Here is a 288,358-nt window from a genome sequence, read left to right as displayed (position 1 = left end):
GAGTCCTGTGAGGGCTTTCGACAGCTACGCAGGCACTTGGCATGGATCCATGACAGAGATCAATTATACCATTGACAGAGCTTGAGGGGGAAGCCGCAGAAAAGCAGACGAGGGCCCTTGGTTCCACAGGGAGATGGGCATCCACCACACTGTCAGTGACTGAGCCACAGTGCCGCTGCCAGGAGCAAACCTCTGCACTCATTAGGCACAACATTAACATCTGATACTGGACTCCATTTTTAAACAAACAAATGACAGTTGTGCCTTCAGATAAGAGTCCAAATGTTGGGGAGGGTTGCTGTGTGAGGTGATTAAATTTTCATTGATACACAGCTGCTGCCACTTTACTGTGTGTGAGAAACATTCCAATTACAGGCTTAATCGTAAGCCGAGATAAATAATTCACACTTGGCTCACTGACCCCTTCTACTATCCAAAAAAGTCAGGAGATTGTCCATTAGGCCATGAGTACAAAATGAAGCTTGCATGAAGGTTCTGTCCATCGTCAAGCCACTTATGCTGTACAGGGACACAAGTACATTGTGTAAGTCAAATTTATAGGTAGGCACAAAACCACACACAAGATATAAAAGACACATATATGCAGATATTAATGTTCTCGAATATTATACGTTCGAACATGTCCAGTTAACCTTGTTTATTGCCTCTAAGATGTAAGTCATGAATGTCATAATGTGGCAACTCATTCATGTGTGGTGTTATCAGTAGATGATGGGATTGATGAGGGATGGGGGGGGTTAAGTGATGTGATCTGACAGAGGAAGCCTGCTCATTGGCCAGATTACCCTGACTGCAAGTTTACTGCATGTTTAATAAGGGCTTATTCACAGTCAAGGTAGGCATGATATTGGTTGACTGAATAATTAATTTATATGCAACATTTTTACAAAATATTGAGAACCAAAATATTACAGTGAGAGCATGCAAATTCCAACAACATAGCAGGGATGGGAGTTATGCATTATGGACAGCGTAAAAATATTGTTTATATTGTTTTTCTAAATTTTCTGTACAAATTCTCATGGTTTGGGTCTGCAATTAAAGAGATGCGATACCAGCAGACTGACCGCAAAATGGCAGCCATGTTTGAAGCATATAGCATCCATTTGGGCTCAGTAGGTCGACGTGAACTAGGCTCAGTGTGAAAGTAAACAGACTGCATTCACCTGCCCTCCTATTGCCCAATGGCCTTTGCTGCTCTGACGGGCCCGCCCCCCCCTTCCGCCAGGGGGGAAACATAGCTGTGTGGAACCAATGGATGTTAACAGAAATTAATGGGATTGGCAGTGCCAGATGCTGAGGAATATCAGCAGCCCTGTGGTCTTTTTTTGGGAGGTAGGGAGGGTGTTTCAGAGGGCTGTAGGGGAGACAGTATATTACCGACAGCAGATGAACTTTTTTATTGCATTTATGCTCCACTAACTGAGATAATTTCCAAGGGCATTCACCCATGGATGGTACGATGACACTCTATAACAAACAAATAAAGTAGTAAAAGTAGAACAATCGTAAACTAAAAACAAAAAAATAATTATTATCTTACAGCACAATACCAGCATGAAAGCTTTTTATTATTTTTCTAATGCTTTCATTGAATTTCCAGAATGTGTTTTAAGAAGTGTTGTATCCCCCTCAAAAAAAAATTAAATGACTACATTAAAAATTATTTAACTGAATATAGTAATTAAGACCTATAGAAAGATTACGAATGACTCATAAGACCTTTCAGCATCTAAGAGCTGAAAAAATTATGTTTTAATATGGATTTAGGTCAACTTAATACAATAAAATCTATCGGCACAAGCAGCACTAATTATAATATCAGGTATTGTGTGATTGACTTGTTTGTTTTTCCTTGCCTAATTGTTTTTTCTTCTCCCCGAAAAACCATTGTTGACTTTTCGTAAAGCCTGTCATTGTTGTAAAGAGGCACAGTATTAAATATTACAAATGACTTTCACAGCAAGTCAAACAGGGGCACCATCCTGCTGTCACCTTTCAAAAGTCTGTAAAGACCATAAAGACCAGAATGATATCCATCCATTTTCCAAACCGCTTATCCTACTGGGTCGCGGGGGGTCCGGAGCCTATCCTGGAAGCAATGGGCACGGGGCAGGGAACAACCCAGGATGGGGGGCCAGCCCATCGCAGGGCACACTCACACACCAGTCACTCACACATGCACTCCTACGGGCAATTTAGCAACTCCAATTAGCCTCAGCATGTTTTTGGACTGTGGGGGGAAACCGGAGTACCCGGAGGAAACCCCACGACAACATGGGGAGAACATGCAAACTCCACACACGTGACCCGAAATATAAAGGTGGTCCAATACCAGCTGTAGCAGCAAGACACAACAAGAAATACAAAAGGTGCAACAACTACAGGTAGGACCCATATTCTGCCAATTGGCTGTCTTTATGAAAATGTATTTGAGCCCCAAAATCATGAATAAAACTGAGTTTCAGCACATATTGATTGGATGTCAGTGGCACAGTGTCCAAGTTTGTTTTGCACTCTCTTGATCTGATTTTTTCCTTCTTGACAACCAAGTGTCAATGAATTTCCCTCCTTAGAATTTTCAGCCTGATTTTATATGTAAGCTTACATGGTGCTTATATCCATAACCTTTCATTCAGTATAAAGTTCTGGTGAACCTGAAGCCTGTCACAGTGGTGCAATTTACAGACACCAGTTCCCCTAACTGTAGCAGGAAACTACAGTAGCAGAAGAAGCTTGGAATGAGTATGCAAACTACAACAGGTTTCATATGTGGCATTTGCTGGTTTAGATTCTGGTTATTATCGATTACAATTAGGAACTGGTGTAGTAACTGTAAGGTGGAGATGTTAATTAATAAATGGCAACTGAACGAGTATGAATTTGTACTTGGAGAAGTGTTACCTTGATTTTGCAGATGCTTTTTTTTAAACCGGTGTTTCCCAACCTGGTCCTCAGGGACCTCTGGATAGTCCACATTTTTGCTCCCTCCCAGCCTCCTACCGGGAATGGACTGTCTAGGGGTCCCCAAGGACTGGGCTGGGAAACACTGATCTAAAGTAACAGCCCAATGGGAAAACATGGTCAGCCAGTCCCTGCTCAAGCACCCAATGTAGAAATTACTCAGGTGAGCACAGGCCTTGAATCAGCAACCTTCTGATCATGGGTACAAAGGCATACACTGTCGGGTTTACGATATCTCATAGTATTTTTTTTTTTGCTTAAAACAAGCTTTTATTTTTTTTACCATAAGAGAGACCAGTGAACTTTGAGAACATTATCTGTAGGGTAATATACAGGAAAATATAAGTAGATGCAAGAATGAGAAACACAAAGGAAGACTTGATACTTTAAGGGATGACAGAGATCCAGCTTCAATTTGGATGCAATTTTCCAGGCAATTCATCAAGTAACCAAATATGCATACATCCATTTGAGGCCTTTTTGTAATTTTTTGTGCAATTCAATATTTTATTGATGCATAATTGAAACATTACGACTTCAGACATACTATTGTATTTGTATATTTATTGGAGTCACGTACAAAAGGAAATTTTAATGCTCAAACTAGTTGTATTAGGTTGCAGGAATCTGAAATGTGCAACAGAACAGCATGCAGCAGAAATGAGACATTTGTGTGTTTGTGTGTCCCTGTCACATGATGGTGTGTCCCACACCAGCACAGCATCCTATAAGACGGAGCTTTGCCAAAGAGATGAAGATTCACCCCCTCCACAAGGCATTGAGGGAGATAGTCATCACTTTAGCCTCCATCCATTCATCTTGTTCTGTACTTGAACCATCACACTGAGCTGCTGCCCCACTGTGGCCCTGTCATGTGCAAATACATCAAATACCCTTGAAAGTTCATCTCTCAGTCTAGAATCGATTGGTTTCGCATCTTAGCTTTTACAAGTTGCCCACCACATGGCCATGCAAATGCAAAGATTCTTTCATGTAAGGGTAAATCCTTAAGTGGTGAGATAGGACTGTCTTTGTTCCGCAGCTTCAGAGGGACAGTAGGGAAAGAATTTTATTTTTTAAGAAAGTTCCAGGTGATTCGGCATAGATTGAGTGAGATTGATGCAGCTGACTGACTGAGAACCACCCCTCTGCAACATAAAGAACGAAATCCAGACACATCACATAAATTCCCGATTCAACACTTAAAATAGACAAGCACAGTGCTGAGGAGTCTGCATTCATGGAGAAGCAGTATTGATTTGTCTTTCTGGCTTTGTTTGGGCCAAAACTTCCAGAACAAGGATGTATTTCATTACAATGGATGCTTCAAGAAAAGGAGGGAGACTGTGTGGTGGAGAGCTGACAATAATTAAACTTGCACATAAACTGAGACGCTAGAGGAACTGGAGGCATGGTGTGTAATGGGGAGGGAAGAATGAGGCTCAGAGGTTAGTGACACTGTGTGATGTAAACATACTCTTATCCGGCCGTGACAGCTTAGTGGATATATTGCCCTAATTGCTGGTACAGTTCTGTGCATCTCCATTGCGGCAGGCATTGCTCCGGAAAGGGGCTGACAGAACATCGAGGCGGTCCCTCCTGATTGTTCGGTGAGCCACTTGCTCTGGCACTGGAAACAAACAATGGGAGCACAGCTAATTCCCAGGCACTGAATGACTTTGCCAGTGAACAGTGATATGGCCGTAATGACTCATTCTGCTCCAGATAATGACCATAGTGTACTGTATTTTAGGGAGAAAGGGGAGGCCATGACAGCAAGACTGAATTTATCATTATAAAGCCTTGAATCCTTGCCAGGAATGATGGGACTGCCATTTTCGTATCTCTTTATTTGAGACACGCCCATCTCCAATTGACAGTAATGAGTAGCGAAGAGTGGGCCACGTTTTGAGTTTTACCTGGGGATGCTGAGAAATCCAGACTACTAACCCAATGTGTGCATTGAGTTCCATTGTTAGCAAGTCAGTGTTTGGTCCCTGTGGAAAGGAGGTCAGTATCAAGCACTAAAGTGACAGAAACCCATGGATTCTTGTGACGAAATCCATCCTTGCTGCCATGGCTCATAGAATAAAGACGCATATGTTTTATTGATGCTTATTCCCCTAATAAACAATCTAACATTGACCTATTTAGCAAATAATGAAGTCATTAATGAAGAAAAAAAATTATTGAGATTGTGATGTACTGCCTAAGCAACTTGAATATTCACATTAGCAGGTGAACATGCATATATTCATTTGAATTTTTTTCATTTTTATAATTTGCTTTCAAACAAGATGAAAAACAACTTACAGCAGGTTTATAGAAATTAAGCATTTTCATTGGAAGAGGAAAAAAAGGCCGCATCACAGAACCATGGGACAATATCAACCAATTGAGTGGTACTATACTGCAGAAGATTAATAACATAGTACTTGCAGTTTGCCATCTCTATTTTTGTCCTTTCAAGCACACAGGGAAATGGCCTACTCAGTGTTTAAGCACTCATCTCACACAGACATATATTTCTCAGAATGTCCCACATCTTCCAACACCCAATTCAGCTCACGAGTACCATTTTCTTCAGCTCTTACAGGAGAATGCCTTTGTGCACCTGGCATCTGTCTCTGAACAGATATTTTTAAACAAGAAACTGGACAGTACAGAGCAGAATTTTTTGAATTATAAGCAATGGTATCCCATTGTAGTTTAATGTGATCTATGGTTTTCTATGTTGCGAAATTCTCATGCAAAAAAAGCACTCTGAAGCATTTGGCGGCATCTTCATTGCTGGGAACATGCAACTGAATACCAAATAGCAGTTAAATTGTAGCTGAGTCCGTCAAAACAAAAATCAGTGTTCAGTGATGTTAATGAAAAAAGTATACCAGTGTGTATATATATATATATATATATATATATATATATATATAGTAGACACACACACTGATTGCAAAGGTATGGATCTGGGTGTCAAAATCCATTCTCCATGTAACTTGGAGATATTATGAGCAAGGCATGATGAGCCATTGATTGGACAGTATGAAACTTTCACTGACTCCCACTCTAGAGGAAATAAGGTTCTATCCATCAAGAAATCAAAATCCTTCCAAGGATGATAACGTAAATAAAGGATATATGTCAAGCAGGTCTGGCCCTGTTATTCTGTTATAATACTGTACACAGTTATTTCTGTTGCATTTAACAAGACTTCTGCAGTTTTTTCAGCACCAAATTAAATAAGACTTCTGGCCTAACAGTATGCAATCTATAGGTCCACTGGATAGTGTTCTCAGGTCTTTGTGAGTGCACAATGAGCCCAGAGTCAGGGAGGGAAGGCAAATCTCCAGGAGACAAAGTCCATAGTAGGACCATTTGGTTCTGTCCCTTGAGGACCGTGTGGAGGAACATCTCATAATGTTTGTGAGGCAAAAGCTATTATTTTCAGCAGAAAATATTTCACCACTGCTATGTGGAAAAACTGTGCCCAAAGGGAAAGGACAGCAAAGCATCATGAGGATTTCTACACTCCTTGTACACAAACATTCTTGAACATGTTCACATATTTCTATGGTCTATTATATAGGGATATACATTCATGGCGAGTTTGTAAGGAGAACCAGTTTGTTATCAAACAGTCTGCCGCTCTAAACAGCAAATCATGCAACTGCTGCTGAATATATACAGCAGGCAGAGAAAGTTAAGCGTTTCAGTTACTGTGGGGCCTAGTCTTAGAATGGCTAAGATCCATGACCTAAATTATTTTGAATGGGGTGTGTTTGTGAGTGCCATACAGCCACTCTCCTGGGATTTTCATGTACTACGATGTCTAGAGTTTACAGAGAATAGTGCCATGAACCCAAAACATCCACTCACTGGCAGATGTGTGAGAGAAAACATTTTGTTTATCAGAAATGTTAGAGAAGAATGACCAGACAGGCAGACCACAGGGGCAAAAAATAGCAAATCAACTGCTGTGAAATATTCATAATTAATGAATTGTGTCCCATTCCATTCATAAATTGGGATTTGAATTGGCCACATCCGAGATGATGTCAAAATAGAATGATATGAAGATCTAAGGGCAATGTCAGTATTCATGAGTTTACCATCAGGATAACTCTGAACAGCAGTGATGTGCATAATGGGAGAAAGTCACGATAAGAATATTACTGTCTATCTAAGGTTTGCTAAACATCACATGGACAAGTCAGAAGTATATTGGAAGTATATTCTGGGTATGCCATTATAGAGCTTTTTGGCTTGAATAAGAAGCATTATGTTTAGTGAAAGGCAAGCATTGCATTCAAGCATGAACACCTTTGCACGTACTGATTTTGCTGAGTTTTGTCCCTGGATCCACAAAACAGGGGCCTTTATTTCACTTCTTTAACCAGTAACAATATTCACTATATGACATCACCACATTAGTTAAAACCAGTGTTTGCTGTGACAAACTGACACGCTGCACATATTTGTGAAGTTACCATTTTATTATGTATGCCTTTTGTGGGGACATGTCATAGATACAAAACTTTGGATCATGTTTACCTGCAGAGGCAACCCCCCGCTCACAGGAACAGAGGTTTACCCTGCTGAGCCACACACACCCCCCAGCTCGAATGCTGGCCTTGAATTTGAAAATGAGAAAAAAAATCTCATACGATAATGTGGTGACCTCATATGATAATATGGTGACCTCATACAATAATTTGGTGACCTCATATGATAATGTGGTGACCTCATAGAATGAGACTGGTTGAAGTGAAACACAAGCCCCTCCCTTGGGACATGCTGAACTCGGCAAAATCAGGATGTCCAAGAACCTTATCCCATCTGTGAAACATGGAGATGGCATGGTTTGGGCTTGCTTTGATGCCCCCAGATCAGGATGGATTGCCATCATTGATGGAACTATGAATTCCAAAATGCATCAGCAAATTCTATAGGAAAATATCTGGATATCTGTCACTGAACTGAATCTCAAGAGAAAGTGGGTCATACAGCAAGACAATGACCCTAAACACATAAATCATTCTACCAAATAATGGTGAAAGTAGAATAAATTTCATGTTCTGACCTTAATACTATTGAAGTCTTGTGGAAATACCTGAAACAAGCAGTTACTGACAGTAAAGCTTTCCCACATTGGATAATTTTCTTCAATAAATAAAGGAAAAATATATCTTTTTTCTTGTCATTTGTTAAATTTGGTTCTCTTGATCTGGTTTTAGGACTTACTTGAAAATCAGACCATGTTTTATGTAATTTTTATGCAGAAGTAAAGACAATTCTACAGGGATCATAAACTTTCTAGCAAGCGCCACTGCATACATATGAATTTATTTGAATTTCATTTGTTGTTAACTTGTTTCATCAAGTTAAAAATTTCAGACGGACATAAAATAACACTTAGGGTGGAGAAGTTCTGCTCGTCCAGGGATTCCCCTCATGCAAACATCCAATCTTACACCTTATCTGCGAGTGACGTCCCTACATGAACTCGCCAGATGTTTCTCAAAGTTTCTCTTTGTCTCTTTGTTCCTTGTTAGCTCTTGCTACCTTTTCATGTGTTTCCTGGTAGAGGGCCCTTCAGTTTTGTCTTTAAAACTCCTAAAATTTCCTGAAAAGGCCTCTCCTACTCACGTATCTTTGTTCATATAGTATTCCATGTTCAATAAATTTGAAAAAGGGAATAAACATTTCAAAGGGATTAAAGTTAATTATGATTTATTGGGAAAAATATGGGGCGGCATGGTGGTGCAGTGGTTAGCACTGTCGCCTCACACCTCTGGGACCCGGGTTCGAGTCTCCGCCTGGGTCACATGTGTGCGGAGTTTGCATGTTCTCCCCGTGTCGTCGTGGGGTTTCCTCCGGGTACTCCGGTTTCCCCCCACAGTCCAAAAACATGCTGAGACTAATTGGAGTTGCTGAATTGCCCGTAGGTGTGCATGTGTGAGTGAATGGTGTGTGAGTGTGCCCTGCGATGGGCTGGCCCCCCATCCTGGGTTGTTCCCTGCCTCGTGCCCATTGATTCCGGGATAGGCTCCGGACCCCCCGCGACCCAATAGGATAAGCGGTTTGGAAAATGGATGGATGGATGGATGGGAAAAATATATCCTTTTACATGAGCAACGATTATTATACCATAATTGCTGTTGCTATCGCTATGCCTACAGTACACATCCACGTTATGTTTTACATATAATCATAGTGAATCAAGAGTTCATTGAGTATGATATAGTGAAACAAAAGCCTAAATGGATATGAGCAGAATGAAAAGAGTTTAATCCATATTCAAGCTCCCCCTCTCAGCTAGGAGAACTAGAGACCCATTTGAGGTCAGGTCATTTACCAACACACCAGGTGCAGTTCCGCTTATCTCATAACCTGAAACTGTTTGTGTGGCCCCCCGCCCAGCACAAACGAGACATTGACTTCAATCCCAGCATGCTCTCATTCCGACTGGTGTTATAGAGGTATCAAGCTTTGATTTTCACTTCCACAAATTTTAATTCTACTTCCATTTTAATTTTACTTCCTGAAATTCAGAATCAAATTGCAATTCTCCATCCTGTTTTCAACCATAATTAAAATTTATGAATTAAGTTGGAATTTCAAGGCATTGTCCATTCAGTTCTGAAGGATGCACAAATTTGTGACATAGAATTTGCAGTAACGCTTTACTTGAGGGGGCACAAATAGTAGTAACTCAGTCATTTACTACTGAAGTACAAATTGTGAACAAATGATCAACTAATTGAGATGAAAGACACCCCACAATTCAGTAATGACAAACATGAGATCTGTATTTCCCTTGTTATATTCATTACTTGATCCTTCTGTAGCTCCTTAGCAGTTCCTTCAGGAACTGATAAAGCTTCACAGAATTATTAGATATAGTAACAAATACAGTAACTGTTTGAGACTTAACGATTCATTAGTGATGAATTAACATGAAATCAGTATGTAACTAAGACTTTGTTTGTGGTTCATTAAAATATAAGTAATAGCATAATGCTATATAATTTGTGACCCCACAAGTAAAATGTTACCGAATTAGCCTTGTTGTAGAAAATTGGCATGAATACTTTGAAGCAAGACTTTGATCACAGATTTAAAAGAAATGAATAGACATTCTGCACTTCTGCATTTTCATCAGTTTTTATCTGTGTAGTGTTTTCATTGACATACAGGCTCTCCATTCCGACATTTTAGACATTTTTGACATTCTTTTGTTCAGCAGAATGGCATGTCAGTTTTACTCATTACTTATGAAATCAAAATAGTAGCCCAGAATGTTCCTTGGATTCTAATTTGCCTACTCTAAAGGGCAGATTTTAATGCTTCACAGAAGAATCCTCTTTAACTGGCTTACAGTATGTTGGATAAGCAGGGCTAAGAGTAAGAGCTTCGCTGGTCAAAACTGCACAGTCCCAGAGTGGCTGGAAAATTGAGCATGTGGTCTCTCTTAAAATTAAAAAGGCAATGATGTTGCACATACAATCTACTGCAGTTTGATTGATACAAATGCTCAGTGAGGTTTCATAGATGGCTGGTCTGAACAAGTGGGGCCAAGCAAAAAAAAAGAAAATTATCATACAGTTGGGGTGGCATGGTGGTGCAGTGGTTAGCACTGTTGCCTCACATCACTGGGACCCGGGTTCGAGTCTCCACCTGGGTTATATGTGTGCAGAGTTTGCATGTTCTCCCCATGTCATTGTGGGGATTCCGCTGGGTACTCCAGTTTTCCCCCCATGGTCCAAAAACATGCTGAGGCTGATTGGAGTTGCTAAATTGCTCATAGGTGTGCATGTGTGAGTGAATGGTGTGTGACCCCCCCCCCATCCTGGGTTGCTTCCTGCCTCGTGCCTATAGCTTCCGGGATAGGCTCTGGACCCCCCGCAACCCAGTAGGATAAGCGGTTTGGAAAATGGATGGATGGATCATACAGTTGTTTATGCTTGATATTCTAACATTTAATCTATTATGTCTTCTATGTCTGTATAAGCTGCTGCCTTAACAGAATTTAATGAATAACAATTTAATTTTCATTATATCATAAATCAATGAAAGTATACATTCTGACACCTGATCTAAAAAAGTATACTTGGTGGCTAGGTGGCAGTCACCGGAATCAGACAACCTTTGGGTTTGTGGTTTCTTGTTTTCCTCGTATCAATGCAGGTTTACTGTGGCTGCTCTTCCCGCAGCCCAAGATCATGTGTATAAAGGAGCCGATGTCTTTAAATTACCCATGCTGTGTTCCCTGCTTTAGGTCAGGTGTTTCCTGGAATAGGTTCCTGGCTCTCTGCAACCCTCTACTAGCAAAGCAGCTATGGAAAATGGATGGATGCACTAGACCAAAGTAAACAATGATTCATTGTAACAATCTTTCCAAAAAACTACTATATATGTCACCTTGGTCTAGGTTACATACTGCTGTGGCATCAGCAAATAAACCAAGACATATTTCTCCTTCTTGTCAAAATTAAATGTAAAGAAAAGAAGGTTAAAATTGGATTTCTGAGACCAAAGCATCTGTCTCTCTCGAGCATGAATGTTTGTAAGAAATTCTGTTAGGTGAGCAGCAGGGAACCAAGAAACGCTTCCATTTTTATGATCTTCCATGTGGATTTCATAGATTATTAGGTGGTTGCCCGCACTTCATCATCGTGGTCAAAAGCATCATGAGATACACACACATCAGCGTTGTCAGTGGCCCAGCAAGAAGTTAACCACAAATTCGAATGATCTTTAGCAACTGATTTTACCAGGCTGAGCATTTTTAGCTTCATCACTGTTCAGCCATTCTTTACACGGTCCTGGCATTGCAGATGTGCTCTAGCTGTGCCAATGCAAGTAGATTTATATATTTTGCAAGATAATTTGGAATTATTTACTTATGTATTTTCTAAACTATTGAACTACATATCTAAGATGTTACTGTTTAGACACAGATCAAGCACAGGGCTATTATTATTACGTTTTTATTGACAAATGTAATCATCACTGATGTCTTATGAAGAAAAAATATATCATTTAAAATTGACAATTATAAAGCTTTACATCCCTGTTTAAGCGGCATTTAATGTTTTATTTAAATTATTCAGATAAATGTACTACACACCAACTGGCTAACTATTTTTTTGTCATTTTATATTATTTATTATTGGCTATTTTTTCTTGGTTACAGTCTGTTCCAAATCAAGATCAATGTGCAGTATTTCCTATAAATCACATAGATTGCCTAGTCCTCTTACAGATGTTGTTGAATTTTTCAGGAGGCAAAATCTAATACATCAGATAAAATACAAGTACAGCTGATTCACCAATTACTTGTTATATTTAAAATAAGTATATTTAATGTCCACCCTTTCCATATACCCACTTTTCCTATACAGGGTCACTAGAATCACACACACTGACACAGTCGTGTAATCATGTCTTTTTGGGGACCACTCATTCATTTCTATGGGAAAAATGCTAATGCTAACTATGACAACCTTAAGCCCTACCCAGCCCTAACCACAACCAAGCAAAATACAACGGTTTTTGCATTATTAGTTTTTTCATTGCAATCATGGATTTTTATAAAATAGAGTTTTCCTATATAGTGACATTTGATCTACCTGGTATACCTGGACCAGACACACACACACAGGTTTGTAATTATATATTTGTGGGGACTCTTCATTCGTTTCTATGGGGAAAACTCAAATACCTACACGACACCCTTAACCCCTACCCAGCCCTAACCTTAACCATAAGTAACCAAACTAAATATGAGACTTTTGTCAATATTAGTTTTTTGATTACAGTCACAGATCTTTGTGAGGACCTGAAAAATGGTCCCCTCTGTCATGATCTGCTCCTCTGATCCTCCTGTGTGCCACGCCCCCCTCGTTACCTCATGTGAATTCCTGATTGCTCTCAGTCGTTCTGCATTTCCATCCCTTAGTCATGTGTATTTAGTCCACACTCGAGTATGTTTCCGCAGTCCTGTCATTGAAGTGTCTGCCGTGTTCTTCTCTGTTGCTCGTTTTGGCTAATAAACCCCCTTGTATGCATTTGGATCTCCGTGTGCCTGACCCCGCTTCCCTGCACCCTCCTCGCTCGCGCTGCACACGGACGTCACACCCACATTTAAATACCAGGTTTTTATCACATTGTGGGGACATTTTGGTAAACCTAATACACACACATATATTTAAATATACCATTCAGACATATGGGCAATTTGGCAACTCCAATTCACCATAAAAACAGTAAACATAAAGTAAACCAGATGACAATACAGGGAGAACATACAAGCTGGAATACTGTCCCCAGAGGTGTGCGGTGACCAACCACGGCACCACCATTCAGATGTAATAGATATTAATGAGCACTAAGAGTGCACAGTCAAAACGTACAACACTGTTAAAATTAACATCTACTGACAGCTGAATGCAATAAAGAAAAAATTGCCAAAGTTAGTCATCAAATATCATATTCATATATTAAAAATGTACAGATTCAAAAGCATAACGTTTTGTGGGCTTGATGATATGGGAGAACAATATTTGTTCATGTTAGAAGAATGCCTGACAATGTATGACCAATACTCAATTAATGTCCTAGCAGTATCATTAATCTAAGTCTCATTAATTATCTGCTAAGTGGCAGTGTTCCAGCTGAAGTTATAATTTAAATTTGATATGATGTCATAACAAATTATACTTTGGAGTCAATTATAGATTATGTGGGTTTCTGAATCTGTTATGTTGGAGCATTATTACTGGAGATAGTTAATTTATTCCTATTCTTTTTTTTAACTTTATGTATTTATACCGAACACACATAAACAAACAAACAAAGAAACCTAACAGTGTTATACAATCTCCTGTTGCTCATAGGAAACTTGACAGAAATCACTCACGAGGGCTGGATGTAAACTGTACTCACACCGTCAACATTCACCTTCTCTCCCTCATTCTGCATTCCAAGCTGTCGTGCCCTTCTGACAGCCCAGAATGCATCTGTCCACAGGCAGCTCCCTCTGTTGCCGCTGCTGCTCTCTCCGTGCGCACGAGTGAATCACCATCACTAAATCACGATTCTCTTTAGCTGTAAAAGCACTTGGAGATGCAAAGAAAGGGACTAACTGAATAGGATAACTGGGCACCCAACGATATTTATTAATATTAGTATATATTAGTATTATTATTTTAATTCACTTAATTCATATATTTCAACAATAACTAGTATAAGATGCAATTCACATGTCTATAGTTAACTGATACTGTTAACTGAGCCACTTTTCAGCAAGACTGAATCTGGAAGCACATTGTCATTCAACTTTCAATTAGGTTATGTCTTAGGGAACTGAAAATGCCCCAGTTTAGGCTTTATATACATACAGAATCAGTTCCATTTAAAGCCGGTGTTAAAGAGAAACAATTTACTTTGGTGCCCAACCTGTAACCAAACCAGTCATGAAGTGCAGTAACAATTTACATTAATCACAGAGCTTTTCCCGGACTTTCCTGGACAGATATGATTACTTGGGTGCATTACTTTATCCATCCATCCATTGTCCAAGCTGCTTATCCTACTGGGTCGCGGGGGGTCCGGAACCTATCCCGGAAGCAATGGACATGAGGCAGAGAACAACCCAGGACGGGGAGCCAGCCCATCACAGGACACCCTAGCACACCATTCACTCACACAGGTACACCTAAGGGCAAATCCAATTAGCCTCACCATGTCTTTGGACTGTGGGGGGAAACCGCAGAACCCAGTTGACATGGGGAGAACATGCAAACCCCAGGACGACATGGGGAGAACACGTTGTTGCAAACTCCGCACACATGTAACTCAGGCGGAGACTTCGAACCTGGGCCCCAGAGGTGTGAGGCAACAGTGCTAACCACTGCACCACCATGCCACCCCCGCATTACTTTAGTATCCAAATAAATGCCAAAAGGTTTTTGTTCTTATTGTTATAGGACAACATCATGACCAAAGGACAGTTCCCAAGGCGACTGGCAGAGAACTATTTACCTGCAGCACTGGAAATTTTGCTGTGTAGGCTGATTTGAAACCTCATGTTGACTTTGCAGTTAGCAGTGATAAGGACTGCAAGAAGTCAGTCAATATAGGAACCAGGAATGTGTGGTTAACCCGCTCTCCAGAATTGTCAGTGAGTTTGAGGGCTTGTTAGGCCCTGACTTACAGAGAGAATAGTATTACCCCCCCCTCCCCCCACACACTTTTATTGGTGACATTGCAATAATGGTTAAATAATTAAACAGGCATCTTAACCGTGTGAACTGTCTGCTACCCATAACACAATATTACTATTAAAGAAAGTCAATTATCCTTACTATTTTTTGTTGCTGTTGTTGTTTTACCTGCTGGTTGAGTTATTGGCTTGAAAAATGTTTATGGTTTGTGTTTTGTCAATAAGCTTGGTCACGTTTTCTCCGCTTCCAGTCATGCCTGTGCCTGTGCTCCTAATCCTTGTATGACTCGCTCCCGTTTACAAATAGATTTAGGCAATGACTAAGCTGACCGCACTAAAAAAATCTTCCCCGGTATTTTTATATGATGGCACATAGTTAAAATACTGACATTTATAAAAATTCACAAAGTTTACAGTGAGAAGTTAACATGGTTGCAGTATCGCACACAATCATTTACCCAAGAGTTATTAAAACAACTTCAAGCATAAAACATTCATTCCCAAGCTTTTTCTCTCATGCTCCTTTTGCAGAAGAAATCATTTACTCTGGATTCACAAGCTGTTGTCCTCATTGTGCCACTGTGACATCTGAGCGTGCTTTTGGTACGTGTCTCCTTCATTTTACAAGTCCTGGTTTCTCTCTCTCTCTCTCTCTCTCTCTCTCTCTCTCTCTCTCTCTCTCTTTCCCTCAGAACCTGTTCACAGAGGGGGCAAGCATCACTAAGGCTTGAGACTATCAATGCTTATTGTGAGAGTCCTCTCTAGAAAACCACAGGTCTCATGGCATCAGAGACTCCCTTTCCATTATGCGGACCGTCCTTGGGCCGAATGCAATCAACCTACCTTCCGGGACTCTAAAAAAATGCGATTTCACAGTCCACAGGAGGGACACATGAGACATGCCAACAAAACAATAGACAAATGAAAAGATTCTTTTTTAAAATTTATGGAGAATTTGAAGCAGAATATCACAGATTAGTATGTGAAAATGTGCAGCAGTTATAGTAAAAATCACAACTCCCTCTAAAAATTGTATCTTTTTTTGGTCTACGGGCCAAAACATTAATTAAACTAAAAAAGATGATGTCAGAACAACAGCAATGTATTCCCTGCACAGCCCCTTCCTCCTGTTCCCCTTATAATCCGTATACCTCTCACCCCCCCCCCACCCCCCACCCCAACCTACACAATTTCTAGATGTACTGGATGGAATAACTGGGAATGTGAAAGTCAATAATTGTGTTTTACCTGAATACTCTGGGCTATGCTCATAAGGCTGGGTAACATGGTCAAATATTTTATTACTATTTTTTTCGTGTCAGTCAATATCAATAATTATCACTATCAAAAATAAAGCATTTGAAGTCATTCCTTTTGGATTCCCTGTCAACAGATTCAGAACAGGAGAAAGCTGACACATTGAATGGATTATAAACTGAGATAAGATTACAGCATGTTGCCACACCCATCACATGACAAACCACCTCAGGGATGAGAGTATAAATGCCAGGGGTACTACACTTATTATAAAGGAGCACAAGAGAGTGTTCAGGAGAAGCCTAAGGCTGATATTTAACATTATCCAATGGGCAAAAATTGCACATATAGCACTCAAGTTCTCCATTATAATTTTAACAACAAAAGACCATAACTTTCAGCAGTGATTAAGGGGACCATGACTAAATATTAACATATTTATGATTTTTTATGTACCGAAGTACTCAAGCACGGGTATTAGATAAGCACTATTTAAAAGTATGCTTGGAACACACAGTACTTCTTAAAAATGCATTTTGTAAGATCAATAACATAGTTTATCTTTTCTTAAGTGATACATAAGTGCATTTTTAGAAGGGTTTCAGTGACCTTTAGATGCAATTAAGTTGTAGCAATGTATATATACCTTTTTAACTCATCAAAAAAGTATTTTCAAAAGTACTACAACTACACTTATTGGTAACGCTTTACATTAACTGCACCTTCATAATGCGTTTATATTGCATTCATAAAACGTTCAGTACACCTTCATAATGTATTCATTAAGTATTCATAAAACATTCATAAACATCATGCATGTATACCTTTACACCCTAACATCCCTTAGCAGCTGTAATATGCATTAATAACAAACATTATATAATAATAACAAACATTATAATTGTATAATCATGCAATGTTTGTTATTAATATATATCAAAGCTGTTAAGGGATGTTAAGATGTTAAGGTGTACTTGCATGCTACTTATGAATGTTCTATGAATGCATTATGAAGGTGCAGTTAATGTAAAGCATTACCCACTTATTTTCATATTCCTGAAGTACATACTTAATAGTATTTTAGTGCAACTGAAGTGTCCCTAAATAACATACTAATGTAGCATGTTATGTATTTAATTCATATTAAAATTTAAATAAAATAGGTTGTTCCAAAGTAGAGTATTTTATATGCAATAAAGGTGTAATTAAAATTCGAGCTGAAAATGTACTTCCTGTGCATTTGATTTTTGTTTTTAAAAAATGTGTGGTTATTGTGTCTGCTTCTGTCATGTGATAGGCTGATGTGTACAACTAAGCAACGTTCCTTATCAGCAGTTTATTTACATTTCTCATTTTCCCCTCATTAAAATCTTATATGACAATAAGTATATACAGTTACTTAATACAAGTTACTAGTAATATAAGTTACTATTACCCAGCCATACCTAGTCTGGAGATGTAACTCTAAAACTACACATATTTATTGCATTTATGGAACATATCCCTTACATGTCAAATTCGCAATCTTGCCCCATGAATTCGGTCATTTACTGAAATTTTTGTGTATGTCTTAATATCCATGTTTCAAAATGTCATTTATATTTTTTATTTTCTTTATCTCTAAATATTTATATTCTGTTTGTCATTTTCTCATTTGCGAGCCCCCTTCACGAACCTTACCTTATGATATTGGAATGGGTTCTGTGTTTCTGATCTTAGGATCTGTGTTGTTGGGGGCAATTGCCCCTGGTAGGGTCTCCCAAGGCAAATTGGTCCTAGATGAGAGACTAAGTGCAATTCACATTGACCCCTGTGATGAATGACAATAAGGACCATTTGACCCGCCTGGATTGAGGAGACCACCCCCCCCCGAAGCCAGGCCTGGGGATGGAACTCAAAAGCGAGTGCCTGGAGGCCAGGCCCCCACGCATGGGGCCCAGCTGGACATCGCCCAAAGGAAGAACATGGTTCTGCTCTCCTGTGGGTCCCCCACCTGCAAGAGGACTTGTGGGGGTTAGGTACAGTGTACATCAGGTGGCAGTCAAAATTACCGAAGCAGCTGAGTGGAGCTGTGGCCATTAGTTTGTTGGTGCTTGATGTGGTGGCAATCCACGAACCTGGGGGTGGACATCAGTAATAAAAGGAGCTGTCAGGCTGATGATGGAGGCCTTCTGAGCTTGGTTAGCTTGTGAGACTCTTGAAGCAGCGGACAGGTACAGGCAGGCCAAGTGGAATGTGGTTTTAGCAGATATTTAATCTTAAACAATGGCCTGATCTAGGAAAGGTCTAGGTGGTGTCACATCATTTCTGCTTCGCGGTGAATAATAATAATAATAATAATAATAATAATAATTATTATTATTATTATTATTATTATTATTAATACTTTATTGATCCCTCTGTGGGGAAATTGTCTTTACGCCTCCCTCAGCTTGCTCCATGTAGAGTAAGCTGTCCGCGAAGGGCTGCCACCTGCAATGGCGCCCAGGGAGCTGGGGGTTACAGGCCTTGCTCAAGGACCCACAGACATGCTGTGGCTGGGTCTGAACCTGTGACCTGCTGCTTACAGGCTTAGCCCACTGCACCACACGCTGTCCTAGTGAAGGAATCACTAGAGCCTTTGAGATCTTCCTGCAGCCTTCTCCAACCTTCAACAGCATAATCTTAAAGCTCTTTGGAATTAATCTTTCCATACAAAGATGATTTTATTGATTTGTCACCTACCCACATGGGTTTTGACAACACACCACGAATAATAGGATACAAGCAGAACCCTGGAGGTCTGAGGTCAGAGTTCTTCACACTCAATCACACTGTGTATTTTGGTCTATTTCATATTTAATGCTGGTTATCTATGCACTGGTGCTTAGAAAGGAATTTGTTATAGTGGTTAAATCTCACACAGTGGACTTTACTAAGGCATAGGTAGCTTGTTCAAGATCATCCATAACGGGCTCAACTGTTCAGGGAAAAATGTGTGCATAACAGTAAAGGAATAGAAATGGCTGCTGCTGCTAATTTCACTCAGAAACAGATCCCATGAGCCCTGACAAAATCTGCTAAAGTGGAGGAATTCTCCAAACAATGTTACTTGGGCTCATATTACCTCATACAAAACGTCCATATGCCTGTATGCCCAAGTACGTAAGCGTAAGAAGGAGGGCTACACTGAGCCTTGATATTACAGATAGGTGATTATGAAGCAGCTCCTTCTATGAGATATAAGTCTGAGCTCAGCTGCAATAAATCTGAAGACATTTAAGGGTTTCACCTTTTGTGCTGATCTGCAGCTCTGTCTTCTTGTCGTATTGTGACAGATGAAAGACAGATGGGGATTAGCTGGCTGTCAGGCTTTCTCTCTGGCATCATCTTAGAGCACCTGCACCCGCCCTCGGCTTCCAGCTGCTCTGCCCACATTGGAGAATCCCCTCTGCCCTGCAGATCACGGTCTCACCATCTGCATCACCCGGCCCTGCAGCGACGCACGCCTCCAAGCGTACATACACACATACTGACCTGTCTGCACATACGTGAACAAACATGCACACGGTGACATTCAGGAGCTTCACACACGCACACACATTCGTAAAATAAAAACAGAGGCAGTCTACAAAATCATGCAAATTGAAATAATTATTTGTCAGCTCAAGCAGCAGCAGCAATGCTCTTTGAGTTTTTATATCCATTTCCCTAAACTCAAGATTTCACCATAAATTACCTGTTTGGAACCTGACCTGGAATCATCTCTTCACAGCAGAGAAATTTATCATCACCTTGCCAAATTTCACATTCTGAATTCTATCAAAGAAATGCTAGTTATCCTAACTTATTGAATCAAGGATACTTTTTTAAAGCTGGGCTGTAAATTAGATCTGCTTGATAAAAAAGAAAGCTGCATGAAGACTTTTTATTAGAAAAGTATCAAAATGTAACCAGAAAAGGCAGAAGAATTTAATGAAGTCAGGCCAGAAGGAAACACAATCAGTGAGCGCATTCAAGAGGCACGGAAAAGCAACTTGATCTTCTCGGTTCAGGGCTGTTGATAGGGCTGTTTTAGAGGGACTTTCACACCCCTAAAATGTTCTGTATCCCACTAAATTAATATACACTTATTTGTATAAATACTGTAGTGCTTTTTTATTTATTTTCATTAAAATCTGACCCCCTAGTGAAGGCTTTGGTTTACTGACTGTCCTCCATCAGTCGATGACTCTGCTTTTAAGAGACAGGAAAATCAGGAGTCCACCGAATAAGATGTGCCCAAGAACACTAAAACCCCAGAATATCCCATGGATATAAGGGCAGGAAAGAAAAGGCCTGTGAAGAATCAGTAAGAATACATGAAGTCATTTTACCTATGAAAATGACTTTGGAGCTGAGAAATGCTGCTCTAGAAGATAAAAACAATCAGTCAATGCATAGCTGTCACGATCGGTGCAGAACCTTGCGGCGATCGTGCGGGTAGGCAGGAAAGGAACAGGCTCGCAAGCCGAAATCGGGGCAAAACTCGGGGTTTATTCAGGGAACAGGTACTAGGAACAGGAAACACCAGGACAACCATCACCATACCACAATGACGGACAAGGGGAACAGCTAAGACCAGGGCTTAAATAGGACGGGACTAATCAAAATAAGCAGACACAGATGGAGACGATCAGGGAAGCACACGTGGGTAATCAGGGGGCGTGGCACACACGAGGAGCCGACGAGCCGGGCATGACAATAGCCAAGGAATGTATTAAACTAAACAGACAAAAGTAGAAGTACGAGGCTTTCACTGCTGTCAGTCCTCGTGTGCTTCCCTGTTTGTGCCCAGCTGTTTCTTGTTATTTCGGCTTGTTTCCTGTATTTAGTCCACGTCTAAGTCCGTCTGAGTCAGATCCGTCATTAACATACATCGCTGTTTTCCCTCTGTCCTCCCTGAATAACCCCCCTCTCCTGCACCCTTGCTTAACTGCCTCATCCCTCTCTGCTTCCTGCCTGCCCGTCTGCCCCTGGATGTCACAACTACGTCTTGGCCTGTTTCAGGATGAATTGGTGACAACAAAGACTGGTCAGGTTCATATATTCCTCATATTGGTCTGCTGATCATAAGTCTAATTATGCATAGTCTAATTATGGCAGGAACAATTTTATTGTAAATTAATTTCAGAGACATTTATACCAAAACTGCCCTGAATATTATGCGTTTTTATTAGTGGGGCAATATATAGACAGAGCACTATCATATGCCTATTTGTGAGACTGCAAAGAATGCCACACTGCCATTTCACTAAGATCATCCAGTTCAAATCTGTTCGCAAAGGACAATGCAATTAGTTTCACTTTATGCTTCTGCATCTCTGCGCTGGCACCAGGCCATTTATTTAGACTTAGGCAGGTGTGCCGCATACCTGAGACTAGAACCATGTGCCTCTCCCTAATGGGATCACTGGCCAAGCCCAGTATTCGTGCAGAAAATGAAAAGTTAATTGTCGCCTCATATCAGCCTAATGGTCCAGTTACATGCCCGATCCACAGTTTTTACACAGGCAGACCAAAACGTTATGCACATCACTGTTCTTTTCATGGCTGCTCTGGTGGTCAAAGTCCATTCTATCTCTTACACATTATTTTAGGTCTGGCCAATATACTTTACCTGTGGGGGGCCCAGTAGTCATGTTCAACACCCCCTTCGTCCCTCTGGATGCCTACTCCTTCACCTGCCTATATATCCTCTCTCTCTAGAAAAACACTGAAGGACTCTTTCATTACCACATATGCCCTGTAACACAGACATATTCAAATTGCTTCTCAATAGGAGACTATTGCTCCTTAGCATTTTAATGTCTTCCTCTACCTGACTGCTTTCATAAATAATTCCTATAGAAATCCTAAAAAACTTTCTAAAGAAATTATTTCTTACTATTCACACAAACTTTGAATAGGATCAAAAGCCATGCAAATGTTTTGTGATACACCGCCTTTGATAGCACGATGCCACACCTGTTGGTTAATTAAAAAGAAAGCTGTTGTTTTTACCCAAAAGAATTGAGATAAAAGACAAATGCATTTGCAGCAGACGGGATGAAATGGGAGGTAAGGAGAATGAAAGTTTGAGGTGGATGTGCTGTAAACTTCATGCACAATCTCCCCCAATGTGAGAGATAATATCTCGTGTTCACTGTCATGTTTTGCTGTTGTATACATTCAGCGGTAGCCTTTGCTAGCGGATCCTTTTTCTAGTATGCGACCCATTTGTAAACTCTTTCATTAGAGGCTGTTTTTGAAATCATTTTATTGTTCTCTGGAATGGTACAAGCTGAATAAATGCTCATCCATTTTTAATACACTCTCTGCTTCTAACGTGGCACCAGTTCTTGGCGAGGCCCTGCCTCATGGGACATGGCAGTGGAACAAAATATTGAGAAGAGAGTGACACCCTCGTTCCTGTTTGTTGAATTGTTGTTGTGCCATTGACTGCAGGCCGGAGATCACTTAAGGAAGATTCTTATGTAGGGCGCAGTTTAATACAATGCCAGCACTCTGCAGTATTTAATCCTGTGGGCTCTCTGAGGTGTGCCCGGTTACAGCTGTGAATTTTAATCGCACTGAGTCTAATGAGGTCACACAATGATACAGCCTCTCCAGGGAGAGACCGTGCACTGGAATGAGACGGGCAGCCATGACTCATTAGGTCTAAGCTCGCCCACGCTGAACTGCCTGTAAGCCATGAGAGCATGCAGTGGTTGATTGTCAATGCTGCTCCTCAAGTAAGGCTCCCTGTGTAGTTTACGCACTGCCTGACGTCTCCACGAAGGGAGTCTCAGACCCTTATGCAATTGATCACGCACGTTAAATCACCGGTCAGAGGACGCACTAATACGAGTGAGCTGAGCTGTGCTTACTTTGTGCTGCTTCATTGGCTGGAGTTCGGACTTGTTACAGTGAAGATTGTGCAGTTAAGCACCTGGTAGACGTTTGGGGCTGTTGGCAGGAGGAATGAAGCAATGGAGAAATACTCGGCTTCTTTATCGTTAACTGAGAGAGAATTTGGGTTTTAAACCATTCTTTCCGTGTGCTCTGTGAAGAAATATATTTCGTGGTAATAAGGGTAATTATTCACATTTAATCCTAAGCTTCATGAGTTTGGCACACCTAAGGGTGTCATAGGTGGGCTTTGGAGTTATGGGTGATATTTGTATGTAGGGGTGTTATTTATGTGTGAGGCTGGGATACTTTAGTGTGAGTTTTCAGGTGTACTTCATGGTCCAGTGAAGTGGAATGAGCTCAGACCTTTAGCATCACCTCCAGCTCTGCCTTTTCATTTATTTATTTATTTGTTTGTTTGTTTACCTCGATCTCCACCCTCCTATTGTTTACTGGGAACATTTATTTGCCCTAATGTAACATTCTCAAAGCCAACACTGCCTCAACCAATGTCCTTTCCAAGTCCCTGATTCCCGTTTTCATTAAGTTAATTAATTCTAATTTCTGATTTTCCCATCTTGAGGTCCAACCATTCATCCTGGTTGCATCAAGCAGCCGATGGCAGTGATTTTAATTTTCAGGATCAACATTTGCCAAATTCCTGTGTGATTGACTCTACAGATCTATGACTTGACTCTCACCAAACCCCCAATCACTCAAGCCCTTACACACAGTTCATAATATCCTACTGTTTGTTCACTCAGCTGACTAAACTGCTGGTGTTATAAAGAGAACAAATTTTACTGAATAGTATGGTTCATATTACTGTTTTTGTTTTGTAAAAGGAATACTGCAATTGAAAGTTGCAAACATGTTTACTCTATCAATCTACATTCCCAGAGAGGTGTGGGGGGAACCTGTTTTGGATTGTGGAGGGGAAAACTAAATATTCAGAGAAAACCCACATATTATAACCAGAACCAGCAAACTCTACATACAGTATATACTACATGCTACAAACCCCAACTATATAGGTAAGAGGTAAACCCACAAAGACGGTTAGGGATTCATGCCTGCCTTTTAATAGTGTGGATTCGAATCCTCTAGCCAGAAATATCATTTTCAATCACCATTGTCCATGTCATGGAATGCATGATGGGGCATGCAAAAGCAATAGAAATCCTACATAGTTCTACAAATAATAAAAACAAGTGAAAGTTAGTAATGTGTCATTTGCCTCACAAAAGTGCCTGCTAGATAAACGCTGCTTCGTCTCGCAAGATGCCTGCATGCATGGCTAAACATCTAACCCGGAACCAATGCACTCTCAATAATTGAAAGATCTATCCGCTATCTACCGAGTCTTGTGGGCAGTCCTACTGTAGCCCACAACATAGCACTGGAGAGGTAATTGTAGAAAAGGCAGTATGGTTAAATGAACCCAGACATAACTGAACAACCACCTCATGCTGACAGAGAAAACACCACAATATGCTTTATTACCCAGAGCACATATACGTGTCACTTGAAATAAGTAAAAAAAAATTATGTAAATTTAATTGTAAGGGACCAGATGCCAGGATCGGTCTCTGCCTTGTCCTGATCTATCTGCTTCCCCATTTTGGCCAGCAGGGGTCGCTGGCCATCCTGGTCTTTTCTCAGTGTTGTAACATTCTTCTGTCTTTAGTGTTCTCCACTGCTTTCTGGGCCACAGTAATGCTGAATGGGCTGAGCGTGTTGTCGGGAATCATGTATCTCTACCATCATGAGTTCAAGGCCGGTCAAAGGCCAGTCTCAATCATATTGGATATTGTATATTTTCTGCCCCAGACTTCAGTGTGGTTTACCCTCATATTAATTATGTCTTGTTTGTACACGCAGTGGCAAAAAACGTTAAGCACCCTGAAGTAATGGTTTAATTTGGATATAATTTCGTAAACGTGCAGACCAGCGATGCGCAAGGAGCTGGCACGTCTAGTCACCAGACACAGAGGATGCCTCATAGACACATTATACATTTTGATAGGAGTCACATTGTGGGTTTGCATGAGGCTGGGTGGTCGTATCGTGCAATTTCCCTGCATGTGGGGCATGCAAATGTCACATTCGCCACACAGACCACATTGTCGTATTGTGCGCCAAGCATTACAGAACCCTATGACATCTGCGTCTGCCATCCTGACACAGGTATTGGAGTCTCTACAACACCCTGTGTCATCCAACACCGTGTCTCGACAACTGGCATCAACCAGACTACAGGTTCACCATCCCATGCGTAAGCTGCCATTATCACCGGCACAGAGACGGCTACGTTTGGAGTGCTGCTGTAACTGAGAGGCATGGACTGATTACGAACAGCATCGTACCATTTTCAGCGATGAATCTCGGGTCTGCATCACCAAGGATGACTGTTGTGTGCGTGTATTGAGCAATCCTGCCAATGTTGTGGAGAGACACACCGGCGTTACTCCCGGCATCATGGTGTGGGGAGCCATAGGGTATGACATCATGGTGTGGGGTGCCATAGGGTATGACATCATGGTGTGGGGAGCCATAGGGTATGACTTCAGGTCATCTCTGGTAGGGATTTGGAGAACTCTGACAGTACAGTGCTACATCAGTGACGTTCGCATGTCTTACCCCTCCTGTGAGGTCCTAAAAGGTCTTTCGGCAAGACAAAGCCTATCGCACATATGTCGGCCAGAGGTGGAGATTTCAGGTCCAGAAAGTACAAATCCAGACCAAGATTTTGTTTCAAACAACCGGCTGAGTACTCTGTGACTATGACTTTTTATACTGAACTGGTTGGTTAAAACAAAATCTTGGTCTGGATTTGTACTCCCTGGACGTGAAATTTCCACCTCTGCTTTGGACTGCTTGCATCATGTTGAGGTCCTCTCATGGCCAGCCAGGTCCCCCATGATCTTTCCCCAATGAAACATGTGTGGGATCATCTTGGATGTCAACAACACCCAGTGCCAATCTGTAGAATCTCAAGGGCCATTTGGCCGTTTGATTTGATATTATAATTGTTGCCATCACATGACCTTTCACCACGTGTAATTTCATTTCCACCACTCCGTCTCCATGCTTCACTTTTTTGTCACTGAGTATGCACTATATTGCCGAAAGTATTGGGACACCCCTCCAAATCATTGAATTCAGGTGTTCCAATCACTTCCATAACCACAGGTGTATAAAATCAAGCACCAAAGCATGCAGACTGCTTCTACAAACATTTGTGAAAGAATGGGTCGTGTTAATGCTGCAGTATTAAGGAACTCTCATTAAGGAACTCTTAATGCTGCAGCATTCAAAGCCATTTTGGACAATTCCATGCTCCCAACTTTGCAGGAACAATTTGGGGATGGTCCTTTCCTGTTCCAACATGACTGCACAACAGTGCACAAAACAAGGTCCATAAGGACACAGATGAGCAAATATGATGTGAAGGAACTTGACTAGCCTAAACAGAGCCCTGACCTCAACCCGATAAAACACCTTTGGGATGAATTAGAGTGGAGACTGCGAGCCAGGCCTTCTCATCCAACATCAGTGCCTGACCTCACAAATGTTCTCCTGGAAGAATGGTCAAAAATTCCCATGAACACAATCCTAAGCCTTGTGGACAGCCTTCCCAGAGAAAGCCATTATAGCTGCAAAGGGTGGACCAACTCCATATTAAAGCCTATGTATTAAGAATGGGATATCATTCAAGTTAATGTGTGTGTAAAGGCAGGTGTCCCAATACTTTTGGCAATATAATGTATTTCTATGTCGGTTCTTGTGTAATGTCATTGGTCTTAGTTGTCCCTATTTAGTTTAATTTACTTTAGTGACACTTTGTAATCCTTGTTCCCGGTACTTCCTTATGTTCAATCAATTGTTAATGGTCCACACCTCTTCCTTGTCTAGTGCTCGGCTCATGTGCACATATGTGCCCACCGTTGCCCAGTCCCACTGTTGTAGATGTTGTAGGTATCAGTGTTGTGATTGTTCGTGCTGTGCGTTTTTAGATGTGTTATGTGCTGTAGGAGTTGTGCTTTCAGTTAGTCTTTGTGGTATACCCTGTTTCAGGCCCATGTGCCCCATGTTCATGTCCATTCCTAGATGTGTCTGCTTTAGCCTTAGTTGGTCTTTGTTATCATTCTGCTTTCGTTTGACCTCTAGTGGTCCCTTTTGTTTTGGTGAGTTCAGTCCCCAATAAGATTCCTCTTGCTGTGCAAGGTGCAAGTGGATTATTGTCCCTTGTGCCCTGTCATAACACCAGGCTGTATTTATAGAAAGAAAGTTCATTGAGAAAAGAGGCATGCGAGTTTTCTACATCTATACCACCCTGAATTTAAAATTTCTTGAATCTAAGTTACTTAGCCCTGTTTCTCAAAGACCAGAGTGCAGGAGTCTCATTTTCTATGTTGGTGCCTGGCCAGCAACATTCTGCCGAATTCTTTCAAGAACATACTTAAGAGTAGATGTAGTACAAAACACACACGCACTCATGCACTATAATATTTGATTAATAATTTTTCTTATAATTCATTCTTTTGTCTATTTCTCCTTTTTCATGTTGTTTGATACCAGCTGGTCTGAACTTGGCTTTCAAAACCAAATGCAAACCAAATGCGTTGTTACTGATAAATAATTTAAATACAGATCCTCAGTGCTGAAGGACATTAAAGCACAGATTACAAGACGATTTGTAATATCTGTGATGGAGGGTTCTCAGTGAATATTCTAATTAACACAAAAATGCTTGACTTGATGTCTCAGAGGACAGGAGAGTGTAAAGAATATATGGGATTTGTGAGCCATATGAGTCCCTGTTGACGAGGTTTCCATCATCACCAGAGGAGCTCTATCCTGACGTGGCCATCTGTCAGGAAGCATTACGTGACATGACAGCTACTCAGGGTCTTGTCACTGCTCCGGGGTTTCTCGTGGCGCTGAGAACTCGCATGCCTGTCTGCTGCCACAGAAACGCTGGTGGCTTGAGCCTGGAAGCATGCTGCATGGGCGATGGCCTCTTTTTCTCATCTGCCAGCCTACGCTGTCCTGCATATATCTCAAAGCCTCCTCCCATCCAAAGCGTTCAAATGCACTTTAGCATTAGCAACAAAATCAGAAAATTTATCGTACCCAGTGCCCATCAAAAAGACTGACTGTGATCTTTGCACAAAGGATGTAAGCAAGGGCCAGTTTTAAAGCTGCTCTAATGGATCGCTGTAGGCTATTCACCATGGTCTCTATATCTGAGATTGTATCTCTGAGGAGGCTGCCAAGCAGCAGGAAGACGGTAGCTGGAAAATCACATTTATCAGTATTATCATATAATTCCTTAATGGAAACCTATTTCTTGGGGCAGAGACTTAAAAATTTCCACTTTACCCATTCATGTAGGTAAATATGTGGCAAGACCAGCAGCTCTTTTTGAACCTGAAGTCTTTGGCTTAGTGTCTACTTCCTGAACTATTGGACTGTAAGAAAATTATAGAAATTATTGTATATGAACCTCAGTATTTCTCAGTGTTAGTTAGTAAGCAATAGAAAAGTGAAAAGACCAGGCCATTCTATTGCTCAAACTGTATATGCATATGCAACATAACTGCTTTTATAAACACTTATGAAATACAGGGTTACACTGGGGACAGGAGCAGGGCAGCACAGGGCAGTGGTGCATCCGCTATGGACAACTTAGAGGTACTAATTCAAATAACTCAGTGTATTTACACTATAATTTAGAATATAGGAGAAAGGTGATGGTGCTATCTGCTCAGGCACTGTATCACAATGTCACATTTTTCATTCATTAATATACATACATATTACAAAATGAAGGAGGTTGCCAGTCCATTACAGGGTAGAAACACATGTTTACACATTTAGGTAAATTTGAAGACACCTAATTGCATGTTTCTGCATTGCATGCAGGATGAACTGCAACCAGAGGGAATGTGCGTGTCTAGGAGGAGACCGTGCACACACCTGCATGGCTGGGGATCGGAATCCTGCCTCCGGCGTTGTGTTTGTGCAGGTTCTGTGTTTTTGTTTGTATTTGTTTCCTCCAGGTATTCCGGTTTATCTCTATAGTCCAAAAACATGTGGTCTGGGTGAACTGCTAAATCTGCACTGCCTATAGTGTTTGTGTGTGTGTGTGTGGGGGGGGGGGGGGGGGGGGGAGGTGCAACACATTTAAATAAGGATGCAGCATCTGCAGTGTAAGGAGATGAACGGGGTTTTATTGTTGAAATGGGGTTTTATTCTTGGATGGACACTGTTGCTGTACACTCACTTCCGCGTCTCGCTTTGTGGCCTTACTCTTCAGAGGCATGTAATCATAACAAGCATCACAAATATCAACATATGCTTCTTTTAGCATTAAATAATAATATAAAACAATATCAAACGGAAATACACAGTATATTCGTCTTGCACATACAACTTGTGTACAACTGGTTCAGTTTAGGGTGCACCATCTATTTGCATTTCCAGTGATAACAAAATATAATGTAAATGTTTTCCATTTACTGTGAAATTGTGCGCAACATCAACAAAATATAAATGAAATCTACTTTTATGGAAGTCTTATCTCAATCCCTGAGATAACCTGTAAAAATATCAGGCAGACTGTACACACCACACATACATTGATTCTCTGTAATAACACGTGCAATGTAACCGCCATGAATTGCACACAAATCGTGTATAACATGAACAAAAGGTGCGTAAACTACATTCACGCCTCACCTACAGAGATTCCTCATGTGCAGTTTGCTGGTCCCAATGCACATTCAGCGAAATCTAATATAAACTTAATCCATACACACAAAAAGCTGTTACCTGCTGTTATCTTAGCGATCGTAGCGTTTGCTCAAATACCAGCGTTTCACCTGCAAATGTAAATGCAGCGAGTGTAACATTAGCTCGAATACCATTTTCTCCCACTTTCATGGTGCTTTGCAATAGCAAAACATTCCAAATGTACACTAATATTAACTACACCATCCATGTGAACCTGCATTAGATCTAAGTTTAATCACATCAAGATCATCTTACATTTAGAAAGTTTGCTTGCAAGACGACTTATGCAGTTCAGCATCTATCTGACATTCTGTGCTATAACCTTCACAAAATCATTGTTTTCTTCGTAATCTATGCACTTACTACATAGTAAACATTGTCTCTGTGGGTTGCAGTAGTTACATGCAATATAAGGAGATACCCAAATGTGGCTTTATTGTTGTAACTCGAAGAGCATGGACATGCTGCTGTACATTCTCTCCCACGTCCCACGTGCCGAGTTACAGGTAATCAGTAGCGCCCCTAGAGGAACCTCCTAACATGCCAACATATACTCATACACAGCACTACTTGTATGCTACAAGAGACGCCCGTCCTCTCCTTAAGCTGAAATGAACAACAACCTTGCTTAACATCCATCCATCCATCCATCCATTTTCCGAACCACTTATCCTTCTGGGTCGCGGGGGGTACGGAGCCTATCCCGGAAGCAATGGGTACGAGGCAGGGAACAACCCAGGATGGGGGGCCAGCCCATCGCAGGGCACACTCACACACCATTCACTCATGCATGCACTCCTACGGGCAATTTAACAACTCCAATTAGCCTCAGCATGTTTTTGGACTGTGGGGGGGAAACCGGAGTACCCGGAGGAAACCCCACGACGACATGGGGAGAACATGCAAACTCCACACATGTAACCCAGGCGGAGTCTCGAACCCGGGTCCCAGAGGTTTGAGGCAACAGTGCTAACCACTGCACAGCCATGCCGCTCCCCCTTGCTTAACAGTAAGAATAAAATAAAATAAAATGAAAATGTGGGAGCATGAAGGCATCTATTCTTTATGTTTCTGAATAAATGTTTCACAAGAGAAATGTCCACTTCACCGGCCAGCGGTGTCAGTGTAAATATACTTACACTAGAGATATATGGATGGATAGATGGATGTATCAGCTAAATTCTAGTCCATTTTACCACCCAATTGTAAATAAAGATCCATAAATGAAGAAAGGGTAGACAGTTTAAAAGACGTGTACATTGTGCAGCCCTGACATATACAGCACACCCAACCAACCATTTACCATAAAGTTTAAGCAGCACACCGTCGCTCTCTTTTAAATAAAGAAGCAAACATTTTAGGTAAAAATAACAGAAAGTGGCTCTAGGCATGTGGCGTGCTGGTGGCTCTGTGGGTAGCACTCTCACCTCCAGAACTGGGGGTCTGAATCCCACCTGGGCTCTGTGTGGGGGGGTTTGCACATTATCCTCGTGTCAGGACATGTAGCTAGGTTAATTGGCATTTCTACATTTCCAGTAGTCTATGATTGTGTGTTTCTATGCTACAGGGGTGTAGGAATGAGGGAAGACGTACCCTAATATTTTATTTGGCTTTGTAGCCCTCCCCCCCCTCCAAAAAAAAAAAATATATATATACATATACTTTATCAATTAAGCTGAGCTATGCCCCCCATATCAAACTCTCCCCTACACCCTTGGTATGTAAGACAATGTACTGACGTGTCATCCAGGGAATGCCCCAGCATTATGCCCTACAGTATACTGCCTGGGATCTGCACCCAGGACTCTCTGCATCCCTGACCCGGTTAGCTCAGTGCCTAGAAGATAGATGGAAGACTCAGGGCACTTTTCAGTTTTCTGCACCTCTCTATTCAGCCTTAAAATACAACTGATCTGTGCTCATGATTTTATTGTCTGCTACCAAATTTCCAGAGATGCAGCTTGAGGCTCTTGCAACGTTGATGGAAAAGAAGTTTCGAGCAGGATAGAGATTTAGCAAATGAAGACCAACTGCCCGCACTATGGGAAAGTCTAGAAGGTCCAAACACAAAAAGTCATGCACAATAAGCTCAATGTACCTCTCATTTTGCAGCTTAAGTGTCTGTACTGCATTTGTGAAGAGGCATAAATTAATGGAGATATTCCTCTGATATCCGTATAGCATGTCACATCAGCACCATCAGCACAAACAATAGGAAGCACATCAGATTACCAATATTATTCTATTTTCATTTGTGATCAATATGGACGGTTAACTTCTAATTTTTGATTTTCATCCGAATGTCTCCTAATAATAAGATGGAAAAACAGAAATGGGGGGAGGAGTGAAAAGTATGATTTGTTTCAATATGCAGACAGTGTATGAAAGGGGGACGCCACCAAAAAAATGGCTCAGCGTGTTTGAAACACCCGCACACAGCGCTTATTTGGCCACATCTGGATTTTTGCCTCACCATTTGTTGCCACTATTCACCAGCCAGCAGACTGTATCATTATACTTCATTTGGTGGAGTGCAATCCAGCTGTTTTATCTTTATTAAGCTTTGTTTTGTTCTCAGTCTTTCCACATGTGGTGATAAAATGGCAGTTGAACAACCAGCAGGGGGACACAGAATTTTCATCCCAGAAGAATGGAACTTGAAATTCTCAGAGAGACACTACTGTCATGTCCTTGACTGTATTTGCTGAATTACTTCAGTAAATATTCAGGCGTGTCAGAAGATAAATTCTATATAAATGTCATCCTGAGTACAGGTGTCTGCTGAGCAAGGAAATAATAATAATAAATGATCACTGCGTTGGTGAGATACTGCTCTGGTTATTCTCCACTCAGTGCTGACTGTTCATCTTCCAAAGCAAACAAAGCAAAAAGAAGAGAAAATCTGGGAATCACATGAGTTCACGCAAACCTTTTCCATATTATCACAGTTAATACAAAACACCTCATTTAATGGGATGAGACCAGGATGAGACCAGGATGAAAGTCGTCCCTTGAAAACTACAAGCATGAAGATGTAGATATTTAGCCCCTGAGTGCCAAGGTCACCACTGGGAAATGTGAAACTGTTTATTTTGTCCTTTGAATGCAATCTTTCATTAGTATACTGCATGTTGAACCACACAGGCTAAGCCACTTGGTAATTCAGTGTTTTCTCCAGTGCCAGCAAATGTAAGGAGCAAGCACTAGTTTCTTTCCCAGGAAAAACAAAGAGCTGTTGAGTACGATGACAAATGAGATCAAAACACAACAACATACAATGATCAAAGGACATGAACTGCCAGATCAAGGCAAAAGATCAGGATATTGTGTCTCAAATGTTACAGTGCTCTGAATAAGGATGTGTTCGCAATTGTTCAGCAGATCCCTAAAAACTGTATTTTTCATTGCAATGCTTTTAAAAGATCTGCCTGTCATCAATGGCTTCCCTAATCATGAGGCAATTCTATTATTATTTTCAGCTAATCCACTTTAGTAATTGAAAATACCACTAATGCGGAAGTGCATCGCCACATAACATTAAAAGATTGCATGTCATCAGTTGTTATCTTTCAAGGAGTGCAATGCACAGAGCAATTTGGCCAGTAATGTGAATAAAATATTAATCCTGCCCTATTAGAAACATGTAGTCACTGTGTCTGAGAAGGCTTAAATATTCATTAAAGGAAAGCTGTACTTAGAGGATATCTGCTGGTAACCTAGATTCCTCAGCCTAATATTTTAGAGCTCACAGCATCCTGTACAATATGATATGATATTATTACAGATTGTGAAGGCTGTGCATAGCTTCCCAGAATAAACTTCATGCGGTTACCATCAAATAGGAAGTCAGTCGCATCAAACTAATGTATGTTTACTAAAATTCCATTTAGCTTTAAAGAAAAAAAAAATCACAGATAACAAAAAACAAAAGACTCTCATGTGTGGCATTGTCTGCCAACCCCTGATTATCTTCCTAGTCTGGGTCAGCTGCCTAGGAAATGAGTCTCAACCTGACCTTCCCCCATTACTGATCAGCTCATTCTTTTCACTGGGCTGGCCAGGTTCCTCGTTCTTCCCTGGCTTCCCCAATGTAAGGGAAAGTAGTAAAGATGCCCCAATGATCTTGGTTGATCGTTTGAATACAGATAGTGTTGGCAATTTATGATCATGGGGAAGTCAGGGAGAGAATAGGGGATCCAGTCAGCACCACTAGGGTGATAAGAAAGTAATTGAATTACTCAGTCATCAGAAAGTCTCCATCCTGTCCGGCCCCATCCCTGCCTCAGGCTCCTCACACTCCAGGAGGTCACCCTTTATATGCAAATTCACTCATAACACCTACACACAGCACCTTGTTGGGGAGGGCCATTTGCAGTATGAAGGGGGGTAAAGAACTGTCCTTAATTTGTATTTGAGTTGCCTTTCAATACTGATGTATGTCTACACTGTATTATATTGTGTATAATATTATTTTGCTCTTCAATAAGCCATTGTTTTTTGCTGAAACTAGTCTCTGCAAGTGGATTCGTTGCACCAAGGATCTCCTTTGTTGAGCCCTATCAGGATCTCACTTCCATGGCTTCCTGAAGATTTCATAGAGGCACACATGTTCCTCTCTGGCACCCGACCAGTGACTTGTAGATTTTTGGTGCCGGTTCTGGACTATTGATTTATAATTGTATTTGATCTATCTATTCATTATTTGTTTGCTTGCTTTGCTAGGTCACCAGGTTCCAGAGTGAATTTTGCCTTTGATTTGTTTTTGATTAAATATTGATTTCTCTATATTTTATAATTCAAATTAATAATGCTTTGCTGTGTCACCATAGACCTGTAGCAGTTACAAGAGTGCTGTCTCCATTTTCCTTTCTCAGCATCTCTTCAGCGGCTATCACAGCCTGCATGCAAGCACCTTAAAAAGGCCTCACAAGTCTTCTGCAAAAATCTAGTTCACAAAACTGGTTGGAATCTGCTCCAGTTCCCAAACTTCCAGTGTCACGGTCCCGCACTCAGAGTGACAGTGTGCCTTGTGGAAGTCAGGTTGCGAATGGACAGCCATTAAGTACAGGAGGTTTGATGGTTTCCGTGGAATTGAGCAATGAATAATGGGGGAGCTTCTTGTCAATAATGAGGGGGCTTCTTGTCCACTCACAAAGGCAAGTCCCAGCCTTTTAGATGACCTTGTGTAAATGATTACTCTTTAGATGATGGCTTGCAGATGCCTTTGAAGTGCTACAGCCAGAGAATCTCTGGAGTATGATGGGTGCTTTGGATATAATCTGTCACCATGCATTTTTCTTGACTTTGGTACTTACTGCCTAATATAATGATCAATTCTGGAGATGGACAGAAAGCAGAGGCAGTTTATCTAACAAAGCGAGACTGTGGGACCTGTATGTCAGAAGCCATCCCCGCAGGTAAAGTGACACTGACTCCTTGAATTGTGGAAGAATGGAGACAGAGTCATTGAGGCTCTTGAAGTATGGTCACATAATCTGAGGCAGCACATCATATATAGAGGCAATAGAGCATGGGCATTGCTATATTAAAGACTCATTCTATGTGACCACTTATAAAATGGGAATAAAAATTCAAATGTTCATTGAAAAGAACTTTGAGAATTATAAGAATATCTCGAAGGATTTAACAATTCACTGTGGCGCAGTAAAGACCATCATCGAGAAGTGTGGCACCACCCAGACATTGCCTAGATCAGCCCATCCCTCCAGAGGATGATGATCAGAAGAAGGAGTTTAATCAGAGGTCAATGGAAGCTTTGAAGGAGCTATGAAGGAGCTGTATGGCAAGCACATGTCGTTGAATGTCATCACACTGCCACTTGTGGAACTTGCAAACTACCGCCGCTATGACAAGACAGGTGTTACGGACCTCAATGAGCACCATGGACCATCTGTCAAAAGCTACTTCAACCGTAACCCTCTATTCCTGCCTCCCTCTAAAAGCTCCAGCTGGCTCCCATTTGGCAAGGCTCCCTCGGCAGCTCAAAGGGATGCTCCCAAAGAAGCAGGTTGGAAAGCGTCTGGCTACTGTCTCCAGCCTGGCTGCAGTACTATAGTGCCTGTGCTGTTGTGAATGAAGCCCGTTTCTCTGCCATATTACAATGCTTCACAAAGCTGGATTGTATGGCATGGAGGCAAGAAAGTAGTCTCATTTAGAACTTGCTAAAACACAACTTATAGATGTACAGCCAAGTGGCAAAAGGTGCTGTAGGCAGACAAATCCAAAATCAAACATTTTGACCACAATGCAGGGCTGGTCCTGGGTGTTCTGGCCCCCTTGGTGATATTCTGCCCAGTGTCCCCCGCCCCACCACCATGCCCCAGAGCAGCAGATAACTAATTTTGTCAGTTTATTTATATAAAAAATATTTCAGTAGCACAGAGTATCTGGCTGCCAACTGGTTAGCTGGCGTCTGTTTCACAAGAAAAGTAGTGAAATATAAAAACTACTTTAAATAACTGTAATATCATGTAATTCTTTTGATTTTCTTCACTTGCTCTTGCGCCCCCCAATTGAAATGGGGCCCTAGGCGATTGCCTATCTCCCCTATAGGGAGGGCCAGGTGAGCTAAATTTTAAATGAAACACGCCCCTCAAGATTTTCAGGATTCTGATGGAGAGGGACAGTATATACAGATACCTTGGAGTACATGTCTCTGACAGCCTGATATGGACCAGCCTGAGGAAATTCATGACATCTGTGCTTTCTGGGGGCATCACTGCTTGCTATGGTGACTGCAGCTCCAAGGACCACAGAGCCCCGGAGAAGGTGATACGGTGCAGCAAGCGAATCAACAGGAAAAAATATACACCCAATGATGTAGGTCCAGGGCAGTAAGTATTATCAGGGACGCACAGCAGCCATGCCATACACTGTGTCAGTGGCTGTGCTCAGGCTGGCGCCTCCAGAGCCTTATGGCTGGGACTGACAGGCTGAGGGGCAGTTTCTACCCTCAGGCCAGTAGGATCAGTAACACCACCAATTAAAACTAAAATAAGCTAATAAACTGCAACCTGCATTTTAAATATTTTCTCAATTTTTCCTCATTTTCCTTATTTTTAAATCTTTACTTTTTATATACTTTATCAAATATTTTGTACTTGTTTTCTTTATTATTATTTTGTTATCCTTCTACCTTGTTTGTTGCATAGTCTGGAATAGCGATAATTCCCTTTCCCTGCTGGTGTACCAGTACAGTCATGCATGTGACGAATAAAAATACTGAATCTTGGTAGGTCTGGCAAAAATCCAACATACCTTATAACCCAAGACCACTACTCATGCAGCAAAGCACGGTGGTGATAGCTGTTGGGTGGTGTTTCTCTTCAGTGGGGAGACCGAAAAGTTCTTGAAGAAAAGCCGCTGGCCTTTGCTAGGCAGTTCAAGAAGAGAAGATGGTTCATCATTCAGCTTGACAATGACCCAAAGCATTCTGCCAAAGTAACTATGGAGTGGCTGCAGAACAAAAGGGTCAGTGTCCGTGAATGGCAAATCAGAGCCCTGACCTCAATTCAAGAGAAAATCTCTGGCTTAATATTCATCAAGCAATTGGATTTAACTGGAAGAATTTTGTAAAGAAGAACGGCAAATTCCTCCCTACAGATCAGCATTTCTCCACCCAGCCCTTGGTGACCCCCAGAGGGTACATGTTTTTGCTTCCTCTCAGTTTCCTGCCAGACAGTCCACATTTTTGCTCCCTCCAAAACATGTACTGTCTGTGGATCCCCAAAGACGAGTTTGAGAAACACTGCTTGAGATGCACCAGTTTGGGGCAGATGTATCTAACATGCTCAAGGCTGCAATTCAAGCAAGAGATCCTTCTCCTAAGTATCCTGAGGGGGTGTTTTCTTATTCAACCTACTTTTTTCAAAAGTGTTCCTTTTTTCACTTTGTATTCTGCAAGACATGGTAAGTGTGATAATATAATTAATTTGTTTTGTGTTTTTTGGGCTGCAGGCCGAAAATTAACATTCCGAAAACGGGGTAGTGACTTTCTATACACACTGTATATGGATGCTTGGTATCTTTGGCATGGGGCCCTTATTACAGCGCTTAAGCTAAAGTTAGTCGCAACCACAGTGGGTGACTTTCAGCAACAGAGGAATGAGTAATATATGAAAAAGTGATGCACACATATTAGAATGGGAATGTAAACACCATAGTTTGTAGTACAAGGCAGAGATCCTGTTTAGGCTACATGAAAAGCAATATACAACTATGGCATAGCTACTTATGTTCAAGATCACTATGCAACTAAGATCATCATTTTAAGCATAATTTCATTATGGAACACTGAAACTCTGCAGAAGTAAATCTAATTCTTGTGTTAAAAATGCTACAGACAACTGCACAAATCATGTAATGAACAAATAACACACTCAGAACAGATTTGTCTAATAAAGCCTAAACCTAACAGAATTTCAGGCCTTTAGATTTACTTTTTAAAATTAAAAAAAGTCTGGACAATATTTTAATATCTTGAAAACCTGCTTATATAAAAAAAATATTTAAAATATCAGAAGTACCTGCTTATCAAAAGAAAATGGATTGTGCTGCAGGGATTGATAAATAAAACTTATTGCAATAGTAATAAATCATCACATACTGAAATGTGACATATACTAGTAGCAAACTTATCAAAGCCCATCTGTGCCATTTAAGCAAACCTAGGTATTACCTAAGTCAGATGAAACCACAGAAAAGATAGCAAAGGGTTATATCAAATTCCTTTTGAACTGTTTTGGAAGAGCAGATCAAAAAAAAAACTTAAATGTAAAACTACGCACTTAATCCTGCTTACGCCTTTCCTCTTGTTGGATTCAGGCTGTCTGCCCCTTCTCTGCTCTGCTTGCTCTTAACCTGTCCATCGCCTTAGCTGATGAACATGTCCGTTAACAGTGATGCAATCAGGCAGCCATTTCCTGAGCATCTATTAAACCTCTTTTGTCTCAACCATAATGTGCAAGATAGAGATTCGTTCAATATTCTAGGCTCACTGGAGAGTTTAAAGGAGAGTGGGTCACCTAATTTGATGCTATGATTAGCCAGGGCTTTGCCTACTAAATGTAAATGCCTAAGAAAATAAACTTGTGATTACCCACGATAATGTGGAAGAATCCCGTGCATTTCAGATGAAAAACACTCTAGGTGAAGGTCAGAATTATTTTATATTTAGAACAACTTGGAAATACCATCCCTGACCACAGAACATTAAAATGAGAGTGTAAAGCATTGGATGAAGGAGCAGATTTAAGAGTTATGTCACATTTTCAAGCTGTAAATCCATGATTTGTCTCAGCTGCAATATTCATGAGCTGAAAAGGTGGAGAATTAGTGAATATATAGTCACACATGGTATCCAAGGTAGGAGTGTAAGTCACTAATACTCATGGAAAATGTTTTACTGTCAGTGCTGACCCAATGCGAACTGGGGTCACCACAATAAGAGAGGCAGTAATTCTCTGTGAGACCTTTTTAACATCTTTCAGCCTTCTATGGATGTCGATGAAAGCCATCCCAGTAAGATGGCAATCACTAGCATGCACACATAATAAAACGACAGAAATTAAAGACTCTTGCAATTATGTTTCTGGGAATTTTTCAGGTGGGGTGATCAAGGAGCAGATCTCCTGGTTTGAAAAGCAATCAATAACTGTGGTTCATTCAGTGCACAAATTTAGCAAGCATGGTCCACCCTGAAGATGGCGGGATATCATTGCAAATTTGCTATTTTCTCAGTGCCTCGGTGGATTTTGTCAGCCGAAAATATTATTTTGGCATATTAAAACCAGAAAATGAGGACAAAAAAGAAAAAGACAAAAGAGAGAGAGAAAATGGCAAATTAATGTTTAATGGAAAAGCAAGCAGCAAAAACAATTACTGAAGCTGGGGGAGGACGTCCTGCGGAGACAGAGCACAGCTCAAAAGGAAGCTGGAGGCGACGCTTTGGTGAAGTGCCCGGGCTCAGGGGCGCAGCCTGGTGACCCACTGCAAGCTCCACACACCATATGCGGGGGGGGGGGGTTGCTGAGAGGGACCCTTGATTGTTTCCAGCTCATCAAGAACAAGCAAAGGGACTCAACAGTGCAGTGGATAAGCCTCTTTTTGCATAAAAGACAGGGCTGTTCGGTCAGACCGCAGAGGCATGCTAATTAGCATGAGTGTGTCTGCATTTAAAGGCTTGATAGCTAAATCTCGCTTAAGAACCTTTAATTTTAATCCTCCAAAATATCTTCCCTATTGATAACAATTTCCTGCAAAGCACACTTATCCGTGAACGGTTCAGCTTTACCCACACATATTCAATCAATGGCTCAGCACCATAGCCACTCCCGGCAATCTAGAATAATCTAAAGCCAAGATCCCATGCATCAATTTTGTCATTTAGGAAAATGCTTGTAATCAGGTGTCATTAGCAATAACAATAATGTGTACAAGTGTCACAGTTTGGTTTATTTAGCAAATGCACATTATATTGATTCCAGTTCACTCCCCAATTTTATTTCTTCTGGTAAACACAAACCAGAAAGCTATCGTTTTTCCATTGCTTACTAATATTAAACTACCGGTTAAGCATTTCTATACAATGTCTGGAAACAGCAACCCTGAATTTGTTGCCATTTATCTTGTAAATGAGAATAATGGAAAAAATATCTACAGACCAAAGGTAAACAGGGAATACAGCCACACTAGGGCTTTGTCAGAATATAATGTCATGTTACAAACACTCCCAAAGACTTCACTGCAATTTGTTTTATGAGAAAGCAAAACAGAATGTTGTCACATTGGGGGAAAAGCCTTTCTGACACTTAAAGCAAAGCGATTTATCGTGTCACGCCATCACTGATGGGGTTCAGCATAGACGGATAGAGCTCTTAAGTTCAAATAGGTTATTTCAACTTTGTTATTTTTACAAGGGGCCTACATCTTAACAATACCCATGATGCATGTATCTCATTGCCCTTAGCAGGGTTGTCTGAGCAGTGGTTAATGGGAGGAGGGCACTGGGGCATAGCTAGGGCACTGGTTACCCTGTTAATGTACAGTACAATGTGTGAGATGTAGCTGAAATGCGAACTTAATATCCTTTATTTTTTTATTGAAACTATATAAAACTATATGCATAAACAGATTAAATTAACTCCAAAAAAGGTACAATTTAATGTCAGAAAACTCACAAATAGAAATGTTGGTAACACTGTACTTGAAGCTCTCATCTATAATGGATAATAGATACGTTTATAATGCATTATGATGGTTGCATTATAATATAATAATTAAGCATTACAGCATCTTCTATTTACAGTCATAAGGTATTATAGTGTTTAAGAGTGCATTTCTCTGTGCAATGAAATTCTTTGCTGTCCACACAAAATGCTCAGGTACAATATAATAGAAAAGAATAGCAATTAAATACTTGGAAGTGTGATGTGCAAATCGAAGATGTGCAAAAGAGCTTAATGTGCAAAAAATTACAGTTTGAGGTAGAATGTTGAGAAATATTTACTGTGCATTTGTGCAAATGAAGGAGATGTGCAAAAGAGCTTAATGTGCAAAAATTACAGTATAAAGTAGGTGATGATGTCCATTAATCATACTCCTGTTGGCTGTTAAGGAGTCTGATGGCAGTGGGGAAAAAGGAGTTGTTGAGTCAGGAGAGTCTAGATTTCACACTTCTGTACCTCCATCCTGAGGGCAGCAGAGTCCTGATGATCTTCTCTGCAGTCTTCATAATGCTCTGCAGGCGTTTACAGTCTATAGCCATAGTGCTGCTGTACCACGCGGTGATGCTGCTGGTCAGTGTGCTCTCCACAATGCAGCTGTAGAAGTTGCTGAGGATCTTGGTTGACATACTGAGCTTCCTCAGCCTCCTCAGGAAGTACAGTCGCTGTTGAGCCTTCTTGACCAGCTGTGTGGTGTTCTGTGTCCAGGTGTGGTCCTCACTGATGTGGACGCCCAGGTACTTAAAGATGCTCACCCTCTCCACTTCAAGCTCCCGGATGAACAGTGGCTGATGAGGCCTCCTCCTCTTCCTCATGTCCACTATCATCTCCTTTGTCTTGTCCGTGTTGAGGGTGAGGTTGTTGTCCTCACACCATGACACCAGACCGGCCACCTCTATCCTGTAGGCTGCTTCGTCCCCTCCAGTGATGCGACCGATCATTGTGGTGCCATGTGCGAACTTCAGAACGATGTTGTCTTTGTGGGAGGCGACACAGTCGTGGGTGGGTAGAGGATGGGGCTGAGGACATAACCCTGTGGGATGCCAGCATTTATGGTGATGCTGGCTGAAGTCCTGTTACTGATCCTGACAGACTGGGGTCTGCCAGTCATAAAGTCCAGGAGGCAGTCACAGATGGTGGGGTGCAGGCCGAGTGTGGTCAGTTTGTGGGTGAGTTTATGGGGGATGACCCATATTTATATTGATATTTGTAGTGCATATTTATAGTGCTTCATGAATGCATTATAATGTGCTTTGAATGTGTTCATAAATTCTTAATGACATGCATTCATAGAGAGTGTTATTCATCAAGTATTTTTCATCATCAAGATCAGCAGGTAGGAAGAGCATCCACCCGTGCTTTGCATAAGCTTTATTAAAATGCCCAAAGTGTTTCTAGTAACAACAAAAAGCAATAGTTTACCAGTGGAAATAAAAAGAGACACTTGTGGGAGTATTTGCAATTTTAAAGTGGCATTACACCATTTTAAATTATTTTGGTAATACTTCTTCAGCGATTTGCAAGTTTCAGGGAATAACACAGTCTTGTGCTAGAGATCTTAACTCTGAATTCTTTGTTCATCTTACTGTAAAGTACGGTGGCCCTGAAAGTTCATTAACGCAACCCAAAAACAGCAGACGCAAAAACATAAAGATGACACAAAAAATCAAGACAAGAAAATAAAGCAAATATAATTTTTAAATGTATTTCCTTAATGTGTTGTGTTCCCTTAACATGCTGTAGCTTTTAAAACAGAAGTCCTCTGTGTTATTCGCAGGTAGAATAGACTATGAGGGAGTAGGCATTGGTACAACGAAAAAAACAAAAATGGTTTATTAATGAAACAGAACTAAACAAGAAAAAAATAGGATCACTGGGGATCGAAAGGGGAAGCTGGGGAACAGCGGACTGGAAGACACGACATCAGTAAAAGAACTGGGGATTACAACACAGGGAAGCACCTATATTGCAGACTAACAAGGGAGCACAATGAGATGCAACTTGTGTGAATCACAGAAGGGTGGGAACGAGAGGTAAGGCTAACAAGGGACAGGGATGGCTTCTGAGAGCCACGCCAGGGAGGAGACGGGAGGATCAGGCAGGGCAGGACATGATACTCCATGCCTCAGGGGGCAGTATTCAGCGCTTGATATCATGCCTCTGACACTGATACCTATGGAAGCCGAATAGTGTTGACCGGCTACACATTCAGAAAGCACTTACCCATGTGTTAAATGGATTTTAGATTTAGATTTGTTTATGAACAGTAAAAAACCTTCGCTTTATGTTTTGAGACTATAGTGTCATAAATGGACAAAAAAATGAATCTGTTGAAGGACACAGGTGAGTGAATGGCTTTTATGTCATGGCTGCTTTATCTAACACACGCAACAGATAAAGACATGAGTTTATTTCTCTTTATTTTGAGACGTGTTTGCAATAAAGAAAACGTCTATACAGAATAGCTGCATAATTACCAACAAGGAATGAAGCTCACGCATTGTTTAAATAAAACTGTTATACAACATGTTGTTTTTATTAAAAACTGAACATTTAACACACTTAGAAAATATTGTGCATTGCTGTTCTGCCTCAAAAACTGATATGGTTTTGGTCCATATTGCCCAGCTCTACGGAACATACAGAGAAGGAACATGTGGTTTCCCATGTCACAAAGTGAGGGAGGTCTGTCTCTTGTCTAACTATGACTATGTTTAAACACAATAACATGATTAAGATGTTTAAATGCATTTTTATTAAAATGATTATGGCGTCTACATGGCTAGTTCAATAACTGGGTCATTAAAAACACACATAAACATTTTAATCAGGTTATGGCATGTTAATGTAGTCATAGTGATCTAAATCAAACAAACAAAAAATAGATCTCACCAGATGATTCCTCGCCTTTCCCCTCCATCAAATTCTCCATGAGTTGCTAACTGAATGTGGGTGCATTTCCCAAAAATCATAGTTCCTCCCTGCGTTAACAGGTTACATAATTTAAACCATGCAACTCAATAAGTCCAACTATGTAAGTTGCTAACAGGTGCTTTTGGGAAACACACCCTGGTTTGATTGTACCTGTGATTCTGAGATTCTTTACAATATCACAACTGAAGCTTTCACGCTGCTTAGAACTAGGAACTAGGAAGGAGTACTTTTGTCTCTATTCAGAATCTTTAATAGAGCCCTAATTTTAAATCGATAAAAACAGTATTGGGTCATCCAATATCTTGCTTTGAGAATATTTCGATATACCACCTAATATTCTATCTGAATACTGTACAACTTTGATCAGCAGGCTGAATACTGCCACATGTAGCATGGAGCACTTCTGTTCTGAAAACTTCAACACATTAAGAAATAACACATTTAAAATTAAATTTGCTTAACATTTTGTCTTCATGGTTTTGTGTTGTCTTTATGGTTTCGCATCTTCCTAAAGTTTTTGCGTAGTGCTTAGAAAACTGCCACCTTTTTAAACTTTTTTCCCCTACAGTCCAAAAACAACAAATAAAATTATATTTTTATTTGCTTTATTTATAAATTTTGTAATACCCAACTGCAAAATGGAACACAAGATTTCTGAATGAAAATAAAAAAATAGCGAGAATAAGTGGTTTTTATAAGACAACATGTCCTTAGGGTTAGTACTTGTTTGAATTATAGCATTGAGTCTGTTTCAATACATATGAACCCAACTCTGCACATCTAAAGAAAAAAATGCCTCTATTCCTTACAGAATCGCTCCACTTCAGTCAAACTGATTGGTAGCCATTGATGAACAGGTCTGTTCAAGTCAACCCAAAGATTTTCAGTCCTATTGAGGTCAGGACTCTCACTAAACCACTAAAGGATATTTGCCCTTCAGCAGCTGCACAGAACTGGGTCATTGTCATGTCAGAAAGGTGAACCATCTTCCCATCTTCAACTTCTTGGCTGAATCCAGCAGCTTCAGTTGAAGAACCTGTCAGTTCCTTTTACAGCATCCATCATCCGGTCGGTCCTGACAATTGCTATGGTTCCTGATAAAGAGAGACACTCCCACAGTAGCAGAGGCTGCCGATGCTATAGTAAATTCTAAATGAGAATTTAGGTGTCCTTATTTGAAGAGTGACCTTTTCATTCTTTCTACTCCCCCATATACAGATTTGTGAAGCTCTGTGATATTAATGAGACATTGGCTTCATTCACATCAGCGCAGGCACTGTACCACTACAACCAGGCTGAAGACAGTAGCCAAACACTTTCCAGCCTGCTTCTGAGGGACTTTTGGCTGCTGAGAGATCCTTCCCAAATGGGAGCCAGCTGGAGCCGTATTTTGGAGTTAGGCATAGAGGACTCTGGGTGGAGCAGCTTTTGACAGATGGTCCATGATCCTGATTGAGGTTGGCAGCCACCTGTCTTCTGGCCATAGTGACGGTAGTTTCTGGGTTCCACAAGTGCTGCTCCGATCAGCCTTCTTCTTGCTCTGCTCAGGTTTAGAGAGAAAACCTTAAAAATCTAGGCGAGGACATATCTCTTCTACTTCCCGAGGGTTATCTTTACCGTTGTCCTTACTATGCCACCAGTGATTGTAAAAGTCTTTGAGATCCTTCTCCTAGCTTGAATGAATCTTTACATGTTCTTGGGATGTATCAGCAGTGGAACATACTACAAATATCTGTCTTTATCAAGAAGTAAATGAATATAGTACAACAAACAGCAGATGAACACTTGATATTTTTTGTGATCTGTTCTGTGGTTATACCTGATTGGGACTAGGGTTTTCTTTTTTACAGCTTAGGTATTTATTGTTGTAATTTAATTAATCACCATTTTTTGTAATTTGATGTTCTTGTGACTGTGGAGTATTAATATGACTTTTTTCACTATCGGTGTAATTCGACAAAAGGTGGATAAAGGGATAGTGACTTTCTACATCCACTGTTTCTCCAAGTTGTGTAGCGACATGCTACATCTAAAATCATTGTTAATAACCAAAGTTTGTTGACTAACGAGATTCACAAAGGTAATGCCAAATGAATTCCATCTCGATATGCATGGAAAATTTGCATATAGACAAGACCTCATTTCCTGCTATCCTGGCCGCTGAGCACTGTCATCGAATACTGCATTCAGTCAAGTATATAAATGAAAGCTGACAAGTTTAGGATCCCACATGATTAAAGAAGGCATTGGACCTGACACCATGGACCTGCAAGAAATATAGCGAATACACAACAGTTAGGTTGCAAGGTGATATAAGATTTTTATCAACAAGTTTCGATTCTTCTTGCATGTTGAACATTCTAGATTTGAGCTAAATTCTAGTCTAAATTTAGTTTTTGGTCATTCACTATATGCCTGAGTTTCATAACAATGAAACACACAGCTCCTAAGCAGCAATGGGGAAATTACACCTATTATTGTACCTTCCATTGGGTGAAATCAGGCACAAGCTGTGTAAATGTTCCAGTTTATCATCACACCCTGACAGTCTTCACTGCTGCGAATGGATGGGTAGGCTGAGAAAGTAGAAAATAACTTGGTAGGGGGTGGGCTGGGCTAGAAGAAAATAACTTGCTGTGGATGACATCCAAAGCAATAAGACTGGAGCAACCTGTTATTCAGATTAACTGCTATCGATTGTCGCCTTTCAGATTCAGAGGGAGGCTTCAAGTAATTTAGATCACCAAACGAGATAAATGGACACATTATAGTTATGTACATCATTTAATTGCTAGTCATGCAAAACTAAAACAGATTGTAGTTGTTTGCAAATGCAGAAGGAATTCATCTCAGTACAGAATTACAATATCATGCAGAAACAATTTTATTGATAACCTTAAAGTTATAATTGGCTCCAATGATAAGAAAATGAATAAAGTTAACATATTACAACATCCTTGTCCTTTTTAATCATTAATTTTTATGTTTTGGTGCACAATTAATTGTACCATACAGAGTATTTTTTATTAAATTCGTATGAATCATTGTACTACATAAATCATACAATATTTTGTAGCAATAGGATCATTCGTCATGCTATTTAATATGCCAACCAAAACTAACCATAAATTAACCCACAATTTAGGAGTTAACTGATTTTACCTTTAATTGTTAAATTACAGTTCTTTTCCCCAAATCACTAACAAGCATTTCTCCGTATTGAAGTGAGTTTTTCACAACTCTTCACACAGTTAGCACAAAAGTGGTCTATGTGGACTAACCAGTATATAATTCTGGTAACATTTTTTACGAATGTGTTTATAAGAATCTATGAACACATCCATAACAAATAACGCATTCATAAAGCATTATAAACACGGCTATAAATACTCATCAAAAGGCATAACATATTATAGCCATGTTTATTGCACTATAATGCACTATAGATAATGCAGTACAAAGCATCCCTAATTCTTATACGAACCATTATAATGCATTATGCATTATGGTATCAATAGCACTTTGCAATGAGAGCTTCACTGGAGATTATAAGGTAATACAAACAACAATATAGTGCTTTAAGATTGTCAATAGAAGATAATATAATGCTTTATTAATCGTTATGCCTACCATTATAATGCATTATGAAGTAATCATTACAGATGACTGCTACAAGTAAAGTGTTACCATCATTTTTCATCTTATCTTATGAAATTCAAGAATTTTTTTCTCATTTAGACCCCACCAGCAAAACTTCATGCACGCAGGCCCCATTTTACACATGCTGTTTTCAAAACTGGTATAAATACATTCTAAGCCGAATTACTGCAGTTTGTTACATTTCTACAGTGATGGTATTGAAATTTAGTGAAAATCTAATCTATCCAGTGAGGAAGAAATGTAACTGGACAAAGAGCTGTACATTGTGCATTATCCTTGTGCCAGCAGAGGAGAAAGCATGAGTGAGAAGAAATGTGTCGGTCTTTGTTGTTGAATGGGTGATATATGGGATAATGTGGCATTTATTCATGTGAAAATGACAATTACAGTTTTTCTCGATTGCTTTGGCACATTTCTCGAATGGCAATTAACATTTGCAAAACAACCAGTATAATCTCCACATCATGATGTTACTCATGCATACTTGCAGCAATGAGAAATGATTTTCTGTTGTGCAGCAGTGGCATTACAAGTGAGTAATGCGTTGCGCTACGACGTTACAATGGCTTTAACGTCACTAGGCGATAGGAATTTTTCAGCCTCATTATAAGCCTATGGGACCACCATCGTTTATGCAGTCTGCCATTGACCGAGATGTTGTTATGTGGCACATGACTGTATGTTTCGCAAATTGTGTAATCGTGAAAGACTATAACAAGATGCTTCATTAAAGTGAAGTTGATTGTATGCTGTATGTGATTTTGAAGCATGAATTAAACATTTTGTGTAGATTTTGACCTTTTGCAGATGAAGTTTATGTTTAGCTGCACCCTGTAAACCAGTACAGTCACTGTACTTACAGTTTTTCCTGATTGCTTTGGCAAATTTCATGAAACGTATTTAACATTCTGCCTGGTGAGGGGGATTCCTGATCTCCCTCTCGGTGTGAGTGTGAGTCTCCCCACATACTGTATGTCTGCCTTTTCCTGTATCGCCAAGACCAACCCTTTGGCATCCCAACCTTGACATGGACTTACAGTTTGGTCCCTCATCTCTGGATTGTAATTCCTGGATGCTCTGCGATCCCCAAGGTTTCTGCACTACAATTCTGTCAATTAGAGCATCATTCGCATTAAACAAAGGTTTTAGTCATAAATCATCACCTGCTTGTTTAATTTGTTTTTGTGTTTTACATATTATTTGAAAGCATTTTTTTGCGAGTTCGTATACCTATTTCTATTCCAGTTTGGTGGTTTCTATAGTCACCTACGTTGCTGTTCATTACTAGCATGCTTAGTTATTAATGCAGGAAGAATATTCACAAGCAAAATGTCTATCTGTAAAACAGCCTGCTTCTGAAATTTTATATTGTGGATTCTGTAGATTTCTGCTTTCTCTCCTCAGGTGGCCTGCTGTTTCTGCAGTGACCCTTCACACACAGCATACTTTCCGACATCCATTTCCAGCTTATTAAGACCAATTTGCATAAAGATGCCCTTTTGTGCATCTTACTAAATTTGTATGCGTACTATCAGAAGGTAAATTGAAGTCATATGCATATGGTGACACAGTGTTAAATGTGTGAAGCAGCATCAAAACCTGCTTTAATAAGACCCTGAGATACAGCAGGGCTACAGTCATTGTGCTGCTGACCTTGGGACTTAGTGGTCATTTTGACGAGTTTGCATCTCATCAACTCCAATCAGTAAGAAAAGTGAAGCAGTATTCCTTATTTAAGGATCAAATGTGAATGCTTCTGTGTGTGTATGTCTGTGTGTGTGTGCGCATCTCGACTATGTTTTGTTTGTTTTTTAGTAACATTTGTAGTTCACCTCCATCTGCTCCAGGAGGCCAAATTTCATCTTTGTAGGTTCCACAGTCACATACCAGACAGTGTTGTAAGGTGATCCAAGTCATAGCTCTTAAGCTGTGATGCAGGCCAGGCATCACCTTGGCATCTGCTCCGCAATCATTCCTACCTCAGCTTCATTCAGGTGATTTCCTGGTCATTCATCAAATCATGTTACACATGGTCCAGTACCTCTAGACAGGCTGCAGTGATTGTTGATTTGGCATAAAATGGATTGTTTTAGCTCAGTTGTTGTTTGTGTTTTTGATGTTTTTGTTGCCATTTGAGAAAAGTGTTGCAATTTTATATTTTGCCCAGATTTATGCATTAACAACACTCCATTTATCCCCATCAGTTGCAGGCATGAGTGGTCACAAGGGGAAAGCGGGCAACCAAATTGCAATTGCAACACCTTCAGGAATTTTGCCAGATATTCCACAAATGCTTTAGATATGCAAGTTTACTTTGTTTATTAGGGTTCTTTAAAAGAAAAGAAGCTACCATATCAAACTTTTCCATCAATACGTCCAGAAAATGTCATGGATGAATTTGTCCTGGTGTTATGGAGTTAAAGAATTCCAGACTGTACTACCTGGGTCCTGAGAATGGTACAGAGTCTGAGGTGAAAAGGGCAATCCCCAAACTGCACACACCAACCAAACCATGTGTCCTGCCCTTCACCGGTTTCTTCAAAAGCTGGGGGGGGGGGGGCAAGACTGTTGAGTGTCAGGTACATAGCTGAAGGAGCTAAGAAGGACTCAACAGCCACATTACAAACACTAATGATCAGGTCAGGGAATCACAAATCCAAGATCTAAACTGGAAGTCAGACAGCTAGAAATTAGTAGGTGATGCGAAAACTCAAGGTGAGCAAGGGAAACCTAATTGAGCTTAAATACATAAATTGCAGGTTTGGGTAATTAGGGACTCTGAACAAAATGTGACACCTATCTGGAATAAAACAAAATTATTTCAAGGTCAAATTATTAAAAGCAAAATAAAAACAAGGATGATCAAGGCTATTTCATGTATTGTTGCTTCTTAAGTCATTTTAGTGTTCATATGTCTGTTGTTATTTCAAGGAAAAGTTAAATAAAACAGCAAAAAATAATTGATTGCATATATGTTCTCTCAATGTTACCCATGTGTAGAATGCGATACATTAGCTGAATGTGTCCTGACTCCCAGCAAACCAAAGTGGGTTGTTCTGCATTCAACCAATGGAAGAGCAGCCTTTGCAGAAAGTAAATTCCATAAGCATAAACATAACGTCTGTTTTTTATAACAGATTTTTTTATGCTTTATGATTTGCATGTGTTCTTTGGTTAATTTCAGTTATTATTATTTTTATTATTATTAAGGTGCAAACAACATGAACAACAAACACTCAACAATGCTATTGCAGGAACAGGACAAAAAATCAGACAACATGGGGAAAGTGGGGGAAAAATGAAAAAGAAATGATAATAATAATAAATAAATGAAATACATACACCTGACATATACCGTATTTTTCAGACCATAAGACGCACCGGACCATAAGACACACCTAGTTTTAGAGGATGGAAATGAAGAAAAAAAGATTCTGAACCAAATAGTGTCCTAAAATATTTTTATGCCAACCATGTAAAGTGAACAGTAGTCAACATGGGTCAACAAATGGAGAATATGCATGATAAGGTGGGTTAGCCGTAGCATAGGGGGCAGCACTTTACTGCATATCTTTTTCTTTAAAGCATGTTAGCGAGCAATATTCGGACCATTAGACGCAGTGACTTTTTCTCCCCACTTTTGGGGTCTTATGGTCCGAAATATATGGTACATGACTATATGTATAAAAATAAGGGTCAGGTCAAATGGTATAATTTATAATAATTTATAATTTATAATTTATCTTAAATGTGGTCTATCAATCCACCAGGGCGACACCCCCTCCCTCTGAAAAGCACACTCTACATTTCTGCCCCCACCCAGATCTGTAAGTTTTACCTCTGGCACTACACTTTGATTAGCATATTATTGAGGTTGCATCATTTCTAATTCCCTCTTGTTTCACTTTCGGATCAAAATATTTCTCAAACGGCCCACTTAGGGCCCCCTACCCATGTCAGCATAGAGCCCCCAGAGATGTTAGTCCACCCCTGCTTGACACCATACATATAAACCAGCTATTTTCACCAGAATTATCATTACAACAATGGGTCGAAAAATTCTGTTCCCTTCTGCATTTTGTCCACGTTTATGACAGTGGCATTTGAATGTCATAGCACTGTAAGATACGCTTTATCTCCACTGAAAGCCATTAAGGTTTTACTTCTTTTGAACTCAAACTTACTCGGCATGTGCATTTCTTTTATCGCTGTAAGATTCAGCAGTGCTATGGAATCTGATTTGTTACAGCCCAAGCTGAACGTTGTACTTAATTAAAGAAGCATTGGAGAGCTTAGGGTACATAGCGCACATACATGAACACACAAAAGAAATAAATTATGACATTAGAGCATTATGATATTTAAGTATTTGTTAAGGTGGGGTTTAGCAATTATAAAGTCATTCAAGCATTTCTTCGTACTAAAGTCACTTTTTCAGAACGCATCACACAGTTCGCATTACATGCACCCTGGCCCAACACTTAATCTTACTGTACATCCAAAAGGCACTAAAACCACCAATACACTTTATAAATGTCTGACGATAAACTAGTGCTACCAAACACTGGCAAAAATTCTCACCAGACATGCATAGTTTTTCCACACATAACACAATGACGTAAAAGATGCATAATTTTGCCTTTGAAGTATGTTTGGGGGCAGCATGGTGGTGCAGTGGTTAGCACTGTTGTCTCACACTTCTGGAACCAAGGTTCTAGTCTCGACCATGTGTGATTTGCATGTTCTCCCCCCTGTTGTTGTGGGGTTTCCTCACAAAACATGCTGAGGTAAATTGGAGATACCAAATTGCCCATATGTGTGAGTGAATGGTGTGTGAGTGTGCCCTATGATGGGCTGGCCCCCCATCCTGGGTTGTTCCCTGCCTTGTGCCTGTAGCCTCCAGGGTATGGTCTGGACCGTCCGTGACCCTGCAAGGGGTAAGTGGTTACAGAAGATGGATGGATAGATGGATGTTTAATTTTTCTCAGTTGCTTGCTTGTAGGGGTCTCGGTCGTAAACCTTCCACCGTCATGCCAAAAAAACTCCTATATGGGGTTTAAAAAGGGAGAATATGCTGGTAATATATGTTAGAGAACCTTGGGTAATTGGTGAACCAGTTACAGAACAGAGCAGCCCGATGGAAGCTGACGTTGTCTGAAATGACAACATAGCGAGGCTCCTCTGCTTGTGCTGGCTCAAGCTGGTAGACAGGGTCTCTTAGACCATCAAGGAATGCAAGGAGGATCATGGTGTTATAGGGACCAAGAATGTCATGGCAGTGGAGGACTCCTCGGTGGCTGATGGCAGCACACATAGTGACATTCCCTCCTCTCTGGCCAGGGCCGTTCACTATAGCCCGATGGTCAATTATGTTCCCCCCCTTCTCCTATTGGTCAGGTTAAATTCGGACTCATCAACAAAGATGAGCTCAGGAAGAACAGGCCGACCTTCAATTTCAAAGATTCTCTGTAGAAATACAGTGGAGTACACACACTGACTACACAGAGTACAGAGAACCATCAACAAGGAAATGGTCGACAAAAGTTGCACAAATTTCATCTGACACTACTTGGTCTCTTTCTTATTCCTCGTCCTCTTTCTCTTTTTTCAAGTACTATAAGATCAATTTTTCTCAAACCAAGTGAACTGACCCAAAGCTCTTTTATTTAACTATTCAAAGTTCTGATTGGTGTGGGAACAATTTTGACTCGTTGTGTTTCCATTCGGTTACTTATGTGCTAATTGGGTTCAAGCTATGCTGACTTGAGTGAACAATATTGACTGCAAGTGTTTTGTAAATGAGCACATTGTTTAGGCAATGAGAACTGAAGGTATTTGTGCATAAAACCACAGTTTTCACTTCTGTTGATAAAGGGCACAGCCATCTTGAATTTTGAGCTTGTGGTTGTGTCTATTGCTCCGAGTTCACAAGTTGGAATTCTGACTTTGGAGGGCATTCCAATTGAAATTTTCAACTAGGAACTCAGAATTAATGAGCTGCAAGTTCGAATGGAACGCAGCATGTGGCAACAGCTACAAGAAAGCAGTAACAAACAGACTCGAACCCATGACCCTGATAACCAAGTGTCTATAGCATAACCACTCAGCTACCACCAGGGCACTATACAACTCACACAAAATATAGTACCTTTGCAGTGGACTGCGTATATGGTGTAATACTATACAATGCAATAATTGAATGAATTGCCAATGAGTTTCCACATTTATTCTGAGATGGAGCAGTCAACTGAATAGCAGAATAAAGGAAACCAAAGATATGTTTGTGCCTAGCTGTTACACAATGGAGAACCATAGCGCTCACTGAAGCTGAGGAAGAGCTTGCTTAAGGAGACAAACAGCTCCTAATGAAATTCGGCCTACAGCAGACGACCATGTCATTACTTATGACTTTGACAATGAGAGACGCAGGTCAACGTGCGTTGCCTAACCTGTCACATTTTATGGTGTATTGTGAGTGTTTCATTTTCAGTAACGGAAATACTTTATGTTCTTGCAGAGTGGAGAGGAGACATTCAAGGGGTAGTCAGCATTTCTTTAGTCAAGAGCAAGAGACTATGATGAATATGGTGCCAACTATGCAAAATGTTTGATAAAAATAAGATAAAGAATTATTGGAGATGATGATGTATTTCCAAACATTCATAGTGTGTGCATTTCAACCATAGACCTGATTCTAAGAAGAAATAATACATCCAGCCATCCAGTTTCAGAACCTAGTAGTTCAATTCAGTGTCGTGAGGGATCTGGAGCCCATCCTGGAAGCTACAGGCACGAGGCAGGGAATCTGGCAACCCAGGATGCAGCACCTTCCCGTCATAAGGCACACTCGCACATGCACACCTATGGGCAACTTGGTAATTAACGTTAGCATATTTTTGGACTTAGGAGGGGACCAAAGTACCCAGAGAAAACAACATGATGGCATAGGGAGAACATGGAAACTCCACACACATGGAGCCATGGCAGAGACTTGAACCCTGAACCCAGAGATATGAGGCAACAGTGCTTTTGCAAGGAATGATGACCAAGTCAAAAAGCAGAGACACTAACTAGCATGCTGAGGAAAGTGCAACACAAGATTCTACAATAGGCTTTTCCTTTGCACTGTGCAATATACGTAACTGAAATGCAGCGGCTGTTTTTATTTAAGAGTTTGGGACCTGTTCTCATTTATAGAGGGTGCTTGAGCTGGATGCAGGTCCTTTCCTACATGAATAGATATTTTTGGATGAAGCAGGATTTACAGTAATGTCACTGAAAGGATACATGGGGGTGGCATGGTGGTGCAGTGTTTGGAACTGTTGCCTCACACCTCTGGGTCCCAGGTTAGAGTCTCCGCCTGGGTTACATATGTGCAGAGTTTGCATGTTCTCCCCATGTCATCGTGGGGTTTCTTCTGGGTACTCTGGTTTCCCCCCATAGTTCAAAGACATGCTAAGACTAATTGGAGTTACTAAATTGCCCGTAGGAGTGCATGTGTGAGTGAACAATGTGTGAGTGTGCCCTATGATGGGCTGGCCCTCCATCCTGGGTTGTTTCCTACCTCATGCCCATAGCTTCCGGGATAGGCTCCGGACCCCCCGTGACCCAATAGGATAAGCGGTTTGGAGAATGTATGGATGGATGGACATGTCAGCAGAGAAACATCCATGGACAGCGTGCCACTGTTGATGTTCCAGATTAGCGTGGGGGAAACATTACCATGTGTGCTACATCAGCATGTATAGGGTCCTTCATCACCATAACTTCTTCCTTACAGCACTACTCATCATCTCGTTTATCTTGACACTCTTCTTAACATTTTCATTCAACCTCATGAAGGAGATCCATGTGGTCAACAGCAGTTGATACGCTACACTGCAGTCTGGGACAATCTCAGCTTCAATCATGCAGCAAGCTGTTCAAGCTTGGTTTCAGAACCATCCTGAACCAGAACCATCCATTCTGTTATCTACCTTCCACTATGTTCTCCATTTGTAAGCCTAGTAGAAGATTTTTTTACCTCTTAGCATTGGAAGGTATATGACCACAATCCTCATCAGCATGTGACTCTACTGAAAGCAATGGGGGATGCTTGCAGTGACAAGGATTGCCAGGCCTGAATAAGACATTCCAAAATATTCTTTCATCTCTGTTTGCCTGCAGAAAACATTGCATGCAATGCAGATGAACTTTTGGGGCCAAACGGAGAGGAGAGGGTATGTGCAGATCAGTTGTTTTTCCGTTATTGTTTTTCATGATCAAGGTATGTGAAGCATTTCATTTCTTTTGTCAGAATGTTTTATTTTTATTTTTTTACCGTAAACTACTACTGTGATTCATTACGGTATTCAAGTATGGCTATTCATTCAGGAGTGTTTCTTATATATTGTGACCATTTTTTTCTTTTGGTGGCGGGTTTGGGAATTGTAAATGATTGTTTACAATTCAGTGTAATTGCCATGATGCACCTGGTCTTTCTCTGTGAACAAGGACAACACACTCACTTTGAAAGCTGTTTCTAAGTTATTAGTTTGGTGTGGACAAGGTGGATTGTTGAACAAATCCATGCAGTAAGTGAATCTACTATTTTGATGTGAATATTACATTTTGAGGAGTGTGTTCATGCTTTTGCAGCCAGTGTTTAATTTCGCTCACAGTACCTGAAGATTTGCTAAATGTGCACAGTTAAGAAAAAAATTTGTAGAGGCACTGTTTCTAGAAATGTGTCTAAGTAACTGTGAGAAACTGTAAATTAATGTTCCATCAGAGAATAACACCCTTCACTCTAAAGAATATACTAAAGTGCTCGCCACAAGATTGAACCAAAAACGCTGCAACTGTCACAGTGTACCGTGATGGAAGGACGATCCTTAGTGCCGCTTACATCACACAAGTACTTTACTGGAATAGGCCATGAAACAAAAGGGACCACGAGGGGTCAAAATAAAGACAGGTTGGCTTCAAGGGGACAAACAAGGGCTCGCACATCACGCGAGGAACAAGCAAAGCATCTACAACACTCACAGAGGTACTGGCAGGCAACACAAACTCTACAATGACCAAATGAGGCACAAGGGTAGGCAACCTCAAACCCCCAACAAAAGCGCAACCTAGACAACAGAGTCACCTGCTTAGCCAATTGAGCCACACGAAGGCCAAGAAAACTATGAAACACACTAGAAGCTAATAACAACAAGATGGCCAGTGACACCTGCTGGCCAAATGGGGAACTGACATACCTCAGGGGGCCGGATGGGGACCAATCCTTACACATATTTACATAGGTAAATGAGACTAGACACTAAACAGGTTTGGGCCTTTGACAAATCAAACACAAGGACTAGGACCAATAAGGCTCAGGTGCAGGTCATAAATAATCAGGAAAGACTGAAATACTGGGAACGGTATGACCAGGGACACCTGCTGGCCAAGCAGGAAAATTACAGACAGGACCGAGCAGGGATTGACCCTGACAATGAATCATTTTCATTTTCCATACCTGTTTGTGCTGTACTGGGTTGTGGATCCATAGCCTCTCCTGGAAACAACAGGGTCGCATGGTAAGCCAGAATGGGGCACCAACCCAATGCAGGGTGCACAGACCATTCACACACACATTTACATCTACGGACAATTTGGCAACTCCAATTCACTTCAGCATTCTGTGGACTATGGGGGGAGACCCCAGAGGAACCCAGAAGAAACCCCATGATAACAGGGGAGAACATACATACTCATAGAGCCGGGTGAGGAATGAAACCAAGGTCTGGTTCTGTCCTCTGTTCTTCCTCTAGAAATTCCTCCAGAAATTCTAGTCCACATCCACTGCTGTTGTGCTAAGACTGTGAGAAGACTATTGAGAAAGTCGCTTCAGTACAGAGAAATGGCTGCAAAAAAACTGCAAAAGTGCTATTTAACACAGCTGTGTAACATTTCCTGAAGGAAAAAAAGATAAAGCAACACAAGCAATCTTTTCCACAAAATAAAAGCACTCAGCATATTGCGAGCGCATTGCAGTAACCATTAAAAGAGAACGACATGAGTATAGCCAACAGTTATAAAAGCAATGGTGAAATGAAGGACCAAGCTAGCATCAGTCATCAAGCTAGGCGAGGATCAGAAGCATGTGTGAGCACGTGAGGTCATTTGCCATGTATAATTATCCCAGGGATACAAAACTGCAGTAAGCCGGATGTTTTCCAAGGAGGAGGCTGCTCACATTTGCTCCACAGCCTAAAGCCGTGCAGTAAGATGGAGCCACTTGTCATGTCATAGACTCACAGAAGGTAAGAGAGTGGGCAGGTACAGACTGTGTGTATCAGCAGTAGCTGAACATGTCCACTCTCATCCTATCAATTCAATAGTTTTATTAATTGATCTGTTGCCTTTAAGGTTATTTACTGGTCAAATTAATTACATTCAGATTCTTTTATTTAACTGCAGTTATCTAAGTGATTCCCCAGCTTGTATTATTTCGCTAAACTCATCTCACTGCAATCATATTTTCATATTAGTTCTGTGGTCATATGTTTCCAGAATTGCTATTCTGCTATTCTGGTATGAGAGGTTTGCATTTTCTCCATGTGTTTTTCTGGGTTTCCTCTGGGTATTCTGGTTTCTACCCACAGTCCAAGCACATCATTTAGGTAGATTTGTGTGTCTAAATTGCTTGTGTGAGTGCGTACCTTAAAATCGATGAAATATCTATGCTCTGTGCTCACCACAACCCTGCATTAGAAAAGGAATTATGGGAAATGGATGAACAGAAGACTCGTGTTTCTTTCTCAAGTCATGTAATAAGTGAAACGTGCAATTTCAATTCAACATGAACGATTTCTTGCACATATATTACATCTGCCAATGGAATTTTACCAATGACCTTTGGGAGACCTTGTCTACCCAAAAAAGTAACCGAATAAGGCATTTTATCATCTATCTATCATGTTCCGGACCCTTGTCTGGCTTGTGGAGAGACGTAGAAACAAGACTCTAAAATTTCTGCGCAAAAATAATTCAGATAAATTCTTGTTATATTATACATTATTGCTATATATAACAGAATATAGTAGCATAATAGACAAAAAAATAGTAATTGAGTTTATTTTTGCGCAGATGAACCACTTTCTTTATGCCTGTAGTGTGGTACAGGTGCAGCTAATTCAGAAAGATAATGTTTACAACAGAACATACCTATTGATTGAAATTTTATTATTATTTAAATACAGAGTTGCAAAAAATCCACAATTACTATTTCAATAAGTCAGTTCAGCATAACAACATGCCCTATAGCACTGTGCATTAAAATTCAGTTCAATCATTTCCATTTATGGTTTTTAAATAGTTTATTATATCTTAAATGGTTTGGAATGCTTTGCTAAATTTATAATTTAAAATATCCATCCGTCTTTTAATCTATTATCTTGGTCAGGGTCATGGAAAGCCTGGAGCAGCCTCGATCTGTGGGAGCAAAGGACACAAGAGAAGATGCCAATCCATCACAGGCCACACAATCACATCATATGGGCACTTTTGAATGACCTACACCGGACTGGTTTTAGACTGTGGGATCAAATCAAATCACCTAGAGGAAACAGAGAGAACATGCAAACTCCAGGCACTTTCAGCCAGGGCAGGACTCACATCCACAGCCCCAAAGCTGAAAGGCAGCAGTCCTGTCCATGGAACCAGCCCACTGCCCTTGAATGCAATCCAATCCTGCAATAATGTGAATTCAAGCAGTATTTCAAGGAGCAGAATCATGCAGTCACTGCTGTAGTGGCTGTGAAATGCCTATGTATTTATGCACTGCTGTTTTCAGAGCACTATAATTAGTGTTGTCTGAAGGATGGTGGCAGGCAGACAAGGTCAGTTACTGGCGTCACTACAGTTTGGCGATAATGCATTCAGAATTGCTAATAGTAACTGTCAGTGATTTGTTACTGTATTGATTGGTGTCATTTAGTATAATTCAATATAATTAGAGTGACAGTCTTAATTGTTCTCATACAGTATAATATAATACCTAATACACATTTTATTAATACTGTTCGACATTTAGGAATAATTATGGTTACTCAAAATGATTTATAAATGCTTTAATATGAAAAATGCTTGACATGGTGTAACAGGTAATAAATCACATTACTTTGAATGTATATTAGCACATTTTACTGTTAAGTTTATCTTACAAAGGAAAATTATTGCTATAAACAATTGAACATTGCTATATAATTATTTTAGCTGAGCACCTCCTGTCTCTGTTGACAGCTTCCATGTGTTGAATACACACAGATAATGCTGCACTGTGTGTTAGTGCTCACTGACTCTAAGTAAATCACGTACTTGTTTACTTGTTTGTTTATTCAGGCACATTTAATTTATTTAGCAGCCGACAGGGAGAGAAGAGTCTGCAAGTTAACAGTTGCTGTTAGAGGTTGGAGATTGACAGTGAGACTGACCCCAAACCAATATCCCCGACTCCCAACTCGGTGGGAGCACTTCCGACCGCAGGAGGGGTGTTAACTCCGTCCGATATTTACGGAGATCTGAAGCAGATTAACCGTGTAATTTATTCTGTCTAGGAAATTAATGTTTCTTGGAGTAATGAACTAGCAGTGTGCTTACATATGCATGACTGAATCCTTTACACCCCTCCACAGAGGGCCGTTACTGGAGACCCGTTAATGCGACATGCACTCTATTAATTGAGCGGGCTGGAGCCGAAACTGCTCGTCCCGTCGAAAATGAATTCCTGCCACAGCGGAGCAGATGTTTCTGGTACGGGCTGAGATTTAAAAAGCCTTTGTGTTTTATTTATTTCTTTATTTATTTATTGAGAGCAGCTGTCGCCTTTCAAAACCAATAACAGAGAACTCTATCAAGGCTGCGGATGGTCAGGCTGCTTCCCGCAGTGTTCTGGAGGCTATGGTCGGGGAGGAAGTGATAAAGAGCATCTATGCAAATGGTTTTCAGAGGCCAGTGAACTGGCTGGTTTCAGTATTGTTAAGGCACATTTTAAATAAAGGCACTTAGCTCCGTCCTGGTAATACAGAACTTTTGGTAGATAGAGGTACCTTGTAAAAGCCAGGAGGACAGAATGAGCTGTAAAGCAGTCATCTGCATCATTGACTCCATCTGCTTCTGCAAAAGTACATATTCAGTTTTCTCCTTCCAGTTGAAACAATGATACAGCAATGTCTAATAAAGTTATAAATTCATTCGCTGCGATGCAGGCAAGGGAAGGAGCCTGTAATTTGGAAATGTGAATTACTCATTGAGAGAAAAGACCAGATGAACATAAGCTTTGCTTGTCGCTGCGAATCTCAGTATGGTTGCATTGCCACGCCTGTCATTTAGCACTCAGTAGCACGTCAGCAGTCCATGACAAGAAGTTGCTAGCAGAAGCACAAAAATATGCTCGTGACAGATACTGGGGCGGAGAGGGAGAAAGAGGCCCGTTTCCCCGTGTCCTGCAGGAGCTGACCTCTCAGCCTGGCCCAGAAAGCTGGAGGTACGTGACTGGCCACGTGTCCTGGGAAGGGAGGCTGCTTCTGAGGCCTGGACACTCACAGATGCTTTCGCACAGTGGAAACTTTAGGCTGGCTTTACTTAAGATGTTCACCATAGCAGTTTCTTTTCTTCTCCTGAACATCCTAGTTTAGCCATTTTAAATCCCTGCAGCAATGCAGTATGGCGACATTAAGATCTGCAAATAATTCACACTCAATATACATGGGCCAAAAGCCCAATGCATTAGCCTCTAGGCCATTAATTACAGTATATTTTACTAGTCTTTTTTCTCTTTTTTACAGACTGTCTGCTTTTTACCATATGAAACCTACATACCTGTATGGCCTTTGTGTAAAAGATACCTCTACTATCACTGAGATTATAAGGCAATAGTGCATGTGTGCAGCACATAACAGTGGAGCTTCTTTGAACATCTCCTCCGCAACAGGGAGCTTCAGCCTCAGACAGCTTTCCTGAGGGAGTCGCCCAAAGATGAGACTCACATGTTACTGATGTCCTTATGATGAAGCTGTCGATCAGGCTGCCAGGACTCAGCTACAAAATAGAGCTGGAACCTGATTTCTGATTTGTCCCACTATTCAATGGCCTGTTGCTTCAGAAAACGACCTGTTCCTCAAACTACACGGCGGACCCTTCTGCATCACGACTTTCCCCGTCGCGGTTTCGATACATCATGGAGTCAGCATAACAAATTAAATGGGAAATTTCTGGGAGTTTTGCAAAAGCCGCAGATGACACGTGAAGGTCAGCAAACATTACACAAAAAGTATAACTCATGAAGTATTAAATACATGTGCAGTGCTGGTTTGGCAGATGCCGCGTGTGTTTATGGCGTCGTTTCACATGATATCTCACAATGATCTTGCATTGCTCACTTTGCTTCTCATGGGGACCAAAACATTTTACACAGTTTTTCCAGATTGCGGGCGTGGGGAGATATTTGAAGATATTTGTATTCTAACAAAAAGACAGGAGATTATAATCATATTATAGAGGCTCAACTGACCACAATGTAAGGAGAAAATAATAATGAAATAGTGTTGGCACTGAACTGGAAACATTTTAATGAATTTTGACAGTTATGTTTAGAATTAGTGTTTCCACATTTTAAATCGTCCGTATGGTGCAGTTTTTTAGCAACTCCAGGTAAATTGGCTTGCTGGGACAAAATAATTATCACTGAATATTGACTCTTGCATTAGTTGAATAACACGGCTTCTTGGTTCTCAGAAGAAGCACGTGTGAGGAGTAGGAGATTCGGTTGGATTGGTGGCTACAGGTCATTACACTGGACACTGTAAGGAAGTGTTTGGGCCCTGGTTGTCTGACTTGGGACTTTGGGAAGAAGTCATTGAACCCCAGTTTTCATTATACAGGACGTTATGAGGAAACACAGGCGTCATTATTGCATGTCACCCTCCCCATTGAAGGGTTTCGGTGTTGGGCATGGGCTGCTATTTCTCTGAAGATCACATAAAACCTCTTTGAAAGAATGCCAATTTTTCTGCAGGGGCAGAATGAGATGTGGAAGGGAAAGAGATTTACGCACAGGTGCCAGGGAATGTCAGAATGGGGATTATGTTGCAGGTGATCTGGCAGAATAGACAAAAAAAAAGCTGCTCAGTGCTGTGTGTTTAGCATAGTCATTGTCTAGGGCCCTGGGAGGAGAATTGCCCTAGTCCTCCCCCACCAGTACAATCCCAGGCCATTACTATTACTACACAGACATAAATAATGGTGGATTGATATTATTCAGTAGAGTTGTATTCCCATAGTCCTCTGTTTGATATTTTGAAAATTGGCAAGTAATTCCAGACATTACTGTGCTTCCAATTTAGATACGATTGTTATCTCCTATAGGAGCACCATTCCCTAAAAAGAAGGAGAGATAAAGTGACTAGTCTGCATGTTCTGACAGTCGCTAATGACTCACTGCCTGCTTGAATTAATGACATGACATTTCTTACCAACATATCAAAAAATAGAAAATTAGTTGGACCACATGACAATTTCATGGCAAAGCATGCAGAAATAATGGCAGTAACACCAAGTACTGCATTATTGTTGTTATGACATAGGAGCTAGACAGGCAAACTTTGCCATTTGAATTACTATTCCCGTCAGTAATGACTAACACTGGCTGTCCAGCCACAGTACTGCAGCCGGTGCTCGAAATTAGATTCCATAGGACCGTCCTTAATGCCTTTGCTGAAAGAAACTAGCTGGATTATCTGTGGTCCATTAGGTATTACTGAGAACTGATCAGATAGCAGGAGGGTATCTCTATCGTCTGCTGTTTCCTCTGCAGAAGTGTGTTTATTAAGAACAGACAAAGAAAATGCTTTTAGAGCAAGAGAGATAACATGGCTTTCATGAACATTTAATGAGAAGTACTTTAAAGAACAAAGAAAATAATGGGGAAACTTCTGGCATTAATTTGAAGGTCAGCTCTAATTTTATAATTATATTGCTCTTTATATGTGAATTAAAGGTGAACTTTCTTATCACAAGGTTCTGTGGTGTTGTGGGGCTGACAGTTTTCCTGCATGACACCAAGACACATCCTTCGTGATTCTCACAGAATGTTCATTTTAATATTCATGATCTACAGTTCAGGCATATGTCTGTGTCAGAGCTTCTCTTTTCCTTTTTCATTGCCTCCGTGGCCTTGCTTGAAACGTCAAGAGGATGTATTTCTCCAAACCCAAGCTAGAGGTTTTAACAGGCAAGTGGTGGTTATAGAGTTATAGAAAGAAAACTCTCATGCAGTTTAAAAAGTTACTCACATAGTAAAACGCACAACTTTTTCAGACTCTTGAAAAAAAACTCCTGAAATGTCTTGCTCAGAGTGTACAGCAACTCCTTCACTATAAAGCAATTGATATAACCACTATGGTGCCTCCTACCAGTGCTTGAAGGAGTCGCCCTTGCCTCCTACAGTATGAGCAGATCACATTTCAGTCTCTTTGTTTGTGAGATGTTCCTCCTCTCTAATTACCCATGTGGAATGAGGTAACACCCAGGAAGCTCCCAAGGAGCCACATTTGGTGACTGCAGATATCAACATGCATTGGTGAACTTCTTGGCTGTGTGACTATGCACAGTACGAGCCCTGCTCACCTTTACACTGAAGACGTTTCTCTGGCTTCTCTGACATGTTTTCCCCTCTAGACATGCTTCCAAAGGTCACACAGCAAGGATCAATTAGCTGGCCTTCCAGAGCATCCTGGAGCTTATAAAACCTGACAGGCAACAGCAATGCCAGCCCCCCCGTGGGTTTGCCACCTCGAGCGCCCAATTCTCTGTTGACTTACTATGGAGTACCCCACCTTTGACTCTGCATCTGTAGTCCTCTGGATACATGCCAGTGACACTGATGGCAGGTCTCAGCACATTAGGGGGAGCGGGTGATGTTCCTTAGGTTGGGGAAGGCGGGGTGGATTTCTGTAGACGTCTGTGTCTTCGAAGCAAGCAACTTTCTAATGACTTTTTAAAAAAGTAATTTCCTGCATTGAGACACTGCCCATAAAATGAGGTGATTTCTTCCAGTCAGAGATAAATAACCTTCTTCAAGGCCTCTCCGCTTTACTGCCTCCTGCTGCAGTATTTATAAGATGGTTATAAGCGAGTTGCCGGACGTGTGGCACGGAGTCTGTGAGGAGCAGGATCTCAGCAGGTTGCATTTTTAAAATCAAATTTATTTACGGTCCAGCCGGCATCGCCTTTTAATTACGGGACTGGGGAAGAGTGAGACGCATTAGGGTACCATGAAGACACTGGAGAACAAATGAACCTGTATTTCTCCACCACATCATACGTGACAGGCCGTTACATTTTGCTTTGCCAGGAGTATGTTGGTTCAAAGGCTGTTGACCTCACTTTTGTACACTGTGTTCAAGGCCAAGGGGTAAGAAGCATGTTATGTTAATACCCCGGCATACAGGATTACCACCAGCAGAATGCACACCTTGACTAAGGGAGCCGTATTATCATTGGTGCAGGCAGTTCATGAAGGGGGGGGGGGTGGCTTTGTATAATTTCATAAACTTTACCAACAAGCATATATACATAGACACCAGATATGAGGGCTTTAAAATAATGTATGAAATCTTAGTATTTTAACCTAAAAAAAGTAAAACCTCTAGAATAATGTTTTTAAACTAAAAAAATAATAATTGAACCATTGAATTGTTAGCACTCTGTTACTCTTTCTGGTTTTCCCAAAGAGTCTAAGATTATCTAATAAAACACTGTGCCTGTCATCATCTTCCATTGTCACCAAATACAGATGTTGGTTAGCCGTCTTCATATGCGACAGGAAGGACGGCATTCTGTGAACTGTGGTTCCAGACTTGGTTTGTAAGGCGACAGTTGTTCCATCAAGGAGCTGTGGTTAATTGTGAGAGCACCTTTGGCTCGATGCCTTGGCTGGACACCAAGAACAGTTTGGCCCGTCTGTGAGCATCAGGGTCTCAGAGGAGACACTTGGGCTTGGAGGGGTAGGGAGCCAGGGCTGGGTGTTGCCATGTTGCTAAGCAGTGACAGAATAAGGCTGGAATAACTGTCACTGCTGGTTAGAGGAGGATGGGCAAGGCCAGGCCAACCAGGTGTGGCATGCCCCCCCCCCCAAGCATCTGGAAAAATTCGCCGTGCCAAGGAACCTCTTCACCTTCACCAGGAAGTAGTTCTGGGGGCTCTCAGGAAATAAGTGGCATGAATCTCTACTTCCATTTACTTTTTAAATTTTGCTTAATGAAGACAATTGAATTTTTGACAGATTACAAGCATGCATGGAAATAAGGCCACAGCTGTTTCAGCATACAAACGAGTAATTGTACATATGCATTATTTTATATTTATATAAATATCAATTTTTCCATACTTGGATTAATGTGTCTGTGGCAAAACGTTTCTGAATAGCATGTCCAACGTAAAAATTGCATTTTGATCAATGCAGCCCAGCCTGTGGTCGGTGTGGATCCCAGTGACAGGGTAATACTGTGCTGTAAATATGACACTGTCCTTTGTATTAATGTAAAATGGAGGTCCTAACCCTTTGTGCTCATAAAAGATCTGTGAGCATCTTTTGACAGAGTGGAGGTGGTACCCTCATGTCCTGGCTAAAATTCAAATCTGGCCTAATTGGTTCTGTAAAGCACTTTGAGATTCTTGAAAAAGCATTATATAAATGCAACATTCATTCACAAATAGCTTGAGATTTTTGCTTTGACTGGTTAAGACTCTTGCACAGTCTTGTATGCTAGCTTGCTGTAAGACCAGGCACACACTCAAGAGCCGCAGCGTGAAGTGCATGGCCCCTGCGCCCCCACACCTGCTAACACAATAACGTCATGGACCGTATGAGGAGCGTAGCCATTTGCCGCTCTGGTGCACGATATGCCCTCATCAGTGCCTCCTGTGTTTACAGCACAGACGTTCCTCCGGATCCTCCAAGTGTCCAGCCAGTCAGGCTCGCCAATGTCTCCTGCGAGCTTAATTAGTGTTCCGGCAAGAACTGATTAGTGTGGGTTAAAAGATGTCTGCTTTGATTCACGTGGCTGTGAATACAATGTGAAATTATATAAAAATATGTGTCTAATCCATGAGAATCATTATTATTAATATTCTTTTAAGAACAGCCCAGGTTATTATTAGATGAGAAATGGAGGTAACGACATCTGAAGCAGACTTAAAGAAAAACCCCATTGTATGACTGTGACCTCCATCAGAATTCCGCCCAGGACACTGAAGGCACACGACTGGGAATTTCAAATACTTTTTTTAGCTGCATCATATGAAAGCCATGACTGTGCAGTTCCGTGCAGTCAGTCCCTCCTCATCTGAGATCTCGTCTGAGATGGAAATCAGGTTCATCTCTGTTTTATAAGGGCAGCAGATGGTAGGTTTGTCGAGAAGCTGCAGCTGTGGAAGCCCAGTGCAGAACATCAGGTAGAAGCAGCCATCCCATTCCCAGGGGGAGCTGAGAACCAGTCGACACCACACAATTCTTAACGAAAGAGCCAAACCAGCCTCATTATTCAGCAGGGGGATGTAAGCTTATGCCGACGAGGTCTTTCTGAGCGCTGAATATGCACCTCTCAGGGATAAGTCGGGCGTCTCTAAGTTTCATGTAGTCTGGGCTAAATAGCCAGATAGTCGGTGCTATCTGTTCTATCTGGCGCCAATTAGCGCGCAGTGTAATAATCAGCTATTTATAACCCAGTGTATTAAAAGTATACTCTTTCTACTAGTCAATACTCTCAAGCATGTGAGTGTGCACAGAATGTGTGGGGTGGATGAGGAATGTGGGATAGGGTGGCTGCTCCGAGTATTAGAAATGATAAATTGCGACCAAATGACTTGTGACTAGAAGCTTTACCAGTTAAAATCCATGGATGGCCATAAACGGCATACCCAGATTAAGCTACTTGACTGAGTATGCAGCTGTGTAAAGTGTCAGTCTTTAAGCTATGCTAGTCACTTCGGGGAACCCTTTCCTCTACAAGAAAGGCATTATGTGATAATGGGGACTGCAGATTTCACTAGAGCCTCCCTGCCCCCTTGTAATGTGCACGGCTGTTAGGTGCTCGTGTAATTCATAGAGGTTTCTGCATAATCGATGTGTCTTTATAGCCACCATCGCGGGTGAAAGCCGCACATAAAACACCACAAATTTAATGTTTATTATACAGAGGTATAATTGTCGCACATGGACAGCACGGATTCTGACATGTGGTGTGGAGCGGCCACAGGCGATACGCTCAAGGCATTCGGACGATAAAACGCAACGCTGCAATCCGCTCGCGTGCCACGTTCTCCGCTCTGACAGAAGGACTATTTGTTTATAAGTGCGGCACTTAGCGCCACAAAGTCGGACGTTTAAAATACGATGGTGGAAATCGACGCTGATTATTGGCCTTCCCTGGGCGGTCATGTTTTTCCAAGCAGGCCAATGAGGCCCGTCTTATTATGGCTCGAAGGCCTGTGGCAGCTTGACCAGTCTGTCAGAGCAGGCCGCCTGAGCCACGCAGTGACAGTGACTAAATAAAGGCGGCCGTGCCTGCCGCCCTGACACCGCCTGCCCACCCGCTGTCCCTGCAGTGGAACATGGCTTTAATTAGCACCTTGTCCACCAGGACCTTGGTGAGTGAGCCAGGCCGTGACAGAACCCTTCATTGGCATGCACGAGCGGCCGTCTCATTCGGAGGAGCATTCTCAGGCCTGTGTCGAGGTCGTCATCTTAGCAGGTGTCGAGCCGGGATGTGCGCAGTGGGGAGAAGAAGCTGTGTCTGTTAAACGTTCCCCCCTAGGTTGGTTCTTAGGCCCCTACTGTGAAATACCATATAGGAGGCAATGTTTCGGGGGGCAGATGTGCGTTTCATTATTATGTAAGCAAATAAAGTTTTAGCGCCCTTGTGATCCATTCCGACTAATGAAATAAATACCCTTTGACTAATGAGAAAACATGGGAACAGCTTGTGCATAAATGCGGAAATTAATGGTAATGTGATTATGTTTATATGTGAGATATGTGCAATTATGGGCCTGAAATGTGAAATCGGCATAATGGATTTCTCCTGGCCAGGCCTGGAAGATGGGCCCCTCTTTGTAGGACACGCTCCATTTCATGGTCCGAAGGCTCCGCTATCCTTAGCGAGAAGACAGACTGTCTGGAGGTTAAATCTGTTGGCAAGCCAATCATTAGCAGGCGCTGAGTGAAAGTGGGCAGGACCCACATCTTACTACTTCAGAAGAAACTATTTTGCCAGCTGATTTTCTACACTGGATCACATGAGCATGCCTCTCTGATTGCAAGGAAACATGCTGGACGGTGCAAAGTTCTCGTTTTCGCAAAGAGATGGGCTTAGGTATAGACATACCTTGACATTTTAATTCAGGCATGCTGTGCCTTAAAATCAAATGCTCACTTACAGACCTACTTCGCTTAACATTTACTCATTCACACATCTGGATATTTTTAATAAGCCAGTCCAGGTTATGCTTCTTGCTCTGAGGTTCAATAACAAGGCCTCTCATGAGACTTGACGAACAGTTACTTGGCAACCAACACATGCTCTCATCCTTAATGGCTACACTTCTTCTACGTTACTGTTTGCTATGCCTAGGATTCACATTTTTGGCTTTTAGCCGTAAAAGCTTGAAGGTGAATACCTCTAGAACACCGTTGCAATAAAAAGCTTATTATAACTAGATATAAATCACTTGTACAGCTGGTCAGAGTGACCCAGGTGAGGGTGGGGGGTTAAAGATTTATTTATAGATGCTCAAACATATGTAACCTATAAAAAACAAAACACAAATCACTTATAGGCCATTTTAAAACAGGATACAAGCTTTCCCCCATTTGAACCTTTTTAAGTTCACGTATCAAACAAATACTTAGATTATACATGTCTTTTTGCAATGTATATCACAAATATTGTCCCAAGAAAACCTTTAAAGCAATACCAAGCATTCATTGAGCTACTCTCCCTTCCCCGTATGGCTCTATTCCGGCCCCATTGGGATTGTAATTAATTTGCTCATTCATTTTCCAGTTGACTGTCTCAAAAAGAGTAGCATTTCTTAAATCTCACTCCAATTAGAGTTGTGGGAGGAGGAGGCAGGGCTGAATGAATTGCAGACTTGTCCATTCACATATTTAACTTTATACCGGCAGCTTGGGCCTGAAATCCATCACAAAATACATTACCTGTGCTGGGCAAAATCAGGAGTGCTGGTGCCTCTAATGCATTAAAGTTTTATACATTCATAAGATGTACCTTTTGAGAGGCAGGCAGGAAAAAAAGAAAGCCTGGTATTTTAGGCTGCAATGCGAAAAAATAATTCTCAGATGTCCCGGTAATGAGAGGCTTGGGTTAGCAGTGCTGTAGCAAGGGTGAGTTTGGGTAAGATGGTGAAAAGCAGTCCAAACTTTGCCATTACAGCCCAACATGATCCACTTTTCACATTACCACACAACCTATTCTTCCAGAAAAAGGGACCCTGAAAACATAGTATATGGGACTGGGGTTGTGGTAATGAGGCATTTTCCTTACAGTCTTTTCAGATAATTTAGCAGTCTGGTGTTCCAGCATGCACTTGGTTGTTTCTATATGTGTAGCAGAGAACTTACAGGTTATCCTACCCTTTATGTCTGAATTGCTTTCTACATCACAGCCAATGAAACAAGCATCCAACGTAATCCATTTCAAAGTTAGACGGTAATATTAGTCCGGCATTGTTTTCCGGGCTTCTGTCCCATTGACTGATTTGCCTGTCTGCACTGCATGCAAATGCTGATGGTAGTTCAGAAGGGGGGGACGCACAACAGAGTCTCAACATTTCCAAATTGTTTTCTAACCTCAGGGTATCTTAAATATCAGGATGGTCCACCAGTCATATCATGTGACCGGGTCCTGAAGTTCATTATCCGTGTGGATTAAAGACGTCACCTAATGCAGGACAGACTCAGAATACCTCTAAATGCTTCCTCCTTTTGCATTACAAAAATTCTGTATCATTTTCAAACCCGATCTATGTCTGTGTTATTACTGAATGTTGATGAGCTAATAATGCTGTGATTTGTACATTTTTTTTTGACAATCAAAGAATCAAGAATGTTTTTGACAATCAAGAAAAATGGCTTTGCGTATGAAGTCTTTGTTGTAGTAATTTATTAATTAACTTTGCCTATTTCCCATCCTGCCATCAATTGCCATTGGGTTCACACTGTAATGTAGTACAGGAAATGTCCTTGTATGACGGTTTTTATAGGCAAATCCTGTTATGCCGATGGCCGAAGAACTGGATTTAATTAATGACAAACAACGGCAAAAGAGTGTATTTAAGGTGCCTGGAAGGTATTATTTGACTGAGGCAATTATGTCAAAATATTGTATAATGTTGTGTCAAAATATGATAATATCTAACATGATGATAGGCTGGTACAGTGCCTCAGTGTTGCCTCTCCTCTCTGGGTCTGGAAGTGTGGAGTTTCCACCTTCTTCCCTCTGTTGCTCAGGTTTCTTCTGGATGCTCCAGTTTCCTCCCACAGTCCAAAGTCATGCTGCTGGTCTACCTGCCTTCCCTAAATTGCTCATGGTGTATGATTGTGAGCCTGCGTATAGCGCCATCTCAGTTAAGGTGTAGCCCAGCGTCATGCTCTGTGCTAGCTGGGAGGGCATCCAGGCAAGCCGTACCAGAATAAACCATTTGAAGGCTGGATAGATGGGTAATATTATGGAACAGAGTATAAGAGAATCACCTGTCTGTTCTTTACTCATTCTGTGATTATGTGTTAGGCTATCTGATTAATAGAGATCAAAAATCAAAATATGATAAGAAAAAGAATCCAAGAAAGTATCCAAATAAGCGTAGGAGGCTGAAATAAAGTTTTACATAACTGAGATGAAATGACAATGTTCAGTTTTTTTTCTTTTCTTTTTTTTCACAAACAGAATACATAGCTTCTAAGTTCTGAGATGTTTACTTTGCCTGCTTTGAGTGTGAACAGCTTCATTCTCCCTGCTATGAAATGCCTGTCAAAAAGGCCACACTTTTGTCTTTTATCTGAAAAATTGTTGAAGTATATCTACACTACACATGCAATTCAGTCACATTTGCCATGCCATGACTGATGTAGCACATGTAAACCACAATTAGAGATCTCTCACAGCAATAAAAATAAAAAATGTATCCTAGATGAATAAGTGGTTGTAGAAGATGAATATATGGACGGTATTTGCAATGAAATTTTGCACTGGTTTGGGACTATCGTGGAAACAGAAATATTGCTGCTTTTTTGATATTTGACAAATATTATTTTTACTGGGTTGCTAATCTTATGCATCTTATGCACGCAGCCGGTCTTTTGATGATGTTTTCCTATGAGAATCAGTAGCTAAAACTTGACATCATAGTAATGCATAATATGTAATTGAAGAAAAGTGGATTTTTTAATGCATTGATCATGAATCATCAAAGGTTTACAACACATACAAATCAAGTGGCATCCAGCTATTTAGCTTCCGTAACATTCTATTTTTAAATGATTATTAACTGCAGGAAAGGTGGCTGCAAGAAATTACATTCCTGATTAACACTGATTCACATTAACATCTTTCTACCTGTGAGCCAAGGGCGTATCTTTGGTTTCAGCATTGGACCAAAGCAACCTCAAACCCACTGCCCTGCAAAACACACACGGTTCTCCTACAATATTTGTAGGGACAGATTCCTACCATCCATACCCAAATCCACGCCCCTGCTGTGAGCACTGGGTCTGGCATGGTGGCACCCCCCCTGCTCCCCCCAAAACTGGATCGGCCACTGAATGTTTCCCCATTTTAACTGGGTCTTAGTAATGTCAATCAGAGAATATGAGCACAGTTTTCTAAGACGCACATGGACTGTATATTATATTATGGATTGGGACACCTGGCCATAACACATACAGGAACTTTTATAACATCCTTTTCTAAATCCACAGGCGTCTATATGGATATGGTCCCCCCCCCCCCCCCACCACCTTTGCAGCTATAACAGCTGCCACTCTTCCTGGGAAGGCTTTCTACAAGTTGATGGAGCGTGTCTGTGGGAATTTTTGCCCATTCATCCAGAAGAACATTTGTGAGGTCAGGTACTGACGTTGGACCTGAAGGCCCAGCTCGCATTTTCCATTCTAGATCATCCCAAAGGCGATTGATGGGGTAGAAATCAGAGCTCTGTGTGAGCCAGTCAAGTTCTTCCACACCAAACTCACCCAACTGTGTCTTTATGGACCTTACTTTGTCTACTGGGGTACAGTCAGGCTGGAACAGAAGGGCCCGAACTGTTCCCCAAAGTCGGACATCCAAAATGTCTACTACAGAATGACTGTGCTGGACATGGCCCACTGCAAAACATACCAAGGGAGACCCCAACCTCCCCTCCCCAATAGCTGCTGTTACCCCCTACTATGCTCCCCTGATGCTAGGCCTTATGTTCTCATGTTGGTAGGCTTGGTGACCCAATACATATATGTGGCTCAGTTAGAGTAAGTGGAGATAGTTTGCTAGTAGGTGTACGCTCTCCAAGACGGGGTTTCTCGGCTAAGTCCTCCAGGACGGGCTTCTCCAGGCAAACCAGACTCATGGAAACTTATTGCTTTTCGCTCCATCTTATCAATTAACTTTGTCTTTCCATTACAGAAATATAAATAATTTTTAGCAAGGTGTACCACATAATGTTCTGAATGCATATGAGGTAGTTATGACCCAATAATCTTTCTGGTACTGTAAATTTTAAAAACTAGTCAATGAAGAGGTTGTTCTCAAAAGAGACTTGACATACAGTATAGTTTACGAAAAAAGGGATAAAAACACGCAACATGACTCAAAGCGCCTTAAATATGTTGTGCTGTATGCATAATAATAGAAGATTAACAGAAGTGTGATGAGTACAGTGTCAGAATAAAAGAGATTTATTTGATTTGTGTATGAAATCTTTGCAAATACCTTGACATATTTAGTACAGTTATTTTATTTATATTTATTTATTTATTCTTAGCTTATTTTGTTCTTAGTAATTTACCTTGGGTTGTCATGAAAGTAATTTCGTTGGATTACACAAACACAATAAAGTGCTTCGAATTAATACATTTTACTATAAACATATAAACAGCAAGACATTTTAATTAAACGGCTTATTTTTCCATTTTGTGCACTTAGAAGAAAGACAGTGGCAGCCTGAGACTGTATTAACCAGTGAGCTACTTGGTGTCCTGGTATCAACTCAATCTAATATTGTCACCAGACATATTTAAAAAGAATTTTGGGAATTCTCTGAGACTGACCCGGACCCCTCTGACTTTAAAAACTGCAATAATATTGACCATTCACACATGGTGAATTTTACTCTAATTCCCAAAATCCTAAGCCGTGTAGCAATATCAACATCCAGGTTTTTAATGTTCTATTTTGGGTTACCTGTTTCTTTCAGTGAGTTTGAAAAATGACTCAAGATCCCTCAGACGCACGCAGCAGCACTGAGCAAAGCTGGAGATGAGGATGAATAATCCAAAGAAGGCGAATCGCTGCAGTGCAGTGTTCTGTAGGGCCTCCCAGGTGTGTGCTTCCGAGGGTCTGACTGCTGTTACTGATGCTGGATCTTCATGCATATATTTAACACACAGCCGAAGGGTTAGCACACAGTCGTCTTTCATTTAGAATATGCAGTACTGACCATGTGAGAAGGTTCTGGCTACTGTGTGCTGACCCGCTATTGCTCTTTGATGGTGGCGGCTTTCCTTCCACCCCTGGTCTCTAGCGAGCTACACCTATGACTTTCTAGTGACACCGGTAAAATTTGCACAGCCTTTGTCACTGAAGAGCTTGCCAAATGGGTACAGTGCCAATGATTACACTCCATTTAGCACCACTGAGATGTTCCCTACTAGGACAGGTCAGAGTGCTGGGCTGAAACTGCGGGCCACCTACACAGGACAAGAGTACAAGACAAGAGAAAGTGGCATGTGCTGTGGGAAGATTTCTTCTCTATACAGGCATTACGTTTTTTTTTTTTTTTTTGTTACTTTTAATTTAAGATATCACATATGCACACCGTATTTTTGTTTTACTTAAGTCCCAAATCAGAGCATCAACGATTAGTTTAAATACTTATTGAAAATTATAGATATATAGCTTACTTAATACTTAACCATCAGAAAAAAAGCGTGGTTAAAAATGCTTTCGGGTGTTTCGTGGCGTTCCCGAGAATTACAGAATGAGAGTGTGATATGCCGTGGATGGATGTGCGATGCGGAGGAGAAGGAGGGGGCGTGGAGGTGTGTGTATGTGTGTATGTGTGTGTGTGTGTGTGTGTGTGTGTGTGTGTGTGTGGGGAGGGGGGGGGTTCCAGTAAGTGAAGACATTGCTCCCCTTCGCCAGTTTGTAGTAGCCTATATCCCACTTGAAGCAGAATGAATACTTTATAATCCACAGCCGGTTTAGCAGCACCAGAAGCGCTTGCTCACGTTTCGCGTTAGGCGACATGTAATTGCTCCAGTCGAGAAAAGAGGTTACCTCAGTTTTTTTTTTTTAATTTTCTATACATATTTATTATTATTATTTTGGAAAAATCTGACGCTTCCTCGCTAGAGACTTCTTTAGTGAGGCTGCTGTCCCCCGGATTGCTTCTGTATTTTCCGGCGCTTCCTCCCAGCCGCCGCGCTCACTGACATATTCAAGCTGTCGCTTACGGACACGCGTTTCTCTTTCTCTTAAGTCACTATCTGCCCTGTTATTCTTGCTATACGTTGTTGCTACCTGAAGAAAGTGGAGTGAAAACATTGTACTGAAACACACTAGAAGGGATACTAGAAAAGGACTAAGAACTTGAATACAGGGGTATAGCCTGGAAAACAAACTACGCCTCAGGTAAGACGATTTTTGTTTAATTATTTTTATTTACGGTTTTCCTGCTGTTGGATTGTTGATCTGTCAACTTCCTACGTGTATTGCAAAAGTGTTTTACTTATTGCTGCGCATTGTCATGCAATACATTTATTGAAATATTAGAAAATATCTATTTCTTTTTACTAATTAGAAATAAAATAGTACCTATTTGATCACTGGCTGGTGCAAAGATGATTACATTAAACTGTGTTTTTAAAGTACTGTGAGATTATATGTAGACTAAAACATCGCAGTTTAGCTTCTCTACATGTTGCAGGAGATATTGGCTGCTCAGCATGAAAGATGATCGGTCTTAAGTAATGAGCCAACTCGCAATCATTTTAAATCGGTTAAAAGCAGTGGATCCGCCGCACAGACAAATCTGTCTCTCTTACTGTGATATGTGTTGCCATTTTCTTGCGTCCGATACAAATCACGGTCAAGTCTGCAGCTCTATCAAGCTTAAATTTCCTGCAATTGTCTTTGCTTAACATCTTCGTGGTTAGTTTCAAACTGTGAGTCGTAACTATTTTAGTGTCTAGAATAAAGCATCAACCCCCAGCATTTCAAATACTTTAAAGTGGAAAATGTCATAAATTACCTTAATCTGAGCACTTAAATATGAATTGTTCTTCCCGGTGATTTTTGCGCATCGTAATACTTTGTCTGCATACCAATTTATTAAGGCCGTCATGTGTTGAAGCCTCTCGCATGCAGTGGCTCATCACGTACGAGTCGTTCATCATGTACAAACGACCATCGGCTCGAATGATCCAGGTCTGAACAGCTGTCCCTTTCGGCGCTGTCACCCCATCGAATGGCCGAAACGACACGCACTGCCTGTGGAGGCACAAGGAATCAACTCCAGCTTGTGATTGCAATGATGCACAATGACCCATAATTACTCAAAATTCTATCAAAGTGTAATGTGTCCTCTACGCTCAGAACACTCGGTAGAAGTACCTCTGTGCTGTTAAAAGGGTAAAAAAACAAATCAAAATCGTTGAGGTTTGTAGTCAGGTCGTATGAAAGTTATAAGGAACGGTAACTACGAAGTACTGCTGTAATCTAACAATATCGTCGCTTAATCTGTATTGCAATGTTTCAAACTATGTCTTAAATGTGTTCCAAGACAAATTATGACTGTATATCTAATATAATTCAACTAGCTATTGTTAGCAGCTAGATAAAATGTTTCTTATGTACAATGTTTCAAGCTGAAGCTATAATAATTTAGCATAAAATAATAAAGTAATTCACATTTAAGGTAATGTAACTAGATATGTATATTTCATTTATATGTTGCGGTTATCATAGCTATTTCTTAAAATCAGGTCTTTACGAATATCTCTGCTGAATGTTGTTTTAGTACATATGAAACACCATTTTAATTGTATTTAAGCCTGAAAATACTTCACTGGGATACAGTGTACAAATACGACATACCGATATTGAATATGGATGACAACGCAAAGTCTGTAATCAAAATACCAGCAACACTTTACATTAAGGCTCCCTTACCACTTGTAAATGGTAGTAACTCATTAATAATAATGAAAAGAAAAACTGGTATAACTTGTTCATAATCGTCTAGCAATGTTTTGCAAACTCTTACCGCCTAATTAACAGCTTAATTATAAACCATTCATAAACCCTTTAATAGGGTAGTCTTACTATAAAGTCATACCAAACACACAAAGCAGAAGAGCTTACAGTGTTTTTATTTCAGTGTGTGCTCTTTTTCCTGTTTTTTTCTGGCTCTTTGGCAGAAATCCACGGGGATTGTGGGTTTGTGCCACGCTGAGGGCACACTACATGTGCCACACTGCCATAGTGTCTTATTTCTTCAGCATTGGGTTTTCTTCTCCACTGATGAGCCCCTGGCTCAGTCCCCTCACGCTGCCTCCCTCATCTGCTGTCAGCTCAGTACCCAGTCTGGGGCCTTTCCACAGGAGCTCTATCTATGTCAGGCTGATGAGTAGCAAGTGGGCCCCCGATCCGCTTCCTACCTGGCCATGGATCAGATGTCTTACTGTCGCTGCTTGTTATTGTGACCACGTTTGTAGTCGGTGATGACTTAACCTGTTTGGTCTGTCTATGCTGTAGGTCTTGTTTTGGTACCATTTGGGCTGGCGTTTAGCTGAAGCTACAGTTTGACTCGCTCAGTCAAATCTGTTCTGTAGACATAGACAGGCACGTGGGGAGGGGCTCGCGTCCTAGTGCGCGTACAGCAAAACCCCGTAGGTGCGAAGCCTTTGGAGCTGAAGAGTGGTGTAACTAAAAAACCCAATCAAAACATGTCGGGAAGTGAACAAAGTGCAGCAGCTATACATAGACATGCTTGCTGATGTGCACCATTTAGATACGAACCAGGGCACCCAAGGGACACATAAAACAAAAGCCATGTAATTACTCCCAATATGATGACAATTTCCTTCAATTTCCGGGACTCGACAGGTAGATGTAGATGTACTTTCCAAGAGAGTGTGGGCGGTGTGGTGAGATTGCTGCTGCTGAGCAGATCCAGATAATCCTTTAATCCATGTAACTTGTTTGAACCTGGTGTCACTAAGTAGCATTTGTGTCCTTGCGGATTGGGTATTCCTGAAAACACGCCATGGTCTGGGGAAAAATGAGTTGAAGACAGGAGCTTCTGGAGGTGACCCCCCCAGCCCCCCCCACCCCCACCCTCATGCCTGGGAGACACAGATACATGCAGACACATGCACACACACACACACACACACACACACACACATATATACGCATGCTAAAAAAAAATTGTGAAGAACTGAAAATGCGAAAGACTAACGCACAGTGTCTCACTGCCTACGGTGTGTCTATTCTTAACGCACTCTTCTGGTTTTTGAAAAAGTTAGGAATTCTCTGCGATTTCTCAAAACATGTTTAAGGGAGGGGTGAGGGAGTTTACCCAGCCTTCTCACGAGCAGAAGAACAAGCCGTTCACGGTGTATCAAGATACCAGCTTTCCCTCCAGCTTCTCTCAGGGATCAACAGAGCTTATTTTTAGAAGCTGAGAAGGGCTGTGACGTTATGCTGGAGCTGACATACATTGAGCTACACCTGTACAATGTATCTAGCACTATTAGTCTTATTGTTGGAAGCAGTGTTGTCAAGAGTATTGAAAGTAACCAACTTATCGATTGTATTGTATATAACATAGCATCAATACTGATATTTCATGTTATCAATTCTAGAGCCTGCACTTCCGGTTTTCTGGAAATACATTGGCTTCATGCCAAATGAATACTGATAAATGGGGCAAACACCACACAATGCAATATAAAGACTTTCATGTTATAGGTATCTTATTTCTGAATTAATGCAATTTTACTTTGTATGAGCCTGTTGTGGTTGAAGTAGAGGTGTGATGTGCATTTTTTAACTGATTACATTTTTTTTTGTAGTTGGTTAAGCATTCTTGCATTATAACAATGGTCTCCAATTGTTTTTACCTGCCGGTCATATTTGGCCCCATACGATCTTGTGTGGTCCTCTTTATTAGTGTTGATCATTTGGATACAAACTTTCAGTCATGCAATTGTTAGTCGTGTTTGTGCTTTGAGACTTAAAAAGCCATATAAAAGTAATGTATTTCCATTGTACTGTAATAATATAAAGTACCCTAAGTAATTATATTTTTAATAATGTGTACTGCTCGCAAATGTCTATGAATGTGATTACAGTGAGATTACATTGTCTACTACCCAGTAAACATGAGGCGTCCACCAGATGTGTTGATTGCATCCGTCAGTCCAGAACCATTTCTGTACATCTGCAGAACATGCAAATGAGGTTCGGTATTTGAACATTTGACTATGACCCCTTCTGGACCTAGATATGCAGTTAAATATTTGAACATCTGGCTAGGAGATTTTTTGGACATCTGTGGACCTGCAAGACAGGTGCAGGACCCAATATTGGACGTTCAGAAGACGTCATAAAAAGACATAGACAAGTCATAAAAACTTTCTTTCTGGCTCCATAAGATGTTGAAGGCCACAAGGGTCAAAACGTGTTCGTTTTTTTTCACATTAGCATGCTCAAGATCAATGTGTTAATGCACACAGTTTGTATGTCTTAACATGTAACAACATGTTACCACGTTAAGAACGTGCCCTTTTAGGGCAGTGTGAAGTAGCACATACTTGCCAAACTCACCAATGCATCACCAAGACAAAGAAGACGTACAAGCCATGTTTCACTAAGGGAGTGTTCAGACCATTGTGTAAGCCAGCGTGCTCCCTATGCTGGGTATATTTCACAGCTGCATGATCTGTACTCACTGACTATATTTCTGCTTACATGTTCAGTACTCAGTGATTTCAGAGAAGCCATTTCACAGAATGTGGTGGAGTTACAGTGCTTGATTCTGCATTCGCTCTGGTGCCGGTCACACTTAAACAATTCCGTCCATCTGCAGAATACAGAGCAAAAAAAGCGAAAAGTGTCAGTCCTTTCTTTGATTATTTCACAGACTGGATATGACCACACTTTTCCAAACTAGCCAACTAAAAATAAGTCTAAAGTCTAAAGTGATTGACTAGTAAATTAGTGATACGTGGGGGCTGGTGTAGCCTCCCGGAAGTTCAGTATCTTACAATCAGTAAGATGCAGGACTTCCTGTATCAAAAAGGTCAAAATGTGCTAGCTTTTTTCGTGTTACATATTCAAAATGTTTACCGTGCCATTTTCTATGTGTTATCACGTTATTATGCGTTAAAACACAAAAAATGTGTATGTTAGCAAGTGATATTAAGCATGTTGACACAAAAAATGCTAATGTTTTGACCCTTTTGACCTTTCATACTTCTTTCAAAAGACATATCTTAAACGTATATTTGCTCTGTACTTAACACCATTATCTTTCACTGACAAGGCAATGCGCAGGATTTTTTAGATATAGCGACATGAGTTTACAAAAGACTGGAAAGTTTTTATTGCAAACAAAGTTACAACTGAAATTAAAATTTTGTTGAGTTACTTTATATAATTGTGTTGGGTATCAAAAATTGTATAGAATTTCAATACTTTTCTTGGTATCAAATTGGAATTTGAAAGTGAAAATACTATCTGGAGACCGGAGGGATACAGGAGTCTCAACACTGTCCTTAAATGCTTTGACTCTTAAATGGTTAGGAATAACAGCATTTGTGCATTTTTCATAGTGGAATTCATGTCAAACACAAAATAGATAACTGTTTCTTTTTTCTCCCTCTTTACGAGTGTCCTTTTTTGTGTGAATGAAACCTTTGAGCCACAGTTGTGGTTTTTGATTGAAAAACAAAGTCTTCTTTATGTACACAGTGTTTCGCTCAGTGCTGCAGCTTGGATTCAGAGTGGGTTTGTAAAGCCCAGAAATGCTTACAGAGAAGCGCAGTGTGTGCCTTGGCCTCTCTCTCAAGCACAACCCCGTCACTTGGTTTTATATACAGATGGGTTGCTTTCATGCAACAGTTTCTTCAAAAGGGACAAAACTACCTGTGGGATCTCAAACAGCCCGCCAACGTCCATTGATGGATCTCTAGGTCCTGCCAGGTCAGATGGGAGATGGAGACTGTAAAATTTGCATTTGGCTCTGTAATGTTTTCTCTTTTGTGCTGGACCAGGTTGGAGTTAGACATGATTCAAAACCAGGGAGAAACAGCTCATGGATTTAGTGTGAATCCTATCACGCAAGGTAGTACAAGGGGAACTGTTCTATTCATGTAGACTTTTAAAAACATTTATACATTGGGAGGTGCCACGGTAAACAAATAATCATCATAGTCATTCCAGTTCATGATAAATATCTTGGTTGGTGTAGTTGTTACCTTTCAGCCAGATGGAAATCAAGGACAAAGACGTATTCCCTTGCCAGAAGCACAGCAGATGGCGTAACGATGAAAGACATGAAACTGTCTGAGGTTCAGATCACTCCCATTTACTTTTAATTATTATTTTTGTTTCATGGGGGAGTTTATTATGTTTTCTTTCTTAGCAGATTAAAAAGGCCAAGGAGCTGTAAGCAACAGCCCTGACCCCCCCCCCCCCCCCCCCCACTCGGCCTCCTCTGGCTCAAATTGGAATGTGCATCAGACTTTTCATTTTCACCAGCCAGGAGGTTTGATTGATATTGAAGGCAGTGGAGGAGAAACATCAAAGAAACAAAAATCTTTCTGGAGAGCTGCTTTTGCTCTGAAGGAGTGCACATTGTCCAGTAAACACAATGGCGTCACCAGCCTTTATTCATTGTAGTAAAGGCATGTGATGCATCACTGAGGAAATGGTATTGTCTTGAGAGAAATAAATATCATGGTCAGTTATCTCAAAAATGCAATAAAGTGGAAAAGTGTTAGATTACGCTATAATTAGCTGTGCACATCCTCAATAATAATAATAATAATAATAGTCACTTGTATTTGCATCTCTCATGACCCTACTCAGAGTAAGCAATTGGAAAATGGATGGAGGAGTGGATGGATAGTCATTTATTATCTATCTATCTATCTATCTATCTATCTATCTATCTATCTATCTATCTATCTATCTATCTGCATGTATGTCTGTCTGTCTGTTTGTTTTTTGGCATTTCAGGGCTGTGTTTCTTCCACAAATAATAAAATTATGGTGTAAATGACCAAATGTATATATAAGCAGGAGTGAAATTGCTACTTTTTCTTTTTCTTGGATTGTTTGTGTGTTCACTAGTTTTGCACTAAGCATTTACAGATCCAAGACCTGTTTATATAGGTTGATTCTAGGACTGGGGCTGGGAAATCTGATCGTGGATCAGCATAGGGGCTTGCTAGTTTTAAAATGCTTACATTTCCAACTCTGCCTCACCACCCTTTCAGAACTTACCGCGACCCACCCATTGATTGAGAATCGCTGGTCTAAGATATTTTGAATAATTTCCTGCTGAGCAAATAAAACTTTAATAGGAAAATATTCTACTGACAGGTACTAAACCCTAAAACCACCACATAATCTAATATCTAAAATGACATAAGTTGTTTTTTGCAAATTTAATTTTAGAATATTTGCAGTGAAGATAAATCTGATACTGTAGTGCATGCAAATGTAAAGGGCAGTTTAGCAGTCTTTAGTCTTTCACAGCTGCCAATGAGTAAATCTGTCAGAAAAACCTACTGAACGATGTCACATGTACTTGTCTCATACTGACACCAACCAATGCAAAATTTGTCGATGAAAGCCCATGTAGTGTAGCCATTTTTTTGGTCAACAAAATCTGTGGAATGGTCTTTTACCTCAGGGCCGTCAGAAGCATTTTGAATGTGGGGGGGACACGTCTCCCTCAGATTTAATGGTGGCGACGCCTATGGTTTACCTTGATCTTCGCTATGCTTTTCTATGATGCAGCACTGAAATTATGGAAGCTGACTTTTAGCGAAGGCGGTGTAGAGAAGCACTGACTGGTGGAAAAATTTCAGCAGCTGAACCGTTCAGAAGATAGCAGCATGTGTACTACTGATGATATGTGGAAAGCATGTTTTACTTCTCATGCCATCCCTATTTTATTGTGTACTGCACGACTTTCTCCAGGTGCTATGGTATCTGTTTCTACAGATAGATTTTTTTTTTCTTCAATTGAGGCCGCTAAAAAAATCATGAAAATCAGTGAATCTGCAGAAATGTTAATTTACTTTAGAATCAGGTTGGTAAATGGGTTTTCCTCATCAAGAAACATTGAAACACACTTGGCAATGGGAGAGTAGTTTTTAATTCTTCTGAGCCCTTTATACTAATAGTGTCACCCGGATCATGCCTTCTTTCTAGAAGTGTTTTCAAAAGCAACTCCTGGAATTATCCACTGTGCTCAGTGCTCCATAATATACCCTCTAGTCTACTTTATTAAAATGCATTGCATATTTAAGCTCCCACAACTTGTGTTATATGTAGAAGCACAAATTTTAACAGCGCAACCTGCTTATGGCTATGGAAACACAAACTTAAAATAATGTGAGAACATTGGTAAGAGGCTGGATTTGCGTCATATTTTCCAGCACATAGTTGATGGGAATTGATCATCAGCCTCTTATCTGCTTTAGTAGTTTGCCTGGATTTGGTGCATTGGGGAGAAATTTGGGAATTTGCAGACTGTGCACTATTGACCTGGGTGTTTCCCCACACTGGGCTTCATTTTTTAAAAATCTGACCTCTTGTACATTATTGTTTTGGTGTCCATGACCAGATTTTAGATTCAATCAGTTGATCTTTTCTTGTCCCATTGTGCTGTCCTGCTCTCCAGTCCCATCTTTTGGCACCCATGTCCGTCTATTACAAAATTACGAGTGTGTTGTGCAGCTTATGTTTGTTGTGCTGAGAATGAAAAAATTAAATGGGATTTCTATGTGTATTCCTTACCGTGGCAAAGACCCGGTCTAGTCATATGGGACGACCTCACTGGTCTTAATTCAAACCGGGTAAGTCGAACTGGCAGTTCATGTTTCTCTGGAGACATAAAGGCTATAAAGATTCTTGTGTAATGGTTATAAGCATACTCTTTTAATTTACAATATAAAGATTGGAAAATGAGCCCTTGTTGCTTGTAAAGCTCAAATGGAAATGCTTTTACATAAACCTGTAAATTTACTTTGCTGGGTCCTAAATAATCATTTATCGGGACCTCCATTAAGAATGTAACGCCACTTATAACAGATATTAAAAGCAAATGTTTGACAGCTGTTCCTTTAATGCATTTAAGATGACTGTGTGCTTGGCATGATGTTTGTTTTTTGAAAATGATTCAAGTACCCCTGATTCATTGCAAAGCCCAGTTTTCCGGAAACAGTACATCCTTCGCTGTCCTCTAAGTGAGACTCTGTTTTGGACGATATACAGATGCTCCTTTCATTTGATGGATATCCAAGCAGCTGTGATGAGGAGTTGAAAATTGATCAGTGATCATTATCAGATGAATGCTGGGTGGTGCGTGGCTCAGTGAGCTAGGGAGCCGTGCCTGTGATAGGAAAGTCCGCCGTTCAAATCCCAGGATCAGAAGAGTGATCCTTAACCCCTAATTGCTTTAGCGAGCTTGAGTGCCTGGCCTTACTTAATTAATTATACTTCACTTTGAATAAATACACCTGCTAAATAAATAAAATGCAAATACTGTACAGGCTCAAATCCTTAAAAGGGAAGCAGAGGCTCTGTGGGCAGCACATAGCATAGTGCTGAAGACCAGATTTTATCTGGATTTTGCAGTTTCTAGTCCAGCGAGGCTGCTGTTGTACCATTGAATGTTACTTGACCTAATTTTTTGCATCAAAATATCCAGAGATTTCAGTGACTTGATTGTCAATTGTTTTGGAAGGGTTAGCTACACAACAAACAGAAAAATATTTCTTCATAAATTGTGGTTTTGGAGTTTTTATTTTTTATCTCAACTGATATACTCAAAAAAGGGTGTTAACTGCAGAGTTTCAGCAGATTTGACTTGTGTAACTGATTGTAATTGAAGACCATGTTGGTAAAAGTTCTCTTTCAACGCTCATCTACTATGAATTGTGTTTAAATAATTTTACTGCAAATGTATTTCCTCACAGGGCTCTGTTATGTTGTTGGTCTTGGGATTATTATTTCCTTTTTCTCACTATTGATCTTTGAATTTACTGAAAATATGCTGCATTTAAAGCAGTACAATGAAAAGGCTATACGAGGAAAAATCCACCAATATGGTGTTTTTTTTAAAAAATCTTATGCCATCATCCATCCATCCATCCATTTTCCAAACCGCTTATCGTACTGGGTCGCAGGGGGTCTGGAGCCTATCCCAGAAGAAATGGGCACGAGGCAGGGAACAACCCAGGATGGGAGGTCACACCCCATTCACGCGCACATGCATACCTACGGGCAATTTAGCAACTCCAATTAGCCTCAACATGTTTTTGGACTGTGGGGGGAAACTGGAGTATCCAGAGAAAACCCCACGACGACATGGAGAGAACATGCAAACTCCACGCACATGTAACACAGGTGGAGACTCAAACCCGGGTCCCAGAGGTGTGAGGCAACAGTGCTAACCACTGCACCAGCAGGCCGCCCCCTCACGCCATCATTACCCATTTAAATCTTTGATAAAAGAACAGAGAAATATTTAATACCGGACATCCAGTTTTTTGCTATTTTCTGACCAGAGTTACTTAGCAGCTTCATACTGTGAGAAGGACGCAGTGAGTCGGCTTAGCTCCGTACTTTGTGAGAAATGGTCCAGCTGTATCATATTGTTCATCTTGCTCCAGCTTCATGATCACTCTCAAAGAAGCATAAACACCAGCTTATAATGACGTTACAGAAAAGGATTTCTGTTCTGCATGTCTTACTTTTAAAAACTCCTATCTGCCCCTCTGCTGGTTGTAAATGTGAATCCAGTTATGAAAATATAGTCTAAGTTAATAATGGAATTTAATCAGAATGAATGTTTCAGCCGTGAAGGTCATACTATATGCAGAGGACAGAGTGGAAGAAAATACTCTTATTTCTGAAATTCTGCTGGACATGGTAGCGGTTCCATCTGCGCCTGTCGTGTGTTATACGGGCATCAGGGACCTGTCCCACAGTTTTGGTTAGGGGCGGCACCTGTATCTGTTCTGCCCCCCTCCCCTGTGTCCCTCCTCCGTGCCCATAGTGTGTAAATGAAATGGGTTTCCTCATGAATGGATTGTGAAATACTGTACCCCTTGCTGTTACACCACGCCTGGCATTTGTCACATTAGCTGGAGAAACTGGTGGTGCAGGCGAGGTTGCATGGATGTGGAGGGTGGAATTCGTAGCTGAGGGAAATGGAGAAAATCTCCACTATCTTGAGGAAATCAAATCTGGATGTTAAATACAGTGTGGCCAAATAATCCCGGCATTGATTCAGTATTTGGGGGGTGGGGGTGGGGGGTGACTCAGGTGATTAAAAGAGCTTGCATGGGTTTTTCCCTCTAGTCCTGCCATTACCTGGTGTCCAGGGTTTAAGTGACACGTGGTTTTCAGTGGAGTCTTTTTTTCCGGTGTGCACCAGAACTTCACAAGTCACATGCACGCGAGTACCTATAAGTGCACGGCAGCGCGGTCAATAACAGGGCTACTGCAAAAAACATTATAGGTTTTCAAGGGAGCTTGTGTCCTTTTCAGGGGAGCCAAGTTCCCCCGTAATTCCCAGCATGCTGATGCCCCTTTTGGCATATTAGTTTCCCTCTGTGCTAACAAAAACAGGCTTCCAGTTGTTTTTTAAATCCTTTTGTTACACCCAGAGGTGGGCTATTCGAGTCACATGACTTGACTCGAGTCAGATTTAAGTCTGCATTTTTTTTATGACGGGAGATTTACATTCCAGTTTATGACAAAGATTCCACTTGACTTAGACTTGGATTTTAAGACTTAGACTTACTGTAAATGACTTTGCACATTGTATCACTGCAGTTAATATTACTTTACACCTTGATTTTTCGTCACTACCTTCACAGTTGTGTTTCTGACTGCTTTTATTGGAACCTCAAAAATGGTGTGTGCCCATGAATGACATAAGCCACACCATGCTCACAAAATGGGCAGCATGTGATTTATTGGTGAACATAGAAAGCTAGCAGGGAGTATCCTTGGCGACATTCATACCAAAAACTATAGACTTTGGGTACTCAAATTTTTATGTGGATGAAGAAAAACAGATATCAGTATTTAATACATGTGGGATAAAGGTTGGCAGTCCATAAAGGTTGGTAAACTAGCAATAACTTACCCAACGTGCAAATTAGCAATTTGTTGTTAATGTGAAATATTCTTGCTCTTGCTGACATTAAATTAGTGATATTGTTGCATTTTCTAAAGCTTTTCTAACGCTCTGACATGAGGCTAGGGTTAGGGTCAGGAGGGTACATTCTCCAGCGCTGGCTGAAAGCCTTAGAAAATTCTTGCTGGGGACTGTTATGTGTTCATGTATAGTTTTCCTTTCAATGCTCTGTTTGTTGATTGTTTGGTCATATGTCTTAACATTGTGGCAGACATTAGGGTTGCAACAGTACACAAAAGTCATGGTTCGGTATAAACCTTGGTTTTGGGTTCATGGTTCGGTGCAATTTCAGTAGACCAGGGAAAACTGAATATTTTTTAATATTTGTTATTAAAACTGCAAACATACACTATTAGGAACAGCTGTAAAGCAAAAGCAAAGTGTATAGTGACATTACTGGAAAAGAAAACCTTGGTCTTGACGTATTTTAGTCAATGTGTAATTACCCGCATGTGTGTGTCTTACTGTCTTTAGTGTGTGACTTTGTGTGACCTCCCTGTGTTTCACTGCCATTCTGTGTTGCTGTATTATTGCTTAAGTGTGGTTCTTTTCAGGACAATGTTAAAAGAGCAACTTCGTTCTGTGCCTCCTCGTGTTTGTTCGCCATCGCCATCACAATGCCTCGGTCTGCCTGGCGCCACAATATAATGAACTAAGGTTGCATATCTATGCCCAGTTGTTTTATTTAGGTCTAAATTTCCTGGAAAAAGCATCTTAAATGCCACAGAGAGATTGTTTTGCAGAGACTGCTTCTGCCTTGCTCTGTTTGTACACACACTTGGGTGATGTTGATAAAAACAGTAAAGACAGTACGCAACAGTAAAGACAAGAGATAAAAACAGTACGCAAACTACAATGCGATATGATCTTAGTGAGAAAGGCTACTTGCAGGCGATAACAGCTATCCAAGTGAATGATAGTGATGTCCAGTTCATGAATGAATTGTTCTTTTGCAATGGTTCTTTTCAGTGAAATAGTTGAACTGGTTTTCAAATCAAAAGGAATTCATGCATTGCACAGGTCAAAGTCTTAGATTTAAAAAATCTGAAAATATTTGACAAATTATCATACAAAAACACACAACAAGCTTTTTAAATTCACTTACATTTGCTTTTCGTAGGCCGTCTGTAGCCATATTGCCTTGAATGCCGCGGCCCGTTGCATTTCTGCCCAGCGGTACGGTGCCTGTGGCTCACAGCTCCCAACAAGTTAGCCAGCTCAGCACATTCTATTCAGACAGTTATTAGGCAATTCTCGTGAGACCCATAAGTCCCTTAAGAGAGTTTATGATATAATTTATTATTGTATTATTATTATTTTTTATTTTAAATGCACGTAATTACCTTATTGGCCACTGGTATCACTGTTCTTTTTTATTATTTTGTTAATTTTGTTTGGTGTAAGTTGATAAATTTTGGAGGGAGTCGCCTTCTCCTTTTCTCCTTATTATCCCCCTTCATGTGTTCATTTCACGCATGATCTTTGCACCAACCAAGACATGCCTTCTACAGTGTAACAGAGTCTGAGATTAATTATTTTGTGTGCTTTGTTTTTCGGTCGACAATCTGTTCATCTAGTCCATAGGCTATTTCTGCAGTTGGCAGACTCTGGACGTGCAACCAAAGAAAATCAATAATAAATTCTGAAAAGTTAAAATTCTGTAGCGTGTCCTTTTATCTGAGTGTGTGGGGGGGTATAGATCATCCAGGATTTTCACCTAAAACCAATTAAATAAGTGGTCAGTCTGTGTTTAGCCCCTCTCACACTTACAAAAGGAAAGGATTTAATTAGTATGTAAAGGCTGATGCATTTACGTCACAAGACCAGGGTGAAAGATGATACACAGTACCTTTTTATTTGAATCTTCCACTTTGTCTTGTTGTCATGACTAGCTCTGTGTGGCTTTGTTTGTTTTCCCTGCACATCATTTTTGAAGCTTTGTAACGTTAATGTTTTGTAGTTCACCCTGTGCCTTGTTTTCATTTAACCCCACATTACAGAAGAAAAAAAAGCAAAAAACAGAGAAAAAGTGCCCGATTCTGTGATCTGTTACAGCAGAATGTCACCTATCCCGCTCACAACATGCTGTCAGGGATCCTCTCCCCAATTAGTCCCAGCTGGATCCCTTCTCCCTAACAAGAGACGGCCCACCGCGTTCCCCCGCGGAGGGGATGCAAGGCTCCGTGCTGCCTGCCAGATCAGAGGAGCAGTGGCTGTTATTCTTTTTTTTTGTTTAATTTTCTCAGAGAAATCCTGTAGTTCCCATGATGCACTCAGCCCCGGAGCAATCTGCTGCTGAAGAGCATTTCCTGTGTGTTTTACGGAGCAGGTAGTGGGCAGAACCATGGGAAAAACAGCAGGAAGTAAAGGCAAGATATTGGCACATGTGAATGGAGCGTGAAATGTGCAGGTGTCAAGTGGGAGTGCGAGGGGTCTCCACAGTGACTCAGCAGGGGTTGCATCTGCTGCGTGATTGGATGGCTATCCAATAACAGGGGAATTGCTTTGAAATTCACTTTAGTTCAGAGATTTATCATTTTTGATTAAATATAACGCTTATGTTTTATAACATAACGAGATACAGCAGCTGCACAGCTACACATATAGCTATTAACAAAGTGAGAACCTAATAAGACTGCTCAAGGCCCAGTAAGCGCAACATACGAGCATCCAAAGAACAATCATATTCACAAAATCTGCTGTCTGGCAGCTCTGGTGTAGCATATAGTCTTTTCCTTAAGTATGTTCAGATCCCCCAGTTCCGCACATGTTCTCCAAGCTGATAAAAGTAATTTCTTCAAAGGTGTGACAAGTTTCAAAGAAGTGTCCAAAAATGGTGTACGACCATATTAAATGAGAAAAACAGCTTTCAACGTGCAGTCAGCTTTCAACGTGGAGTTTGGTATTTCATTGTTTTGTGACTGAAAAAAATGAAACAGTTTTTCAGGTTATGAAGTTCATACACAAGTGGTTATAATGAGCATTTGTGAGCTTTAATATGCATATTTTTTATACAAATCACTTTATTTCTGCAAGATGTTACTGAATTCATGAATATGCCACATTATGCTATTAGGGGTTAGATTTCACTGCAGCTGTTCATTTAAGAATTTATTTGGCATAAAACATTTCGATTGTTCATTTACACATCAGCTTTTGTGTTCAATATATCACATGTGCGAAATCCGCGATATATTAAGACCATATAAATAAACATACTTTTTTTTATAATTTAAGCCTTGAAATACCCCTCCCACATGCTTTAAACACATGTAAACTTTAAACACACTTTGTAAACACATATGATATGTGGATGTCAGGCTAAGGATATGAGTAACATAATAATAATTATAATATGTATTATACACACATATCGCAGAGAACTGTGTTGCATTGGGGAAAAATCTGCAATATAGCGGTGGATCACTTTACTAGTTAAAAATGTTCTGGAATCAATATTATGAGTAAATAGGTCTAAAGTGGACAGCAAAATGTTTGAAAATATTTATTTGTTTTCGTTTATTTTTGTTTTTAATACAACATTTGTCAGTATACCACCCTGTTAGTTGCACCAAGTAGGCTATGTTCCAACATTAGACACATTTGTACAAAACCATACAGAAAAACTGCCTTTGTTTTCCTGTTACAGCTCCACTGCACATATTTGCCTGACCTTGCCAGCCTCGCTCTCCATGATACTTGCCTGTCTATGCCAGTCTCATAGGGAACAAGGCTGGGGTACATGTGTCATTTCCTCATTGTGGTCGCATGCACGCATGCACACTATGGGCAATTCTAAGATGCTAGTTAGGCTAACTGCACACAGTATCGGGAGAGCATGCAAACACCCACGCTCAGACATGGCTTTTGGTCCCTGCTATGTAATATACAGTATTCATGAAACGCACACAGGATAAGCAGAATTCAAAACCCCAAACAGAACTAGTCTCTGAATTACCATGACACCCAAAGTTAGTGTTAGTGAAGTAGTTAAAACATAATAAGATAAATAAAAACTTTTGTCATATTTCTTGTTTTAAGCAGGCTGCCATCAATAGAAGCACCCATATTCTATTATTGAACTGTCTAGGTCCACAGGGCAAACAATAAGTCAGTATTTTAAAAGCAATGCTTAAGGATGTTACTTCAGAATTGCATCGATTTTCACTCCTTTACTGCTCGGCATGTGACCTGGAGCACAGAGGAAATTACTGTCCAGATGACCCAAATGAGTCTTTGGAGTTTGAGCACTAATTATATGGTAAAGCCTCTGAATGAAGGAGGGAAAAACACATCAGGTGTGTGTGCGTGTGTTTGTTTACACAAGTCACTGCAGTGATTGGTTATTATGATACGAGTGCCTTACACCAGGAGTACATATGTGAAATGTGTGAAATCCTTGATAACTAACATAATATGGATCAGGATTTAGAGTTTGTCAACTTTAATGTTTTTTCTGGTCATGGCTTATTCAGTTATTAACATGCACTGTGAGTGAAAACAATTTCTCTGAATTATTATTAGACATAGTGTCTCACACTCTTAGTTGCAGCAAAACACGCTACGTGTGAGTCTTGGCTGATGAGTTTTGCCCTTCTAAATTAAAAAATGAATGACTTCAAGTCTCATGGGATCTTTTCCACCTTTTCTCTTCAGACGAAAGGGTTTAAGGACGTGCAAACAGGATTTCATAGTCTCCTGATTGGATGTGAGACCACTTTGAACACAGACAATGAAGATGATGTTGCTATGGAAACTACTGGTGCTGCAGCCACTCATGGGGTACCTTGTTGGTAAGTGCCTTAATAAGAAGTTATTATATACACGCAAGCTCTTGACAGTCTTTTGTGTACTTTGCATCCTTGTGTATTTTCTTCAGTTTATCTTGGTGGTTAAACTTTTAAAGCCCATCTGAGTTTAGAGTACACTTTAGAATAAATACTGCCTCTCTACGTCTATTCCAAGATAACAGCATGAAGAACACATTCTCTTTAAAATCCACATGAATGCAGTGAAATGTACCCTTACTCCCCTTTTACCTTTACATTTAGGCATTTATCCAATTTTTATAGCAGGGAGAATTTCTTCAAAAATTTGACACACTGAAGAGAGCAGCAGTACTTTCTGCTGGCTTTGCCTCTACTCACGACTACCTGAAAAGAAACACTGCACTTATTATTTTTTCTATTTTATTTTACCTGTAGATGTTGAGCTAAAACTTGCAGTTTTTACCAAGCAGTGTAGCCTACTGGTATTGTTTCTCACCTTGACTGTAGTTACTTCTCTAAGTGTTGCCCCAAATTTTTATTTATACAAAGGCTACGGTGTACATAAACTCATGGAGCATCCAGGAAAACCAGCTCTCATTTCGGTACTTGCAAGAGCCTGTAGCAATACTTGGGATTGGCTGGCAGTATATTATTTTTGAAAGAAAATCTTGAACAACCTTTAAGGCTGGCTGAGAGTCGTTTGAGTCATTTCTTGTCTAATACCAGCTAATTGGGACTTGCCCACATAGACATCAATCCTCCTCCTTTTTCTAAGCCTGGCAAAAAAGAATCACCAAAAAGCTTAATCTTTAATTAACATACGGTGGAAAGGAGACAGAGGTTGCAAGTATGCAAAAAAAGCCCATATCCAGGATTTGAAGTAACTGTCATTAATTTACAGTAAGGCTGCATTGATATCCTCACTGAAGCAATGGATGTCTTACATGGGGCCTATCATTGATCGTGTTTGATGAGGCAGTTTAATTTTTCTCACTTACAAAGCAGCAGGGTCAGACTTGAACAAGAGTCTGATGGCTGTAAATGTTTGATAAAAGAGGCATTATCCTTATTGAGCTATTGAGATGAAGAAAGGGAAATTAATGAGCAATGTCTCCCATATGTTACAGTTGGATGGATTTTGCCATTGTTCCCTTTAACATGCTCTTTCTGTACTCTGCAAAGACAAATGCCTGAGTAGCCACATTTGTAATGCTAGGAGATTACTTGTTCAGAACAGTGTCCTTTTTGTCAGGACAGGCTGCTTTTTGCTCATAGCACGTGACCCCTGTGATATGGAGCAGCATGGCCACTAAACAAAGCAAACTTTAGGTGTGTGTTTTATAGATATGTCTTTCTTCTGAACCTTTTAGAAGAGGGTTTACAAGCAGCGCTGCCATCACCTCACTGAGTGGCTAATTTACTTCATTTGAGGATGTGTGCGGACACTGGCATACACACCAGCATGTGCCTGCAATGGGAGGGGCCCTAATAGTTAAGAAGTGTATTATTTTCTGGAGAAATTTTACATAAATCAGCATTTCAGGGTGGTTCCGGCTTAACTTCAGACCAGCAGTTGGTACCCTCTCTTATGGTCCATCGATCCATCTATCCCTACATCCATTTTTCCTTCCCTCCATCCGTAGCCACTTTCAAAGCAGGACTGTGGAGACCCTAGAGCCTATCCTAGAGAGCACTGGAAACCAGTCAAAGAAACACTAGCCCTTCTAATTTGCCTTCTTTGAATCATATAAGGAAAAATACAGAACTATTGGACTGGAAAAACATGTGAAAGCCTCGTTGGGGCAGGAATCAGAATCACAACTTTAGAAGATTGAGGCCGTAGCAGTACCACTGAGACGCCTCCATCACAGCATGCCACCTGCTACTAGTGCTGGCTATTCGCGTTGCGTGTGAGTTAAGAATCATTTTGTGTTTGTTCTGGTTTGACAAGCCTGTGCTTACCGAAAGCCACTTTGACTGTAGAAGTGGGGATAAACAGAGCTTTCTTCTGACATCCACAAAATAGTGCCCTACATCAAAGCTTTCATGTGAAAATGATCTTGTATCTCCAAAGCTTCATTAGATTTGGATATGCTTCTTTTTATGTATCATTGGTGGTAATTTTAACTGAAATGTTCCCACCATCATTATGCTCACCATCACGAGAGTAATTCCACCTGAAAATCTATTTTTGTGCCGGACTGCTGCAGATATTCCTTCAGGATAATGAACCTAAGAAAAAGTCCTGCAGGATCTTTTGCAAAATTTCTGGTTGTCATTATTTTTTTATTTTCATATTAAAGTCAAATGCCTACAATATCAAGAGGGAGCCAGCGTCATGCAAATCAAAAGCGAACAGTTTTCTCCAACGCATGTATATTACTCAACCATAATTATAATTGTCCTCATGACTGCATGAATGTACACTAAGCCTAACGTTCTCATGTATGTAGGCTTCGTGATATAGATATGGGCAGCAAAGTTCGAGTTATTAGCCTAACAGGTCGTTAGCTAGTTGGTAAATGAAAGTTCTTCAATCATGGGTAAAGCCTCCTACAAGGGCTTCCATAGGCAAACCCAACTCATGGAACCTTTTCGCTCCATATCTAATTAATCTGTGCTTTCTATTAGAGGCAGAATGGAATAAGTTTGATATAGGGATACTATACACTAGGCGTGATGAATTTAAGGTAGTCCCATACTGATACTTGAATGACTTAGTGTCACATGTTAAGTCGATGTATTACATAGGTAATAGATATCAGCATGGGAGGTTCTCAAAACAAGTGTAATATATGATTTGATACCTACGACTTTGCTTGCATAATTAATTTATTATGCATTTATTAATGCAATTAATTATTAATTAATGCCCAAACTTTTGCACATCCCATTTTATTTTATTAAATGACTATGACTATGGTAAGTGGTATTTAACATTCAGTCTGTAAGCAGAAATAACCTTATATGGAATGGTTGCAAAAATATGTCTGTTTGTGTATATCATAAATATATATTGTGTATGCACAAACACACACACATACACAATGCAATGTAAAAGTTTGGGTATCCCTGCTAAAAAAATCACTATCATTTTATAACTTGCTAAGCTTTTGATGCAGCAGCTTCATTTAAACATATTTTATACCTTATGGGAACAGCAACATTTCAGTAGTGAAATAACAGCCTGTAGCAGTCTCATATAGCCACCGACAATGGCTGGCTGGTTGTATTTTGCACCATTCTTCCATACAAAATGCCTCCAGTTCAGTCAGGTTTGACTGGGATGGCCGTTCTAGAACATTGTACTTGTGCCTCTGCATGAATTCCTTGGTAGATTTTGAATGGTGCTTTGGATCATTGTCCTACTGAAACATTCAACAGACTCTTTAACTTTAGCAAGGTTTCTAGTACTTGTGCTAGCCACACAGTCCCATAACATAATGGACCCTGCACCAAATGTTGCAATAGGCAGCAGGTTCTTCTCCTGGAATGCTGTATGCTTTTTTTTTTTCCACCAGGAATAGCGCCTCTGGTTGTAACCAAGTAACTCTACCTTAATCTTATCTTTCCCCAGTATTTTTTTCCAAAATGTTTCTCGCTTGTCCAGATGCAATTTTGCATACCTCATGTGACTCTTCTTATGGTGAATATTTAGAAAAGGCTTTTTGTGCATCACTCTTCCACTGAGCTGTTCCCATGCAAAGTGCACTGGACTGTGGAACGATGCACAATCATCAGCCAGATGTTGTTGTAGCCCTTTGGAGGTGGTCTGTGGTTTGTCTGTGACCATTCTAACCAGCCTTCGCCTGTGCCTTTCAGATATTTTTCTTTACTTCACAAGGACTGTTACCCTGACATTCCATTTCCTAACTACATTCCTGACTGAAACAAACAAACAGACAGTGCAAACCTTTGTGATCCTTCTTCTAATTCATAATGATCTTAATTATCTTAATTTTGAGATCAGCAGAGAGTTCTTTAGAGGTTCCCATGTCGCCACTCTAACAGAGAACCAAGGATAAGGACAACTAGCAATTACCTATGTTAAATAACCATTTTCATGATTGTTTGCATCTGTCTTTATAGTTTAAGGTCTAATGAGCGATTCTAATCAATTTTGTGCTGCAACCTGTCAGCATTGAATGACTACAAGTCTTTAATGCAATTAATGCCCAAACTTTTACATATGCCATTTTAGTTTATTTTTTACAGCTCAATAATTCTATAGTGAGAATTATGGTCTGATATTGTCTTGATGTTGTCTACATTTCTCTAGAACAAAAATGGCATATTGCTGTGATCTTCTCTTATGAAGACAAAGCAAATTATCATGCAGCCTCAGAGGGGTGCCCAAACTTTTACACAGCACTGTCACTATATATACAGTATATGGAACAGCCACATAGCACAGTCAGCAGTACATAGCTCTTTTGCATTATATACAGGATTACTGGCACCCTGTGAGTGGGAATACACTAAAAATAGTAAAAAAGATAAAATTATAGAGGAAAAACCCAAACTACCAAGATTCAAGAAATATCAAACGTTATTAATGTTTCATTGGAACCAACCAAAATTATTTATTCATTTAATTAAAAATCAGTTTCCAAATAAAGATTTCATAATTAATGGTGCCCCTAGAGATTACTGTAAATGAAATCTACCAAATTTAAACCAGGAATGAATTCTCTTTATTTAAGTTCATTTAACTTTTAAGGAACTTTATTATGTCATTATATCACTTCCTGTTTCACTAGGGTATAAAAATGATGCAGAATCTCTTTGTTATCCAGTACCATGAAGAAAACAAAAGAACTGGCAGTTCAGAAGAGGCAGATGGTCGTAGACATTCATAAATCTGGTAATGACTAGAAGAAAATCAACAAAAGATTAAATATACCACTGAGCACTGGGGCAGCAATTACTCAGAAATGTATAGAGTTTGGAACCTTTGAAAATCTGACAGGCAGAGGATGCAAATGCATTTTTCCCTTCAGAATAGAAAGGCGGGTGGTAAGGAGAGCAAAAAAAAAAATCCCAAGAATCACTGTGAAAGAATTTCAAGTCTTGATGGAGTCTTGGGGTCACAGGGTTTCAAACAGCACCATCAGCCGCCACCTCCATCAGCTCAGGCTCTTTAGAAGGGTTTTGAAAAGAAAGCCTTTTCTGACCCCATGACACAGAAGCAAATGCTTGCAATTTGCCAGAGGTCATTTAAATTATTGCTGGACAAAGGTGCTGTGGTCAAATGAGACCAAAATTGAACATTTTGATCAAATACAGCATCGCCATATTTGACGTTGAAACAGAAAAGACTTCTCATACCCGATATAGTGATAGATAACTGCTGTTTTTGTAATTCCAGGGACACTGGTTAAGATCAATGGCTTCATTATACTATATACTGTATCAGACAATTTTGGTTAACATTATAAACTTTCTCTCCAGGATTTTAAAAAATTTGTTTGGAGTATAAGAGTGATATGTATAATCCAGTGGAAACCACTTATAATGATCAAAAAGCTTGTGACAGAATCATTCCTGTACCAATACTCTTTAAATAATTTGTTTATAGTAATCAGGTAGTCTGCTTACAGTGTTCATTTTGGGTGTTTTTAAACGTGACAACATATGGAAAAAATTATAAATGTGGTAATTGTTTTTTTCTTCTTTACTTAGATCATCCTAACCCGTCTGCTTCTGGCTAGCTACCTGAGGCTAATTATGTGTGCATAGAAAACATGATAGGAAAATGAAAGTCATTTTCCCTCAATGACAAATATAGACTCATCAAAGCTTATAATAAACCACCAAAAACAAGCCACCGCGATGTAGCAGCGAAACAATGATAAGCGATTTGATACAATGTAACATTGTGAAAAAGCGCTGTATAACTACCTTATATTCATGTAATAAATATACAAATGTCTATTAGGTAGTAATCTGCCTGAGACATAAAGAAGAAGAAATAATCATTTATAACGATTATCCGCTTATAGTGATCAATTTCTCCCAGACAAACGTGATCACTATAAGCGGGTTCCAATGTAACTGTAATTTACAAGAATAATGTATGATGAGTGATTCTCATTTAAGATTACTACAGTATACATGGCAGGTAACAAAACAGATTCAGCAGTTTATCCATGAGGTGTAACTGGAGATACTGCAGATGAAGATGCATCATTAAAATAAGAATCACAGGGCTATCAGGTTGCAGCATGTTACACAAATAAATTTTGGGTATCTGTGTTTTTGTATATGCAGGTGCCCTGTTTTTCTGTACTTGTATGCATTGAATGCTGGGCTGCAAAAAACAACTAGTTTGATAATCGATTAATCGTAATCAAAAGAGGCCTTCTTTGGGCTGCGAAAAACAACTAATTGATTAACTGTGCCAAAACACAGTTTAAAGAAAAGTGCAAATGTTTTATTTAAAAATCTTCAAGAGATATTTTTAAGCCACAGTTGTAATAAAAACTCAGTATATAAAATCTCTATCAATAGTGGTATAAAAACAAACATGCGCAGTATCCGACATTTTTAGTTGCTAACGATTATATTGATTGCAGCACTTTGAAGACTAGGCGATTAAATTTCCCTGGGGGGGCAAGGGGGGTAATACAGGTAATACCATATTACTATAATACCATTTGAGCCAAGTAACAACTTTGAAACTTCATAAAAGTTTCATCATTTCACTACACTGCTTGCATTTGTGTTTGTTGCAGCCCTGTTATGATCTGGTGGAATACCATTACTGTATACAGGCACCAACTGCAACCAATTGTACCCACAGACAAATATAATATGTACACAAGAGTCTGCCTACACAACCATAAACAGACTGTAGCGGCACATGAATAGGTGAAGTATTGACTGGGCTTAACACACCACTGTTAACATTGCTAGGTGGTTATGTCATACTCAAATTATGCAAACAGAAAAAATGCAACCAACCGAAGACAAAATTCATTGCCATTGCCAAATTCATTATCGATCATTATCAATTAGTTGTTACCGCCTGATGTGTATGGATATGTTATTTCATTAGCTATGCGTTCTCCACGTGCTTTTGCTTGCTGCATCTATGTGTCTGCATTCACAAGTAAACAGGTTTTTACTTTTTTAACTTTTAAATGACTTTCAATACAAAGATATTCCTCTCTCAGCATTGGTGATAATGCTTGTGATTTTGCCGAAGCGCTTCAGCGAATTGGCATGCTAAAGTCAGCCCTTTTATCTGAATAAAACGGGAGATAAAGGCAAGGTTTCCTGTGAAAAGGCAAAGTAGGGGTGAGCCTCACTGTTACACAGAAAATGATGCAGCGATTTAGAAAACAATTGAGCAAAACATGTACCTGGACATCACTTGTTTTGTACCCTGCATGCTCACTTGACTTCCATCAGCAACTGTGTGGCTTTAACAGAAGCTTACGATGTGGCGTCAGTACTGGGCAGGCGTGCATCATGAAGCAGTTCCAGTACTCTAACACAGGAGTAGAACACAGCAGGAATGAAAGGTCCAAACGTATTAGCAGAACATGCCTCATTCAAAGTCATTATCAACATTATTGTCATTGTGCACGTGCACAACTAAATGAGCTATTTCATTTCTAATTGTTTTTTTCCTCTAATTAAAGAGTACATGCATAATGTTTTCATCAATTAAAGAGAAATAGACAAATAAAACAGAGCTCTCTTTGTGAGCTGGTAAACGCAGTGGGTTGCATGAAGGATGATGTATGACGGATTTGAGAATTTTCCTCGGTTCTGTCAGTGTTAGCCAATTTCTGGTTGCTTACTCTAAGAACTTTCCTACAGTAGATGCTGTATTAGAGGATAAATACTTAAGCTGGTACAGGGTGTGCTGTATTTTTCCAAAAACTGGAACGCTCACTGGCTAGATATGGGACAATGTGTTTAAAGGCAAAGAGGCCGTCTTTGGGATACAAGTCAAACATCAGCTTGGCTCTTCTCTCTCCATGTTCTTTGCATCTTGGATTTTTGATAATCACACTAAGATAATGTCAGGTGATTCTTTTCTGTCACCTGCCATTAAAGCTGAGATGCGTTTCCATTCCAGCATCAAAGAGCATTTATGCCCCATCCCTGGTAGCTCCGGGGGAAGACTGTCAGAGCGGAGTCATGTGCATCATTGCACAGCAGCTTGCAGATCCAAGAGTCAGCCAGCACCAGTTTCTTTCAGTAGACACTGTGTGGTCAATGGTCCTTCGGTACACTGCATCTTTGTGTCTGGAAAAGGCCATTGGGGCAAGGCAACAACACCAGATGAATTTGGAGATTTTCTACAGAATGAAGCTGTGCTATAACTTATATTGAAGTATTGTAAAACCATGTTCAGTCTCAAACTAGCAACATTTGTTATATTTCTTGTGTATCAATAGCATATTTTAATTGCATTTATACATACAATTGGTTTTTTCACAATGCATCACAAAATGATCTGAAGTGCTGGTTGGTTGCTTTTAATACTTTTTCTGTATGAGGGAAAAGGCAGCTTACCGTAACCAACAAACCTCATAATCTGCACTATAAAGTTTTATCCTGTAGATATTTGTGCACTTACTGCATATTTTATAATAGCCGCAGCCTGAGGCAATATTGTTGTTGTCCAGACACATTGACACTAACAAGACACACTAAGGTTGTTCTAGCATCACTTGGTGCCACAGCAGCCTATAAAGACACTTCATAATGATTCACTCTGTATCGGTAGCTTCCAATTAGGGCTGTGCGATATAACGATATATATCGGATGATGAAATAAAAACGTCTATTGTTTCATATTATGCTCTATCATTTATTTTGTGGTGTCACAAACTACATTGCTGGATGGTGGTTTGCAATGCTGCACGCCACGCAAAGGGATGTGGCACTTGATTGGAAGTTTTTATTGGACTTCATTATTTACAACCCACATATTAGTTTGATGCTTCACAATTAACTATCCACAAATGTGTATTTCAATTTTTTTGTTGTGCAATATCGTATTAGATATCAAATAGAGAGTGATTTGTACACATAAAACATCTTTTGCACATTTGTGGAACACATCCTGCCAATTTCTGGATCGTTTTATTTGTGACTTCCCTCCTATTTATTTGCAGATTCTTGTATAGTTCGTACTACTACAGAGCCCCTATGAGGTCAGGGTGGGAAAATAATTTTTGAAATAGTTTTGCGTTCCCTCACGATAGCTTTGCGATAACACTACATTCACCCATTTGCTATTTGCTGCAATGTGACCGCAGGGATAAACCTAAATAATACAGAAATGCCATGTAAAGTGTGTTTCAAGAATTAAACTGTGGGAACAATGCAAACCACGTAACTATAATATTATGTGTTTTTAAATGCTTTTATTAATAATTTCACTGTCCGTTTACCACCAGTGGCGTTAAGCAAGACAGTTGGGCTATTGAATGTGTTGTGTAAAATCATATCCACAAAAATATGGAGTGATTTGCACTCGTGAAAAGGGTTTTGCATATTTGTGGATCACTTCCTGTCTGTTTGTGTATCACGTTACATTTGTGAAATCCTTCCTATTTATTTGCGTATTTTTCTCCAATACATACCAAGGCTGATCTGTAGAAAAAAAATCACAAATATATCACTATCCATAAATATGTACTTTTATTTGTATTGCATAAAACCATATCCACAAAAACACAGAGCAATTTGTACAACTGAAATGGTTTCAAGCATTTGTGGTTCTCGTAACGTTTGTGACTTCGCTCCATTTTATTTGCCAAATTTTGTCCAAATTGCACAGCAGCTGATCTTTAGAAAAAAATCCAGAGATAAGGTGCAGTAGTGATACATATATTTCGTATCAGGGTATGAGATTTTGGTCAGCACAGCCTTACTTGCAGTATGTGTTATAGAACTGTGCGTGCTGACATGCCACATAACCCGTCTCCGGACACTTTAAAGGAGCGAGAGCATTTCTGATGCACAGGTATATGCTGCTTTATTTGTCCCACTGGGCAGGAGACCACGATGGGAGGCCAAGTTATGTCAGATGCCTTGAGGTGCCATTCATCCAGGAGAATGGGCAGGGCTGCGTGGGAAGCCAGATTCAGAGACTCTGAGCCTTTTCAATCTGGCTTTTGTTCAGTCCTGCCCAAGAAAAAGGGGTGGTGGAATCCTCTGAACAGAGGAATGAATCGATCTGCAGGCTCAGATCCTGCACAACCAAGGTCACTTTTTAAATGCTTCAGGCTAGGGGCCATTGGTGTCCAGATGAACCGGTGATCAAATAGACCTTAGAATGTTACTGAAGTTTCCAACATAAAAAGTTGTATCTGAAAAGCAAGGATGTGACCTGATATTAATTTGCATCCTGAGTAGTTTATCTAAAGAGAAATCTGTTGAATATGATTATAGAAAGATAGAACATTGCTGAAAATTGAATCTCATATAGTGAGTGTGAGAGAGGTAAATGACTGACTGTATAATAAGTTTTTTTTTCTTCCCCAGTGTCTGTATCACACACCTACAAATAACAGTGAGGAAAATTTCACAATGTTTGCATCATATTGGAAAAGCCCTCTGGGAGAGCCATGGGGAAGCCATTTCTTCTCATTATCCTGCATTTACAGCACTGGCTTCTTCATTAATAAGCGGTATTGCCGTGTGAACAGAGCTCTCATAACATACTGCCAGTGAAACAGGATGTTAAAAAAGCAGCATATAATCTCTAATTAACAGAAGGAACGTGAGGGACCTTCATAGTCTTTCAGCCATGGTCAGGCCGGATTCCCTACCTTGTTAACCTCCATGTTCACATTATTAGGATTTAATTTTTTTAATTGTCTCTTCAGTCCCATCTTCCATGCCATGCTCTTGGAATATGAAATACTGGTACTGCGAGCAGAAAACTACTACATGTTTTAGAAGTCAATGGTGAAATGAAGTCTGCGATGAGATTTACCGAGGTATAAAATGTTGGACACAGGCCCTATATTCATTGTTCAGCTGTGCATTTGTTTTGACTAAAGACTGTATAGTCGTTTAGTCTTTTGGCAGAAGGAACTGCAGCAGCTGAACCTACATACCTGCCAGTATTTGGGCATTAACTGAACTTTGGTTTTCATTCCCTGGGGGGGTAGCCAGTTGGCTATAGACAGTTTAGAGGTTCTTCCCTCTGAATGTCCAACCTAAGGCTTTTTGATTGTTTCTTTCTAGGTATTTTGGATTTGTGTGTGTGTGTGTTTGTATTTGCCTATGTGGAAATGAAGCACTTTGAAGCAAGTATGTTGGGAGTGGCGCTTTTTAAAAATAAATCATTCAATTTTAAGAACTTACTTTTTACAGTAAATTTGTTAAAATGATGTTTTAATTATTTTTTTCGAACATCTACATTGTGCATTGACTGGTGTTGTAGTACTCTTCTTGAGACCCCTTTTTTGCGGTCTTGGTCTCATCTCAAAATTTACTTTATTTTGACTGGGTTTTGCTTCGGTCCCGGATATAGAGGACTTGAGGTTTTATTTCAAGACGAGTCAAGACCACTCATCAGAACGCCCCAAAATTTATCACGGCGGTTTAATATTCATTTGGTTGTTAACGAAGTACTGTGATTGAGTGTAAAACATCCTGCTTCAAAATTAAAATGCAACCAATAAGGTGCGTCTTATTTGAAAAAAAATGTTACATTTGTACAGAAGCATTTATATTGAAATTTTAAGAAAAAAACGTACATGGTTCAAATTATACCATGACACAAATTTTAGGCCATATTGCTTAGGTCCAAGATGGTGCCTACGCTCCACATTTTATAGTGTGTTATGTTATGTAGTCTGTTTCTGATCTTGATCTGGTCCTGCCCTGCCTTTGTCTTGGCCTTGTCTCCGTCTTGCCCAGCCTTGGTCTTGGTCTTATTTTGGTCTCACCCTTCCTTGGTCTTGGTCATGTCTCGGTCTCACCCTCACTTGGTCTTGGTCTTATCTCGATGCACTGTGGTCTTGGTAATCACTTGGTCTTGGTTTAGGTGGTCTTGACTACATCACTAGCATTGACTTTGAGGGCATGGGTATAATATAGAGACGTTCCAAAGGCAACTCTAAGGCTGGGAGTATAGAAACCACCCATCCTGTTCACATGACTTCATAATCAGGAATTCTGGACACTACGACACCTATGCTTCAGACATGTCAGCTGCGCAGTTTTACTGTATTTTTATGGCCAAAAGTTAATTAAGCAGGTATGGAATATGGATGGATGGCATACATTCTTCATAATTGTATCAGGAAAAAAGTGCCGTAATAAAACACTCCCACCACAGATCTATATATTATTACCTCTATATATTTTACCTTGAAAAATATGTAAAATCTGAATCTGCTGTTTAACTCCTGATTTTTCTCTTGGAACCAAGTGCACCAAGCACATATAGTGAAGGATAACAGGACTGCATGTGGCCAGGCAGATGCTGAGACAAGCTCCTGCTGATAGACACTTAAACCTGCAAAATCCTTTTTCTGTGCAAGCAATATAAAAAAGAAAAATAACAGGGCTTCGATAAAGGAAAATGGAGACCTTAAGGTCTAACCAGTGGTGGCAGATAATACAGTGTCTGTTAGGGTTGGTGCCTCTTCAACCCAACCCTTTAGGGGGCAGCATGTGGCTCGGTCGGCTAAGTCTATGTGCCTGTAATCAGAAGGTTAACCGTTCAAACCCAGCCTCAGAACATCTGCAGGTCTTTGAGCAAGGCACTTAACCCCCAGCTCCCTGCACACCATAACAGGTGGCTGCCCTTCACAGCCAGCTTACTCTCTAAAGAGCAAGTTGGGGGAGGCATGAAGTCAGTTTTAATATTTAGCAATTACTAAAAATAATATTATTATATCTTCTCCCAGGGGCGGCATGGTGGTGCAGTGGTTAGCACTGTTTCCTGACACCTCTGGGACCCAGGTTCGAGTCTCCGCCTGGGTTACATGTGTGTGGAGTTTGCATGTTCTCCCCATGTCGTCGTGGGGTTTCCTCCGGATACTCCAGTTTCCCCCCACAGTCCAAAGACATGCTGAGGCTAATTGGACTTGCTAAATTGCCCGTAGAAGTGCATGTGTGAGTGAATGGTATGTGAGTGTGCCCTGCGATGGGCTGGCCCCCCATCCTGGGTTGTTCCCTGCCTCATGCCCATTGCTTCCGGGATAGGCTCCGGATCCCCCACGACCCAGTAGGATAAGCGGTTTGGAAAATGGATGGATGGATATCTTCTCCCATTTGGCCAGTAGCTCATGCTAGCCAGCCTGTCCCTCTTCGTCTTTAGGGGGAGGGTTGAACCCTGCTCAAGTCTCACGTATTTTTGGTTTCTTGTTTGACTTTTGTTGTCCTTAGTGTTTGTAGTTTCAGATTATGATTTTCCTGGTGTTTATTTTCTGTCTTACTTCTCCCACCCATGGTCCATCCTCCTTGTGTTAGGTTCTGCTTTTGTTTTTGTACCTTTAAATTCTGTAAAAGCCTTGTATTACTAGATAATGCCTCTTGCTTGCTACTGTGTGTTCTTTTTGATTGGTTGTCTTGTTAATGGTTTACTCCTGCATCCTTGTTAGCTCAGTTTGGTTTATGTATTTAAGTTCCTGCCTTAGTTCTTTTCCCCAGTGAGTTTTTGTATGTAGTCGAATACAATATGTCTGAGTATATGTTTTTTATCTTTGGTTAATAAACTCCTTGTGTTGTCTTGGAGCTGCGAAGTGGATTGTCACCCTCTTTTCCTACCAGCGCCATGGCCTGCTGCCATAACAGTGTGTTGTTTAAAAAATTACTGGCGTCTATATTAAAGTATAACAGTTTCAGTCAGTTTTAGTCAACCCTAACCCTAATGAAATATAACAGTTTCTTGTACTTTTTCTTAGGATACTTCTTATTTCATAAGATTCATGGATGTGAGATGTCGAAGCAGCTGACTAGTGAAGCGTGTGACATGTTTCTGAGCTTCCATGTGACAGCCTTACGTCAGGAGACTCGGGTGCATTGTCGTGCTCATTGTCGCATTTTATTGAGTCAATAAGGGTGGTAGATTATTACATTGAGGGCTTCGCTATACACTCAGGAAGAGAGCAAGGGAATAGTTTGGCCTGAATACAGCACCGTTAAAGATGCACACGGTCTCATTTCATTGTAGTGCTTATTATGAATATATCGAAGGCTGGGATTATTTTTGTCAGGTCCTCAAAGAATGAGAGATTGATGCTTTGTTTTATGGCTCAGTCCACAATGTCAGTGCTCCCCGTTCCACTTGGAGTCTCTTCACCCGCGGCCATCTTTGGAAAGTCAGCTCAAATATATGTTGAGGCAAAACACAAAAGGAAGCTGATATTATTTTAAAGTGCAATTCATACCGGGCTTCATTAAAGGCTGAACTGCAGCCAAAGGGGTTTTGCTAATAAAAGTCAGTCTTACATGTATTAATATTTCAAGTGACTGCCGGAAGAATCGTAATAGTAACTTGCGCCCTTTCCTCAGCCACATGAAGAGCACATCTCCCTCCTTTTTGCATTTATTTCTGCTAAACTTGAATTTAATCATATGTAGCCAAATGCCTTTTATGAATTTTTTATAACATATACATTTTATAATGTCTATGGCTACTATCCAAGCTCAGTGGAATATACTATGTTAATGAACCATCTTTTACTGAATGGTCACTTATGAAAACTGCAAAAGGAAAATGGAAACTATACATGTTCATTCTTAATTCTCTTGTGTGTCCTTTTATTAGTCTGTCTTTAATTAAAAGGCATATGTGTTAGGTTGGATAATCATTAATGACACTTACAGAACATTTTACTACATGAACAGGTTGGAAAAAAAGTGACCCATTATACAGAATGGGTCACGATATGTTCAGCATTTCGTTAAGTAGAATAGACCACAGAATAATTTATTGCCAGTATGTACAAACATAATAATTTAATGTGGTTCAGAGCCAAACGTGAAGTATGGGAAAATATTCTATGACATTTAACAGAAATACTTCACTGTACAATATACATGATACAAAATTATCCAATAGAACATATAAATTTACAGAAAACACACAGTGCAAAGATGTCTAAAAGCAAGATGCAGAACAGATCGATAAACTGAAGTAGTACAGAAGCAACAACTATTGTTCACTGTAGCACAAATTTACTGAAGCAGTGCAAATAGATAATGGAGAGAAATGTCTAGACATGGGAAGAGGGGAGTTATGCCTGGGTGAATGGATTGCACCTGGGTGATGGGATTATTGGGATGCTAGGTGAGTTCACTAAGAAGCTGAATGACTACAGGAAAGAAGCTGTGGAGATGGCGTGTAGTTCAGGTCATGATGGGCTTTTACATTGACTGTCATTGTCAATCTGACAGTGAAACTTATTGAGCTGGTTGGATCTAGGTGAAGGGCGGCGAGGCTTAGGGGCTCTTCTGTTTGAAGTTGGTACGTTTCTGCAAAGAGCTACTCAAGTTTCCATTTATAGCTGGGCATGAGAGGGATTCACAAGGGAAATGGCGTAGAAGGGGTCCAAATTCTGTCCTTTTGAGTGGGGCAGCTGATCAAATGATGGTATTTGAGCAGATTGTGTTTTGTTACTGTGATTAAAACCCCCAATGATAAAAATAACAATACTTGGCAAATTTTTTTCCAGATCATGAATGTAATCAGTCAGCGGTCTCTGTGCACACTGAGCGTTTCCACTAGGAGAAATGTCCATTTCAACCAGAATAATTGAGCGAAATTCTCTGGCCAGATAAGATGGCTTGCAATGAAAGGAGCTTCTAAGTCAGCAGAAGAAATAGATAATGTGGGAAACATCAGTATACCACGTGTTAGTAAATATTCACATGCCGCTACCGCGTGATTTTCCGCACAGCGCATTGTTGAAATCTGCTCAGAGTATTTGGTGACCAAGCATGTGAACAGAATGCAGAAATATGGGCACAGTCCTGATGAGTAGCCCTAAGTTGCCCATCTTTTTAATGAAAGAGCGGACGTTCGAGACACAGATTGTTGGCATTGCAGTGCAGAAACCCTCTCCAGCGAGCCAGAGCATCTGCCTGTCGGTCCCGGTAGCTGACCATAGAAGTACACCTGCCAGCCAGCATCCTTAATCCCAGTCAGTGAAAACTGGTAAATCATCTTTATCACACAAAACATGGTAACAAAATCCGAAGGAACAGATTCTGTGATATTCATGAGCTTGTCGCGATTGAAGGTGATTCTTGATGTCACATACTCATATTTAACACATATCTAGTGTACAAAGTGAACACAAAACAGGATCCCTTGGATCTGCAGTTGCCACGAGAGTCAGCACCATGATTAGCTGATCTGTTTCTGTTCACTGGCATACTGTAAAAGCCCCAGAAAATGAATTTATCTCAGAGAGCAGAGAGCAAATGTTTTACAGATTAACATGCGCATAACCATGCATAATTGGACATGCATGCTGATTGGCTCAGGTTTTGTCTCCACCCCCCCACTCCACCGTTTTTTTTAACCTAGAAATTTTGCAGACAGGCAGGCTACAACTATTGTGGAAAAACACCTAGGGAATCCCTAGCAGACCAATTAGACATCCTCCTTCATTTACTCAGTGTTAAGGATAGTTGAGCCAATGCTTAGCAGGGCGTGATCCTGCAGGTTGTGCCTCAGATCAGAACATCCCTGGTTCAAATCCCATGGCTTGCAGTGGGACCGTTGAGCAAGTTGCTGGATGCTGGTTGGCCATGCCTGCCTTATGATGGGAAAGGCAATACATAATTTCCCCATGGTGATAAACAGAGTATCACAGTTCTGTTCATGATGTGGAATGACCAGCCTTCCCTAAGTGGTGTGGCTAGTGAGCTTGGGTTGTCTCCAATAGCTTCCATTACAATGATAAGTGCATGGGCAGATATATGTATAAAAAAATTATATTGTACTGAACAGCAAGGAAGTTATTTGCAATACCTCTGCTGGATCAATTAAACTGGCAATTTATCACATTATCCCAGTGCCCTACCTCACAGCATAACTCTGCTCTAAAGCCATGGGAAATTGAACAGATAATCGATGCAGCTTTGGGCATCTTGCAGACGCCATGCTGGTGCTTTCAAACCACAAACTGGAAGATTGCATTCTGGCCAACTATTATGAAGTTCTTTCAATGGGACGCGCACACGCATAATTGAATAGGCATTTGATGGATATTTAGTATGCATCGTCCCTAGGACATAGCTCTCAAGGTCACAGCAGGTTTCCCTGTACTGTTTGCCTAGAGCAAAACGTCGCTTCGAAAGGTTTATTTCTTTATTTATTCCTAGCTGCTTGTTTCTCTTGGTGTGCATTGACGCTGGCCTGCTAATCGTATGCTCGCAGTGGTGGTCACATAAATCTCATGTAAAACAATCAGTCGTTGTTAAGGAAACATAATTGTGCTTTAAGTGTTTGGTGGGAATAAAGAGTCTTGCTTTTGATAATGAACCGGGAGAATTGGAGGTCACTTTAAAGAAAGAGTCTGACAAATTATCTCTAGTTCTGCATTGAAGGGTTTCCTTCTATTTTCTTAATCAGCATTTAACTACGCTCAGTTTGCATTTAAATCGGATTAATGTAAAGCAGGCATTCTGATGGGTTAAATCAGTCAAATGTCTTCTGTTTGAGTGTACCAGCACTGGGAGTTTCCTTCACCACTTAGCAATGTCACACGGAGTATAGGAGTCTTGGTTATCTTGCCTCAGATGTGATGTAGGAACAAAGAACTGATCCTTTTGACATGGAGACTGGGAGAATGAACAAGAAAAAAGGGGAACAGACTATGGAGCACAGTTCGGATTTTGGGAATTTTATTTTAAAATATTAAGTATTTTAAAATACTCTGCACTGTTTGAGGACTGGTGTTTTCTATGTTCCCCTCAATGTTAAATTTGCTGTAATAAATTAACACAACTTAATAATGAATTAAACTACATTGCACTTTCCAAATTAAGTGTTGCAAATAGGTCAGCCATGGAAATTTATGGCTGAGCACCTAATCTGTGTTGGATAATGTCTTGTAAATGCACAATCCTGCTTAGGTCTAAGGACAGAGGTAAAGCAATTACAAGAACTGCCAGTTAGACCCTCACCCCTGCACCAGGGAGCCCCACATGGCTCCCTTGGAGAAAGGCAGAGAGCAGCCTTACAAGCAAGTCAGATTAATGGAGACCTGTCTCAAGCTGCTCTGCATGGAGACTGAAAGGTAGCTGAGGGCAGCAAGGTCTGCGGCTTATTCCTCCATGTCTTTGACTGTGAACGGCCCTCGGGCGCGCTAGGACAACTGCGGATAACTCAAAGGAAGGAAAAATTCCAATGTGTTAGCCACTGTTGCAGAATATGAACCAGGGCGTGTTATTATGTGCTGAAGAGCATCTAAAAGGAACAGTGCAAAAGGTTGAGACTGTACCAGTGGAGGTAACTGTGTTTTTTGGGAGTTGGAATGGGGTGCAGCTCACTGATGGGTCTCCCGCTCATTCCATTGTTGACCAATTATCTGTTTCTCGGATAAATGTCACCAAGCAGGCTAAATGGAGTCTTTGATATTTCTCTCCTCACCCTCCACACCAGAGAGCAGCCTCCTGCGAGGACCATCTTTCACCAAGCAGCCGGGCAGCATCGTGTTCCCCTTGCGCTCCATGGAGTCCAGCCAAGAGGTGGTGTTCAGCTGTGAGGCCCAGGGTAGCCCACCTCCCACCTACAGGTGAGAGTCAGCATCCTCTCCAAAATTCACACCACTGAATCCTGTAAGGTGGGGCAGTATGTTTCAACCCCAGGAGCGGGGAGGGAGCAAAAATATGCACTGTCTGGCAGGGAGCAAAAACTTTGACTGTCTGGGGGTCCCAGTGAACTGGGTTGGGAAACTCTGCTGTAGGGGGAGCTCTGTCAGTCTCACACCAGAGGATCCCAGAGCACAGGTAAGGGGCGGGGGGAGGACTGCCATGCATGCCTTTTTTCCTTTTTTATCCTCAAAGTTGCATCCAATCGGAAGCATTTTTATCAGCTGCTGAGTCATTGTTACCAGACTTCATTTGGACCTCTTCCGCTTCTTTCCTTTTTATGATCCAATGTGTTTCGACCCGGCACCGATATTCTCAGCAAATTGCTGGCTAATTTGTTTTGTAATCCAATCTTCCTCTGTGTATCGCTGTCACCACAGATGCATCCACATCACTTTCATTAGCAGCTAAATTAATAACAGCTGACAAATTAGAATTGTCTTAGATAAATTGTAGCAAGTCCCTGATTTTTGTTTGTTCAATTAACTTTCTCTTTCATTATTATCTCTGTACTCCACCTCGAGTTACAAATCCATCATTTAATATACCATGGGATTAAGACGTATTATTCGATTATGCCTCAAACTGCTACATTCAAATGGATTTTTTTATGTGGCTGTATAATGGGGTCTAATTTAGTACTGTTCCAACAAACATATCAGGGCATTTATATCCCATGAATTAAAGCTTGTGATGTTTGAGATCAGGTATGTCATCAGTACTGGACCAAAGCTGTATTCAAGAAAACGGTATTAATGGTAATGCAGACAGAGCTCCTTTTATAAACTCTATCATTTCTCAGCTCTGAAACATATTTCTTGTGTTTTTGTTAAGTTTAAGATAAAAGATAAGCTTTAAAAGTACTGTGAAAATTGCAGCCTTCCTTTCCCTTTCCTATTAAAATCAGAGATGAAAATGTTTCTTTCTTGACATCCAGTGAAACTGGAGAACCTATGAAAGTGGAAACCCAGAGTTGTAATGTAATTCCTTGACCTGTATCTCTCTGACCTCTATTTCAGCTTGTGTTCTTGTCATGGAAAAGGGTTTTGCATATGTTTTAAAACTTCATGCAATGCAGAGGGGCAGAGAAAAGCACTGTTTGCCAATGGCAGCTGGGTCAGCATCCATCATCAAAATACTATGGGAGCCATATATTGGGTCATATTTGCAGTAGCTAAATTATTTATCACTAGTTTGTTGTTTTTTGAGCTACTTGCAATCACAGCATTTGTTTAATGCAACTGGGCTCTAGCTAGTGGTGTGCTGATGTGGAAATGTTGACTGATTCTGAAAACTGATATATTTTTGTCTAATATTCCTGATAAGCAGTTTACCTTTTAAAATGCAGTGAATGTGCATAGCAACCACATCATATACCAACAGCTCTCAGCTTAGGTAAAACTGCCTTAGCGTTTATGGAAGCGCTAACACAAAAAAGTGACATAAAGCTATAAGTAAGTTTTTAAATAGGCGATTTTAGTGGGTAGTATTAATATATTTTTGACTTTTCTGGTATGAGGTGCCTTGAATGGTATGAGAAGGTAAATCCAGCTCATGTAAAATTTCACTTACGTAAGGGTTTGTTAAACGGGTTACTTACATCGGACAAGACCGGCCTGTAGTGCAGGCAGTGAGACATCAGCAAAGTAGTGCCAATTTGGGAGACTGTAGTGAGGTGTTAAGTGGTGAATAAGCCAATGAAAACCCTCATCCTCCACTAGGGAAAATGGCTGATCGTCCAATTGCATCATCTCAAATTATTTTAGGAGTTACGCTATAGCTCTGGTACTGCAAACTTTGAACAATGACTAAAGTCTAACTATCATCTGGCAAAACAAGACTGACACATTGGACTGATGCCAATATCTCGATTTTTAATGAACATCAGCCAATGCCGATACAGTATGTTAACCAATATGTAGCGTATCTCTAGCTCTAGGTCATACTGCCTCGGCTAAGTTCTTAACCCATATTTCCCAATTGGACCACAAGCTCTGCGAAGGTTCGCAAGAGTCAAAGTGAAAGTGTTGTAAATACACAATTCCACTAGGGTTCTGTTTTTATTTCTCATTGAAGCTTCAGTTTTGTTATTTTTTTTTACTGATAAACTTAAATAAAAGCAAAATCTGTAGACATCAAAGAACAGAATGGCTACAATTTACATGCTTTGTTTTAGTATAAATTGTAGTATGTTGCATTGGAGACGTGATTATATTACATAAAATTAGATGTGGTAAAATTGAATCCAGCCATCCAAGCAAACGCTTACTCTAGTCAGGGTCATGTGGTGAAACTTTATCTTGCATGCTCTTTTGCTTAGGACATTTTTGTTTAGGATTTTCATTTATATACTATGCAAAGTACTGTATGGCAATAGGCTCTTTGCTCCTGCTTCCCTCCATCAGACTGTAGGTAGTTTTATGTGTCACATTGTGGTTTAAATTAACCATGTTTGTACACAGAGACTGCCATAACAAAATCTACAAGGACTGGTACATTTTATACTTGAGTCTGCCAGTGTACAAGGTGACCTCATCAGTGGGTTCTAGTATGGCTGCTACATCTTTCAGAGCCCACACGTCTCTGCAAGGAATTGCAATTTGGACCGATCACAGAGAAAATCACCAGGATGCTCCTTTTACCCAGAAACTCTGGCTGTGTATTTCACATAGTCTCTGACTTACAGAACATTCTTTGTTCTAGATGTTCTGGCCACTGAAAATGTCTCTAACAAACTCACATACTAACAGATTCCTCCACAGAGTGAAACATATGTGCATACACGGAAAGCATGTATACATTCCTCACGTCAAGTATAGATTAAGTCCTGTTCTTGTCACTTAAAGGATACAGTAAATTATGTAAATTAACTAAGTTTAAGCACTCCCAAACAGAAATCATTCACCTCCAACTAGCAAGGAAAAACTTGAGTATGTTCTGAGTTCTTGGAGGGGAGTAATTTTCTGTGACAGAATGTACCACTTAAAATGTGTAGAACTGCTTTTTCAATGTCAGCTGAGTCACTGTATGCTTCAGCTGTTGGTGTGAAGTATCCGTTAATCTGGTCACATTTAATAAGCTCATACTTAAAGTATGTGGCAACTAGTTTGGGGCTGACTTAAAGTCCACAGATGATTCATATTAGTACTGCAGTAGGAAGCGATTATATTCGGCCACGGGAATCATGATAACAAGCTAAAACACTAAAAGAGAGGCTGCAGAGAGCTGTGACGAGGCAATGAGTCATATCAGATTTCCTCTTTGAAGGACTTTAAGCACGTTAGATGCATTAATGGGCATGTTGACACTGCAGTGAAACCTGAAGCTTGTCCAGTAGCAAGACAGGCTCCTGGAAATTAATAGATTTCCTGTGTCGTGATGACATGAAGAGATTGAAGTAGCCATGTAAGATTACCGATTTCCATTCAGCAAGGAGTCGCACTGTGCTTCCCCTGTACACACTAGAGTGTCACAGTGTTATGGGCAGCTGAGTATGAACTCAGCCTTCACGAACCAGGTCATTGAGCAAACAGCATTAAATCCTGCATCGGTCACCACAGATAAAGACCGGCAGCTGAATATATTGTGCAAATCTACATTTGCGCTGCCAGGTCACATGTCATATGGTCCATTAAGCACCTTAAGGCCGTTGATTATGTAATTTGTTAACGTGGACATAGGCGAGTTCATGGTGCCTCTCATATGGTGGGGGCTGGACCCTGCCTCCCTGCTCACTATTCAAACGTTTCCTTTTGTTAAATTCAGAAATAAAATCGCACAATATAAACATGGGGTTCCATAGACACTGTGTTTTCTGAAAAATTGGGCTGCTTCGTCAGAGTATCCCCCATGCTGGTGATTTGTGTTGATTTCAGTTGTACTGTATTTGTTGCCTATACATATAAATGACTTGGGTTGCTCCCATTAGTTAGGCCAGCATAGGTGTTGCGTACATCACTGGCTGAAGATCACAAACTGAAAACTGCAAGAAGTGGCTGTGATCTGTCTTTGCTATGTAGCATGCAACCTGATTGAAAATGGAGGGATTTTCAACATTAGCCATTGGCCTGTAGTTGTTACTGGGCTGCCTGACTGTTTTGGCATGCAAATCTCGTCTGATGCAGATGTGGTGAGCAAGATACCACAGGGTACCACAGTTTAACAGTTTGTTCCATTTTTCGTGTGTCAGGGTTATGTGGTAACATATTCTAATTTGTTTAATGAGATTCTAAATTCAGTGGAATCCAATATGTCACTGAGGTGAAGTAGTCAAGGGATTGGTGTCTGATATCTTGGGGAAAATTAAATTGACAGACTTATTCCGTTGCAACAATACGGAAATGTGTGGCTCCTTTTTGTATATTATTTTAATTCAAAGATCTACAATCATTTTGTTTCAAAAGATAATAGTAGTCTTAAATATTCATGACTTGTCCCTATCAATCCACTTGCACTGTAGTTCTATAACAAGTTTGTGTGATATTTTAAGGTAGAATACAAATCACTCACGGGAGGATAGAAACTTTTTGGGTTGCAAGGCATCATGGCCATATAGGGAAAGCATATGGGGTTGGAGTGCTTCTGGTCTGTTTATGGGTTTTCTTTCTGCTAATCTTCAGAATATAATAAATTATTTGTTATAAAATGTACATAGAGTTACATCATTATGTTTCCTTGTCTGTGGGTTAATTTATATTTATTGAGTAAAATACATTGACCCTTCAAAAATGTAACTTTCAGCCATTAAAAGCTAGACTGTGTTGACAGCAGCACTAATATGTATCAGTAAAAGATGTAAACTCTTGTGGGAAAAGCTGGAGCCATAATATTTTGTGGAAATGTAACTTAATGACACTTTTTTGCAGAATAGGATAATGCTGAACCTCTTGGCTTTGTTTTTGACATCCAGGAACAAGTCAATCTACACCTTCCTAAGACACAACCATCTGCATATCTCCCAATTCTATTATATTAAATCACTGCTAGATTAGATAATCAAATTCCCTTTATTATTCTGCGACTCATCCTGGCATGATGTCCCATTAGGCAGTTCATGACTGTGTGTTGACTGCATTTTGAGCATACCAATGCGTAATGTTGTCACGCACTCTAGAAAGTCACAACTCAGATTCGGTGCGTACTGGTTAAAAGCATTTATTGGTCTTCACAAACAAGGTTTATGACAAAACACTTCAAGCTAAGCCATCCATCTATCATGCAAGGTTTTCTGCCCACTGGTCCGTGAGACCTATAGTCCAAACACTGATGGAAACAGGGAACCAGGAGGATTTGGGCTGCGGACTGGAAAGACGACTCCAGCACAAGGTGAAGCAGAAGGTACACTCAGACGCGGGGCATGGGTTCCCTGTACTGGAAACCAGGGAACATATAAGGGGCAAGAACACAAACAGCAGGATACATGCAACGTTGTAGATATCCCCAAAGATGGGACACCAGCTGTGCAATGCCGGCTACTTGGGATCATGAATCCCAAATCCAGAAACTGACTCAGCAGAAGCCCAAAGCAAGATGCCAATCAACAAGAACCTTGACCCCAAAGTCACCCACACCACCAAGCCAGTACCTGCTGGCAACTGAAAGGTACAGAGGAAACAGACCTACTCCATCTGAGAGCAATGGTGATGGCTGAGCAGTGAGAGATGCTCACTATTTTGCTTAAATATGGTTGAGTTCTAATTGCCATCAGCTCAAAGCTGGCTCAATTACTTGATTTACTAAGCAGGGACTGGTGTGACCGGAACAGTCACACTCATCTATCTGTTCATTAATCAATCTTACCTAACTACTTCAGTAGAGCAATGTTTCCCAATCCAGTCCTCAGGGTGCCACAGTTGGTCCATGTTTGTGCTCCCTCCGAATTCCCTGCCAGACAGTCCATATTTTTGCTCCCTTCCGGGACCTGGGATGGAGCAAAAACATGGACTGTCTGTGGGTCCCTGAGGACCGGATTGGGAAACACTGCAGTAGAGGGATTAGCCATGAGCCCAGAGCCTGATCCAAGCAGCCTAGGGCATAAGGCAGGGTACACTTTGCTTGGGATTCCAGTCCATCTCAGGGCACACACTCAGACACAGCTGGGCATGTAGCCATCTATTTTTAGAGCAATCCAACAAACACAAGTGAAACACAGGCCTGTAAATTCTGAGCCATTCATTAAAAAGCACATTCGGCTACTCCATTTGCACTCATATTCCACAGGATGGTAAATTAGAGTAATTTATAATGAATGCGATGATTTTTTTCTGCATTGATATATTATGACGCTATAATAGTGTTTAGAGAACTTTCTCCAGCAAATGACTCTGTGCTTTGATTGTGCTTCACGACCTGTCAGTTACCCTCTAATTCCATTCAGTTACAGACTAATTCCATTTTTTTGTGAATTTCATCTTAAGAAGGAGCACTCATTTAGAGCCACCATCTCATCTAATGATTTTGGATTTTCAAAAGAAATTGGACTATCAGAGTATCACCTAGGGACCTGGAAGGGATGGAAGACTACACCAAAGGGACAATAATTTCCGCTAAGGCACTGTGTACACTGCTCAATTTGCAGCATTATGACAAATTTCAGAGAGCAATTAGCCTTCCCTGTCCCAGCCTCTAAATATCTCCAGTATCGCAAATGTGTCACTTCACCTGTCCATTCAAGTTTAAGAACTAGCTATTCATTTGTGTTCCTCTTCACGGGGAGCATGGACCAGGGAAGCAGGAGTGGGAGATGAAGGATTGGGGAATGAGGGATTTATTTGGCAAACATAAAGGTACACAGGGCAAAGCAGGTAACAACGTCGATAACAGGACTGGGGAAAGACTAACAGGGAAGCACTTAAATATAGGAACTCAATTAGACAAGACTAGAAACAGCTGGTAATGTAGGGATTTTACACATGGTTAACGAGGGGGCGTGGCACACAGGAGGAACGGCAAAGGTCGAGGCGTGATGATTTGTTGAAAGAACAGTTTAGCTACATTTCATCGAGGGAGGTGAACCTTGCCTTGTTTCAGGCCTACAAATATGTAGCAAGTAGAAATTGTTTTTTATTTTTGAAATACATCACAAATACTTGAGGAGATGTTTCATGGTGCTGTTCCACTGAAACCTCTTGCCTCTTAGTGTGTCCCCGGTAAGTAGCATGTATCATGGTAACAACTTTGATATGTCTGAATTAATCGACCTTCCTGCAGGTATGATGAGAGAGACACTCCATGAAATCACAGAGTTCTTGCCTCATTTGCAATGTCCTCAAACAGTGTGGCTTTATGGCACAGTTCCTCTGTCATTAGAGTGTTTTTAAAGGCTCCAGTAATCACGATCATAACTGCTCATCTCTGTCCCTCTAAGATGCATGGCGGCCTGTCAAACAGAATGTTGTATCACCCTTTCTCTACAGGCAATAAAAAGACAGGCGGTACCAGATTAATATATGGCATTTGATGTATGTTGTATAATCATGTTAATTTTGTTAAAACCATTAATTGAAGACAAACCTAGTGCAGCTATAACTGAATTTGTTTTACATTCGCACACCTCGTCTGTGTGAAGCAAATATTTATTTCTACCTATGAAATCAGCAGCCGTTTTTTGTGAGGCTGGGGTGGTTTCAAATTCATTAGGGTCATGTCACTCCCCTTTCAGGATAGAGCTGCCCTTACATCAGTGTGTATTAATTGCCCTTCGGTTGTGTACCTTTCCAGCTATTGTCACAGGTCCTTCTTTGCATAAATTTGGTCAAACACCATGTGCAGGAAGGACCGTATTGAAGTGGCATAAAGGGTAGCACTATGACCTCCCATCACTGGTGTCGACGACTTGATTGCAAAGTGTCTGCTTTACCCGTGTCAATGTTGGTTTACTCTGGCTTCGCCCCAGTTCACAAACCCGTTGTTCAGATGTATCAGCATCTCTAGAAGTCTTAGAAAATGTATGGATTGTTTGTTTTGAGTTCTACGCCCAGCCGGTCCTCAGCTTTTCAATAAAAAAAGAGATACCTTGCTAACGTACAAATGTCACATTTAATTTGCTATAATTTTGTGTTACTTCACTTGTCGTACCTCACTTAAGCAATTGAAAGTAATGTATAACTGTTTACTAGCCATCACTACTTCTTTCTTTTGGATGGGAAACATTTTTTTTCTAGCACTGGGTCTGAAAATGGTACGTGGTTCAGCTTCACTTTTTCCTGATCTCTGTCATTTAGACACTTTTCAAATGCTATTAGTAATGGGTAAAATGATTGACCCAGTAATAGGGATTTAACGATACACTCAACTCATGATTTGTTATGATTCACGATACGATTTTCTCACGATTTTTTTAGCAGAATGAGCTGCAGACAAATTTATAAAAAAATATTAGTTTCTAATATTTCTAAACTGTGCAAAATGTGTCCTCTTCTTAAGAGTGCAACTGAAATTGAATAAAATACTGTTTTTTAAAAAAATCCCAAATCAAAATAAGTAAATAAAAAAAATCTTAACTAAATAAATAAACTGAGGCTTGCACGTGCAGCTTTTTAGCGTGGTTTGCCCTTTTAATAATCTTCGCTCAGCTCACTGTGGTACCGGTGGACATGCTGAGGCATATTCATTGTGCTATTTGTGTATGTTATCAGTCTTTTACAGTGCTTGCACGCAGTTTTTGTCTTGTCTGTGCTTTTCTCGCCGTTTTCGTTTGTGGTTACCAGAAAGCTAAAATGTTGCCACACCGCCGATTTAAGATCGGGCGGTGCGTCCATCCATCCATTTCCTGAAACCTCTTAATCCCAACTGGGATTGAACATGAATACGCAGTGACATCTGATGTCAAACAGACGTTGTGAAATCAACTGTAATATTACATCAATTTTTCTGTTAAAGTACTGTTAAGTACTCCTAAAGTACCGATTCATTTTCCATATCAGCCGGTTTAAATCATCAAACATTTACATCAATTTTTAACCGATTCACGAATCATTGTTATATGCCTACCCAGTAATATGACTCATTATGCCTACAAAAACTATTCTTTCAGTCTTCATTTAAAAGTTAAGAGTTCCATATGAATTCTTCTGTGAAGCTGGGGATAGTGGGTGGACCGGCACTGTCTCACGGTTTGTGATTTTAATAAAGCAGGCGTACCAGGGACCAAGCAGCAACATGGGACAGGGTCCAAAATACAGTGGCTCCTCTCAGCTCTCCATTTTGCCACCTGAGCTGTCAGCAACTGAAATTATGACTGGTTTAACTGCAAATCCCTGCCTGGGTCCTAAATTTTAATTCATAACACACAGAGGGCTGTCATGCCTGAGGAAACAATAGCAAGATAATAGAATGCAATCAACATTTTGTTACACAGAGCATAAGCAAGCACAAATAAATGCATGCATGTGATTGTACAAAGCCACCAAGCTGGGAGATACCAATGAACAGTGCTTTAAGCACATTTCTGTCCCTCAACTTTTGTGTCATTTCACCTCACAGTGTCATACGGCCCCATTCAAAGCTAATGAAAACATAACCAGTGGGGTTCGGTAAATATAGCTACAGATGTGCTCTCTGACGTGAAGACAACTGAAGGGGATGGACATTTAAAGCTTGTCACAGTGATTGTCTTTTCCAGTCACTAGGTTGCTCAGAACGGGGGCCGTCTCACATGATAGTAGGTATAGGAAGAGTGACAATAAAATGAGGACTGTGGCAACAGTGGGGTGTAGCACAATGCAGAGTTCATAGGTAGAAATATATATCTGCTTTACACAGACATGTCTATGTAATCTATATAGTTCTGTGTGTTTTTCAGCTGGGCGTCCAGCAGGAATTGTGAAAAACAGAAATATTCCTCTTTGCCAAAGCATATGTTGTATGTGGTTAACCGGGTGTCTTCCAGAAACACATTTCAGTATACTGGGGGAACAAAGGGTCATGTTGCTGGAGTTTCAAAGGGTGACTTGAGGTGTTACAGCAGATAATCTGTGATGGGAAGCATTTTGCCTTCAGGGTTTACACCGTGCATGAAATGCGAGTTGACATCTTATAAGGCAAACACTATTAATTCTTATGGTTATTTTATGAGTCCGTGTCTTTGCAATTTTACTTTGATGCTTGATGAAATGCTTAGCTGCTCTGTAGCAGTGGCAGTTTGTTAGTCGGTTTTAGTTTTTGCAGTTGTTTTGTTTTCTGAAACATGATTTGATCATATCTACTCTAATTAAGTTGTTGCTGGATGACTAAAAGAGACACTGTATGGTATCAATGCCATTGATGGCATTAAAATATTTATTGTTTTCTACTAGCCAGTATGCCACTGGTTCACTTCTCGGGACTGAACAGATACTGGAGGTAGTGCTGTCTCTTGTTATGTTTATTAATATTTATGCATGTGATTTCCATGTTATTTCACTTAAATGCAAACACAGATTGCAGATTTTTTGGACTCTATGGAGGAGTAGCCAGCAGAGATGAGTGACTCAAAGCTTCCGGCTTGCCGTTTTGTGGGTACTTTTTAATTTCGCGCAATTTTTTGAGGTTTCCAGGCAGGGGGGCAGGAGTTTGATCTATGAGACTGAACCGACAGGAATAGTATGTTGTTCCAAAATCGCTCTCAGATAAAAGGCTTCAGCACCCAGCAGGGCAGCCCTTAAGTCTGACAGTAATTCAGCAACACCCCGAGGACATAATGAGGGATTAATCAGCACTGGTCCAATCATGGCAGGTAATCGCTTTCACGAAACAAAAGGGAAAAAAAGCCCCAATCCAACTTACTTGTCTGTTTCATGAATCTTTTTCAAAATTTAATTTGAATAGCTTCAAATGGTAAACGTTTCGCCCCTATTATGGGACGGTGCCAGAAGAATTATGGGCGTAGAATCGTCCAGTGTGGATGGACCTATTAATGCTGAAAGGGACAAAGCCACGAATGCAGAAAGGGACAAAGCCACGAATGCAGAAAGGGACAGAGCTGAGAATGCAGAAAGGGACGAAGTCACGAATGCAGAAAGGGACGAAGCCGTGAATGCAGAAAGGGACAAAGCCACGAATGCTGATACGGACAGAGCCACGAATGCAGAAAGGGACGGAGGCACGAATGCAGGAAGGGACGGAGCCACGAATGCTGATACAAACGGAGCCACAAATGCAGAAAGGGACGGAGTCGCGAATGCTGATAGAGATGGACCCGCGAATGCTGATATGGACGGGGCCATGAATTCTGATAGGGACAGAGCCGCGAAATCAGAAAGGGACGGAGCCACGAATGCTGGAAGGGACAGAGCCGCGAATGCTGGAAGGGACGGACCCGCAAATGCAGAAAGGGACGGAGCCGCGAATGCTGAAAGGGACGAAGGCGAGAATGCTAATAGGGAGAGAGCTGCAATTGCAGAAAGGGATGGAGCCGTGATTGCTAATACGGATGGAGCCACGAATTCACAAAGGGACGGAGCCGCGAATGCAGAAAGGGACGGAGCCGCGAATGCTGATATGGACGGAGCCATGAATGCTGATAGGGACAGAGCCGCTAATGCAGAAAGGGACGGAGTTGCAAATGCAGAAAGGGACGGAGCCACGAATGCTGACTGAGACGGAGCCGTGAATGCAGAAAGGGACAGAGCGGCGAATGCAGAAAGGGACAGAGTCGCGAATGCAGAAAGGGACGGAGCCGCAAATGCAGAAAGGGACGGAGCCACGAATGCAGAAAGGGACAGAACCGAGAATGCTGATAGGGACGGAGCCGCGAATGCAGAAAGGGACAGAGCGGCGAATGCAGAAAGGGACGGAGCCACGAATGCAGAAAGGGACAGAGCGGCGAATGCAGATTGAGACGGAGCCGCAAATGCAGAAAGGGACGGAGCCACGAATGCTGATTGAGACAGAGCCGCAAATGCAGAAAGGGACGGAGCCACGAATGCTGATTGAGATGGAGCCGCAAATGCAGAAAGGGACGGAGCCACGATTGCTGATAGAGACGGAGCCACAAATGCAGAAAGGGACGGAGCCACGATTGCTGATTGAGACGGAGCCGTGAATGCAGAAAGGGTCGGAGCCAGGAATGCAGAAAGGGATGGAGCCACGAATGCTGATAGGGACAGAGCCGCTAATGCAGAAAGGGACGGAGCCACGAATGCTGATAGGGACAGAGCCGCTAATGCAGAAAGGGACGGAGTTGCAAATGCAGAAAGGGACGGAGCCACGAATGCTGATTGAGACGGAGCCGTGAATGCAGAAAGGGACAGAACCGAGAATGCTGATAGGGACAGAGCGGCGAATGCAGAAAGGGACAGAACCGAGAATGCTGATAGGGACAGAGCAGCGAATGCAGAAAGGGACGGAGTCGCGAATGCTGATAGAGACGGATCCGCGAATGCAGAAAGGGTCGGAGCCAGGAATTCAGAAAGGGACAGAGCGGCGAATGCAGAAAGGGACGGAGCCACGATTGCTGATTGAGACGGAGCCGCAAATGCAGAAAGGGACGGAGCCACGAATGCTGATTGAGACGGAGCCGCAAATGCAGAAAGGGACGGAGCCACGAATGCTGATTGAGATGGAGCCGCAAATGCAGAAAGGGACGGAGCCACGATTGCTGATAGAGACGGAGCCGCAAATGCAGAAAGGGACGGAGCCACGATTGCTGATTGAGACGGAGCCGTGAATGCAGAAAGGGTCAGAGCCAGGAATGCAGAAAGGGATGGAGCCGTGAATGTTGATTGAGACAGAGCCGCAAATGCAGAAAGGGACGGAGCCACGAATGCAGAAAGGGTCGGAGCCAGGAATGCAGAAAGGGATGGAGCCACGAATGCTGATAGGGACAGAGCCGCTAATGCAGAAAGGGACGGAGTTGCAAATGCAGAAAGGGACGGAGCCACGAATGCTGATTGAGACGGAGCCACGAATGCTGATTGAGACGGAGCCGCTAATGCAGAAAGGGACGGAGCCACGAATGCTGATTGAGACGGAGCCACGAATGCAGAAAGGGTCGGAGCCAGGAATGCAGAAAGGGATGGAGCCGTGAATGCAGAAAGGGACGGAGCCGTCAATGATGATTGAGACGGAGCCACGAATGCAGAAAGGGTCGGAGCCAGGAATGCTGATAGAGATGGACCCGCGAATGCAGAAAGGGACGGAGCCGCGAATGCTGATATGGACGGAGCCACGAATGCTGATAGGTACAGAGCCGCGAATGCAGAAAGGGTCGGAGCCACAAATGCAGAAAGGGACGGAGCCGAGAATGCTGATAGTGACAGAGCCGCGAATGCAGAAAGGGTCGGAGCCACAAATGCAGAAAGGGACGGAGCCGAGAATGCTGATAGGGACAGAGCCGCGAATGCAGAAAGGGTCGGAGCCAGGAATGCTGATAGAGATGGACCCGCGAATGCAGAAAGGGACGGAGCCACGAATGCTGATAGGTACAGAGCCGCGAATGCAGAAAGGGTCGGAGCCACAAATGCAGAAAGGGACAGAGCCGCGAATGCAGGAAGGGACGGAGCCAGGTATGCTGATAGGGACAGAGCCAGGAATGCTGAAAGTTACAGTATCTGCTATAGTCTTACAAGAATAATACATCACGCTGATTATTGCCAGCTTCAGTAATGATCTCATTGTATAGCACAGCATATACAAGATACGACCATTTGTTTTAATTACTGTTCCTGGGTAATGAAGGGACCCAGTTGTTCTGTTATAATTACAATGTATACAGTGATGAAAGCATGTGATTATGCTGCTTGACTCTACTGATTGCAAGACTGATGAGGCCAGAGCTGGGTTGTATTCTACGAAAGGTGAGATTCACTGCACACTGACAGGTGTTTTTTTTCCACTAAGATGAAGGCCTCAGACTTCCCCTAGTGAAGCAAAGAGATGCAGCTTATAGAACAATTTTGTAGTTATTTAGAGGACTGAGCCTGAGGATGCAACCATATCCCAGCTTTTCACAGGTGCACAGCTTCAAGCAGTAGGTAGGCAACTGACAGTACTGGTTGGTATACCAAGGCATAATATTGAGGTTGCAGAAACTTTCTGTATCCAAATGACTGTATGAATGTGTGCTGCAGGTGATATGAGAGGGGATGTCATTTCTCATGCTTGTGAAATTTCTAAAATGCACCCCCCCCTTGTTAACCTGGCTCCCCCCTCCATCCCCCATCAGAGAGAGTGCTGTGTGTGTTGTGAGCATCCTTGTGGTTAGTGCCAGATAAGTCCACGGACCTAGTGAGACCCAATGCAAGACGGGAAGAGATGCACACGTTAGTGCAAGCAGGTTTGCTTATATTCTGAATGTGTGAAGAGCAAATGGCATCAAAAAGAAGGGGAGGACAGCTTGACTTTCTTTTCTATTCAAAATTTCTAAATACTGTATTTTTTCCCCTCACATAATTAAGGTAGTAAAGTTCTGCTACACTGTCCTTTGGAAGGTATACATTTTACTTATTTTTGTGTAAGTTGAACGGGTGTTTGCGGTCATTAGTGTGCCCCCATTGGGCCATTACCCCGTTAAAAATGAGCAAATCGCCTACTGAATATGTGTGTTGCATGCGCATTTCAACAATGCCTTATGACTATCAATCCCTGACCACTATACCACAGACAGGGCTCAGCCATATTATTGTGGAACTGCTTTCATGTCTTCAGGGAAACCTTTAGAGATTACACTTGTAAAATTTGACATGCATAAAATGATAGATCAGTCAGACTAAAGCAGACAGCTGTGAATGTGCTAAATGCACTAAAACTAGCTTTGGCTTTAATGGACCCCTGAAAATGTTATGACTTCTCCTGTTTTTTTCTCTTCTTCAGATGGAAGCTGAATGGCACCAGCATTGTCTCCACAGCAGGCTCCCGCTACAGTTTCTATAGCGGCAACCTGAAAATCAGCAACCTGCTTAAAGAGGAGGATGTGGGAACATACCAGTGTCTAGCTTCCAACTCATTTGGGACCATCGTCAGCAGAGAAGCTAAGCTGTCCATTGCCTGTAAGTCAAACGCAATCAGAAGTACTAACTTTCAGTCGGCAGGCAATTTTTTAGATGGTCAATAAACAATAACAGAATAACATTTTGTTAAAGAGCAGACTAAGGATGGGTCTAAATATAGATGGTGGGTCCATTCTTAATTCCATGGCCTGGTGTTATCCAATGAAGGAAGCAGAACCACTGACCATTCTGCTTCCTGGTTGGGGTACTGAATTCTACCTGTGGGAGTAGTTGTGATGAGTAGTGTGAGTGTCAGGGTTTTGGCAGCCACCATATAACTAAGGGTTTACAGTCTTCATTTAGCAGTTTTACGAGTCTAATTCCTGGGACTTTCTGAAAGCAAGGTGAACTGGGGGTATTGCTGCGGTCGGCTGTCATCAAAAAGGCCACATTGGCAGCTGATGACTGATGGCCCAGTCAGATTGAATTCTGATGTCTGCCCTGGATTTCGGAATGAGGCTGTCATCGCCCTGAAACCATTTGTTCCCACCCCTCCCACTGAGGCAGTGACAATTTAGTTATTGAACAGAAGTGATCTGGCTCCTTGAGGGATTACTACTGTCACAACATCTTCATAGAGAGTGTCAAATTGATTAGTCCTATCAACTGCTTAGGTCTGTCTGGCACCATATATCATATCGATTTGTTTTATCAGCCGTTCAGGTCTGACTAGTACTATATATCATATTGATTAGTCCTACCATTTCTGTACCAGCTTCAGGTTGTTGTCACCAATGGAAACTCACCATCTGAGAGGTTTACTGCAGGACCAAGGTTCAGAAGGTTATTTAAAGCAAACTTGACATTATTATTCTGTGTGTAGTAGTTTGTTTTAAATGCATAAGCTGTATTCAGAGGGATATACAGACACAGTGGTAAACTTCTCTTTATCACAAACGGTGTGCATTACACTGTCAGTGACATGACTGATACTATCCCTCTGTGATTTCATAAATTTAACCAGAATGATTGAGTACAAGGTAGTGTAGTGCCACAGTGGCTAGCACTATTGCCTCATACCTCTGAGTCTCCATTAGGACTCCATGTGTGGAGGTTACATGTTTTAACTAACAGCGATTGATACTTTTTATTGATCTCCATGAGGAAGATCTCTTTTCACCTCCCCCCTCTTGCTCTCCATGAGAGCAAACTTGGCCATGAAAGCCAGCCACCTGTTTCAGTGCCCAGGGAGCTGAAGGTTAAGGGCCTTGCTCAAGGACCCAGAGACATGTTGAGGCTGGGCTTGAACTGGCAGCCTTCTGATCACAGGCACAGCGGCTTGGCTCACTGAGCCACACGTGGCCTCTCCACCGCTGTTGTTATGGAGTTGTTTTCCCCATGTCCTTGTGGGGTTTCCTCTGGGTACTCCGGTTTCCTCCCACAGTCCAAAAACATTCAGAGGTGAATTGGAGTTAATATATTGCCTGTAGGTGTGAGTGATGTGTGGGCTCTGTGATGGGCTGGTGCTTTATCCTAGGTTGTTCCCTGATTTGCACCCATTGCCTTGTGACACCGAATGGGTCAAGTGGGAATAAAAAAGAGATGGATGATTGAATACATAAAAATATTTTTAATGAATGTACCTCTTTTTACCCCTGCACATTTTTATACAGTTTAACACCTCAGATCCTTCCAAATGCATTTTTCAGCTATTAACATTCACATAGAAAATGAGCTCTTTTTAAACATAGATTGGCCAGTCTATCAAAGTTTACCAGGGCATTTTTAAAGTAAAAATGTATTTGAATAAATGTGACCAATTTCAAATACAGCAGGTCTGCCAAATATCTTTGAATAAACAGCAATGGCAGTCAGTAAATGTTCCAGGGTGGTCTGACCTCTTATGCTGACCTCCGGTTGACCTCTTATGTATTCCTGGGATTGCCTGTAACTCAGTTTCTGTAACAGTTCACCATCTTTAGCTGAAAAATCCAGATAAGATCATTTGAAAGGTCTGCAAAGTGGATATTGGAGGAGATTGCATGGGTGGCCCTGAGTAAGACCTCCCCCCAGGTTCACCAGGCACCGCCTTCTGTAATTGTCCATGCATATTGACTACCTACATTATTCTTTTGAGGGCACCGCCTGCTACTGAATACACTAGTAGGTTTTCTTCTGTCTATCGGATATTAGTTCTATAAAGCAGTGTGCATTCCGTTTCACTTGCTTGTTTTTGTCATTCATCGGTTGCATGTAAATCAATGTAAACCTTGCATTCTAGGCAAATTCTGTAGGATTCTTTTGGCTATGAATTGTGTCAGTGTGCAACTCTGTGACTTATGAGTAAAATCTGAAAATAGATCTTAGATTTGTTCATGGATGGGTTGCATGTGTCTATATCGAGTGTAACTTTTTAAAATAATTCTCAGGCTTGCAGAAATATTGTCAATGTAATATTTTACACAGCAATTACCATTTTTTACATACAAAATCTTCTCCATGTGCGCAAAAATTGTATTATGATGGTTAATATGAAAAAAAAATGTTGCCTAAGCATTTCAGCCCCTTTCAGGTTTGAGCACAGTATTACAGTATTATCTGTGCTTCTCGATATTTCAGAAGGAAAGCACTGTTTTTGTGAGCTAAAAGAGGAGAGGCAGCCACAAAGAGCAAGAAGCTTTCAAAGCAAGTCAGGGATAAAATCACTGAAATGTGCAGATCAGGAAAAGGCTGCATCTAAACATCCCCGTGAGCCCTGATATAATTCTCTAAAACTCTTGTGAACAGTTTATTCATCAGGAAATACAAGGAGCATCACGTCACCAAGATGATGCTTGTCTGTTTCCAAGCATTATCAGATAAGGGGTAACATTTGCATTAGTCATCAAGGAAGACACTGCTAAAAATAAACCATAGTTTACATCAAAGCCTCTATGTAACTTGTGCAAAAAAAAAAGGTGCAGTGAACTGATGACACCAAATAGTGAACGGTCCCAGCTTACTTTTACCACTGGAGTCTATTAGTTGTTCACTGCCAAGTGAACTGGTACAAAGTAACAAAATGAATATGCACAAAGATACGATACTAACATGCGTGGTAGACAACTTGTGAACAAACATGGAAAGAACATAATTAAACGAAAGTATGCCAAACGTCAAGACTAACACTAGCTAAAGAGAGAACAGATGAACTTCTTAAATTTGACCAATTGATCCTCTGGTGCAACACCCCCCTCAGCCTCCATCAGCAAATTTTACAGATAGCATTCTCACCCCCATCCTGATTAGTAGGCTTTACCACACTTTGATTTGAGTATTACTGACGTTCCATTTTTATACTTTCCTCTCATTTTCTCTCTGCCCCAAAATATCTCCAGTGGCCCCCCAGCCATATCAGCCTAGGGCCCCTGAGTGGAAGGAGACAAGATACACACAGGGTGAAGAAGCAGGTCTCCTCACACACAAAATGGTGGTGTGCAGTGACAGCACTACCTGCTGCACCTCTGTGCTGCCTTGATAGTCTTGTACAATGTGTGATGTTAATACTGATATGGCATGTCATACACATGCAATTATCACACCACAAGGACTGCAATAATCTACCGGGTTCAAACCATCAATATTTTGTGTTACATTTTTAGTCAATCATAGGAAAATAAATTCAGAAAACTTTGCAATTTTAACGATGGTTCCTGTTCAAAATTATCTATTATACAGCACGTAAAAATTTGCATTTTTGCATGAGCTCTTCATGCGCTCTCTGAGAAAATGATAATCATTCTTGTCCTTGCTGTTTGGCTCACTCATAGACCGTGTGGTGTGTTTGTAAGAAATTACATAAAATTAAGCAACGAGGGGAAAAACAAAAATGAACTGGTCACGAAAAGAGATTCATCTTCCACTGTAGGGAAATATTTTGTATTTCATAGAGAGGAAATTGAGCCAAAGCAAGTGATTTGTCGCACTGCTTCGTGTTTGTTGGCACAACTAATGGCAATGCCACCACCTTATTTGACAGACTTTATTAGTAGATAGGTTATATTTTGCTATATAGTTCATCATCAACTCTTAAATATTGGAAAAATATCAAATATTGTTCAGCCCTACTCAAAACACACAATATGTTCGCAAAAACTTTTATATGGTTAACATGTACCGTATTATGTAAGTGACAGGGCTTAACTTTTTTTATCAGTGAATATTTTGACATAGACGAAGTTTAAATGAAAATTAATTAAGAAAAATGACTTAAAGTGAAAGTGACGACGAAGACAAACTAAGCTACTTCAATAGGTTAAATGGCACCTAACCTTGCATTATTAGGTAAGTTTATCAAACCTGAGTCTTCTTTTAAGATTAATTTGCATTGCAGCCATGTTTTGGTAATATTTAAGTTATGCTTTGCAATACTGAAAGACAAGAATATTTTTCACTTTTAATGTGACGTGCTTCCACACCACTGATGTTTTTCACTCTTTATTTTCACCTCCGTCCGCTATGCATCATCTCGCTTTTGCCATATTGCCGAGTAATTCAAAGAGAAAATTTTAATGAAGTAAGTGTGACAGCTCTAATATAGATGCATTTAAATGTAAGCATTGATTAAACTGTAAGCCTTAGTGTACAAGAACTAAAATCAAGGACCATTACACTATAATAAAAGAATCCCGTGTCGAGCATTGGAAGTCTAAACATTTATGAATAATAAATATTTTCATGGGGGCGGCATGGTGGTGCAGTGGTTAGCTCTGTTGCTTCACACCTCTGGGACCCGGGTTCAAGTCTCCGCCTGGGTCACATGTGTGTGGAGTTTGCATGTTCTTCCCATGTTGTCGTGGGGTTTCCTCCGGGTACTCCGGTTTCCCCCCACAGTCCAACAACATGCTGAGGCTAATTGGAGTTGCTAAATTGCCCATAGGTGTGCATGTGTGAGTGAATGGTGTGTGAGTGTGCCCTGCGATGGGCTGGCCCCCCATCCTGGGTTGTTCCCTTCCTCGTGCCCATTGCTTCCGGGATAGGCTCCGGACCCCCCGCGACCCAATAGGATAAGCGGTTTGGAAAATGGATGGATGGATGCATGGAAATATTTTCATTTAAGTGCTATGACTTTGGGAAACACTACGTCTCTGAAATGCAAACTTTGTTTTCTTAAATCCTATGAATACTGAAAAGTGTGATGCTTAAATGCTTGAAAGTCCGGTACTTTAATCTGCATGTCCTTTTTCAGATTGCAGGTGTTTGACTGACCCCTGAGGTAAACAAAAAGCTTAAATGTTACCATCACACGAGGCAGTAAGCAATTCTCACTGTTAAGTAAATATCACAATATTATATTATTTCCCCACTATTCTATTTCATGTAAATATTTAAAAATCCTTTGTGAGAAGTGTTACTGTAGTAGCTAAAATTACTACTATTACTTGTACTTGTATATCTTAAATTTCTAATGACAGATTTTCAGTATAAATTTTATGTAAAATGCTACTTTTATTAGCAATTAAAGTCAGACTTAATTCAATTGCATTTTTATTAGGAGAATTGTTTATTATGCATTGCACTCTGTCATAATTTCCTTAAGCTTCACAGAGATTTAATGCCAAGATATTCCCCATAAATTACCCTCAAGGGTGGTTATCATTTCTCAGTTTATTCCTAATTGTTCTCTAAATCCTAATTCATATTACCTGTAGTGAAGTGATGAAGTGACCACTCAGAACATATTGCTTATTCATCAGAAATGTATGCAACCCAGTAATTCACAGTGATGGTTACAGTTGCGTAGGGGAATAGATTATAGATGAAAGGCCACACAACAGTACAAGAAGCTTTTAAGGTTAACCCAGAGGATGATCTCTTTCCTCATTGCTTTCTCTCCCGGGGGATAGGCAGAGGTGATAAACTACTTTGGGTTACATGAGGAGTCGAGATGGAAGGGGGTTGGCACCAAGCAGAGCGTCTGTAGCCTTGCTATCACTATTACCAAGCCTGTGGCAAATTTAATAATTGCGCCTTGGAAATACGCTCAATCAATAGCTTGTAAGGGGATGTCGGTGATAGATCTGTTCATTTTCTCTGAGTGCTGTTGCTCTGAACGCAAGGGACCCTCCTGGTTGTACATAGCAATGATGGGATACCTCTTCAGGCTATAGGTAGGAATGCTCAATATATTTTTTACTTTGGCGATATTAAGGTTGGTGTATCTTTCTGGACTATAGGTTGGAAAGCTGAAGCTACCTATATAGACAACTGATGACTCTTCGTGCCACATGTAAAAGCCATTTACATCTCTCTAAGCTGTTGGTAACAAAAAAAGTTGTATTTTTCTGAACTGGGTTGTGGCTGCTGGTGCCTCTGTGTGCAGAATACTTATTTCTGCTGCTCAAAACACATCATATTTTCACAAAAACATTGTGGTGAACAAACAGTTAATTGCAATATAATCAATATAGTCATAATATTACGACATGTGTATTACAACATGTAATTAGGTACGACAACGTCAACAACAAGTTCCATTCCATGACACAATTACAATTTGTCCTTTATTTCTGTCATCCATTTATGTGTATGTGTGTAGATATATGTAGACACATTTAGCTGTACTTACCAGCAACACTCTAGGCTGCAAAGCACACCTTAAAATTCACTTGTCGTTTTCTCCAAGAGAGTAAGCTATGCCTTGTTACTACCATGTTTAATTAAGGATGCAGAAAACCTAGTAGGTATGTAAGCATGTACTTGGGGCGGCGGGTTGATTGATGGTCCCTAGGTCAGGGCTTGTTGTTGTATTCTTATGCAGCATGATTACGCATGAATAGCTGCTCTAAAAGTACCACCCATTCCGCATGAGAATCTGCACAGTTTCTTTGTATTCAAGAATAGGCTGCAGTAGAAATCGTAAATCTGCTGAGGACTCAAAGTTGAACTTGCTCAGTCAAATGATTCTGGAGCTTTTGGCATTTTTCATGTTTGGTGGCTAAATTTTACATGGCTTCTTAAAATTACAGTATGTTGACTTTGTGCCAAACGGACAGCGTTATCCATGTTTCATGTTGTTTTTCTGAACAGATTTGCCATATTTGATCAGCCTCTTTTAGCTGCACTCACTGTCCAGTTTATTAGGAACACCACAGTAATCCTGGGTAGGGCCGCTCTTTGCCCTCAAAACAGCCTCAATTCTTCATGACATGGATTCTACAAGATGTTGAAAATATTCCTTTGAAATTCCTGGTCTGTGCTGACAGGATTGTATCATGCAATTTCTGCAGATTTGTCAGTTGCTTATTCCTGCTGTGAATCTGAAGGTGTCCTGTTGGTTTCAGATCCAGTGACTGGGAAGGCCTCTGAAGAATAATGAACTCATTGTCATGTTCATGAAACCAGTTTGAGATGACTTTTGCTTTGTGACGCATGCATTATCATATGTACTCACACAGGCTGTGATAAGCTCGACTGGTATTAATAGACCCAAAGAAAAATTTCCCTACACCATTACACCACCAGGAGCCTGCACTGTTGACACAAGGCAGGTTTGGGTCAATGGATTCATGCTGTTCATGCCAAATTCTGGCCCTACCATCTGTGTGCCTCAGCAGAAATTGAGGTTCATCAAGCCAGGCTACATTTTTCCAGTCTGCGACTGTCCAATTTTGGTGAGCCGCTACCCGCTGCAGGCTCAGCTTCGTGGTTTTGGCTGACAGGAGTGGAACCCAACTGGCTCTTCTGCTGTTGTAGCCCATCCAGCTCAAGGTTCAATGTGTTATGCATTCTGAAATACTTTTCTGCTCACCCCAGATGTACAGAGCAGTTATCTAAGTTGCTGTAGCCGTTCTGTCAGCTTAAACCAATCTGGTCATTCTCCTCTGACCTCTCACAGCAACAACGCATTTACAACCAGAGACCTGTCTGTCCCGGGATGTTTTTTGTACCATTATGAATAAATTTTAGAGACTATTTCAGTTATATGTGAAAATCCCAGGAGATCAGCACTTACATCCCCACATTTTCTGAAGCTGCTTGTCCTATTTGGGGTCACAGGAAGTCCAGAGTTTATGGACGCAGGACAGGGAACAACCAAGGATGGGGCACCAACCCATCACAGGACACACTCATGCACCATTCAGTCACAGCACAGCCAGTTCATTAACTCCCATTATCCTCGGCAAGCTTTTGGACTGTGGGGGGAAACCGGAGCACCTGGAGGAAACCCCACAATGTCTCGGGGAGATCATGCAAACTCCATACACATGGAACCACGAGAGGGACTCAAACCCTGGCCCCAGAGGTGTGACACAACAGTGCTAACCACTGCACCACCATGCTGACCTGAGCACCTACAGAAAGCTGCATAAAAGTAGATCATTTTTTTAAAGTTTAACAACAAACTTAAGGTGCCAGCCAGTATTTTCTTACTATGAAGATATGTTTATTGATGACAGCTGCAGCGCACTAAATACAGCGAGAGATGCACTTTTTCATGGGATAGTTGAATGCCCCCGTAGTGGTAGTGGTCGATTCAGTCCATATTTTACATGATAAAACTGTGTCGAAAAGTTGATACCCTTGCCAGGTTTCATGATGACTGAACAATGGTAATCCTGCATAATGAGTGCTGAAACCATGTAGGCTGATGCCAGCCATGCATTTAAAACAATTGATTTGCCCACAAGGGTATGTATAAAACTATGATATAATGCAGAGTTATTGGCTTTTTGATTTTTGCACCCATTACAGCATTAGTAGTCAGATTGCTTGTACTATTAAGCTACCTGCCTGCTTCACTAAGTCCAGAAGATATCCTTATGAAATCTTTTGGTAATAGGACAATGCTTTTTTTCTGAATAATAAGCCACACCTACTCACATTGATTAAAGGCTGATGTTCACATTCTTTAACAAGCCACCAAAATCCAAGGCTATTTTTGGTTATCCTTGGATTCTAAAGTTTATAGGCGAGATTTTGGGTCATTGTGGGAAATCCAAGGTATATCCAAGGAATCCAAGAAATAGAAGCATGGATGATGTTTGAAATAAGGGAATCTCTGTTCGAAAGAAATGTCTTTGCAGTTTATAAATTATGGAGCATATTAGGCATATATTAAACTTTTGTTTATATATCACCATGGTCTGTTTTGTTTATGCATGTAATCTATATCAGTCATTTCTGTCACCTGACATATAAATTTTGTCATTAGTTAGTTAAATATAATTAAGAGACAGATAAATGAATGTAAACAAAATGAGAAAAACAGGGCAACTGATTAGACTCTGAGTATTTTTTAACAAAATTTCTACAATTTACCTATACTTCATCAAGCACACACTTAGCCTGATTTGCCTACAACAAGAGACCATTCAAACTCATTCTAATCCATCTAAATCTCAAACTGGCTGGAAAGGCCCCCCTGGCAGCTATATATTTTAATGTGATTTGGAAGGAGACCATATTAATTATGGAACAGACAGAAAGATGCAATTTAACATTAGCTGACTTGTGACATTTTTTTCTTTTTTTATAAATTGCATTTGCCGCACTTTTTTTTTTTTCATTCTTAGTACAAATTAAAATTTGCACTGCCCATACTTACTCAGCAGATCTTTCAAATGTATCACATCTAACATCGTAGTCAATTGTGAAATCATGAACTGCAAGTGTCTGGTGTGAAAATGACCCTTAAATGTATTAATCCCTGTCCACTTCCAAATGTCAATTACTGAAGGGGAAAATAAGTTCAGATTTTTTTTTGCAGTATTTTTTAAGCAATATTTTACAGTTCTGAACTAGTCTTTCCGGCAGATTAAATCTTTCCCATTGTTCTGTAACCATTAGAAATGGAAGCTCACTACAGTCTCTATAGTCAAAATGGCTGTTTCGTATCATTGTCATTGCTTATTAAACCTGGGCAGTCATCACAGAGGCAGGCTTCCTGGGAGAGCTTAATGCCATTGTCAGTCTCCCTCAGCCTCCAGCCTTTCGTTTGTATACTACATAAAAGAAAGCTCCTGTATGAAGAAAGGGATGACATCACACAATAAGTTCCACCTATTACTGCATGTCATCCATGGGATGGATAATAAAAAAGCAGATACTAGTTGTGCTTGGTAATGAACAAAGAAATAGCATCGCAGAAAATCAAAATTAATTACATCCCCAAATTACATTTCAATAGCTCTTCTACTTAATACTGAAGAACTGTAATTTTCGATACTTCTTTAGAAATGTTCAAATAAAGGAGTGTTTTCTGTACTTCATTAAACTTACGGTTTCCTATTCAGGAGCTTAAACATGCAGGTGTGAGGCAGAAGTGGGAACCACTGATCTGCTACAAACTGGTTATAAAATCACATTGTCCACTGGGGGAGCTTGTTCAGTGGACAGCTGAAAACGTAGGATTCCTTTTCAACTTCCGCAGAGAAAGATCCCTTGAGATCGATGCTTCAACCATAACTGCTTCACCAAGTGTTCATTTGTGAAGTGTAAGCATTTGCTTAGAAAGGATCCTAGTCTGCTTACACAGCTACGCAGCAACATTATCTGGCTGCCCATTGAATGTTCTCAAAAACTCGCAGGACCAGAGGGCACTGGATTCAGGCTGCCTGAGGAAACCAAATTGTGGGTGTATATCCATCCATCCTGTGCCTTTTAGTCTCAGAGCAGCCCAGTGAGAAACACACATATGGTCTGCTGTGATAGATCATCAAGGACTGCTTCTGCTGAGACATCTCCCCATGAAGGCCCAGTGATGTTATCCAAAGTCTTTATGAACATCATCAGCTTTTGCACAAAGCAAATGTTATTATCATGTAAATGACCATGGACATAATATCAATAATAAAAAGTGCTGGAAATGAAAATGAAAACTCAATGAAACAAACTCGATCTGGAGATGATCTTTATAGCAGCTCCACAATCTGAATGCCTCTTCCTGTCAGACTTTTGTATCTGTCTCATAATGACAGTATCAGCACAGAAAATAAAGCTTGGGATGTTCCATTTATCATATCTGGATCAAACAGGTGAACCCCAGTCACTCTGAACAATGCCACGTCTATAATTAGCATTGTTAGGGTTAAGTTAATAGATTCAGTTCCATTTAACCACTCTTGAATGATTTATGTTGCAGGTATTGGTGATACGTTTTCATTTTTTTTTAACATATAATAGTTTTAACAAAGTGTGTCTGAGACTCATTCTGAATGAAACTTATTCACAAGGTTTATGGAATTCTGGCTCTAATTTAAAAATGAGAAATGGATGTCTGAGCTTATTAGAGTCAATGGCCACTTCAGTTTGTAAAACAGCTTTTATTTTAATGAATGTTCTAAAAATCTAACCTACAATGAAAATCTGGAATATGTTCGGGGATTCTTGAATTCTATTCAGAGATCAGGATCTTATATTTTGCAGGCCTAGGATTATATATATTTTTATTATGATGAGGCAGACAGCTCCTAAGACCTGTTCCCTAGCGCAGCCATACAGTATATTGTAGCATCTGGTTGTCCAACCAAGAGCACCCTTAGTGGACATATTACTGTGAAAGTAGTTCAGAATCCACAGCAGCTCCTAATCCCTTCCTGATTAGATTGATCAAAGACCACGTATAACCCACACAGCATGACCACAGCAACCCCCTCATCCTCTGTACCTGTCCTCCACCTTATGAACCATGTAAAATGATGCGAGTTTTGAAACACCAATTGTGAGATAGCAAAGTGAGGTTCTTTCTATAGTTGGAGCCATTTAATGTCTGGTTTTACACTAGTGTTCAGTGTCAAAGCTAGAGGTTGTTTGTCAGCGTTATGCATGACAATGCGAAGAGTTTAGCATGAATGGTGCAATTCTGAAGGAGAGGATGTATGTAAGTCTATCAGCAAAATTAGATGAGGTGTTAAACCGAAAATTAGGAAGAATTCTTAATTAGTATTCTAATGAAACAAGAAAAGACTTTAACCAATGCCACTGCATAATTAGAAGTTTTTGACCTTATATTCTTTTATTTGAAATGGATTTGCACATAGAATAAATGTTTAATTATTTTTATTTTCAGCAAAAAACAGGTGAAACATCCCAGTCTCCCATGTGAGCGGCTACTGGCAGGCTGTGATTGGTTCTGCTAGGCAGCACTGTGCCTGTGATTAGAAGGTTGGCGGTTCCAATCCCATGGGGCACGGAGCAATGTCACTATCGGGCCCTTGAGCGAGGCCCTTACGCCCAGTTGCTTTGGGAGAAAGTAACTGTCAAATAATGTAGTCACTCTCAACTTGAGTGTTGTATTATAGATACCAGTCAACAGTTTGGAAACACCTACCCTTATAATGGTTCTTCTCTACATTTTACAATAATTAAAAAGATATAGAAACTGTAAAATAACATGCGTGCATGCGTGTCTGTGTGTATTTAATGAAATTGGAATCACTGTGAAAGACTCATATTCTTCTGTGATTATTTTCCATTATGCAGCATGGTGTGGTTCACACCTGTAATAATGGCAAATAATCCAGGTCCTGAGGTAACATAGAATTCATAAGCTACCTGCCGGCTGGAGTCTCTTACTATTTTTTATTTGATTGCAGGGCTCATGTTAACCAAGAAATAATACTCTTGACTGAGCCATGGACTGCTGAACTGGGGGGAAAACTACCCCATGTCTGGGTAACTTTTGGAGCATCATTAAGAATCCAGTGATGAAACAAAAAACCTACGAATAATTTAATGCAAACCGATAAAACTTTATAAATGTGAATTATATGTGATTTTTTAAAAAAAGGTTATATCTGATTTTTTTTTCTAAAGCAAACAGACAAGTGAACATGACTATTTGATTAGTACTCAGAACAGAAGACTTTTTGAGAAATTTGATACCAGTTTTCCCATTCTTAGTGAGTACTCGTTTCTCCATAGCTACCTTGCCATTTTGGCCTGTTGTCTTAACAGTCATGTTTCCATAGTGAGTGTGGTCAACAGATAAATGAATCCTATCTTAAACATCTTAGTAACTTTTGGGATAAATTTAGACCTTGTTCCTGTAAGGATCTTCACATGATAACCCCTCCAAAGAAGATTTGAAACTGTTTTAACTAAAATTCATTTACTGGAAATCAAACTAAACTGTGGGCCCTGAACAATCAAAAAATGAGGTGCTGAAAAAGCCATAACCTTTCTAAGCCTAACTCTAGCTTTAGTTGGCTAAGCCTAATATGGGTTCATACTGTAGGGTTATACAACCAGCTATGGGAAATTGTGACATGTACTATTAAGTAATTATTTGCTAAAACCTCATACCTGTGTTTATAGCATTTCCATGCTGAAAAATAAATACTTAATTTATTGAATTATTCAACAAAATATTTTTTGATTATAGGAGGCAGAACATTTTTGTACCTGAGAATTAGATGTTTGATTAACTTATATATCAGTGAAAGAAAACATCAGATTTTTTTCTGTCAGTATACCTCTGTGTTTCTTCGCAACCTAAAAAATTATCTAATTCAGTGTGAAAAATTTACAAAGATGCTGAAAACCAGACATGAAGAAAGGAATTGTTTCGTAGAACTCTGTCATCTTGCATGGCTGAATGAAAAAATTGCATTATGTGATCAGGGGAAATAGGGCATGGCTTTTAAGACGAAATTCCTTCTGTTATTTGCATATTAGAGGTCATATTGTTTACTTCCTGCTTCTAAAACGCTGTTACTTATCAAAAAGATACGCATTTATTTTTACATTGGGATAAAAGAAAAAAAATAACACACATCTGTAAAATAAGACATAAGAATATAGCTTAATATGATTACGCTTTGAATGCAGATTGGAATATTGTTTCTACAGTACTATTAAATAAAGAAGTAGTTCTGTTGTTGCAGTATTTATTTATGTGTTTTTATTAATTACTAATATTCATTGAAAAGTTCTTTAATTGGGTGTTACAGTTGGTACTGGGGTCTCAGCTCTGCAGGGATGGAAATTCAAAACCTTCCTTTAGTTCTCTGTATGGGGTTTAATGTTCTTCCTTGTCTGTACATGTTCCCAAAACCTGCAGTTAGGCAATTTCTTCCAAATTGCCCATAGTGTGTGACTGAGCCCTTTGCTTCCAGGTGCAGACTCCAGCCAACTAAGAAGTTATGGAAGACAAATGGCCTTTCTGCATTATTAAAATGCTTAATAATGTATGTGTACACGATGGGTACATCAGTATCTTTGTATATGTGCTCATGTGGTATATATTGTTCTAAATTTGTTTAAATTAGTACGCTGTATAATATTATTGATGAACTAGCAGTTTCAGTAGTTGGAGTTGCTGTTCCTGGAGAGGCCCTTGTGTATCTCTTAGGCTGAGCATGTTAAGTTGTTTTTTAGCCATATATATTGATGGAATATAGAGCCACACATGGTCCAAAGGTTTTTAAGTGTTTTCTGAGAAACTGTACAACTTAAAGTAGTTAAATGCCCAATGTAAGGTGACCTGTGAAATGGCCGTATTGTAAAAGAGGAACAGACTGTCTTAGAGGCGGGCCTGTATCCTCTCACTACTACTCTCTCTGCTCAGTGCTTGGTGATGTACCCTCCCCATGTGTCCTCCAGCTCCGAAGTCATTTATCACTTTGTATCCCCCGCTCCTTTCATCTCGGGAGCAACACATTGTTTTTCATTTAATTGCCGGTTTTCCGGCTCCGAAGTGGAGCCAGAGCTCCCGACTCCTCTGTTTACTCTCCTACTCCCAGGACTCTCTCGAACCATCATCTGAGAGGCTCCAGGGCCACGCTTGGTGTGGCCTTCTTGCAGATCCGTGGCGTTGAGGGAATCCAGGAAGACGTTCCGTCTCGTTAGGCTCCCCTGGCAGTCTCCGGCTGCAGAGTAGTTCATCCATAAAGGCAATTTTAGTTTTTAAGCCATCACAGAATGGTTCTGCGCAGTTTTACTGAGGGGAGAAAGGAATGAATAAAACACATGGAAATTAGAATGCTCCTGAGTGCCTCTTTTATCCGTTCCATCCGCCTTTTTCTTTGGAAATTCAGGATGACTTGTATAAATCCTCAGCTTATTCAATATGGCTTCCTTCTTTGCTTTGTTCATTGTGTAATGCAGCCAAGTAAAAACAAACCTAAATTTCTGTCCAATCTATAATGAATATAAAAAAGTGTTTCTCTCTTCATTGAAATACAGGTCTGTTGAGGGATTTTTGTAAACTTTTGTCAGTTGTACAATTTCTCCATTCTGACTAAACATACAGATTTTTCGTTTTTTTTTTTTTGTCCAGGACAACAATATAACCCAGTGGTGTCAGACTCACTCACAAAAAGGGCTGTCTTATAAGCCACCAATGAATTGGGGGGCAGACCAAGGCTTATTTATTTAGTTAATAACAGAATGACCCAAACTTTCTTATTTGTTGGGCAGTTATTTGGCTAAAATCTGAAATATTGAAATAACATTTACAAATGTGAACTCTGTAGTAAACATTATTCCTGAAAAATCTCTTTTAAAATTAATTTTAACAATAATATACAAAACCTATCTGAAGATATTAAATCAGATGTGTCCACTGTGCTATTATTCATCTGCTTATACAAGTCATCGTCTACAGGATCCCTGTTTTAAATGAGAAATAGACTCTGAGTTTAGTCCCAGGAAATCAAAACAACCAGATTACAACTAAAATGTTTTGGCAAATTTGTACTTGCTGCTGTTGAGCTTGTGAGCGGGGGGAGGGCCGGTAAGAGGAAAGGTGTACCATTCACTTGCATCATTTTTGGCTCAGCATACACAATGAAATGAATGAATACATTTGTTGACATGGGTGGAACCTAAATTCTCAAGTAGATTTTCAACACAGAAAAAATTATGCTAACTGCTGTGAGTTGATTACCGCTAAAGCTGATTTCAGTTAGTCATAATCGGTGGTTTGGGAACATTTTTGTTTCCAAATAAATTGCACCAAAACTTGGAGAGAGAGTAGTTGATAAGATTCTTTTATACCGAACTTGGATATGTTGCCGGAATCGCATCCAGCTTGCTAACTCATTTGGGACAACATCCTCTAAGTGTGTGTATGACAAGAGCAAGGCAAAAACAGCCTCTGCGAGTCAGCATTTACTGTAAGAGGCTTTTCGCAGGATATTCAGACCTGGCTAAAAAACACAAGCTAAGATATGTGATAGTAGAGAACACGGTATTTTGGTATCATTTTTGAATTTTTATTTTACGTATTTATTTTTACAGTGTGCAAATGTGTTGTCCCTTAGGTTTTGTTATTCAGACACGTCAACAGACACATTGCCTTTGGTTCACAATTGTTCTTAATTGTTTTGTATTTGCAGTTTTAATAATAACTCATTTCAAAACAAATGAACTTTTCCCTGCTATACCGACATTGCACTGAACCATGACCCCAAAACCGAGATTTGTACTGAAGTGTTTTTGTGTACAATTACACCCCTATTCCTGGGCCATTTTTAGGCGGATATCAAAATTATTTTGCTGGCCATAATGAATTTCCTGGAGGAACCTTCCAGAGGGATTAATAAAGTTTTCTACCTACCTACCAACCTACCTACCTAATGAATTGTGCTGTGCACCGGATGTGCCCGGGGGCCTTGAGTTTGACATATGTGCTATCGAATGTTATTGACATTTTACTGCTACAATCAAGGGCATAACTTTGGTTTGAACATTGGGGAGGGCTTAAGGTCTCCACCCATTTAGGGGATTATTAGGAGATTGTATTAGCTAGTTTTGATTATTGGGTTACAACCCCCCATTCCCCCTGTACTTTAAGCCCATGGCTACAATTAACTTCATTTTTACATATTGAATTGAAATATCCATGTAGTTTCCATGTGGGTTGCCAGGTTGTGACGACAGCTGGGTTGAAATTGTAAGTAGGGTGTGCGTCTAAATTGTGTTTTTTGGACCATCTGGCAACTTGAGTAATATCAGACAAACATACAAAACTTATGGATCCATGTATGACAATTATTCATAATAAGGGCCATGCAAATGACACGAGTTTCCTTGGAGAAACATCAAAACAGGAGGGCTCCGGAAGAAGGCCGAGAAATACGAGAGGGACCCAGGAATAACGTGAGTGTTGGTAGGCATGTTGCACTTGCACATGTCACACAGGCACGTGTACTGTAGGCCCCCCACCTCTGCGACCTTGACCCCAGTGGCCGTCAGTACAGCGTATAACCAGTACATATGTATAACCTTTGATATACATACTCTACACCCTAGCCTGACTCAAACCTCCTTTGGCCGAGGCTGAGTAGTTACCGACAGAGTAGATTCTGCGCAGAAGTATAAATCTAGCTGGTTCTGCATTTGGTTGGTGTTCAAATGCAGCACATGTTGCTTCTCATAGAGAAATTTTCAGCTACTGCTGGCTGGAGTGGCCAAGTCTGCCTGCTTCTCCTCCATCAGCTCAGGAGGGAGATGCATCCTGCAGGGGGCAAACTGACAGTGCCCCTGGGTCTGGGTCTGGGCCATTCAGGACTGGAGGGAAAGCAGAATAATGTTTAAATGTGGGTACCTATATTACGTACATAATCTCATTTTTACAGAAATTTTTGCAGATCTATGTCACCCTACAGAGAAATATATATTACACATCCAATTGAATATAAAAGTTATATAGATATGTTAGATGAAAGATAACTGCTGTTCAATTCCAGATACAATCATTACTGCTACAGCGCTGCGCTGTTTCCGTCACATTTTTTAAGTGACTGTCAGGGGTCACTCAATAAGATTAAATTTAATTAAATGCTTTTCTGCCTTCCGTTCAACTCTTCCACATGCATTGTTTCGGAGTTAAGAGGATTTATAGGCTTCCCAGTGTACTATTAATGATTGTAATTTATCTTCAAGCAATTTGTAATTTATTAGATTCAGCTAACCATAAGAAATACAAAAACAAAAATAAGAAAACTGGACTATGCTGTACTTAAGTAATATTCAGCCAAATTATTAAACTATAACTGTAATGTGATTAATGGGCAATTTTATTTCAATTTGTTGCGATACGCTGCCTGGCGTGACAGTGCTTTCTGCCACATTTAACATTTAATGGACAATTCTTTCAAACCCAAGTCCTCCATCCTCTAAAATGAGATCTGAGGAGAAAAAGTTCATTCTTCAGCAGGAAATGATTATCTGAGACTAAATAACAGTTGCGAGTGACAATTGCAGTGGGCTGTTGAAGACAAAGAGGTCTAATTAAGTGCTTTTCTCCATAGGTGGGCACCATCGCAACAGAAACACGAGGCTGTATTTTACAGTAATGTCTGTCTCAGCACGTTCTTGTACAGGTCTGCTGCTGCTTCTCATTGTGGGCGAATCTCTAACATCACATGTATGTCTGCACTTAAAGTACTATAGGAGAAACGGCAGCTTCAATACGCAGAGAGATTTAGCAATTTACAATAGTTGAAGGTTTATTTGTTAATCTCTGAAGTTTATGTATTTGAGTGTGTTCATGTATGTGTGTTTGCCTAAGTTCTGTCTATGAAATGGGGGGATCTATGCATGAACCTAATTATATTATTGAACAACAAAGTTGTATTTTATAAATATGAGTAGTATTACCTACCTTTCTGTTCTTTTTACTAGCAATTTATCCTGTCAACAGTACTGATCTACTGGGAAATAACTTCAGTTATAAGAAGTGGAAAAAAAACAGAAGCTTGATAATAATGCACTTCGCTCACAGGGGACCAGGGAGTGTTGGGTTGATTTAAGAACTTTTCCAGTGTTTGTATTAAGGGATCCAGAATAACTGTGTTCTTAAAAGTTTTATGTTTTTATTCACCACAATGGCTAGAGCAGCATCTGATTTATCCTCTCTATTATTTACTTGATTATTTAAAAAGATGCCAACAAGAGATGCGGAATGCTAGCGGTGTAGTTAATTGGCTGAGGGGCCTGATACTCAGTTCCTGTGTGTGTGTGTGTGTGTGTGTGTGTGTGTGTGATGTGCAGTGGATTTCTCAGCACTGACTTTCCCTTTCGCTGTATTCCTCAGTTCATCATTCCCTTTCCTCTCATCACGCGTAGCCGACGCCATAAGAATTCTCCAGTCATTGTTTCCTTTTTTTTCCCTCTTGCCCAAGAAATGGTACCTTGACGTTAACTTTGTCTTTCACGTCTTCCCCTCAGACTTGGAAAACTTCAAGACACAGAGGCGGAGCTCAGTGTTGGTGCGCGAGGGACAAGGGGTAGTGCTGCTCTGTGGCCCCCCGGCACATTCGGGAGGTAGGTCTGGCACCTCCGAGTCGGAGAGCAGGTTTCAGAGGAGCACACTCAGCACGTGGCCTAAATGTGTTAGACATGTCACCAGACAGGCTTTATTTCAGCCATTTGCTGCTTGTGCCTTTGAACAGGACTTATAAATAAACACCCTCACTAAACCGAAAAGCACAAGATATGTTAGTCACTGTGAATGACAATCTTAACAAGGCATATCATGCAAAATAGTGCCTCCATTACATTGATTTGTAACCTCCCCACCCCCTACCCTAGCAGAGTTACAAATCAGGGTACTCTGCTAATTGGTGCTCACACTCCAAAAAAAATGAAACAGAAAGCAGATATTGCAACTCAATATAGAAAAGCAATTTGGATATTCTTTGTACCATACATATTGGATGCTTGGTAGATGTACAGTACAGTATACTGTATTGTTGAAAATCCAGCCATTAGGTATCTGTGGATCCATCTAAAAACAAACCTAGTCGCATACCAGTATGGACAGTTCTTTTTCATGATAATTCTTTCATAAAAGTAGCTTTTCCTGGGTGTGATGCAGAAGATTTAGAGATCGCCTACTTGCTTTTCAAGGGCCTGTGACCAAATGCATCATCTAGGTTCAATGGCACCACCTCTGACTTTGTTTTTGAAGTATTTTTTTTCCCGTTGAGTTTAGGAGGCAATGGGTGGGATTTTATTTAATGAAGGTCTGTTTCTGTTGTAGCTGGTTGGATTCATTTATCAGGGTAAGGCCTTGCGGCCCCCTGTCTGCTGGCATGTCTGGGTCGCACTAATCGCCCTCTGAGACGGTGCTGTTTGTGACTGTCAGTCTCCCCCTTACCACTGCACACGTGCCTGAGAAATTACCATGGACAGCTACAGTCCTGCTGGGCTTTTCATTATCTTAAGGCTCATGTAGAGGTGGCAGGCTCCAGAAATCCCTTATTCACCCTTGGTCGCTCCTCATAAGTTCATTCTCATGATTGCTGCCCTGAGATGAAGGGAGAGATCAAGTGTGGAAGATACAGACCTCATAAAATTATGACTAACCTTCCTGTGCTGACAGACAGTGCATAAATCAAGCCACTTGTATTTTTCCTGCACGCTTAACTGATCTAACACATCAGCCACGCACCTGACACATTGAGGTTAAATTTAATTAGCACGTACAGCATTTCAGGAATGTTTTATGCATCTCAGATTAGCATTTTTTTTATTTTAGTGTAAGGCGTCTCTAAATTGCAAACTAAAGAAACATGTTTGTATGGATTCTTCCGCTGGATCCAGCAGAGATCTGCATCTGTACATGGGGAGACGGCATTAAATCCCCAGTGCCATGAGGACTGTGGAGCTGAAGATTCCCAATTCTGTCTACGTGGTAATTGAAGGGTCTTCTGTTTAAATCTGGGATTTTGCCACGTAACCAGCTCTCCCCAGCCACCCATGGGATCCCTGTCATCCCCAATGATGATGTATCACCGGCCAATGGGCGACACAGCGATTTACTTAACATCTGCTCTCATTACTTCAGACTGACCCACAGTCAGGCCTGAAGTGCTAGAAGAAATGGTATTAGCATCGCGCGGCGGCTTCATCCTCTCTTCGGCTGTCACCACGCCTGCTGCCGGCTCATGGTGGGATGCAGTCGCTGAGCTGTAAGACAGCAGAGCTCTTTCGAATCGGGCCACAGCAGGGCATTATACTGTATCAGAATCCAAGGTACCAAGATATGGATGTTTAAGGGGCTTATATCTTTGAAACACAACATACTCAAGAAATATATAATACAGCTTGTATTTATTTTTATTGTATAAGTATGAATAACGATTCATACTTATACAGATAGTAAAACTGATATTTGGCAGAGCATATATATATATATACACGCATGTCCATCCATTTTCCAAACCGCTTATCCTACTGGGTTGCGGGGGGTCCAGAGCCTATCCTAGAAGCAATGGGCACGGGGCAGAGAACAACCCCGGATGGGGGGCCAGTCCATCGCAGATATATAACCAGATACGAACACACAAACAGGTCTGTAGTTATATCTTTGTGGGGACGCTCCATTCATTTCTATGGGGACAACAATAATCCCAACATGAACGATCTTAGCCCACGACGATCTACCCAGCCCTAACCTTAACCATAAGTAATCAAACAAAACACGAGACTTTTGGCATTTTTACTTTTTTACGTTGTGGGGTCTTTTGGTCCCCACAATGTAATTTCAACCTAATCCAGATACACACACACAAATACAGTATATTTATATTATATATATATATATACAGTATATAATTTTGCAATGCAAAGCAGTGAGCATGAGTAAATGTTCCATTTATCCCACTCTGTCCCAGGGTTTTCCCCGAATGGGTGCTTCTCCAATGACCAAACGGTGACTTTAACCCTGTGCTTTAGCCATGACAGCACATTCTGCCAGCTGCAGTTCATTCGCTCTGCCTTGTAATTTTAAAGGGATGGTAAATGCAGCTCGTTAGCCGGTTTAACCTTGGCGCGATGATTTCACTTTCAGACCCAGTGGGCCTTTAAAGCAGAGGGGGAAATCCGGGTGCTTTATTCACGCACACATAGCCCCATCTGCAGCACTGCAGTCCTGCTTAGCTGAGGAAACCCTTGTTATTTTACGCTGTAATGCAGCAAAGCGGCTTTGGAGGAGCAAAAACCAAAGCAATTGCGCTTGCGTAGAGGAGTTCTGGCATACTGGGTTTTATGGTGGTTTGTCAAAAAAATAAACTGCAGGATTGGTCATTTATGACCACATTCCTTCATATCCGTACCTGAAGATCTACAAGTGTGAACCAACAGGCCTACTGTACGCTTTACAGAAGAACACCAGCATTGAATCACTGTCCATGATCTAGATCAGCAAGACTGATTTATGTATAGATTTGCAACTTGTCGGTGGTGGCGGGGCCGGGGGTGGGCGGTTACCGCATCTTTTATTGACGTTGATCGGCCTTGGCTTCCTGACGTCTTCTTCAGGCTGATAATTATAATGACAGCTGCATTTATTTTAGGGGGCCTCTTCAACACCCACATGCTGCTTTGTGTGTCTTCATAACCTTTTTCTCATATGTAATATATTCATTTAATTTCCCTGCGGTGGGAACTGAAGTAGGCCTTACCATTTCATGGGGAAATTAGCAATCAAAACTGGTAATAACACAATTTGCAGTATTTAGCCTAGTGGAACAGCTTCAAGCATGTCCACACATACTTAATAGCACTTAACAGCACTTTTCTGTTATTTATATAGATTTTTTGTATTATTCTTTATTTTCAATAGGTGTTTTAAAAAGGGTTTCCAATATTGGGCTTTCCTTGTCTGTTTTTTAAAGTTACTGACTCAACAGACAGACTGACTCAACTGTCTTGTATTTCTATAATTTAAATCACTTTTCCTGTATATGTATCATAGGCGGAGCAATGAAGGTGAATCTGGGGAGTTTCTGAGAACCTAAGGGCTACGTTATAGGGGGTTAAGGATGGCGGGGGGGCGCAGCACAAGGAGACGGCTGTGGCAGAGTGGAACAGGAAAACAAACGGATGAGATCGGCTCCTCCACTGAGAGCAACACTGCCGAAAGGGAGCTCTCCGAGGGGAGGTGTGACAGTCTCAATGGGGCAGTCAGCCTCTGCAGACTCTGGTCAGCAGACACAGTTCAATCCTCTAGCATATTACAGCTCCCCACTCTCCTGTATGCAGGATTTATGGACGCTGGGTGATTCTCTTGAATGGCTGCTGCATTCGTGTCGTTCGCTTTCTTCCCAGTGCTGTCCAGCAGTGTGGTGCTGAAGGGAGGTATTGGGACACACCTCTTCATCACTGAATTCAGGTGTTTTGTTCAGACCCATTGCCACAGGTGTATAAAACCAAGCACCTCGCCATGCAGTCAGGTTTACAACATTTGTGAAAGAATGGGTCATTCTGAAGAGCTCAGTGAATTCAAGCATGATACTGTAATAGGATGCCACCTTTGCAATAAGTCAGGTTGTGAAATTTCTTCCAAGCTAGGTTGCTAGGATGCTTCCAAGCATTATTGCTAAGTGGAAGCATTTAGGAATGACAGAAACTCATAAAATACCACGTAAAGTAACAGAGCGGGGTCACCAATTGCTGAGGCACATAGTGAATAAAAGTTGTCAATGCTCTGTTGATTCAATAACGGCAGAGTTCCAGTCTTCCTAACACATTAACCGCAGTACAAAAACTTTGAGCTGGGAACTTCATGGAATGGGCTTCCATGACCAAGCAGCTACATGCAAGCCTCACATTACCGGATGGAATGGTGTAAAGTACTCTGTTACTAGACACTGGGTTGAGCTTTGGAGGGGATGTGGTCTCCATCCATTTACGGGGGTCCAAGAGTTTGTATTGTATTCCCAATTATTCCCCCATTATTCACACCCATGGCAGTTTGTAACACGCAAAACTGAAAGAAGCTCCTTTCATTATATTTAAGATATGTTCTCTAGGTTTACACTTTTGGTGTCCATTCTTGCACGTACATGTGTCACAGAGACATAGTGAAGTTAAGTGCAGGGATAGGCACAGATCTTTGTTCTAGATACGCATCTCGCTCTGACAGAGCAGCAGGCAGCTTGGTCAGACGGTAATTAGTAGGGCTGCCATGTGTCGCTGGAGCAGCAGGTGCTGTACTCTCTCCCGTAGCGCGTCTCTTCCAGGGCCTGTAGCCCTGGTGACAAGCTGCAATTACCAAGATCTGACATGCGACACCAGCCACCAACCAGGAGCGTCCCGACTCCCCCTGGTCCCTGCCTGATGGAGCGGTGCTCCGCCACCCTGAGGAAGTGCGATGTGAGCCGGAAGGTCGCATCCCTCGGTTGCACGCCTGCTCCTCTGTGCCGCAAGGCTGTTCCTCTCCACCAAAGGCCCAGAGGGTCATGTCTCAACATTCCGCTTTGGGTAAAAAAAGTTAAATACCAAATCACGCTTCAGCAGTTTCGCTGTGGTCTGATTTTGCAGCACCATTTAAGGAAACGTGTTTTGCTTTCCTCTTTTACCCACTAAATGTGCTGATCTGAATGGCAACTAATATTAAATGTTAGATAGCAGACTATACATGTCACTTAGCAATTAAAAGATCTTGGACCAGTAATGGCATATTGCGGTGTTAGTTTTGTTTTCCGTGGGATCATCATAAAGCTAATGGATCAGCATTCCATGAAGATTATGACATTTTATTAGTAGTGTAGTAATATGGAGCTATGTTGGCAAGCTGAGTTAATACCTTAAACGTTGACATGCTGCTAAGATTTTTAGTGCAATCTGCTTCAGGTGTACAGTAAATAGGCTGCAAAAATAGCTTAATTGGGGCAAAGCGTGTAAATGATCTTCTCTGATATTCATAGTTCATTGGGTCCACGCAGGTCTGTTATGGTTTCCCACCCTAATGGTCCTGCTCCTTCACCAAGCAGGCTGAAGTTCTAGTGTGACTTTCCTGGGGGCTCCGTGCTACCCCCTTTCCTCCCCCGTCATTTTTCCCTTGGCAAGCTCCTGTGACCCAAGACATAAACACAAATCCCCCCTGTGACATCACGTCTCCTGGGGGATGACATGTCAGCTGCTGGAAGAAGAACAAATAAATCAGCAGAACCCTAGGCATCACTGGGGCGGGGGCTTGACTTTTTTCCTCTTAACCATGTGTCAGGAGAGAAATGTTAGTTTGAAACACAGAAATATTATTTTTTAACTAGAAGATCATGAGATGGGCTCACAGAAAAGGAGCTGGTGACCTGCTGTTTCCATTACAGCCATCATTGGATAATTCCCCCATGTGTTGCTGGGGGAGGGAGGGGGGTAGTGTCCCTGGGGGGCAAGAAACAGACACATAAGCACATGGCTTAGAGTGTCTTGACATTTGTTAATCTGTTTTCCCAATACTTACTAGGAACAGCTTTGATTCACTAACGCTGAAGTTTATAGGTTTCTTTTCTTATGCAATTATTGTTTCTCAAACAATACAATGTCACGCACTTCTATCATATTACTCCTGACAGAATACAATCAGTACAAATAATCTGTTGAATGAAGGACAGAATGAAAAAAAAGCTGTGTACTTATGTGTCATGATCATCGCTAACAGGTCCCATGGGGCGTAGTGTGGGGATGTAATGATTCATTTCATATGGGAGCAGACAAGCTGTTGTACTAGATAATGTTACTGGAGAAGAGGCTGCAGGGTAAACATACTGTGACACACAAAATACATCCGGAGTTCATACAAAATGGGGTGTAAATCTATGATTAAACTAAAAGTATGCAATTGTGTAGCTTTTTCAAAAAAGCTGTCAAATTCTTCCCAGTAAGGTGTTTACCTTGACAGTTTTTGTTTCCTTTTTGTTTCATAGTCCACACAGTAAAGGACACATCATATCCATTACCTTACTATGGCTGTTACTAAATGTTGGCAAGATTGAAGGTATTTTGTGCTTTTGTCTTTAAATGGTTGTGTGAAGTACAGATATTCAATGTAGACTGTTCCATTCTGAGTAGATGGCTGCATCTCGGGGGCAGAGGTCAAAGATGTGCTACATTTGAAGCAGATTCCTTACTAAAACTCTGTAATGGTGAGGGATGCAGGTCAGCCTACCTCATGGGTGTTTGCTTAGCAAACTGAAAATTGTAGTCTGAAAGAGGACTGTGTAATTATAATGGCCAACCTGACCTATGGTGCTGCTGACAAAACAAGAGACTACTGTAAGTGAAGCTGCATTTGAGCCATGTGCCAGAATGTGGCTCCTACCCCATGCATAGGAGGGGGGATTGGTCAGTGGGAGGTCCCCCCTGCTGTTACACTGCCTTCTCTTTGTTGATGAGGTTTCACTGTGGTGTCGTGCAGCCATGCAGTGATGCGATGGTGCCCGAGTTTCATGTTGATGTGAATGTCTGAGTTTTCACTGCCATCCCTACAAGACTGTGGTCAATTCTTCCGTTGGCTTTTTTTTTGCCTCCTGCAGCATGAAGAATTGATCCAGAATGCAAAACACAGCAATCTGAACTGACACAACAGTCCTCAAAGGGACTCAGTGAAGCTGTCGTAGCTAATTAGTTTTGACTTCGAAATTAAATGTCAGGAGGAGGTAGATGAAGTTGTGCTGGTCCACAAATTTATTACTGCCTTTGAAACTCCAAGTGTTTCCTTCACTGCTCTATACACACATGGGTCTAATGCATTTGGAGTTGACTGCACCACAGCAACGTTTCCAGTCCTGGAGCAGCAGTTATTTTACTGTTAAAGAACGCAAAATTAATAGATGCAAATGAGCAGAAAAATGCAGTTATGGTTATTTTATGTGATTTGTCAGCAGGGATTAAAAACCTTCAATGATGGCATATATGATAATGTTCAGATATTTCCTGGTCCCCAGCTTTCAGCACACATAATACATATCAAGTCTTTTGAAGATTATAGTGAAAATCCCTCCAGCTGCGAGCATGACAGTATAGATGATTTCTTTATGCCATACAATTATCTTCTAATGTGTTTTAGATGTTAGATTTATTAAATTTCTTGTCCCCAGAGAAGAAAAACGGGTGTCTGAGGTGGCGTCAAAAATGGCTGTGGCCTACACAACAAAAAATAAGCTTTATTATCCGTATTTAACACATTGTGTGTCAAAATCAACACTTTTTCAGTGGTGTCCAGCCTTTTTTGCTATGAGAGCTAACGTGAGCTAGAAAATTCTCTGGAGAGCTATTGAATCACGATGGTATATTTCATGACCAGGGTGAATTCTTCGGTATCTTTCCCGACTGAGGGTGGGGAGGCTCCCACGGTATATTTTGCTGACTGGAAGAAATGGACGTTGTACTGCGATTGACTGAAAATGTCTTACTAATCAAAATGTCTTAGCGACCTAAATCTAAAATTCCCAAATCTCACAGTTGACCCAATCAGATATCTACCATAACTACATATATCAATGCTTTGAAAGATACTTGTGTGACCACCATGCCACATCCCACAGAATGGACCTGTGCAACACAGTCAGCACCAATTTACCAGGAAAGAAGACTGACCTGAACCCCAGTGAAAAACCTATGGGCTGAGCTGAAGAGGAAAGCACACAAGAGAGGGCCTAGGACCCTGGAGGATCTGGAGAGATTCTGTAAAGAGGAATGGTCTCAGATGCCCTGCTCTGTAATCTCCAACCTTGTAAAATGTTATAGGAGAAGACTCAGTGCTCTTATACTGGAAAAGGGAGGTTGTACAAAGGACTAAATCCAGGGGTGCCAATAATCGTGGTACATGTGTTTTTGTTGAAAATAATTATTTCTTGATGATGGATTTGTTTTTCTTATATTAAATTTATTTCAAAGACGGTTGGATTTTCCTCATTTTTTCAGCGTGACATGAAGCTACTTCACCAAAAGGTGGATTTTTTTCAAACCTTTTTTATGAATCTTTACAAGGGATGCCAAAAATTGTAGATGCTGTACAAGTAGAAAAAGAGGATTTTAACAGTACTGTAGTGTAGTGCAAATTTTTTAGTATTGTCAAGCGATAACATATACTGTACAGAGCAGATGACTAATAAGGAGTAAGTGAAGCTGAAAGGCATGTCAAGTATCTTACGGACCACCACTGTCCATCCAAAGGCTAGAGCCTGTTTCTACAAAACATTACAAACATTAGTCTTAAGTAGAGGAGCATTTGTAATGTATGTTCAAGTATGTGTTCATGAGGTTGTTTGCCCTGAAATGGGATGGCAGGGTGCTGAAATAGACCCCAGGGTCATCGGAACTCTGTACTGGATAAATGGTATAGAAGTTAGATGGATGTACAATATGTAATAAATACTATCAACACTGCATGTTATGTACATGCAGTTGTCACATCGCAAGGACTGTGACAGTCAGCTGGGTTGAGATTAGGCTTGAGCAGTATCTAATTTTACATATTGCCCAGACACTATACCATGAAATACATTATTTTGACTTTTTTTCCAAAAGCTACACTATTCCAGTATTTTGGTGGTTAAAAATATTTTTACTCCATCATAGGAAAGAAAACTTGGCAAGTTTTCTAATTTTGCAGTTTGTAGTGTAAAGTTTACCACCTCTGTTTCTCACTCTGTGAGATAATCACATTCATTTTTGTCATTGCTGTCGGACTCATACAGACAGTATGGTGCCTCTGTGAGAAAGGACGGGTAACCCAAAAGACATTTGTCTTCCTTTGTCTTACATTTTGGATTCCATACAGATGATTTGTAGCACTTATTTGTGTTGGCAACTTATTTGACAGTGTCTGAGGCACAGTTTAACGAATCAGAAATGCTCTTTTAAAAATGTGGTTATTTTATATTTATAATAAAAATAATGTAGAATAAGAGCCTCATTATGTTAAGTAAGATATAATAAGTCATGTTGGTATTTTAGTTTATTGGTTCGTATTAATCTTATTTTGCCAAACGTGATTTTTGTGCATCACAAAATAAAGTGCCCATATAGGTGAACACTCGCCCCATGATTTGCACTGACTACCCCTCCTCAATGAGTATCAGATCTCTCTAGGTTCAGCTCTGATTGCAGGCCCATACTCAGAGTGAAGCACCCCCTACCTTCACAATTTTAATTATTCTGGAATAATTTAATCATCTACCCAACAAACTTTTTTCCCTTTACGCTCTTGCATAATTAATAATCTGAGAGACGGTTAGAGGGCTGATTAAAGTCCCCACGTCCTCTGTGCGGTACCTCCACATCTGTGCGGTTTCTCGACATGCCCTGTGTGGTACCTCCACATGCTCTGTGCGGTACCTCCACATCCTCTGTGTGGTACCTCCACATGCTCTGTGCGGTACCTCCACATCCTCTGTGCGGTACCTCCACATGCTCTGTGCGGTACCTCCACATGCTCTGTGCGGTACCTCCTCATGCCCTGTGCGGTACCTCCAAATGCTCTCTGCGGTACCTCCACATGCTCTGTGCGGTACCTCCACATGCTCTGTGCGGGACCTCCACATGCTCTGTGCGGTACCTCCACATGCTCTGGCTGCCCCTTCTCATAGAACCAGCATGAAGATGTTCATTGATGTCTACAGACCCTGTTCTCTGTGCACAAACAAAGATATGTGTTAAGGGAATATGATTGGCTTATTTACTTGTTTACATTCTCTCTAAACTACATGCCAGATTTTCATTCAGTGAATTCAGTCAATTTTTTGCTCCGTCCTTCCACATTAGCAAAATGCCCGGGGTCAGGAAGCGGCTGGTGGCTCAGTTGTGGAATGAGGCCCATCTGTCTGCCCTGCTGAGGCGTCTTATGTTCTTCAATTACTTCATTTAGTCCCCGACTGCATGCCACTGACCTCCATTCTTCAATACTGAGATGCCATTTGGGTGATTCTTGGCCTAGAATCACTCCTTCTGCCACTCATCAATCAAGAACACGACCGCAGATGCAGTATTCATCGTATTCTACCTCTTTTCTCATACATCATATTTTTTGCATGATATGTATCTCCATATATTATTTTCTTTTCCATACATTTTCTTTCGCACTTCTGGATGGGTGTCCCAGAGTTTTGTGAAGCACCATAGAGAGAAAACAAAGTTGTGTTCCATTATGCTCTGTAGATGTGCATCACAGGGAATGTCAGCAGTCTTTAATGGGTGCTGGTCTCCACAGTGTGGTGATGGACAGTTGTGCTCTTGTCCTTGACCATGTTTGATCAAAAATGCAATGGCTAAACATGAGTGAGATCTGCATCTATGACAACCGCATTAAAAGGTCGAAATGTGGGTCTCCATGAAAACGATGAAATGCTGGTCTTCAGATGGTAGGTTCAGTGGTTCTTCTGTGTCATCCCAATCACGGGAGGCTGTGAGAACTCATCTTTTGGATTTTGCTTCAATTTGTTGGATGGTAGCTATGGTCCACCAGACATTTCTCACACAGATTGGCTTACTTTAGCCGACGGTTAACAAAACTGAATCAGTCAATCAGTAACCTTTTTATTCTTGTTTTTGTTTATCATTCTCCCTAGAATGAGCCCATAATGAGCTTGGTCATTAAAATTGCACATCGTTGTCAGAACAAGCATAAAATGTATTATTTATGTAGAATGATTAGGCAGCAGCGCCGTCATTAATATTTATCCCAGCAATGACATTATTAACACAAGCTACAGATGGTGATTTCAGTCATAATGATATTGTCTGTCTCTCGCTGCCTCTGCTTTTGATCTCCCAGCTCTGTTCCTCTGCATCTGTGCTTTATTGGGCCAATTACTAAAGCACTCTGTACTGAACGACAATCACTTGTTGCCACCAAAAAACAGCAAAGGATCTTGGGCTTACAACCACTAAGCTGTGGAGAGATCTCAATTGGAGAGCCAAAGATATGTGTGGCTGAAAAGAAAAGAGGAGTTCTGTGCCAGTGTGTTGAAGGTCCTCATTTTAATCTTGTGACTGCTAAGTAATTTTTAGTTGCTATGGGGTGGTGGTTAGTTCTGTAGCCATAATCAGCCGGTAGCTGGTTTAAACCTCGTTGTCCGTAGAGTGATTTGAGCAAGTCCCAGAACCCCTATTGCTGCAGGGACTGACTAGCCCTGCTTTCTTGAAGCATCTGCTAAATATAAATGTAATGTAGAAATGAGATGCTGCTGTGTCTCCATTGAATTGTTTGGGCCTTATTCCCTAATAGAAAATCCGTAATATCTAACTGTCTGGGTGAAAATCGTCCACATAAGGGTGTCCCTGAACCGTCTGGACTAGTATGGCAGGAGGAGCAAATAAGCAACAGGGACTTGATCTAGAGATTGGAGTTAGAAAAAAGGCGACGGCTCAGGGCTGATTTTCAGCATCAAAGTATGGGTGCCTTTGCTGGCAGCAAAGAAAAGCGTTATGATGTTATATTCCTATACAATCATATATTCCTATAAACAATTACACATGGAACAGGTGAATGGAGTTACTGGGCTCCTGTTTCTAACCCACCCATATGCTCATAATGAACCACCTAAACTCATTAAAAAAGGTACTAATTTGTACCTTTAAGGGTACTGTCACGGGTGTTCGCGATCGCTGGGTGAGCGTGCAGGCAGGCGAGCAAGCAGGTACAAACAGGCAGGCAGGAATCGGGCAAACGAGGGTTTATTTGGAACAGGCACGGAAAAACACTGGGTAACATCAGGGAATCACACGTGGGTAATTAGAGGGCGTGGCACACACGAGGAACGGACAGAGCGGGCGTCACAGGTACAATATTTGTCCCTGGGGATGTACCCTCAAGGATCTGCAACCGTACAGTAAGCAAATGTACCTTTTAAGCTATAGAAATCGACTCTGAGAAACCATTGGGGTACATTAATGTTGTTTGTATCTTGGGGAACAAAACTGTACCCTCTTTTTTGATAGTATATGATGCTCCCACCCCAGGACATTCGTACCCATATTATAAAGATTAATGTTAAACATCCAGGATTAATCAGTTTCTGTAATAATTTCCTCTCCACAGAATGTACTACTTGCATTTATTGTGAATTTTCAAATCAATCTCCCTTTTTATTAAAGCATGCTCTTAGGCATAGGTTCTGCTATTCGTTTCTGGTTGATAAAGAAAAGATGTGTTGTGTCTAGTCTGTTTTTAATCCTATTAGTGTCCCTGAATGGTGTCAAGAGGTTGCTTTTAATTATTGGCTCTTACCAGTGAGACCAACAGACATTAAAAGTACAGTTTTTTTAAATGTCTAAGTGGGTTGTTGATTTTCCACACCAGGCTGTACACTGTGTATGAGTAAATAATGCTGCAGTCACTGGGGCCTGCAGCTCATCTTCTTGCTCATCATTTCGTCCTGGATAATAGCCTGAATATGGGGGATAACCATCTTCAGTCTGGACAGGATACACACACTGCGTCTGGCAGCAGAGCTTGACGTCCAACCAGCAGCCATTCCGTAGACACGTCCACCCGGAGCTGGAGGGCGCTGCCTCTGAAACGTGGAAAAACGTTCTGATGAGACCTTGCAGAGATGGGGCATACTTACTGTACCAGATAGTCCCAGTGCTGGTCTGACATTTTTTAAACATGATTTACAAACAGGTACATGAGGTACAGGGATTCTATAGACTTCAGAGCAATCTATGTTTGTATTAGATATAGTGGAAAAAATTCCAGTTTCATCCCCTATCAAACAGCAGCTGGGTGACTGTGTTTTGTTAGTTAAGTGCGGCAGATTGTCTTTTCAATGTTCCTCATTTATTTGTTTTCTGACATTTCTCACTCCCATTTTTCCCATGATCTGTTTGTTTCATTTTGACCTCCCCAAATGGCCTTGCGGTTCTTTCGGTTCAGGGTCTTGTGTTGTGAGGGACCCCTCAGGGCATTCCCCTCTGAGCGATTACTCCGAGCGATATCTGAGCGATTCGTTTTCAGGGTAGAGCAGGACGGTTGAGAAGGTCGATAGCCTCCCCCTTCCTCAAAAGCATTCTGCGTCCATGAGCACTATGTTGGTGATTCAGGTCGGTCATAGCTTTCTCTGCTGAATACATCATACAGTACTTACTGTATGCTCCCAATCCCCCCCTCCCCCGCCACCCATCATGGCCTGCTTAAAGGTCCACGAGATCAGATTGTCTCATGATGCGATGTCTGTAAATGGTATACAGCAATTCCCAGGTGGCTCAGTTTCCCAGTCCATTCCAGGAGGACCCACAGCCAGTCCATGTGTTTGCTCCCTCCAGGCTCCCTGCCAGAGAGTTCACATTTTTGCCTACTGGGAGCTGGGAGAGAGCAAAAACTTGGACTGGCTGAGAGTCCCAGAGGATCTGACTGGGAACACTGGTATACAGCCTCCAACTAGCAAATTTACTCCATGGAAAATACCTACTGATTGTAAAGGCCCTTGCATTTGTGACTCTGTAAGGGTTCCCCAGTCCCCAGCCAGAGCTCATTGACCTGTCCTATGTAATATTCAGACTTTATATTAGAATGAGCAGAATTAGCTAACTAGACAGACTACAGTGTTTTTCCAAAGATATTTCATGCTTTTTGAAAATTAGCCAGATGAGCACAAGCTGGGAGACAGAAATCTTCTCTTTGCTAATTATAGACAAAAAAACAGGATAATTTTCTCCCTATTCTTCTGACCATGGCACCTCCCAAGCTGAAACAGAGAAGGGAAAATAACAGACCAGCACTTGCTGTTGCACAGAACCGATCCAGGGCAACAAGCTGCTTTCTGGTCTCACTGTTTACAGACACAAGGCTCAGGGTCAAATCGATATCAGCCTCTGCAGACATTTACCACCACTGGCTCTTGTGTAAGTGAAACAAACTGAAACACTGGAGCCATTTTGCAAACCCATCGCAAGGAAGGAAAAAACAAGAGTCAGGAAACATCCATCCATCCATCCATTTTCCAAACCGCTTATCCTACTGGGTCACGGGGGGTCCAGAGCCTATCCCAGAAGCAATGGGCACAAAGCAGGGAACAACCCAGGATGGGGGGCCAGCCCATCGCAGAGCACACTCACACTCCATTCATGCACACATGCACTTCTACGGGCAATTTAGCAACTCCAATTAACCTCAGCATGTTTTTGGACTGTGGGGGGAAACCGGAGTACCCAGAGAAAACATGGGGAGAACATGCAAACTCCACATGTGACCCATGCAGAGATTCGAACCCGGGTCACAGAGGTGTGAGGCACCACTGCACCACCATGCCGCCCCTGAGTCTGGGAACAGTCTTATACAAATACATTTTTTTTTCCATTCCTATGTTTCAATTTTTATTTTCAAGTTTGTCACAATTACAAGGTAGGGGACAGCTGCATGGCGGGGGGTGGTGGGGGGGGGTGGTGTCATAGGACACAAAGAGTGCAAACAGGATAAAATGCAATACAATAAAAGACAATCCCAAAAATCGTTAACAGTGACATTTAGCAATGCCTTGCTCAAAGTGCGTTATAAAATGATCAGGTTATGTCATGGTATAAGGCGCCTAGTGGCATTTACATGGTGAAATAACCTACAAACTGTTGATACTGGAATTTCAGGCATCCACACTGGCATGCAACAGGAGTTGGAGCAACTTTCTTCTGGAAATGATCCTAATCCGTCTTTAAATGATTTTCGCCAATTTTCTGTCTTTAAACAACATGACTAAAGGTAAACATATTTGTCCACCATGAAGTTGAAAGGACCTTTGCAGAAGTCGTTGATAAATGTTATTGTTGTGGAGCAGGAGCCATGCTGCTCATGAAACCTGAACGCTGCAGATGTCAGAAATTTATTTTGTTATGAAGACGCATAGTAGTCGTACACTCTGTCTCTACTTCTGTCCACAGAGCTGGCCTTCTCCTGGATCTTTAATGAATACCCATCGTTTGTGAGACAAGACAGCCGGCGGTTTGTCTCCCAGGACACAGGGAATCTGTACATTGCCAAGGTGGAGCGCTCAGACGTGGGCAACTACACATGCGTAGTGACCAACACAGTGACGAAGACGAGCGTACAGGGCCCTCCGACACCGTTGGTCCTGCGAATTGACGGTAAAGACCAGATCAGTGTTTAGTCTGAGCACCACTCATTGATCATAACACAGTTATAGCACTTTTCCACTGTCATACAGAACCAACCCATACGTGAGCCGTACCGCCAAGAGAAGCTAGTTACAGTGCGGATCCAGTTTGCTTAAATTTTCCACTGCAGAAGGGTCGACTTGGTTAAGGCGTTGCCGATTTTGGAGATGAAAAAACTAAAGAGGCACTTATTTTCTGTTTAAACACTTTACAACATGATTTACTGTGCACTTATTTTCTAATTGGCTAGCACATCTGTGAGAATCATTGTGTTAGCATGAAACAATAGCAGATATTGTATTTGATTACGTAAATTAGCATTACAAATCCATTCTGTTCAGCTATTCCATTCAGCCTTACATTTTTAAGTAGGAGTTTGGAAATTTTGCAAGTTTTCAGGAATGCAACCGCAATAAATTGCGATGTCCAATACTACTAATTAATAATAAATAGAATATATCCTTTTTTACTTCGGATAATCCATGCACAGAACACTGGTACCTCTGTGCATTTAGAGCAATCAGATGTAGGTGAGGCAGCCTGCTTGGTTTGGTCATGCTTTCAGCTCTACAAGTAAAAAGGACCTCGTCAGTGCAATTACAGTTTGGGTATGGCTCACATACTTGGAATGGAAAATGGAAAAGCACCAGTTTGTGGTACAGGTCAGGTACAGTTCAGTTCTTAGTGGCAGTGGATCCCACCAGCACACCTGAAGCTTCCAATCTTCCAGTTCTTGCCTACTGTTGCTTGAGCATACCAACATACACCAGATCACTCACTGGTCCTCTGTTGACCAATTATGCTTGAGTCATATCAACAATCTCTTGTTCCTCACTCATCTAATGAAAGCGAAATTACTGAAAATCATGGCAACACTTTACTTATGCCGATTTTCCTAGAAATTTATAAACCCATTCATAGCAAATAATAATGAGTTCACCTGATTTTATTTAATAGAAGGCATAACACATTATAGCCATGTGTGTAATGCATTATGAATGTTTTATGAAGCTCTCATCTATAATGCTCTATTGATACCTTAATAATGCATTATAATCAGGGGTGCACATAACTAGTACGCAAGTACGCATTCACCTTTAAGAAAGATATGTGCGACAATCGATTGTTTGTAAAAGCGCAAATGCGTACTTATTTTATGGGTATTTGTGCTGCTACGAAAACAAAATATATTGTATTTTAATCTTTATATGCTAACTCAACTTCATTTGTGGTATACGGGTTAAAATGCAAGGTATATTCTTGTCAAAGCAGCGCAAATGCAGATAAAATAAGTACGTATTTGCGCTTTTACAAACAATCGATTGTCGTATGTATCGTTCTTAAAGGTGAATGCGTAATTGCGTACCAGTTATGTGCACCCCTGATTATAATGGTACTTATAAGCATTATGAATGCTTTGTGCTGCATAGTAAAGATATCTATAGTGCATTATAGATGAGAGCTTCATAAGGCAGTCATTATGCATAATAAACATGGATGTGTTATGCTTTTTATAACTATGTATAGCCTTGCTTAAAATGTTTTATGAGAGCATTATAATGAATTATGAATATGTTGATACATTACTAAACACATGGCCTTCAGTACAGTATTGCCAAAGTCAAAAACAGGTTCTCTGTGTGAAATTTTAAATTGTCGGGGCAGGAGCATACAGTACATAAGGAAATATATAAACGCTTTCTGTTAACACTTTACTTGAGGGGGGGCACAAAAAATGTAATAATACATTCTTACCTAATGTATAAATTCTCCAGAAACTAACTGTTAGTTATGTATTGATCCTGTGTTCATTCATCATTAATAAATCATAATGATTCATGTATTTCATGTAGTAGTTACTATATTTGTTCATTATTTGTAATTGATTAGTAACTGAGGTACTGAGTTACTAATGCCCCGTCAAGTAAAGTGGTACTGGCTTCCAAAGGAAGTTAACTAAAACTACAAAGGTAGAGCCAGGATTCTCAGCAATAGAAGAGACACTCCATGGCCCCGTGGGAATAAAAATTGGACACAAATGTTAACAAGCTATCCTGCTCCGTGGCTGAAAGCAATGATGGTCCGAGTTACCGGCGGTGCCGGCCGTAGCTAATCAACAGCCTTTTCAAAGTAAAGGTCATGTGTCTCTCAGGGCCATAATTGGTATCTGGTTGTCATTCCTGTGCATGCACAATAGAGGGAAAAAATAAAGATACACAGCAAGACACCAACAATTTAAAATATTTATTTAAATTAACGATAGTCTATAAAAAAAAATCCTATATGTGTGAATAAGCATAGTATGCATCTCTGTTACTATTATGTGACATAAAAGCATATATTTAAAAGCATGAGAAAAAAACTTATATTTCCAACATGTTCTGGCATATTTGCACCATACTATTGCTGCAATTGGACATTTCATTTTTAAGAAACACATGTATGTGGAATTTCACAATCTAATTGTTTATGTCATATTTAGGGTATAGTTATGGTCCATTTCTTGGACAACTAGTGAAAATACATAGTTACGAGAGTCTGGGTATTGTAAATACTTTCCTAACACATACATACTGGATAAATATAATCTGGATCCAGCTAGATTCAATTGCATATTTGATTAATATAATTTAGATCCAACTAGTTTAACAGAACGTTATCCATCTGAATCCGTCTCTTTTTATGCAGCAGTGACAGTAGCAGGCAGCTCTGTGGACACCTTGAATTGGTTCAACTGAAATGCATTCAATAAAACTGACAGCATTATGTCTGTGGGCATTGACTGACTGAGGATGATGTCCAACCTTCAGGTGTCATGGGGGAGTATGAGCCAAAGATTGAGGTTCAGTTTCCAGAGATTATCCCAGCGGCCAAAGGTTCAACGGTCAAACTGGAGTGTTTTGCCTTGGGAAAGTAAGTCTTTTAAGGTTCAGTTTTATTTCAAAATCATGAAGACCTTGACTGCAGGGAATAAAAACACTGGCAAGACAAACCATTACGCAATGTTTGTGAAACACTCTTAGCTGTAAGGTATTCTTCAACAAAGAGCTCGATGGCACTCAGTATTATGTAAGGTATGTAACTATCAAGCAGTTTTTTCAGATATAAAGTTTTTATATCTCACTGCTACTAAGTTTATAAATCTGGAAAAAATTCAGAAGCTGGAATGTCTTCACTTGTGCTTTATTTCTTCTGACTCTCCACAACCAGCCCTGTGCCCATAATTAGCTGGAGACGCGTCGACGGGATTCCCTTTCCCCGGAAGGTGGATGTGTCCAAGGCCAGTGGTGTACTGGAGATCCCATACTTCCAACAGGAGGATGCCGGCACATATGAGTGCATGGCGGAGAACTCCAGGGGGAAGAACGGTGTGCGGGGAAAGCTGGCCTTCTACGGTGAGCGAGGATGCAGTTCATGAATATTTGGGGCTGGTCGCTGGGGCATACAGAAAGTGCACTCAGGGTTGAAAGATGGAGCAGTGCTGGTTTTAGAGTTACTAGATCAATCATGAGCGGCTTTCTGTGCTTTTTAAAGAAATCACATGTTCTCTGAGCCAAAGAATAAGACTCAGTATCAAGCTCTGAATTAGTTTTTTTGCAGGTATGCCGATCTTAATTTGTTATATGCTCTTGTCCTTTGAAATCTGTCCTTTGATAACTATTACCTCATTTCACCAAAGGTCGTTAAAATACCTGAAACATTTTCACTGTTAGACACAGAAATAATTAAATCATAGAACCGTTCGCACCATAAACATACCTCTTCTTTTCAGCAGTGCATCATCATCGTGTTTTGGATTGTGAGGGATTTCAGCATTATTACAGCTGCATTGCAGCCTGTTCATATTTGCAATAAATGTGTTCCTTTTATTCTTATTTTTTGGGATTGGAGTACAACTGCTTAGATAAAACTTAAATAATCCATGTGTGGCACAAGCAATAAGGAATGGTCCTGGTAGGGTTTTCCCAATGCAACATTTATTTCTCTTTCAAATACACATGTTCAGCCCTTAAAGGTGAGTCAAGAAAAGTTCACCAGGTCCAAAACATCCCCAGGTTCAGGCTCACTGGTAAAAAGGTGTCCCTCTGGACTTGTAGATTGCGAAATTGGGCAGTTTCCTGTGTTCCTGAACTTTCAGAAGCCCCCAAAGGATTCCGATAAGCAGAAATGTATTATTTTAAGCTGTCAGTAGCACTGTCGTATGTTGCTTGAATAGCTGTCCATGGAAGTAAACTACCTCTGCTTGTAAAATACTTAATAGGGCTACTATTCATGGTTGTGAACACGGCACATACTTGTAAAGTGTTGGATGGGCAGCTATCCATGGTCCTGAAGTCTCTGTGGACTTGTTGGGTGCAGAATTGGGCATTTATTCATCGCTCTGAAACATCTGTAGACTTGTAGTGTGCTGGATGAGTAGCTCTCCATGATCTTGACATTTTTCTTTGACTTGAAGGTGTCTGAGGAGCAGCTGTCCTTGGCGTTGCACTTGCTGTAGCACAGAAGGGGGCTGAACAGACATCTGGGAATCCTTAATGCCATGCAATCAAGTGAAAAAATAAAATTTCCTGTGGATGATATGCAGTGCTTGAGCCATTGTTTATGACACATATGTATTTGACTGTGTTGCAGGGAAAATAAATAAGTCAATCAATAAATGAAACCTTAAGAACATGAAGCCACGGACTTTCCCGAGATTTTCACATTACTGGTAAAATTGCAGCATTAATCAAGCTCTGAGGCAGCAATCTGATGTTATTCTGGCTGATTAACTTAGAAATGCAGACCAGCAGACGGCTCTAACCGTGACCTTGCGATGGAGAAATGTCCCATTTTCATCGCTAGCTTCTCCTCACTTGCTTAGTCCTTTGGAATGTTCTGCTCTGTCTAATTGTAAAACATGAAGCAAAATTTGCTGGTATGAGAGCGTGTTTGCAAGTATGAAATAGTGGTTTACTGCAGCTTCTGCTTTTGTTTTTTTAATGATTATTATTATTTTTAAACTGTAACAGAAAACTCACCTGTGATGATGGTGCAAGTCCGTACAGTTGTTCGGTTGTATCTGCAGTGATAATCAACGTGTGTTTCTAGTTGGACTGGCTGAAGTAACGCTGTGAAGCATACATACAGTACAGTACAGTGAGATGGGCATTGTAAGGCACTGCAAAGAAATTAATCTTAAACCTATAGTCTACGATGGAGGAAGAAAGCTGGCTTTTGATTGCCCATTTGTTTTTTACACAGAGAAAATATAGTTCTAATGAAAAAGAGAGAGAAACGTTGTGAGCATGGTTTGTGTGCCGCTAGAATTGCCTTTGCAACATTGTATGATTATATTGCAACATGATGATATTTTGTGTCTTAAGTGACTTTAGACTCTGGCAGTTGTTCATACCTGGAAAAGTCCTTTTTTAGCTGCCAGCTCACTGTAGATCCTGAAGAGAGCTACATTTCCCTACCAGCACTTAATAGCCTGCTTGCCCTGAATTGGAATGAGAAGTGTATTTTGAACTACATTCTTCACTTAATTGTTTTATTATTTTAAGCAGAACAGGTAAAGCTGGACCCCTGGGTTGGTGGAAAAATTACTGACTTTTGATGGACAAGTGAATAATAAGAGAAAAACGTGTTCTTTTTGCAGCCATCTATTTTTGTGGCAAATCTGTGGGTTCCAGTAAGACCTTCACTGGCACAGGAACCAGAGTGGGCATTCAGTGTTTATTGAACACTGCCACCAGTGGGCATCCAGAAAGGATGAACAGGCCATTCATTCAATTTTCTACTTAATTGCCCTTCAAGGGTTATTGTTATTACTCAATTTACAAAGCCTTTAAATTAGTCTAATAATTTTCAAATAAGTCAATTAGTGCTTGCCTCCGGAAGCATCATTATCCCTATATCCCTCCTTTAACTATCTAAATCTTGGCAAATCATCAGGAATTTCCTGTCACTAGTTGTTGATTTTACTGATTCATTTTTCATGTGAATTAATGTTACTTGTGCTGCATCACAATCGCCTTCAACCAACATTGTAGAAATGATTTTTTTTCCTTTGGTGAAAAAAGATAAAACACAATCAGGGATAAGCTGGCTTTATCCTTTTGTGGGACACATTGTGCATCTTCAGCAGTGGATTAGAGCAACTTGTGTTGGTACAACTGCACTGTAATCCCGAATAAGTTGGCAAAACTCAAAAAATTTGAGGTAATCAGTTACGTCAAATTGTTTAAGTTGTGAAATTATAATTTTAAGTAAGCAGAAAAATCTAGTTTTGAGTTTGTTGTACTCATGCAAAATAATTTGTTCTTACTTAAAATACCCAAGTTACCCTGTTTATACATTTTGAGATCAATTAACTTATTTTTTTCAATATCTCCCAACTTTAAATACTTAGTCACACTGCTTATACATTTTGATAGCATTTAACTTAATTCTTTTAATTTCTCCCAACTTTAAATACTTAGTCACCCAGCTTATACATTTTGATTGTAATAATTTTTTTAAATTAAATTTTCCATTTTGAGTTTCATAAATGAAATTAACCAAATTCTAAATCTGTAAACACTATAAATGTATGAAAACGCATCTGTAATTTCAAGCAAACACACAATACCATTTTTAACATTTATTTTTAAACAAAAAATGTCCAACAGGTAATACCAACATGAATGTTTACAGTAAACATGCCTTCTATAAACATACAAATTTCTCAAAACCTTTAAAACAGTTTGTCAGTAACAGATTTACAATAAACACTATTTTAAAATGAATAAAGTATGCCCAGAATGTTAATACAATGAAAAAGAATAACAATACTTTCTATGGTGTTCTATTTGATATAACAAATCAACATGACACCTGTAAAGTAACCCTTTAAAAGGGTGAAAATTCTCAGGGGAAAAAAACATTCAGGAAAAAGTAATGCATAAAACCCAGTATGACTTGTAACAAAAAAATATTTTTGAAGAATTATTTTGTAAAATATTTTTTAACAGAATTTTACATGACCAACTTTGTTTAAACATGAGCTTCAAAAAAAATGATTTAGTTTGACAAAATTAAATATCCTGATTTTTAAAACATACATTAAGTCATATAAAACTTAGTCTTGCGGCATTCATAAAAAGAAATAAAAATAGTGCATTCTGGTAAGTGACTCCTGTGTAGTTTAAACTACACGTACTGACATGTTTTTAAGTTACTGCCCCAGTGCCAGCCTTCATTAAACGAGAAAAAAAAAGTAGCTCTACATCAACTCATTCTTTAATGTTTGCACGCTAGGAGACAGTTTTCCGTCATCCATGCCGAGTAAAACTTTTTGCACAAATTCAAAAGTTTTGGCAAGTCCTTTAGGATATTTTAAGTGAAGAGCATACATGAATCCAAACAAGACAAGAAAGGCCTCTGGAAGTTGGCTATGGGTGGTGACCACTTCATTCTCCAGGACAACTGAGACCCTCACTGGATCGTAATGGATTGGAGCAGCAGCATTTTCATGAACAACTGTAAGCAGGGACACTGGAGCATCCTCAGTCAGTACTTCAGGATTATCAATCTAAAAAATATTATTCAGGGACATGTTATATTCATGTTAGAACATTATCAATATGACTGAGTCAATATTACATGATTCATCAACTAGTGATAATTACAAATATATTAGTAAGTAAAGGTTGCTCCTCAACCTTCACCTTTGCAATAGAACATGCATAATTGTAAAAACAATGAATGAAGGCTTACCAGGGTGGTCCTAAAAAATCCTATGTCTTTGTCACGCAGCAAAACTGGAAGACCTCTGATAACGGTAGTCCGTCGTGAATTTACATCATGCAGTTCCTGTAAAGATGAAAAACAAGAAGAAAAAAAACAACATCTAAATATCTGAAATAAAGAAAAATCTAATTACATTTTAAAGAATACTTCATCTTATGACAACAACCATACCTGCTCATCATGAACTTTCAAAAGATTAGCCAGGGCATCTGCTGTCTTGCCTGTCTTGGATGCTTTTTGCCTTAAAATGGTCATCAAACAAGGTAGGAGGTAGTCCAGTTGTGCATAGAATTTGTTGGGCAAATTCTCATTTGTAACACGTTGGTACTCTGCAAACAGCTAAATCGGACAAAAGAGAATTTTATAAAACAAACCCACATCAGAAAATATATAATAATCACTAGAAAACAATTATTATTATTATTATTATTTACCTCAGATGTTATACGCAGTGCAGGCCAGAGATTCAGAAACTCATTCACAGATGGGCTTCCGCTAACAATGTTCTGTCGTCGCAGAGCAAAAGTTCTCTCCATGTTCTTGTGGATGAGACTAGTATTTTTTTCTGTCTTCTGGACTTCAACAGCAATTTCCTGTCTAACTGTTTCAAGAGATGCTTCATCCTCACCTTGAGGAAAGTTTGGCAAATAATTAACCTCAGAACGTCTTGGTTTCTTGATTTTAGAATGTGATGGTTCATTCTCAGGATGGCCTTGACTTCTTTTCCCAGCATTAACAGTTACCTCAAGACATCCAATTTTCCTCATTTTGTTTCTCAAGTTGCCCATCTTGAACTTTAAACTGGTTTTCCACCCATTCCAACCTGTGTCAGAGCCTGGCTCCTTCAAACAAGGATGCTTTGTGACAAGGGCCTCTGCTACTTTTCCTATCTGTTTGTCGTCTGGGTACGCCTTAAAATCATACATGGTTGAGCCAAGCTTCTCCAGAATGTCATGCTTTTGGTCTCTTGTCAACTTTAGACCCTTTCCGCTCTTCTCAAATTCATCATTTCCCTGTCTAAGCCTTAGCTCAACATCATAGGAAAACTGTGGAATTGGAAAATCACGAGGCCACATCTTAGAACGTTCAGGATTCGGTTAATGTTAATGTTAATGATTAATGTTCGGTTAACGAACGGCGGTTGTCGGTTGGGAAAATTAACCGAGATGAACATCCCTAGTTATACATTAACTACGTAACGTTACTGAACAGCGTGTAACGAGTCCGATCCGCCATTGAAATTAATATTATATAAATAATATTACACCTTTCAGCTGAGAAGCCGCACAAACGAAGTATTTCAAAATAAAACTCCATGTTGTGGATAACGCAGTTTTAAAAATAAGTGCGGCATAAATGTTTTAATTTCAATTTTACCTGAATTTATAAACATTGTGCTGGTCAGTAACAGCTCCCAACACTGAACTAACGTTAAAAGTTTCTTATTGACCAACAAGCTACAGCGCGGGATGAGGAGCTTCCTCGCCTCAAGATTTAAACAGGGCTAAACGCGTACTCTGTAATGCAACACATCTAAACGCATCTACATTACTTTTAAATGTTACTGTGATTATATGGATTAAAACACTTGCTTAAGATTCATTGGATTTGTATATTTCAATATTTTACTTACTGTAGTGTCAAGCGAGGCCGATCCGCCATCTTGAAAAAAACGAACGAGGAATAAGCGCGGGCAAGACAGTTGACGTGAACCTGGATGACGTCATACGCAAAATCACAAGGCTGAAAGATTTTGAGTTAATAAAACTTTAAAGAGACATTTTGTTTAAATTAAACCAGCAAAATTTTCCATCTTACTTGAAAGGTTTAATTTTTACAAACTCATAAATAAGAAAAAGTTCTAAATACTCATAAAGGTTAATTAATATAAACTAATTGTAATTATTTAAGTTAATACAACTCAGTTCAATCAATTAGTTACAGCATTAGGGTTTACAGTGTGCAGAATACCAAAGAAAAACAAGAAAAAATCCAGAACTGTGAATGTCCTTGGCTTTGCACACTGAGGCACTGAGAATCACTGGTAAAGAGCCAAAGTAATTTTTTTGTATTGAACCGCAGATAAAATAATAGGGACAGCTAGGAGAGTGGGGAATCAAGCCCAAAATTAATGTGATATAGGATTAACCTTTACCACATATGGGGTATCAGATTCTGGCAGAGAAATTAATTGTGCAGTTGCTGATTAAAAGGAAACTTGGATAATCTATACCTTTTCATCAACATTGAGTACAGGCTTAGTGACAGTAATTGAGGTGGAAAATATATTGCTTTTGCTTGATAATTTAACCATCCTTTACTGCAACAATGTCAGGTCTGAAAACTCTAAAATTCAATGTGGAGGAAATGGAACCCGGATGATCTGAGACATTCAGTTCCAATAATTGTAACAGAGTGCCATTGTGAGCAGATTTTTGGTAGAAACTTCGCTTGCAGACACTGAGTATATGATATTGCTCTCTTATCACTGACAGCTAGTGCAGAACGAAACGATCCATTCGTTGATGTGGTGAACATCTTGAATATTTTTTGTTCAGTGTTACAGGTCTGTTGGGGAACCAGCTAACCTATACTTATTTCAGGGACCCAGTTATCCAGTTAACTTTATTATTCTACCATTTTCCTACTGAATATGTAGGGCAAAGGGTATATTAGCTTATCGGAGATGTATTTGTAGATAAACTTAACCTTGGTTCTTTGTTTCCCTTCAGCCTCCCCTCACCTGGTGGAGAAGCCAGCAGACATGCAGAAACCCATCGGTGACGTGCTGGTGTGGGAATGCAAGGCCACCGGGAAACCTAAGCCGTCCTACACTTGGCTGAAGAATGGAGAACCGTTAGAGCCTCTGGAGGTGAGGGACCTTTGCAGACTGTCCTCTGGCCTGTCCTCATGCCACAGCCTGTGCTTGTCTGTTTCATTAAAACACAAGAGAACAGACTGTATAACAATTTATATCCGTAGAGCAATCATGTTTAAATAAAAAAAAACAATAAGGAAGCCTTATCTTTCTGTTAGCATAGCCTACAAATGTGGCTTAAAATCCCGTTTAATGCATACATGTTACTTCAAATTAGTGGGTCAAAAGAGTCTTTACAATCCTATTATAGGCTGTTATGAGCTGTTCTGGATGGAAATGCACTGAATACAAAACCTGCACAGAAGTCAAAGTTTTTCTGCTGTACTTCTGTTCTTTGTACTGCAAGAACACATTTCATAGCAGGGAATCTCGCAGGAAAATCATTAACTTTGAATTAATTGTCCTGACATCACAGACTGTCCATGTATCAGAGGGGGTATAGAAATCAGTGTAACTTTAAACACGCTCCACAAATAGGTTGCAGCAATGTGTTCTGAATAGTTAACAGAAATGTGAATTGAGCAAAAGGATCTCCAACCACTGGACCATTTTCCATAAAATAAGAAAATTTCCTTTGCAGCAGGACAATTCTGAAGCCGCCGCCACAGAGAAATAGCAGGGTGGGCCCTGATATGCATACAAAAAGGATTTTTGTAATTCATCAGTGAGGGCTCAGCGGCCATTTCTGCTTTGCATGAAGAAGTCTGGTTGTTTGAAGAACAGACCAAACAGTGGTGTTTTTTTTTTTATGTTGGTTGTAAAGTATGCTGAGGTAAGCCCTGCAGTAATCTTGTGGTAAATCTCTCACAGCTCAGAGTAACAGCATTAAATCACAATGTTCCCCAGGGTAAGAAAAACAAGATGTCTTATCAGCCTGGTCTTTGAGATTAATCTGTTTCAATTTAATGCAATTAACTATTTATAGAGGTATAAATAACCCCCAAAACTTAGAATATTCCAATATTTTCAATGGCAGCTTTATGTATCAAAGGAAAGCATTGTAATAACTTGCTTGACTGCATTGAAACAATGAACAACCTACCTACTGCATGGATATACAGGTCAAGGACTAACAACAGGGGAACCAATTTTGCCTGTTTAATGTAAAATAGAAAGTAAAATACAGCTTAACAGTTGACTGGGATGCATCCATGAGTGGATCGCAAGTGGCTTTGCAGAGCAGGGTGTTAAGTCTGTCCAATTTGCTATGGATGTCAAAGTGTTTGATATTACAGTTAAAATACTGGAAGAGGAAGTTTGATTTTCTCTCCCTTGCAAGCATAATGGAGTAACATTTTGGTTTTCTTGCACATTGACGTGTGCTCTAAGAGAGAGTGGTAGTTTGACTGAGACGTGAGTTGGTCTCTGCCATCGCTGATTTATAACGACGCAGATTTCAGAGTAGGGAAGAAAAATTGTTGTGATTGTAATATTAACAAGCTCCCTGCGTATTCTGGCAAAATAATGAGACAAGGCGTTGGAGTCTCCCAAATGTCACTGTTAACAGCTGCAGTTTTAATCACTGTCCAAAGCAAAGGTCAGGACTCAGTGGTGAATGGGGAGGGGGGGCTGAGGTCAGGTGCTGTTCATTACCAGCAGAGGAAGCAGGCATCCCTTTGTTCTGCATTTCAGCAGGTCTGAGACGAATCGCCAATTTGGGACGGCTAGTTGAATGGATCTTCCTCCCAACTGGCTCAATTTTGTTTTTGCGTTATGTTCTCATTTCCACTGGCAAGTAATCTTGCATGCTGTTGTTTTTTTTCTGCCCCAAAATGTTACACGCAGAGAAATTAGTGAGCACTTGAGTTTTTATTTTCCATTTTTTATCTTTGGTGTTTTGGCTGAGTTGGAATCAATCATACCCTACAGATGGTTTGTCACATCAGCATGAGAAACTGCTGATTTTAGGGGCGCATCAGGCTTAATTAATGGCAGATGTTAGGCTCATGCCTGCCCTATATTGCCAGGAGCCAAAAACCCATTGACTGAGCCTGCTCAACCCACAGGCAGATTTCAGCTAGATCCTGGGGTACGCCCCCTACAGGACTGTCCAGCTCATTGCAGTGTGACAACAAAAACCTTTCTAATCTCGCCTGCTGCTTTCTCACGCTCGGCCTTCACTCTGCCACAGAACTCGCTGCTCAGGACTTTAAGCATCTGGGTCTGTTGATGGGACAGAGGTAACCAGCCCCTAGGAGTTTGGTTCTGATACTGTTAATGGCCCCCTGAGCATACTGCATCATGGGATGGCTGACACAGAAGGTGTTGGCATAGGGTGGTCAATGACCCGAACGTAACATTCCCGTTTGCTAATCACACAGCACAAAAGTAGCAGCTTCACCCCTTCACTGCAGTGCACACTGACAAAACCTTTTTTTAAAGTAAAAACGGGGACCTCTAAAATTAAAATGACAGAAAGCAGCTGTCAGACAGACAGTGGGTTTCATGATTTCTGCTCAAGCCTCTGAGAAGGTTTCTTACATTTACATTTTATTTCCTTATTGCGGGGCTCTTATCCAGAAGTCACTTTGTCGCAAAAGCAATAACTTGGCACGCAAGCACTGGTGTAGAGGTTACACGTTGAAGGTGTTCCTGTTAATGAAGAGCTTCTTCTGAGAGAGTGTGAGAGCAATCCCGCTACAGACAAATTGCTGATGAATTAGCTTCATGAGAAAGCTGCCAGATGATCTGGCCTTAAGCACCTCCACCTACGCCCCCCCCCCCCCCCCACTCCACACTGCCAACCCCTATTCACCTATCTAAATTTTAACTCTCAAAAATGTGTTGGGGAAGGTGTGGCTGGAGATGGGACAGGGCGTCGCTGCTGCCTCACGCTTAGCAGACAGCGTGTGATTAGCTTGCTATAGTCCTCCTTCCTTCATTAGCGACACGCCTCCGGGTTTATAACACTCCAAATAATGAGCGGGGCTGCCCCCCGGACCAGGATCCTGATGGTAGTCCTGTCGTTTGTGCCCTCCTCCCCCACAGGACAGAGTGCAGGTTGTTAATGGCGTGCTCACCATCAGCAGCTTGACCTTGTCGGACGCGGGAATGTACCAGTGCGTGGCGGGGAACAAGCATGGAGAGCTGTACACCAACGCCGAGCTGCGGGTGATCGGTAAGGAGAAACACGGCCCTCCGCGGCATGTCTGCCTGGCTATTTGTGTGTGTAAGTACCTCATGAAGGTCTCCTGCATGTGCTGTCTATTACTCTAATGGGTGAAGGCCAAGCTGTGTATCATATTACATTCCATTTCATCAAACTGCGTTCTGCTCTGCCATGCATTTATAGAGTGAGATGAAATGCCTTTGTCTAACTGGTAGGTTACAGGTTCAAGTCCCATGTACTGTACGTTCTAGGAGGGTGAACAGAAAAAAGGAATTACAGTCTGTGTGATAATCTGCTGTACTAATACTCTGAAGTGTAGTACTAATTAAATTTTGCAGTAGGTTTTTATCACTTTGCACTATATATAGACAGAGTTGGGCAATTCAGGTCCAGAGAGTAAAAGTCCAGAAGAAGATTTTGTTTCAACCAAATAGTTGAGCGTAAAGAGTCACAGTCACATACTGTAGTATTCAACTGGTTGGTTGAAACAAAATCCCGGTCTAGACGTTTACACTCTGGGCCTGAATTACCCAACTCTGGATTTAGTTCACCACCACTGTAATGTAGGTAAAGAACCCGTTTAGCCATCACAAAATGAAAACCCAAATCCTAGTGTGTGTTCTATGTGGTGAGTGATGTGTTGCACAGCGGCAAAGCTCTAACGGCTCTGGTCAGCCTGGCGCTTAATGCAAAAGCTCACTGCATTTAGCTCTCTATAGATGAGCATTCAGTAGAGAGAGAGAGAGAGAGAGAGAGAGAGAGAGAGAGAACTTGTCCATTAAATAATCCTTCAGAGATGGATAAATGGAAAGATTTTCGTTGAGGTCCTGTATCAAATCCTAGCACGCATATAAGCATATAATATTCAAAATATATAATATTTCAAAACTTTGCAGTCATTTACATTGCAAATGAAACATATATCACATGTAAAGATGTAAGCACTTTGACAAATATGGTTAATGCATAATATTTTGCTATTACATGACATATACAGTACTGTGCAAAAGTCTTAGGCAGTCCAAAGAAATGTTTAAAGCTGTTTATCTAGGTAGCAAGTGTACTTTGGCTTAGAACAAAAAAACACAATTTAACATTAGAACATGTACGACAGTACTGTATATTACTGTATTTCATGACATATCTGTTCTGTTCAAATCAAGTAAAAAGCAGGTCTGAGAATACTGCAAGCAGTTTAATCGGTGTAATGAAATTCCATCATAGAGATGTTGGATGCTTTATTATGGAACATGGTGCAAGGACTGTGATTGATGTGAGTCAGAGCCGGGACTTGTAACATTAATAAACTTCTGTTTAACACAATATGTTGAGAAAGACGCACAGCTTTGCTTGTCTGGTAGAATCCTACCTTGTAGTAGGGGCTGATGATGCATGATGTGCTGGGCTGTGTGCTATGTGCTGAGAGCTGATTGGCTCAGGTTCCTGCTGGTTCTTGTCAACTTATGGCCTTAGAACCCTAGGCTTTACAAGGCAAATGTTATTCCTCTGCCTTCAGCTTATTCTAATTGATAGAAACTTTTCATCTTTGCAGGGTTGCCCTGTCTAATTACATGTTGTGGAAGCTAGAACTAATAATTTAGTTGATTTTTTTAAAATAAACTCCAGCTTACTGTGTCACAAGGTGATTATATTGTGTAATATGCACACAGAGACACTTGTATATTCTAAATGGGTAAATTTTATACAAAGCTAAGGTGACCTTTCTCCCCTTGTTCTCACGTAGCTATTGCCCCGGACTTCTCCCAGAATCCACTGGCAAGCGTCACTCTGGGGCGGGAGGGGGGGCACGTGGAAATTGAATGTCGACCCCGAATGTCACCACGTGGAGTGATCTCCTGGCGGAAGGGCAAGGAGGCACTGCGTGAGGGCCACAGGTATGGGTGCTCCTCTGTCCCGCATAAGCCGCCCCTCCTCTCCCACCCACCCTTTCATTCACGGAGCCCAGGTCCTGACCCTACGCACCCAGGGACAGAAAGCGATCCCCTTCACCATCTCCACATTCTTGTCCACAGTCCACCTACATGTATTCAACTGTCTATTGACAGTCTGTAAACATTACCCTATCGATCCAACAGACCTATAAAAATATTCAAATTTTTCAAAGTAAATTGGAACATTATGCTTTTTAAATTCATCTAACTATTCTTTAGTCAAGTTTTATTGCATTACATTTCCACAGCTAACTTTTCTGTTGTACACTATTTTGCATAATTCTATATTGCTATCCAACTGGTATCTTGAGGCACTAAATCCAGTTGAAACAATGTTGCTGTTATAGCTTACAAAAAAACTTGAAGATAACGCAAAACCTCTGTTTTTCTTTTCTGGTCCAGTAACAGTGTTCTGCCGATAGACAAACTCCAGAATAGGATACAATTTTTGAACTTTTTTGCAGGAAGAATAAATGTATATTTACACGTGGTGTTCTACATTTGCCCTGTTCTTCGGAAGACATAAGAAGTATATAATGGTTACTGCACCCATGCGACACACATATGCATATGAAAGCAAGCAGTAAGCGCAGTGTTACTTGCCTCTGTTATCAGTGCGGCTGGTACGGTAATTTAAGGATGCATTTTCAGTTTTTTTTAGCACACATCAAATTTTCACACATGCACACTAAATCCATTTCAGTAGATTAATCAGGCAACCAGCACAGACACGCCCCGCAAGGGCCTTTTTACATATTATGAGAGTAAATTATGGTTCATGCGTCATATTCTATCACATAAGCTATATCTGTCATCTTTCTTTAGATGCGAGACCCTGCAGCAAAAATGTATTTTATTGCGCTTCGCTGAAAGCCGCCAATTTCCTACCTGTATTGGCCTTTAGAACCTCATACCGTATATTGGCAATTGTGGAAAAATGCTGCCCATTTACATGCACAGCCATTTTCCATTTAGCAGAGAGCTTTTCTAAAGATACCATACATCTTATCAGCATGGTACATCATATTTTTCCCAGCGTGTACAGCCAGACGCAGGTTTGCGCTCCCTCCCCTATCGCACCGTGCGTCTTTTATTCTGTTCTGCATCCATTCTCATCGTGTGTTGTTAACTCCAGCCAGAGGCCCATTAGAGCGAAAGGCAGTGAGGGCAGTTAGTATACAGGAGGCTTCTTGCTTTCCCAGAAAACGTCAGTAAACAGCAAGGTAAGAGGGATGAACACAGGCTCGAGACTGAGCTGCATTGGGAAGACAGGAAAATGCCTGAACTCGTTACGTACAAATGCAGGTACCAAGTGGTGTGCAGGTCTTAAGAGGTCTCAGCATGGTCGCGAGTCTGACAATTCCTTGAGTCCTCTCACCTCTCAGAGGTGATTAAGCATTCTATTCTATTCACTCCCCAATGTAAGAGCAACTTTTGCTGGAGGGGGATTTTAATTGAAATCAGCAGGTAACTAACATTTTGTTACTGTTCCTTATATGGGCGTCAAGTTTTATGTAGCGCCTGTATCCACACAGCTGGGGACGATGGGCACAGCAGAGTTTACCATTCTATTTTCTGCTATAGAACTCTCTCCAGCTCATGGCACTAGCAGCAGCAACAATGCGGCTGCATGTGGCCCATTTGCATGCACCCCTCTTAACCTCCCCACCACTCCAGGTGGTGTAGTGGGGGGGGTGGGGGGTAGCCTTAGGGAGGAAGCAGCTGGCAGGATGCTGGATTACTGCCGGTGGGTTTAAGCATTTAGATCTGTGACTGCTAAATCCCAGAAGAGCATCTAGTGTCAAAACATTGGATCTAGTTCCTTCTCTTAGATTAACACAGTCAATATCTAGCATACTTGAATACTGCACATTTAAATGCAAAATTTTTGATAAAGTCTCAGTTGGAACCTATGGAAAAACATAATGGTGCTGCTTCCTTGGTTTGCTCCACTATAAACACAGCCAGGGGCTGCTGAGGCTCAGCTTTTCACATAGAGATGCGTATAGGGAAAGAATTCCCATGTGAAGCACTGGGAACTTCCACTGGCAGAAACACTGCACTCTCATAGTCATGACCCTGTGATTTCACACTTCTAATATTCCCTTGCATGCACTCTCTAGAGCACTCAAGTCAAGCTCCAGTACTCCATCACATTATACGTGTGCAAATATACAAGCTGCCTACTGCACTGCGCGGCATGTTTACAATGCACAGGTGCACAGACTGTACGAGTACTGCGGCATAAGACAGAAATCCAAATATCCTGATAGGCTGCTTTGTTGTCTGCCTGCATTTTCTATCAGTTTAGGTAAAAGTGCATAGCAGAACTATATAATTCTCCCGTTAAATCTGCCTGAAGAGTTTACAGCATAATTGGGAAATGAACAGAGTCTGTAAAGAAGACTCATCAGGGAGTTTGGATGGAAATTTTAACACATGTACAAGCTCCAAATATATTAAAAAAATAGCTTTTGGAGGAAATCCCTTTTGAATTTCCTGTGCTGGGGAAAAAAAGTCTGGAGGTGCTTATATTTCCGCTGTTCTCCACTTTCAGTAGAGAGCATTTTTGACCATGTGGTGCTGATGTGGTCACCAGGAAGGTGCCATTCCCCACGCCGACCAAGCGTCCGCTCCCTGTGATGCCTTAAATGAAGCAGCACTGACATAATGGAAATGAAGTGGGAGCAGTGCGCAGACGTGCATGGGTGCCAGCCCTGAGAGGCAGCGTTCACATCTCTGCCGCCATGAATCTCATAAATCGCATTATCGGTGTTCGTTTTTCACAAGATTTGGAGCGTGGGGTGGGCCGGGGTGTTGGTGGAGAGGGAGGGAAGGAGGGAGGGAGACTTGTGTCACCAGCTGGGTGATCCATCTTCTCCACAGTTGCCTTCCCCCCCACTGATGCAATGGTGATGACATCAGCGGGAACAAGGAAGCTGAGAGGGCACTTCTGGGCCTGAGGTGGGGCTGATGAGCATGCAAGTGCACGCTGTGTCAGCCCTGTAGATTGCAGGCAAAGACAACTCTTTTTAATACAACACACACACATAGACGCACTTTGTTCCTTTGTTTCTTGGTAACGATCTATACTGGATGCTTCTTCTAACAATAGCTCTTTAGAAATCTTGTCCTGTTTTATGTACTTGTCAACTGTCACTTCATGTTCCTGAGCTACATCTAAGGGAAGAAATGGGTTGATGTGTTAATATAAACACATGCAAATCTGTGTCTGAAAGATGAGACTACTGTGTTGTTTTTTACTATGTGAATACCCTGTAGTTCAGGTGCTTACTCTCTGAACTATGAGGTTCCTAATGTTTTAATATATGTAATATAAATGTATACAAAGAAATGAAAACGTATTGTGTAGTATATAGGATTACCCACTGAGTGCATAAATAATGCTATTATTTGTTCCTTTTTTTGTTGCTTTTTTTCTTACTTTATACTGATCACATACAAAGCTTTAGGGTAGAAAGATTCCATTATAAAGTCATGCTACCAAAGTTACAAAGTTCAAATGATACAATCATATATTTATAAGATCATATTATATGCATTACAGCATTATTATGTTTTATGTCATTGATAGTCAGCTTCTATAATATACACCGCTATTTTACCTATTACTGAATGAAGAAATTTCTGGACAGAATATAGCTCCAGTATTTCCCATCCTGCAGTTTCAGTATTTTCATATTCCAACTTAATGTTGGTTGTGTTCTTCAGCTGCAAAACACCAAATGGGTAAGTCAAGCTACATCCTATTTACATTTTTCATGAGTTGCAACAATGAGAAGGAAGTCTGTGATGCAGGCTAAATTTATTTCATCTAATGAAACGTGTATTCACTACTGCTGCCCACAAAGGCATACAATTCTAACTCTTTGATAAGTTCTTTGAATAATCTGTCTCTCCCGATTCAGAGATTAACAATGTGCTGTGCTATAGAACTGAATTGTGACTTTCGGTGTGTGAGTAATATAATTTCCTACTTTATAACCTTGTATTTAGTTATACTGGGCATCCTACTCAATGCAGCTCTTAAGCATGCAGGTGAGCAGGTCTAAAGGACAGGAATAATCTTCTAACTCTTTGGAAATAGGTGTTGTGACAAGCGTATAAGCCTCTGAGTACAGCACCAGGCTGGAGTAACAGTGCAGTGTAGAGAAATATCCATGTATTATCCGAGACAGGGTTACAGTGAGCATGGGGTTGTGTCAGGAAACTCAGGGCATAAGGCCGGGGATATACTAGATAGGATGCCAGCCCATTACAGTGCACACAATCATACACACCATGGGTGATTTGGAAAGGTACATTTACCTATATACTAATATTTTATGAGCGTGGGGTACCAGCAGTGCCACAAAGAATTGAGGGCAGGGATTGAACCCACAACCTTGTGGCAACAGAGATAACCAGTGCATTGTTTACAGGGTCTCTCCTTCTATACTTTTATTATTGCTAAAATGCGAAAGTCTTACATAAGGCAGCACATTATAGCAGATAACTGTCAAGATGTCAATCCAGTTTACTGCTCAGTAAAAGCAAATTAAGCAAAATATGAGAGAGAAGGAACATTCCTAAGCCTCATTTGTCCTCTGGATTACAATGAGCAACCAGCTATTTAAACATACTAATGATTTGAGTAGCATTTGACATTCATAATGAAGTTGAGTATTAAACAGTCGTGTTAAAGAGCCTTTACTACAGAAATATAAGCAGCCTTTCTGAGAAAACAGCATAATAGTTATTCTAACTTACCATTAAAAATATCATCTGTATTCAGACTTAGCAGCTAGTGGTAATTATATCTATGTCTGTTTGAAAAAGTCTCCATCAAGCTTGTACACCAGTTTGGTGATTTTTTTTTTGTGTGAATGAAATGCATTCTTACTATGATTCAGTCCGTAAACATTTTTCTGTTTGATTATACACTTGATCATTCTGAGTAAAATGTTTTAGATGTGTTTTGATGAGAGAGAATATTTTTTGCTTGTTTGGGGTATGATTTATATTTTGTTTTATTGTTTTCATTATGTGCATTAAAAGATGTTTAGCGATGTCATTAGCCATTAGTGATTTGAATGAAAAGTGTCTATTGTTATTGCTTAGCTTATCTCTGGATATTAGTCCTGCCTTTTGCAATCAGTGAGTGGCAATTCAGCCTCTGCTGTCACGATGGCCTCCATTTATGCGTGTAGTTAGGAGTATTGTCAGGTGTGTAGGGATGGCTTGGTATATGAATGCAATGGGCTGGTTTTATTTCAAAAGATGTTATGTTTTAGCAGCTCCAGGAGATGACTGCAGAGTTGTGTCTCTCGTGAGGAAGCTAACCAGTGTGTTTTGGTACATATTATCAATAAAGGGTTCTTAAATCAGGTTGGTTTCCCACACATTCTTGTGTCATTGGTCTTGGCTACTTGGCTGGTATGTGTATTCAGATTTTTTTTTACAATTGCCTTTTTCACTATACTTCTGAATTGCATCCTTTACAAAAGTACGGCCCTTTTCTGAAAGCAATGTTCAGGCACTTTGTAGAACTTCACTTTTAAGAATCTCGTTTTGCTTTGCACAGAATAATGGACAAATAGTCATTACTTGAACCAGTGAAGTCTTAAAATCTCCACAGACAGAAAGGGTGATAGAAAATGCCAGACATTATGGAAAGTATCTGTGCAAACAGAAATTAAATTGATTTCTATATTAGTCACACTGACCTGAAAATTGCTTTGTGAGCTTTCAATTCAAGAGACGAGATATTCTACTCCTTTTCTCTTTTTCAAATGTGATTTGATTATAGGAATTATGGGAAAATTATCTATAAAATGAATGGGTGAAAGTTTAGTTTGCATTTAATTGAGGTTTTGCAAAGATTGGCATTAGATTAACCATTAATATTATTGGTTTTTGATAATGGATGGATGGATGGATAGATGGATATTGCTTCTAAGAAAAGGAGGATAAGTTGTCCTCTGAAGCATAAATGTGACACTGAGCTGAAGCTGATAGCTTTATTTCTGGCATTTATCAGCCACAGAGGCACAAGTCCGAGGGTGATGTGGCAAACATTATTTTACCTGATATGAGGACGGCAGAAAGTTACGTTGGGCATCCTCCTCAATGATGTCATAGGGATTCTGCTGGCCTTGCACCCAGTTACTCATTGTGTCATCCTGTTATTACGGCCCCTCTGTATTGACCGTAGCAATGCCATTGTCAGCTGCCTTGGCCTGTCTCACTTGGCTAGGTCACCAGAGAACAAATTTTATTGGGCTGGCTGAGGAGCAGCCATCTGAACTGCAGGGTCAAGGCTAAATGACGGTTGTTCTATGGCCAATCGTTGCGCTAAGGAAAAAGGTCAGATTCATACTATTAGAAGTCTGGGCCTCTTTACTCCCTCTTTATGGGTACATGTGTAATGTAGCAAACACAGAGATTCGGATTTCGCAAGGTTAAGCCGGTTACACCCAGTGCTGGGTCTAGCTTGTATGGCGCCCTGGGCAACCCCCCCCCCCCCCCCCCAGTCTCCCCCCCCCCCCAGAAAGTATCGCATGTCCATCTACGTCCAGCCCCCCCCCCCCAATCAAAATACAATAACATACAGCACAAACTGTCATTTTTATTATGACATTTTGGATAGTAGAAATAAATATATACAGGAAATAAGAGTCAGAATAAAATAAGTAACAAAGAAAAATAGAAACACATTGTAGTATATAAATAAAGAATAATGAAGTACTACACTATTACCCTGTTAGATAACAAACATGCTAGTGTTTCACTAGCTTTTTTCAGTACATGCATATTATTATGCTCATAAAGAGATGAAGCAGCTGCAGACCTTTATATTTTGCACATTTCTCCTCTTCTTTCCTTCTTTTTTAAAGTTTTTTTATGAACTGGGCATCTTTTTAATCCATTTGTGTTAAACGTGGCACTCAAGCATCAATACAAGATCTATCCCCCAACACTCAACCAAGTCAACCTGAGGTCAACCCAGCCCCACCCTCCACCTGCCTCAGCATCTTGTACTTCTCAGTGGTAGTCTGCCTAGTTGAGAAACTGGCATCAGGGTGCCCTCTCCAACAAGGTTAGCTGACCCACAGAGTGACATTATGTCATTGATTTGACGTGCAAATGAGCACTATTAAACTGACTGCACAAATGTCACCATTCCCATTTTTTTGCATGGGTTCTCCGTGTTACTCCAAAAGTGCAGCACCTGGTGCGGTGAAAAAGAGCTCTTGATTAATGTAGTGTTGACAATAACAATTCTGGGCGAAAAATGGCAACTGCGAATGGAGGTAAACCTAGGGGCACACAGGGAACACAACGGGATGAGGTAGGGACAGGGACGGATTATGGGTTGTGTGGGCCCCTGGGCAAAACGTTAGATAGGGGTTTAATCTTCTGCTCTGGGACTATTTTTATGTGGCATGCTCTACTCCAAAAAAAAATAATAAATCAACACGAGGGAGTTTAAGCACACTGCTTAATCCATCGCTCCCTACACCACCCCCCCCCCCCCCCCCCCCATGGCTTCTCTTTTGTCTGTCTGCTCTTTGTTCCTCGAAGGACAGCTCAAAGCACTAGAACTCGATGAGGATCAGCCCCATGGAATAAATAGCAGCACTCGCACGGACCCCCCCCAGCTAAGCTCTGTGCATTTCCTTTTCCCCAAATTAATTGTGATTTTCCATACTGGAGTGAAGAAATTAGGGCATATTAAATATGGATTCTACAGATCTTCTACAATAATGTAGCCCCTTGATGAGGGTTTGGGGTGTTGATTCATATCAGAGATATTCTTGGGAGGAAAAAAGGAATTGTCATTTTTGCCTTGTATCCATGTGGGCTGTGCAATACACTCGATCAAATCAGATTGTGACATTTCAGCGGGTGACTTGATAGTAGCTTACTTTAAGTGCACTCCTGTATGAAAAGGAGAACTGTTGCAGGAATCGCCTTGTCAAGCGGTTTGCAGACTTATGTCATGACAGCGGCCATAAGTAGCACAACTGTGTTGAATTACCATCATTACCAGACTCAACAGTAGGTTTGTCGAATGTGTGCCAGTTAAATGTGTTTATAATTGTATAAGATAACACTTCTGGTAAGGTATCACTTATATAACAAGCAGGTGCAGTGTCATTCAAAGCATGTATTGAATGTGTGCTGTCGTTTCTCTGTACACACAAGATAGTAGATAGTTTTTGCATGTCTGCTTCTATGTAAGTACTGTATTAGTGACAAACAAAGAGGAGAGGAATGTTGAGCATCTCCATTTTACACTAATAAATGAGTAGGTTTTGCTGTCAAATTGCACATGTATGTGTGAATTATTTTACAGTTGCACAGTGGTGCAGTGAGTAAAATTGTTAAAATGCCTTATGCCTATGGTGCTAACATGTCAAAGCTTTGCATCTAAGCACCTTGAAATACTGTGAAAGAACAGCAACAAATAATCCTAATACAAGACAATGCATAAACACCAGCTGGGTGCAGAAGTATTATCTAAATTAAAAGCCTAATTGGTTCCTTACATGGCCTTACTATGTATGGCTGTAGAGGCATGAAGATATTAAGATGTGTAGCCAGCAGACACTTTTCATGTCAGACCAGTGAGTGCAGTTCCCTCTGGATAGATCTCCACTGAAATTGAGATAAATGGTTGGACTTAAGTACTTAAGATGCTATAATTTTGCTTTTACGATGTTTACTGAAAACCGCTGTTCTGAAGAAGAAAATGTATAAATCATGCTTTGTCACACATTTGTAGTAGACTAAGGAAAAGCAAGTATCTACTTTCCTGGCTTATGAAAATTTGTGGGCATTGATGCTGATCAATACTGGCGTAATTGGGCACTGGTGCAGACTCAGCTTATTCAGATTTTCAGAACTATTAAACTGCATGTAATAACTCAATCCCAAGAATACATTATAGAAGGTGCCGTTTCTCTGAGTTGACGCTGTTTGTGTTGCTTCCAGTATACATAGCCTTGGGCTTCTGGATTTTGGCATGACTAGGATGTGGCTGCCTGATAGTTAACTGGGCCGTACACTGATTCAGTACGATGTCTCCTTCCACCTGTAGCTGACTTTGAACACAATAGTAAACATGTAATGAAATGAACTAGTGTAACCTTAATATATAACTGATCTTTTGTTTTAATTAGAACCATATGTATTTTCACATTATATGCTTTGCTTATTGGTTACATATGTAACCATTGCTTATGTAGTTATTCATTTTGAAACATTTCCCTGTCTTTTCTGGCTAAGATTCTCTGATGTCTCACATTAAACAATAAGCAGAAGAATGCTTTGCAACATCTAGTGCGACTGGAGTTGCTTTGTACGGGTGAGTCGGGCGATACCCACGGGATGGGAGGCAGATGGCTTTTGTTAGGCTCCAGTTACTGTGTTTGTCAGCTTTACCTGACAAAGACTAGGTGTTAAAGGGTTTTTTAAATGAGTACTTGGGGAAATGAATCGATAAAAAAAATACATTCTGTGCAATTTGTCTAACAACGTCTAAATGCATTGCGACCTGGCCTATCAGATACCCCTCATGTAGTGACAATGCACAGACTATCCAACATCGTGGCATTTTATATTCAATTAGAGCCTCTTGAATGGGGAGCCTCTGACAAAGCCTCCATGGAGTAGCAAATTAAATTCTCAGTGAATCCAAAGGATGTGGCAAGAAAGCGCATTTAGGACCTGATTGACAGGCAGGCTTTGTTAACAATGTCATGGTCCTCTTGGGCATATCACATCATGTTGAATCTAAAACAGGCTTTCTGCAAAGACTTTTTGAGAAGTTTAGAGAAGGATAGGTATTGTGGTGAAGCGGATGCTTGTGAGACAGAGACTGGCAGGTTTCATGTAGCAGCTAGCACAGATCGAAGATTATTAATGTGAATCTCCCAGCTTATTTGCATGCTTTGTCTACATTGTTTTATCAAGATGTGTTACTTCAGAAATAAATTATTTAAATATTAATCTTTCAACGTGTAGGTTAATGTGTTCATGTACATAAAGAGTTCTGTCATGGCAATTAGCTGGGTAGCAATGACGGATGAGACGATATCCCCAAAGCAGGCTGTCGTTATGTTTCTCTGTGCCAAATTGCCCATAGAAAGCATATTATTGAAACACTGAGGACCACCTGATGGGTGCTCATGAACTCTGACTTCCCCATTGGGTTCTGCAGAACCTCAGGGCCATCCCAAAATTGCCCACCATCAGAGGGAAGAAAGAGTACATTCTGGATGGTGCTATTGTTTTGTGTTCAAAGAAAGAAGGCTCTGTTTCAAGTCGACTTGTGTGAACAGTTTTGAACATCACAAGGGAAACATTGTCATTCAGTTGTTTTTCAGTGCAAACCAGACAATTCTCAACACAATGAGACACAAAACGTTATGGATTTGTTTTTCTCCCTCTCACACAATATGGTTTATTTAAATGCATCTAAATGCATGATATACAATACAATACAGATACAGTTAAACAATGTAGGCAACTATTTTATATATTTGATTCAAATATGATGCTATCAGGATTCGAATTACACAGTGACTTCGGGGGAGCCCTATTTCCCAGTGTGCACCACGACTTCACAAGTCACATGAACGTGCATAGCTATAAGTGTACGGCATTGTGGTCAATAACAGAGAAACTTTGAAAAACATTCTACAATTACTACTGCAGGCAGCTAATACCATCAGTAACATTTTATATAGGCACCTTAGACACATAATTATCTTAATTAGTGGAGACAAATGTTCAGAAAATGGAATATAATGAACGATAAACACACAAGACTGACATATTTATACTGTTATTTTTTTATTTTAGGAACATTACATATGGAAAACAAAATATAACCTATAAACAGACAGTTTTTTATAGCTCCCTCTAAAGATATCAGGGGAGGCTTTCAGGGGGGCTCATGTCCTTATCAGGGGAGCCAAGCTCCACTTAGCTGCTCCGTACTTTGAACCATGGATGCTATTCCATTCACCTGTGACTGGAAAAGACGATATGGAATTATGTTTCACATGGATATCTGCTCGTTGTAAAACAGAACAAAATAACTGAACCTCAAAACGTACATCCGTCCATCCATCCATCCATTTTCTGTACGCACTTGTCTAATGCAGGGTCGCAGGGGTCCAGAGCCTATCCCAGAAGCTACACTGTAGGTGCAAGGTAGAGAACAACCCAGGATGGGGCACCAACCCATCGCAGGCCACATTCACACAGCATTCACTCACACATGCACACCAATTGGCAGTTTAGTGACCAATTCACTATAGCATGTTTTTTTTTTTTTTTTTTTGGGGGGGGTGGGACTCAACGTGCATAGAACCCGGGTCACCAGAAATTTTAGGCAACCGTGCATGCGCCACCCTGACGCCCCCATCACAACATCTTAACGTGACAAAATGTTACATTATTATGCAGCCATAGCGACACAGTGGGTGTATCAGTTTGTGGCAACTATTGATTTTTGACCTTTTTTTTTTTTTTTCAAATTTGATGCATCTTAGTGGTGTTGAATTGATGCTGATGCACTACAACCACTTGGGCTGGATTTCTGATTGAAATTGTCATTTCGTTACACCCTTAGCTAGCTGTGGTTTACTGTTTATAAACAACATCAGTCCAGGGCAATTGCAAACCCAATGCAAGCCAAATAAATCCAAAGCAACTATTTTGCCAAACAATATCACTTTGCTCTTTGCTTTAGTCTGATGTAGTTTGACAAGATTTAGGCTCCCTGTCATCCACCTGCTTTCAGGCCTTATTTTGGAAACACTGTAATATGAGGACAGAGATATGTGGCACGTCCCGAGAGCGCTGATGTTTTCCATCATTATCACAGCCGTTAGAATCCGTCTGCTGTATAAATCACCATCCTGCATAACGCAAAGCATCACTGCTCTGCTTCCCTTGATTTATCATTTTTTGCTGATCAAATTCCTGGGTGGATTACAGTTCTTCTAAAAAATTGCTCTTACCCCCCACGCCCCCCCCCCCCCCCCCCCCCCCGCCCCCCGCCGGCCCTTGAGAACGAAACATGGCATTACCTAACATGCTGTATTATCTCTTGATGTTTTTTTACCCTGGTCGATTCAGTTAGGGCCAACCTGACGCAAGACTTTCACCTCCACTGAAAAGATTGCTTGGCATCACCTAAACTTACCCCTGAACTTGCTGTTATTATAAGAATTTGTGCTTTGGTAGTTCAAATGGGTGAGCACTTTTTCCTGGATAATCAAAAAGGTGCATGCTTACATTGTATTGTATTTTCTACCCCTGAAAGCAAGGTCACTGACTGAGTGCTGACTATTTAACAACGGCCAAGAACATGTACCATGCATTTACAGTACTTGGCAGTCTAAGAAATGACCGTCCGATACACCAGTGTATTTTTTGACTTGACCACTACCCCATTTTGTTTGGTTTATCAATGCCTCATTGAGTTATTTAACTAATTAAGCTCATTAATTAATTGAGCTGGTGGTGAACTTTAACGACTACCTGGAATGGCTAAGGTGCCCCTGAGAAGCTGTTAGGGAATTGAATTGTTCTTCCTCGATCCATCTAGCAAGATATAAGTAACATTTGGACAACAGAAGAAATTCTTGTTACTTCTTGTTCTCCACTTAATTGGAATATCTTTTAATGTTAAATTGTGTTTTTATTTTTATGAGCGAATGTAGACTTACTACCAAAATAAATAGCCTTAAACTTTTTTTGACCGCTTAAGATTTTTTCACAGTATTCAGATTTTTTCCTTTTACATGCCGCAACCAGTCCAGTAAAGAAGGTACAGTAGCATCTCCTCTCCTTTCTTATAAAGAAGACACCTTCTCTTCTTCTGTTCTCCGCTGATTCATCTTCTGACATTGTGTATTCAGTTAAGAAGCAGATACCATCACGTTTGGAAGTACCACCCAGGCCTGGGTCGTCGACAGCCACCACAGGCCGCTGGGGGGCAGGCACTAAGATGCCTGTGTTTCCTCTTATCACTTCCTCCCACATGTACAATCTGAGGGCACCTCCAGCCAAACATGGTCCAAAGGGCATGCTATCATTCGCTTAACACTAGGCTGCTGTTTAAATTTGTTCTGGCAGAAAACCCGTGTGACATTTGGGCTCAGAGGAGAGCAGAGAAGGCAGAGAATGAGCGTGATGCCATAAGGCTAAAGTTTAACATGCTTTTGCTCTAGTTTGTTATTTTGCAAAATCACAATGAGCTCTTCATGCCTTCTGGTTTACCGCCAATTAAAACAATTAGTGTGTATTTGTCAGTCTTATTTATTTCTTTCCTTTGTTGTAGTAGTGGAGAATCATCATTATTTTCTTTATTATTGTTACCTATCCTCTACAATGGGGTGATTGCACTCTGATTGATTTAACTTGATATAATTTCAGATGATTGGTGTGTTAAATGTTCGTTTATACTTGGGGGGTTCAGTTATATGCTTAGTGGCTTTTAGAATTTTTTATTTTTTGCAAAAAAAAAAAATTTACTATTGCTTTGAAAAAAGGTGTGTGATTGTAAGGTTGAAATCCCATGCTCGCCACAATGATGTCACCATTGGGCCCTTGAGCAAGACCCCTATCCCGCAACTGCACCAGGGACTGATTCTGGTTTCTTACTTGTACGTCGGTCTAATTTCGCACTTGTATGGCGAAAACGTCTGCTAAAAAGATGTAAAATAATGGTGCAAACTTTGTGAGTCTCCAGCACCTGTGTTGAATCCCATGTAAACACTTAAGATGCATGTGAATCCTTTAAGTGTCTCTATGTACTCAGCACAAACCAGGTCTGATGTGTTTGGTCTTTGATCAGTGTGAAATTATTATGGGATTTAGCATCTAATATGCAGAAAGGAATTCCGTAGTGAGGCTTGTTTCAGCTGCAGTGTTTCTCTGTCCTGTGCAGGAGGAAAGGAGACAAGGAGAGCAGGCAATTATCTGTGATGGTAGCCTGGGCATGCAGTTATTATCTATGCACCATTCACTCCCCAGAATTATTGCTTTGTTTTGCTTTGAATTGACACTTCTTTGTCAATGCCCCCTTTTACATTACATTCAAAGCACACAGGGTGCTGTTTAACCCCAGAGGGCATTTTCTCATGTGTGGTCACTCGCAGTTCATGTAGGACAGTGCCTTCTAGAAGCCTGCTACTGTAGAAAGCAAAAGAAGCAAGCTGTGCCTTTAGCTGCACCGATTTCCCAGATGACATGTTTGTAACAAACACTGCTAGAGACTGGATACAGTGTTCACTGTGATCTTTGACTCTTTTCATGGCCGATGAGTAAGAGGTTTACGTTATAATCATTTCTTTCTATCAAGCTATAGAATGGCAGTGTATTTCTGATGAAAGCACTACAGTAGTGGCGTGTCACTAATAGCTGCTTCAGCTTTCACTGTAAATGTTTTATTTACTGTTATTCAAAGCCTTAGTAATATATTTGCCATACATGTGCTCTGGGCCACACACATTGTATCGCTTAAAAAAATGCTAGTATGCATGACTTACCTGCGTTTCTGAGTCATACAGGGTATGTTGAAATTCATTGGTTTTGAAATTGCTCCGACTGGGTCTCCATGACATTCCATGACAGGCCGCTTGACTAATCAGTAACTAATATTCTTCTGGACAATGCAGGTAAACTGCAATGGAGTCCCTTCCCCCCCGGTTTGAAATATTTAGCGTGGGTATATCAATTTCAGATTTAACGTCCCTCCGTTTTCATTTTGCCTTTTTTGTTTAGATATTTGATAGAGCACCACAGTGTTTTCATTGGTCAGACCCATTGCAGTTCACCTGCCTTTACCTCCTGTCCTGAAACACACCCCCTACAGATCACTCACATTCTGCGAGCCGCCCCTCACTCCAGCACGGCGCTGGCAGAGGCTCCTGCGGCTGACACGGCGGTCTCTGGTGATGTTTGTAGATGAAACAGGCCGATCCTATCCCACTTCTGCATGGCAGGTCACCTCCCTGCAAGCCTGGCTGCTTCCTATGACAAGCAATTTGAATGTCAAAAACCTCCATTTTTACCAAGGCATATAACAATTTTATCACAGCTATAATGGACAAATTCTTAATGTATTCATAACCATAAATTTAATAAACGACACGTGCTTACCTTTTTTAATATGACACATCAAATCATAGACCGTAGATAAATAATTCTTTTACCATTTGCCATAAATCCATTTATTTATAGCATGTGACAAAAATAGCAACACATAAACAAACTAATTAAAATGAAATACTAAAAAGAACTTCAAAGAAATGTGCTGGGCGGAGAGATTGACTGAAGTGGTCGCTGTTGGACGATTCCCAAGCACTGTGTTTATTTTGTGACCAAAGGACTTTCATTTTGGGAACATACCTGTCATGCCCGGCTCGTCCGATCCTCGTGTGTGCCACGCCCCCTGATTATCCACGTGTGCTTCCCCGATCTAGCCCAGCTGTGTCTGATTATTTTCACCCAGTCCTGTCCATTTCAGTCCGTATCTTGCCTTAGTTCTTTGACCGTCATTGATGTTAGTCGATGTCAGTACCAGTGTTCCGTCCCGTTTACCCGATCCCTTCAAATAAATCCCCGTTTTCCCAGTATTCGGCCTGCTTGCCTGCTTTCTGTCACGATTGCCAGGTTAAACGGGTGATCGCACGGGCAGGAAGCAGGCAAGTAGGCGAAGTCGGGGAAAACGGGGATTTATTTAAAGGGATCGGGTAAACGGGACGGAACACTGGGGAAAATAATCAGACACAACTGAGCTAGATCGGGGAAGCACACGTGGATAATCAGGGGGCGTGGCAGACACGAGGATCGTATGAGCCAGGCATGACAATACCTGTTGTAGATACTCACCAAACCTTGAATTGTGATGCATATATACGCCTCTTTCTATGGTGTCAGACAGAAGAAAATGAAGTTTGTAATGAAGTGTTAACTGATTCTCAGATATACCGGATTGTATATCCACATATTATATTTACCCAATCTTCCCTTCTGCGGTGAATGCATTTGCTGTGTACTTACACACGTTACCTACGTAAATCCCATTATATTAGTAATGTATTTAATGATTTAATAATATTAATAATGTTTGGTGCTAGTATTTAATTTTTTCTGATTGCCAGATCCACCAGCATAATTTTCGACTATCTGCTGTTGTGTTACTAGTTTTCTGTGGTGGATGTTACATTGGTCAGTCAGTTCTATTGCCGGATTCCCCCACTCACTTCATGCACAATAAGCTATTTGCTGTCCAAGCCATTTTCATCATCCTCTCTTGTTTGTCCATTTGGGCTGCTGAGATGCACATTACTGTGCTTCAAGTAGTACAATCAGGAGAGTCAGTCATCAGTCCGTGTTTTCTGAGTCACAAACTACAAATTTCTCATTACCGCTAACACTTTTCTTGGAACTTTCCACTTACCTATATATCTTATCTTTTTAGAGTGTCTGTGCTGGAGAGCGGCAGTCTTTGGATCTCCAATGTGACCAAGTCAGATGCAGGCTTGTACACATGTGTCGCCAGGAACCAGTTTGGAGTGGCTAGTCGTGCTGGAACCCTGCTGGTTAAAGGTAATTGCTGAGAAGCAGTCACATGTTACCTCATTCAAGGGCTTCACACTAGTATATTTCTAGTGTGCACAAGCCACTGATCTTGATAAATACTCCCATTGGTGCAAGTACAGTAGCATACAGTACAATATAGTGAGTGAGTTAGGGATAGCAGAGTGAGCTATCTTTCCTCACTGCAATGCAGAGTTTAGACACAACCTGTCATGAATTCAAAGATATTCAGTAGAAAAAAGCTGAATTTCTAACACCAGTTCTCAAAAGACCTTACATTTTATAGTAACAGCTGCCATAATGTTTCATAAAGGTTTTCTTCTTACTCTTAAATTACTCTTATATTTGAGATATAATACATTTTCAGCTCGCCATTCGGTAAAATACAGTGTGTATACTTCTGCCTTTAATCTGCAAGCATTCTCCCTTGTGACTCTATTATTTGGGTGTGCAACCTGTCAGTGTACACTGTAGGATGAACACAGTAAGCTTCAAGACATGATGCTGAATAATAGAGCATCATGGGATACTTCCTCCCTCTCATGTTGCATGTAATGTTATATAATGTCTTACTGGCAATAGCACCTCTAAAAACAACAAGACTATTGGGTTTCAAAACTTTTAATAAAGTGAGAACAAGTTCTCATTTTGGAATTACCTCAGACTCTGGTTAGCATTGAAACCCACTCCATCTCCCCGAGAAATGTGAAAACATTGTAAGATATTATAAATCACTGTTTCCCAACCCAGTCCTTGGGGATCCCCTAGACAGTCCATGTTTTTCCAACTGGGAACTGGGAGGCAGCAAAAATGTCGACTGTCTGTGGGTCCCCGAGGACTGGGTTAAGGAAACACTATTATAAATGATTCAGCGTACATTATAGCTGAGGAGTATTGTTGGAGTGTTGTACTATAGATAAAAAGGGGTTTGGCCTCATGTGTCATTACTTATATAAAAATACTGAATTACTTCTAGAATGTCAGATCAGTTAAATTAGGGCACCCAGATTGTTTTTGCTAGGCAGAGCAAGTAAAGAGTACAAATTCTGAGGGACAAGAAACTAAATCAGCAGGAATAAAGAAAGAATTGATGAATTAATTAAACAAGCTTGTATCTTATATCACTATAAGTAATAAAACTTTTATAAGTAAAAATTTAAGGAAAGAAGTGAATAAACCTTCAATCAAAGTTATCAAAGTTATTTTTATAGAGCGGAGAACTGTATTTCTGATTGACTAGTGAGGATATTATAATTTCTGGAGTGATAAATGTAGCCTGATCACACACTGCACCATTGGTCACAGCTCCAGTCTGCTAAAGGCAGATTGTAAGACTTGAAGACAGGTAGCGGCCAACCGGGGTTATCATGTGACCCCACTGCAGCCACTCAGAGGATCTAACAATGTTCTGCTCTGTGCTGCTGCCAGCACAGTGGGATTTCAGAGCTGCTGGACAGAGGATTAATGTGTATATGAGAAGCTGATTGGTGTAGAGGGGTTCCCTGCCCGGCCAGCAGTCCCCTTATTGGTATAAAGGAGTGTCCTGCCAAGCCAGGAGTCCTGTTATTATGGTAGAGGGGTTCTCTGCCCAGACAGCAGGCTCCTTATTGGTATAGGGGGGTTCGCTTCCAGGCCAGCAGTCCCTTAAGTGGTGTAGGGGAGTTCGCTGTCAAGCCAGCAGTCCCCTTATCGGTGTAGGGGAGTTCCCTGGCAGGCCAGCAGTCCCCTTATTGGTGTAGGGGGGTTCCCTGGCTGGCCAGCAGTCTCCTTATAGGTATAGCAGTCCCCTGATTGGTGCAGATGAGTGCCCTGCCAGGGCCCTTTTACTGATGTGGAGTAATAGAGAAATTTTGACGATTTGAATAATAAGATTTCTCAGACGGGCCTCCAAGAAATAATGGGCAACTGACAGAGTTTCTATGTTGGCAGCATTAAGAGTTTCTTCTATACCTTCAGCTGTCTCTCTATACCTTAGCATTGTAAAACCATTTAGGTAACTCCAGTTCAGTATTCAATTCAATTCAGCTCAATTTCATTTGTACAGTGCATTTTCACTCAAAGTGCTGTACGGTATCCCTGCTCAATTTCCCCAGACAGCAAGCCAGAGGCAATGGTGGCAAGGAAAAACTCACTAGTATAAAGAAAATTGGGAGCAATCAGAGTCAAAGGGTGAGACAATCCTCCGGGGCCAGGAGTGAAAGTCAACTGGTTAAAATCCAGGTGTAAATGCAAATGCAGTGGAGTTATAGATAGGAGTATATAGATGCTGTCAAGGCAGGCAGGTGATGGTGCTTCTTCCAACGCCAAGATGAGCGGTGATGCGATCAAGGCAGGGGAGATACCACAGGCAAGGTGAGAGATGTCACAGGCAAGGTGAGAGATGTCACAGGCAAGGTGAGAGATGTCACAGGCAAAGGCAGAGATATCACAGGCAAGGTGAGAGATGTCACAGGCAAGGTGAGAGATGTCACAGGCAAAGGGGGAGACGTCACAGGCAAGGTGAGAGATGTCACAGGCAAGGTGAGAGATGTCGCAGGCAAGGTAAGATATGTCACAGGCAAAGAGAGAGACGTCACAGGCAAGGTGAGAGATGTCACAGGCAAGGGGAGAGATGTCACAGGCAAGGTGAGAGATGTTACAGGCAAGGTGAGAGATGTCACAGGCAAGGGGAGAGATGTCACAGGCAAGGTGAGAGATGTTACAGGCAAGGTGAGAGATGTCACAGGCAAGGTGAGAGATGTCACAGGCAAGGGGAGAGATGTCACAGGCAAGGTGAGAGATGTCACAGGCAAGGGGAGAGTTGTCACAGGCAAAGGGGGAGACGTCACAGGCAAGGTGAGAGATGTCACAGGCAAGGTGAGAGATGTCACAGGCAAGGGGAGAGATGTCACAGGCAAGGTGAGAGATGTCACAGGCAAGGTGAGAGATGTCACAGGCAAGGGGAGAGATGTCACAGGTAAGGTAAGATATGTCACAGGCAAAGAGAGAGACGTCACAGGCAAGGTGAGAGATGTCACAGGCAAAGAGAGAGACGTCACAGGCAAGGTGAGAGATGTCACAGGCAAGGGGAGAGATGTCACAGGCAAAGGGAGAGACGTCACAGGCAAGGTGAGAGATGTCACAGGCAAGGGGAGAGATGTCACAGGCAAAGAGAGACACGTCACAGGCAAGGGAAGAGATGTCACAGGCAAATGGAGAGATGACACAGGCAAGGGGAGAGATGTCACAGGCAAGGGGAGAAATGTCACAGGCAAAGAGAGAGACGTCACAGGCAAGGTGAGAGATGTCACAGGCAAGGTGAGAGATGTCACAGGCAAGGGGAGAGATGTCACAGGCAAAGAGAGACACGTCACAGGCAAGGGAAGAGATGTCACAGGCAAATGGAGAGATGACACAGGCAAGGGGAGAGATGTCACAGGCAAGGTAAGATATGTCACAGGCAAAGAGAGACATCACAGGCAAGGTGAGAGATGTCACAGGCAAGGTGAGAGATGTCACAGGCAATGGGAGAGATGTCACAGGCAAGGTGAGAGATGTTACAGGCAAGGTGAGAGATGTCACAGGCAAGGGGAGAGATGTCACAGGCAAGGTGAGAGATGTTACAGGCAAGGTGAGAGATGTCACAGGCAAGGGGAGAGATGTCACAGGCAAGGTGAGAGGTGTCACAGGCAAGGGGAGAGTTGTCACAGGCAAAGGGGGAGACGTCACAGGCAAGGTGAGAGATGTCACAGGCAAGGTGAGAGATGTCACAGGCAAGGGGAGAGATGTCACAGGCAAGGTGAGAGATGTTACAGGCAAGGTGAGAGATGTCACAGGCAAGGGGAGAGATGTCACAGGTAAGGTAAGATATGTCACAGGCAAAGAGAGAGACGTCACAGGCAAGGTGAGAGATGTCACAGGCAAGGGGAGAGATGTCACAGGCAAAGGGAGAGACGTCACAGGCAAGGTGAGAGATGTCACAGGCAAGGGGAGAGATGTCACAGGCAAAGAGAGACACGTCACAGGCAAGGGAAGAGATGTCACAGGCAAATGGAGAGATGACACAGGCAAGGTAAATGATGTCACACACAAGGGGAGAGATGTCACAGACAAGGGGTCTCCGTTAATTATTAGAAACAAATAACTGACATGAACTGGACTGACTTAGCTCAGGTCATCTAGCGCCACAATAACATGTACAATTATATACTGTTTCACTGATTCGGACTTTACTTACTGTATATATCTGTACATTGGCTGGTTGTGAGCAGTAGTGTCGCCAGTTACTGCTTTTATTATTTATCAGTTTACTTATATGATTAAAATTAGCTGTATATCGTTCTCCATTGCATTCTAGGATGCAGTTGGTGACAGAAACATGAACATCATATTATCATACTAATATCCCTTAATGTGACCATCATATATTCTGTTCCCCTACAAATGTCAACACAAAGCTTTCAGGGGTATTTGTAAGCTATTTTGATCCTTCTGTTTCATTCATCTTTGATCCTGGAATATGTGGTTGCAGCTCTTTTTATTCCCAGTGTAAATAATAAAAAGGGCTTTTAGAATATATTCATCTAACTCCAGTGAAGGTCAAAGAATGATTCTCACTTTGAAATGGGGGACATTCAGATAATATCACTTTCAGAGTCATCCCATTTGACCAATTGGTAAAGCTGCACTTTGACAAGGAAATATTTTTCCTTTATAACATGATAGAGAGCAGAATAAGTTTAAATATCTTTCAGATCTATCTATGATTATGTATGGAATATCAGTTCAAACTCGTCGCCAGGAGACATGGAGATTTTGTCTATTGAAGTATCTTATATTTCAACAACAGCAGATACTGTAAAAAATATTATCAGGTCTCTTAATACCATATTTCCTGGTCTTGCCCAGCAAGTTTTTCAACCCAGTGAGGTGAGAGACCCTTCACTGAAAGTAGTATTATGACCCTTCTGTTTGTGTGATCAATGTTCACCCCCCTCCCCCCATGTCCTTGAGTTGCTCATTCATGAAGAAAGAAGGACATCTTGTCTAAGCAAGCTAACACAAAGGGGTCAAGTGTTTAAATGCTTACAGTGACCCAGCTTGTGAAGATCTGGTGCTGAGGCACATGGATGCCAACCCTGGAAAGCCCTGGAACCTTAAGAGCCCCAAGTCTAAAACCCTCCTCCTCATCTTCATCTACTTGAAAATAGTACATCTGAAACCATGCATTTCCTTAACTTCAAAGCTCCCCTTATCAGTTGTTTGAGGTGTTATCCTGTTTTTTATCTTAATGCAAGTTACTTAGAGTGTAAATGTTAAAATGAGGAGTACTTAGTTTGCAATTACTTATGCCCCTTATTGGTAAGTGAGCTGTTATCTCAACTATCAGTAATCTGATTTATTGAGAGTCGGAGAGAAGTTTTACTTCTGGGACTAATAGATCCCATTCTATAAGGGTACTATCTCATGAAGTATCTTAATAACCTACCTGTCCTACAGTAGGTAGCTATAGTAAATATAGCTACCTTTGATAAATCAATTAATGTTTCTGCAACACTGATACTTTTATTGTCTTAAAATTCTAAATTGATGAGCTATACATGACACTGATACTAACTGTGAAGCTTTCTATGCCATAGTCAGTTTCCTATCATCTGAAATTTGCATTTGTACCTATTTTTCTGATGTGAGATAAATGGACAGAATAAATTTTAGGTCATAGTTCACTCACTTCTGTTCTGGTGCTCCTTTCAGTTTTGTCTTTTTTTGTTGATGCCATCAAATTTGGTCGATGCCGTTGGAGCCGGCATTAAAGGAGTACAGGTACTGTAAATGTATGGGACTGTGCTGCTTTTTCAGCGTGGGGGACTTCCCACTCCTCTCACAGACAGCACAGCAGCTGTCTGGCTTTCAACTCTAAAGAGCAGATTGCAAGTTGCTCCTCTCCGGGAGAAAAATGGGAGCAGTAATCGGCTTCTATTTTAATAAAGGTTGATGTAAAAATGTGACAGTGCTTTTGAAAAAGTTCTCCTGGAATCATTTTTTATGAAGTGCAAGTCCTTCCATTCTTCCTAAGAATTTGTCTCTTTTATTTGTCATCATATATAGTCAATTGCAGCTCTGCGTGCATGAAGTGCAACTGAACGGATAACTGAAATGGAACAAAATAATCTGCATTTCGAAATCCGAGCAGAGGCTGTGATGTCATCAAGAGAAAAGGTCAAGTAGATCTGGATGTGACTGATGTAGTAGGAGTAGTAGGAGAAGCTGACCTACTGTAGAGAGTTAATGTAAAGAAAGAAAGGGAAAGGACCAAGGACAGAGCCTTGGGGAATATCGGTTGTTATGATGTGTCTGACAGGTATGAGTCAAACCAGCACAGACCAGATCCTTATGACGCCAAGTTGAGAAGCAGGGGCCAGAAGGATTTGGTGATAAACTGTGTCAAAAGCTGCAAAGTGGTCCAGTAGGATCAGGACAGATGCAGCTCGGGCAGGTCATAGGTGACAATCTGCAGACCTGCAGACTTGGTTTGAACTTTTTCAGCTGATACAGGAAGTACATGCTCAGTTGTGTTTTCTTGATGATGTGGTCAATATTGTTCTCCTGCCTAAGATCTTGGGAGATTATCGTTCCCAGGATTTGAAGATTTTTTTATTAATGCCTAAATTGTGGATGGCAAGGAGGGTAGAGAGTAGTTCCCCTGAAGTCCTCAATCTTCTCTACCACCTTCAGAGAATTAAGCTTCAAGCTGTTATAAATGCACCAGGAAACATGTACCTTTTGTCTCTACGCAGACTTATCAATATTGTATATAAGAGATTACTGTGTGTTAATTGTAAATTTCTGGAAGTCAGATCATTTGAGTCATAAGATGGGTTGGGTCACTGAAGATGCTGTTTATTGGGCCCTGTTTTAACGATCTAAAGCACCCGGTCTGATGCGAAAGTTCCTTTAGGGTGTGGCCAACCTGCTTTTGCTAGTTTAACAGCAGAAAAATAGTCGCTGCACCAGGCACATGGTCCAAAAGGGAAGTAATTAGCCATGGGTGTGTTTGGGGCACAACAAGCTGTAAATCAATCACAATGTCATCTGCAATTCCCTTTAAAAGCCAGGTGTGCTTTCATCTCGGTGAATTACTATTGTAGTGGTGGATTTACCATGAAAAGAATGTTTCTCTGGAGAGGAAATGGATCTGTTCATGTGTGAAGTGAAATTCCTCATCAGTCTTGTGAATGTCCAGCAAGAGCCTGCACGAAAATTTAATGCCTAAACATCTAAATGTCTGCTTAAAGAGAGGTGATATAAAGCTATGTTACTACTTAATATCAAAGTAGTATGTAATTAAGGGGAAATCAGATATTTGGCAGTCCTTGGCACAATGAGAACCACTTGTCTTCTGCTCGTTCTATCAAATGAAACAAAGTGTTATCACACACTGGGCACAAGTCTTAGGGGGTAAAACATCCTGTGTGATCAGTTTCAAAGGGCCAGACCAATACATTTATACATTAGTTCATTTAATACAATTACATTTGTTACTTAAATGACGTGGGTGCTGGACAGGTAAACCGAAACTGCATTGGGAACAATAATCTCCCAAGATCTTAGGTAGGAGAACAATATTGACCACATCATTAAGAAAACACAACTGAGCATGTACTTCCTGAATTAGCTGAAAAAGTTCAAACCTTCTCGGACTATGATGTCTTATCACTACCCTGCCATCGAGTTTGTCCATCTTTACATCATCACTTTCGGTCCACCACAACACAGGACAGGACCTAACTCACCAGACGCATTATCTAAGTCTGCAGGTCTGCAGATTGTCACCTATGACCTGCCCTCCCTCCAGGAACTTTACATCTTCAGGGGCAAAAAAATGACCAGGCAGGATCATTACCTTGATTCTAGTCACAAAAATTCATGATTTCAAGACACACAAAAAATATCTTCTTTCACCCAGCAGTGACTCTTTTGAATAACTGACAGTACACACTCACTACTACATCCATCCATCCATCCATTTTCAAGACCACTTATCCTTTTGGGTCGCAGGGGGTTCGAAGCCTATCCTGGAAGCAATGGGCACAAGGCAGGGAACAACCCAGGACGGGGGGCCAGCCCAGCACAGAGCACACTCACACACGGGCAATTTAGTAACTCCAATTAGCTTTAGCATGTCTTTGGACTATGAGGGGAAACAAGAGTACCCCGAGGAAACCCCACAACGACATGGGGAGAACATGCAAACTCTGCGCACATGTAACCCAGGTGGAGACTCAAACCCGGGTCCCAGAGGTGCGAGGCAACAGTGCTAAACACTGCACCACCATGCCGCCCCTTGCTACTACAAAAGTACTTAATTATTACTGGAGCACTGTACTTCACATTTCAATGTTGTTGTTTTATTGTACTCCCACCTATACTCTCTTCTCTGGTTCTTATGTGCCGTCATAAGCAAAATACCAAGACAAGTTCCTTGTAATAGTGGAGTTGCCAGGCCTGATCATAATTCACATTATCTCAGACAAAATTACTTAAATTGGATTTGCATCACGCCTTAGGCAATAATAGTACATTTTTTGCAAGTTTTTTGTTTGTGTGTACATGTACTGCATTTTAGTCAGCTCTGTTACCAAAACTTATGCAATTGTGTAAATATTTTTAAAGCATATTAAATCAATCACAGATTGGCCACTCAGATGCTATGTTTTAAGAAATTAAAGGTTACATGTCACAATATATTCGATTTGTTACAAAAGAATGACCATGCAAGTTGTATTTCCCTTCAGTAACAAAGATTTTTTTACATAGCCCACAAGCCCCAGGTTAACAGAATACACAACCAAGTTGACCATGGGCAAGAATAACTGCCTAACTGACTGGTGAAGCCTTATGGTAGATCTTAAATGCGCATCATTTATACTAATTGGGAGCATGTTCGGATGTTCTGTTTTGGAACGCTTTCTTGATTGTGATGTTTCAGGTTCCATTGTTAGCATTATTTTTATGTTCTAAGGTTATATTCTATACAGTTGTCCACTGGTGACAGAACTCTCTACATTCTACTGCATAGAGTTTGAGCAAGAGAAGTCCTTAAAGCCAGAACCCTCCCAATACTTGCAATTTAAACTTTCAGTGTCGCAAGTGATGGCATCCACAAAGTCTTCTAGATTGACTTTCAAAAGGTGGAGCTTTTACACACTGAAGCCAAGATTTATATGTAGTTTGGACATGCTTGTTTCACAATCAAGTATGGTTGCATTACACCAGGAGTACACAAAACAGAGAGTATGAGATGTAGGTTTCTTCTTCGGCCTGGGCTGAATTGAGAACCGCATCACCAAAAAACAGACTACAAACCCAGGGACCCCCACAGAGCTGTGTACTAAGTCCCCTTCTATAGACCCTCTTCACCTATAACTGCATTGACTCCCACAAAGACACAGTTATCATAAAATTTGCTAATGATACCATAGTCATTGGACTGATTACTGGAGTGATGAGACTATAGGATGGAGGTGATAGATCTGGTGGTGATAGATCTGGTAAATGGAAACTGCATTGGGATCATGCTAGCAAAAGACACTTGCATTGTGCCTGATGCCACTTTGGATCAGAAGCTAAATAGGGGCCAGAATGTCTGATGTGCGTTTTCTAAGCCTTACGTACTGTCTCCTGTCAGCCAGTGGTTCACCAACAGATGGAAATCAGGTACAGTGAGCCAGAAAGGCTTTGTTTAAGTAGTTATGCAATTACAGCATTGAACACAGAGCTGAAATCAACTACAAATAGTATTCATATGTGGGATCCTGGCTAATGTAGGTGCTATAGGATGTAGTGAAGTCCCATGTTGATTTCATCATTTGCAGAACAATTACAAGTATGTGCAAACTGAAAGAAGGTTGGTGGCGGGTCAGTGACTGTTTTGAGGTAGGTAAGTACAAATCTTTCCAAGGTAAAGAATGATGATAGAACAATGCCAGCAAGACAAAGGAGATGATTGTGGACCCACAGAAAAGGCAGATGCGGCACACACCATTGCACATTCATGAGGCAGCAATGGAGAGAGTGAAAACTTTCAATTTACTTGGCGTTCCCATCAGCGAGGATCTCACTCGGTGATCACAACAATGATCAAGTGCTGAAGAAGTCTCAACAGTGTCTCTACCTCCTGAGAAGGCTTAAGAAATTTGGCATGCCTTTCAGAATCCTTAGCGGTTTCTCTAGGGATACTATGTTGAGCATTCTTACCAGCGGCATTACGGTCTGCTTGGCAAACCGCTCTTCACAGGACAGCCACGCCCTACAGTGGATGATAAGAACTATCCAGACCATCTGAGTGACAGTTCTTCCAGCTCTGGAGAGCATTTATCACACCTGGGTCATCAGGAGGCCCAGTAGCATCATAAAGGACAGTACCCACCCCCAGCACAGCTTATTCACACTCTTACATCAGGAAGACACTACAAGAGTGTGAAATCAAGGACCACAAGACTACAGAACAGTTGTTACCCACAGGCTTTTAGGCTTGTGAATGACTCTTGTCCACTAACCCTCACCCCTACACATTCTGTCAACACAGTCGACCAATGAGGTGCTGATTTTTTTTTTGCACTAAAATCCTGGCACATACGAATGGCCAGCAGTCTCTTCTGTTTCTCTCCTCCACTCATTTGATATGTTTGCATTGCACCATTTCTACGTTTTTATTGTTATAATTGTAATTGTATTTATTGTTTTACTGCATGCACCTTAATTTGTACTTGTGATCTGTGTTTTGTGTTTAATTCGTGTTTACTAGGAGGACACGTGGAGTGATATTTTCATTGCATAGGGGAACTGCTTACTTTGCATATGACAAACAAACTCTTAAATCTTGGATTATAAGAACATAAGAAATTTACAAACGAGAGGAAACCTTTCGGACCATTAAGTTTGTTTGGGAAGAACTTAACTAATAGGAGTTGTTAAAATCTTATCTAGCTTTGACTTCAAAGGTTTTAGCTTGCACTACACTAACAGGGAGACTATTCCATATTCTAGCTACACGTTGTGTAAAGAAGTGCTTTCTCAAATTCGTTTTAAAATGTTCTCCTGCTAATTTCCACTTATGGCCACGAGTTCTAGTATTTAAACTAATATTGAAGTAGCCATTTGGCTGAACAGCATCCAGACCTGTTAGAATCTTATGTATATATACTTGGATCATATCTCCCAATGTATCCAATCCTATTGCCCATCTGAAAATCCTCAGGAGTTCTGTGAAAATCTTTTAAACGTTTTTTTTTCTGATTGTTTTTGAAATAATTTACTTTTGTTAATCCTAGTTTGCTTACTTATATTTGCTTTGAATTTTCTCAACTAGGGTCTCATGAAACAAAGTAGTGTAATGTCTGGTTGTAGAAGCAGTCCCAGCAGTTTATTTACCTTTGTGCACAGAAGCGGATTTGTTTCCTGTTTTCTCTGTTTTGTTTTGTTAAAGTCAATATTATGAGAACAACTAAAATACATATTAACAACTTATGATGAATTACTCATGATCAAATATGTCTCAAGCCTGAAATGTTCCATGAATCTACACCATAATCCAAACAGAAGATTTTTGAGGCATTTTAATATTTATTTTTCCAGGTACAGTGTGTTTGGAGATCAGAGGGACGTGCAAAAATGCTGTTTTCTCAAATCGTGCAGTTAGATTTTGATCTTTTTTTTTCATCTTACTACTTATATGCATGTTGTCATGAAGGATACTTAATTTAATTGTAAAATATTTTTTGCAATTACTTAAAATGCATATTGGAAAATTTTATTTCAGTTGAATGCATACGGCACCATGATTGTGGAGTCACCCATATCTATCAGTGCAGATAAATCATAAACATGTTCAGAATTTAGAGGTAGACCACCTGGAAATAATGTCAACTAAATACGATTAATAAATAAGCCTAGGGACAGATTTCAGATCTGAAGCTGGAAGATTGAATTACGTTTCATAGGGGTTAGACATTTTCATAACAAAAGATAGGGTTCTTGGTACGACTTTAGTTCTTTAAGGATTTGACGTGCTTTAAAGTGATTGGTGGATCTCATTTACACCTCCTCAGTTGCAGTTTAAAAGATCTCATTATGCTTTTGTATTTCTTGCTAATTGTTTTAATGCTTCTTTCATTGTGCATGGGAAAATCTGTTAAAGCACTGATGACTATAATTAATGGTAAAATATGTAGGGAGGTATCGTATACAGCTGCCTAGTGTTCCCTCCAGACATGAAGTGTCTTAAAAAATGAAAGTCTCACATGCACATTAAAGAGTTGTAGAATAACATTTAAATATCATACCCGATATATGAGGAGCGACTCGTCACACTAGGAAAGAGGGGCATGTGAAAACCCTTCCACTATGTCTCAGGGGCCCAAATTGCCTGGGTGCTTTAGCATAATACGTATCTTGGTTCCCTTTTCTCTTTCATGTTAGTGCTGGCATAAATGGCTGATTTTCACATTAGGAATCTAGACATGAAATATTTTTATTGATCAAAGGGCGTCTTAAAAATCTTTTTTTTCCTAATGCAAATATCCTGTCCCTGTCATGTTTTGTAATACATACAAATCACTGCTGGTTCACAGAGTCAACTACGCTGTGGCTCTAGTCCATAAGCACAGTGTCTGGCTGAATTAGCATAACTGGAGTCTTGTTGAGGTCTTGTTTGCAGCATATGTTTATTTATTGAGCATTTAATTGGCTTTTTCCCATAACACAGTATACCTTTTTGTTTTGCTTTGTTTTGTTCTGTTTTGTTTTGTAGAGCCAACAATCATCCTGACACCGCCAACAAATCTGGATGTCACAGTGGGCGAGAGCGTCGTCCTGCCTTGTCAGGTGTCCCACGATGCCTCCCTGGACCTGAAGTTCTCCTGGTTCTTCGGCCAGCAGCCTCTGCATTTTGGCTCCCACGGCGGCTACTTTGAGAAAGTGGGCGGCGTGAGTAGACCGTAATGTATGATGTCTATGTGAGATTGAAAGCGACAGGTGCTCTCTGAAAAACACCTCGCTTAATGGACTTCATCTATTTTCTGTGGCATTACTTTCCAGGATCAGGGGGAAAAAAAAGAACTGTGGCCACGGCTAGAGAAAGGGAGTCATGCATAATGAATGTCAGAGAGCAATTTTTTTCCCATGTTAAAAATTGCCTTCAATTTATTTATGATTCTGGTAACAGACCAAAACCTATCAGTAAAACTGGACAGAGATTTATTATATTCCCCTAGTAAATTTGAGCAAAAGAGCCAATGAAGGCAGATGTATGTGTTACACTGACACATAAGCGGATCTTAGATGAATGTCATGCAGGGAAACTCCTGATATATGACATGTAGGTAAGACATAAACTAGATGAGTCTGTGTTTGTTTTTCTCTCACATCAGTCAGCTTGTAAATCACCTGATAAAAATATTTGATTGGTTTGTGGACTTCCTACAAAGTCTGTAATTTTATTTGCATGACTGCAGCATGCAAATATCCATTGGTTTAATCAAAATTATGGGGTGGAACTACTTATTCCGTCTTGCCTAAGCATTCCATCATTTTAAATATGCAGCAAATCCACTTTGTGCTACAGTAGGTCTTGGTCTTCAGCTGAGGTCTACACTGTCTGTATCAGAGGCGTCAGAAGCATTTTGAATGTGGGGGGGGACACACTGGCATAAAACTAACATTTTATGTTAAATGTGGGGGGGTCCAGACAAATAATTATGAAATGTGAGGGGGACACGTCCACCTCAGATTTAATGGCGGCGACGCCCATGATCTGTATGATGGGATCCCACCAAACTGCTGTGTTTATGCAAACACATAAATGAACACATAAAATAATGCAAGTGTGAAGATTAAATGAAGTCTTATTTTATGAGCTGGTAAGAACATTTTTAAAAAGTGCCTACTATTTCCACCACTGATGATTAACATCATCATTTGGCTGCTGTAACAATGCAAATTTCCCATCTTTGGGATTAATAAAGCTTATCTTATCTTGTCTTATCTTATCTTATCTTAGCTTAAAACATGAAGAGGGTCTCGTTTAAAATATCTTCATCCTTTTTTGTCACTGAATCATTTTCAAAACCAGGTTAACTCCCCATTTTAAAGACAAAAAGCATAATTATACAAATACAGATTTTTTTATGTGAAATAAAATATTTTGATGTAGAGAAAATCAAAAGTTTGATTTGACATCATTTGTCATAATCATTTCAGAATATTTCTCATTTTCAGCCACATATTCAGATTTTCAATATATTTGAAAGCTCTGTGTAATACGCTTGCAATAATTTATGCTCAGAACGATAGGAGGTTAATTTTAACCACATGCAGTAGTGTGCACAATGATTAGAACACCTCAAAAAGCTTACTGTTTTCAGGCAATTATTATCATACTGTGTCATATTTTATAAGTTGAAATTTATGTTATCAGTACTTTCCTTTTCCAATAAACAGATATGTCAGGGTTGAAAAGTAATCTCACAGCGGTTTGGAACCATTTTCTTATGAACAGTTAGAGGTCACAGAAAAATGCTTTTGAATTGTTTTCTCCAAAAGTTTCTGAAACCATTTTTCTTATACAAAGTTCGGTACTGAATTCAAACGTTGGATTTAATCTGACAACAGGCAAAGCTAAGCGATTCAGTCAACTAACTTTTTCAGTTGGAAAATCTGAAATGTGGTTGGCTAGGGTCAATATTCTTCTTTCAAATTCCAAATCCCTTATTTTTCTTTCAAACTCCAATTATACTTCACTCAAGAATAGAAAAATTATAACAATATTTTTTGCTCCCTGAACAGTATGACAGGAAGATAATTTATTTGAATGATAATTACATAATAAAGTAATAACTAGAGATACTTGGATGACAGATTTGATTATTATGTTATTAATCTACGCAGTGTGAACATTTTCAGGATTTGCCGCTGCTGTCAACAGAGCTTTTAGGCTTTGATGACCTCGTGTCAGGAATTAATTGCGATTATGGCGCAGAGAGCAAAGTGGATGCAACAGGATACATAGCAGCTAGAGGGTAACAGCAGTAAGGATTTGCTGTATGCAGGGCTGTATCAGTTGTAGTCTGATCTTAAAATATTCCATTTTCTCATTGGAACTCTACATATGTCGTTTTCTTCAGTCCAACTACACAACCTGAAGCCAAACCTTAAATCCTCATATCCAAACTTTTTACTCGGCAATGAACTTTTATCTCATTTTGATTTAAATATGATGCTTGCTTTTTATTATTACTAGCATTTCCTTGATTGATTCCAAATTTTTTCAGTAGCTGGGAAAGGAACTTGTGTGCAATCAGACTTTTAACTGGCTTGGTTATTTCTTGTTTGTTTCCTTTAGCAGCACTCAGCAGGTGACATCATGATCAGAAACATTCAGCTGAAGCATGCTGGGAAATACACTTGCGTAGTGCAGACTGAAGTGGACAGCGTCTCCGTTTCAACCAGTGTGGAAGTCAGAGGTACCGTATGATCACACCAAACCTGCGGATATTTTTGGACCAGCTGCACTGACTAGAATCTAAGTTTCAACATTAGCTGTCAATTAGTGTTTTGTGCCAATTATAAATGGATTTTTGATATGTTGACAAAGTTAAATTGTGAGTAGGATGTTTTTCCATTGATAGATGCCATGGGAATAATACTTACCGTTCATCATCCCACGAGATTAAGATCCATTTCTCATACTGTGACAATGAAATGGACGGAGAGTATAGATCAGCCTTTAGATGAAGTGAATGTCCCCCACAATGTGATAAAACCCTGTTATTTTCATGTTGTGGGGACCATTTTTCATGCCCCCACAAAGATCTGTGAATGCAATCAAAAAACTAAAAATGCCAAAAGACATATTTTGTTTGGTTACTTATGGTTAAGTTAATTCATGGTTAGGGCTGGGTATGGGTTAAGCTCGTCATGTTGAGATTAGCATTTTCCCCATTGAAATGAAGTGGGATATGGTTCAGGGCAACAGGATGTCAGGAACACTGACTGACCATGAAGGAGAACCGACAGGCAGCACTAACATCTAACAGCACTGTCATCGATAATGACTGTACTGTGGAACATCACACAGGAAGATATCTATATACAGGGGTAATGAGGACCAGATGAGGGACAGGTCTGAGTGATTTGGAACTAGAGAGAAGGAAACAGGATGGCCAGCAGAGACCTCTACTGACCAAATGTGAACACAACAGGATTGATAAAGACGGACCCTGACACATACTTCAAAATGGAGAGGACTTCCTATGAGTTAGTTGCTCTAAAAGAAATAATTATCATTTTATCTTCAAAACTCTCATACCACCATTTTTTGGACGTGTCTGCTTCAGCACTTTCCACTTGCTCTATACTGTAACACCTGCCATGGTTTACCAAAGCCGTTTGATAGCAAAAACCATGAAAAACCATGCCGTTGCTTTCCATCTGAAATGGTTGCAATTTCCTTTTCTTTGATTATATTAAGAAAGATGTCTTAGTCACCTAAAACGCACCATACTTTACTTACATCTGGTCACCACCAACCCACAAATGTAACAGGGCTTTTTCAAAAATGTTATGTTGTTCACTTAGTAGTTCACATCTTCAAAGTGTGCAAAATCTAGGTCGATGAGAACATCGCCACTGCACAGCATATTTTGGAAGCAAGTTTTTAAAAAATCATTAAATCCATCTCATCCTTTCATTCTCTGTAATTGCTTGTCCTATTCAGGGTTGCAGGGGGTCCAGAGCCTGTGGGTGCGAGACAGAGAACAGCCCACGATGGGGTGTCAACCCATTGCAAGGCACACTAACACATACAGGCATTTGTTTAATACCATTCTGAATACATTTCAGAGACTCTTGTATGTGAAAGTCAGCTCTTCCATCCCTCCCTCCATCATCTGTAACCACTTGACCTCTCCAGGGTCACAGGGGGTTTGCAGCCCATCCCAGACGCTACAGGTACAAGGCAGGGAACAACCCAGAATGGGGCACCAACCAGTCACATGGCACACTCACATTATAGGTAGTTTAGTAACTCTAATTGACCTGAGGATGTTTTTGGCCTGGAAGGGGAAACTGGAGTACTTGGAGAAAACCCCATGACATGACAGAGATAATATGCAAGGTCCAAACAGATGGAACCCTGGCAGAGACATGAACCCAAGTCCTAGTGGTGACAGGCAACAGTGCTAACCACTGCGCCACCACATCACAACTTTGAAAACCATAAAGTCATAAAATGATAACATTTCATAAGTCATACAATTCATGTGCTTAGAGAAGCATGTGGCTGACTGTTTTTCACAGGTTTTGGAGTTTGTACTGTGGTAATATATCAGAGGCTGCATTAATCAGCCCTGTTGTCAACTGTCAATTAGAATCTCCCTTCCATTTCAGGTCCTCCCGGCCCCCCTGTTGACCTCACTGTGGAGGATATTGGTGACACTACGGTAGCTCTCTCCTGGAGGCCTGGTCTGGACAACCAGAGTCCCATCACTACCTACACGATCCAAGCCAGGAGCCCCTTCTCCCTTGGCTGGCAGGCCGTTACCACAGGTACGCATATCCCTTGCTGGGATATCGTGTGCCCACAGGTGATGGGCCGGTTGCATGTGTGCTGTTTCTTGTGTGGCCTAATGTCAACTTGGAGGGAAAAACAAGCAGTCCAGTGTTGTTACGCAGTGAGTGTTAGCTGTTGTCAATCAGTGCACTATGCATAAACTAGCTGAACTCACTGCCCTGTAAGTGTTAGCTAAGCATGAACTGAAATAGCACGGTCATTTTCTTAGCGAGAGCAAGCGTCTGTGCTGTCGATTTAGCCATGTCTGTATGGCGACCCACCAAATCAGTCCATGTCCCCTACTTTATATGTGAACATGTTATGAGCAGGTTTATTCCTGTTTTGTAAATTAATTTGTTTGTATGGGTGATGGTGGTACTGTACATGGAAAGTAATGCATATGTAATGTATGTCTATATACACTGTGGGGATCAAATGTCCCCACAATGTGATAAAAACCTATTATTTTTTCGGTCCACACAAGGGGAAGTTTGATAAAGATCTGTGACTGAAATAAAAAAAAACTAAAGATGCCAAAAGTCTTGTATTTTGTTTGATTACTTATGGTTAAGGTTAGGGCTGGGTGGGGTTAAGGTTTTTCCCATAGAAATTAATGGATGGTCTCTACAGAGATATGATAACAAACGTCTGTGTGTGTTTGTACCTGCATGGGCCTCAGTTCCCGAGGAGCTGGGGGGGCAACAACTGATGACCACGGTGACAGAACTGAACCCATGGGTGGAATATGAGTTCCGTGTCCTGGCAACCAATGGCGTGGGCACCGGGGAGCCCAGCAAGCCTTCAAAACAAGCGCGCACCAAAGATGCATGTAAGACGGAATTAAATTTCTTATTTTTGCCATATTCTTTGGGCTGTTTTTGTATGGATGATCAGCTAAAATATTCATAGTAAAATTCTTTCCATGTCCAATTTAAAATACTCACAGATTTTTAGCCAAATTGGCGTTTTTTTGCTGTGTAGAAAATAAACATACAGGAATGTATATAAATGTATTCTAGAGTTACTCAAAGGAGAGCAGATAAATGATAACAATCACTGTCTCCAAAATGCAGCCAATTTCCATGTAATCTTGGTTTCTTACAAGCTACATAAACAACTACTTCTCATTTGCTTCTCTTCTTTTAACAGTTATATATAGTTTTTGGGAAGTGTATAGCTAGACATTTTACGCGAGCAATTTTATGCAAATTCTGACAGGTCCAAGTAAAACCACAAAGAAAGTTGATGTGCATCCAAGTGTTTGAGTCTAATTTGAATACATTACCATGGCCTTTTCCCGTTTGAAATGTGTTACCCAGGAAACGTCATTTCTATTCCATTCCATCCTCTAGTGCCTAAGGTCACACCTGCCAATGTAAGTGGAGGGGGAGGGAGTCGCTCGGAGCTGGTCATCACCTGGGAGGTAAGACGACATGATGTAGAACCACATGTACCTAGCCCTTAGTGTCATATTGCTGTGCTCCTCAAAAGAAGAGCATCCTCCACCTAAGCTTATATTCAGTATGTCAGACCTTCACAGATTTGGGCTCAGTGGAACCCAGCTGTTTAATCAATCCATCCATCAGTCCATCCAGCCATCTTCTATCCTGCTTTTCTATTAATCAGAGCGTAGCCGTATAATATTCCTCAATAATATGAAAATGCAGGAGTACGAAACGATCAAGAAACTGCATAAATGAAGCCAACTGATTAGTAAATGCAGGGTAAACACAGTATTTTAAACAGATGCTTCCACACAGGTGTTGTTTGTGAGTTTTATTAAGCAGTTAACATTCCACCATGCTGAGGGTCATGTTTAAAAAATCCCAGTAGGTGCAGTAATCTCTTGTTTTTGTAATCATGGTTAAAGGAAGCATTACGGGGTATTTCAGGGAGGCCTGATAATTATAGCACACAAACGGTGTTCAATGGGCTTACTGGTCACCAGCAGCAGTGACTAACATAATGTTGGTATGAAACTCTAAACCTAACCTAACTGATTGTTGGAAAAAGCACATATGTCCGTACATTCAAGATGAAAAGTGATGCAAATGTTAATAATTTGGCTGGGAATGAAAAATGTGAAATAGCAGTTTAACCAATTATAATCTACTATAATCTAAGAAAGGTGACTGAACTGGTACATAAAAGCCTTATTACAGATACTGGTGCACTGGGCAGCTGTCTGTAAACCCTTTTCTCTATAAAAATACATATTTGGCAGGTAATAGAAGAAACCTTGTTTCTTATGGTTCAGAGATCTGGCAGGTCTGTTATATAGGCGCATGTCCATAGTATGATTCAGGCCCAAGCCAATCTGAATGATTGGTGAATCATTTCCTTTCTGTAGAAGTGAGACCGATCAAGGTAACAATACTCCCATCCACGCAGCATGACTGGTCAATAAATGGTTTGATGAACGTGGAAACAATGCAAAGCTTGTGTCATGTCTGTCCCTGCCTGCACGTCTCAGCCCACCTGAAAGTTTGTGGGAGATTCTGCAGCAGAGAATAGTGCATCCGTTTCTACCAATTTCAATAAAATGAAATCTCTCGTGGAAGAATGGTGTTACATCCCTTTGAAATCCTAGATGTTTGCAGCATCAATGACAAAGCAGTGTTTCCTGTGGATCAAGAGGTTTGGCATGAGGGCGGTTTGGGGTCGGTTATGCTTTCGCATTCACACTGTAGTCATCTCAGAAAGCCAACGCTGATGTTACTAGGTCGCCTGGGGATAGATTAAAGGGTAGACTTCATCATTTTGCTGTCATTCCCAGGCGTCACCATGATGGTAAAATTGCGACATATAAGTGGGTTGCAGTGTGTGTACGAATAAGGAAAAAGATAGTCAGGAGAGGGACGCGTTGTTACCCCCTCCTAACCTCATCTCTTTATATTTTTCCTGAAAAATAACTACAGTACATAAGTTCATTTTATTAGAGCTTTATAAGAGTGTCTGCTAATTGACAGCGTCATACAGCCTATTAGTGCTGTTAACCAGCTGAATTCTGTAATACCTGCACGGGGGTTGGAATTGGGCTTCTAGAGCGAGTCTCCAGGCGATGATTGATTGGTTGGATAGATGTTTTCTGCCATGACAAGAAAAAATTTTGGCACAGCCGGCCGCTATAGAGAAATGTTCCCAGCGGAAACATGGCAAAGAGCACTGAGTTTTGTTAGCACCCAATGGCTCCAGACACTTTAATTTGGTGTTAAAACTGTAGTTATTTTATGGTATGGCGATTCGGTTAGCATCACAATCGAGTTAATACAATATGACACAAATAATAAGCTCCTAATAAGTTAACAATAATAGCTAAAGATGTAAAATGGCTTGTTTCTGCCACAGCATTTTGCTTCACCGAAAACCAAATGTTAACAAACCAAAGCTTAAATCCTCTATGTAGGACACCTCTACATATCTGTGCTCTATACTTACCACCCTTGGTTGCTTATGTACTACACCGTCAGGCTTCTGGCTGTTACATTCCTGCACAAGTTTTTGTGTTGACAGTGAGCAGACACAGTTGCATGACACGGGGAATGGTAGTGAGTCACTCTTTTTAATTATTGTGGGTATTTTGTGTTATGGGGAACAAAGCCATAAACTGGAAGAAGAGGGAACCACTGGGCTAAAGAAATGGACCTGCAAGTCATCCTGCCTGCTGTATAACAGTATTGCAGCGTAACTTAGTGGCATGGCATCTGCCGCATCCAGTACATATGCAGAGCCCCGAGGGTCTCACACTGCAGCAGTTCATTTTTCTCTGTCCGGTGTTTCCTTTGTCCGAGCGATAACAATGCGCCTGCATGATTTATTGTTTTTCACTTCAGCAACAGAGGGGCCGTAAGGAGAGCTGTCCCCTGGGGGAAGAAGAAATTGTCTTTCAGCTTTTAATAATCTAATTAAAAGCACAGGCTTCCTGAGAAGCTAAAGCTACATTCTAGCAGCTCCCGTCTCTCTGCCTCTACATTGTTATATGGGAGCATTAGTCATTTATCATCTGACTCAAAAAAATGTCTTTTTCAAAGTATTGCATTTGAACCAGGAGTAAGCTGGGAACAGGGCAAACTTGATACTTTGATGTCAAATGTTGTCTTTATAAACTAAGGAATTTTTTGGTTTTAATGTCACGGTGCACTATTACAGTGCATTTCTTCTCCTTTCATGTCTTCCCTTCCCCAATTAAATGCTGCAGCGTGTTTACATTTATATATATACAGTACTGTGCAAAAGTCAAAGAAAATGAAGTTTAAATCATCATGTCAGTGTAAAACTATGATGTCTGTCATAGCGTTAGCACAGCCGTTTCAAAAGCTAAAATCACTCCAGTATTTGCAACATACCCATGTATTTTTTAGCTCGACCACTAGCGCACCTCGTACAGTATACCTAATCAATACCTCATTGACTTGTTCAGTAGTTTAAATAATTTATTAAGTGAGCTATTGGTGAAATTCAAGGAATACATGGAATGGCTGAGGTACCCCTATGGAGAAGTTTTGGAACTGAAGTGACGTTCATCTAGCCATCCAACTAGATATTAGTAACTTATTGGAGAAGAAATCCCTGTTAGTTTTTTCTGTGATACTCTTAATTGGCATATCTTCTGAAATTTAACTGTGTGTTTTTTTTCTGAGCCAATTTATTTTTACTTCCCAGACACATAGGTTGAAACATTGCCTTTGAGACTGCATAAGACCTTTGCAGGGTACTGGAGGTGAACGCTAATATATTTCAACACTGTTCACAAATGTCTGCTGCCAGATCATATGAGGAGATGTCAGGTCCTGAAATCTGGATGCAATGCCAACATAGAGAAATTATTTGATAAATTAATTGGAGTAACAATGACTCCATAACACACACCTATTGACAGAGTGATACAGACATAGATATACAGTTGTAATTCTGCTACATATTGATACACATTTATAAAGGTACATACATGTTGGTCAATGACTGAAGATGTTCATCCACAGGAATAGGTATGTAGGTTGAACATGGAAAAAAAACATTTATGTTCCCTTAATATGGTATGTTTTTCATTGAGAACCATGACTAATGTCCCATCTACACTCTCAGAAAAGGGGTGTAAAATGGTACCTTTACTTGTCACTGGGGCTGTACCCTCAAGGGTCTGCCAATTGTAGCCTTAGGTGTAGATAATTGCACCTTTCAAGGTACTGAGGAACATTTCTGTACCATTAATGCTGTTTGTACCTTTAGGATATTCCTCACAGTCCATTTCTATACCTTAAAAGGTACAATTACAACTGTACAGTCCCACTGACAAACAAAGGTACAAATTTATACCATTTTTTCAGAGAGTATACTACCCAGGATAGTCTTCAAACCAACACAACCCTATACAGTCAGACCTCTGAGATTCGCAAGGTTAGGTTCCAGAACCCATTGCTAATGAGGATTCGCGGATGTTTGGCAGTCACTAAACATGGTAATATGTGCTTATTTCGATAGTTTAAACCCTAAATATGACTCCAATCATGCTCCCAAAGCACTTTAATTTCAAAAGTTAGCTTAATACATTACCTTTAAAAACCAAATAATTTATGTTAGAGTACAGTATCGCCTAACATTTTCGTCACGCTAGCACATTTACAGTACATTATACTAATGTTACCCCTACTAATTCATAGAACATGGCATTGGCTGCCCTTTTCTTTTGCATTCACAGTAAGGTAAAATAAATAAACGAACAGGACTGTAAACTTATTGACAGAAGTCATATATGTAACCAAGGTACACTTCAATAAAATATGTGAATGAAACATGTACTATACGTACAGGGTACAGGTATTCAATCAATTAAAAATTATGTAAAGACGTGCAGAAATATTAAGTTGTAAAAATACTATGTGTGCGTTAATCACGAAAAAGAGAGAGAAAACAAAAATGCATGCACACATTAAAAATATTTAATAAAAACAGTATAATGAAATTTTCATGGATCTGTTAATTCACAAAGCACGAATGCACGAGGGCTGACTGTGAGAGTCAAATAGGAGAGATGGTTAAGTGCCAAGTCACACTGTCCAAATCATAAGATGTGGAAGATGACACAGGCAGAACGGCAAACTAGATGCAGGGACGTCATTGATAGTGGCGACGTCACATGTAGTAGGGTATGCTGGACATCTTGATAGATTGAGGTCTCCAGGCAGCACCGCCGAGGAGGAGTAGGGGAAATAAAATGTACAATTAGTTAAAGTAGAGGAGGCTATAGGCAGCGCTAACAACTAGGTGAGTGCAATATGAAGTCCAATGTACAAGCTCCGACAGATATGGCTATGGCAGCATAAGTAGGAGGGAGAGGCAAGTGGGAATGCAGGCATGGGGAGTCCCTGAAATGTCAGCACTCCAATTCCACAAGGGACTGTGAAGCCAGAGTGACAGCATTGACAGTCCAGTTTATCCAAAGCCAATGGCACTAATCCCCACCCAGCTCTACACCTCACACTATAGGTCTGACTGGGAGTGAGGAGTTAGCTAGAGCTAGAACTAGTGTCCCTATACGCTAAACTAAACAGGTGTGTTTTTAGTCTAGACTTGAATATTGAGGGTGAGCCTGAAACCCGCACATCCGGTGGAAGACCATTCCACAGCTGAGTAGCTCTGTAGGAGAAAGCTCTGCAGCCTGCCGTAGCTCTTTCTACCTTAGGCACTAGCAGATATCCCATGGCTTGAGAGCGAAGAAAGCATGGAGGGTTGTATGTGGTCAGCAGATCACAAATAAAGCATATCATGACCTTCTATCCAAACAGGATAGTGTTTTAAGTAGCAAAAGAATATCAATACCAGAAATTAACATCCATCCATTCATCCATCCATTATCTTCCACTGGATCCAAGGTCGAGTCGCGGGGGCAGCAGTCTCAGCAGGGAAACCCAGACTTCCCTCTCCCCAGTCACCTCATCCAGCTCCTCCCAGGCCAGCCGAGAGACATAGTCCCTCCAGTGTATCCTGGGTCTTCCCCGGGGCCTCCCAGTGGGACATGCCCGGAACACCTCACCAGGGAGGCATCCAGGAGGCATCCTAATCAGATGCCCGAGCCACCTCATCTGGTTCCTCTCAATGCGGAGGAGCAGGCTCTCCCGAATGACTCAGCTCCTCACCCTATATCTAAGGGAGAGCCCAGCCACCCTGTGGAGAAAACTCATTTCGGCCGCTTGACTCGCGATCTCATTCTTTCGGTCACTACCCATAGCTCATGACCATAGGTGAAGGTAGGAATGTAGATCAACTGGTAAATCGAGAGCTTTGCCTTTTGGCTCAGCTCCTTCTTCACCATGACAGACCGATGCAGCGCCTGCATCACTGCTGACGGCGCACCGATCTGCCTGTCGATCTCCTGCTCCATCCTTCCCTCACTTGTGAAGAAGACCCCAAAATACTTAAACTACTCCACTTGGGGAAGGACCCCTTCCCCGACCAGAGAGAGCACTCCACCCTTTTCTGAGGACCATGGTCTCGGATTTGGAGGTGCTGATTTTCATCCCAGCTGCTTCACACTCGGCTGCAAACTGCTCCAATGAGAGTCGAAGGTCACGGTCCAATGAGGCTAACAGAACCACATCATCTGCAAAAAGCAGAGACCTAATCCTGAGGTCACCAAACCGGACACCCTCAACAGTCTGGCTGCGTCTAGAAATTCTGTCCATAAAAGTTATGAACAGAATCGGTGACAAACGGCAACCCTCACAAGGAATGAGTCCCACTTACTGCCGACAATGCGGACCAAGCTCTGGCACCGGTCGTACAAGGACCGAACAGCCCTTAGGCTGCCCGGCACCCCATACTCCCAGAGCACTCCCCGCAGGATTCCCCAAGGGACATGGTCGAATGCCTTCTCCAAGTCCACAAAACACATGTAGACTGGTTGGGCAAACTCCCACGCACCCTCCAGGACCCTGCCGAGAGTATAGAGCTGGTCCACTGTTCCACGGCCAGGGCGAAAACCACACTGCTCCTCCTGAATCCATGGTTCGACTATCCGATGGACTCTCCTCTCCAGCACCCCTGAATAGACCTTACCAAGGAGGCTGAGTAGTGTGATCCCCCTACACCCTCCAGTCCCCCTTCTTGAGGAGAGGGACCACCACCCCGGTCTGCCAACCCAGAAGCACTGCCCCCGATGTCCATGCAATGCCGCAGATGCGTGTCAACCAAGACAGCCCCGCAACATCCAGAGCCTTGAGGAACTCCGGGCGGATCTCATCCACCCCCGGGGCCTGGCCACCAAGGAGCTTTTTAACCACCTCAGCGACCTCTACCCTAGAGATAGGTGAGTCCACCCCCAGTGAGTCCCCAGACTCTGCTTCCTCATTGGAAGGTGTGTCGGTGGGATTGAGGAGGTCTTCGAAGTATTCCTTCCACCAACCCACAACGTCCTGAGCTGAGGTCAGTAGCGCATTATCCCCACTATAGACAATGTTGATGCTGCAACGCTTTCCCGCCCTGAGACACCAGATGGTGGACCAGAATCTCCTCGAAGCCATCCGAAAGTCGTTCTCCATGGCTCCTTCCATACCCGAGTTTTTGCCTCAGCGACCGCCAAAGCCGCGTTCTGCTTAGCCCGCCGGTACCTATCAGCTGCCTCTGGAGTCCCACAGGCCAAAAAGGCCCGATAGGACTCCTTCTTCAGCTTGACAGCATCCCTCACCACCGGTGTCCATCAGCGGGTTCGGGGATTGCTGCAGCGACAGGCACCGGCCACCTTACAGCCACAGCTTCGGTCAGCCGCCTCAACAATGGAGGCACGGAACATGGCCCATTCAGACTCAATGTCCCCCGCCTCCCCCAGGACATGGGCAAAGTTCTGCCAGAGGTTGGAGTTTAAGCTCCTCCTGACAGGGGATTCCGCCAGGCGTTCCCAACAGACCCGCACTATACGCTTGGGTCTGCCTGGTCTGACCGGCTTCCTCCCCCACCAGCGGAGCCAACCCACCACCAGGTGGTGATCAGTTGACAGCTCCGCCCCTCTCCTCACCCAAGTGTCCAATACGTGCGGCCGCAAGTTCGATGACACGACCACAAAGTTGATCATTGAACTGCGGCCTAGGGTGTCCTGGTGCCAAGTGCACATATGGACACCATTATGCTTTGAATATGGTGTTCATTATGGATAATCCGTGACGAGCACAGAAGTCCAATAACAAAACACCACTCGGGTTCAGATCGGGGGGGGGCATTCCTCCCAATCACACCCCTCCAGGTCTCACTGTCATTGCCCATGTGAGCATTGAAGTCCCCCAGTAGAACAAGAGAGTTCCTGGGAAGAGCGCTCTCCAACACCCCAAAAAGGGTGGGTATTCTGAACTGCTGTTTGCTGCATAAGCGCAAACAACAGTCAGGACCCGTCCCCCAACCCAAAAGCGAAGGGAGGCTACCCTTTCGTCCACTGCGCCTCTCCCCATGAGCAACTCCATAGTGGAAGAGGGTCCAGCCTCCTTCGAGGAGACTGGTTCCAGAGCCAAAGCTGTGCGTTGAGATGAGCCCAACTACATCTAGTCGGAACCTCACAGCCTCGTGCACCAGCTGTGGCTCCTTCCCCACCAGAGAGGTCACATTCCATGTCCCTATAGCTAGCTTCTGCAGCCGAGAATCAGACCGCCAAGGTCCCCGCCTTCAACCACAGCCCAACTCGCGCTGCACCCGACCCCTTTGGCCCCTCCTACAGGTGGTGAACCCATTGGAGGGGGGACCCACATGCCTTCTTCGGGCTGTGCCCGACCAGGCCCCATGGGTGCAGGCCTGGCCACCAGGCGCTCGCCATCGAGCCCCACCCCCAGGCCTGGCTCCAGGAGGGGGCCCCGGTGACCCACGTCCGGGCGAGGGAAAACGTGTGGCCATGTTTTTGTTCATCATAAGGGGTCTTTTGAGCCGCACTTTGTCTGGTTCCTCACCCAGGACCTGTTTGCCTTGGGTGACCCTACCAGGGGCATAAAGCCCCAGGCAACTTAGCTCCTGGGATCATTGGAACACGCAAACCCCTCCACCACGATAAGGTGTCGGCTCCAGGAGGGGCAGAAATTAACATATTAATTTTATTTGAATATTTATTCTAAAAATCATTGATATTTTCACTTTACATTTTCTTGATGTAGCTGTCACCTAATTACTCGTTATATGACATGTAATTGTATATGTATGTATTTCGATACACCACCAAACCCCATCTGTGATAAACTCGGGAATAAAAATCAGCCTGTCAAACTGGAAAGAACCAGTGAATTATCGTGATCATTATCGATATCGATATCTTCTAAAAATTTTATCACAGTGACATTTTTAGCCATATCACCCAGCTCTATAAGAGATGTATTTACTTCTGTTTAGGATCCAAATCAGGCTTCTTAGTTAAGGAAGTCTGTTCATTTGGAAACTGTAAATTTGTTAGCTGACATCAGTTGGAATGATCCCTAAAATTTCTCAAAGGTATGAAGGTATAGCTATTGTTATATGATGTAGAAGAGCAGCACTGGTTATGTGTTTCTGTCACCGATGATCTAAGTGGCACAAGGCAACTTGTGCCATTTATCTTTTTGCAAGGGATCCCATTCATTTGAATTTCACTGAAGTCGTGGCACATGCCATGCTAGTGGATGCTTTAGCCGTGGAGGAGTGGAACGTGGAGCTAATGTGGTATTGTTTGGCACTATCATGTTCATTAAAAGAATTTTCCATAAGCACATGCTGCGCTGGTGATTATTCCAGTAGAATTGGAAATATTCAATTGTCAAAAAAGCTGAAAATGATTCCCTGATTTCTCTTAAAAGCTGGTCCAGGGAGAAGTAAAAAAATATAAAAATAGAGTACTGGACATAAGTCTTATTATGTTTAATATTTATCTGTATAATACATGTATATTTTCTCATAAAAAAGAACATAAAAAACTTTGTACATTCAGGGGTATAACAGATTTTTTCTACATTTCTACATTTTCTACGCAAAGTGTACCATAGAGTATTGTTTGTTTGGAAATTGGTAATAAGACTTTTTACGCTCGTTCAGGCTAGCAGACTGTTATGGGTTGAGGTTAGGGCTGCCCAAGTATTATTCCTGAATTTTCTTTGGAATAACACTCGCGATTGTGACTGCCATTCACAATTACTGTTATCTTGTTGGATGGGGCAAAGACTACAGCTTTGGTTCCCTAACCTCTCCTCTGGGGAAACCCAGCAATTCCAATTATTTGTTTAATTTCACCAATGGCACATTTAATTAACTTAGTGAAACAGCTTCATGAGTTTTTCATTACTCAAACAAGGTGTACTAGTGGATAAGTTGCACAAATACATGCATATATTGGAATTGAAGATTCCAAAAAAGTTTGCGCTTTTGAGGTTTTTGAGACTTCTTGTCATAGGAAACAGCATTTCCTTTGGCTGCCTAAGACTTTGCACAGTACATTATGTTTAGGAGAAAGCAATACTAGACGGCCAGTTGTTGTGTGGTGACACATTGTTACCGTTACATGCTAATGTGAGTTTTCTGTGTGCAAATCTCTCCCGGTGCCTTCAGCCTGTCCCAGAGGAGCTGCAGGCAGGGCCTGGATTCGGCTATGTTGTGGCGTTCCGGCCAAATGGTGCCACCGGATGGATGCAGGCAGCCGTCCCCTCAGCGGATACCTCCCGTTACACCTTCAAGAATGAGAGCGTCTTACCATTCACGCCATACCAAGTGAAAGTGGGTGTTTACAACAACAAGGGAGAGGGGCCTTTTGGGCCTGTCACCACAATCTACTCTGCGGAAGAAGGTAGGATAGTGAAAGCAGTAAAAATAAATCATTTGGCAGCTTCAGTTACTGAAGATGAGCTTATTTTGATTAATTGAGCGAGGCGCTGGACTTGACATGCGTCAGAATATGCCTGGCTGTATAGATCTAAAAAAGCATCACTTTAAATTAAGTGAAATATGTTTTATGGTGAAAGTCCAGCAAAATATATGATGCAGAGGCATTCGGCAGAGTGTGTGTGTGTGTGTGTGTGTGTGTGTATGTGTTGGGGGGGGGGGTATTTGAAGCATTATGAAATGTGTCTCTAGCCTCCTGGGTTTGGGTCATCCCAACTGGAATTTAGTACATTGCACAGCATGCTGTCCTCTGTGGTTCTGCTTTAGGCTGGGAGCTCTTGAAGATTTCAGATGAAGCTTTGAAGATAAACAAGGCATCATTTGGGGCTATTTTGGTCAGCAGAGTTAGATGGTAATCTGCACAATAGGAGTTAAATGCCAGCACCTTGCAGAAATTTGTGCTGTCGGGGTTGATCCTCGCTGTGCTTGCCACACTGGTCTAGATGCCTGTGGATCCAGATAAGGTTCCAGGAAGACAGGCTGGGTGGAAAAGGAGAAGATCAACATATCTGTCAGGTCTGCCATAATGAAGGTGGACTGTAGGCCCATGGACTGAAACGGTATAGCGAGTACCGCAGTCAGTTGCCTGACTTTTCATCAATGCTATCATCTTGCAGAGCCTAACCGAGCTCCCTCCAGGATTCGGGCCAGGAGCCTTTCTGCATCCGAGATCGAGGTCACGTGGAAGCCCTTGTCATGGCAGACTAGAAGGAGAGTCCTAGGATATGAGGTAAGTGGTAGACCCAGTTTCACTTACCAATTTATTTGATTCACATCTGTTACCAGTCTCCAAGCATTTTATTGTACTGGTAACATTCATGCGTTTATTCCCTCTTATATGTATTTGATGAATGTAACAAATTAATCAAAGAGAGTTAACGTCGCACTTGCCCTGTGAGTGAAACTCTGCCCCTTTCTATGTGTCAGTTGAGGTACTGGGGGAAGACAGAGAGAGAGGAAACGGCCAGTGTGACGAGGACCATGGGAAACAGAACATCAGCAGTGCTGAGTGGGCTGCAGGCGAGCAGCACCTACTTCGTTGCTGTGAGAGCGTACAACACAGCAGGCCTTGGGCCTGGTAGCTCAGTGGTCAATATTACCACCAAGAAACCTCGTGAGTCTCATAAGTTTTGGCCTGCATGCCAATAAATACCAGAGTGTCACATCACTGGCCTGAAATGCCAAGAAAACCTAGGTCTTATTACCCAGGCACCCCAGGTGTCATGAAACTGGCATGCATTACCCAGAAACCCCCCAACTCCCTCACTGTCCCTTAAAGAGAAGCCCAGTGACTCCGTCTATTACTCTGCCATATAGCTATGCTGTCACACCAAGGAATACATTTTACAAATTAAGAGATATGCCATTTTAAAAGGCACTATCAATCTATCTCCCTCACCTCTGCTTTCAGCACCAAGTCAGCCCCCTATGAAAGTCATGTGGAAGATGTCGGATTCAAAGATCATCCTAAAATGGGACCAGGTGAAAGCGCTGGAGAATGAATCAGAAGTGACTAGTTACAGAGTAAGAGACACTCCACCTCATTGTGTTTAATACTCACTAATCCATGCTTCCATAATGTAGTGTCACGTTTGTAAAGCAAATTATTGTAGGGGGTTTCCCACCGCAAGAACTTTTTTCATGAACTAGAATCTTCGTCTGGTACCAGGAACTTCACTTATGTGAAGTTGTGAAGTTCCTGAACCTTTTTTACTCCAGAGTAGGTACTTTTCCTTGAGCAAGAGCTACTGGGAGGGTCTTACAGCAATAAATTTTGCTGATTGGTTGATCACAAGCATTAATACTAACCTGGAAAATTTTATCAATGACTGATATATTTTTTGTCTCATATCACAGGTGCCAGTGGTGAAACTTGCCAGCACTTATTAGTAGAATAACGTCACATTATTTTTATTCTGTAGAAAACAAAAGACTGATCGGCTGTCCAGATTTGATAATGAATGATAAACATATCACACACTGTAAAATAAAATATAAATAAAATGCTGTGTCCCATTTTGAATCAAAACTTGTTCATCTTCCATTGTTTGGGGTGGTGGTGTAATTTCATACATAATGACATGTGAAGTTGAATCTGCAAGCTTTTATCGTCTACTATGCATATTTAGCATAAAGATCACAGTTTCTGATGAGCAGTGGGAAAGTTCCCAGTGAAGACTCAGAACTCAGAACCAGGAATTCCATAAGTTTGGTGGAATGCCCTAATATTCTAATATTACCCTGATAAGGATTCAGTCTTCTAATTCACGTCTAGATACACACACCTGCACACACACACCTGCGGTATGAGACAAAAAATATGAGTCATTGATTGAATTTTCCTTGTTAGTATTGGTGCTTATGATATATATATATATATGTGTGTGTGTGTGTGTGTGTATGTATATGCACCATATACATATATTATACACACAGAAATAATACATAAATGCTACATCGGAACTAGAAAATACAAAGCACCTTTTTTCGGAGGCATTGATGGAATTATGTTAAAATTGACGGTGACTTTTATCATATGTTGTGTACAGACCACTTGCCTACCCCCATACCAAGGGCTTACATGCTTATCAGGGAACGTTTGTCTAGCGATCAGTGAGCTCTGTGCTCACACTGGCAGGCGGTAATTAGCACCTGTGAAGCGTCGTCTCACACAGAATCTCCAGACACTAATGAGTCATGCATAATGTACATACTGTAGCGGCCCTTAGTGGTCATATTGGAAGCAGAACAGTTCCAGCAACTCCAAGTCTATTTAAAGCAAGACTGTTTGTCTCCATCTCTTTCATACAGTGCTATAGCAAGATGGTTAAAAGAACTGCCTCTTTCTTGCAATGTGTATTCTATTAAACAGACTTTCCTCTCTGCAAGACCTGCAAGCAGCATTGCCAAAGTTTTATGCCCATATTCAGGCCAAATCTCCTCTGCAGTGACAGCGCTGTTCAGTTTGTTTGCTAGAACCTGTTGAACGTCTTTCTGTGTTTTGTTCTATGGAGGCGGTTTGAGTTGTTGTTTGTCTGAATGATGTATAACACTGGGGCGACATGGTGGTGCAGTGGTTAGCACAGTTGCCTCACACCTCTGGGACCCGGGTTCGAGTCTCCACCTGGGTCACGTGTGTGGAGTTTGCATGTTCTCCCCATGTCGTCGTAGGTTTCCTCCAGGTACTCCGGTTTCCCCGACAGGCCAAAGTCATGCTGAGGCTAATTGGATTTGCTAATTTGCCTGTAGGAGTGTGAGTGCATGGTGTGTGAGTGTGCCCTGCGATGGGCTGGCCCCCCATCCTGGGTTGTTCCCTGCCTCATGCCCATTGCTTCCGGGATAGGCTCCGGACCCCCCGTGATCCAGTATGATAAGCGGTTTGGAAAATGGATGGATGAATGTATAACACCCTGCTTCCTGTCTATGGTGTGTGTTTGAATTCACTGGTGTGATCCCCTGTGCTTATACTACATAGTGTGTTCAAAGCTTCACTTGTACAGTAACCCGTGTAACACTCCAGTCTGTGCAAGGCAGACCCAAGGCATAAGAAAATTAAGTGGCTGCTTAGGGTTCACTGACCACCAGGGGGCCCCCATCTGATCAGCCTGTCAATGTCAACTCAATTAATAAAATTTTGTTTGGACCCCCATAGAGTATTGGGTCAGCTCTGGTTTGTGCACTGTGTTGGTGGAGCATCATTTGTGTAAAATCCCTTTGTTTCTGTGGATATTGAAATACCTTGGTGTTTATGAATATTGGTGGGGATTGCTTGTGTGAGATTCTCTTGTCTCCATAAATGAGGGTGGAATGTCCAATGCGTTCTAGGTTAGATACAAGCAGAGCAGACACAGCTGGACCAGCATGGTGGAGACCAACACTACCTCACTTGAGTTGGCGCTGCCCATTGACGAAGAGTACGTCATTCAGATAACACCCGTTAGCGACGGGGGCGAGGGAAACAGCAGCAAGGAGATTACCATCCCCAGCATATCAGGTTAGAGAGTGCACAAATGTCTTCTCATTTAGGGTGATTGTGGTTCTTATTAAAAAATATTAAATTTTCCCTAGAAAATGGAATGTAGACTCTGCTAAACCGATGTCAAAGACTCGAACCAAGCAAGAATAATAATAATAATAATAATAATATAGTAGTTAACTTGCAAGCTAAAACCCTGGGTTCCTTTAAATCAGAGCTAGATAAGATTTTAACAACTCTGAGCTATTAGTTAAGTTCTCCCCAAATGAGCTTGATAGGCCGAATGGCCTCCTCTCGTTTGTAAATATGTTCTTATGTTCTTATATTAAAACAATTGCCTTATACCGTGCATTACTATATAAGCTCCATTTTTGCAGGCTCCCATTACATAACATCCTAATTTAGAACTTAATTATGTAATTCAATAATATACAAAATTTTACTAACTAGTCATTTTCCAAAACCAAATTCTGTTAGGATGTTTTATGTAATCCCCCACCGTGACCCATTTTCCACAATCACAGTTTTATACTTCACAACACAAGAAAAGGGATATAATGAAATCAAATGGTTTCAGCCAGGTGCAATATTCTTAACAAATATCTTAATCAATGCGCTAAATTCTTTGTAAATAATGAAACTTAATCATAAAGTTTCTGAAGTTCTGTCAATCTAAAATTAGTTGATTATATATAATCATAACAGGTTTAACATTATGGAGTTCTAATGACATGTTGAAGTTCAAACAATATGGCAGAAAGACTGCAATCAAGGTTGTGTCAGTAATTTTGACCCAATAATTAAACATGGTAAACTGGATTAAACGATATACTGCTCTATTCTTTATGTAACAGATGTTATTGTTATCCCATTGTTATTCAATGTTATTCAAGCATAATACTCATCCATTATTCTAGACATAGGCATAGAAAATTAACAAACAAACAAACTGTCAGAGCCCACGGGTGCGGATGGGCAGGCTGGCAGGAAGGAGGCAGGGAAGGATGAGGCAGGGAGGCAAAAGGCGGGGAAAACTGAGGATTTATTAAGGGGACAACAGCTACGGGGAGAATGGGACATCACGGACATCAACTAACATCAATGACGGACAAACGGCAGGGCAAGACATGGACTGATATAGACAAAAGACTGGGTGAAATAACAAGACACAGCCGGGCATCATTGGGGAAGCACACATGGATAATCAGGGGGCGTGGCACACACGAGGATCGGACGAGCCAGGCATGACACAAACAAACAAATACACGAGGGTGCTTTTAGTTTTCTAAATCTATTGAAGTTGTTATATTTCAATCAGATTCTATGGTAACAAAACAAAATGCAGTGCAGGAAGCAGGATTAGAATCCTTGCAGAAACAAGTAATCAGCTCATTAAAAGCAATTAAATTGTTAAATGACAGAAAAGTAGATAAGTCATATTATATTTTATGAACAAATAAAGCACAATAAAACACACAGCTGCAAACTAAACTGGGGAATAATATTTGCTGGTGCCAAGAAGCGTTAACGCCTTGTCGTTTTGTGCTGTCTAGGTGAAAAGATAATGCTCTAATGCTCAGAATGGTTTTCTTCTTCAAACTGTAAAAAATTACTTGACACTCTTACATTGATTGCATTTATTACTGTGTGTTAAGGATGCACATAACTACTGTAATCTAGTATAGAGCTTTAACATCAGTATTGTTTAACTGACAGTGGTTTAAAAATGTTTGCATTGCAGGTCCATATGCTATCAGCTCAACATCCAAGATATCTAAATGGTCAGCGCTCAGCACAATAGCTCTGTCCGTTACAGCCAGGACGACATTATGACAAACAGCTCCGTGAAGTTTTTGCATTCAGTGAAGGCAATGCTTCAGAGGCTGAGGCTTAGACAGCACGTACCAGGGCTCACAGACGGCTTTACTACCGGCCAGTGCTTCAAGACGAACTGAAGATGGTCCCCAACAAAGGGGAAATCTGCAAGTCTTTTTCCATGATAAGTGGGAAAATGCAGGCTTGAGACTGTTGTTCCTGCTGTTGATTTCACCAGACAGAAAAAAAACAAAAGAAGGAGGCTTTACATGCGCTCATCGAATGACCCCCCTGTAGATGTTTGTATTTGCCAGTGGGTGCAACTGGCAGCTTCATTCCAGAATGGAAATGAGGGTACTGGAATTAAATGTGTAATCCAAGAAGACGATGATTTATATATATATATATATATATATATATATATATATATATATATATATATATATATATATATATATATATATATAAATCCTGTTTTGCATCTCGCTTCATATCCTTTTTCACATCTTTTTTTGAAAATAACATGATTTTGACATTGCTTTAGGGCTGCAAGAATGAAAAACAGCTATGGTTGTATGAGTCACCTGCCTGTTGTTCTCACAAGAGGTCACACATAGATCTTAGGTGAAGGTGCAAATCCTGATTTCTGTGGCTCACACCTACAGGAGGGCTGCATCACCCTAACAGCGTCCTGGACTGGCCCTGCAGAGACCCAGCCTACCCTCAGCCACTCCCTCCTGTCCCATGTGTTCTGTTGTAATTTTGTTTTGTCCACTCATGCCTATTGCTGGGTTCCACAGCCTCATTGGACCCTGGATTCGGGAAGGTTCCCCCAGCCCTCTTGCGAATAGGACCACAATGGCTTCCGACCATTTGTGCTGGTCGAGGTCCCCCGCTACACCATGCTGCCACCCTTTGCTTCCTCTTTTCTGTCCTGTGGAGGGCTAGCGCGAAAGCCACCAAATTTCCTAGGTTTTAAATCCTCAGGGCTTCAAAGAGCCTTAAGTATATTTAGAGTTATACTGCTAATAGTAATATGTTAGTGTGTGTGTGTGCGTATGTATGTGTGCAGGTATGTATATTTGCAAATACATACATAAGTGCATACTTATTTTGCTGTTCTTTTCCACTTTTTAAATTAGCATCTGAAGATATGTGGCAGGTCTTGCAGTTAGTGTAATTAAATATAGCTCATCTCATATCTGCAGAGGTGTCAGTTAACAGCAGTGACTGTATAGCATGGAAAATTGCATTCTGTGAGGCTTGGAACATTTGATTGGGTCTTGACTGCATTTACCTAAAAAGAATCTGAGCCCCCTACCCTTTCTTTTACCCGTGTTGAGCAGGTGCAACACAATGCGATATGTGGTACTTTGTCTGGTCATAGAGCCCACGGGGTCTTGGATGTGTTAAATGCACTTTTTGTATTTCTCAGATTCTGGATATATAAAGATATTTCTATTAAAATCGAAACCTTTTTTAATGTCTGTTTTCTGTTTCCTTGGGATGTTATTGCTTGGGCTTTTTTCTTGTTGGCTGGTAGAGCTGTCTGTCAGTAAGGCTGATCGAATCGACGGTATAAGTACTGCATGGGCGTGGACCCTACACCGTAGTCTGACATGCACCTCGCAGCGATGTAGAACACAAGCACTGTGATTGGTCTGCTTGGTATGTTTGTTTTTTTATGGGAGTGAAGAAAAGTACATCCCCGGTGTAGGCCTACTTATATCGCTGTTTGAAACTCAAGAACTATTTATATCTAGCATTAAATAACCCACCCTAGGCATCGTAACAACAGGTCTACAAAACACTCAGAATGACAGCGCCAGTTTCACATGCCTCCAGTAAGTTTATTCATACTTTACAAGCCTGATAAAAAAAATTGTTAAAAGTAGCATGGACGCTATCTTTAAAAGGGAAAATGCATAAAATGTGACTTTGTAGTGGCTTCACATTTTTTCAAACATGTCTTGGGAAAGTTTGAAGCAACACAAACATAACCATAATTCGATAAATGGATATACATTGTTAAATGTTTGTTTTTTAATTGCGATCCCACAGTTGAATATACTATACCGTTTTGGCGGTGTAATTGCTGAGTGACACAGACACCCCAGCACAAGTAAAAATGCTCGCAGTGGCATTAGCCACTTGCTTGGGTATGTCACAGCGTAAGCGGATTGCCAGGTTAGCTGCTGTGACAACCTGGGAATCATCCTTGCAATCTTGTGACTAAACTTTTAGATGTGAATATTGTTAAACCTGTTTACATTACACTTCTGCAGGATCAGTGCTGTGAATTGCGAACATCTGAATTTTATTTCGCCATGCTGCGGATATAAGGTTTCAAATTGGGAAGCCCTGTAATACTGACACCCAGTAGCAACGGAGGGGCATATTCAGGCCCCAAAATCTACTGAGGGGGACCCCCGCCAGCTCAGAGCAATTTACCAAGGGGGCCTAAGGTGACATTTTGCCAGGGGGGCAGAATTTATGGCTATGCCTCTGTGGGTGTAGTATTGTCATTTCCTTTATAAATGATTTGACAGCCCCAACCTAAAGTGTACATGCTGCAAACCTGCATATCAAAATAAAAAAAGTATAGAAGGCGGAGTCCTGGTTTGATAAAGTTGTTCACCATTTACTCTTGTACTCGATTTACTTTTCAACGAGACCGATGGACCAATTTCTTTGAAATTCCTGGAATTACCACAAGATGGCGATAGAAAGCAACATGTGAATTAAAAGCTTCCTATTACACCAGGGGTGTCCAATCTTATTAACAAAGGGCCAGTGTGTATGCTGGTTTTTGGATAACCTTTAGGTCAGCTGTTCAAACTCAGGTGTGAGGACTCTTCAGCCAATCAGTCCTCTAATTAGTAATCTAATTAGGGAGTTGCAGCAAAAACCCGCATACACAGCGGCCCTTTCTGGATAAGATTGGACACCCCTGCATTACACAATCCTAGCCGGTCCTAGACCTGTCAATCATTTTCAGCAGCGCAATGATTTGTGCATTTCTGAGAGGTACGTAGTGTACATTTAAAATAAAGTTAACAGTAAAGCACCAAGAACGTGATAAAACAAAATGGAAAAACATGTTCGTGCACTAATACAAATTTTTTTATAAATATGTATTTTCATTTTAATTGCAACTGCTGTGCCCTTAATCATTGTCTGCACTCAAGTTAACAGTCACATTTTGTTGTGGTTCAGGCTGTGCACAGTGCATGGCAGTTATCACAGTCAATGGCACAGGTGCAGAATGTATTTATTAAGCAGTGTCATGATGCTAGAGGTGGTTATAGTTAGAGAACGGGAGCACAGTGATGATGCTGCTAATTCATGTGCAATAATGGCTAGCATTCCCACATTCTGCATGGACAAAAGCGGTGAGCATTCTGTATGATAGCAACAGATGTATTACGTGTATTTTAATCAAGAAGACGTTATGAATACAATGACTTTCTGTGATATCAAAAAACGGAAAATTTTAGAAATGGCCTTGACCGTTTAATCCCACACACATCCCCGGGTTTTTACACAAACGTGTAGGGAAAAAAAAACACTGTAAAGCTTTCTACTACATGTGACATTTATTAGTGTGTTTATTTAATGCGGATACAGTGTACAGCAAACACTCAGCATCAGGCGATGAGGGAATGCACTAAAGTAAGGATCAACTGAAAGGAGAGTGCAGATAGAGGGGTAAGTGCAGCCGATGGTGAACGGGGAGGGGGGCTTCTGGGCAGTGGTGCGGACTCACCGGGTTCAAGGTGACGGGTGCTGCTCTAATCTCTCCCCAGGTTTGTTCATTCATGTGGAATATCATACTGAACACAGGGGGACTCTCTAAAAGACACCTGCATCCTAGTGATGTCCAGCTGTACAAAACCTGACCCCTTTGTAACGGTGTGGGCTAGTCACACATGCACTCGTTGTCTGTCTCAGACACGGAGCAGTAATGCCTACAGGAGGGTGGGGTCTAACTAACAGCAGGCAGCATTAATGGAAAAGGCGGAGGGCGGAGTTTAGAATGCTCAGGGGAAGGCTCTCCACAGCCTGGTGCGGACGGCCCCACGTGGCTCCCTACATACCCAGCCAACGACAATCGGGATGCGCCATCACTGAGAATCCAGGCTGGAAAAAAACTGTAAGTACCTAACCTTCCTGTACCCAATCAAACATAAACCACTGAGCACCCAAAGTGCAGGTAAATTGGGACAGAAACAGGTTCTCTCTTACTGCAACATAAATTGTGTGTTCACAACTTACCAACTACTGTCGTCACTGGGATAGTAAAGAAACGATCACGCTCGGGTCCAGTACTCCGCTTCATGAAAGTAGTTTTCTTGGTCTATCCACACACACACACACACACACACATACATACATCTTCTAGAGACTCATGACAAGGACCCACATATCACACTTCTTGAAGAGATTGTGGTCTCCGGTAACAAGAACAAAATGGAGTAAAAACAGGGGATGTTTCCCGTTTCAAAAAATACTACGCCACAAAGAGAGGAGCGCATTTTTCTGCGTGTTTAATTTCTCACCTGTTTCTTTACCACTGTACTGTCTTTATAAGAGATCAAAGCTACAGAAACTCACTTTGCCTTTCTCTGCGCTCTCAGACATGGACACCAATAGTCAGTTTAAGGTCTTCTGGCTCAGTTTATGATACAGAGGCCTGCAGTTCTGTATGACATCCATTGCTGCAGGCAACAGATGACACAATAATAGTGTCTCTAGGCTAATCAACCAGTGTAGAGCGTGCCCTGAAATAGTGACCTAAGGACACATTTTCCCACAGGAACTGATTCAAAGCTATACTAATGACTCAATGTTATACGGCACACTACAGCTGAACGTATAAGGTCCTCAGATGCACTGAACAACATGCAGACAATGTTTCACACAGCTAATTCTCCCTAAATTATGAAAAGGACCTGCTCTAAACCCAACTTCATACTGTATATACAACTGGGAAATCCAAAATTTCGATTGAAATATAATTAAAAATTTGTCACATACAAAGAATACGTAGTTCATAAAGTGTTTTGTTTTCAGGTCTGATTGCCAAAATTATAACTGTGGCGTTGTTTGGAAAGGCTTCCAGATGGAGTAAAGCAAAGCGCCAGGGTAAATGTGTTAGAAGCAAAGCTTTTGATCAATGATGTTGGTATAAAGCCTCAGTAATAGAAACCAGTGCCGTTATTGCTTGATTATTTGCTATGATTCTGATGGTGCTTTTCATAAACAGCTCAAAAACTGAGGTGGTAGCCGAGGTCTTCCTCAGCACAGTAAGGCTGCCTTTCATGCACAATGACTGTATTTGACCTGTTAAAACGCATGTGTTCAACACTCAGGGTCTTGCTTTAGTCCTCTGATCTTGCACACTTCTAAAACTTTGCCGTCAAATATTGTTTGAAGTTCATATTCTGGCACACATGACCAGGCAGATTTGTATTACCATTGTTTTGCCATTTCTGCTTCCTGATTGTGGAGATTGTGTATAATGACATCATTATATATGGAAGATATGGAAGGATCTATGGATGCAGTTTAAAAGCAGTTCGGCCTATCACTCAGTGACTATGATTTTTTTCTAACTACTGGCTAGATGTCATCTAGAACAGGAATACTCCTTAGGAATTGTTCTCGTTAATTATTTTACTGGATTTTTTTTTTACTAAGCAGGGTCACTGTGCTGCGGTAATCTGGATGAAACAGGGGATGCAGTAGTGACTGTCTGCTTTAAAAGGGTCAGGAAGCAGGCAGGTTTCAGACAGACACAAGAGTATCAAAATGAGAAAACATGGAGCCATTTTTCGTGCGTGGGCAGGCAATGGGATAAGAATGGGTTAAAACTGTAGGGCAACCACGTTTTAGGTACGGTTTAGGTATAAGACCGCTTTGGGGGTTTAGCTGTAGAGGGCAGACGTACTAATGGTGGAAATCATGATGAGGTTATGTAAGACATGGTCGTTTGAAGAGTGAGCAGATATCTAACAGGAGTGAGGGGATGACTAAGAGAATGGTTGCCAGATGTTTTGGGCATGCTAGGTCCAAAGGCTTGACTCGCATCCTGTCCCTGTTGAAGGTGCTCACTGCCGCCATCTATCAGTCTTCATGACTATAAGTGAAGAACACACACAGTTTCAGAGCTCACGCACAGAGATTCACACTTACATACCCTTTTCTCATTCAGCCTTGGATTTTGCGCAGGTAAACACATTTTATACTTTTTTTATACAACCCATACTTTTGCATTCACGTCTACTTGAGAGTTTAAATGAAGTACACATTTACTATGAATTATTTTTATTCTTGTTTTTGAGATACATTTTTAACACCCCATGACCCTGTGATTATGCATCCCATTTCTGTCCGACTCACAAATATCTAGAGCAGACTTTAGGTATTATTCACACAGATTCAAACTTCATGTTAAACTCAATACAGTGTTTTTCACAAGTCATCTACTGCCATCTACTGGGAAGAGTAGGAAGCACACAATACCTCGGTTCTTCTGTGTTTCTCCTGAGAGGAAGTTTCAGTTTCCCTGACAACTACTGCCTTGGTTACCAGCATATCAGGATGCTGCTGTCTGGCCTCCTGTATCGCCATGGCTAAAGCCTAAGGAGAATGTGAAGGCATGCCATGAACCACCACTTAGGATGGTCAACGGTAATGTACTACCAGTTAAAGATTTGTGCTGGCCCACCTGATCCTGGTCCACATCTTCGTCTCCAGTGATGATTATCCTCTTCTCAATTCTTGTCTCGGAATAACCCCCTTTCACAGTCTAGGACACACAGAGTACTGGTGAGAACTGAATCTGTGAGTACAAGCAGACAATGGGAGTGTGGGCGGATTGAAAGGTTATTAGTTCAAATCCCGATGACATCAGAATGATGTGAATGTTGGTCCCTTCAGATCCTAGTTGCTCCAGTGGCAGTGGACACTGGCAGACCCTAGACTGTCCAAGGAGCCCACGCCGGAATATGGGCTAAACCAGCCAGTTTACTTCCTCAGTGGACTGAAAAAATTATTGCTATTTTATTCTAAATGGTGACACACTATGTAGACACAACAGCAGCTGCTGTTCAGCCATAAAGGTAATTTAGGCAGCCACAGACATTTATGCACAAATGTAGGACATCACCATTAAAAACTATTTCATTTGATTCCATTAGAAATGCATTTTGTCTTATAGTAACAGTCAATATAAAAACATACATACAAGAAAGTAATTCAAATTAACCAAATAATATGGGACTATACATTATAAGAGATTAATACATAAAAAAATATTTTACTTCTTTATTTATTTATTCTAAATATCATTGTCTATGGGGGTGGCATGGTGGTGCAGTGGTTAGCACTGTTGCCTCACACCTCTGGGACCCAGGTTCAAGTCTCTGTCTGGGTCACATGTGTGTGGAGTTTGCATGTTCTCCCCATGTCGTCGTGGGGTTTCCTCCAGGTACTCCAGTTTCACCCACAGTCCAAAAACATGCTGAGGCTAATTGGACTTGCTAAATTGCCCATAGGAATGCATGTGAGAGCAAACGGTGTGTGAGTGTGCCCTGCAATGGGCTGGCCACCCCATTCTGGGTTGTTCCCTGCCTTGTGCCCATTGCTTCCGAGATAGGCTCTGGACCCCCCGCCACCCAGTAGGATAAGCAGTTTGGAAAATGGATGGATGGATGGATCATTGTCTATTTATTATTATAATAATCCTTGACTTTACCTAAATATATCTGTGTAGCTACAGTAGGTCATTAATACATTATTATACTGTAATTCGTGTTATTTGGTCATTAATTGTACATTGCGTTAAATGTTTCCTCTGAGACTTTAAAGAAGAGTCAACTCTCTAAAAAGGCTATTTTTTCCCAGGGTCAGCAATTCTGAAACAAATAAAATGGTCATAAATAAGCTTCATAAATCCCGATGCCCAAGTCTGGTGGAAAGGTAAGTCTAGTTACCTTGGTAACTTGAGTTGTAGTTGCCGAGGCAACATTTTCTGAGGTGACGATCATTGGAGACCCAAAAGCCTCTCTCCCTAGGGTGACGGTCTTTACCTGTGGTAAGGATAGGTGTAGAACAAAAAATATATATAAGAAATCATGAAATGCAAAAAGGTGCTGCACAGAACTGTATCCAGGCATTTTCCAGCAAAGGTATGCTTACAGGCATGAAGCTTTCAGCCATAGAGGGTAGAGCGTCCTCTAGACAGCTCACACTGTAACTCTGCAGTTGACAAAGAAACAATGATATGCTCTATTGTAAAACTCCCTGCCTAAATTCAAACTAACGTACCATTCTCATGATAATTCCAGTTTCTTAAACTCTACAATATGCTGCAAAGTCATAAGGTATAACAAAATATTTTCCAAGTTACTCTATACATCAGTTTTCGTTAGAAAACTATGCAAAAAGTCATGAATCATGTTCCGATGTACAGGTTTTGTGAAAAGTTACTTCATCATAAATGTAAATCACTCCTGTAAGAGAAGGAATGTTAGCAGAGGTAATTATACCTGTACCTGATCTGACATTTCCAAGATGGTGGTGGTGACCTCTGTCCCATTGGGTTGTGTCTCCATCTTGAATCCTGTCTTTTTCAAGGCCTGGGTGGGCACTACGTCGCTGGGCTCTCTTTTCAGCACTCTGCTACTGGCAGCTTGACCTGGATCTTTCCTTTGTAAATGGACAGTGAACACATCGCTGGACTCTGTCCTCGTCGATGGGGCTGGACTTATCCTACTAGGCTCTTTACAGGCCATTGATGGCTGAGGGGGGGAAAAAAACTCCAGGTAAGAGACTGGAATCAGACATGCTAAGACCCCTTATGCGGATGATTTTACCTCACAGTGAGTGGCTTAATCATTGCCCCTCAATGTCTATTTGGCTTAACATGCAAACTTCATGAAGATATCCTCTAAATTTAACGCTTGGTGGGTACAGCGCTTATTTACCTATAAAAGTACCAAAAAATACTGTCTTTTGTAACACACCATTCACTGGTGCAAACCCCTATCACGACCAAATGTGCATGACGTGCATGTAGGATTACACATCATGCCATCTACCTCATGTAAGAGCCAGTCTTCGGGTAAAATGTCCTCGATGGGGGCATGGTCACGTGCGTCACGGCATGCCTCAAGGAAGTAATCCTGCTCCCCGAGTTCGGACATCCCCCGGGAGAACTCCTCCACGCCTGTCTGGAAGTCCGTGAGCACGGTGAAGTCCACCTCAGCCTCTAGGCTGGACGTAGAGCTGACAGTGATGCTGGAGCACTTGCGCTCGATGCCCAGGTGGCTCTCCCTCAGGTAGGAGGCTTCAGGCTCCTGATCGTCCTCCAGCATGGGATCAAGCTCCCTTTCCCATACATCCCTCTGTCAGGAGAGATAAGCAGAGTAAACCACGGGTAAGAGTGCAGGCCTTTCGCACTGCAGAAAGGTCTGAACGGAAATGACATCAAACTGGCCACTCACAGACTCGGCTAACAGAAGGAGGCAACATTAAACTCTCAATATAATAAACAGTGTAGAAACGGTCTGAATGTATGAATTGTGTACGTAGCAGCAGAAATACAACTAACAAGGTATAATTAAATTCTCCCAAATTGGATATAAAGACAAATGAGCAGTGTTTTGATTTTTTTTTTTTACTGGAGTACATGTATCCAATGTCACTATCTATCTATTTATGATGCATTTGTTAATTCAGTTATATACACTGATCTGTACAAACAATGCTTAAGATGGAGTCTGAGAGGTTGCTTTACTATGAGGCTGTTGATACCTTCATAATGCATTACAATGCATCTATAATGCATTATTACGGTCAATCTAAGAAATAATAAAAACATAACAGCATCTTCTATCGATAGTCTTAAGGTATTATACTGTTAAACGCAAACAAAAACTATAGCTACATTCATTTACCCCTTTCAGGGCATTTAAAAGGCTCTTAATGAGTGCTCTTGACACAAACAATTAAATGAATGAAGGTTACTGCTGGGCAGCTATGCAGTCAGCTGTCAATGTATTTTTTAAATGGAGCAATAGTTCATATCATCATTATAGTGGAGCACAAATCACTGGACTACACTGGTACCTCCAAATGAGCTGTTGTATGTGTTTCTGTGTCCTGCGATAGACTGTGATCCCATACGGGGTGCTCCCCTTTCTAATGCCCTATGCTGCCTGACAGCAACCCTGTAGCATATACAGTAGAAGATGGATGGCTGATTGGACACGTGGATGGATGTATGGATGGATGGATGGATGGATGGATGGACAGACGGATGGATGATAACTATTCCTTTAGAAAAAACTTGGCTGATTTGGCATTACACTTTAAAAATTACGACAAAACTATTTGCAGTAATGTTTATAAACAACCAAAGAATGTTAACAAATATTATACACTGGACAATTAAATAACTAACTGGAGTAACTGGAACAAAGTTCTGCAACTTGGAAGTTTTTCTATAAGTCTGGCCAGCAGTGCACAGACATAATTTGGGGAATTCTGAAAATACATGTAGGGCAAACCAGTTACTTGGAGTGAAATGTCAACAGCAAAAGAAACAATCCCCCTCTGTCAAAATTACTGAACAAATACTGGAAATGACTTTGACCTACTTTGGTTTCAGTACTAATTATATCCTAATGATATACCTAGCTTCTTCCTCATTATTATTGTCTGATAAAAGTAGGCATTGTATAGCTAATAATAATGCTCTAGCATTATCTAAAGTAACAGAATACAAAAATATGGTATTTTTGTATTCTGTACTTTCACCTATTCCTGGGCCAGTCGATTACATAGCTACCTTAGGGCACTAACGTTGCCAATGGATGTCATTTATTTTACAATTTATTTTAGCAGGTGTATTTATCCAAAGCGACGTAAAGACAGTCCCTGGGACAGCTGGGGGCTTACGGGCCTCGCTAATGAGCCAAGCAGTGAAATCATTCTGCCAAAGCCAGGATCTGACCCAGTTGATCACAGACACAGCCTCCTAAGCTACTGAGCCATATCCCACCCCCAAGGAGCACACCGTGCAAGACTAAGAGAAATGAGCTTGATTGTACCCCTAGTAGTACACGCACCCTCTGTAGCACCAGCACAGAACAGTTACGTGATGAGGGACAGCAGTTTATGAGGGGGTGCCAACTCAAATGGTGGGCACTACGCTGTCCCGATATGGGGGCAGAAGAAGGGCATCAAGGGTGCTGTGACGTAAGCACGGTGTGACTGAAATTTAATTAAAAAAAAACATTATAAATGGAGTGGCTACAAGAAGAAGAGAGGATGCCGCATGGCTAAAGGACCAGCCCTGACCTATTTATACAAGTACATACACTGGCCAGTGGTGACCTAATGGTTAGGGAAGTGCACTTGTACTTGAAAGATTGCTGGTTTGCATCCCTGACCAGCAAGGTACTGCTGAGGTACCCTGAGCAAGGTGACGCCCCGACACACTGCTCCTTGGGTGCTGAATTAGCTACCCGCTGCTATGTCACTATGTCACACATGGGTTACATCCAGAGGACACATTTTGTTGTTGTGTGCTGTGGTGTGTCAACAATGACTAATCACTTCACCTTTTGTACACCTTGCTAAAAAAAAAATCAGACCTGACTTTGATTTCAAAAGCAGTGGATCCTGATCATTTGTGAAAGTTTGGCATATAGTCAGGAAGGAACAGGCAGCAAACATATATGCCATCTTCTGAGGAGCATCACAGAACATGCTAGGAGAGGGTATACATTCAGGTAACACAAGGTACTGAAGCAGGGAGTGAAAAGCCAGGGCTGGTCACCAAAGCTACTATGGCAGGATGGCGAGCAAGCAGTTTTGGGGCACGGAGCAAAACCAATGACCTGCTGTCCAGGATAAAAGAACCAAGTGGAAGAAACTAGCCATGGGAAATGCTAAATGCTCTCTGTGAAAAACATCAATCAATTAATAATTCAAAGCAACCTAGAAAATTATACTGGGGGCCTTTGTTTCCTGGCCCAGAAAAACATATTCCTGGTCAAGCTCCATAAACACATCAGACAAGACAGCATCGTTCCCTGCGGTAAGATACACAAAGACCCATCAGAAAGTGAAAGCATTAACTTTTGAAACACTCAGATGAAACAGAAATAGAGCACCAGAAAATTAATAGGCTCAATTAATTATACTTTAACAACCATGTGTGTCCCTTGAAGGTAACAGAGATTTAGGCATCTTATGGCTGTCTTTGGATGTCATACCCAGTTATTTTTAATACAGGTGCTATTCGGGATTCTTTTAGAATAAAATTGTGTATATATTTAGATTTAGTCACTCTCTGAAAACTTCCCTCCAATTACAAGCTCATGGATACCAATCCATGGCAGCACATGCAGGCACCTACTGTATATTCAGGAAAATATTCATTACAAAATAATGCAATCTGAATTCGGGGTCCAAAAGTTGCTGCTAAGTGTACAGTATTATACAAAATGTTCAATAAGATAATGTTGGCTTTGTCCTTACAGCTGAATTACAAGCATTTCTGTCTGCATGTATATCACTCGCTGACAGAAGCTTTAGCTCTTGTAAACAAATATACTCTACATCTATTTAAACACATTGTTCCTCATAAAAATGCAAATCACATTATAATGAGAATGAATAACATTATGAGTCATATCTACTTATACGGGGCTACAAAAATAGTAATCCCTAGCAAGTGAATAAGCACAGACATTTCCTGAGCAACCCAGGCTCTAATGTACTACAAATTCATACTTACCAGCTCTAGATCTTGAGAAAGTATCTCTGCTAATGGATTTTTAAATATTAATTTTAATGGGTTCATTACATACCATCTTAAAGAATGTGGAAAAAAGTTGACAGCAACCAACCAAATATCTATATGTATTATGTTTTGGACATTATTGTATTACAATACACATCATTCCACAGAAATCCCCATCAACCAATAATAATGGCAAGAAGCAAAAGCCTTTGTTCCTTACAACAACCCTCAAACCGATGAGAGAAAGTCCTCCAGAAGAAGGTGTTAAGGTGTTGGAAGGAAATACTGAGTTCAGGGCTGGGAGGGGTATTGATGCCAGACAAAGCATGGGAAGGACGTTGCTGGTGCACGAACAGCCACTGCTTCCCACCAGGAGAATGCAGAGATGGGCACCAAGGCAAGCGAGGAAAGACAAGAGGCAAGGGAAGAATGGGTCAGGAACTGAGGTTCCATAATGCATAGATGAGGAACCAGCTGACAGTGACACTGTAGCTTCAGGTAATGAGACAGATAGTGAAGCATAACCTCTACCCTGCCTTAAACACAGGCACAGGAAGATCATGCGATGCTTTGACTCCAGTGATTGAGAGGTAGATGCCAGACAAGAGTTACCACAGATTTCTTCTTAGCTACCTCCTGGTTGGGATCCTTGCTGGTTCCAAGCATCAGGCCAGAGTCCCTGGTCTCCTGGTGATTGGTGGGGAGGGTTGAGTGAGGGAATTTTTGTGCAGCTGAATTTACTGAATCAAAATATTGGGTTTCTGAGGGAGCCGGGGATGTGTGAGCAGGGTGTCTGATCCACTGTTCATTCAATGCTGCAGCAAAATCGCTACCGATCTCACCAGGAGCTGTGGAATGTACTTGTAGCTTTACCACGTCTTTGGCAACTTCTCTGCCCAAAGAATATTTTGATCTCTCCGGCTTGCGGGGAGCAATTTTTGGCAAGTGGGTATTTCCTTTTACTCCGTCATTGGACCATCTTTCCATTGTATCTATTTTAACTACTCCCAGTCTCCTTGTCAGTTCCTCAGCAAATTCTTTCTCTTTTTTGCCTGACTTTGAGTCTTTATGTTCATCTGCTGTTTGGTTGACCATTAACTGCTGTACACTAGGAAAGTTTGATTGAATCTCTGAGTTCTCTAGCACTTCCTTTTTGGCGGAATGTCTTGTTGCCATGCCTAAGATGTCACCTTTTTGCACCTTCCCTAATACTTCTCCTGCCCCAGTGTCAGGGTTTATGCCAGAGAATGCTTCCTTTCCCATAGTATTGCTCTTCCTCTGGTGTATTCCAGATTCCTGCACCATGCAAGAGTGTCGCATCTTTTCTAAAGATGGAATCTCTCTCATTGTTTCTGAGACTTGAGCCTTTTCTACTTTGTATGTAACTTGTTGATTGTCAGTGTCCCTGTCCATCGAACCTTCAGCTCTGCTATCATTTCTTTGCCCAGTGGGCCTCATCACAGTGATCGCTGTATTCTTCTTTTGCAACAGACTCTCCCCACACACAATATTTTTATCTGGAATACTTGATATTTCATTTCCAGGCCCAAATGGGTTTTTTTCTGCCCCACTTTGTGTGACTTTGTAGGAGGCAGTTTGTGGGTCCAATCCATCTAACACTTCTTCGCCACCAGTACACTCCATGGTTTGGTTGTAGGAAAACACTGTTCCCTCACCCATGTTGAATCCCTGTAATCTATTCTTACTGAAAAAGAAGTGTTCCTGCTGGCCAGACATTATTCCTGCCTGCGGCATTTTATTCTCATTATTGGCCTTGTGGTCCACAGCCAGAAGTTTGCTTTCTTGTCTTCTGCTGCTTTTTACACCTACAGTTGGGGACAAAAGCTCTTTCACCCCTTTCAGGTCAACATTACAGAAACTACCCTCAAGATCGCTGGCAGGGGCTCCCACAGAACTCCCTGCTGGTGAGATTATTTCCTCGTGATCTTCATTCCCAAACACTGCAGTACGTATTGGTTTGGTCACCACTTTTCCATCCTCCTTCAGTTTTCGTTTTTGTACTTGGACATCGGCATATGCGGAAGTCGGCGAGCTGAAAGACTTTTTTTCCTCTCGGGAATCAACAGGCAGATCCTGCTGACCAAGGTTGTGTTTTTCAACCCAGACCCACTCCTCAGAGGCCTACAGGTTGATATACATTGGACACTGTTAAGAACCTGATTTTTATAGGTCAGTCTAGCTACACAAATCGTTTAGTGTCACCTGTTTTCTTTGTTCATAAATATGTAACAGGATATGAAACAGCATGTTGACTAATTTACTGTATTTTTCTTACCAGTCTCACCAGCCATTTAGCTGGAATTTCTCAAGCAACCAAGAATGTGATTTTATTTAATTTTGGAAAACAAAATTGCCATAATGCGCTTAATGAATAATACTGGTCAAACTCAAGATAACAGAGTTGTACAAAAACAATAATATTTCAACAGTCAAATATTTTCTTATAAAAAACTGCAGTGGGAGACTGATTTTAGTGATAAAGATTGCAACAGATTCTCCACTGTCAGGTTTACTGTGATAGATACTGTGAAGATTTAGCACATTTCCACTAAACAAAACATGGAGTGAGTAAAAAGAAGTAAAGGAACCTGAGGTGATTCCATCAGATTCTTCTGCGCTGAGCCCTCCAGGCTGGCATCGTCTCTGGGTTCCTCCCGCCCGCCATGTCCTGCTAAAGCCTATGAGGAGGTTTTGGTTTCATTGGGATAGGAGCAGGGTAAGGATGGAGATAAAACCAGAGCGACAAAGAGCTCTGTTACACATCATTACACAAGACTGAGACAGATGAGTTTGTCACAGTGCTAATGGCTCAACTTTGTAAACTACCACATTATCTGATTGCAAAAAACATCTAACCAGTTTGTTTTTTTTTTTAGTTTTTGAAAATAGTTTTATGTGCTGCAGGATATCTCTTTTTACTTGCTAACTGTTAATCTTCCCACTCTCTTTAAAAATCTAGCGCAATTATTGACAGATCAGAAAACAACAAAAATGTAAAGATTAAATTTCATTTTCTTTGTGGTGGCCCTGCGAATTACCTGCTGCAGAATCACAACCCAACCCTATAAATCCAGTGAACTGGAAGGTAGACTAGCACAGTATGGCAATGACCAGTAATTGGCCCAGACGGTAACTCAGCATAAATCTGAAGCTTACTGGGTTCTTCAGTGGTGATGAATTCTTGACCTATTGTTTTCTGGTTCTTTTCAACCTTTTCAGACATTTAAAATTTTCTGTTTTGTTCCCTAGTACTTCTGTGCAGTACTTTGTGACAATTCACTTGCAAAAAATATGCTGTAGCATATTAAAAAAAGCTCTGCAAGCCCAGGGACACAAACACAAAAAAAATTAATGTTTCAAAACACCCAAGGGCAGGAGGCAAGCCAATGATACAGCTGGTGAGTTCATTAACTTATTTCTCTTTGCATTACAGAAGCAAGTTTATTGCCTCATACTACTTAGTGACTGCAAATTCATGGTAACCTAACTAAATATAACCATATGCAGCTCCCATAAGCTCACAGAATGTTCAATGCGCAGCATGATATACAGGTTCACAGATGAACCTGACTGTGGTTTATGACTGGGAGCTCTCAGTATGAGATAACTGGCAACACCTGCCTCAGGGGGAACAGTCCAAGTATTTTTTTGGAATTTCATCTTACCACAGTATTGCTGCATTCAGGAATGCAATGATTTTACACTAAGGGTCTTGTTATGCAAAACAGACTATCGAGCCTCAAAACAGAAGATTTTCGGCATAGCTTGCACCCTTGTCTACATTAATGAATTAGAATCTAATTTTACATAAAAATATATGCAAATGAACAGTCACACAACAAAAATATTCTATAAAAAAATACTGATATCTTGTTGGATGGCTAGAAGGACATTTGTTTCCCAAACCTCTTTTTTTGCAGAGTATTGTGTGTGTGTGTGTGTGTGTGCATGTCTCTCTCTCTCTCTCTCTCTCTCTCTCTCTCTCTCTCTCTCTTTCTCTCTCTCTCTATATATATATATATATATATATATATATATATATATATATATATATATATATATATACACAAACACACACACACATATTACACTCTAGGTTATTATACATAGTATATATTTTTCTTTTTATATGTTTATATGTATTATTAATGTAGCTGTATATCTATTATACAAACAGAGAACGTTTGGACACGGCTCATTAATCTGGTTAATATGCAACCTTACGTTTTTCACTGTCAGTTTCAAAAAGCTGAAAATGAACGACATATAATAGTGATACAGACTGTATAACAGGTAATGAAAAATGCATTTCATGCAGAATTTCTGTGAAATGTGGCTGAAAAAAGCATACATTTTAAAAACAGAACCTTGCATTAATTAAGCTGAACAGGAGTTTTTTTTTTGCTATCAATGCATCAATGGGTTAAATTAATTGAATAAATAAAAAAGAATAAATGTTTATTTATAGTCTGCAAAAAAATTCATTTATGTAAATCATACACCTTCCTTAAAGCTGTCAGCAAAATTATCGCAATGGATAATTAATGTAAATTAATTGAATTTATGATGTTCATGCTGTGACTTTGCTGGAAACAGGTAGTAGAAAACTGTTCCAATATTTATACAGAGGTATTGTAATTTTTGATTAAGAGTTATAAAGGACTTATCTGTATGCATCCATTCTGTCTTGAACTCATAAACAGTCTGGACTGGATGGAGGATTGGATTTCATACTGTATCAGCTAGTGTAAGCAGCATTCTTAGTGCTTATGACTAGCTACTGCTATGCTATCCAGGCAGATCTGTGTAACTCAGCTCTGCTCTCACAAGATCTCACATGAAACGTCTATTGTTTTGCTAAATCAATATGTAATGTTTGTCTTGCTACATTAATGCTTAATATTTGGAGCATCTGTCCAATGCTACAAACAGCACAAATTAATATAGAACTGCCAGATCCACCATCTTGTGAAAACAATTGTCTCAGCAAAAACAGTAGAGAGTGTTTTCTATGCAACTAGAAACCATTTTAATTTTTATATAGCAAATGACAATGTTGAGATAAGGTATCAATACTGGCAAAAATATGTCTAATTAAACAGAGACATGCCTTAGCGTTGAAATGGCGGGGCAGTGCGATAACGGAGGACAGGCTGCGGCCCTCACTTACCGCCATGCTTTCAGGGGCAGCCCCAGCAGACAGACGCTTCTCCCTCTGCACCAGCTTACTGTTCAGGGCCCTCTTCAGCTCATTGATGCTGGCCTGGTGCTTCAGCAGCATTTCCTCAGACTTATGGAGAAACTGAGGAGGAGGTATTAAAAGCAGAAGGATATGATAGCTATGCTTGCCCGTTAACACTTCCCATACATTAATCGAGAAACAGAGCCATAAATCCTTAATATAACAGAAAAATAGCAGCAGGATCCGACCAAAAGGCAGAGTGAAGGTAAGGTGTTTAGGCGTTGCGCTGATTATACTGGGCCTGCATGTCCCTTTTCATCCCATTATGTCATTTACTTTTCCTCTGTCCTCACTGATCTGCTTGCTGATCCTGAATGTTTGGCGGATTAGAAATCAGCATGTTCTGATTTCCAGCATGAAAAGAACAGACGCTGCACTGATCTAATTATGCTGCAAAGATATAATCTTCAGTAAGATCCCAGAAGGGCTTAAAGTGGTGTGAGACACTCTGCAAAATTTTATCAAGTGTTTTCCCCCATTCCCCCTGTTTTTCATTTCCGCCGTGTCGTAACAGTATTCACGATATAAATCAGCATCAGGGGAAAAAGTGCTCTGTGAGAAACTGCGTGCGCCGTCTGTCCCTCCCCCTGCTGGACAGCAGAGGCAATGCAGGAGAGCAGTACCTCCGGTTTGTGACGTGGGGTTGTCTCCTGGTCCAGAGAGAGGGAGGGCCGGGCGAGACGGTGGCCAAAGTGGGACGAGGACAGCAGCAAGGTTAGGGTGCCAGAGGGGTCACAGAGAAAGAGAAAAGGGAAGTGAGATAGTGATGACAACACCGGCACATGGACTGGCTATAATCCCACAGGACACACTCCACCCACTTGTTTAAAATGAAAACCTTTTAAAGAATCTACTGATTCCAATATGTAGCCTGTTTCACTTAAATTCCAATCAGGGAACCTAATTATTTCTCTTTATGTGATGAAGAAGAAGGGGTTAATGGAAGAAAGGAATAACCTTCCCTTCAACCTTCAATCTACTGAATGCAACATGACTAAGACAAAGATATTTATTCATCGAATTTCTCAAACTTCCACCAACTGCAGTAACAGCTTGCATTTTCTCGCAAGCAAAGCTGATGTGGCAGGACATGACAAACTATTTACAGACACTCCTCACTTAATGACCTATTTGTTGGTCGTTACAACCAGCTGTCTGACTAGTAGACATATCTGACTTTAGTCATGGAAACGGCACCACGACGTCTCAGCATCAAGCATCTCATCTCGCATCACCCTTTATTACTCTGTCTCCTTCCTGCAGTCACTCAGTATTCACTACACTATAACGTTCACCACTACAGTCTATACACTTGTACTTTATTGTGCACCCCATAGTACAAGATGTCGACAACTTAAATAATTTTGGTACATAATTTTTTTTTATTTTTGCTGCTTGTATTTTTATGTTCCATAATAACTTAGAATTATGCAAATTAAAACAAAGTTATCAAATTGGAATTTCCTTTAGACCTTTTCTTTATCCAGAATAAAAGAAAATGATTGTATTACCTGTATTTACATGCAAGCATCAGTAATGTATATCAGAGCTGATTTCCTCTTTTACATTTATTATTCAATTCAATTCAATTCAATTCAAATAACTTTATTTGTCCCCGAGGGGCAATTAAAGGCACACAGGGCAGTTGTACAAGGACAGGACACAATGAAATAAAATACAACAGTATTTGAAAGATGCTGCACAAAATTGCAGTCAATCAGGTAGATACAGCACACTGCTGAAATATTGGTAAGGGGTGGCTCCTCGCTTATTGACCAATTTTCTTAACACCCTAGTTGTAGGAACGGAAGTGAGGAGTGTCTGTGTTCAGCACATCTACTCTGAAACGTACAGCAACCTCACAGGATGTTTGCATGGAGAAAAAACGCTCACCACAGAATGTTTACTGCAATTCCACATGCCTGCTTACAGCCAGCTGACTGACCACTGACTGAGATAAAATGGAGACAGAGCAGAAAACACAAAGCAGACAATGGCACACAAACAATCAGGCCACACTGCAACAAAACAAAATACCTCCTGTTTAGCATCAGTGGGAATGTCTGTGTTGTCCTTCGGGCAGCAAGGGGTTAAAAGGGAAAGCCGTTAGTGATAGACTCATGTCAAGGTTCAGCGCAATCTGGGCGCGAGAAATATGTGGATGGTTCTGAAAAGCACACTGTGCTCCCACTCCTCCTGCATGACTGCTTAGATTCCACTCCTCCTGCATGACTGCTTAGATTCCACTCCTCCTGCATGACTGCTTAGATTCCACTCCTCCTGCATGACTGCTTAGATTCCACTCCTCCTGCATGCTGAGAGGTGCCCTTAATACTGCATTTAAGGTAGGCACATCACTTCTTGTTGATTCCAAATTCATCATAACCATAAGGCACAATTAGATCTGTTATTTATGGGAAAACTGGATTATTCACACCACGGGGGATTTAATATAACAAAAATCCTGAGTTCATGTCCTTATCATAAAATTTTCCTGCGAGAAAAGGGGGTAGTCACTGCCGCTCTCAGTAGGCATGGGGTCAGGAGGCGGCTATTATGGTAAGTAAGCACTATGCTGCACCTGTCCCTAGATCCCCCTGTTTGTTATAAATAGGAGTGTTCTGGCTTTTTTATTACATCAAATAGACCTCAGATATGTACACTCATTTGCTGAAATACTGCATACTGCACAACCATATATTTTGTTACTCACCAAAACAACAGCAGTGTTTGCTTATACTGTGTACTGGATGTTATTATTCCCAGTACCTGCTTTTCCCCCTAAAAAGGGGACTATCCTAATGAAGTTGCCACCTCTGTGCCACAACCCCAGCTGTGGCTTTGACAAAGTTGCTTAAAATTTGATCACAGCGAAAGTGATTATGCTACAGTTTTATCTCAGTTATAATTAGTCCACATTTGTACGGCAAGAGAGCAGGTTCCTGGGGCAGACAAGGCAGAGTCCATCGCCCGCAAAATCATTCTCTTTGTTTTCATTTTTTTTGGCTCTGGAATGTGTAAACTGAGATGCTGAAAGACTAATAGGAAGGTGGAGAAAGTAAGAAAAAAAAGGAAGGAAGAATGAAAAAGAGAAAGAATGGAAGGTCATGGAAGAGGCATCCATTAGTATGATTAGTGAATGCGAGGGGATTGCAATACTGCAGTCAAAAATAATCAGTATTACATTATTATAAAAATAATTTCCTGAGGGGATCCAAAAACTATGCATGATGGTCCAAGATACCTTCAGTTCCTTGGTCTTAGGCGGTGTGGTGGCCATCTCCTGGTCCTGATCCAGGTCTTGCTCCTGGGTCTGCTCTAACTCTTGGTTCAGGTCATCCACAGACAGGTTGTACGTACGGTCACTAGAGCTGCGCTGGGACACCCCATCCTGGTTCTCGCCTAAGGCAGAAGCTAGAGGGGGACACACATGCTGAGGAGGGATAAGCCAGATGGCAGAGAATCTCAACTGTGGCTGGACAGAGGAATTATGGGTGTGGACTCAAAATGTAACAGTAGGCAGCTGAGGAGAAGCCCTGCTGTAGTACTGATGAGCACTGCACTCAGCCTGAATAGAACAAACACAATACCCAGTTATCCATGTCAATATGAAATGGAATTTACTTGGAATAAAAACTTCAGTTAAGCAAGTAGACGTACTATCATGTAGCAGACACAGAAGAGATTGCGGGCTGGCAATTGCTGACGGAAGGAGAAATCTAAGGACTTGCACCTCAGAAAAATGTTTTGTTGGTTAATCCATTAGAGAGGCTGTGAAAATGTCCCATCCAGTTCGGTTACTCACCCCCATCCAAGCTGCGACACAGCAGGTACCTCTTGCTGGTGGACCGATCAAAGTGGGGGGCAGGGCGGTCAATTAGCGCGCTGGCTTGACGGGTCTGCGCCTGTGTCCGTCCACTGTACCGAAACTTGGATCCAACCACAAGGAAGCCTTTGGGGGGAGGTTCAGGAGACACCAACCTAGAGAGGGGGAATTTTGCTGTATCTGCAACTGTATTGTAATCAGAACCATAAACAGGTAACAGGTGTATTTTAGCGCTTTCCCGACTTGTCGGAATGACAAAATATTTCATAATGTATTCATCACACGCACATCACCTAACGCAGAATCTGTGACACCAACTTCTTGGCATGCTCTGTGATCTTTGAGTTAAAAGGTAATTTGCTGAATATGTTTAGTGGGGCTGATTACTGCTGACAACTCATGCCAGCATTACAAAACCGACATTAATTTTATGATGCAAACACAGAGGCTGGCAGAGCACGTGCATCAAACATACAAACGTGGAAAAACTCTATAGTTATTTACATACCCATCCCAGTGTTAAATAACACTGCAAGGCACAAGACCATGGGAGAGAAACACAAGGAGGTATCAAGAAGAAATGAAGGCTGAAAATTTAAGCCGCTCCAGTGAACAAAATCACGGAGAAAAGAAGAGGGATTTTTCTTCCAATGAGCTCCAAACCATCATCAGGGGAGTCCCATGCTCCGTGACTCAGCACAGAGGGTGGTGTGTGCAGCAGTGCGTGTGGTCAGTGCAAAGAAGTGTGCAGTGCTGTGTCTACCAGCACAGCTGAGGCAGCAGCAACTAACGCATGGCTGTTCACTGGGCAGAGGCGGATCCCCACCTGAAAAAGGTGTGATGCTCAATGCAGACTTTCCACAGCCGCTTGGAAGCTCTGTGATTGGGAAGCTTGAAGCCAATGGTGCTCTCGAACTGCTCGTACTGCCGGCATGAGTAAAGCATATGAACACAAATCAACACCATATGGCAGGACACAGATGTACACAGGAGGATAAAAAAAAATCCTGGCTGGTTCAGAATCCTTTAACTAAACTACCAATGCACCTTTATTACAGCATCAACAACACAGCAAAGAAAACATTAATAGCATAGTTAATTAATAACACAATTACATTTGCTTGCTTCCAAAATGTGCCAAAATCACACCACCTCTGATTTCATGTATCATTAGTTATGCAAAAAAAACAAGCCTAACGACAGTGGAAACCAGGATGCATTTAGGCTATGAGGGTGATTCAAAATAGTTTTGAATTTTAAAAATACATCTCATTTAAACATGCATTCAAAGCATTAAAGACAGCTAAAAGCTGCATGGCCATTGATTAAAGCGAAATGTCAGTGCCACCGGGCCTTATTCCAGACTGCAGGACTCCAGGATGTCTGACAGATAATAGAAATCACAACTCAGAGATAGAGAACGTTCCCTAAGGCTCGCTACCCTCAAAGCATATCTGCTCAAGGTGAGAAAATATACTTCCTTTAAAGGGGTATTTTTCAAATGCCATTCTGGCTACTAGTCAATTCAAATGTATACCATGGTCTCTTGATCATTATTAATATTATTTTTAAATTGTTGTCATTGCTTTGCAGACACTATTCAAAAGTAATTCAGAATATTACTCATTTATACAGCTCTGTACAACAGTAGAGCACATCAAGGGACTTAAACAGGCAACCTTCCGATTGTAAGTGCGAGGCCCTCAACGAAGTATAGAAAATTTTATTTAAATATTTTATAATCAACAGTGCTTACTGCATATTGCAGTGATTCACATATTTTGTCCATCTGGGCTGTGACCATGGTACTGGCTATTGGACACACCTGCCTTACCAACTCCTCTTGCTGTTATTGACCTGAAATTGCACAAAGCCCGCAGGATAGGGTTTGATATAGAGATGAATATTTAGTCTTTGTGATTTGTGATTTTGGGCCCCTATGCCAGCTGCCAGGACACCAACTGCAAATTCTATGTACACAAGTAACACAACCTAGCTATGCTCTAACTGAATGTCATTATAATTTATTTCCTCCATCACTGATAATTCAGCAGGCAAATATACTGATTGTTTGACATTCCTACCTCTCCTGGCCGAATCTTTATGTAAAAGTTGCTCCTTTTGTAGGAAATCTTGAGAATCTTAGGCCAAGCAAAGCGGTTGATTCTGAGCCGATCTCTGTAGATGAGCAGGCCATTGGCACTCACACCCAGCATGATGTCGATGCATTCTGAGTCCTGTTATGAAAAGGTGCATTATGGGAATTAATGGCAAGTAGCATAAGAATGATGTGATGTGTTGGCACCCCATTCTGGGTTGTTCCCTGCCTTGCGTCCATAGCCTCCCGGATAGGCTCTAGACCCCCTGCAACCCTGACTAGGATAAACGGTTACAGAAAATGGATGGATGGATGGATGGATGGATGTATGGATGGATGGATGGCATAAGAATGGACAACAAAAAAATCATAAAAAGACCACATCACAGGCCATAATATAACAATCAGTGGCTACTTTATTAGGTACACCTAGCTAGTAATGCACCATTTGTGTCTCCAGAACTATTTTAAGGGAAGATAAATTGTGCATTCTCTGAAGCTTTTCTGCGCAAGACTGTTTGACACCTTCTTGTTAGCCGTTAGAGTCTGGCCATTCTGCTCTGACCTCATTAAAATTGTGTTTTCATCCAGAGAAATGCAACTGACTGAATTTTTTGTTATTGTTCTTTGTTAACCATTCTCTGTAAACTTTGGACACTGTAGTATGTGAGAATCTCAGTTGGGATTTTTGGCTGTTTCTAAGATGTTGGAACCATCAAGCCTGGCACTAACAATCATAGCACATTGAAAATCACTAATATTATTCATATTAGCTATTCTAATGCTTAGCTAAACAGTAATTGAAAATCTTCATCTGTATTCAATTGCAGCTATATGATTGGCTGTTTGGAGAAGCATTACCAAGCAGGTACACTTAATAAACTGGCCACTGACTGCATGGATGGACGTTCTGGCCCACGCAAACATACACATGTACCTTCGCATGATGGAGGTCCACTCCATACATGGACAGTTTTTTCGCATTCTCCAAGAAGTTAATCTCAGCTTCTGCAGGACTCATGCCCCTACACCAAAAAACAAAGTCCACCATCACTCAAGTTTCAGTGGTTCATCCCAGAAACTCTACCCAGTAACTGTTGTCTGCTGTAGAGTGAGCCTGGACGGGGTTAGTAACTCCACCTGTAGCCACGATGCAACTCTACAACCCTCTCCTCCATTTCACGGGTCTGATAGGGAGCAAGACGAAAGTCACTGACGTAGTCAACACCTTGTTCTTCGGGATCATAGTCCCCAAGCTCAGCCTGTACTACGTAAGAGCCCAACAGGGCATGAGTGACAAACGAGCATGGCAAGCGGCCAGACAGGATGTCGACCCTCAGCTGCAGACACAGGTAGTACCTGAAGAAGAAACACAGGTTCATATTTACAGGTTTAAACAATCATCGACATTCACTGGCATTAGATGACCGATAATGTGCATAAGAAAGGTTCAATTTAAAGATTAAGAAGACAAAAGACACTGAAGAAATGCTGTAGGCTTAGTACCTGGTAATATCTTCTATAAGCTGAGCAGGGTCTGGTGGGTAGAACTTGACAGCAAAGGTTAAGTGCCAGTGGTTGGCTGGGGAGAGACAGAACAAGGTGATAACATAGTGCTTCATTCATTACCCGCCCATTACCTGAGCCAGAGAGACACAATTAGGGCTGCAACAATTCATCGCGTAACTCAAATAACTTGATTACAAAAAATCCTCGATGCAAATCCCTTGTTTCGAAGCTTCGTTTAATCCACAAGACTATGTACTGCTCAGTGATCACCGTGTGTCACACGGAGGATTATTACTGTCACACAGTGTGCTTACGCTGCATTGCGTGTAGCAGAGCAGTAGAAAAAAACAGAGTGACGACACTCCCATAGGGACCCACTGTAAAAAATGCCAGGAAAATTTCTGGCAAACTTCCGGGTCATGGGGACAGTGAATAGTTCCAAACATTGACATTCATGGCATGGAATCACATTCATTTCCTTTGCTTACGAAGCACTTTAAGTGGTATGTTGATAAAATAAAATTAAAAAAAAAACATTTAATACATTAGCTGTTATTAATATACGAAATATTATGTTGTTTTTATATGTCCTCAGCATTAGCTGTTAATATTTATGATAATAGTTATGAAGGTAACTTACAGTAGCATTTCACTGATGATTTTGTCAATCACAGTTGACACAATGGTAACGTTACATATTAAGCTGTTCTGATTATCAATGGCTTCATGATTAGTTAGCTGCACTGCTACCATGTTAATACATATGATTAAGATATCAGTTTACAGCTCATCTTGAGTCACATGGTTCAGTGTGAATTCACTACCAAATTTAAGGCAAAATAGCTTAAATTATTTTGTGGTAATTTATTTGCTCAAGAAAATATCACGTTGCGGCGAAGCGTCTGTATTTTTAATTTAAGTGCTGTATTTGTAAACATCGCTTGAACAAAAATTGATCTTTTCACATTATTCATCTCCCTCATATTGAATTACTTAGAATATCACTAAAATAAAAAAAATTTAATAAAAATTTCTGTTTGTCTGTATTGACCTATATTTTTTTACCCTTATTACCCCCACCCCCACTCTTTGTTTGTAACTGTGAGAGGCATCTTACATATAGTGGTAGTTTTTGCAATGTTTGCCCAATTTGTCAAATTTAGCTTCTTTTGTGGATTTTGATCACTGGACACTTTTCAGTGGTGGGCTGAAAATCCCACGTACACAAGAGTTAAGAAAGAGTTTTCTTAAAAAAAAAAAAAAAAACAAATATGGGCATAAATGCGCTAAAACAGTTTAGTTCTTTTGACAGATATTGTGTGCAGTTTTACCATTAACGTCGACTCTAAAAATTCAACTCGATTGCTTAAATAATTCATAGCTGCAGCCCCATACACAATCTTCCAGAAAAAAATAGTTTTAAAGACTGTTCCACTGTTTTCTACTGAAGTTAAAAAAAAAAGATGTCCTGAAGCCATCATGAAACAACTAAAGGAAACGCCACCAGTTTCATAAACAATTATTAAAAAATCCACAAACATGCATGGCAGCTGCTCGAGACACTTTATCTCCACCTCCTATCTTGTGGACATTGTGTATATCAATTTGGGAATCAAAAATCTCTCCCAGTGCCCAGGTGCAACTTCTGGCCCAAGACCAGTACCAGCTCAGCCACTTTACCAGCTGCTACTTCATTTGAAATACACCAACTTCATGTTATTGGAGGATTGTAACAAGTGATCCTGAGATATACTGCAATCAGGATTCAAGACCACGCTGCATAACAAGATATGTAACAACACAGAGGGGGAGCTTTAGAAAAGAGATATTTAATTTAATAATGCTGCAATAAATTTCATGGACTGTTCAAATTCAGTAATTATCTATCAGTTACGGGGTTACAGTTACGACAAGACAAGCGAAGGCCATGAGGCAGGTGCTTGATAGACACAAAGGTAGAGCGTCATAGGGAGTGCACCCCTGCATTCACACAGGCAAATATTTATTCAGACATTCCTGTATGATCTACAATTAACCTGGAAAGGAAATCACCACTTCTGCATGCCTGCAAATGACTTTCGGTTGGACAGATATGGTGACTGAGGAATCACATTAAAAGGCATACAGGTGCCTCTGCAGTGGTGCCCCATTGAAAGCAAGATGCTTGTGTTCGACCCCCTCTGTGCCATATTAGCCACCTGTGGTGAGGAAGCACACAGAATACAAATTGACTGGCGTTCCATCAAATGGGTCCGACGTCTCGACTCTCCTCTCTCTCTCCACAGCTCATTGTGGTGATGCTGTCAGCTGGATACTGAAAGAGCTCCACGTCGAACCGAGCAAATGCACCTTACGTTACCTAATGACACTTCCACAATGTAGTGTCCACAAAACCTTGGCGGGAGGAGGTACGTGCTCGTCCTTCCATATCCTGAGGTAGACTGGCCTTGTACTGAGATGTAAAACTGTGAAGTGATTTAATAAGGATCCTAGACTGGATGAAAATCAGCATATTTTTTTAAAAAAGCCCTGGGTTTGTCCAGGGGTCAGTTGATGCTGCAATTATTGAGAGTTATTGAGAATAGTAAAATGGCTGCCTTATAAGTTGATGAAAACATATTTAGCTATCTAGCTGTTGTGCTATTGGACAAATATATAAAATAAAATATATATAGCTGGAAGCTTTTCCAACTAATAAGCTAACTGCAATCTTCTGCGATCCAAAACAGTCATCGATCATATTGCCATCCCAGGTGTGTGAGAAGATGAATGCTGACACTCTGCAGGACTGTTATACGCTGCAGGATCTACAGTGTAATGAGCTTCTGTAAGGGCTCCCTTCTGTGCTTCTGTTTGCATATGGACCCTCCACAGGGACAGTGACAGACCATACAATGTAAGCCTGTAGCCCAGAACTCCAGCTCTAAAAAGCTGAACATTCCTTCTATTTTGTAAATTTGCCTTTAAACCAGCACCCGATTTACATCTAGAAAATACTGATTGTGTTGCACAGCAAATCCAAACTGCAAGATTAAGTCACCAGCCTACAATTTGCTCCTGGTACAATGCAAAACTTCCTCAAGGTACAGCATGATTTGTCATACAATGGTGTATGGCTTGATTTTGTGGTAAAAACAGTTTTTCCCCTGTAAAAAAAATGGTGATATTTAATAGGAGACATAATGAAGAACCACAACTTTCAAGTGCCATTTTGGGGCTTGTGCATAGCTGTATTTTGTGACTGAGCGTGACGGAAGTGAGAGAGATGCCAGAGACACTCACTGCGAAGCTGCTTCTTGATCTCCTTGGAAGGATCCAGCCAGTTCTGTAAAAGAACAGAGAAAGCCCATGAGGTTCGTCTCATAGCAAATCAGTACAGATTTCAGACATGTCGTACTAACTTTCTCAAATCTAGTACAAACTGGGAGTTAATTAGCCTTTTTACTACAGTGGAATTTTCAGTGCTTCTTAGCATCAACGCAGCAGAGCATAGGAAATGAACACTTTCTGCTCTAATTTAAAGCCATGCACTGGTCCGGGCTCAAGTTAGAAAATAAGGTTGTGTGGTTACATCCTTTTAGACTGGTTAATTCCTAACCATATCAGGAGTTAGGCAACTTATTATATATTGAGTCAAACAAGAACTTAGTAGTTCTTATATATAACATGGAAGACTAGCCCAAGTGGTTTTTAGCTGTGTTCTGTATAAATGTTCTGTGAGCTTTTCACATACTTTCACATGCAATAAAAGTATCTACAAAGCAGACATTTCACCAAATAAGTAAGCTGATCTCTGAGTTCCTATCCTAACTTACATGGCTGCCTTCATGTCAATTCCAACACTTCAGTTAAAATCATTTCCCTTTACAAAGTTTCAAATGAAAATCATTACACAGGCCTTTTTCAACTTCTTGATCTTGTTTACGTTAATATGATCTAATTTTAAGAGACAAATCCTATGATTAACTTAGCAACAAGTCACTTTAGAAGGAAAGACTAAAAGACAAAACTTGAAAGACAATGAATGGTGTTTTATTTATCTATTCATGTTTTAACTTAATTTGTTCAACTATATTAAAAACACTTTCAATTTTTTTATTTGTTTTACACATACCAACTAAAGTTTCTAAGAAAGCGGCACACCAACTTAATATCATTGAATATATTACATGAGGGCTCAAAGTAGTTAAAAGGAATAAGATTGCCAAAGTAGGCCAGTTATAAATAGGGGCTTATTTTTTCAGCCCCCAGTTTCATTCCCATATTAGCAAGGTTACAAATGTGCAGATGTCTTTTTTCAAAGTACAATTTTTGTGAAAAAGTGAAGTTATTTGTATTTTTTGGTCTAATTTGGAATATTTCTGTAGCGCCACAAATAACTCTTGGAAGAATAGTGGTGGGTCACGTGGAATCACAATTTGTATTCAAACTTGAGGAGAAGAGAAAAAGTCAGTAGTCTTTGTCTGTTCTGCCAGCCGTCATTTTATCACATTTTATCACTGAAATTGCCAGAAAGAAACAACAGTGAAATGACAACTCTGTAAAAACCCGTTCCCTACTTCCATATTAACTAAACAGATAACCAGTCCAATAGTGCCAATCTTACATAAATTGTCAAATATGGCTGATTTACTGACAGTTTCTGACATCTTCTTTGTCTTAGTTCCTGTTGATACACGGACAGTTAACCGAAACCTCTAGAATATGGTTTAACAAAACCACGATCATCAAGAATAATAAAAATTACTGCACACAATCAGCACTTATCTACTGTAACATTAATACGGTATATACATCATATAAAGGTCAACGAAACCCAAAAAAGTGTCAGTACAATCTATAATATAATCTGGCTGTGTCTGTCAATCAACCAGTTACTGTGGGGTCCCTCAAAGGGGAATAACTGAATTATTTAATATGGGGAAACACTTCCAATATAATATTGTTTCCATGGTGATCATGATTTCATTTTGTTCTTGTTCAGAAATAATTCTACAACCACATTTTTAGTAACAGAATAGCGCAAAAATTGCCTGCATCTGGTCTTCTAGTTATGTTAGCTAATCAGAGCTGCTTCTCTTCTACAATCTAAAAGCATTGCTCTAAACTACTTTTAAATAATAAAATAAAGAAATAAAATAAATGTAAATCCCAAGCATAAATAATCATGATCTAACCTTCTGTGAGTCCGTGTCATAGAATAGCAGACCAAAATAATCCTTCTCGAGCAGGTTTAGATGTTCACACACTATGTCCAACAGGGCTTGTCCTCTAGCACACTTCTGTAAAAGAAGAGAAATAGAAGACATTCTGTGCAAAGAAGATGCAGTTAAAGCAAAGTGTTATCCTGTCTATAATGCATTCATAGAACATTCATAAGCAGTATGAGTACACCTGAATTTTCTAACATGTTTTGACAGCTTTAATATACATTAATAATAAACATTATATGATAATAAATATTTGAATGTTACAATCACATGTTGTTTAATATGAATGTATATTAAAGCTGTTAAGGTATGTTAGGATGTTTAGGTATACTTGGTTTTGAATGTCCTATGAATACATTACAAATGCATTATGAAGGTGCCGTGAATGTTCTACGAATGCATTATAACGAATGCATAATTCACATGAGTGAATGTGAATAACCCAGTACAAAACCACAGGCACCTCCTTTCTTTAGGAGTCTTTCTCAGTCATTTGCATTCTCAGCAGACCTTAGAGTATCTCACATCATGTATATGTATGCTATTCATTGTGGCTTTTTGCATGTAATAGTCGACTCCAATTTCAATATTTTGGGCTTAAAAAATAGTGCAAACCTTAGGATATATTTTAAAACAATTTATATTTTTTTCTAACATAGACCAGCATTTAAGGAATAATTAGTGAAGACTCCACCAGCAAGAAAAACACCACTGTGACAGCTCCATTCCAGCTCTTAACACACCTGAACTAAGCAATGAAATACAGAGTACTTTTTACAGGTGTGTTGGGAGCTGGGTGGGAGCAAAAATGTGGACTGTCTGGGGGTCCCCAAGGACTGTCTGGGGGTCCCCAAGGACTGTCTGGGGGTCCCCAAGGACTGGGTAGAGAAATATTGATCTAGCACATAAACTAAATATTCACATTGTGTGCTTACAAACACAGTATAAATTGTTATATTATCTTAAATTATACTAAACACTGTAGTAGATAATGCATTTGGAGACACAGCCCTTGTCTGTGCAGATACTGAAACTACTGCCATCTAGGGATTGCAGTTTCCTCAGTGACAGAGAATGAGTAGCCATTGCCATAGAAACAGAAAAGTTTAATTTTTTCTTTAGTTAAGGGCAAGTTAAGGTGATCTGCATCCCTTCCAGACATTCTAGGAAAAATGTATCAGTCTCCTTGAAAGACCTTACTGTTAACCAGTCAGGGGTGAGTTTCCCGAAAACGACGAATCTTAGCAAATAACAAACAAGATAACAAACGATGTAGGTAACATTCGCGAGTGTTTCCCAAAACCATTTGTTATTTCAGAATTAATGAACAAATCTCCTCCCCAGCCTCCACGTAAGAAAAGCACGGAGTATCGATCCCACGTATTTCAGTGTCACACCAGACATATGCAAATGTAAAAAAAAGGAAAATCAATAAAAACACATGAAAGCAACCGAAATTACAATCAAAATATATTAACCAATTTGTTGACAATATAAATATGGGCTCAAAATGTGATGTTGTTTCCTTGTAAAAAAATAAACACTTCTCAAAAGAAGCCTTAAAACAACTTATTGAGGAGATGGCCAAAAATATATTTAAATAAAATAAGTACTGCAGTGTTTTGCAGCATAGTACACATAACAATAACAGAACAGCAGCATTCAGGGGGTGATATTAGAGCTGCCAGGTACTTGTGCAGGCACCAGAATCGCATCTTCCACATGTCCAGACTGTGCTCTACAGCAGTGTGTGTCTTTGGTGTGCAGTGTTACACCTCTCCTCAGCCACCGTTTGGGGATTCACTGGAATCAGCAACTATTCACAAAGCAGATGCATGATGTCTCCCAATAATCAGCCACCAGCAAACACACCATATTTTGCCATCTGACACACAGCAAATCTGAACCAGACACAAGCATAATTTGTGCTTCCAGGCCACTTACAGTAGCCATGATGTCTGTAAAAAGTTCTTGATAGTCGCATATCAGTTGGACCTTTAGGCCTAGTGTCAAGAACCATTTTTGACAGGTGCAGATGGGATTCAAGGGGCTGTAACTATGAATAAGGTTGAGTGTTCCATCCACTGCATCTACAATGTCATCAAACCCAAATTTGGTGTCATGCAAGAAATCCCCTCCTTCTAGACAGTGTATGTAGTCGTGCTCACAGTGCAAAAGAAATGTAAACAATGCATGCACAGGTGCAGGACACAGCAGCCTTGCTGAGGCCATGTGCATTTGTTGGTCTGCAGGAATCTACCAGTGGCATAGAAACAGAGAGCTGTCAGAAGCTGCCTGCTGCACTGAGGGCACAATTCCGGTGTGTTCCTCTTTTCAGTTTATTATAGAGGCTCATTATTTCACCCCAGGCCAGCATGTATTCCTCTATCAATTGTTTATTACTGCGATGGTCCTAGAGGTTCATGTCCACCTGCAAAAAACATTTAAGCTAGAAATGTGGCTTCTTGGACAGCTCTATCGGAAACACCATTGAGTCGCATAGTTCTCACTTCTTGCGTGAAGTGTACTTTATATTTGCATGATTGTAAGATGTCTTACCCTATTCTAACAATATGCATTTGGTTTATGACAGCCCTCTAAGTCCTTTTCCATGTGCAAATGTTATTTATTGTATTGTATATTTAACTGTTCATGTGTGTTAGCATTTGTGAGAAGTCTACAGTAGCTTTTCGTGTGAGTTTCACTGGATTGTTGTATGGATAGGGTTGCGACACAATTAATTGTAAGATTGTGAGAAGTGCTCTTCTAGCATGGTACAAAAAAAACACAGTTAAATTATTTAATTTATTGGTGACATTTTAAATGTGACTTTCTTTCATTCTGAATAACAATGATATGCACAGACAATTCAGGCAGGTGCATGAACTGGGGGACATGGCTGACCGATACCTTATGTCACCATACATTTTCGTGATTATGGGGCTGGGAGGTGGGACTCACCGTATGATTTTTATGTCAACAAGCTCTGCAATTCATATTGAAATATTAAGCTGTATTGTGCACCTAGACTAGGTATATGAATTTCAGTTAACTCCATTTGAATTCAGTTTCCTTATATTCAAATTTGAATAGAAAATTCAAGAAATTTTATTTATTGAATTTGAATCACAAGGTCATTCCCAATTTGATTCTGAATGGTGCACAACCCTCTTCCATCCATCCATCCATTTTCCAAACCGCTTATCCTACTGGGTCGCGGGGGGTCCGGAGCCTATCCCGGAAGCAATGGGCACGAGGCAGGAAACAACCCAGGATGGGGGGCCAGCCCATCGCAGGGCACACTCACACATCACCCTTTTTGCGCTAATTCATAGCCTACGTTATAGTTTTCATATTGCAACATTGATTTTATTATTATTATATCTCCATCATCGGCATTGTTACATTGTCTGAAAAGAAAGCACCGATGTGTTTTTGTGGTCTATTTTGAGGGATCTCTGTGTCTCTGTGACAAGATGGCAGACAAAAGTTCAAATGAAGAAGCACGTAGAGAATAACGTGTGGGTCGGAGCACTCATAAATTTACGAGCAAGACTACAGACTAATTTAGTTGAATTAGAGAAACGCTCACTAATCAACGATTAATCTTAAGCGCTAGATAACAAAGTACTCAGCGTTACGAAGCTTTTGGGAAGTGCACCCCAGGTCTTTAAAGCATCTTCATTGCTTCCATGTGGACAAGTGATGGTCTAGAGGGCCTTGATATTCAATTACTTTCAAAGCATATGGGACCCACAAATGTATTATACTGTGGATGAATAAATATTTGATACATTCCAGTTACTGTTTTATCATCAACTTCAGGTTACCGTCTGGCCAAAGGTTCCTCCCCTAGGGATTAATACCCAGGCTGTGCAGCATGAGAAACCCAGGCAGACAGTGATGTTCAGAATGTTGACAGAATCAGTCATGAAAACCTTAATCAGAGTCTCCACTGAGCAACTACAACTCATGTCTCGATGGGGAAAACAAGGCAAAGGAGAAAGAGAGGAGATTGGCTCGAATAGAAGGTGATGAGAATAAACAGATGGATGAATGAAGGGATGAATGAATATGATAAGAAAAGACAGATGGATATAACATGGTGTGAGTTTTGGGTGATTCTGGCCAATGTTTAGTGAGGTGGAGAGTCTGAATGGGCCAATGATGGACAAAGCAAAGTTAAACTAAGAAAGAGAGAAAAACTGAGACAATGACCATCTTGCAACCAAGACCACTTTTAACGTCACATGTAACATCACACAAATTACACTAGCTGATTGTTTTGAATTTGTTCATTGTCTATTCTGAATGTAAGGAGCATGACAAGGCTAGACTTATGCCTTACCAGTGATATTATGATAACAGAGGAGCGTAGGTCAAACACACTATAAGAGCTGTTGAATGCTAACACTGTGCCAAGCAAAAGCATTATTTTCTGTTTATTGTGGAGTTATATTACGATCCTATAATTCAGTAATTAACTGATCACAAATTCATTATCAGGAAGCTGAAACCAGACTCCAGTATAAAGTGTTATATTGTGCCTGTTTTCCTGTCAAGAATTGAAAATGTATTCATGAATTGTTCCCAGCATTTCACTAAGCATTGTGGGTAATTACAGTTCATCCATTTTTGTTTCAAAAAGTCACAGGTGTTTCACTTTATAGTCATGCAGGTTTTACAGTTAATTAGTGGTCTGGCAATTGGAATATCAGGTGAAATGACTTGAAATAATTACTTTAGACAAGGGGTAGGCAGTTTTATCCAGAAAGGGCTGTCGTGTGTGTGGGGAGGAGTGATTGGCTAAAGAGTTCTCGTACCCGGATTTGGTTAAAAGCAATTCAAAAAACATGCATACACACTGGTCCTTTGAGGATACGATTCCACCCCTGCTTTAGACCTTTGTGTCCTTAGAATAAATGAAAATCCACATGTCCTGTGGACCACCCACCCCTGAAGCACATACTGCTTCACTGATGCACAATACAGAAAAACATATACACACAGACATTTGTGAAAGCCACAAATATACACAGAAGGGCTCAATTTTAGTTTCATCCCTGTCTAAGAGTACGAGGGGGAATGTAAATATGCAAAAGATCAGAGAGGTAAGAAGGAGGCATATTATGAAGGACTTTAAAGGTTAACAGCAATATCTTAATACAATATGTGACAGGAAGTCAATGAAGTTGCTGAAGAACAGGAGTTATATGTACAGTAGAGGGATTCCTAGTGACAATGCGAACAGCAGCATTCTGGACCAATTGAAGCTTATGGCGGAGCTTCAGAGGGAGTCCTAGTGACAATGCGAGCAGCAGCATTCTGAGCCTACTGAGGCTTAAGGAGGAGCTTCAGAGAGAGCTCAGACAGAATGGAATTACAGTAATCAATACGGGATGTGACCAGTTCATGTATAAGATTGCCAGTACTGAAAGGTATTAGAGATTAATGTAAATGATTTATATTACGGAGGTGAAAATACATACACTGAGTAATATTATGAATATGTGATCTAAAAGACAAGGTATTGTCAAGGAAGACATCCAAATTCTTTACCTGAGGGGACTGAGGTACTACAGAGCCATCAACTGTCAGGGAGAAATTATCAAATTTGGCAAGAGTAGATTTAGAGGCTATGAATAAAGCCTCAGTTTTTAAGTTTAAGTAAATTGGGGGCAAACCAAATTTTAATCTCAATAGACACTCTGAAAGAAAAGTGGGTGGAATGACAGAATCAGGCTTAGTAGATAAGTAGAGCTGGGTGTCATCTGTATAACAATGAAACTGTATACCAAATTTCCAAAAAATATTTCCAAGGTAAATGATATGACCCCAAAACAGAACACTGTGGAACACCCCTAGCAACTGCAAAGGTCTAAGATCTAAAAGTTTTTAACTGGACAAACTGGTACAACCCAAGTGGTTAGAGGTAAACCAAGTAAGGACAACATCAGTGATTCCAATAGACACCAGTCTGTCTAACAAAATAGTATGAGAGATTGCATTAAAGGCTGCACTCAAATCAAGTAACACCAATATGGTTAAGAGTCCAGTCAGCGCCCATTAGTAAATTTGTAATCATTTGAAGCAGTTTCTGTGTCTATGCAATAGATAGATGGAGAGTTACAACAGCATAATGATATAAGGGCGTCTTTATTGCTTATTTGATTACAGATATATACAAATAAGTACCTTGTTTCATTGAATTCTTAGTTTCTATTAAAAACAATGAGAAATCTTGATTTTTAGACATCTACATTCAATTACGAGGGATATCCAGCAAACACATGAATAGAAAAGCTAAGTCTAACTTGCTGTTAGTGCTATGTCCTAAATGCTGTCATACCATAGTCAACAGGGGTACTTTATAAATGGAAGATCAGAAAGAGAGATCACACTCTGGGAAACCAGAATCAATGATCAGGAAATGATTCTCTATGATTCTCGCTCTACAACAAAGACGAGAATCTCAGCAAAAAGAAGATAAAAACCTGTTAGCACTCTCACAATAACACAGAAGTATATTACTATTTCAGGCCAATGCCTTACAGACCCAGACTTCCTAGTGACGACAAAGTAAATAAATACTGAAGTCCATTGGATGCAAGATTATTTTTCCTGCCTAGGTAAGGTATCTGCCAAGGTGTTTGTCATGGAGATACTTCAAGGCTTGATCCTCTTAGCACGTCACGTTTTTAAAAAGATAGCAGTATATATAAACATATAAATCCCAGCAAAGAAGCAAAAAAGGCATGTGTACCTCAATCCCGGATTCGTATTCTGAAGCATCCAGTAGAGTCACTTTGAAGGGGACTGTCTTTGCCCGTTTTGATTTTCTCTGGGGGGATTTTGAGGCCTTGGTAGGAGTTGTTTTTTCCGAGGCATCATCCATGTCCCCAGTGTCGTCGAGCAGTTTGGCCTCGTGATCCTTCAGAGGAATTGAACTTGCGTTAAACCTCAGACGCAATATTACCAGGGGTGGATTTACTAGGTGGCCCTAAAAATATGTGGTGCCACCTCACATCAATAAATCCGGTCAATCGATCCACTGGCTACCGCAGACTCTGCCTGCCTAGTCTGGAGTTTTTACCTCACGCACTGATTAGCGGATTATTGACATTACATTTACAAATACAAATACAGCTGGCCCCTGATGGCCACCCCAATCAAAGTTTTCTGCAGGCATCACTGAATAAGCATATCAAGCTGATTGATTCAAACAACACTGCCAAAGTGGGGTTTCCATTTGTATCACAAAATAGCATTTTTTCTCAATAGCCCGATGTTTACAGATACTGATGAAGCGTGTGAATCGTAACAGGGCGAGATTCCCACCTACCTGATTGGTCCTCATGCCTTGTAAAGCCTGTGAGCCACCAGCGGCTACCTTTGCCTCCGGGGGCGCCTCTGTCACGTTCTTATCTTCTGACTTCAGGCCTGTCACTGTTGTCATAGTAACTACGCACAATCCTGGAATAATTGGGAAAATAATAACCGTTTCAGTCCAGAAGAAAGTCAATGGGCTCACCTGTAGCATCGCCAACTCCATTAATGAATATCTGCACAGTCAGAGCAGCGTAGCGAAAGGGCCTACCCCTGACTGAAACTAACTGAGCATGAAATTGTCAATGTGGCAGAAGTTTCACAGGCAAAAGAACTTCCAAAACATCCTGTTTATCTTGATGACCTACATCCATCATCATCACGCTGTTAAAAATGGTTACTTCACAGAAGACTTAAAAGAAATTACGATCTATAATCTGTTTATGTTTGTGTATGCATAACATGGAGCACAGACCTACCAATTCTATCATAGCATTGACATCAAACCATCCTTCCAACATTTCTTGAGATCTCAGTTGATTTGATTTTGTTTGTATTTTGGTAGGCATTGTTAAGTTTGCCCTTAGACATACCTCCATCCCCTTAACTCTCTCCTTTATCCTCAGTGGCATATTGGACATACTCTATAAAGGCAGGTATTCAAAGAAACCAACCACTTCAGAGGAGAAAGGTTTTGCCGTGTTTGAAAGCTGATGTGTTTGTATAGCTCTCATTCCAGTGCTGCCTCACTTGTTACCTGGGCAGTCATTGGAAGCTCAGCCTAGCTGCACTTAAGCCTAAATGTCTCCTTGACAGCTGTATGTCTGTTGTGTATTATTTACCTCACTTGTAGGTCATTTTGGACAAAAGTGCCTGCTAAATAAATGAAAGTAAATGTCTGCAGTTTCCCGTTATTTAAAAAGAATAAAACAAGTTAAAACAGTAATGCTACACTTCAGAATATCTTCATTAAGACACACAGATACGCCATTAATTGCAGGTTTACAGTATCACAATACATATCAAGTCACTATACTGTCATTTCACACAAATGAAACATAACTGCATTTCTAGAACAACATCTAAATCAAAGACCAGTTGATAAATATATTCAACAGTACACAACAAAGACTCCATGTAAGTAATCAGTACAAATAGGTACAAGACAGTGCATATTAGGGATGTAACGGTATTTCGTATATTATCAAAGCGTTCGGTACGCCCCTAACAGTTCAATACGCACACATGAACCGTTTCATTATAATAGGCCTTTTCCTACACATATCGGCGCAAATATAAAACAGTGTTATTTTCCCAAAAGAATACACATATAAAACTGGGGTTGTCTTATTTTTTGAGGAATAGAATTTAAATGTCATTCCACAACAGCAGACGGCGTAAATTATCAGTCTCCTGGCTTAAGGTAGCTGCATACTTCAAACGTAATCAGTGTTGTTTCAGCAATATGACGTGATCCCACCCACTGTCGAAACTTGCCTGACAATGAGGCGCATGGCGCTGATTTTTAAATGGTGTAAACTAATATTTGTATTTCTGTTAATCATAAATGTCATAACTGTGGAATGCGTGCAATTCATTAGCATGTAACCGTTAGTATCATGTAAACTGTTGGCTTCCTTGTCTAGGCTGTTGCTAGTATTAAACTACAGTGGCTCTTAATAAAGAGAATATTTCATTTTAAAAGAGTTGTCATTTTCTTTATTAAAATGACACAAACATTTGTCACAATATGTTTGTTGTTGTTTTTTTTTGTTTGTTTTTTTCTGTTTCTATGTTGCTGCATCAAAAACATTCTGTGCTTCTAATTGAGTTGTGGAGTTTGTAATATTGATTATCTATCAGTCTGCATTTACTGTGCTGCGATTGCCTGCGGTTGCTTTTTAATAGTGATATGCCTAAGTTCGTATATGTTCTTGTCAAATTTAATTATTTTTCTTTATAAAGAGAAGAGTAGCAGTAGCCTTGTTTCAGTGAGTATTGACATGCTTATTTTTTTACAAAGAATCTCTCCATAATGAAATAGGCATCTCATTAGGGTACCAACTTGATTTTGCAGTTTGTGTTTTTACTTTTAATATTGCCATACAAGTATGCACCCCATTTATATAAAACAGAGAAGACAAACCAAGTTGTCAGAACTTAGATCTGCTAAGTGCTAACACAGAATGCTTAGAGGGGTAGCTCACTTGATGTTACACTTATTTTTATTTTATATTCCCTCTACAGTACATTCTATGTATACTGTTATATGGAAAAATAAACACTTGTTTAAGTCTCTTTTTGGGTCAGTTACGACAGCCCAAAAACTGTGATCACAGTATAATCTTTTTATCTGCATTATTAAATCTTGGTTTAATCTTGGTTCTGCTATCAGAAGGCAGCATTGCGAGGTAGGCTGCTTCCTGGCTCAGAGTTTTAACAGCAGTACACAAGAACAAACGAAGAAGGTGAAGCAGGAAACACTGGCTTCCAGCCAGGAAGAGGGCAGAAGCAACTTTCTAATGCCAGAGATGACTGTTAACTTATCCAGCAGTGCCTCATAAATCAGAGGATGACCTCAAGTGACCTACAAAAAGAATGAGAAACATTCTGTGGTGTGAAGTGCACTGCTAGGACAATTCATAACAGGCTCCTAGAAGCAGGACTGAAGACCCATAAAGCAAGGAAGAAGCCCTTCATCAATGAGAAGCAGAGAAGAGCTAGGCTGAAATTTGCAAAAAAATCTATTTTACACAGGCGCATACCCAAAACCTGAGAAAGGAATGAAATAGAAAATTTTGCTGTGGTCTCTTAATTTTTTCCAGAGCTGTATACAGAAATGTAGGAGTGACCTGCATACGCCAAAGGAGTTCTGTTTCCTTCTTGTACACCGCCTCTGTGTTAGTTCCGCAAGTCTGTAATCTAAGTGCAACCCAAGGTACTGGTAGGTCTTCATCACCTCCACATTTTCACCGGTGTTGTTAACAGCAACAGGGGACAGTGGGGGTTTGACCACAATCCCCCTTTCATCTTTATAATGTTGAGAAACATATGGTTCAGTTTGCACCACTCCACAAAGTCCTTCAAAGGATCCTGTATTCCTCCTCCTGCCTTGCACTGATACCCACAACTGCGGCTGTGTCGTCAGAGAATTTCTGCAGGTGACATCAGTCAGTGTTGCAACTCTGTCTGAGATGTAAATGATGAAGAGGAAGGAGAACGATACAGTCCCCTGTGGGGCCCCTGTGCTACTTGTGACCATGATTGACACACAGTTCATAAGCTACACAAACTGTGCTCTACAGATTAGACAGTCCATTATCTGGGCTATGGTGAACCTGTCCACCTGCATTGAATTCAGGTTCTCCAAAAGTAGCCTGGGTTGTATGGTGTTGAGAACACCAGAGAGATCAAAGGACATGATCCTCACTGTGCTTTCCTGCTTATCCAGATGGGAGTAGGTTCAATTCAGCAAATAGATGGCAGCATCATTCACTCCAATACGATCCTGGTAGGCAAACTGCAGCAGGTCCAGTGCTGTTTTGACCAAGGCATGGAGGTGAGCCAGAATAAGGGTGCACACATTAGTCGATCCTTACTGTGCCCAAGCACGTCTGACCCCCAAAGTCCAAGTCGTTTGACTAGTGTGATCGCTTCACACCATGCCCAGGTACAGTACACTTGATGAGGTGGGCCAGAGCACAGTTAATCACACTCAAGCACACTGTATAGTGTGACTGCTGGCCATGCCTAAGTACGCAACACAGACATGATGTGCGAGTGACGCATGCATGCGCACATGCACACTATACATGAACCGAACCCGGAATGAATGGATTGGGTACATATTGTGCCATTCTTTTTACAGATAATATAAATGCCTGTAAATGTTACCGCAGTTTCTTCTGCTTTCTATCGTTCATCTGCTCAATAAACATAAAAATGTGCCGGCTTTATGCTTGATTTTCTAGCTGCCCCAGATGCTAGTCTGATGATGTTAATGTAACCTGTTTGCTATATTATAAGATCCTGCTATATTATAAGATCCCTTATATAAATCACTGACTTAAAACTAAGGAGATCATATTTAACTGGCTGACATTTTATTTTATATAGCACGATGCATGCAATTCTGACATAGGGTATTATTGAGTTTTTGCAGTGGTTCAGACATACCGAGTCCATGTTTCTAACTCGATGGTGAGCAATATATAGTGTTAGTGATATCTGTAATAGAGTAATTAGTACCGGTACTAAAGAAATGTAACATGTGGTATCATGGTACCATTTCAGTACCAGTATCCCATGCAACACTAGTCTGCATTACTAAACTTCGAGATATTTGGTAAAATGTGGGACTTCTTATACAGTACATGCAGCACAAATAAATAAAAATTGCTGCGTAGCATACATGATAAATCTGTGCATGTCACTGTGCCCAAAACAACTCCAAATAAACCATAAAATTAGGACATTAATCATGAATTACATTCTGCTGTGTGATAGCACTTTCCTTCTTGTATTTTCTTCAACAACAATGATGATGAAATCATGCTCAGACCAGGATCATTAAGTGCAATGTGAGGACAGACCAGCAGGGGAATGGGGAGTCATGCTTGGGCATGATACAAGGCAACCAGGTCAAGTGTGAGTACGCTCTAAGCCTTTCTAGGGTCTTCATTAGATGTGAGGTCAGGGCCACTGGCCTTGGTAGTCATCGAGCACTTCTGGCTGTCCTTTATTAGGGACTGAGACAACATAGGATGTTTTCCACACAAGTGGAACCCTTTATAGGCTCAGGGTCCGGTCGAAGATTTGCTATTGAACTACTCATAGCTGCTCGGCAGACACTTTGGACACTCTCCCACCACACCGTACTTTTGTTATGGTAATTTCAGTACTCTCCCTTATGCATTGATTCTCGGTTGAGTATCAGGACCAAAAGTTTCGCTACATAAAGTACCAAACCAGCTGTGGTATTTTTTTTGGTACTTCTATACTATGGGGTGGGACCTGCTTTCTTTTTGATGGGTTATGCAAAGAACCTGCTTCTGCAAAACAACACAACCAGCAACTTGAAAAAAGTTACAGACTTACAAAAAACTTACAAAGTTACAAAAGTTACAAAAACAACGATAAACAATAATAAAAATAATTAAAAAATAGATAAAAAGTAATGGATGTGTGAACAAATGAAGTGACCCAAGCTTTAATTGCGATCTGGTCAGAAGAACAAGAAGCAGCTGAAGATGGCATGACAATTAATAATACTAGGCCTGCACTATATTGGAAATGTTTCAAATATCGCAATGTGATTTTGTTGTAATAAACACTGGGATAATTATAAAGCAAAAAAGAGTTCAAGATAAATATATTTCTTATAAATCCATCTAGAAGTGATTTAAACAGCAATGATCATCTCGTGAGTGCATGCAGTGCTCATGCAAAAGCAGTGGAGGTAAACTTTAAACTGAATTTCTTAAACATATACTTGATAATCTTGAAAAAGAAATAATCATTAAAATTGGAAAGTTTGCTAAGTTTTCTTATTTCAATGGCAGAGTAACATTGTTCTGCGAAACCCCCCCATGCTATAATGTCCATAAAGAATGAAGGTTTGAAAAAGTCTGATCTCAGCCTAGCTGACTATTGTGGTCCCTGCAATGTAAAGAACTGCATGTGCATAACATGCAATGTTGGTATTAATATCGCATCCAGCTCTATAACATACTACAGCCATTTTTTGAATTCAGTAGAAAATACCCAACCTCACGTTGTCATGTCATTCAGTGGTGGTACCAGTTTTTACGCCAGTGGAAAACCAACACAAAGAAGTACCGTACTTTTGGGTTAAACTGGTCCTCTCCTCTCCTGGCTTCGCTCCATTGGTGCCCCGGTGGTCTGGTTGAAACCTTTTTCATTCCCCTTCACATTTCCTAAACACTATTATTCTGCCCCAGCTTGTCCTCCAGCTCCTTCCTGTGCTCTGCTTTGGCCTCTCTGATCCACACAGTGAGCTGCTTCTGCGCCCACTTCATTTCTTCCTTGTTTCCAGCCCTCAAGGCTGCACTTTTTTGTTTAAGAACAACCTTCAGATCACTGGTACCCTGGGTTTATTGTCAGGAAAGCAGCAAACAATGGTTTTTGGTATAAAGGACTCCATTTGAAAAGAATGCACCCAGAAATGCAGTCTGTTAGTCCATCGATATCCTCACCATATGGTTTGCATAGGACATCCCAATCTGTAGCCTCAAAACAGACCTTCATGGTCTCAATAGTCTCTGGTGATCATTTCCTCACTGTCATGGTATTAACTGACTGCTGTTGGACTAGAAGCTTATAAAGTTGCAAGCAGTAAACCAGGGTAAAATCAGGTTTGCTGAGGGAGGATAAGGACCGTGAAGTTATATGGATCTCTAGCACTGGCAAACATAAGGTCCAGTGTCCTATTATCCAGTGCTTTCCAACTGACAAACTGATGAATGTGGGTTCAGTTTCAGTTAGGGAGACATGCTTAAAATCTCCAGAAATTACAGTGAAGGCACTGGGGTGCCAAGTCTGAAGTCTCCTAATAGTCACATGCATGACGTCACACACTGCGGTGGGAACAGCCAAAGGAGGAATGTAAGCAGCAAGCAAAATTGCAGAAGCGGACGTAGATTAGTATGCAAGGTAAAACAAGAGTTCTGTTGACCCTCCTTCTCTCACCTGATCTCCTCACCTTTCTCTCTATCTCCACCCTTTTATTGTCATCTCCATTGCACTGAAGTCAGTGACCCATGATCTCCACCTCTATGTTAGCTTCATTTTATGCTTCGACGCTAGTAGTGAAGTCTAACTCATACTGCACTTTTCTACATGATGTTACATTCTGTGTATGGTTATGCGCACGGACTCCTGCATTCATACTACACTTGTTATTGCACACAGACGGTCGCAGTAGGCACATGTGTACAGCAATGGTACTCCATCATGCCAGCAGAGAGTAGAGGTATTGCAACATATCTTAAGAAATACTGCACTAGAATATGTCTTCGTGCTCCTTTCATGATGAGTTATAAATGCAAGGGGGTACTGCCACACCTTCTATAGCTGCTTACCAAAAGACCAAGAATGCCCATAACTATCACTACAACAAGTTACTTCTCTTCTTCTGCCACCTACTGGAAAAACACAGGCAAATTCCTTGCACATGCGTAGTCGACGTGCAACGGCACACAAAAGGTCCGATAGACGCAAAATCTGGGCTGTCGCACACAGTCAACATGGAAAACCCCGATAACAAAATTTACGTCTTTCACCCTATGTGCAAACGGTAACAGTATGAACTGTCCATAAAGGAAGACCTGAGCTCTGCTCATGGAAAGAATGAGTGAACCTCCAAAAGGGATCACTTCTGCAGAAGCCATTCAACACAGTGCTACAAAAATGAAGAAACTCAAACAAAAAAACCAGAAGATACTACAGCACAAAAAAACTGTTATGCAAAGTGTGAAAACGCTTGCTCTGTACAGCCAAGTTGAGTCGTGCACCCAGGTGCATTGCAGGCTCAAGCACCTGAATGAACTGCTGCTTTTTAGAGGCCATTCAAAGAACACTAAGAAAGAGGAAGAGATGGGAAGGCACACAGTCTTGGTGGGGTTTTTCGGAAGTGCTGGTTTTGGTATCCTCTTGGTCAAAAAGGAAATCTCTGTTTTCCTGCCCCATACTGTCACTGCCAGAACTGGACACACTCCAATAACCACAGAGGTGTGTATTTCACAGTCAAAAAGGACTTCCCCAAAGCTGCCTGCGTTTTGCTATCCCTCCAGGATCGGACACCAGGGTTGTTAATGAGCTGCACGCGCTATGAAAGATTAAGATCACAGAATGGCCAGTGGCATCAGGCCTCCTTGAATGTAGCCTGCACTCCTTCAGCAAATATCTAACAACACTAAAAATTAAAAGCACAAAGTATAAACACCACATAAAACATTAGTATCATGGATAAGAATAATTATATCATTTTATTCAAGGCCATAGATTTAGGGGAGTTTGGGGCTGATTTGGTCCCTATCAATGTTTAAACCAAACCTACACTCTTGATTTTCTTCTTTCCGTCATCCTCCTCAGTTCACCCATGCATATTAAGCTTACTTCTTGCTACTCTGATGTATCACTCTTAAATCTTTAAGTTTCTCTTTTCAGGCATGCAACATTATTCCAGCTTTATCTCAGTACCGTCCCACCTGATCTCTTGTTGAGTGACTGGATTGTTCCTTTTCCCTGACTATCAAAATCTCCACTGAACTGTATTGTAAAAACTGCAGCAGAAACCAAATCATCATAAAAACATTTTTTAAGGTGAGAATCTAGGCCATATCACATTCACTCGCAACATCTATTTTCTTACTGTCTTTGGTATTATCATTCTTTCAGAAGGATTCAAACCCCATGCAACAGATATTTGATTCAAACATTCAGGAGAGATCTAGACAATATCTCTATTTCTCAAGCTATGAATATGAAGGAAGCCTCATGTTCAAAATTGTGATTCCTTCAAACGGAACACACAGGATTTAAGGTTATTTTTGTCTTGTCCTTTACTTGCCATAATATTTGAACCACTGATGTGGTTATAGGCACACATTGTGCCACTGACCCTATATCCTGTGGTTTTGTGTGTGTTTGTGTATTTAAAGCGGTGTGTGTTAGTAAGCTTTGGCTACAGTATGCTGAGTGCCTGGGAGAATACAAAGACGGATAAAGGGAAGCACTTAGCAGATGGTTTATCAGCCTGCTGCCCAGAAGTGATTAACATGAGGCACTAAGTGCATGCAATCAACTTTCAAATGTTTAATAAAAGTGATGAAAATAAACTTGTTTTCTAATGCCCACATTCAGATTTACATTAATAAGCAACTAGTAAACTTCCCAGTGCTCTGCACCACAGCTGTTATAAAGGAGAAAAACTATCAGGAACAGGACAGTCTTCTTGTTGGCAGTAACTGGCATAGAAAATACCCCTAGGCTGGGTATTCAGAGGGACCTGTGGGGAAAGTGCCAGAGTCTGTCACTATTTAATAAATAAAAGAGCCAGTAAAATGAAGATATCAGGGCCTATTAGTCTAAAGGATTTATTTTGAGTGCGACCACAGCTACATTGTTTCATCCCAGGAAATATTATGCTAATTATATTTATTGTTTCCATCTATTATTTATTAATTGTAGGTGGGCTTAATTTGAACAACACAAGATTAAGTATTCTGCTGATCAGAGGACTGTCAGTTACCAACTGGTTTTGTTACATTATAGCTACCACGAAAAATGATCTGCATTTAATGTGAGGCATTTTTAAACAATGTAAGCAACTCACAAATAACAATCTTATTTTTAACTAAGGAAGTTATAACACATACAATTCATGTTTCTTAGGATAAGGAGACAGGTTGTACCATTGTACTATAACTTCAACTTTCAGTTTTCAATTTCAGCTAGGTAGGTCACTGTACCATTCTTACTGATTTTATTGAACAACTCATTATGACATTTAAGTGCATATAAAACCCCACTATCAACCCCCCGTGTTTTATAAGAGGAGAACAAACACGGGAGGGTGCATTTATTCAAAGGCGAATGCATAAGGTAATCTTAGTGAATTTGAATTGTAAGCGCGTTTATTTAATTGGAGTCACGTGATGGGTGTTTCAACGGTGCTCAAATAGGTTATATTATAATATAAAGGAATGGAAAATTATCTATTTTAACGTTCGTCATATTAACTTTTTTAAGCATAATTAGGTTTTATTTGAATTTCTGCGCAGGATTTAAGCGAGATGGGCATTATGTGAAATACTGTTTCCAGTGAATGGATTATTCACTTGATCTGAAAAGACGATGGTCTCGACGATATAATTTTTCAGCAACCTCGGATTTTATCAACTAGTTATAATTAGCTTTAGGTTAAGTTGAATGTATTAATATTGTGCATTCGTCTTGTGTTAATTTGTCCATTTACATACACCAGCAGAAATGTAGAGAGAACAATATTTGCATTCGTATCTATCCTTCGGACAGATAGGAATAATTGCTTCATGAAGACAAAAACAGTATGCAAAGGAAAATGTACCTAACAGTTTCACATGTGCGAAATTAATGTCTGATTCGATGAAAGCATCGCATCCTATGCTTCTGCTGTCTTGTTGCAGTGGTAAAAAGACCCCGTAGAGAATTCAACATGACATCCACATATCCAGGCCCCAGAAAAAGAATGCGTTTAAAATGCAAATGGATGTTATTTCAGAACTGTATCAATGTGCTTGTTCGTACAATTTACCTGAACCATTCAATCATTCGGGATGTCCTTTCGCTACAGGCTGTGGCATCACGCCCCTAGCATGGCACCGGTTATGGCAGCACCATTCAATACAAAGACCGCAACGGGCTATAACGGCGGAACCAGACCCGACACACCTTAAACGCACGTATAACACAATGCCAGTCTGTGACAAATTGCAGTACTCTCGACTTCGATTTCTGCGAAGCCGGAAACAAAGATCTGGCAGTGTAATATTTACACATACCGGGTGTAAGCAGGGAGTAGGTTAATCTTTTCCAGGAAAAAGCCGCGCTTGAGACGTTCGACATAGCAGCAGAAAATTGCGAAAATGCATTGCTGTAATGTACTTACCTTGTCAGGTCTGGCTGTCAGCCTTTATTCCAGATGTGGACCATTGAGGTTACAGGCGAGAAAAGCAATCCCACGCCGCCACAACCTCCGCCCCGCCCCGCCCCGCTGCTGCTCCTCTTTCGCAGGAGGCTGTCATGGAGCCGCGTGCAGGACCAGTGTGATCCGTGGAGGGAGGAGGGAGAGGGCACGCGCGCAGGGGGAGAAAGAAACGCGAGAAAATAAATAAATATATATAAATAAATAAATCGAAGCAGAACGGATTATATTGCAACTTTATAATATCGAAATATGTGTACGTTTTGCGATGCTTCTACTGGCAGATGATTGCGATCGCTTTTATTAATTGCGACAGAATGGTGTAATTATGATTCTGCAACAGATATGAATGAGGGATTAGCCTGCATGAATGAAGATTTACCTTTCGTTACTGCAGCGCCACATACGAAAACGACCAAGATCGTCTCAATCGGACCCTGATTCGATGATTCAAAAAACGCGAAATTGTTCTCCAAATCAATCTCGTATTGATATAGCATATTTTTTCGCTAAACGATTAATGTCGATATAGACTTGCGATGGATATGCCATTCTATTATTCATTTATTTGCTTATAGTACGCCCTTTCAGTGGTCAAGTTGCATAGACTTTTACAGTATAAATTTCCACTGAGACATATGCAATTTATGCTATTGTGTTGTTTAGACAAGGAACATAAAACTGGCAATTTAAACAGTAAACCTACCCAAAATGAAAAGATATGCCTACATATTTTATTAATAACATTTTATTAAATTAAACATGTATAGCATTTGTATTTTCCTTGGTCCTCATAAGCATTGGTACCCTTGGTGAAAAATGACCAAAAAGGCATGTGAAAGTAATATTATTCATTAGCTAGATTTTACACTCGGATTATAAAAGAAATGTAACCTTCCATTTATTCAAAGAAAAAAAATCGTAAAAAAAAAATCAACTTTTTCTCAGTACAATCCTGTCACAATTATTGGCACCCCTGCATTTAGCATTCCGAGCACCGCCCCTTTTGCCATGACAATAACAGCGAGAAGAGAATTCTCTTAAAATGCTGGCAGAGGTGGGAGAGCATGTTCCAAGTGTCCTGAAATCATTTATCCTTAAAAACCCTCTCCAGATCCCTGTGTGTCCTTGGACCTTGTAATGTCCATACAACATTTAATACGCAGGAGGAAGCTGAGAACTGCAAGTATTGCTCTGTTTATTCATAAGGCAACTTATTTAAGCATCTACATCCAGATTCCTTGCTAACTAAGTTGTGTACCATTGCGCAAGAGGGTTTTCAATTACACAGGTTCTTGTGTAATCATTCTGCAGCATTTCTGTTTAAACAGTAACTCCACACATTACATCTTCCCCTGAAAGATCCATCCATCCATTTTCTGTACCCACGTGTCCTATTTAGGATTGTGTATCCCTGTGTATAGTCGGCTCAGTCATAATATACCCCAGTGCTAACACAATCTACACAGAACAAAGTCAAAAGTTTATTTTAACAACCATGGGTGGAAAGCAGGGAATAACCCCGGTTGGGGTGTCAACCCATTGTAGTGTGTACACAGCATTCATACATATGGACAGTTTGGTAACTCCAATTCACCTTAGCATGTTTTTGGATTGAGGAGGGGGGTTGGAAACTGGGGAGGCATGGAGGAAACCCCATGGTGACATGAAGAGAGACTCACGCCATGGTCCCAAGAGATGTGAGGCAGCAGTCCTAACCACAGCTCTGGCCCAGCACGTCTTCTCCTTTTTTAATCTTTGCATAACTCTTGAATAGTTAGCTCAGTTGAATTACATCTTACTGCAAACACAATCTACAAAGACACAAATTAATTTTAACAGTTATGGTCGGTATTCATTTCTGAACGTTTCTGGACTCACAATATCACAGATATCAGTATATGCCTCTTGTGAAATTTGCATGCCTTGCAATCTGTATTATTTCCGTCTCTCACTGAAACATTATAAATACAGCCTCAGAACTGGCCTGCTCACTCTGCCTGGACAAGTGATTGTGATTGTGCCCTGTTCGCATATAGCCGTGTTTGCCTAGCCAGCTTCAGTCCCTGTCATTGCTTTGTCATTCATGTGCGCCACCCCCTGCTCAGCTGTGGGTATGGATCCCATAGATGATGCACTTTAAATACAAAGCTCTGTCATCATATGCACATGTAAAGTTTTTTTATCCATAAAATTATTTCCTGTATTAGTACTTCTATATTTCTCTATATTATGTATCCATTTTTAATTATTGTAACTTTTTAGTTTATTGTAAGATTTTTTTAACTGCTGACTTATTCTTAATTATGTTTTTGATTTGATTTGATTTGCACAGTCTAAGGGTTGTTCAGGGTACATTTCACTACATGTTGTACTTGTATAACCGTGTATGATCTTGTATCTACTAGGTGACATCAATTCCTCTTGTATTTTGCTCCTTGGATTGTCTCTACATTTTAAGGTCTTGTGGTCAAACTGGGCCCTTGCATAACCTCTGGTCTCCCCAACTTCCACTGGCCATCCAGTTTCATGTATGCAGTGTCCCGCAGGCTCAGGAGCTGAACTGGCTCAGGCAGGCTCACATGATTTTATTGGGGCCTCCGACAAAAAGGGGCCTGTATTTTATGAGATTGGCCCATATTGGAAAATAACATGCTATGTCTGGTTCTGACCAAATACTGGAATTGATTTTCCCCACATTTTCATGTCCAGACCGAAATGCAATTTAATCCGGACCCCAAATCCAACCCTCCACCCCTGGCAACAACTGCACCGCCATTAAAAATAATAGAGCGTCCAGCAGCCTTAAATCCTGTTAACACGAGGTACCGGGAGTAAGAGTTAGGCTCAGCACCGGGAGTCTCATCACAGTGTTCCTGCGTTCCTGCCTGGCAGCAGTGCTTGCTCGCCTCACTACCTTCCTGTCTGGTTTGTTTGGATCTAAGTTCTCTGGCAAGATTGGCAACATTGTCCAAGCCTGCCGGCCCATCAGAAGCTCAGCCAGGCTACTTCCAGTGTAGGAGGATGGTGCGGCTCCGTATAACAACAACACTAGGATGGGGTCTTTCTGCTTCAGAATCTCTTTTGCAACCTGTGCAGCCCTCTCAGCTTGCCCATTTCTCTGAGCATAGCGTGGACTGCAGGTGATATGGATGATGTCCTACTGTCTGATGAAGTCCTTGAATTCCTCTGGCACTAGGTAAGTACCGTTATCAGGCATTTATCATCACTATCACCATTGGGACGCCAAGATGTGCAAACGTGGCTTTAAGCTTCCCAACAACCTGCCCACCGGATGCTGTAGATAAGTGACAAATCTTTAGAAACCGGGAATAGTAGTTTGACACTAGCAAGTAGGAATGTCCCTTATGCTAAGATAGATCAACTGCCACCTTCTGCCAAGGTCTAGCAGGCAGTTTGAAAAATAGTATGTGATACCTTGGGCGGAGCTTAATGCCCCCCCATCTATGACATCATAAGCGGGAGGGGGCGTATCCCTTATTCTGATTTGTCGAGGGGTTATGTCCATATATGGTATCATACATGCTTATGCCACGTGTTGTCGATAGGGGGCATATGGTTTGGGAGATAAGGGTTGTCGTTAAACTTTAATAGAATAAAAATACATTACATGTATTTATTAATATGCTTTTTTAATTATGTTTTTAAGGAGTAATAAAACATATAGCAGGATGAATGCAAGCTAGCGCATACACGTACAACAGGGTCCGTCCGGGTCCAGGCACGTGGGTCCCCTCTCCAATGGGCTCACCACCCATGGGAGGGGCCATAGGCGTTGGGTGCGATGCAAGCTGGACGGCGGCCAAAGGCGGGGACCTTGGCGGTCCGATCCTCGGCTGCAGAAGCTAGCTCTAGGGACATGAAATGTCACCTCTCTGATGGGGATGGAGCCTGAGCTGGTGTGCGAGGTTGTGAAGTTCCAGCTAGATATAGTCGGACTCACCTCAACACACAGCTTGGACTCTGGAACCAGTCTCCTTGAGGGGGGTTGGACCCTTTTCCACTCTGGAGTTGCCCGCAGGGAGAGGCGCCGAGCGGGGATGGGCATACTTATTGCCCCCTGGCTGGGTGCCTGTACGTTGGGGTTTACCCCAGTGGACAAGAGGGTAGCTTCCCTTCGCCTTCGGGTGGGGGGACGGGTCCTGACTGTTGTTTGCTCTTATGCGCCAAATGGCAGTTCAGAATACCCACCCTTTTTGGAGTCCTTGGAAGGGGTGTTGGAAAGTACTTCTCCTGGGGACTCTCTTGTTCTGCTGGGGGACTTCAATGCTCACGTGGGCAATGACAGTGAGACCTGGAGGGGCGTGATTGGGAGGAACGCCCCCCCCCCCCCCCCCCGATCTGAACCCGAGCGGTGCTTTGTTATGGGACTTCTGTGCTCGTAATGGATTGTCCATAATGAACACCATGTTCAAACATAAGGGTGTCCATATGTGCACTTCGGTCGGGTTGATGGCCAGTTTTTTTCGCTGGTACTCGTAATTAGTGACATGGTATATTGCAACAGCAATAAAGGTTTGAATAAAAACAAAAACAAAAAACAAACACTTAGCACCAGGACACCCTAGGCCGCAGTTCGATGATCGACTTTGTAGTCGTGTCGTCGGACTTGCGGCCGCATGTCTTGGACACTCGGGTAAAGAGAGGGGCGGAGCGGTCAACTGATCACTACCTGGTAGTGGGTTGACTCCGCTGGTGGGGGAGGAAGCCGGCCAGGCCTGGCAGACCCAAGCGTATAGTGAGGGTCTGCTGGAAACGTCTGGCGGAATCCCCTGTCAGGAGGAGTTTCAACTCCTACCTCTGGCAGAACTTCTCCCATATCCTGGGGGAGGCAGGGGACATTGAGTCCGAATGGGCCATGTTCCACGCCTCCATTGCGGCTGACCGGAGCTGCGGCCGTAAGGTGGTCGTAAAGCGGCGGCAATCCCCGAATCCGCTGGTGGACACCGGTAGTGAGGGATGCCGTCAAGCTGAAGAAGGAGTCCTATCGAGCCTTTTTAGCCTGTGGGACTCCAGACGCAGCTGACGGCTACTGGCAGGCGAAGCAGGATACGGCTTTGGTGGTTGCTGAGGCAAAAACTCGGGTGTGGGAGGAGTTTGGCGAGGCCATGGAAAACAACTTCTGGAGGGCTTCGAGGAGGTACTGGTCCACCATCTGGTGGCTCAGGGCGGGAAAGTGGTGCAACATCAACACTGTTTATGGTGGGGATGGTGAGCTGCTGACCTCAACTCGGGACGTTCGGTGGAGGAAATACTTCGAAGACCTCCTCAATTCCACCGACACGCCTTCCGATATGAAAGCAGAGTGTGAGGACTTGGGGGTGGACTCGCCTATCTCTGGGACAGAGGTCGCTGAGGTGGTTAAAAAGCTCCTTGGTGGCCGGGCCCCGGGGGTGGATGAGATTCGGCCGGAGTTCCTCAAGGCTCTGGATGTTGCGGGGCTGTCCTGGTTGACACGCATCTGCGGCATTGCGTGGACATCGGGGGCAGTGCCTCTGGACTGGCAGACCGGGGTGGTGGTCCCCCTCTTTAAGAAGGGGGACCGGAGGGTGTGCTCCAACTATAGGACGGATCACACTCCTCAGTCTCCCTGGTAAGGTCTATTCGGGGGTCCTGGAGAGGAGGGTCCACCAGATTGACGAACCTCGGATTACGGAGGAGCAGTGTGGTTTTCGCCCTGGCCGTGGAACAGTGGACCAGCTCTATACTCTCAGCAGGGTTTTGGAGGGCTCATGGGAGTTTGCCCGACCAGTCTACATGTGCTTTGTGGACTTGGAGAAGGCATTCGACCGTGTCCCTTGGGAAGTCCTGTGGGGTGTGTTCTGGGAGTATGGGGTACCGGGCTTCCTTTTAAGGGCGGTTCGGTCCCTGTATGACTGTGCCGGAGCCTGGTCCGCATGGGCGGCAATAAGTCGGACTCGTTTCCGGTGAGGGTTGGACTCCGTCAGGGCTGCCCTTTGTCACCGATTCTGTTCATAGTTTTTATGGACAGAATTTCTAGGTGCAGCCAGGGCGTTGAGGGTGTCCGGTTTGGTGACCTCAGGATTAGGTCTCTGCTTTTTGCAGATGATGTGGTTCTGTTGGCCTCATCGGACCGTGACCTTCGACTCTCGCTGGGACAGTTCACAGCCGAGTGTGAAGCGGCTGGCATGAGGATCAGCACCTCCAAATCCGAGACCATGGTTCTCAGCCGGAAAAGGATAGAATGCTCTCTCTGGGTTGGGGAAGGGGTCCTCCCCCACGTGGAGGAGTTTAAGTATCTCAGGGTCTTGTTCACGAGTGGGGGAACAATGGAGCGGGAGGTCGACAGGCGGATCGGTGCGCCGTCAGCAGTGATGCGGGCGCTGCATCGGTCTGTCATGGTGAAGAGAGAGCTGAGCCAAAAGGCAAAGCTCTCGATTTACCAGTCGATCTACGTTCCTACCCTCCCCTATGGTCATGAGCTATGGGTAGTGACCGAAAGAATGAGATCACAGGTGTAAGCGGCCGAAATGAGTTTCCTCCACAGGGTGGCTGGGCTCTCCCTTAGAGATAGGGGGAGGAGCTCAGTCATTCGGGAGGGACTCAGAGTAGAGCCGCTGCTCCTCCGCATCGAGAGGAGCCAGATGAGGTGGCTCGGGCATCTGATTAGGATGCCTCCTGGATGCCTCCCTGGTGAGGTGTTCCGGGCATGTTCCACTGGGAGGAGATCCCGGGGAAGACCCAGGATACGCTGGAGAGACTATGTCTCTCGGCTGGCCTGGGAACGCCTCGGGATCCCCCCAGAGGAGCTGGATGAAGTGGATGACGTTAATGAAATATATTCTTGTTAATTTAAAGAAGGTGTACATGATTATTTAATTACATTTAATAGGAACTAGTATGCTGCATTTAGCACCATGCAGAAAATACACATTAAAAATTTTAAAGAATAAGGCCTTAATTATTTTAATAAAGACATCCTACAAGGTGCCACACAGCCCCAGCTTATATCGTCTACAAGCTTGATTTGAAATGCTTGCTGGAGTACAATGTTAAGTTGGCAACGGTAACGGAGCTGCAGCCTGCTTGATAGTTAATAAAACATAGTTCAAATTCAACAGTGTCAGCAGTCATCCACTATGCAGGGAGACTACAGATTGACTATAAGGACCCGTTTATCTGCTGGCATTATTTTTAAGAATTTTGCCAGAATAAAGCCTTAGTTATTTTAATAAATATGTTTTTTCAGTAAATGTTTATTCATGCTCGTATTCACAAACACACACACACACACCGGTGGTCTGGGGCTTTAGAGTTTAACTTTAGGTCTGTGAAAGTACAGGATCGCAAAGTGTATTTAAGACCCCAAAACATACTAACTTAGTCATTAATGAGTCTTATTGTGAAAAACCAGACAAAATAGACATTAAAAAGACATTAATAGCCTTTTGTTCATGTTTAAAGGTATAAAAACTTTAGATGTATTTGTTAAACAGTCAAACAAAAATGTGTTATTTTAAATTAGTATAAAATATAACCTTAACTTTGGACGCAAGATGAACAACCTACACACACAGACACACAGCAAAACCCCGAACATGCGCACAACCAAGGGTTGGCCTTTAGAGTTTGATAATCAAACTCAGTCAAAAAACACCTGACATATACGTATAGTTTACGTTTTTACTTAAAATGTATAAGGGATTACTCTATTATTGCAAAATCTTAAATTAGTATGAGTGTGATATAAGTCATTTAGGCAACAAGATTTGAGGAAGAACCTAAATAGCGGCTAGAAATGATCGACCAGGCAGACAGAAGTCAGCTTTTCTTATCTCACAAGCCATGGAAGGGTGGGATGGGGGACACATAAGGGTGGGGTCGGAACTGCGGAATCAGGCAAGGGTGTAAGAATTTAGGATATATTCTTGTTATTTTAAGCAATCTACCTCTGATAATTTTCCCCTTGCCTGATCCATGGTAAATGAAGCACAGTACTGACTGGAGCTGTTGATCAGCCTCTTTGTTGTCTTTGGTTTCCTGCAGTGCGGGGAAGCTGGAAGCTGACTCATTCTCCGGGCGCTGCCACATTGTCTCTCCTACAGGATCATCCCTGAAATACTGCTGGGGGCCCCTGGAGAGAGCATGAGCCCCAACTGGCATCCTCCCGGATGCATAGGATGCCACTGCATTGAAGCATATGAACCTCATCAGCAGACACTGACATCTTACTGGGATTTTTTTCTAGACATTTGCAGTATATCAGAGGGACCAGGTGTTTGTGGCCAGTTGGAAACTGTCTGGCCCACACACGTACTTCTTAAAATGTTCATATGGCCAAACACTGGCATTGCATTCCTTCTAGATTTGTCTGAAATGGATCTCAGCATCACTTAACTGTCTGGAACAGAAACCTACCAATGTCCAATCCTCACCAAGTTGTTGGAGTAAGACTTCAGAATACAAAACTACTGCCATAAGCCAACACCACTGTAACTCGCTTGAGGTTCTACAAAGAAAGTAAGGTGCTGAAATCGTTTTCAGTCTCTGGAAGGCTGCTGATATGCCACTTGCTCTTTCAGCAGCTCATATAGTAGTTGTCCTTTGGTGGAGATGACTGGCATGTATTTTGTCAAATAACTAACCAATAATAATAAGTAATAATAATTCCCAAAAACCTCTTTCACTCTGCTCTGTTTTGTGGTTGTGGGGATTTCTCTATACCAGCCACCTTTTCTGGATTAGGTTTGATGGATGATGTACCCTAGGAAACTGATTTCTTTCTGTCTGAGCCTGTGGCCTCAGTTACTATTCTGCTGAGGACGGGGTTGGAACCAGCAATCGTCTGATCTGGGGCACAGAGGCTTAGCCCACTGTGCGACACACCACCCCCGAAACGAGGGATGAAAGCGATCAGTTTGTGGCTTTCCATGAGAAGAGGTGTTCGTTATAAGCTGATAGCAGCATCCAATGCTGTGAATACTTTTCAGAATCACTGCATTCTTTCCTCCGTGGCTAGAAGCACATAGTTCTCTCTCTTACCTGCACGGTTTAATCTCCTGAGATCTAAACAGCACCGGACTTCTTTTATGTTAGGCTTCAAAACCGGCACTATGACTGTGCACCACTCTATGATACACTTTTTCGATGATGCCTTTTTCCAAGGGCTGCTCAGTTTTAACAAGTGACACTAGAGATGATGGAATGGTATCCGCAATGGAATCCACCCAGCCATGTGCACTGCATAGGGGTGAGCATCTGCTTTGAGTACCAGAAGCCCTGTTGTTCCACACTTCATATGCCCTTGATCCACATGCTTTACTAGGCCCATGCTGATTACTAAAGGGCAACCTATGAAACTACAGTTGTTCCCTTTTATCACATATATGGGGAAATGGTACTTATCTCTGTATTCAGAATTAGCACTGAACAAGCTTACGTTTCAGCTTATTCTCAACTCGATAATCTATTTATCCCGGCTTGCCTCATTACTTACCTCGCCCATGAACTCAAGCTGTTCAAAGTCCTCGGTGATTTTACTCACAGTGTTAATGCGATGCCCACAGCCGTGCCCTCTGTCCTCTTTTGCTGCTCTATTTCCACACACTTCCAAGAACTGGGCATTTCTTACTATCAGAATGCTGTGTACCACATTTACCATACCTTTCATTGGTTTTTGATCCGCCACTGTTATTACATGCCTGACCCAGTTTTCCTGTTGCTGCCCGCTAATACTAACATTAGCCACCTGTTGTTCGTTATGTCTTATTCCTTATATTCCTTAATACCAAAGGTGTTCATCAATTTTACACCCCAACTCACAATTATCCTATAGTACATACAGTACAGTACCCTGACATATAGCTCTGCTTTCTCTCCCAGTAGTTAGTTTCTCTGGTAAAATCCCACTCTTTTGTGTATTAAATTTTCTCTTAGAATGGGGTATTCGTCATATGCTATCAAAATTTTTCGCTAAGTACAAATTATGAACAAATCATGAATAAATATAATTGCTACTCGATAAAAGATGTCATGATTAATTAATGATGAACAAACATGAGATCAGTATTTCACTTGTGTTATTCATGAATTGTTCCTTCAGTAGTTCACAAAAGTTTACAGAATTAACAGATATAGTAACAAATACAGTAACTATTTGAGATAAAACATGTGCCACATTTCAGTAATGATGAATTAACATGAGATCAGTCTGTAACTAAGACTGTGGTTTATTAATACATATAATAAGTAATAGCATAATATTATATTATGGAAGTAAAGTATTACCACTTTGACTTGTCTTTCGCTTGAAATTCAAAGGAGTATCTTTTCAGCCTTACTTGCCATCGCATAAACGAGTGAGTACACTTAGATCTCACCTTCCTGCTTATTTAGTTAACAGCCATACTGTACTTCACTGCTTCCACCGTGGGCACTCCCAGGTGATCACAAAAAGAAGTCCATGAAGTGACAAATAATTTTGCTCTTTTTCACAGCTGCTGTGTCACTCACTATTTCTATCTAGTCAGGTTCTCCTTCAGCCTAATATAGATTCGCCGAGGGATTTCATGGGCATGAGTGTGATGCCAGGTGCACGAAAGTTTGCAGCCCTGTAACATCCTTTCTTTTGCAGACTGACTCATCTCTGCTAACATTGAACCAGCTCACCAAATAAATTTTCAGAGTGATTTTGGTCAGGTGACTGAGTCACACCACAACGATTGATTCTGTGGGCAGTGAACCATTTTCGTGTATGCTTTCTTTCAATGTTCAACTGCAGTGGTAAGCCCGGTTCCGCTAACCGGCTAAAATCTAATTAGCTAAATTAACTTTTTTATTAGCATTCCCACTAATTTTGAAAGCCATTATCAGGCACATTAAATTAATATAATGACAAAGCAAAAACAGCATTTTATAAATTTTTGTAATTTTTAAAATAAAAA

General features: G+C 41.0%; 3 protein-coding genes and 1 long non-coding RNA gene across 9 annotated transcripts; 1 reads left to right on the top strand and 3 right to left on the bottom strand.

Annotated features, from left to right (window-relative positions):
- The first annotated feature begins 75,445 nt into the window (after nt 1–75,445).
- On the top strand, nt 75,446–229,062 carry cntn3a.1 (contactin 3a, tandem duplicate 1). Of its 2 annotated transcripts, none has more exons than XM_049016174.1 (23): nt 75,446–75,962; nt 92,437–92,573; nt 111,151–111,283; nt 126,150–126,325; nt 145,421–145,516; nt 160,856–161,059; nt 163,900–164,002; nt 164,300–164,484; nt 171,595–171,734; nt 174,729–174,858; nt 176,594–176,744; nt 193,309–193,436; nt 206,218–206,393; nt 208,810–208,927; nt 210,852–211,010; nt 211,694–211,843; nt 212,367–212,437; nt 222,559–222,793; nt 223,506–223,618; nt 223,816–224,002; nt 224,300–224,412; nt 226,714–226,882; nt 228,606–229,062. In XM_049016174.1, exons 2-23 carry the CDS (start codon nt 92,513–92,515, stop codon nt 228,695–228,697), a joined length of 3,090 nt encoding a protein of 1,029 aa, XP_048872131.1. In that variant the 5' UTR covers nt 75,446–75,962; nt 92,437–92,512; the 3' UTR covers nt 228,698–229,062. The 2 variants fall into 2 exon arrangements, with proteins under 2 accessions (XP_048872131.1, XP_048872130.1); XM_049016173.1 differs by having other exon boundaries at nt 208,807–208,927.
- Nucleotides 167,702–170,798, bottom strand: LOC125744408 (uncharacterized). Of its 3 annotated transcripts, none has more exons than XM_049016180.1 (5): nt 170,496–170,798; nt 169,297–169,908; nt 169,034–169,201; nt 168,830–168,925; nt 167,702–168,644 (listed from the first exon to the last, which is right to left on the bottom strand). In XM_049016180.1, the coding sequence occupies exons 2-5, from the start codon at nt 169,786–169,788 to the stop codon at nt 168,336–168,338; spliced, it is 1,065 nt and encodes a 354-aa protein (XP_048872137.1). In that variant the 5' UTR covers nt 169,789–169,908; nt 170,496–170,798; the 3' UTR covers nt 167,702–168,335. The 3 variants fall into 3 exon arrangements, with proteins under 3 accessions (XP_048872137.1, XP_048872138.1, XP_048872136.1); XM_049016181.1 differs by having other exon boundaries at nt 169,297–169,490; XM_049016179.1 differs by lacking the exon at nt 170,496–170,798 and having other exon boundaries at nt 169,297–170,489.
- Nucleotides 190,372–192,101, bottom strand: LOC125744409 (uncharacterized). Its single transcript, XR_007398366.1, has 3 exons — nt 191,985–192,101; nt 191,707–191,855; nt 190,372–190,762 (listed from the first exon to the last, which is right to left on the bottom strand). It is a non-coding gene; the product is annotated as an uncharacterized LOC125744409 (long non-coding RNA).
- A 3,194-nt stretch (nt 229,063–232,256) lies between the features above and the next one.
- Nucleotides 232,257–277,535, bottom strand: si:dkey-178k16.1 (band 4.1-like protein 1). 3 transcript variants are annotated; one of them, XM_049017786.1, is made up of 24 exons: nt 277,398–277,535; nt 266,745–266,875; nt 266,166–266,333; nt 259,370–259,474; nt 257,475–257,517; nt 254,190–254,265; nt 253,824–254,042; nt 253,621–253,708; nt 252,670–252,822; nt 251,412–251,509; nt 250,565–250,740; nt 250,004–250,173; nt 248,797–248,832; nt 247,383–247,409; nt 246,688–246,819; nt 244,106–244,195; nt 242,130–243,638; nt 237,784–238,089; nt 237,238–237,483; nt 236,882–236,941; nt 236,677–236,772; nt 235,410–235,490; nt 235,205–235,321; nt 232,257–234,818 (listed from the first exon to the last, which is right to left on the bottom strand). In XM_049017786.1, the coding sequence occupies exons 2-24, from the start codon at nt 266,856–266,858 to the stop codon at nt 234,813–234,815; spliced, it is 4,116 nt and encodes a 1,371-aa protein (XP_048873743.1). In that variant the 5' UTR covers nt 266,859–266,875; nt 277,398–277,535; the 3' UTR covers nt 232,257–234,812. The 3 variants fall into 3 exon arrangements, with proteins under 3 accessions (XP_048873743.1, XP_048873744.1, XP_048873745.1); XM_049017787.1 differs by lacking the exon at nt 236,882–236,941; XM_049017788.1 differs by lacking the exon at nt 242,130–243,638.
- Nucleotides 277,536–288,358: the final 10,823 nt, after the last annotated feature.

This window comes from Brienomyrus brachyistius, chromosome 6 (genome assembly GCF_023856365.1).
Source record: "Brienomyrus brachyistius isolate T26 chromosome 6, BBRACH_0.4, whole genome shotgun sequence".
Classification (NCBI taxonomy): domain Eukaryota; kingdom Metazoa; phylum Chordata; class Actinopteri; order Osteoglossiformes; family Mormyridae; genus Brienomyrus; species Brienomyrus brachyistius.
The sequence above is the reverse complement of the archived record's forward strand: the minus strand, read 5'-3'. Positions and strand labels throughout refer to the sequence as shown.

Coding starts and splice junctions, on each gene's coding strand:
- cntn3a.1 (XM_049016173.1), top strand. CDS start 92,513: ATGAAGATGATGTTGCTATGGAAACTACTGGTGCTGCAGCCACTCATG. Junction 164,003..164,299: donor GAGTGTTTTGCCTTGGGAAA/GTAAGTCTTTTA, acceptor CTCCACAACCAG/CCCTGTGCCCATAATTAGCT. Junction 212,438..222,558: donor AGCTGGTCATCACCTGGGAG/GTAAGACGACAT, acceptor CGGTGCCTTCAG/CCTGTCCCAGAGGAGCTGCA.
- LOC125744408 (XM_049016179.1), bottom strand. CDS start 169,938: ATGTGGCCTCGTGATTTTCCAATTCCACAGTTTTCCTATGATGTTGAG. Junction 169,202..169,296: donor CACTGCGTATAACATCTGAG/GTAAATAATAAT, acceptor TGTCCGATTTAG/CTGTTTGCAGAGTACCAACG. Junction 168,645..168,829: donor GATTTTTTAGGACCACCCTG/GTAAGCCTTCAT, acceptor AATATTTTTTAG/ATTGATAATCCTGAAGTACT.
- si:dkey-178k16.1 (XM_049017786.1), bottom strand. CDS start 266,858: ATGACAACAGTGACAGGCCTGAAGTCAGAAGATAAGAACGTGACAGAG. Junction 236,773..236,881: donor TGGCTGAAAGCTTCATGCCT/GTAAGCATACCT, acceptor TCCTTACCACAG/GTAAAGACCGTCACCCTAGG. Junction 235,322..235,409: donor AAGATGTGGACCAGGATCAG/GTGGGCCAGCAC, acceptor CATTCTCCTTAG/GCTTTAGCCATGGCGATACA.